This window comes from Saimiri boliviensis, chromosome 14 (genome assembly GCF_048565385.1).
Source record: "Saimiri boliviensis isolate mSaiBol1 chromosome 14, mSaiBol1.pri, whole genome shotgun sequence".
Taxonomy (NCBI): domain Eukaryota; kingdom Metazoa; phylum Chordata; class Mammalia; order Primates; family Cebidae; genus Saimiri; species Saimiri boliviensis.
The window spans coordinates 74,773,989-75,001,436 of NC_133462.1; the positions used below are offsets into that span (position 1 = coordinate 74,773,989).

General features: G+C 42.7%; 3 protein-coding genes, 2 non-coding genes and 2 pseudogenes across 10 annotated transcripts; 5 read left to right on the forward strand and 2 right to left on the reverse strand.

Moving 5' to 3' along the window:
* Positions 1 to 19,094: 19,094 nt before the first annotated feature.
* Positions 19,095 to 62,570, forward strand: FBXO28 (F-box protein 28). Of its 2 annotated transcripts, XM_039464224.2 has the most exons (6): positions 19,095 to 19,397; positions 35,857 to 35,966; positions 39,381 to 39,519; positions 54,002 to 54,197; positions 56,365 to 56,443; positions 57,922 to 58,116. In XM_039464224.2, the coding sequence occupies exons 1-6, from the start codon at positions 19,131 to 19,133 to the stop codon at positions 58,013 to 58,015; spliced, it is 885 nt and encodes a 294-aa protein (XP_039320158.1). In that variant the 5' UTR covers positions 19,095 to 19,130; the 3' UTR covers positions 58,016 to 58,116. The 2 variants fall into 2 exon arrangements, with proteins under 2 accessions (XP_039320158.1, XP_003945184.3); XM_003945135.3 differs by lacking the exon at positions 56,365 to 56,443 and having other exon boundaries at positions 19,098 to 19,397; positions 57,922 to 62,570.
* Positions 62,571 to 70,059: 7,489 nt separating this feature from the next.
* Positions 70,060 to 70,182, forward strand: LOC120362117 (small nucleolar RNA SNORA72). Its single transcript, XR_005578112.1, has one exon. It is a non-coding gene; the product is annotated as a small nucleolar RNA SNORA72 (small nucleolar RNA).
* A 4,421-nt stretch (positions 70,183 to 74,603) lies between these two features.
* Positions 74,604 to 86,963, forward strand: DEGS1 (delta 4-desaturase, sphingolipid 1). The gene is made up of 3 exons (XM_010340910.3): positions 74,604 to 74,814; positions 81,486 to 82,228; positions 85,702 to 86,963. The coding sequence occupies exons 1-3, from the start codon at positions 74,733 to 74,735 to the stop codon at positions 85,846 to 85,848; spliced, it is 972 nt and encodes a 323-aa protein (XP_010339212.1). The 5' UTR covers positions 74,604 to 74,732; the 3' UTR covers positions 85,849 to 86,963.
* A 31,483-nt stretch (positions 86,964 to 118,446) lies between these two features.
* Positions 118,447 to 223,364, reverse strand: NVL (nuclear VCP like). Of its 5 annotated transcripts, none has more exons than XM_003930311.4 (23): positions 223,244 to 223,364; positions 219,322 to 219,395; positions 208,646 to 208,698; positions 208,460 to 208,559; positions 202,701 to 202,758; positions 199,251 to 199,523; positions 196,042 to 196,171; positions 195,851 to 195,927; positions 194,845 to 194,979; positions 192,007 to 192,108; positions 186,922 to 187,039; positions 184,685 to 184,829; positions 180,996 to 181,245; positions 179,248 to 179,466; positions 177,671 to 177,775; positions 171,569 to 171,631; positions 166,667 to 166,786; positions 161,182 to 161,281; positions 144,788 to 144,894; positions 128,867 to 128,943; positions 125,612 to 125,700; positions 121,331 to 121,401; positions 118,447 to 118,764 (listed from the first exon to the last, which is right to left on the reverse strand). In XM_003930311.4, exons 1-23 carry the CDS (start codon positions 223,298 to 223,300, stop codon positions 118,720 to 118,722), a joined length of 2,568 nt encoding a protein of 855 aa, XP_003930360.3. In that variant the 5' UTR covers positions 223,301 to 223,364; the 3' UTR covers positions 118,447 to 118,719. The 5 variants fall into 5 exon arrangements, 4 of the variants coding, with proteins under 4 accessions (XP_003930360.3, XP_010339210.3, XP_010339211.3 ...); XM_010340908.3 differs by lacking the exon at positions 223,244 to 223,364 and adding an exon at positions 209,040 to 209,211 and having other exon boundaries at positions 219,322 to 219,397; XR_745172.3 differs by lacking the exon at positions 128,867 to 128,943 and having other exon boundaries at positions 118,749 to 118,764.
* On the forward strand, positions 175,362 to 175,470 carry LOC120362088 (5S ribosomal RNA; annotated as a pseudogene).
* On the forward strand, positions 196,383 to 196,489 carry LOC120362106 (U6 spliceosomal RNA). The gene has a single exon (XR_005578103.2). It is a non-coding gene; the product is annotated as a U6 spliceosomal RNA (small nuclear RNA).
* On the reverse strand, positions 209,218 to 212,602 carry LOC104651748 (tRNA (adenine(58)-N(1))-methyltransferase non-catalytic subunit TRM6 pseudogene; annotated as a pseudogene).
* Positions 223,365 to 227,448: the final 4,084 nt, after the last annotated feature.

The following is a 227,448-nucleotide window of genomic DNA, read 5'->3' on the forward strand; positions in this document are numbered from 1 at the left end:
GGAATGGGAACCATTCAGCAAAGAGATGTAATCAGCTTTACATTACAGTAGGATCATTCTAGCTGCTGGATTGAGAATAGACTGAAAGGGAGTCAGGGAGGATGCAGGGACATCAGCTAAGAAGCTGTTACAGTAACCCAGGCAAGAGATGATGGTAACTTGGTTAAACAGCAGAGATGGTAAGAAGTGGTAAGATTCCCAGTGAGTTCTGAAAGTGGAGCTGATGGATTGGATGTGGAATGTGAAATAGAGGAGTCAAGAATGACTTCAACTAAAGAGGATGCATTTCTTTGTCGGGTAATGAAAATGTTCTAAAATTGATTGTGGTAATGGTTGCATCACTGTGAATATACTAAAAGTCAGTGAATTGTATACTTTAAGTGGGTAAACTGTATGATACATATTATATCTCAATAAAACGGTTTTTTTTAAAAAAATGATTTTAAGAGTTTTGGTCTGAGTAGCAGGAAGAGTGAAATCACCCCTCCACTGAAATAAGAAACACTTTGAGAAGATCCAGTTTAACGGAGCTCAGGTGGGGATACAGTAACTTGGGAGGTGCTAAATTTGAGATGCCTATTAAACATTTAAATAGAGAAATTCCTTAGGCAGTTGGATATCTGAATTTCAAATTTACAAGAATGGTCTGGGCCGGAGCTGCTTGTTTTAAAAGCCAAGCACAGTGGCTCCCATGTGTAATCCCAGCACTTTGGGAGGCCGAGGCGGGAGGACTGCTTGACCTCAGGAGTTTGAGACCAGCCTGAGCAACATATTGAGACCGCATCTCTACAAAACAAACAAACAAACAAACAAACAAACTTGGTGGCAGGTGCCTGTAGTCTCAGCTACTTGGGAGGCTGAGGCAAAAGGATCACTTCAAACTAGGGGACAGAGGCTGCATTGAGCTATGATCAAGCCACTGCTCCCCAGCTTGGGTGACAGGGCAAGAGCTTGTCTGAAAAATAAATAAGTAAATATATTTTTTAATTATAATAAATAAAAATAAAAAGGACTAGATGAGATCACCTAGAGAGTTAATGAAGACAATAAAGAGAAGAAGCCTAAGGACTGGGCCCGGGGGCACTCCAATGTTAAGAACCAGGGAGATGTTTTGGTTGCTATAGCCTTCGGGTAATGTGATGCCTCCAGATTTGCTCTTTTTGCTTAGGATTGCTTTGGCTTTTTGGGTTCTTTTTTTGATTCCATATGAATTTTAGGACTGCATTTTTTAATTCTGTGAAAAATGACGTAGTACTGGTATAAAAGTAGAAATACAGACCAATGGAACAAAACAGAGAACACAGAAATAAAGCCAAATGCTTACAACCAACTGATCTTCAACAAAGCAGACAAAAACATACACTGGAGAAAGGACACCGTATTCAATACATGGTGCTGGGATAATTCTATAGCCACATGCTAAAGAATGAAACTGGATCCGTATCTCTCCCCACATACAAAAATTAACTCAAAATAGATTAAAGATGTAAATGTAAGACCTGAAACCATTAAAATTCTAGAAGAAAACATAGGAAAACATCTTCTGGACATTGGCCTAAATAAAGAATTTATGACTAAGAAAACAAAAGCAAAAACAAGAAAACAAAAAATAAATACATGAGACTTAAACTAAAAAAGTGTACAGCAAAAGAAATAATCAAAGAAGTAAATAGGCAACCTACAGAATAGGAGAAAACATTCACAAACCATACATCTGGCAAGGGACTAATATCAAGAATCCACAAAAAAAAAAAAAAAAAAAAAAAATCAAGAAAAAAAAATCCCGTTAAAAAGCAGGCAACCAACATGAACAGACATTTTTCAAAAGAAGATACACAGATGGCCAAGAGGTCAGGTGCGATGGCTCATGCCGTAATCCCAGCACTTTGGGAGGCCAAGGCAGGCAGATCTCTTGAAGTCAAGAGTTCGAGACTAGCCTAGCCAACATGGTGAAATCCCATCTCTACCAAAAACACAAAAATTAGTCGGCACAGTGGTGCACGCTTGTCATCCCAGTGACTTGGAAGGCTGAGGCGACAGGATCACTTGAACCCAGGAGGCAGAGACAGGGCAGTGAGCCGAGATAGTGCCGCTGCACTCCAACCTGAGCGACAGAGTAAGACTTTGTCTCAATAAATAAATAAATAAATAAGTAAATAGTCCAAAAACGATAGATGTTGGTGTGGATGCATTGAAAAGAAAACATTTATGCACTATTGGTGGGAATGCAAATTAGTACAACCTCTATGAAAAATAGTGTGGAGATTTCTCAAAGAACTAAAAGTAGATCTACCATTCAACTCAGCAATCCCACTACTGGGTATCTACTCAAAGTACAAGAAGTCATCATATCAAAAAGACACCTAAACCCATACGTTTATGGCAGCACAATTCACAACTGCATAGACATGGAATCAATCTAAGCATCTATCAACCAATGATTGCATAAATATATACTACATTTATATGCCATGGAATACTACTTGGTCATAAAAAATAATGAAATAATGAAATAATTTGCAGCAACTTAGATGGAATTGGAGGCCATTATCCTAAGTGAAGTAACTCAGGAATAGAAAGCCAAACACTGCATGTTCCACTTATAAGTGGAAGCTAAGCTATGGGTACTCAGTGGTGTAATGGACATTGGAGACTCACAAGCAAGGAGGGGAGTGAGAGAGAAAAAAAATCACCTACTGGGTACAATTTACATTATTTAGGTGATGGGTACACTAAAAGCTCAGACTTCACCACTATATAATTCATTCGTGTAACCAAAAACCACTTGTACTCCTAAAGCTATTGAAATTAGATAATAATAATTTTAAAAGATGCAATTGATTGATAAGGTATAAGATTGTCTTGAAAACTTACATTTGTACAATAATTTTAGTCTTGTGTAAAGCTGCTAGAGCTAGTACACTGAATGAAGACTCTCTAGGAAGTGTTACCCTAACGACAAATGCAATCAGATCTAGAAAGAAAAATAATGAGGAAGATGAAGAGAGGTAAAGGAAAGGCCAGTAGAATAGAAGGAAAATCAGGATGGCATAGTGACCTGAAAGCCAAGTGCAGGAAGTGTTTAAGGAGGGGAGAATCATCAACTGTGCCAAATGCTCCTGACAAGTCAAGTAAGGTGAGTACTAAGAATTGACCATTGGATTTAGCAATGTGGAGTTCCCCAGAGACCTTAATAAAAGCCATTTTGATGATCTGGTCAGAGTAAAAGCCTGACTGAAGTGGGATCAAGAGAGAATATGAGAAGAGAAATTGAAGGCAGCAGCAAGAGTGGCCAATTCTTTCAAGACGTTTGGCTGTGAAGAGAAGGAGAGAGATGGGGTAGTAGCAGGAAGGGCATATGAGGTGAAGAGATGTTTTTCTAAGATGGGAGAACTAATGGCATGTGTATATGTGGAAGAGAAATAGAAGCAATCAGAAGAAACGTGCACAGGCTCTTATATTTACCCATCAGTCCGCACCTACCCATGTGCTCTGCCTCCTCCTTGCTACTTTGGATGACCTTTTTCAGTTCCCAGCTAACACAGGCATTTCCACTTGCATAATAGAGCCTGTCCTCTCTCCTCTATCAAGAAATGGGCAATTCCTTCTCTCCCACTAAAATTTCTCTTTACCTCCTATTTTGACATTAAAATAAAGTCAGGTCAATAGTTGGATGTGGGGATTGAAGGTTTGAGAAGAGAGGAGAAGATGTAAAATAATCATTTAGAAAAAGAGTAGAGGAAGTGAACTTGGAAAATATGCAATGACTGCAGGGCAGCAGTAGAGCCCACTGGAGTGTCACGATTATAAAGTTAAAGTGAAAACAGTCAGCAAGGTAGCACATATTTTGGTAGCAACCTTCAGCTCTCTAATGCAGGAAGAAGTAAGTAGAGAGTTGGATTTAACAATAGTCTAATCTGGTGGAGGAGATGGCTCACACCTGTATTCCCAACAACTAGGGAGGCTGAGGTGGGTCAATCACCTGAAGTCAGGAGTTCAACACGGTGAAACCCTGTCTCTACAAAATACAAAACTTAAGCGTGGCAATGGACGCCAGTAATCCTAGCTACTTGGGAGGCAAAGGCAGGAGAATCACTTGTACCCGGGAGGTGAAGGTTGCAGTGAGCTGAGATTGTGCCACTACACTCCAGCCTGGGCAACAGAGTGAGTGAGACCCCATCTCAAATAAAAACAAAAAAAGATTAACTATAGCAGGGAATTTGAAAAATGAGGGATTGGCTGGTAAGAAGTAAAGAAAACTCTAAAGAATAAAAGAATAGCAAATATAAGTAGCAACCATGTTCTTTGAGCTGGGATAGAGTACCCAAGGAAAAGGCTCCCCCAGGCTCAGGACCCAGGTCTTGGAGAGCTCAGGTATGGCTCACTAGGCAGCAGAGAAATTGCTGTGGTACTGTGCTGGCAGAACTTGCTGGAAATCCACCCTTTGGAATTTACCAGAAATCTGTCACTCTAAGATGCCAGGGAAAGGTCATGGAGAGGTGTGACACCAGAGACACTTTACTACGAAGCCATTCAAGGGAGAAGGTGCTACCAAGGCAAGCTGCTGGTCAATGGGTGCTACTCACTGCCCTACCAGTAGCAGGGCATGGTGCCGGAGACTCTGCCTGTGTGCTGCAGGAGCTGCCAAGCAAGCACACCAAAACCAGGAAGCAAAACTCTCTGCTCTTGCAATGTTTTCCCAGAGCCCTCTACTGACATAGCTTCATACTGCACCAGCTGATAAAGAAAAAAACATTCAGTGGGCCCATATGCATTTTCACAAAGCAGGCAAAAAGGGTGAATTTAGGGCTCAGAGGCAATTAATTGATAATTGGCACAAACATTTTTAAAATAATTAAAAGCAAAACAATCACCACTGGTCTACAGAATTAAAATCCAAAATCCTGTACCCACATGCACTTCTCTCATCTTTTGGATGTTTACCTAATTCATGCTATTTGCTTTTACTGTTACCTTCATTTGAAATGTCCTCACAGTCTTCTTCAACTTTTAATTGACAAAACCACTGCAAGTATCCCAACATCATCATCTTTTGGAGTCAAGCTGAAAGAGAACCTTCTCTGTGAAGCTTTCCCTGGTCTTTCAAACCAGATTGAACTACTCCTATTTATGTGTTTCCATAATTTTTGTTTCACTTCTTTCTAATGGCAGGAGAACAGAGGCAGCTGAATCACATTTCCAGAACAGTCCAGGAAATTAAGCTTTTCTTCCTGAATATACAACTTTAGGAAAACCGCACATGAGAAAATAAGGAAACACCAGTCCAGTCTGCCAGGTCAATGGAATCAATTCAGGCCATCAATGTGGTGACTGATACTATAGCCAGACTCACATCCTCTCCAGGGTGAGAAATATTGTTTATATCTTAATATCTTCCTAGCATTACCCATGTAGCAATCAATAAACACTTGCTGAATTGAAATAAACACTTGCTAAATTTTACAAAATGTAATAGTAAAATTTCAGTTATGAGTCATGATAGAAAATGTCTCATCTAGTCAAAAGATGGATCTTTGAGCCGGGCGCGGTGGCTCAAGCCTGTAATCCCAGCACTTTGGGAGGCCGAGGCGGGTGGATCACGAGGTCAAGAGATCGAGACCATCCTGGTCAACATGGTGAAACCCCGTCTCTACTAAAAATACAAAAAATTAGCTGGGCATGGTGGTGCGTGCCTGTAATCCCAGCTACTCAGGAGGCTGAGGCAGGAGAATTGCCTGAACCCAGGAGGCGGAGGTTGCGGTGAGCCGAGATCGCGCCATTGCACTCCAGCCTGGGTAACAAGAGCGAAACTCCGCCTCAAAAAAACAAAAAAACAAAAAAAAAAAAGATGGATCTTTAAGCTGGGTGCAGTGGCTCTCGTCTGTAATCCCAGCACTTTGGGAGGCCAAGGCAGGCAGATCACTTGAGGCCAGGAGTTCAAGACCAGCCTGGCCAACATGGCGAAACCCCATCTCTACTAAAAATATAAAAACTAGCCAGGCATGGTAGCGTGTGCCTGTAGTCCCAGCTACTCAGGAGGCTCAGGTACGAAAATCGTTTGAGCCTGGTAGGTGGACGTTTCAGTGAGCCAAGATCACACCACTGCACTCCAACCTGGGTGACAGAGCAAGATTTTCTTAAATAAATAATATTTTAGGAGAGAGATCCAAGATGGCTATTACTAGCAGCTCAGGATTGTAGCTCCCAGTGAACGAGAGGACGAGAGGACGCCACACTTTCAGATGAATTTTGCTTACGGACCAGGAGATTCCCATGGAGGAGCCCCACGGGTCACCAGCAGGACTCTTGTGGCCAGTGTGGTGGTTTTCCTGGCACCCTGGTGCTGCGGTTCTTGGTGCAGAGTAAACAGGACTGGGTCCCCTTTTGGTCGACGTTTGGAGCTCCAGGAAGGCAGAGTAACCCATTCAGCTGATTGAAAAAGGGACTTAAGAAGGAAGCCAGACCAGAGGTTCCTCGGCAGAAAAGCACCGCGAATCTTAACTCCGCTGTTCTAGCGAGCGCAGTGGGTTGCTCAGATTCTGGCTGGGAAATCAACTAGTTGGACGTCCACTCAGAGACCTAATTTGAAAGTCAGTAATTACAAAGATGACAGGTGGATAAATTTACAATGATGGGAAGAAACCAGTGTAAAAAGGTGAGAATACCCAAAATCAGAATGCCTCTCTCTCTACAGGGGATCACAGTTCCTCATCAACAAGGGAACAAGGCCTGATGGAGAACAAGTGTGTTCCATTAACAGATTTAGGCTTCAGAAGGTGGATAATAAGAAACTTCTGTGAGTTAAAAGAACATGTTCTAGCCCAATGTAAAGAAACTAAGAACCTTGAAAAAAGGTTTGACAAAATCCTAATGAGAATAGACAATCTAGAGAGGAATATAAGTGAATTAATGGAACTGAAGAATACAATATGAGAACTCCATGAAGTATGCACAGGTTTTAACAGTTGAATTGATCAAGCAGAAGAAAGGGTATCAGAGGTTGAAGACCAGCTTAATGAAATGAAACAAGAAGACAAGATTAGAGAAGAAAGAGTAAAGGAATGAGCAAAGTCTCCAAGAAATATGGGACTATGTGAAAAGACCTAATTTACATTTGATAGGTGTACCTGAATGTCATGAAGAGAATGAATCCAAGCTGGAAAATATTCTTCAGGATATTATTCAGGAAAACTTTCCTAATCTAATAAAGCAGGAAAATGTTCAACTTCAGGTAATACAGAGAACACCACAAAGATATTCCTCAAGAAGAGCAACCCCAAGACACACAATCGTTAGATTCACGAGGGTTGAAATAAAGGAGAAAATTCTAAGGGCAGCTAGAGAGAAAGGTCAGGTTACCCGTAAAGGGAAGCCTATCAGACTCACAGCAGATCTCTCAGTTGAAACCCTACAAACTAGAAGCGAGTCGGGGTCAGTATTTAATATCCTCAAAGAAAAGAATGTTCAACCCAGAATCCCATATCCAGCCAAATTAAGCTTCATAAATTAAGGAAAAATAAAAGTTTTCACAAACAAGCAAGCACTCAGAGATTTCATCACCACCAGGCCTGCTTTACAAGAGCTTCTGAAAGAAGCACTATACACAGAAAGGAACAACCAGTATCAGTCATCCCAAAAACTTACCAAAAGGTAAACAGTATCTCCATAATGAAGAATCTATATCAACTAATGGGCAAAATAGCCAGCTAGCATTAAATGACAATATTAAACTCACAAATATCAATATTAATCCTAAATTTAAATGGATTAAATGCTCCAATCAAAGACACAGACAGGCAAATTGAATAAAAAGTCAAAACCCATTGGTTCACTGTATCCAGATCCATCTCATAAGCAAGGACACACAAAGACTCAAAACAAAGGGTTGGTGGAAGACTTACCAATCAAATGGAGAGAAAAAAAAAAAAACAACAACAAAAAAACAAAAAAACGGGAGTTGTAACTTTCGTCTCTGACAAAATAGACTTTAATAGTAACAAAGACTAAAAGAAAGAAGGACATTACATAATGGTAAAAGGATCAATGCAACAACGGGAGTCAATGATCATAAATATATATGCACCCAATATAGGAACACCCAGAAAGAGACTTGGACTCCCGCACAATAATAGCAGGAGACTTCGACACCACATTGTTAATATTCGGATCAACGAGATAGAAAATTAACAGGGACATCTATGATTTGAACTCAGACCTGGAACAAGTAAACTCAGTGAATATTTATAGAATTCTTCACCCCAGGTCCACAGAACATACATTTTTCTCAGTATCATATTACACTTATTTTGAAAGTGACCACATAATCGGAAGTAAAGCACTCTTCAGCATTTGCATAGCATTTCACAGACTTAAATGAAATATTGGTTGGCTGTTTGTTATTTTCTTCCCTTATTCCTTCCTGTCTCTGCTGTTAAGCACAATTATCAGCATAAAAGAGGTTTTTAATACCTATTTTTAGATTGCATTCCAGCCTGGGCAATAGAGCAAGACTCCTGTTCTCTCTCCCCCTTTCTCTTTCTTTCTTTCAAGAAAATAAATAAATAAATAAATAAATATTTCAAAAGATGGATCTTTAAAAATACAGTTCATTGTAATCCATAGAAACTTCAATCTCTTTTTAGTTAGGATATGAGCTCATCCTTCATTCTTTCTAAATATATTACAAATCTACTAACAAATAGAAAAATAATATTTAGTTTAGCTTCCTTTTTTTTTTTTTTTTTTTTGAGACGGTGTTTCGCTCTTGTTACCCAGGCTGGAGTGTAATGGCGCGATCTCGGCTCACCGCAACCTCCGCCTCCTGGGTTCAGGCAATTCTCCTGCCTCAGCCTCCTGAGCAGCTGGGATTACAGGCACGCGCCACCATGCCCAGCTAATTTTTTGTATTTTTAGTAGAGACGGGGTTTCACCATGTTGACCAGGATGGTCTCGATCTCTTGACCTCGTGATCCACCCGCCTCGGCCTCCCAAAATGCTGGGATTACAAGCTTGAGCCACCGCGCCCGGCCAGCTTCTTATTTTTTAATATATAAAGTCCATCTTCCTGTGGAGGTACCATTGAATAGGTTAGATCACCCCTCACCATGCCCCACCACACCCAACAACCACCCATCTCCTCAACACACACCTTCACCAGGGAAGCAGAAGGATAACATGGGCCAGGATTATATACAGTGTCTTCATTGTAGTAAATTGATTTTAACACCTTGAATCAGAGGCATTCAAAACCCCACCCATTTGCAGTCTCAGTTCATCCTCATATCAATTGTATGATATAAGAGAGGTAATATTATTCCCTTTTACAAATGTGAAACTAGAAACACACAGATCTTAAGAAGCATGTGTCCATCTCATACCTGAGACCACTATCTTGCAAAAGTCCTATTTTAGTCTGTTGGCATAAAACTACATTTAGAACCCAGAACTACTCTTGAGTCCAAATATTTGTATGAGTTACAAATATTTGTTTTGATTGGAAAGCATATCCAAAACAAGCATTGATTTAATAATTGAAACAAATCCAAAACAAACACTGATTTTAATAATTGAAACAAAGCAACCATTTGCCTTGAAATTCTCTTTATTGGATGGGCACGGTGGGTCAAGCCTGTAATCCCAGCACTTTGGGAGGCCGAGGCAGGTGTATCATAAGGTCAAGAGATCGAGACCATCCTGGTCAACATGGTGAAACCCTGTCTTTACTAAAAATACAAAACATTAGCTGGGCATGGTGGCACGTGCCTGTAATCCCAGCTACTCAGGAGGTTGAGGCAGGAGAATTGCCTGAACCCAGGAGGCGGAGGTTGCGGTGAGCTGAGATGGCACCATTGCACTCCAGCCTGCGTAACAAGAGTGAAACTCTGTCTCAAAAAAAAAAAAAAAAAAAAACAGCCGGGCGCGGTGGTTCAAGCCTGTAATCCCAGCACTTTGGGAGGCCGAGGCGGGTGGATCACGAGGTCGGGAGATCGAGACCATCCTGGTCAACATGGTGAAACCCCGTCTCTACCAAAAATACAGAAAATTAGCTGGGCGTGGTGGCGCGTGCCTGTAATCCCAGCTACTCGGGAGGCTGAGGCAGGAGAATTGCCTGAGCCCAGGAGGCGGAGGTTGCGGTGAGCCGAGATTGCGCCATTGCACTCCAGCCTGGGTAACAAGAGCGAAACTCCGTCTCAAAAAAAAAAAAAAAAAGAAAAAGAAAAAGAAAAAAGAAATTCTCTTTATTAAAAAAAAAATGTAGGGGCTCACACCTATTTAATTCCAGCACCTCAGGAGGCTGAGGTGGGCAGATTGCTTAAGCTCAAGAGTTCAAGACCATCCTGGGCAACATGGTGAAACCCCGTCTCTACAAAAATGCAAAAATTAGCCAGGTGTGGTGGTATGCACCTGTAGTCCCAGCTACTTGGGAGGCTGAGGTGGAAGGATGGCTTGAGCACAGGGGAGCAGAATTTGCAGTGAGCTGAGATCATGCCACTGTACTCTAGCCTGAGTGACAGAGTCAGACCCTGTCTCAAATAAATAAATAAATAAGAACCTAAATAATTTTAAAATGTAGCAGATATAAGGACACAAATCCAAAATACATAAACAGAACCATTTGAATGAGCTACTGGCAGGAACTGGTTTAAATTGTTCCCTAGGTTGTATTTATTCTATTGTTGGATCAACATTGTATTCTATTGTTAGGTCAACTGATCTGGATATTAACTAGCTCACCACAAATGAAGAGTTAAGGGAGTGGGAAGGCTTTTCACATGCCCACTTCAAGCAAACAAGTAATGACTGGATTTACAAAATAAAGTTAGAGAGTGATGATTCACATTTTAAATGATTCTCTATGAGTTTCCTTTAAATGAGTTTCCATAATGAATTTAAAGCATGATTCTATTTATGAAAGTTATATTCAATCTAATCTATCAAGAAGCATCTAATTTTAATTAAAAAGGTAGAAAAGGAATTTTTTTTTTTTTTTTTTTTTTGAGACGGAGTTTCTCTCTTGTTACCCAGGCTGGAGTGCAATGGCACGATCTCGGCTCACCGCAACCTCCGCTTCCTGGGTTCAGGCAATTCTCCTGCCTCAGCCTCCTGAGTAGCTGGGATTACAGGCACGCGCCACCATGCCCAGCTAATTTTTAGTAGAGACGGGGTTTCACCATGTTGACCAGGATGGTCTCGATCTCTTAACCTCGTGATCCACCCGCCTCGGCCTCCCAAAGTGCTGGGATTACAGGCTTGAGCCACCGCGCCCGGCGTAGAAAAGGAATTTACTTCGGACTAAGTTGTAATGGGTTCTATGAAGAGATATCAATACAGTGAAGAAAAGTAAAATTGCAATCTATTAGTGGAAATAAAACTAACATAAATATGCAAATATGTCAGAAAGAGTTAAGCATAAAGCATATGTTGAATGCTAAACAACTCTGAAGTAGGAGAATCAAAGAACTTTAAAACTTTTGCAACAATCATAGGTAAAATGATCATTGTTCACATGCCAAGTGAATGGGGAAGCATGCCAATTCGGACAAGCTCAACACCACCAATTAACTTAGTTTTTTCTGCAGTTTCCACATCTACTGTGCAAAAATTAGATTCCAAAAGAAAGCTACAAAAGAAAGGACATATTGGAAGCTTTAAGAATAAGACCAAGCACTAGGGAGCAGAAAGCTTCAAATTTTAATGATTTGGCCAGGCATGGTGGCTCATGCCTGTATCCCAGCACTTTGGGAGGCTGAGGTGAGAAGATTGCTTAAGCCTCGGAATACAAGAACAGCCTGGACAATATAGTAAGACCCCATCTCTACAAACAACTAAAAAATTAGCCAGGCATGGTGGTGCACACCTGTAGTCCCTACTTGGTAGGTTGAGGTAGGAACATTGCTTGAGCCCAAAAGGTCAAGGCAGTAGTAAATCATGATGATGCCAGTGCACTACAGCCTGGGCAACACAGTGAGACCCTGTCTCAGAATATACATATATTAGTGATGTGTATACTTATATCTTTGTCATAGGATATTATAAGTATACAAAGATATGGAAAATTTAAGCAACTTTAAAATTTTTTTATTCTGAAATAACTACAAGATAGTACAAGGAAGACTCTTGTATACTCTTCAACCAAATTCACCAATTAATAACATTTATTGTATTTGCTGTATTAATCTCATACTCTATTTACTTGAACCATTTGAAAGTAATCTGAGGCATCATTTCACTCTACCCCTAAATACATAAATACCTCTGAGATATTGAGAGGCCACACAGACCACCACAATAAAGCAAGTAGTACAATAAAGACAGCGACACAAAAGTTTTAATTCCCAGTGCATCTAAAAGTTATGTTTATATAAAACTTTAGTTTAAGTGTGCAATGATATTACATCTAAAAAAAGGACATATCTTACTTTTAAAATACTTTATTGCTAGCCGGGCGCGGTGGCTCAAGCCTGTAATCCCAGCACTTTGGGAGGCCGAGGCGGGTGGATCACGAGGTCGAGAGATCGAGACCATCCTGGTCAACATGGTGAAACCCCATCTCTACTAAAAATACAAAACATTAGCTGGGCATGGTGGCGCGTGCCTGTAATCCCAGCTACTCAGGAGGCTGAGGCAGGAGAATTGCCTGAACCCAGGAGGCGGAGGTTGCGGTGAGCTGAGATCGCGCCATTACACTGCAGCCTGGGTAACAAGAGCGAAACTCCGTCTCAAAAAAAAAAAAAAAAAAATACTTTATTGCTAAAAAAAAAAAAAATGCTAACAATCATCGGCGCCTTTGGCGAGTCATAATGTTTTTGCTGGTAGAGGGCCTTACCTCAATTTAACAGCTGCTGATCAATCAGGATGGTAGTTACTGAAGGTTAGGGTGGCTGTGGCAACTTTCTAAAATAAGACAGCAATGAAGTTTGCCATACTGATTGACTCTCACAAATATTTCTCCATAGCATATGATGCTATTTGATAACATCTTGCCACAGCAGAATTTTTTTCAAAATTGGAGTCAATCTTCTCAAATTCTGCCATTGCTTTATCAACTGAGTTTGGTAATATTCTAAATCCTTTGTTGTCTTTTAATAATGTTCACAGCATCTTCACCAGGAGCAGATTCCACCTCAAGAAATCACATGCTTTGCTCATTCATAAAAAGCAACTCCTCATTCATTCAAGTTTGGCCTTTTTTTTTTTTTTTTTTTTTTTTTTTTTTTTGAGCCAGAATCTTGCTCTGTCACCCAGGCTGATCTTGGCTTACTGCAACCTCTGCCTCCCTGGTTCCAGCAATTCTCCTGCCTCAGCCTCCCGAGTAGCTGGGATTATAGGTGCATGCCACCATACCCATCTAATTTTTGTATTTTTAGTAGAGATGAAATTTCACCATGTTGGCCAGGCTGGTCTCGAATTCCAAGCAGGTGATCCACTAGTATCAGCTTCCCAAAGTGCTGGGATTACAGGCATGAGCCACCATTCCCAGCCTCCATTCAAGTTTTATCATGAGATTGCAGCAGCAATCCAGTCACATCTTCAGGCTCCACTTCTAATTCTAGTTCTCTTGTTATTTCCACCAGCACTGCAGTTACTTCCTCCAGTGAAGTCTTGAACCCCCAAAAGTCATCCATGCGTTGGCTGACTTTGTTAATGAGGATATTTTTGCCTCCTCTCATGAATAACAAATGTTCTTAATTGCATCTAGAATGGTGAATCCTTTCCAGAAAGTTCTCGTTGACTTTATCCAGGTCCAACAAGGAATCACACTTGGTTGAAATTGGGCACATTCAGTGTAGTATGGCCATAGATGTGAGGAATCATTTATCTATAGTAGTTTTAGCCTAGTGAAATGTATTTCTTAAATAACAAGACTTGGAATCATACCTTGTTCAATGGGCTACAGAATGAATGCCGTGTTAGCAAGCCTAAAAACGTTAATTTATCTGTGTATCTCCATCAGATCTCCTGGGCAACTTGGTACATCATCCATGAGCAGTAACATTTTGTAAGGAATCTCTTTTCTGAACAGTAGGTCTCAACAGTGGGCTTAAAATATTCAGTAAACTATACTGTAAACAGGTGGGCTGTCAGCCTGGCTTTATTGTTCCACTGATAGAGTACAGGCAGAGTAAATTTATCCTGATTCTTAAGGGTCCTAGGATTTTCAGAATGGTAAGTGAGCGTTGGCTTCAACTTAAAGCCACCAACTGCATTAGCACCTAACAAGAGTCAGCCTGTTCCTTCAAAGCCTTGAAGCCAGGCATTGACTTCTCTCTTGTTACGTAAGTCCTAGATGGCATCTTCTTTTAACAGAAGGCTGATTTATCTACGTTGAGTATCTGTTGTTTAGCGTAGCCACCTTCATCAATTGTCTTAGCTAGATTTTCTAGATAATTTGCTGCAGCTTCTACATTAGCGCTTGCTGCTTCACCTTGCACAGGGTTGTGAAGTCAGCTTCTGTCTTCAAACCCTATGAACCAACCTCTGCTAGTTTCCAATGTTTCTTCTGCAGATTATTCACCTCTCTCAGCCCTCACGGAATTGAAGAGAGTCAGGGCCTTGTTTTAGATTAGGATTTGGCTTAAGGAAATGGTCAAGCTGGTATGGCTTCTATCCAGATCGCTAAAACTTTCTTCATATCAGCAGTAATGCTGTTTCATGTTCTTACCATTCCTGTGTTCGCTGAAGTAGCACTTTTAATTTTCTTTAAGAACTTTTCTTGGCTGGGGTCAGTGGCTCATGCCTGTAATCCCAGCACTTGGGAGGCCAAGGCAGGCGAATCACAAGGTCAGGAGTTCAAGACCAGCCTGGCCAACATGGGGAAACCCCATCTCTACCAAAAGTACAAAAAATTAGCTGAGCATAGTAGCGGGCATCTGTAATCCCAGCTACTCAGGAGGCTGAGGTAGGAGAACTGCTTGAACCCAGGAGGGAGAGGTAGCAGTGAGCTGAGATTGCACCACTGCACTCCAGCCTGGGTGACAGAGTGAGACTCTGTCTCAAAAAAAAAAAAAAAAAAAAAAGAACTTTTCTTTTGCATTTACAACTTGGGTAACTGGTACTAGAAGCTTACCTTTTGGCCCATCTTGGCTTTCTTTTTCTTTCTTTCTTTCTTTTTTTTTTTTTTTTTGAGACTAAGTCTTGCTCTGTCACCTAGGGTGGAGTGCAATGGTATGATCTAGGCTTACTGCAACCTCCGCCTTCTGGGTTCAAGCAATTCTCTTGCCTCAGCCTCCTGAGTAGCTGGGATTACAGGCACGTGCCACCATGCCATGCCTAGCTAATTTTTGTATTTTTAATGGAGACAGGGTTTCACCATGCTGGCCAGGCTGGTCTCTAACTCCTGACCTCAGGTGATCCACCCACCTCGGCCTCCCAAAGTGTTAGGATTTCAGGAGTGAGCCACTGTGCCCAGCCTCTTTTTTGTTGTTGTTTAAAAGATGGGTTCTCGCCGGGCACAGAGGCTCACGCCTGTAATCCCAGCACTTTGGGAGGCTGAGGTGGGTGGATCACCTGAGGTTAGGAGTTTGAGACCAGCCTGACCAATATGGTGAAACCCCGTCTTGTAAAAAAAAAAAAAAAAAAAAAAAAAAAAAAAAAAAAAAAAAAAAAAAGATGGGTTCTCACTCTGTCACACCGGCTGGAGTGCAGTGGCACCATCATAGCTCACCTCTGCCTCAGACTCCTAGGTTTGAGTGATTCTCCCACACAACTAGGATTGCAGGCATGAGTAATGGCATCTGGCTATCTCCACTTTTAACATGCCTTCCTCACTAAGCTTAATCATTTCTAGCTTTGATTTAAAATGAGAGACAGGTGATTTTCCTTTCACTTGAACACTTAGAGGCCATTGCAGGATTATTAATTGGACTAATTTCCATATTTTCGTGTGTCAAGAAATACGGAAGCCCAAGGAGAGGAAGAGAGATGGGGGAACAGCAGCCAGTCAGAACATCCAGATGTATTGATTAATTTGCCATCATATATGGGCATGATTGGTGGCAGCCCAAAACAATTACAATAGTAACATCAAAGATTACTGATCGGCCAGGCGTGGTGAGCTCACTCTTGCAATCTCAATACTTTGGGAGGCCAAAGTGGGCAGACTGCTTTAGCACAGGAGTTCAAGACTAGTCTGGGCAATGCGGCAAAACCCCATTTCTACTAAAAATACAAAAACTAGCTGGGCGTGGTGGTGCACACCTCCCAACTACTCAGAAGGCCAGGGTTGGGGGATTTCTCAAGCCTGGGCAGTGGAGGCTGCAGTGAGCCATCATCCCCTCATCTCACTCCAGTCTGGGCAACAAAGTGAGATATATAATATATAAAAAATAAAAATAAAAAAATATGATAGTAATAATTACTGATCACAGCTCACCATAACAGATAAAACAAGAATTTGAAAAGTTTGAAATATCATAAGAATTACCAAAATCTGCCAGGCGCGGTGGCTCAAGCCTGTAATCCCAGCACTTTGGGAGGCCAAGGCGGGTGGATCACGAGGTCGAGAGTTCGAGACCATCCTGGTCGACATGGTGAAACCCTGTCTCTACTAAAAATACAAAAAATCAGCTGGGCATGGTGGCATGTGCCTGTAGTCCCAGCTACTCAGGAGGCTGAGGCAGGAGAATTGCCTGAACCCAGGAGGCAGAGGTTGCGGTGAGCCGAGATCGCGCCATTGCACTCCAGCCTGGGTAACAGGAGCGAAACTCCGTTTCAAAAAAAAAAAAAAAGAATTACCAAAATGTGACCCTTATAAACAAGGTGAACACATGCTGTTGGAAAAATGGCAACAAGAGACTTGCTCAAGGGTTGCCACAAATCTTCAATTCATTAAAAAAAAAACACAATATCTGAGAAGCACAAAAAAAAGCAAAGTGTAATAATACAAAGCACACTTATTCTTCAACGTGTATCTCCTAAGGACAAAGACATTCTCTTATATGACCATAATACAATATCCAAATTGAAAAATTTAATATGATTACAATATCACCTAATATGCTGTCTGTTTTTAAATTTTGCCAGTTGTCACAATAACGTTCTTCATAGTTATTTCTCCCTTAATCCAAGATCCCATTCAGGATCACCCATAGATTTAGTTGCCATGTCTCTTTAGTCCCCTTTAATCTGGCACAAACCCTTAGCCTGTATCTTTCAAAACATTAACAATTTTGAATAATTTATTGGCCAATCATCTAGCAATGTCTACCTCAAAAGCAACTCATGTGCTTTTTTTGCATGAATACTACATTATGCTGTGTCCTTTTTAGGGTATCATGTTAATAGGCATATGAAGTTGGTTCCTCCTATAACTGTGACGTTAGTCTTGATCATTTGGTTTTGATGGTGTCCACCAAATTTCTCTATTGTAAACTTTTTTTTTTTTTTGAGACAGGTCTCACCCTGTCACCAGGCTGGAGTGCAGTGGTGGGCTGATGGTTCACTGCAGCCTTGAATTCCTGTGGCTTAAGCAATCCTCTCATCTCAGCTTCCTGAGTAGCTGGGCTGGGACCACAGGTGCCGCCACCACACTTGGCTAATTTTTCGTATTTTTTTATAGAGATGGGGTTTCTCCATGTTGCCCAGGCTGGTCTCCAATTCCTGGGCTCGAGTGATTCTCCCTCTTCAGCCTTACAAAGCGCTGGAATACAGGCATGAGTCACCACGCTCAGCCTTGTAAATTCTTTCTTTTCATCTTTGTAAATAATATATAATTTATGGGGATTTATTTTGAGACTATGTAAATATCATGTTCCTCATCACATGTTTACCTCCTAGTTTTAGTACCTTTTGATGATTCTTGCCTAAATCAGTTGTTATTAGAATATAATTCATACATAATAACATTCATTAAAGTAGTAATTCAGTGGTTTTGTATATTCATATATATATTTGATGGTTACACTGTTGTTAGATGTTAGATATAATGAACTCCAGTTTCTCTTCAAAGAATCAGTATGTCAGTACGTTCAGCTCTCTTATTCTTTAATTTTCCATTTTCAAGTTTAACTTCCTTGTAGTTTCAGTAAACAATCTTTTCCACCAGTTCTAATAAGTAGTTCATATGTGTTTTCCCCAGTTCCCTGCCCCATTCTGACTCATCCAGATCACCTGCTCCAGTCACCTGCCCTGGTCACCTGCTTTGACCTGAGTCACCTCTGGTCACCTGCTCTGCTCTGTCCTGTAAACATCCTTCCTGCCAAACTACCCACTCTGCCACTCTGGCTCTTACCCCTGCTCTCTTTAAAACAGCCAGTTAGAATTAGCTTAGACTGTGCGGTCCAACCCTAACCAATAGGGAATGACACAGCAGTAGGGGCTACCCAAGTCAGTAATAAGAACCCCTTCCCTTCCCTTGTCCAGATGTGTGCTCACCATTGCTCCATCTGTGAGATGCACCCTTCTATAGAAGTAAAATGCCTTGCTGAGAAAATTTATATTCAAGTGCTACTTCTTTTGCGGCACTGAAAATTTACATATAACACAGAGCATTTTTATCAACCCAAAAATGAAACCCTTCACCCTTTGGCAGTCACCCCCACTTTCCCCAGTCCCCCCAGCCTCTGGCGACCATTAATCCACTTTTGTCTCTATGGATTTGCCTATTTCAGACATCCCATATAAATGGAATCATACAATATGTGGTCCTTTGCGTCTAACTTTTTTCACTTAATATGTTCTCACGGTTCATCCATGTTGTAGTTCTTATCGATATTTCATCCCTTTTTATTTGCCTAAGTCAATCATTTCTATGATTCCTGAAAAATGGTACTACTCTACATTATTTCCATCTACATTTATTAGGCAACATGTTTATCATCCTTTGTCAGGAAGCTCTTTAAGAAAACTGCCCCAGTGAAATTCATTTTAATAAATAGGGTTCCCTTGCTCTCAAGCAGTTACTAATCTTAGACAAAAGGGTCTAGGATGACCACCTTTCTTGGGGTTTATATGATCTTCCCTCACCTCCATTTGAAAGGCACCGTGTGAGTCTCTCCCAGCCTGTTATCCCACAGGCTCCTCCCCTTTCTTCCAGGTACCCCTTCCCCGGCGGCTGCAGGAGGAGGAAGTGACGCACCGGAAGTGTCCCTGTTCCCCTTGCAGTAGGGGGGGGAAGGAATCAAACCCCCAAGATGGCGGCGGCGGCGGAGGAGCGGATGGCAGAGGAAGGAGGCGGTGGCCACGGCGACGGCGGCTCCTCTGTGGCCGCCGGCTCTACCCAGCGACAGCCCCCACCGCCTCCGCCACAGCACCCGCAGCCGGGGTCCCAGGCGCTCCCAGCGCCGGCGCTGGCTCCAGACCAGCTGCCTCAAAACAACACGCTTGTGGCGCTGCCCATCGTAGCCATCGAGAACATCCTCAGCTTTATGTCCTACGACGAAATTAGCCAGCTCCGTCTGGTGAGGCCCCTGCGGAACCCAGCCTCCCTCTCCCCGGGGCCGAGGTCTTGAGGAGGGGAGGAGAAGGGAGCACGTTCCCGGGGGAGGGAGCCCACTGCGAGCCCCTGCCGGCTACAGATCCGGGAGGACGCCGCTCCAGTCCCGAACTCTCCCTTGGCGTCGGTCAGCAGGAGTGGGCTGGTTCCCGATTGCGTCTTAGCTGCGGAGCTGGGGTGACTTCCTGAGGGAACTTCGTCTTGGGGGCTCCTTGCCCCCCGCCCGGAAGCGGGCCCTCTGCGGAGGGGTAGCGGAGTTGGTCTTTCCACCTTCCGCCTGGCCTGAGAGTGGACCCTGAGAGGTCTTGTCTCCTGCCTTTTGTATACCGCGTCCAGCACCCCGACTGGGTTAGGGGAGAAAACTCAGAAGTAGGCAGATGATCCCAGCCAGGCTTGGTTTGCTTGCAAGAATAACGTATTGTTCCCCACCCCAACCACCCAAGTTTCCTTGTCGAGAAGATTGAGTAGGGTGGCTCAGTTACCCCAAAGCAGGTAGAGGTTCCGAAGAATTCGAACGTGTTTACCTAGTCTTAGCCCCAGCGCCCTAATTGACCACTAAAGTAGAGCCTTGGGAAATGACCATTCCCGCTTTGCCTCATCCTAATGCTTCCCACCCGTAGTGAAGCAACTTACCCTTTGACAGGGTTTTTTCTCTTTTGCAGTCTAATTTGTAACTAATGACTTTCGCCCACCCACCTGCTGTAGGGGAGGTTTCTTTATACCTTAAAATCACAATAGTTCAGTCCATGATGTTTATAAAGAATGAATTTGCCATTGGGCTTTTACTTCACTCCAGAGGTTTGACTGAAGGTGTGGTGAATGTCAGTCCGTCAGATATTTTGCTGCCTTTCAATGAAATTATCTTTAAGCGGTAAAGAAATTGAAGGAGGTGGACATTTTGAAGTGATTGCAAACCGATTCTGTGGAGAAGCTAAATCTGCTCGGGATTGTTTTTAAGAGGACAAAGACATATTTCTGAATGTGCTGTGTATAACATTTTCTTACTCTATATGCCATATTGTAGTCTTACACCTCCAGTTTAAAGTGGATTATTATTGCATTTTTAAAGGAAATAATAACTTATTTTTAAAAGAGAGCTTATAATATTAATTCAAACTGATGGCCAATTTTTTTCTAGTCAACACAGCAATTCAACCATGCCAGTCTGCAGGATGGAAAATTTCTTCATCTGAAAATAGATATTTCACAATTGATTGCCTCTGAATTTCCAAAATATTTTTATCCTAGAATTTCATGTAGAATCTTAAATATTCCTTCCGATTTTTGCCGGGCGCGGTGGCTCAAGCCTGTAATCCCAGCACTTTGGGAGGCTGAGGCGGTTGGATCACGAGGTCAAGAGATCGAGACCATCCTGGTCAACATAGTGAAACCCCGTCTCTACTAAAAATACAAAAAACTAGCTGGGCATGGTGGCACGTGCCTGTAATCCCAGCTACTCAGGAGGCTGAGGCAGGAGAATTGCCTGAACCCAAGAGGCGGAGGTTGCAGTGAGCCGAGATTGTGCCATTGCACTCCAGCCTGAGTAAAAAAAAAAAAAAAAACACTCTTAAAAAAAAAAAAAAAAAATTCCTTCCGATTTTTAAAAAGAATGGCGTTTGATCAAAATTCACACTGTACATTTATGGTATTTGGAAAATTGGGCATATAACATTTGATTGAATTGAGCCATTCACCCAGACAATGGCTTTGTAAAGCTTGGAATATTCACAGTTCTGTTTTTTAAGTGTTAAGAAAAACTGTGAGTTTTATTTGTTTGTTGGTCATTTTACTTTTAAAAAATTAAAACAATTTTAAAGTTGGAGGGGAGAACCAGCCTGTCCTAACCAGAGTTCACACATATCCCACAATTTATGAATAAATGACATCTCTGTCAGGTGAGAAACTCAGCTGCATTCTTAAACAGTTTTCTGGCCTTTTAAGGTTACAAATTTATAATTTCAAACTCAGATTTTTCATAAGGAGTCCCTTCGGTACCACTTTCCACTCGCAGGAAAAGATTCTGCCCTGTTTTACATCTGCAAATATGATTTTTTAGTGATGGGGAACTATTCTCTTTTTCTTTACTTAAGGCTAATGGATAATTCTTGAATAGATTAAATGGATAATCTTTTGTGGGGATTTGGAAGGGTTTTTGCTTGGAAGGTACAATTCAGGTAACATGATAAAAGAAAGATGTTCTTTCTTGCCACTAGGTGTCAGCATTAATTTAAATACGCTCTTTTCTGAAATTGGCAGTCAAAAGACAGTGCCTAGGTGCTGTACATGCCTTTTTAAGTAGCCATTTATACCTAAAGAATCATTTGCTAAAAAATCAAGGGACTTGAGTATATGTTGCTATCTGACATATAAATTACATAGTTCCCTTCATTGTAAGTGTATTTTTGAGTGGAATTAAGGCTAGATATGCTTTGAAGGGAGTAATATTAAGAACAGAATTAGTTTTCATAAAGCTAAATGTCAGCTGTTGGGTAGCTGGTGAGCTAGTTTAAGTATTGTTCAGGTACTTTTTATTCCTCCTTCTCAGTTTACTTGTCCTATTGAGACCTCAATTATAACTATGCTTAGCACCTAATGTAGACAACAGGTACACAATCCATGTACTTATTATTCTGTATTTTCTTTAAAAGATTTGCTGTAGGTTGAAATTGCTACAATAACATTTTTCAGTTATTTGTACTGTTTAATTGATTATAATCTTTGCTTCCTCTTACCATGAATAATTGATTTCCAAGGGACTGTGTAAATGCCTTATTAAATTGGATTTTTGGCTGGGCGAAGTGGCTCACACCTGTAATCCCAGCGTTTAGGGAGGCCATGGTGGGCAGATCACCTGAGGTCAGTAGTTCAAGACCAGCCTGGCCAACATGGTGAAACCCCACCTCTACAAAAATACAAAAATTTGCTGGGCATGATCGCGGATGCCTGTAATCCCAGCTACTCAGGAGGCTGAGGTGGGAGAATAGCTTGAACTTGGGAGGGGTAGGGGTTGCAGTGAGCTGAGATTGCCATCTCAAAAAATAATAATAAATAAACCTTGGTGTAGTGGCTCACTTTGGGAGGCCAAGGCGGGCGGATCACAAGGTTAGGAGTTTAAGACCAGCCTGGACAACCTGGTGAAACCCCATCTCTACTAAAAATACTAAAATTAGCCAGGCGTGGTGGTGCATGTCTGTAATCCCAGCTACTAAGGAGGCTGAGGCAGAAGAATTGCTTGAAGCCAGGAGGTGGAGGTTGCAGTTAGCTGAGATCATGCTGCTGCACTCTAGCCTGGGTGACAGAGCAAGACTCTGTCTCAAAAAATAAAATATAATAAAAAATAAGCCGGGCGCGGTGGCTCAAGCCTGTAATCCCAGCACTTTGGGAGGCCGAGGCGGGTGGATCACGAGGTCAAGAGATCGAGACCATCCTGGTCAACATGGTGAAACCCCGTCTCTACTAAAAATACAAAAAATTAGCTGGGCATGGTGGCACGTGCCTGTAATCCCAGCTACTCCGGAGGCTGAGGCAGGAGAATTGCCTGAACCCAGGAGGCAGAGGTTGCGGTGAGCCGAGATCGCGCCATTGCACTCCAGCCTGGGTAACAAGGGCGAAACTCCGTCTCAAAAAAAAAAAAAAATAAATAAATAAATTGTTTTTTTTCCATTGGCTATTGATCAAAAAATGTACCATGAGTCTGGAACTCCTGCTTTCACGGAAATTGCTCCTTAAATATTTAACTCCTCCAATGTAAAATTATTTAGCTGAACACAACCATTGAAATGACAAAACATGTACTTTGAGTTGTTTTTCCAGTAAAACAGACAAATTTGTGCTGATGCAGCATTAGTATGTCACCCAGGCCCCCTTGGCAGGTGGATGAGAGACTTTGAAACAAGTGGCAAAGGTTAAGAAGTGAGATCCTGGCTAGGATGTGGTGGCTCATGCCTGTAATCCCAGAACTTTGGGAGGCCAAGGCGGGCAGATCACTTGAGGTCAGGAGTTTGATGCCAGCCTGGCCAACATGATGAAACCCCATCTCTACTAAAAATATAAAAATTTAGCCAGGCGTGGTAGCATGTGCCTGAAAACCTAGCTGCTCGGGAGGCTGAGGCAGGAGAATCGCTTGAACTTGGGAGGCAGAGACTGCAGTGAGCTGAGGTGGTGCGACTGCACACTCCAGCCTGGGCAACAGAATGAGACTCCATCTCAAAAAAAAAAAAAAAAGAAGTGAGATCCTACCTAAGGGAGCAGATCAGGGCTAACTTTGAATCTATGTAACTTTGGCTTAGGAACATTATATTCTTACCTGCTAAAAAATAAGTATAGGAAGCTTTTTAAATTTCTTATTTATTTAATTTTTTGAGGCAGGTCTCCCTCTGTCATCCAGGCTGGAATGCAGCAGCGTGATCTCAGTTCACTAAAGCCTTGACCTCCTGTATTTTTTGTGGAGATGAGGTTTCACTGTGTTGCCCAGGCTGGGCTCCAGTGGTCCGCCCACTTCAGCCTTCCAAAGTGCTGGGATTATAGGCATGAGCTACCACACAGTATAAAAAGGGAAAAAAATTGTTTCTATTTATTTAAAGCACAATATAAAAATAGGAAAAAAAAGGCCGGGCGTGGTGGCTCAAGCCTGTAATCCCAGCACTTTGGGAGGCCGAGGCGGGTGGATCACGAGGTCAAGAGATCAAGACCATCCTGGTCAACATGGTGAAACCCCATCTTTACTAAAAATACAAAAAATTAGCTGGGCATGGTGGTGCGTGCCTGTAATCCCAGCTACTCAGGAAGCTGAGGCAGGAGAATTGCCTGAACCCAGGAGGCGGAGGTTGCAGTGAGCCGAGATCGTGACATTGCACTCCAGCCTGGGTAATGAGTGAAACTCCATCTCAAAAAAAAAAAGGAAAAAAAAATTATCCTGCTTCAAACACTGCATTATATAATTTACCTGCCCTACAGGAGGCTTTTAAAAGATGTTTTAGAGAGATACTATCAAATTTTTTCCTGTGGTTCAACTGGAGCTCTTATTTTAATTGGAATCCTATTAGTGGTTCAGAACATAAATTTGATTTAAAGGTTAAGTTGAGAATTCTTGCTTATTTTCTAGAATGAAATTTTCCAGTCATCAACAAAATACATAAATACATGCTTCTGTCTCAAGATATTTCTCTAAAGCACTTTAGCTAATTAAATCTGTTACCTATTTATAGTTCTTTTCAGATTTTTTCTTCAAATATGTTAGAAAATTTTAGTTATAGAGTGGGTTGGTTGGTAGGAAATATGAAGGAAAATGAAGAACCATTACTTCTTTTTTTGTTTTGTTTTTAAGTAGGCAAGCTGTCTTCCTTGTATCTCTCACTCTACACAAGAGTTCTCAGGGGTTTTTTTGTCTGAAGATACCTTTACACTTTTAAAAGTTAATTGAAGACCCAGAGAACTTACCTTGGAAAATTCTAGAAGACACAAGAATATACAGAACATACTCCATTAGCTGTCAGAACAATAATGTCAGCACATTTCATATTGCTTCTGGAAAATTCCACTAGATACTTGTGAGAGAATGAGTGGAAAGGCAAATAACTTCTCGGTACTCTGAGAATAGTTTGGCCTTGCAAACCTCCTGAAAGGGTCTTAGGGGCCCTAGGAATCTCGCACCATCCAGACCACACTTTGAGAACCACTGCCCTGTGTTGCTGTATTCCAGATAATATACCCTATTGCTGATTTTTTCTTGTTTTTTTCCCCTACTGTCTCTTCAGGCTGTTGATTTTATTAGTGAGTACCTAAGTACAGGTAAGAAATTATAATCTCTTGGGGGTAGTTCATTCTTCCTGCTAATTCTGTTTTCACAGGTTCAGTCAGTAATGCTGTCCACAGTATCATCATCAAGAAAAAGTATACACACCTTCCTTAAGCACACTTACATAGCACCAGTGTAACAAATGCAAAGACAGTGAATATGAGTGTTGAGGTCAATTTGGATTTAATCAGGAAAGACCTCCTCAAGATAAAGAAGAGCATTCCCAACATGAAAAAAAACAATGTGTAAAGTAATGAAGTGATTGGAGAATAATGACTTAGAGGGATTCAGATAAGCTTGAATTTGAATATGTGAAATTGTAAATGTTCTAGTGTAGTGTTCAGCTGTCCTCCTATTCCCCAAACTTTTTTATTTCATGGACCAGTCAGATTTAAGAAACCATTTTTAGGCCGGGCACGGTGGCTCAAGCCTGTAATCCCAGCACTTTGGGAGGCCGAGGCAGGTGGATCACGAGGTCAAGAGATCGAGACCATCCTGGTCAATATGGTGAAACCCCGTCTCTACTAAAAATACAAAAAAGTAGCTGGGCATGGTGGCGCGTGCCTGTAATCCGAGCTACTCAGGAGGCTGAGGCAGGAGAATTGTCTGAACCTAGGAGGCAGAGGTTGCGGTAACAGGAGCGAAACTCCGTCTCAAAAAAAAAAAAAAAAAAAAAAAGAAACCGTTTTTGAGAAACTCCAGGATTGACACTTTTGGTGGGTGGAGCAAATAAGGGTATTTTAAAAAACAAAACAACTTTATTTTTTCATGAAAGAGACCAGCTATATCTGCATACCCTGATAAACCAAGTAGAACAGACTCTTACAATATTGAAGAAAATACTATATTAAAAGGATGCCCTTTGCATATAAATCCAATTTCATAGTTTTTGACACTGGGAGCAAAAAGTAACCTTTAATAGAGGTTTCCCTAAAACACCTACTTCTAACATCTTGTACTTAAGATTGATTGAAACAAGGATCAAGCTGTTCAGTTTCCCAAATATCTTGGGCCTCACCAAACACATCCTTTTACCTGTTTCCCCTCTCCTTGAAAATATTTGTACCTTTGGCGTATATCTCAAGTGTTAGTACTTCAGTAAAAGCCTTCTATAATGCTTCTGTGAACTTTAGGTAATATTTCTAAGTTCCCATTGCATCATTATTGCACTTATTACATTGGAATTATCTTTGAAGGAGCCTGTTTTCCAATTGCCTTAGACAGTCTATGATGTAATATATTCGGTAATTATTCAATAAATGAAGTCGCTCTTAAAAAACATTTCACGGCTCTGAAAAAACAATAGAAAATATAAGTGTTTTCTATATAAACTGTAATAGTGTTGCAAAATCAGTTACTTAATACCATATTTACTTCCAACAGAGGAGATTAGAATTTTTTTTTTTCATTCAGCTTAGAATGTCTTTAACATTTTACAAGACCATTTTAAGAAAATGAATGACTAAAGAAAACTCTTAGGAGTATTAAAATTGATTGATACACTGATCTGTAGCCAGTATGTAATTAACAAGATAACCATTTTCAGTAGTGTATCAGGATTCCTTTGTTTTAGTCAACATTTAATTCATATATTAATGAGGAAAATAATGGTACAGATAATCAAAAACTGAGAACAATCAGAAAGCCTTTTTATGTGGTTGTTAGGATACATTATAGAAATCCTAAGAACAAACTCTTCTTCCTAATTGTTATACTCAGACTGAGATTAAAATTGAATATCTAGGGTAGATACCCAGAGAATCTGAAATTTGCTGTAACTCTACTAACAGATAATTGAGAATTTCATATACATATATGTGTGTATTATATATACAACACACACGGTATAGTGATACAAGTGATGTGATCTAAGGTAATCTGTATGAGAGAATTGTTCTGTCACCTACGCTGGAGTGCTATGGTGAGACCACAGTTCAGTGCAACCTCAAACTCTTGGCCTCAAGAGACCCTCCTGCTTTGGCCTCCCAAGGTGTTGGGATTGCAGGCATGAGCCACCACACTTGACCAAATAGAATTATTTTTATTTATTTATTTTTTTTTTGAGACCAAGTCTCACTCTGTTACCCAGGCTGGAGTACAGTGGTGTGATCTCGGCTCTCTGTACCCTCCACCTCCCAGGTTCAAGTGATTCTCCTGCTTCAGCTCCAAATTGAATTTTTTGTAAAGATTAAAGTATTCTTTTGGAAGAGGTGGCAAGTTGTATCCATGTTTAGGTGAGAGAAATTAAGATGAGTTCACAAAAAATGCCAACAGGATGAGAAGAGCCAGAATGGTTGTGGTTCATTCATTATTCATTTTTTAAATGATTTTTCGTCCATCATTAACTTTTTGCCACATTTGCTTTTTCTCTCTTTCACTTGTGTGCTCATTTTCTCTCTCTCCTGAATGTATATATATTTGCCTTTATCACACAAACATTTGTTTTACTAAGCCATTTGAAAGTAGATGAAAATAGTGATATTTTTCCCCAAGTACTTTTTTTTTTATGTAATCACAATATCATTGTTTGCAGGGAATTTAACATTACCGTTTGTATTCAGATTTCTCAGTTGTCCCCAAAGTGTTCTTTATAGCTCTTTGAGGCGGGGGTGTCTCCAGTCTAATTAAGGATTGGTCTGTATTCTAGAACATTGTTCCACATTTTTTATTCTTTCATGCCATTGACTTTTTTTCACAGCCCCACCACCACAACTACAATGAATGCCATTGACTTTTTGAAGACCGGGCCAGATGGCTTATAAAATGTTCTGTATTTCACGTTTGTCGAATTTTTTCCTTGTGATTGACTTTAAGATTTTGAACTTGGGAAGGATTATAGGAAGATCTTGGTCTAGCTCCATCTGTGTAACCTTTAGCAGTGTGGTGAGAGTGCCTATTAATGTCCTTAAAAATCCCTTATTACCTCAAGAAGTCCTACTTTTTAGAGTGGTGCCAGCAGTTCTGTAACAGCAGAGCATCAGTTGAGACTCTAATCAGTTTGAAATAAATAGGATAATTATTTCAGTTTATATAGCTGTGGGTCACCAAATTTAAAATGGCACAAATTAGAAGACCTGGATTCTTAGTTTCCCCTTTGCTGCTGAATAGCTGAATGACCTTGGACAAATCACATAATTTCTTAAGGCCTCAGCTTTCTCACTTTAAAAAGAAAGGATAGGTTCTGATATCTAAGTTCCTTTCAGTTCTGGAGTCTAACAAGCAGCCTAATCAGCTTGTGATCCTTTAAGAACTGTAGCGTACCAAATGAATACATTTTATTTATTTTGATTCTCTATTTATCTTGCGCAATGATGAATACCTGTTAAAATTGGGTTCCAGCCAGGCACAGTGGTTCACGTCTGTAATCCTAACACTTTGGGAGGCTGAGGTGGGCAGATCACTTGAGCCCAGGAGGCTGAGATGGAAGGATTGCCTGAGCCCAGGAAGGTAAAAGCTGCAGTGAGCATGATCGTGCCACTGCACTCCAGCCTGGGCGAGAGAGGGAGACCCTGTCTCAATAAATAAATAAATAAATAAATAAATAAATAAATAAATAAATCGAGTTTCATTGCAGTATTTCTTGATTCTAAGATATAAGAGTCTCATGTTGTTCTCCTTCGCATGTTAAAAAAAAAAAAAGTCTCATATTTAACATATTTGAAATCAGAATGCATCTTGATCAATTTGTATGTATATTATCATGGTGGTGCCTTTTTACCCCAGAAAATTTTTTATTAAATTGGTAACATATCTCAAAGCCTCCATAGCATCTTGAAATCAGAGTTGAACATACTGTATTTCAAAGCATCTAAGAAAAAAAAATGCTGCCAATTCTTATTTTGAGGCATTATATATCGTAAGTTTATTTCACTGTTATGTTTAAAAATGTGCATCTTAGAATCAGTTAAGATTTTAAAAAAAGAAAACGAAGTAAAAATTTTTTTAAAAGAGTCGGTTAAGACTTGAGGCCAGGCATGGTGGCTCACGCCTGTAATCCCAGCACTTTGGGAAGCCAAGGTAGGCAGATCACCTGAGGTCAAGAGTTTCAAGACCAACCTGACCAACATGATGAAACCCCATCTCTGCTAAAAACACAAAAAAATTAGCCAGGTGTGGTGGCAGGCACCTATAATGCCATCAACTTGGAAGGCTGAGGCAGGAGAATCACAAATCACTTGAACCTGGGAGGCGGTAGTTGCAGTGAGCCAAGATCATATCACCATACTTCAGCCTGGGCAACAGGAGTGAAACTCAATCTAAAAAAAAAGACTTGATATTAAAGATTAAACAGGAAAATCACATGTTTCACAGATGTATAACCTATATGTCTTGCATTATTAAGAAGGACCATGGTGGCACAACAAATCTAAAAACAAACACAAATGAAGAAAATTTTTCATTATTGACCACTTGGGTTTGAAAATGATGAAAAGGAGAAACATGGTTTTCATGGCTTTTTTTTTTTTTTTTTTTTTTTTTTGAGGAAGTCTCAGGCAATTACACAATCTTGGTTTACTGCAGCCCCCACCCCTCCGGTTCAAGTCATCCTCCCACCTCAGCCTTCCAAGTAGCTGGGATTACAAGCATACACCACCATGCCCGGCTAATTTTTGTATTTTTAGTAAAGACATTATTCCACTATGTTGGCCAGGCTGGTTTTGAACCCCTGACCTCAAGTGATCTGCCCACCCGAGCCTCCAAAAGTGCCAGAATTACAGGCGTGAGCCGCTGCGCCTGGCTGAAGTAATTAACGAAACTAAGAAAACTACATTTAGCCGGGTGCGGTGGCTCAAGCCTGTAATCCCAGCACTTTGGGAGGCCGAGGCGGGTGGATCACGAGGTCAAGAGATCGAGACCATCCTGGTCAACATGGTGAAACCCCGTCTCTACTAAAAATACAAAAAATTAGCTGGGCATGGTGGCACGTGCTGGTAATCCCAGCTACTCAGGAGGCTGAGGCAGGAGAATTGCCTGAACCCAGGAGGCAGAGGTTGCGGTGAGCCGAGATCGCGCCATTGCACTCCAGCCTGGGTAAAAAGAGCAAAACTCCATCTCAAAAAAAAAAAAAAAAAAGAAAACTACATTTATTCTCTTACAGTAGAACAGCAAATAGCAGGAGCCCAAGCTGTATATCTTTTGTTATACAGTGATTTATTACATTCATTCCCTCTTGTTTTTATAGTATATACTTTTCCTAATCTTTCCATGCCCTGCTAGTTTTGGACATAGTCATCATTTTTAGGCTCCATATATTAGGCTTCAGGACTATTTTACTATCGTGGGTAAATTGCCAAATTGGATTTTTGTTTGGTTGTAGTCACCAGGGAAATAAAATTTCTTCCCTTTAGCTTTGGGAAATTATTAAAGTACTCCTAAATTTAGAGCTACATTTTAAATGAGATAATTTTGAGTTACAAGTTAGCATACCTTATCAGCAGTTATCATTAAATTGCTTGCCCTGGGGAAATTTAGTATATTTCTTTATTCCAGATGTGACTTCTTTCTGAATCCTAAACAAAAGATATATGATCTTTTTGTTGTTTTGTTTTGTTTTTGAGACAGTCTTGCTCGCTCACCCAGGCTGGACTGCAGTGGCACAATCTTGGCTCACTGCAACCCTCGCCTCTCAGGTTCAAGCGATTCTCCTGCCTCAGCCTCCCAAGTAGTTGGGATTACAGGCACCATGCCCAGCCAGTTTTTCTTTTTTTAATAGAGACAGGGTTTCACCATGTTGACCAGGCTGGTCTTGAACTCCTGACCTCACGTGATGCACCCAGCCAAAAGATGTATGATCTTTTGTGTGTTTGTGCTATTGGTTAGTCAGTGTACCTTGAATATTTGAATATTCAGGAAAAGTGCCACATTAAATACTGTTGTTTTCTTATAATATTGCCTAATGCTTAATTTTTTTTTTTTTTTTTTTTTTTTTTTTGAGACAGAGTTTCACTCTTGTTACCCAGGCTAGAGTGCAATGGTGAGATCTCGGCTCACCACAACCTCCGCCTCCTGGGTTCAGGCAATTCTCCTGCCTCAGCCTCCTGAGTAGCTGGGATTACAGGCACACGCCACCATGCCCAGCTAATTTTTTGTATTTTTAGTAGAGACGGGGTTTCACCATGTTGACCAGGATGATCTCGATCTCTTGACCTCGTGATCCACCCGCCTCGGCCTCCCAAAGTGCTGGGATTACAGGCTTGAGCCACCGCGCCCGGCCTTTTTTTTTTTTTTTTTTTTTTTTTTTTTTGAGATGAGGTCTTGCTATGTTACCCAGGCTGAAGTAGTGCAGGTGTGATCATCATATACTACAGCCTCAAACTCCTGGGCCCAAGTGATCCTGCCACCTCAGCTTCCCAAGTAGCTGGGAAGCTAGAATGACAGTCCCATGCGTCAGCACCTGGCTATGTTTAAAATCTTTTTTATGTTGGCTTGCATGGTGTTAATCTGATTTGTCTTTGTGACCTTCTGTTCTCTAATCTTTTATCAGGTTTTAATTATAAATGTCAGTTGGGACTCCATTTACAGGGCTTTTTTTCTTTCACTTCATTTGGGGTTCATCTACACCTATTTCACTATCTCCAGTGAAATTTCCAGAACCATAGCTTTAGTCCTGATATGATAGTGCTTTTAGAAAATGACCAGCCAGCTGTCCTGATATCAGATCTTTCAAAAGATGGGTAGTCTTTTTCTTTTCTTTTTTTCTTTTCTATTGATTAAGTTCAACTTCTGCCGAAGAATACTCATTCCTTTTTTTTTTTTTCCTGAGACGGAGTCTCATTCTGTCACCCAGACTGGAGTGCATTGGTGCAATCTTGGCTCACTGCAACCTCCATCTTCCAGGTTCGAGTGATTCTCCTGCCTCAGCCTCCAAAGTAGCTGGAATTACAGGCGCCTGCCACACCTGGCTAATTTTTGTATTTTTAATAGAGATAGGGTTTCACCACGTTGGCCAGGCTGGTCTTGAACTCCTGACTTCAAGTGATCTGCCCACCTCGGCCTCCCAAAGCGCTAGGATTACGGGCGTGAGCCACCACTCCTGGCCATTCATTCTCTTTTTAAAGTTACTTATTTCATCTGATTTCTCTACTTAAAACATGGTAAATTTTATTCCTCTCAGCTTGGCCCACACATCTCATCTGTCTTCGGAAGTAGTTAGCTTACTAATGGTTTGCTCATTCCAGACTTTGTGCCCTTGCATATGCCATTACTTCTAATTTAGCAGCCTTTGCCCTCTCTTCCTTCAAAGCCTAATTCAAATCTTTTGTCACGTGAAGTCTTCCTTAGTTGGCCGTTATCTGGTTATTTATTCTTATTCTCATCATCCAGTCAGTACTTAAATACTTACGCCAGCCAGCACTCATATTCATGTGAGTTTATAGATTATTAAAAGATATCTAAATGCTAATAGAAGTTAGCTAGATCCAGTGCAGCAAAACTAGTAAAATAATTTAAACTGAACCTTGAAAATTGGTACAGCAGTAATTGACCTTAATTTTTGTCTTTGTAAATATATTGCTGCTAAAAAATAATTTCTTCTCAGAAATTATCAACAAGGTTGTAGAGTCTACAGAGACAAGAAATGTTTTTCTACAAGGTTGTGTTAGAGGGTGCCTCAGTTTATTTTTAAATCTGCTTTCTACTCATCTGATGATTTAACATATTAAATAGACCAGGTGCTGTGCTCACACCTGTGATCCCAGCAGTTTGGGAGTCCAAGGCAGGCAGATCACTTGAGATCAGAGTGCAAGACCAGCCTAACCAACATGGTGAAGCTCTGTCTTTACTAAAAATATGAAAAATTAACCAGGTATCAAGCAGGCACCTGTAATCCCAGCTACTTGGGAGGCTGAGGCAGGAGAATCACTTGAACCTAGGATAAGTAAAATAAAATATCAAATAGTTTTAACAACAAAAAATAGTTTTATAGTCCCCAGTTTTTATCCTCGGAGGCGTCAATTTCAAGTCTTTGGGCTGATTTTATTCTATTTGATACTTTCAAGTCTTTGGGCTGATTTTATTCTATTTGATACTATCTGTTAACCTATTAAGTTGTGAAGTCAGCTCTCTCTGTTGCCCTCATTTCACACTCATGGACACTTTCTTTTCTTTCCTTCAATAACAAAAGCTTATTTTTTCCGCATATGAGGTTTAGTTCTGATGTTTGTGGTCATGTGGTTATTCAGGATTGGGGCACTGGTTCTCAAAGTGTGGTCCAGAAACCCCAGAGAGGGTCCCAAGATCCTGTCACAGAGTTCGTAAGATCTAAAGTTTTGATTTTTTTTTTTTACGGTACTAAGATTTTATTTGTGTTTTGCACGTTCATTTTTTCCACAAGTATACATGGAGTTTTCTAGTAGCCACATGACGTTTGATGACATCACACTGATAGCTAATGAAATGTGTGTTCTTGTGTTTTCCAGAATATTCTGAGGTAAGAATACCTCAATTAAATGCAGAGATAGGTATAAAAATTGACCTGTGGCCAGGCGCAGTGGCTCACGCTTGTAATCCCAGCACTTTGGGAGGCTGAAGTAGGCAGATCATGAGGTCAGGAGATCAAGACCATCCTAGCCAACATGGTGAAACCCGTCTCTACTAAAAATACAAAAATTAGCTGGGTGTGGTGCCACATGCCTGTAGTCCCAGTTACTTGGGAGGCTGAGACAGGAGAATCACTTGAACCTGGGAGGCGGAGGGTGGAGTAAGCCGAGATTACACCATTGCAAACTCCAGCTTCGGCAACAGGGCGAGACTCTGTCTCAAAAAAGAAAAAGAAGAAAAGAAAAGAAATATAAAAAATATATGAAACAAAGTTTTCAAATTAGTACTAAGATAAACAGTTTATTTAATAATTTTATGTAGCACTTTAGAGTTTACGAAGTGACTTAGTTTGTTTTTATTTTTTTTAATCCTAATGATATCCTGTAGGTTAGATACTATCCACATTTTATAGGTAGCTGACTCAGGTTTTCAAATGGTAGATGACTTGGACAAGAATGCATGTAAGTTGTACTCAAATTTAGCTGTTGTGACTTCTGATCCTGTGCTTTTACTGTATAAAAATACCATATCTGACTGGGCATGATGGCTTACGCCTGTCACCCTAGCACTTTGGGAGGCCAAAGCAGAGGATTGCTCGAGCCCAGGAATTTAAGAACAGCCTGGGCAACATAGTGAGACCCCTATCTCTACAGCAAATTTTTAAAAATTAGCTGCATGTGGTGGTACAGAGCTATTGTCCCAGCTACTCAGGAGGCTGAGATGGGAGGATTGCATGTGCCTGGGGGTAAGAGGCTGCAGTGTGCTGTGATTATGCCACTGCACTTCAGCCTAGACAATGGAGCAAGACCCTGTCTTAAACAAACAAAAAACATGTTTCTTAAGGATTCTAAGTAGTTGATGTTCTGCTGCACATGCTAAGATATTTTGGGCTGAGCGCAGTGGCTCACGCCTATAATCCCAACACTCTGGGACGCCAAGGCAGGTGGATCATTTGAGGTCAGGAGTTTGAGACTAGCCTGACCAACATGGTGAAACTCCATCTCTTCTAAAAATACAAAATTAGCCTGCTTGGTGGTGCATGCCTGTAATCCCAGCTACTCGGGAGGCAGAGGCAGAAAAATCACTTGAAACTGGAAGGCAGGGGTTACAGTGAGCCAGAATCATACCATTGCACTCCAGCCTGGGCAACAAGAGTGAAACTCTGTTTCAAAAAACAAAAAAAGTAGGGCAGGGCGTGGTGGCTCATGCCTGTAATCCAAGCACTTTGGAGGCCAAGGTGGGCGGATCACCTGAGGTCGGGAGTTCAAGACCAGCCTGACCAACGTGGTGAAACCCCATCTTTATTAAAAATAAATAAATATAAGTTCTTAGGAGTTGAGCATGAATCGGAAAAGAAAAAAAAAAGAATAATTAATTGAATTAAATAAAACTTTTTTTAAAAAAGACAAAAAAAGTATTTTGGAGGATATACAGTATCTAATATAAAATCCTTGGCCATCATAAACTCTCCATAGTTAACCCAGATTACTAGAAGAAATGGTCTCTGAATGCAGTAGTGGGAATACATTCAGAACATTCAACAAACACCTCAAGTAAATGATACTTTTTTGCCTGCACATAGTATTAATTTCTTAATGAGATATCACAGAAATTACATGGTGTGAGAGATTCACCCACAGATACTAAATCAGAGATAACATACAGCAGGCCACCTGCAGTGGCTCACACCTGTAATCCAACACATTGGGAGGCCAAGGTGGGCAGATCACTTGAGGTCAGAAGTTTGAGACCAGCCTGGCCAACAGGGTGAAACCTCGTCCCTACTACAAATACAAAAATTAGCCAGGTGTGGTGGTGCACACCTGTAGTCCCATCTGCTCGGGAGACTGAGGCAGGAGAATCACTTGAACCTGGGAGGCAGAGGTTGCAGTGAGCCAAGATCATGCCACTGCTCTCCAGCCTGGGTGACAGAGTGAGACTCTGTCTCAAAAAAAAAAAAAAAAAGAAAAGGTACAGCAAACTGAGGAACAATACTAGGACACATAGAACTTTAAGCCATCAGTTCTGAGTCTCAGTTAGTTATCTGTTATTAATTTGGTTACTGATTTTTGTTCTCTTCTCCCTGTAGGTTTGTAAAAGAATGGACTTGGTCTGCCAGAGAATGTTGAATCAGGGATTTCTGAAAGTGGAGAGGTACCATAATCTATGTCAGAAACAAGTTAAAGCACAACTCCCAAGGTATGTTGTGGGTAGCAATGGCAATAATGTACAGTTGGTTTTGTTTGTTTCTTGACTTCTTTTTTTTTTTTTTTTCAGTTTCATGGTTTACATATTGTTTCCCAAGTTTTTATAACAAAGGGCACAAAGATCACAATGTGATTTCTGCAGTGCTTTGTCCATTCTCACTGTTTCTGATCAACATTTTACTGGAGGTTCTAGCCAGAAAAATTAGGCAAGAAAAAGAAATAAAAGGCATCCATGGGAAAGGAAGAAGCAGAGCTCTCTGTTCACAGATGATATGATCTTGTAGATAAGGAATGTACTAACTGATTATTAAAGCTAGTAAACCACTTCAGCAAGAATATAGGATATAAGACTAATATACAGAAATCAGTTCTGTTTCTATACACTAGCAATGGACAATCCAAAACATTTTATCTGTGATAGTTTCAAAAAGAATAGAATACTTAGTAATGCATGTAACAAAAGCATTAAGACTTGTATACTAAAAACTACAAAACACCATTGAAAGAAATTAAAGAAGACTTAAATAAATGGAAAGACATTCTGTGTTCATGGATTTGAAGACTTCATACTGTTAAGATGACAGTTCTCCCCAGATTGATCTGCACATTCAGTGTGCTAGAGGTTGGCAGTAATGTACAGTATGTTTTGTTTGTTTCTTGACTTTTTTTTGCAACTCCTATCAAAAATCCCACTCTCTTTTTTTTTCCCCAAAAAAACTTGATACACTGATCCTAAAATTCCTGTGGAAATAGAAGAGTCTGACAATAACCAAGGCAATTTTGAAAAGGGAGAGCAATGTTGGAGGACTGACACATCCCACTTTTAAAACTTAGTACAAAGCTGTAGTAACCAAAACAGCGTGGCCCTGGCATTAGGATAAACATGTAGATCAAAGAAATAGAAATGAGAATCTGGATAATAAACCTTATATTTTTAATCAGTTGATTTTAACAAGGATGCCAAGATAATTTAATGCAATAAGAATAGTGTTTTCAGGGCCGGGCGCAGTGGCTCAAGCCTGTAATCCCAGCACTTTGGGAGGCCGAGGCGGGTGGATCACGAGGTCAAGAGATCGAGACCATCCTGGTCAACATGGTGAAACCCCGTCTCTACTAAAAATACAAAAAATTAGCTGGGCATGGTGGTGCGTGCCTGTAATCCCAGCTACGCAGGAGGCTGAGGCACGAGAATCGCCTGAACCCAGGAGGCGGAGGTTGTGGTGAGCCGAGATTGCGCCATTGCACTCTAGCCTGGGTAACAAGAGCGAAACTCCGTCTCAAAAAAAAAAAAAAAAAAAAGAATAATGTTTTCAACAAATGATGCTGGGACAACTGGTTATCTTCACAGACCTCTTCTTCATACTGTATATAAAAATTAACTCAAAAGGAATCATAGACCTGAGTGTAAACGTCAGTGCTATAGTATATAACCCTTAGAAGAAAACATAGTAGTAAGTCTTCATGAACTTGGATTAGGAAGTGACATCAAAAGCACAAGTAGCAAAAGAAAAAATTAGACAAATTGGACTTAAAATTTAAAAGACACCATTAAGAAAATGAAAAGGGGCCGGGCGCGGTGGCTCAAGCCTGTAATCCAAGCACTTTGGGAGGCCGAGGCGGGTGGATCACGAGGTCAAGAGATCGAGACCATCCTGGTCAACATGGTGAAACCCCGTCTCTACTAAAAATACAAAAAATTAGCTGGGCATGGTGGCTTGTGCCTGTAATCCCAGCTACTCAGGAGCCCGAGGCAGGAGAATTGCCTGAACCCAGTGGGCGGAGGTTGCGGTGAGCCGAGATCGCGCCATTGCACTCCAGCCTGGGTAACAAGAGTGAAACTCCGCCTCAAAAAAAAAAAAAAGAAAAAGAAAAAGGAAATGAAAAGACGCCGGGCGCGGTGGCTCAAGCCTGTAATCCCAGCACTTTGGGAGGCTGAGGCGGGTGGATCACAAGGTCAAGAGATCGAGACCATCCTGGTCAACATGGTGAAACCCCATCTCTACTAAAAATACAAAACATTAGCTGGGCATGGTGGCGCGTGCCTGTAATCCCAGGTACTCAGGAGGCTGAGGTAGGAGAATTACCTGAACCCAGGAGGCGGAAGTTGCGGTGAGCCGAGATCTTGCCATTGCACTCCAGCCTAGGTAACAAGAATGAAACTCCGTCTCAAAAAAAAAAAAAAACTTTTTGTCTAACCCACCAGTTTCATTCCCAGATAAGTACCCAAAAGAAATGAAAACATATGTTTGCACAAAAACATACATATGAACGTTTTTAGCGGCATTATTCATAATAGCCAAAAAGTGGAGACCACCCAAGTGACCGTCAGCTGATGAGTAAACAAAATGATGATATATCCGTAAGCTGTAATATTATTTGACAATAAAAAAGGTACATGCTACAACAAGAATGAACCTTGAAAACTATGTTAAATGAAAGAAGCCAGAAATATAAGACCACATACTGATTCCATTTATCTGAAATGTTCAGAATAGGTGGATACATAGAAACAGAAGGTAGATCAGTAGTTGCCAGGGACTGGGAGAATGGGAGTGGCTGATAGTGGTTACAGGAGTTCATTTTGTGGTGATGAAAATATTCTGAAATTAGATACTGATGATAGCTGTACAACTTGGTGAATATACTAAACAGCACTAAATTGTCTTCTTTAAGATAATTTTATTATATATGAGTTATTTCTCAAATTGTTAAAAAATTTAAAGGAGTTAAATTTTATAGCCAAAAGCATTATAGTCTCTTGCCTATGTTTCCATATGTAATCCATTTATCTAATTTCTCTGGTTCTAGTAGCCATTAGACTTGGTAACAAAAAAAACTTTTTTTTTTTTGAGATGGAGTCTTGGTCTGTCACCCAGGCTGGAGTGCAGTGGTGGACTATCAGCTCACTGCAACCTCCGCCTCCGGGTTCAAGTAATTCTCCTGCCTCAGCCTCCTAGTAGCTGGGACTATAGGTGTGCACCATCACACCTGGCTAATTTTATATTTTTAGTAAAGATGGGGTTTCACCATGTTGACCAGCCTGGTCTCAAACTCCTGACCTCAGGTGATCCACCCACCTCAGCCTCCCAAAGTGCTGCGATTACAGGCATGAGCCTCCAAGCCCGGCCCCCAAAAAAACCTAATTTAAAAAAAAAAAAGTTGTTTGTTTTTTGTTTGTTTGTTTGTTTGTTTGTTTTTTCAAATATTTGTCAGTGAATACCAGTCCTTGGTAAGGATTTCTAGGCATCGTGATTCATTAATCATTACAGTTAAATTATGACCCAATTGTAGATCTCTAAATTAACATGTAAAAGACTGTTTCATTAAGTCATCTTCATTGCTTAATATTTTAGTCCACAATACTGCTTTAATGGTTGCCTTGCTTTTATTATTATTATTGTTATAGGAGAGAGTCAGAAAGGAGAAACCATTCATTAGCTCGTCATGCAGACATTCTTGCTGCTGTTGAAACAAGGCTGTCACTATTAAATATGACTTTCATGAAATATGTGGATTCCAATCTCTGTTGCTTCATCCCAGGAAAGGTAAAATAGAATCGCTTGCCTAGAACAGCTGGACTGCCCTGCATAAACTTATTATAAAGTTATGAATTTTTGATTTTAGAAATGTTAGAATTGTTCCTACTTCTCTGAATGAGTTTCTACTAATAAATTTGTTTAGCCTCTGTACAGTTATAAATATGTATCATTTATGTGATCTTTACATTTAAAATTCCGGTTATGAAATAGACACTTGAAACCCTAATATTCTTTAGGGAAGTTTTTTTTTAAGAGTTCATACTCAGGAAAAAATCTTGAGGTTTTACTCTTTGTTATGATGCCAGAGATACAGCAATGAACAACATAGGTATTGTCCCCAGCTTCAAGACTGTTACAATTTTGGGGAGGTAGAATAGGAGGGACAAGCTGGTTTTTGTTTTGTTTGAGAAATGTTTCATAAAGACAACTTTATAAACTTTCAAATTTGCTAAGAATAAACAATTGCTATTTAACAGTATTCTCAGAACTAACAGTCCTCTTTAACACAGAAATAAGTATATTGTGGCATATTTACTAAGTTAATAAAAACTCCAGCATTCAACATACTACTTCTGCCTTCAGTAGTACCCTGCTTCTTGAATTTGAATTAAGTATAAATTCAGATGAGATATGTCTGTATCTTTTTATATGGAAGTGGTGGAGATATCATTAAAGGTCATTTTGCTACTTTGTTGATGCTGGCAAAAGCTTCCCTTAACGTAGTTGGAAATAACTAATATCTAGTAAAATTTGAATGTTCTCTTTTTGTTATTTCCAAAGATAATTTACATTTAATATGTATTTAATATGTACTTTGTCCATTTTTAGTTTTCTTTGACATTTATTTTGAGGGAATCCCATTTCTTATTGTATTTGAAATATTTTTGGTATATCTCACTTTCTTCACATTACATACATTTTCTTTTAAAGATCTTGTTGCATACCAACATATTACTTACTGATGCTTTTTGTAGGGTGCTATGAGAGGAGGATGACCAGTTAGAAACTTCAGAGTGATTCTTACGCCAGATTTCTCTGAATCTGACTTACAGGCCTTAACTTTTAAGTGTTCCTCAGAAGTCTTTGAACCAGTATAGCTTGTTTCCTATAGCATCATAGTTTTTTGTTTGTTTGTTTGTTTTGTTTTGCTTTTTGAGATGGAGTCTTGCTCTGCTGCCCAAGCTGAAGTGCAATTGGTGCAATCTCAGCTCACTGCAACCTTCGCCTCCTGGTTCAAGCGATTCTTCTGCCTCAGCCTCCCCAGTAGCTGGAAAGCTGGGATTACAGGTGTGTGTCACCTTGCCCAGCTAATTTTTGTATTTGTAGTAGAGACAGGGTTTTACCATGTTGGCCAGGCTGGTCTCAAACTCCTGACCTCGTGATCCACCCACCTCAGTCTCCCAAAGTGCTGGGATTACAGGTGTAAGCCACAATGCCTGGCCAGCATCATAGTTTTTATTGCATATCTCATTGTTAAAAACATGAATATTTAAGAAACATCTTACTTAAATTACTTTGAAGTTTTCATAACTTCAAAGAGATTTCAGTCAGTTGTTAAGTAACAGAGTTGAATAGTTTGTGACAGAACTCATGTTGCCTACAAAGATTAAAATATTTAGTATCCAGGCTGGCTGCGGTGGCTTGCACTTCTAAAATCCCAGCTACTTGTGAGGCTGAGGCTTGAGAATCACTTGAACCCGGGAAACAGGTTCTAGTGCGCCAAGATCACACAACTGCATTCCAGCCTGGGCAACAGAGCAAGGCTCTGTCTCAAAAAAAAAGAAAAAAGAAAAGAAATATTTAGTATTTGGCCTGTACAGAAGTTGCCAATTTCTGTTCTAGTTGATCAGGCTCACATGTTTGGAATGGTGATCTTTAGAGTCTAAACAAATAATGAATAATCTTAAAATCCACTTGAATCCTGTTGTTTTTGGAAACCACTTCTTGTTAAATTCTTTTTTTTTTTTTTCTTTTTTGAGACAGAGTCTTGCTATGTCTCCCAAGCTGGAGTGCAGTGGAGCAATCTCCACTCACAACAACCTCTGCCTCCCGGGTTCAAGTGATTCTCATGCCTTAGCCTCCAAATAACTGGGATTACAGGTGCATGTCACCATGCTCGGCTAATTTTTATATTTTTAATAGAGATGGGGTTTCACTGTGTTGGCCAGGCTGTTCTCTAACTTCTGACCTCAAGTGATCTGGCTGCCTCGGCCTCCCAAAGTGCTGGGATTACAGGAGTGAGCCACTGCTCCTGGCCACTTGTTGACTTTTCACTTGATGTAGTACCCACATGAAGGAACAAAAGTCAGGTGGCAGCAATGGAAAACATCTTGTGTTTCCAAGATGCAGTAGGTCCTCTTGAGCATTTGCTCTGGACAGCTCTGTAAGTGAAGCTTTTACCTTGTCTACAATGGGACAGCAGTTGGAAAGAAATTTTCTCCCTAACTTTGCCTTATAAAGTGGATACCTACCAATCCTTTTCTCTTGTCATTGCTATATCTTATATTTATGAAGCACTTCCGATTCTTTTGTATATATTATCTTACTTTCCGTCACAGCCATGTATGGTAGCTAAAACAATATTACTGTCACTATTTGATAAGAAAACTGAGTCACGGCCAGGCGTGGTGGCTCACGCCTGTAATCCCAGCACTTAAGGAGGCTGAGGCGGGTAGATCACGAGGTCAAGAGATCGAGACCATCCTGGCCAACATGATGAAACCCTGTCTCTACTAAAAAATAGAAAAATTAGCTGGGCGTGGTGGTGCACGCCTGTAGTCCCAGCTACACAGGAGGCTGAGGCAGGAGAATTGCTGGAAGGCGGCGGTTGCAATGAGCTGAGACCATGCCACTACATTCCAGCCTGGCAACATAGTAAGACTCTGTCTCAATTAAAAAAAAAAAAGAAAGAAAGAAAGAAAACAGTCCCGGAAAACTTAATTGATTTAAGAAAAGCTGTACTCCAGTCGTCTGTTTTCTCAATTGCCTTTACTGTTTTCTTCTGTTTTTACTTAATAGGACCAATTTTTTCACAAGAATTTATCCCAATTTCTTTTTTCTCCTGCAAACCTGCCTTGGACTGGAAATAACAACAACAAAAAAAAATGTTTGTTTTTATCAGATATGTGTCCTAGCATACTTAATTCAACTTGGATTATTTTATTCTTAAAAGTACCTTCTTGGCCAGGCACAGTGGCTCACACCTGTAATCACAGCACTTTGGGAGGCTGTGATTACAAGGTCAGGAGATTGAGACTATCCTGGGTAACACGGTGAAACCCTGTCTCTACTAAAAATACAAAAAAAAAAAAAATTAGCCAGGCATGGTAGCACACACCTGTAGTGCCAGCTACTTGGGAGGCTGAGGCAGGAGAATCACTTGAACCCAGCAGACAGAGGTTGCAGTGAGCCAAGATCGCACCACTGCACTCCAGTCTGGGCAACAGAGTGAGAATCAGTCTCAAAAAAAAAAAAGAAAGTACCTTCTTTATTGCTTATATCTGCCCTAAAGGCCTAAAGCAACATTGAGTATACTGAGAATATTACTTTTATTTCTGTGTAGCTGGCACTTTTACTTAGGCTAAATTAAACTGCCAACATAACCCAGTTTGCATTATTTGGATTGTTTTATGAGTGTTCCCTTCTTTGTATTTTTCATGCTTAAAATTTTTGCATCCTGTCTTCAAAATAAAAGGATGTGACAATTTTCACATGCTGAAGTAAGAACATTATACCAAATAATTTTCTTTCAGTCTAACATATAATCTTCATTTAATATGTGGTATATATGATAAAGTTGTTTTTGTTTTCCCTGACAAATTGCTTCTGAGTTAAACTTAAAAGTTCAGGAGCTTTTTTTTTTTTTTTTTTTTGAGATGGAGTCTCACTCTGTTGCTCAGGCTGGAGTGTAGTGGCACAGTCTCAGCTCACTGCAACCTTCAGCACCCAGGTTCAAGTGATTCTCCTGCCTTAGCCTCCCAAGTAGCTGGGACTACAGATGCACGCCACCACACCCAGCTAATTTTTGGTTTTTTTGTAGAGGCGGTATTTCACCATGTTTGCCAGGCTGGCCTCAAACTCCTGACCTCACCACCTGCCTCAGCCTTCCAAAGTGCTGGAGAATACAGGTGTGAGCCAATGTGCTTGGCCACAGAAGTTTTTATACTTTGTTAAGAAAACCACTTTGTGGTTTTATGTAGACTACATTCATTTTGTCAAACTTTAGGTGTAGAGTATGTATTTTATTCACTTAAGTGAAGTGAATCTGGGTTGTAGCAACATTATAGTTTAGATAGCAGATATGTACCAGAATTTTGAACCTTTAAAGTAATAGTTGGGGGAAAAATAGTATTTTTAAAACTATTCTCCAAAATGGCAGTCATATTTACCCTTGGTAAGTTAAAGATGGCAGATTGAATACACACTTTCCTCTAGTTTCTCTCAGAGGCCCACTCAGTTAGAAATGAGCTCATGTTAAAAAGGAAAGAAAGACAAACCCGCAAGAATGATGAGATAAGGAGAGAAGACAATGGCAATAAAATTTTGAAAGCTGGAAAGTAGAAGAACAAGTGGTAACTGATTTAGCAGAACTGGGGAAGTTAAAAGCTTTCCCTACTGTCAGTTTAAGATTTAACTTCCTTACTTCTGCTCAACAGAAAGTTCTAGAATTGAAAGCTCTAGCCAGACACCTATGAGAGTGGAACTGAAAACAGGAAGGTTGGTTGAGAATCTGTAGTTAAGAATGATTCAAACCTACAGGTCACCTCTCCAATTGCAGACAAGCTAGATCATTGCCCTTCTACTCAGCGAAAACTAAAGGCTTATTCACTGGGAGGGGTTAAAATGAGGTCTGTTGATGGGTACCATAATGATAGAGAGAGCATTAAAAGCTGTCTAAAGATTTCAGAGAAAAGCAAGTTATTGGGCCGGGCGCAGTGGCTCATGCCTGTAATCCCAGCACTTTGGGAGGCTGAGGCGGGTGGATCACGAGGTCAAGAGATCGAGACCATCCTGGTCAACATGGTGAAACCCCATCTCTACTAAAAATACAAAACATTAGCTGGGCATAGTGGCGCGTGCCTGTAATCCTAGCTACTCAGGAGGTTGAGGCAGGAGAATTGCCTGAACCCAGGAGGCGGAGGTTGTGGTGAGCCGAGATCGTGCCATTGCACTCCAGCCTGGGTAACAAGAGCAAAACTCCATCTCAAAAAAAAAAAGGAAATATAAAAAATTAGCCAGGCATGGTGGCATGTGCCTGTAATTCCAGCTACTTGGGAGGCTGAGGCAGGAGAATCACTTGAACCTAGGAGGCAGAGGTTGCAGTCAGCTGAAATCGTGCCACTGTACTCCAGCCTGGGCAACAGAGTAAGATATTTTCTTTAAAAAAAGGATTATTCTGAGAAATTAGAAAATATACACTAGCCTGGCCAACATGGTGAAACCCTGTCTCTACTAAAAATACAAAATAGCCAGATGTGGTGGTACACACCTGTAGTCTCAGCTTCTTGAGAGGCTGAGACAGGAGAATTGCTTGAACCTGGGAGGCAGAGACTGCAGTGAGCTGAGATCAAGCCACTGCACTACAGCCTGGGTGAGACAGAGCAGGAAAAAAGGAAAACATAATACAGTCATGTATTAAAAATAATATATCCATCCCAGAAATGCATTGTTAGGTCATTTTGTCATGTGAACATCATAGACTGTATTTACACAAACTTAGATGGCTCTTACACACATAGGCTATGTGGTATAGCGTGTTGCTCCTGAACTACAAACCTGTACACCTTGTTACTGTACTGAATATTGTAGGCAGTCGTAACACAGTCATATTTGTGTATCTAAACAGAAAAGGTACAGTAAAAGTAGGGTACAAAAGATAAAAAATGCTATACCTATATAGGGCGTTTATTATGAATGGAGCTCAGTTTCTCTGGGTAAGTCAGTGAGCTGAGATCGCACTACTGCACTCCAGTCTGGGAGACAGAGTGAAACTGTATCTCAAAAAAAAAAAAAAAAAAGAATGAACCAGGTGTGATGGCTCATGCCTGTAATCCCAGCACTTTGGGAGTCCAGGACAGGAAGATCACTTGAGACCAGGAGTTCAAGACCAACCTGAGCAACACAGGGAGACCTTGTTTCTACAGAAAAAAAAAAAAATTAGCCAGGCATGATGGCACATGTCTTTGGTCCCAGCTACACAGGAGGCCAAGGTGAGAGGATCACTTGAGTCCAGGAGGTCAAGGCTGCAGCGAGCCATGGTCATGCTACTGCACTCCAGCCTTCGCAACAGGGCAAGACCCTGTCTCAAAAAAATAAAAATAAAATAAAAAGGCCTGGTGAAGTGTCTCACCCCTGTAATCCCAGCACTTCGGAAGGCGAAGGCGGGTGGCGGATCCTGAGGTCAGGAGATTGAGACCATTGTGGCCAACATAGTGAAAGCCCGTCTCTACTAAAGTAAACTACAAAAATTTGTGGGGGCGGGCATAGTGGTATGCACCTGTGATCCCGGCTACTCAGGAAGCTGAGGCAGGAGAATCGCTTGAACCCAGGAGGTGGGGGTTACAGTGAGCTGAGATCGCACCACTGTACTCCAGCCTGGCGACAGAGCAAGACTCTGTCTCAAAAAAAAAAAACAAAAACAAAAAACCACCGCCGCCAGCCCTCTATATTTGTTGTTTGTTTCTGAACTGCTGTGTATTGGTAGGAGGGGCTCCTTACAATTTTTGCTTTATAAACATGTATTTCCTGATTGCCCACCATTATGACTGCCATAGCTCACTGATTGACCAAATATTGGATTCATTATCTTACTTGTTTTTATTAAGCTTTATTAAGTGTATATGTAGTTTATTTCAGGGTTTAATATTAGTGTTTTAGGGGCCAGGCACGGTGGCTCACAGCTATGATCCCAGCACTTCAGGAGGCTGAGTCAGGTGGATCGCTTGAGGTCAGGCATTCGAGACCAGCCTGGCCAACATGGTGAAACCGCATATCTACTATTTAAAAAAAAAAAAAAAAAATGCAAAAAATTAGCCAAGAGTGATGGCAGGCCCCTGTAGTCCTAGCTACTCGGAGGCTGAGGCAGGAGAATCTCTTGAACCAGGGAGGTAGAGGTTGCAGTGAGCTGAGATAGCATCACTGCACTGCAGCCTGGGCAACAGAGCAAGACTCCTTCTCAAAAAAGAAAGAAGTGTTTTAGGTCTTTATTTAGAAGTTTGATGATGTTTTTGTGAACAGAAATATGCCTTAGGAACTTAACACTTGTTTATATTAATTAGCATATGATAAAACTGGTTTTGTTACACGTCATTTCACTTAGAGTTTTCAAGAACCTATCAACATTAAAATGAGGACTTTTGTATAATATAGTAAATACTAGGCAATAGGAATTTTTCAACTCCATCATAATTATGCAGATGACCCTCGTATATGGGTTTGTCATTGACTATAATATCATGATGCAGCACATGACTATATCCAAACAAACATGCCACATAAAGAATATTCATGCCAGGTGTTGTGGCTCACACCTGTAATCCCAGCACTCTGGGAGGCCAAGGCAGGCAGATCACCTGAGGTCAGGGGTTTGAGACCAGCCTGGCCAACATGGTGAAACCCCATCTCTACTAAAAATACAAAAATTAGTCAGGTGTGATGGTACATACCTGAAGTCTCAGCTACTCAGGGCGGCTGAGACAGGAGAATCACTTGAATCCAGGAGGTGGAGGTTATAGTGAGCCAAGACCACACCATTGCACTCTAGCCTGGGCAGTAGAGTGAGACTCCATCTTCAAAAAAAAAAAAAAAAAATTCAGAAAATTGTTAATGCACTTAAAAATTTTAAATATAGAGAAATTTTTTTAAAAAATAAAAGGGGATGGCCGGGCGCGGTGGCTCAAGCCTGTAATCCCAGCACTTTGGGAGGCTGAGGCGGGTGGATCACGAGGTCGAGAGATCGAGACCATCCTGGTCAACATGGTGAAACGCCGTCTCTACTAAAAATACAAAACATTAGCTGGGCGTGGTGGCACGTGCCTGTAATCCCAGCTACTCAGGAGGCTGAGGCAGGAGAATTGCCTGAACCCAGGAGGCGGAGGTTGCGGTGAGCCGAGATCGCGCCATTGCACTCCAGCCTGGGTAACAAGAGCGAAACTCCGTCTCAAAAAAAAAAAAATAAATAAATAAAAAATAAAAAATAAAAGGGGTAGAAGGGAAAATTAAGGAAATCTCAAGTACAACAAAAAGACATATAGAAAATGAGAATTAGGCCGGGCGCGGTGGCTCACGCCTATAATCCCAGTACTTTGGGAAGCCAAGGCGGGTGGATCACGAGGTCAAGAGATCGAGACCATCCTGATCAACAAGGTGAAACCCCATCTCTACTAAAAATACAGAAATTAACTGGGCATGGTGGCACACGCCTGTAGTCCCAGCTACTCGGGAGGCTGAGGCAGGAGAATTGCTTGAACCCAGGAGGCGGAGGTTGCGGTGAGCAGAGATCGCGCCATTGCCCTCCAGCCTGGGTAACAAGAGCAAAACTCCGTTTCAAAAAAAAAAAAAGAAAGAAAATGAGAGTTTATAAGGTTCAGTATTCTAACAGGAGCTTTTGCTAAACAGTAGATTTAAAAAGATTATTTCTCACCCACAATAGTCTAAAGGCCTAAATGATATACATGGTATATAATTTGTTACTGTGCCATTTTAGATATAAGCATGGTACCTCTACTGTGTGTTAGAAATGTAATAGTGTACTTTGTAAATTTTGTAGAGACTGTTTCTAGCTATGTTGCTCTTGAACTCCTGCCTCCCACGGCCTCTCAAAGTGCTGAGATTACAGGTGTCTCAAAGTGCTGAGATTATAGGCATGAGCCACCAGGTACGGCCTGTACTGTACTTTTATAAAACTAAAAAATATTTTCTGTAACTTACAGTCAGCTCTCTGTATTTGTGTGTTCCACATTCATGGATTCAACCAACCATGGATAGAAAATATTTAGAGAAGAAAAAGTTTTTTAAAAAACAGCTATTTTTGCCGGGCGCGGTGGCTCAAGCCTGTAATCCCAGCACTTTGGGAGGCCGAGGCGGGTGGATCACGAGGTCGAGAGATCGAGACCATCCTGGTCAACATGGTGAAACCCCGTCTCTACTAAAAATACAAAAAATTAGCTGGGCATGGTGGCACGTGCCTGTAATCCCAGCTACTCAGGAGGCTGAGGCAGGAGAATTGCTTGAACCCAGGAGGCGGAGGTTGAGGTGAGCCGAGATCGTGCCATTGCACTCCAGCCTGGGTAACAAGAGCGAAACTCCGTCTCAAAAAAAAAAAAGAAAAAAAAAAAAAAGAAAATTATTCTGAAGGATCATGGAAAAGGACTAATTGTATAATGTATGTTTTTCAAAAACACCCTAGAATAAATGCTTGGTACATAATAGTACTGCATAACTACTGTATAAATGTTGAGTTGCTGTCGTTTCACCCATCCATCCACATCATCCCTCTGCTTAGTTCCACATTCTTTAGCCAGGTATACCTTCCTCCTGCTCTCACTTCCCTTACCTGTTGAAATTTTACTTATTCCTTATTACCACGTCCTTCATTAGACCTACCCAACTGTCTCAAGCAGATCTTATCTCTACTCTGTTTTTATACAGCACTTTGCTTGTACATTGAACTTTAGCTACAGTCTGAGTTTTGGTTGGCTGTTTATGCGTCTTTCATTTAAGTATTATGTATTTTTAGAAGTTCCTCTCTTTTTTTTTTTTTGTTTAGTCTATCTTTATGAAGAAAGAAGTTCCTCTCAATAGAAATGTTGTTCAGATGACCTTTGTGTTCAAAACATAATTTTATCTGACTTCTGAAAAACCATATAATATTTTTTTTTTTTTTGAGACAGTCTGCCCTGTCACCTGAGCTGATCATAGCTCATGGAACTATAGGCATGTGCCACTGTGCACAGCTAATTTTTAAATTATTCGTAGAGACAGAGCTCTCTGTGTTCCCCAGGCTGCTCTGAAACTCCTGTCCCCCAGGAATTCTTCCCACCACGGCCTCCAAAGTGCTGGCACAATAGGTATGAGCTGCCACACCCGGCCAAAAAACAAATTCTTGTGTTGAGTTTAACCCTGTCATTTGCCCTTAGACAGTTTTGTTTAGCTGTATTAATTGATGTTAATATATTTAACCATCTTTACCCCTTATTTATTAACTGCCAATGTGCCAGACACTGCTAGGCTCTGGGGATCTGACAGTGAAACATGGTGTGATCTCTTCTGTCATAGAGTTTACTACATTATAAGGAAGACAGAAATTAACAGAAAGATGTACTTAGAAATTGTAATGTGTATTCTGAATGGAAATAAAGGGTTGGATGAAGATATTAACATGATTTAAACTGGAGGAGGGTTCAGAAAAGACCTCTCAGAAAGTACAGTGTTACTGTGACCTCATGTATGACTAAGGAATTTGAAGTATGATATACAGGGATGGCATTACGGGAAAGGGATCAGAATGTGCAAAAGCCCTGGGGCAAAAAGGTGGGGGACTTGATTTAGTTCAAAGGGCTGATGGCCAGTTTGTATCTATAGATGCAACATATTAGCCTTGGGGACAACATTAAAAAATTATGGAAGGCTGGGCGCAGTGGCTCACAGCTGTAATCCTAGCACTTTGGGAAGCCGAGGCAGGTGGATCACCTGAGGTCAGGAGTTTGAGACCAGCCTGGCCAACATGATGAAAGCCCATCTCTACTAAAGATACAAAAATTCGCCCAGCGTGGTGGCAGTCACCTGTAATCCCAGCTACTTGGGAGGCTGAGGCAAGAGAATTTCCAGCCTGGGCAACAAGAGCAAAATTCCATCTCAAAAAATATATATATATGGAATACTGTGGAACTTTTCCTATGTATAATCCATATATAAAACTTTGATAAACAGGCTGGGCGCGGTGGCTCAAGCCTGTAATCCAAGCACTTTGGGAGGCCGAGGTGGGTAGATCACGAGGTCAAGAGATCGAGACCATCCTGGTCAACATGGTGAAACCCCGTCTCTACTAAAAATACAAAAAATCAGCTGGGCATGGTGGCGCGTACCTGTAATCCCAGCTACTCAGGAGGCTGAGGCAGGAGAATTGCCTGAACCCAGGAGGCGGAGGTTGCGGTGAGCCGAGATCGCGCCATTGCACTCCAGCCTGGGTAACAAGAGCGAAACTCCGTCTCAAAAAAAAAAAAAAAAAAAAAAACTTTGATAAATAAAAAACTACTATGGGTCAATTTTTTTTTTTTTTTTTTTTTGAGACGGGGTTTCGCTCTTGTTACCCAGGCTGGAGTGCAATGGCACGATCTCGGCTCACCGCAACCTCCGCCCCCTGGGTTCAAGCAATTCTCCTGCCTCAGCCTCCCTAGTAGCTGGGACTACAGGCGTGCGCCACCATGCCCAGCTAATTTTTGTATCTTTAGTAGAGACGGGGTTTCACCATGTTGACCAGGATGGTCTCGATCTCTTGACCTCGTGATCCACCCACCTCGGCCTCCCAAAGTGCTGGGATTACAGGCTTGAGCCACCGCGCCCGGCCTACTATGGGTCAATTAATATCCTATCACTATACATGAAATATCAGTCAGTGTGAAGGACCCCTTAAATACTGATTTTCTACTTCGGCTTAGATTTTTAATTTTAATAACTATTTCTTAATTATATATAAATATTATATAATTTTTAAAGCTTTGAGCTGCTAGTTTCCACAAATATTTACTCCTTGGGTATATACATGTATATATAAAATTTGTCTATTTCTAGTCCTTGAACTCCTTGAACAAGCCAAGCTGACACTGACCTTGGGGCCACTGTCATTACTGTTTCTACCTGAATCACTTTTCTCCCCATATCTTCAATTGATCAGATCTTCCTCATCATTCAGTCTTCCTTCCAAATGGCAAAGAAACCTTTCCCAACCACCTGTCTCATGTTATTCCCTCCTTTCCTTGTAGAAACTATCCTTACCCTCTTTTTTCCATGTGGCACTCCTTTAAATTATTTTCTTGTTTAATTTAGCTTCATGAGAATGATTATCTTGTCATCCTTATTTACTACTTTTTACTTTAGTACTTTGAAAAGTGACAGGTATGGCTGGGCATGGTGGATCACCTGAGGTCAGGAGTTTAAGACCAGCGTGACCAATATGGTGAAACTCCAACTTAAAAAAAAAAGGAAGAAAAGTGACAAGTACATAGAACTCAATTAATGCTTGAATAATATTTATCTTACAAGTTATGATAGGCTTAATAATTAAATTGTAAGTCTAAGGGAACGTAATCCATTTTTCATTTATATATATATTTCTATATATATTTATATAAATATATATGTAAATATACATTTATACGTATATATTTCATTTCTTTATACATATATGTATATGTAATCGTTCCTAAAGTAGTAGTTCAGTAAGTTTTTATAGGGGCAAAGGGTTATCTTCTTCTAAAGTAAGTTCATAATGTAATAATATTGCCAGAAATAAATGTGTTCTCCCTTGGCAATTAGCCGTCATCCAAAATTCCTCTCCTGAACTCCCAACCTGTATCTCAAGCTGCCTGCTAGCAAATATCACCTACATGTCCCGCGTAATTTAAAGTCAGCATATCTCATCTCCATTGCATCTGCCTACATGCACCACCTTGGCCCAAGCCAGTTCCTGTTTAGTTCTCCAGGCCCACAAACCTGGCCTCTTCTGTGATGTCTTCTCAAGCTTACGATAAGGACACATCCTAAGGTTCAATTTTGCTGACATTTTTTAGGCACACATCATACTCCACTGACAAAGATCATCACATTATGCTGAGAGTCTAGAAAATGTGAAGGGCTGTGAATTTGTCTTGATACTCTTCTGCAAGATTGTATGATTCTCTGGCTGTATTCTGCAGCCTGAGTAAAGGAGAAGGGAATGTGGGCTGTAAGATTGATCCAGAGTTGGGAACAAGCTAGATAAATGCAGTAGGAGGAATATGTGGGATGCCAGGTTGTTTGGGATTTTGGTGACAGAATGGTTTGGTTGATTAACCCTCAGTTCTTATGAGGTAAGAGCCCATTGGAGTAGATGTCATCCAGATCGGGGTCTTTAGAAATAGGAATTTTAGGCCAGTGACGGTGGCTTACACCTGTAATCCCAGGACTTTGGGAGGCTGAGGAGGGTGCATCACCTGAAGTCAGGAGTTCAAGACCAGCCTGACCAACATTGTGAAACCCAGTCTCTACTAAGAATATGAAATTACTTGGGTGTGGTGACACACACCTATAATCTCAGCTACTCAGGAGACTGAGGCAGGAGAATTGCTTGAACCCTGTAGGCGAAGGTTGCAGTGAGCCAGGATTGTGCCACTGCACTCCAGCCTGGACAACACAATGAGACTCCATCTTAAACAGGAATTTTATCTTCAGGTTTATACTGAAGCCATGGGAAGTATTAAAGATAACCTCACAAGGATGAAAGCTGAGATCATAAGTGCCTAAGGAAGGTTTATTTACCGTTCCAGCAAGACAGTTAGGTGTTCTCCCCATAATAAAAAAGGATCTTCTGCTACCTTTTAGTGATGACAAGGAAGTGAGGAGACTTCATTCCAATCCAGAGAAACAAAACTTAAAAGGATAGAGCATATGGAAGCAGTATTAAAAAGAGCAGAGAAATCATGCTGAGTTCCTGCAGCTTAGGGGAACAGATTCAGGTTTGGAGGATTAATTAAATATGGGTTTGTGCAATCTCCAACCCTACCCCAGCTTTCATACGGATTTCATTTCTTAGTTTAGCTCTCTAGTGTCTGTAGCAATTTGCATATCCCTGTTTGTATCACTTGTGTACACATACATCTTCCCAGTTACACTGTGATTTACTTCAGGATCAGGAGCTTTATTTTATTCATTCTGATTCCTCAGCCCCAATACAGTACCAATACATGAAAGGTGCTTAATAAATACAAGTATAAAGTATTGTAACAGTCTGGGCGAGGTAGCTCACGCCTGTAATCCCTGAACTTTGTAAGGCCAAGGCAAGTGGATCACCTGAAGTCAGGAGTTCAAGACCAACCTGGCCAACATGATGAAACCCCATCTCTACTAAAAATACAAAAACAATTAGCCAGGTGTGATGGTGGGCGCCTGTAATCCCAGCTACTCTAGAGGCCTGAGGCAGGAGAATCACTTGAACCTAGGAGACAGAGGTTGCAATGAGCTAAGATCACACCACTGCACTTCAGCCTGGACAACAAGAGCAAAACTCCATTTAAAAAAAAAGAAAAAAGGTATTATAACAAGCCCAAAAGCCATGTGTTGCAAATGGCAGTATTCATCAGTGGCCAGTACATTACTTAAATCACCCTACAAGTCATTGCCAGAATTGCAGAACAAGCAGTTTTAAAGCAGTTTTACTTATCTGCCTATTTAGCTATTTTCTTTATTAAAAACAAGAAAAATCTAAAGTGCTAATGAGAATTCGTTATTTTAGGTGATTGATGAGATTTATCGCGTGTTGAGATATGTCAATTCTACCAGAGCCCCTCAACGAGCTCATGAAGTACTTCAAGAATTAAGGGATATATCCTCCATGGCAATGGAGTACTTTGATGAAAAGATTGTTCCAATTTTAAAGAGGAAATTACCAGGATCAGATGTGTCTGGAAGACTCATGGGCTCTCCTCCAGGTATCTCAGCTTTATAATCATGTTTGTACATAGTTTTGTAACCCGCCTCTTGTTTATTTACCACTTAACCAAGTGTCTTGAACTCTTCTGTGTTAGTAGTTGTTTATTGGCAGCATCATTTTTAATGCGATTAGATTATCAACCATAACTTGTACAGCTAATCCACTAGTTAGGCACACTTCTGGTTTCTCACTTTTCAGTTATACTCTGAAAAACAATCTGAGCAGTCTTGTGACTAAATTTTTGCATATACCATATTGACTTACAATAAACTTACTAGGTAATAGAATTGCTGGGCCCAGTCAGGTGCAGTGGCCCATACCTGTAATTCCAGTACTTTGGGAGGCTGAGATGGGTGGATCACCTGAGGTCAGGAGTTTGAGACCATCCTGGCCAATATGGTGAAACCCAGTGTCTACTAAAAATACAAACATTTGATGGGCATGGTGGTGCCTGTAATCCCAGCTATTCCGGAGGCTGAGGCAGGAGAATCGCTTGAACCCAGGAGGCGGAGGTTGCAGTAAGGCAATATTGTGCCATTGCACTCCAGCCTGGGTGACAAGAGTGAAACTCCCATCTCAAAAAAAAAAAAGAAGAAAAAAAAAAAGGCTGGGCACAGTGGCTCAAGCCTGTAATCCCAGCACTTTGGGAGGCCGAGGCGGGTGGATCACGAGGTCAAGAGATCGAGACCATCCTGGTCAACATGGTGAAACCCCGTCTCTACTAAAAATACAAAACATTAGCTGGGCATAGTGGCACGTACCTGTAATCCCAGCTACTCAGGAGGTTGAGGCAAGAGAATTGCCTGAACCCAGGAGGCGGAGGTTGCGGTGAGCCAAGATCATGCCATTGCACTCCAGCCTGGGTAACGAGCAAAACTCTGTCTCAAAAATAAATAAATAAATAAATAAATAAATAAACAAACAAGAAAGAAATAGGATTGCTGGACAGAGCACAGTGGCTCACACCTGTGATCCCAGCACTTTGGGAGACTGAGGCGGGAGGATCACTTGAGCCCAGGAGTTCAGTAACAGCCCAGGAAACATAAGGAAACCCCCATCTCTACAAAGAATTTAAAAATTAGCTGGGCGTTAGTGGCGCATGCATGCCAGTGGCCTCTGTTACTTAGGAGGCTGAGGTGTGCAACCCTGTCTCAGAAACAAAAGTAATAGAATTCCAGGTGAAAACTTAGGTACAAATGCACCTTAATTTACGATGGGATTACATCCTACTAAACGCATCAGTAGAAATATTAAGTCAAAAAATGCACTTAATACACTAACCTACCAAACATCATAGCTTACCTAACCTACCTTAAACATGCTCAGAACACTTACATTAGCTTACAGTTGGGCAAAATTGTCTAGCAAAGCCTATTTTATAATAAAGCATTCTTGTGTAATTTATTGAATTTATTTTCTGTTATACTGAAAGTGAAAAACAGAATGGTTCTGTGGGTGCTTGAAGTACAGTTTCTACTGAATGTCTATCACTTCTTTTTTTTTTTTTTTTTTTTTTTTTTTTTAAGATGAGGTTTCACCATGATGGCCAGGCTGGTCTTGAACTCCTGACCTCAGGTGATTCACCCACCTCAGCCTCCCAAAGTGCTAGGATTACAGGCGTGAGCCACCACGCCCGGCTCTGTCTATCACTTCTATATCATCATAAAGTAAAAAAAAATCATTAAGTTGAACCATTGTAATTTGAGGACTGTATTTTTGTTGTTGTTGTTTCTGATGAATTAATATTCATTTTTTAAAAAACAAATATACCAGGTAAAATGCCAAAAACTCTTCAGGGAAATATTTGGTGAATTATTTCAGCCCCCAAAGTGTCTAACTGCTACTTTAAAAGACAGGGTTCATAATGCTATTTTGAACAGTATTACTTCATCTGTGCTAAATAATTGTTTTGTATAAGTATATTGGCTCTTAAAAGATGTGTGCCTTTATCTGCTGAAAAACTAAATTATTTAGTATATCCAACTCTGGCAAGTACTTTAAATTAAGAAAGAAGTAAATAAAAACTTTTTTGTTTTGTTCAGATTAGTTAGCTCCGTCTAGTACTCAGTGAGGCAACTGAGTGGCTCTCTGTAATTGAGTAATAAAGCCTACATATCTCGGCATTAATGTATCTATTATTTATTGAGTACCTATTATGCGCACAGCACTGTACTGTGTCCTGTGGAGACTAAAAAGAAGTGTAATACGTGGTGTCTGCTCTCAAGGATCTTACTATTTCAAAAGGTAAGATACACCCAGACTTGAAGTTAAATTGTCATAGGCAAGACAACTAAAGCAATGTCCAGTTAAATGTCAGATGAGAGGCCGGGCGCGGTGGCTCAAGCCTGTAATCCCAGCACTTTGGGAGGCCGAGGTGGGCGGATCACAAGGTCAAGAGATCGAGACCATCCTGGCCAACATGGTGAAACCCCGTCTCTACTAAAAATACAAAAAATTAGCTGGGCGTGGTGGCGCGTGCCTGTAGTCCCAGCTACTTGGAAGGCTGAGGCAGGAGAATTGCCTGAACCCAGGAGGCGGAGGTTGCAGTGAGCCGAGATTGTGCCACTGCACTCCAACCTAGTGCCTGGTGACAGAGTGAGACTCTGTCTCAAAAAAAAAAAAAAAAAAAATGTCAGATGAGAGGCAGGGAAACAATTTTAAGGTAGATAAGATCAGTGTTGACTGATCTAACTGAAACATCACAGGAGGTAAGGACTGATTTGAGCCTTGGTGAATAAGTAGAAGTTGGATATGGATAAGCAGAGAGGGAAAAAGGAATGCATCAATAAAGGAAATATGGTTATTTAGATGTGCAAGAAGAAGATTAGCATGATGGGTTTAGGGTATGAATGGACCCATCTGGTTCTTTTAGAAAACCTTCAGTAGATAAGGTTTTCTTATCTACTGAAATGTTTAACATAGTTATTTTTATGCCTGTGTTACATTCCTATTATTCCTAAAAGAATGGGTCCAAGGCCCTCCTACACCATGTCAGGAATTCTTTGTGATCATAATGTATGATGTAACCCACTCTTTGATGGAGTCCCTATCATTTGGCTAAAGTTGAAGCCTTTGCATAAAACTAAGTGCAGAGTGAACTTAAGAACACGATACAGGTTGAGTATCCCTTACCCAATTTCTTGGGACCAGAAGTGTTTCAGATTTCGGCTTTTTTCAGATTTTGGAATGTTTGCATTACAGTTACTGGCTCCACAATCTCTTATCCACATACCCACAATCCAAAATGCTCCAATGAGCATTTCCTTGAGCATCATGTTGGTGCTCAAGACGTTTCAGATTCTGGATTTCAGATTTTTGGATTAGAAATATGCAACCTGTAGGTCTGTGCTTCTGACTTGAACATTTATGTTCATTATGTGAATTAGATAGGAAATAATTATTTTCTAATTTTATTACTTGTATTTTCTTACTAGGTTCTAAACGTTTTTACAATATTTTAAACTCAGGTTTATGCCATTAAATGCAGTAGTCTACATACATATTTGGTGGCAGTCTACATACTGCCAGGTGAGCAGGAGAATCAGAATTGAAACTCATTTATAGTTTAAGGTATTAAAATATAATGAATAACCCATTAATTAGACCAAGTGGATTGCAAAGAAAAGGAAATTATCAGAAGTGACATAATAAACATATCCATTTTTAAATAAATGGTAGGGACATATTTTAAGTGATTGACCCTTTTAATTATTCCTCCACAGTTCCAGGACCGTCTGCAGCCCTAACGACAATGCAGCTCTTCTCCAAGCAAAACCCTTCACGACAAGAGGTTACCAAACTCCAGCAGCAGGTTAAAACAAATGGTGCTGGCGTGACTGTTCTCAGGCGTGAAATTTCTGAGCTTCGCACCAAAGTGCAAGAACAGCAAAAACAGCTTCAAGACCAGGACCAGAAACTGCTAGAGCAGACCCAGATCATAGGTGAACAGAATGCACGGTTGGCAGAGCTAGAACGCAAATTACGAGAAGTAATGGAAAGTGCTGTAGGAAATTCCTCAGGGTCTGGGCAGAATGAGGAGTCCCCTCGGAAACGAAAAAAGGCTGGGGAAGCCATAGACTGTCTTAGGAAATCTAAACGTCTTCGGAATAGAAAGTAAATTGGAATGTGATTCTAGTTCCAGAGGAAGACATGGCTTAGTAGCTTAAGCAGTTACGCATATCAGGATACCATGAGCAACATGGTGTCCTTTAAGCTTCTAGGCTTTCACAACATAACTTAAACTTGAACTCTTACAGTTGGGACATTCTTTTCCCGCTTCTCCTGATTGAACTGATGCACAGAATCTTTTTACTTTGCAATAGATTTGTACTAACCAGACCTGTTCTATCATGTTTTGAGGAGTTCACTTTTTTCTGTGCAGTTAATGTTTAAACTAAGTTAATTTGTTTCTGCATATATGCACATACATAAGGATCTTAAACCCAGTCTTGACAGACTAGAAGTTAAGTTTAATACAGAAAATGTCCTGTTCACTTGAAAGAAAAGACCTACTTTTTAAATGGACACTATCTTGGTTTTGTTTTTGTTTTTAAGTCTTTTTGTTATAAGTGACCTTTGTCTGGAATGTCTGAAAAGTAGTTAATGCTTTTTGGTATTGAAGTAATGGGTAACTAAAATGGACTTCCATAGTATTGACTGTAGAAGGAGCCTCTACAGTATTGACTATATATTTTTATAAACTACTGGCAAGGAACTTATCCAGTTGTTATACATGTTTTCAATTCTCTTTGGGGGCCATGTCCTACATTTGCATGGATGGATGCATGCGTTGCCTAATCAACTCACTTAAAAAGCTCTTGCACTGGTATTGATCTTGAACCTCTACTTCTCCACTCTAAGCAGCGTCTTAGTTTATTTAAGCGCTTAACATCTTCCACCGCAACAGCTTGCCTCTAGAGGGGAAATTGTCCATTTGTCCTCCAGTTTTATAGGAACAAGCGACTATTAAAGCCCATTGCTTTATTCTCTGTAGGGTTCAGGTACACTGGCTAAGGCAGAACCCCAAATTCCAAGGCTCTTTCTATCAATATTGGACCTGTTGGAGCTAGTATTTTGCTTTGCTCACCACCGTGTGCTCATTGATCAGATGTGGCGAGTATGGGACTCGACTTGCAGAATGCAGTTTTGTCATTGTAGCAAAGTTCATTGAGGAAAATTGTACCATGAAAAAGCATTTTGATTATTTCATTTCTGAGGGATGACCTTGAGGGAAGCTTTTTCATATTAGTTTCAAGCTTTCCTTATCCCACAACTTTAAACAAAAGCTTTAATTTTGTTTGCACTCCTGTTTTGAGCTTGTAACTGGAAAAGCATGTCTTGCACTGTTCAACCTCCTGAGTGGTCACTTTAACAACCTCCAAATTGTGTACAGTGGTTGTTCTCCCCAGTTGTATATTTTTGAGACATTCAATTATCACTGTCTTCGTTGTATTTTAATTTACTAAATTATGTAGCAATTTGACTGTTAAGTTCTTTTAAACAACTGTTGCCTTGGGCTGCAGTTATTTTAAGTAAATTTAGGTGTAATATAGAAAACTATCCCTTTCCAGGTGGGAGTTTAACACCTGTATAAAACCTAAGGTTTTGGTAAGTACCTTAGTTTAATAAAAGCACAAGGTTATCACCTTTTTTATCCGTCCAACGTGACATGGTTATGCATCCTTTAGATTAACCTCACCAAATGAAGCTTTTTCTATCCATTTTTAATATTGTCCTTACATAATATTGTCCTTAGATTTTGATCAATTCTATGTCTGACTTTGAAATTCCATTTACAATGTAGTGTGTTTTCAATGAAAAACCATAAAATAACATCTGAGTGTTTCATGGTTTGTTGGGAAGGTAATTTTAAAATAAAACAATTTCCAAAAAAAATTTGTCAGCCAAGGTCATCCATAAAAGTCCCTGTCTGGAACTCATTTTCTCAGCACTTCTCATTTTTGTAATCATAGTATTTAGCCATATTATTGTATCATTAGAGGCGGCCCGGTCGAATACCCAGGGCCTCTACTAGTCTGCTTTTCTGATAATAGGAAGACTTTTTATTAAAGTATGTGTTTACAGATTTACAGAGTGTGATCTGTATGCATCAAAGGGATATAGCCCTAGACTTATTTATTTAATTGTCGTTCATGAACTATTAAAAGTTCCCTGAATTTCTTTTTAAACTACATCTAGATAGCCTAAATATCTGTATAGTCTTCCATTAGTTAACTGCTTATTCTCTTGTAATAAGTAGTCACACTATTAGAAGGTAGATTTTCTATTCCAAAATCCAAATTTCTATTGCATACACTTATAATCATGTGTTCATAAAGCTAATTAGTTGTACTTGTTAGTGCATGAATGTTCCATCCAGTAGGAGAATAAAGCACTACAGTTCCGTTGTTCAAATCTTAAATCTTAGGCTATTTAGCTAAAACATGTTAGGCTACTGCCTTCACCAGTTACTAGGACAGTTATTTGATAGCTATTATGCTTATTTATGGATAGCATAATGGTATTTAAGGTTTAACAAACCGCAGATTATTTTGATCAGCTAATACTGACTTATGTTACAGGAAAACTGTAAATTAACGTCCTGAGAGAACCATTCTGCCCTGCATTTTAAGTCAGTTATGTAAATGCTGTGTGTTGTTAATGCTGCGTTGTCTTAGTGCAACATTTCTTAAAGTATTCCCTTCGTCTTCCTTGGCTGTTTTTCGGAGATGTCTCCATGTTAATGGGTCATTCCCACATATAAATGTATTATGGTACAGCGCTACACACGGATAACAATGTGAAAAGGCATCCCTAAGCAGTGAAAAGGGCTGGCCTCACCCCCACCCCAGCCAGATCCTCTGCTTATCTCCCACATGCACTTGGCTTACCTGGTTTTCACAGAATCTGAGGTTATAGAACCTGTTTTTTTCAAACTCCTGTACAGAGCCTGGAAATAATGGGGCAAACAAATGTATTGAGAGTCATTATACTTACTTTTAAAGACTATTGGGGTGACATCAGGTCAAAAGCCACTGATTTCAGAAGCAATTTTTTTATAAAATGTTTTTTGGAATACTGAACTTTACAGGGGCTTGCCTTAATCTCTATTTAGTAGTTTCAAGATGTATGCGCAGTTATTCTACGTGTTAAAAATATTAAAATATTCTATGTAGCCCCAAAGGTGGGTAAAACAGAGTATAAGTAATGCCTAAATAAATAAGCTAAAAGGTGTCACTACAGCTGGATTTTTGAGAGAAAATTGACATCAAACTAGGCTATGTGTAATAAACAAAAATAATGGCACCTTAAGATTGCACTATTTTATGCATTATTTTATATGCCATTTCATAGCCTGCACTTTAATCTCCAAAGAAACAATGTATGATGTCCCAGTTGTTCCTTATTATTAATAAACTTTTTTCCTAAGACAGGGCACTTAATTCTATTTTACTATACTGAATTAGTTTCTTGGAGGTAGATTCCTTTCTTGAGTTCTCTATTTCCTTAGCCATAATATTTTCTAGGATCTGGGAACTCCCTATCTTGTCTATTTCCAACATTATATAATTTTAATTTAATGTAATGTAAATCTCATACTTGGTGATCAACACATTCTTATATCCTGCTCTAGCAATGAGTACCCATTTGTTAACACTTACGAAACTCTAAAAATCTATGCTGTAAGATTTAAAGCCAGGAATAAAAGGCAGTCTGAAAGAAAACATCCTGTATGATGCAGTTGCTTAGAAATGGCTGATTCTGATATGAAACCCAATTTGATACACTGTCCATTTCTTTGAGTTGGGATCTATCTGAATTGCTTTAACTAGTACACAAAAGGTTAAGTTAAAACTACTTTAAACTTGCATAGCCTGCCATCTGAGGTGATTTATTTTCAAAAAATAGTAAATCTATAAAATTAGACTAGCAGTTAGTTGGCTGCTCCCTACCATGATTTTACTTTTAATAGCAATACAGTTATATTGGTGATAAATACGACAGGCTTAAGTACTGTCAGCCTTTTGTATCTTCCTAGGCATCTTGGTTAAATTTCTGGAGTTTAAAAATTAAATCCAGATTTTTTCTGTTGTGTCTGTAGAGAACCATGAGATTTGGAAGCATATTGGTAATCTATTAGGTCCACTGGCAAAGTATATCTGTCCATATTCAGTCCTATTCCGAAAGGTTAGACGTGTTTAAGATTCCTTTATTGTGGTACCATGTCTGTTTACCTATGCTTATGAGCAACAATAAATTACTAGTTTACCTTCTGGAATTTTAATTGTTATAACCAAATCAATTATTGGAAAGTGAAAAACACCTCCCGGTCACACAACAGGGTACGTAAATAAATGTGTTGTTACCAGTGCTACTTGTTTTCTTTGTATTTCATGCACAAAAGAATATGGAGCTCTATTGCTAACATAACATTAATAGCTATTGTCTTTTGGAGCACTGTACTGTGTGTTTTACAGATGTTACTGTGGTCATCATGGCTGCCTTACAAAGTAGGTTTTACTCTACATGGGGAAGTTGAACTCAGGCTAAATGACACTTCCACAGTGTTACACAAGTAAGTGATGTAAGTGGGATTTGACCCATAGCTCTGAAGTTTATGAATTTGCTATTACACTATACTACATCCTAGAAACCTTAGAACAGTGAGACTCTGAATTTAATATAAGCAAGATCATCCCACACATCCAATGTGCAAATCACTAATGTTAAGAGTATTATGTAGAACTAAGATCAAGAAAAAGCTGAGCTTGGAGGAGGCAATTTTTAAAAGTTATTTGCAGGCTGGGCGTGGTGGTTCACGCCTATAATCCAAGCACTTTGGAGGCTAAGGCAGGCAGATCACCTAAGGTCGGGAGTTCAAGACCAGCCTGACCAACATGGTGAAACCCTGTCTTTAAAAAAAAAAATTTAAAAAACTAAAATAAAGTTATTTGCACACAAGGGGTTCACCCAAGGTGTGCAAGTAAAGGAATGTTTTTAAGGCTTCCAGAATCTGTAATCTAAAATCAAAGGAAGTCCTGGCAGATGTACTCTGAGGCTACTAACATGTCTAAATTTAGTCACCTTCTGGCCAGGTGCAGTGGCTCACACCTGTTACCCCAGCACTTTGGGAGGCTGAGGTAGGTGGATCATTTCAGGCCAGGAGTTTGAGGCCAGCCTGGCCAATATGGCGAAACCCCCCATCTCTATTAAAAATACAAAAATTAGCCAGGCTTGGTGATGTGCACCTGTAGTTCCAGCTACTAGGGAGGCTGAGGCACAAGAATCACTTGAGCCCAGAAGGTGGAGATTACAGCGAGCTGAGATCACATCACTGCCCTACAGCCTGGGCAACAGAGCAAGACTATCTCAAAAAAAAAAAAAAAAAAAAAAAGTCACCACCTTGTAACGTATGCTGCTGGTCAGTAGAAAAGTAGTGACTACCAATTTTTTTGACCCGTGAGGGCTGAGTACTAGTTCTCTTCTCGAAACGACTTCCAGTTCCAAAACTAAACACTTCGATTCTCAACAAAATAAAATAATATAAATCAATTTAACCTGTTTCTTAAAGGTGTAACTGATAGGGAATTGCTGAAAACAATTCTTTGAAGAAGAGGAAACTTCTCTAAGTGCTTTGCCCCCAACCTATGGACAGCTTAGATGTTCAGAAAAGAGATCACAGATAATGTTAGGCTGTGGATGAGGGTGACAGCACTGGTGTCAATTGTCCTCGCACCATTACTGCATTCTATCATCCAGATAGCCTAGAAAGATAATGGTGGTTGCTGTGTATCCCAGTCTTCAGAATGTAGATGAGGGTGGAAATTAGTATTTTCATATTCTCCAGGTGGCAAAATTGCTGTATAATAGATTCACATCATTAGAAACCAAAGATCTTCACCAGTATTTTGCTTTTTTGCTTATCTTTTTTTTTTTTTTTTGAGACGGAGTTTCGCTCTTGTTACCCAGGCTGGAGTGCAATGGCGCGATCTCGGCTCACCGCAACCTCCGCCTCCTGGGCTCAGGCAATTCTCCTGCCTCAGCCTCCTAAGTAGTTGGGATTACAGGCACACGCCACCACGCCCAGCTAGTTTTTTGTATTTTTAGTAGAGACGGGGTTTCACCATGTTGACCAGGATGGTCTCGATCTCTGGACCTCGTGATCCACCCGCCTCAGCCTCCCAAAGTGCTGGGATTACAGGCTTGAGCCACCACGCCCGGCTGCTTATCTTTAAAAAACTTTTTTTAAAAGATCTCAGCTTTTTGAACTTCCCCATGTTAACTACTGAGCTAGTTCTTACAGAATGCATTAAAGATGATGTTCTTTCCAAAAAGATGTATCTCAGTTTGCTGGTATACATTCCTCTGGTTTGTTTGTTTCATATGGAGTCTCTTTCTGCGCCGAGGTTGGAGTGCAGTGGCATAATCTTGGCTGACTCCAACCTCCGTCTCCTGGGTTCAAGCGATTTTCCTGCCTCAGCTTCCCAAGTAGCTGGGATTACAGGTGCGTGCCACCACATCCAGCTAATTTTTGTATTTTTAGTAGAGATGGGGTTTTACCATGTTGGCCAGGCTGGTCTTGAACTCCCGACCTCAGGTAATATGCCCACCTCAGCCACCCAAAGTGCTGGGTTTACAGGCATGAGCCACCACGCCCGGGCTACATAACTCTGGTTGTTTTTGTTGTTGTTGTTTTGTTTTGCTTTTTTGAGAGGGAATTTCACTCTAATTGCCCAAGCTGGAGTGCAATGGCATGATCTCAGCTCATCACAACCTCGGCTTCCCGGATGCAAGCAATTCTCCTGCCTTAGCCTCCCGAGTAGCTGGAGTTACAGGCATGGGCCTCCATGCCCAGCTAATTTTGTATTTTTAGTAGAGAGGGGTTTCTCCATGTTGGTCAAGCTGGTCTCGGACTCCTGACCTCAGGTGATCCACCTGCCTCAGCCTCCCAAAGTGCTGGAATTACAGGCATGAACCACTGCGCCCAGCCTTCCTCTGATTTTTGATTAATCATTTCTTCAAAGCAAAATTAGAGTAAACCTTATGCAGAAAAAAATTGAGCAGTTGGATGTTTGAGCAAAATATCCAACTGATAACTGGAAAGGAAATACAAATCAAGGATAAACTTCCGCTACTTCAGTAGATTCTGTTCAAAGAAATGCAACTAAATAGCTTTCAACTTTCTCAGCTTTTGTGTTTTTAAACTCTTTTTTTCCTCCTTTCCTTTGGACTGAACAAAAGTCAAATTTGAATTAACTGATTTGTTAAGAATCTGTGAAGCAGCAATGTAAATAGCAAAATGACTCCAGGAATGCAACACCGTGTACTTTTCTGTGGTAAGACAAGGGGAACACCCCTCCCTTCTCGAGGCCAAGCGAAAGAGGATTACTTGGGGTGGAGTAGACAGGAGAGGGCTAAACTGCTTGTTCCTTCTTTGGAGAGTTGGAGCAAGCTTACAAGAAAGTGCTCTTTAGATAAACAGTTTCTGTAACCCTACTCATTTCCATAGCTTCCAGAGGATCATATAAATCTCCCGTTGTTCATAGGGCTTTTTGCACTGCCGCACTTGAGGACCACAGGTGAGAACACTAGTTTTCTTCAAATGCTCCTCTGCCTTGGGCTGGGAGACAAGAAAGAAGGAAGGGGAACCTAGAGCAGCACCAGGTCTGATGAAAAACGGAGCATCTCCAAAACTTCCTAGACTATCAGATGCAATTTAAGGTAAAAGTCAAGTATATATGTCCTGGTGCAGTGGCTCATGCCTGTAATCCCAGCACTTTGGGAGGCCGAGGCGGGCAGATAACCTGAGGTTAGGAGTTTGAAATCAGCCTGGCCAACACGGCGATACCCCGTCTCTACTAAAAATTACAAAAATTAGCCAGGTGTGGTGGTATGCACCTGATATCCCAGCTACTAGTAAGGCTGAGGCAAGAGAATCGCTTGAACCTGGGAGGTGGAGGTTGCAGTAAGCCGAAATCAAGCCACTGCACTCCAGTCTGGGCAAAGAGCGAGACTCTGTCTCAAAACAAAAACTAGCCAGGCATGGTGGCAGGCGCCTGTAGTCCCAGCTACTCAAGAGGCTAAGGTGGGAGAATCACTTGAGACCAAGGGGGAGAAGGTTACAGTGAGCCGAGATCGCACCACTGTACTCCAGCCTGGAAAACAGAGTGAGACCCTATCTCAAAAAAAAAAAAAAAAAAAAAAAAAAAAAGTCAAGCATACGTGCTCTGGAATTAATAATTAAGCTTCTAATTGCAGCTGTACCAGTTACCGCCTTGGGTACTTAATATCTCTGTGGTTCAGTTTTATTTGTAAAATGGTTCTTACCTAATAGAGTTGTTATAAACGTTTAAGAATCCAGCTAGGGGTGGTGGCTCAATTCTGTAATCCCAGCACTTTGGGAGGCTGAGGCAGGTGGATCACCTGAGGTCAGGAGTTCAAGATCAGTCTGGTCAACATGGCAAAACCCCCATCTCTATTAAAAATACAAAATTGGCCGGGCGCGGTGGCTCAAGCCTGTAATCCCAGCACTTTGGGAGGCCGAGGCGGGTGGATCACAAGGTCAAGAGATCGAGACCATCCTGGTCAACATGGTGAAACCCCGTCTCTACTAAAAATACAAAAAATTAGCTGGACATGGTGGTGCGTGCCTGTAATCCCAGCTACTCAGGAGGCTGAGGCAGGAGAATTGCCTGAACCCAGGAGGCGGAGGTTGCGGTGAGCCGAGATCGCGCCATTGCACTCCAGCCTGGGTAACAAGAGCGAAACTCCGTCTCAAAAAAAACAAAACAAAATTAGCCAGGCATGATGGCTTACACCTGTAATCCCAGCTACTCAGGAGGCTGAGGCAGGAGAATCACTTGAACCCAGGAGGCTGAGGTTGCAGAGAGCTGAAATCATGCCACTGCACTCCAGCCTGGGAGACACAGTGAGACTCTGTCTCAAAAAGAAAAAATATTAAGTATATATGTATTTCCAAGATTGCTAAGGGAAGTAACAAAATGTAGAACAGTATTACAATATACTAACTTTTTGAAAAATAAGGAAATAATATAGAGTTGTGCTGAATAACAGCATTTCAGTCAACAAGCAGCAGACCCATAAGATTACACTACCATATTTGTACTGCTTCTTTTCTGTTTATGTGTTTAGAGGTTAGGAGTTTGAAATCAGCCTGGATTTAAATACACAAATACCACTGTGCAGTATGCAGAACAGGAATCATGCCATACAGTTTTGTAGTCTAGAATCAATAGGCTATACCATTATAGCCTAGGCATGTAGTAGGCTATACCACCTAGGTTTGTGTAAGTAAACACTATGATGTTCATACTACAAAATCACTTAATGATGCATTGCTGAGAGCATATCCCCATCTTTAAGCAGTTCCTGGCTGTACTGCTAAGTAGTGGCATAAATATGCATAAACTCTAGGCCAGGCGCCGTGGCTCACGCCTGTAATCCCAACACTTTGGGAGGCTGAGGCAGGCAGATTACTTGAGGTCAGGAGTTCGAAACCAGCCTGGCCAACATGGCGAAACTCTGTATCTACTAAAAATACAAAAATTAGGCAGGCATGGTGGTCTGTGCCTGTAGTCCCAGCTACTTGGGAGGCTGAGGTAGGAGAATCACTTGAATCTGGGAGGCGGAGGTTGCAGTGAGCTGAGATTGCACCACTGCACTCCAGGCTGGGTGACAGAGAGACTCCATCTCAAAAAAAAAAAAAAAAGAAAAAGAAAAGAAAAAAAAGAAACTCTAGTAAAATGCATAGGGAATCAATAATGGTAGTTATAATTTGAGGTTTGACAACAAAGCAACAGGAACAGGAGCTGGGAGGAGCTTTTCCCTAGACACCCTCTGTATGCTTTTTTATTTATTATTGAGACAAAGTTTTGCTTTGTCTCCCAGGCTGGAGTGCACTGGCATGATCTCAGCTCACTGCAAGCTCTGCCTCCCGGATTCAGGCAATTCTCATGCCTCAGCCTCCCAAGTAGCTGGGACTACAGGTGTGTGCCACCATTCTCTACTAATTTTTGTGTTTTTTGTAGACACAGGGTTTCACCATGTTGGCAAGGTTAGTCTCAAATGCCTGACCTCAAGTGATCTGCCCACCTTAGCCTCCCAAAGTGCTGGGATTACAGGCATGAGCCACCACAGCCAGACTATGCTTTTCTATTTTTAAACCATGGATGTGTATTACCTATTCAACAATTAAACCAGCTGCTATAAACTGAAAGTTTATATCCCGCCCCCCCAAAATGGATATGTTGAAGCCTAATCCTCAAGGGGAGGAGACTAGGAAGAGGTGGGGCTTTGGGGAGGTGATTATGTCATGAAGGCAAAGCCTTCATGAGTGGGGTTAGTGTTGTTTTAAAAGAGACTCCAGGCCGGGCAAAGTGGCTCACGCCTGTAATCCCAGCACTTTGGGAGGCCTAGGTGGGTGGATCACCTGAGGTCAGGAGTTTGAGATCAGCGTGGCCAATATATGAAACCCCTTTTCTATTGAAAATACAAAAATTGGCCAGGCATGGTGGTACGTGTCTGTAATCCCAGCTACTCAGGAGGCTGAAGCAGGAGAATTGCTTGAACCGGGTAGGTGGAGGTTGCAGTGAGCTGAGATGGCACCACTGCATTCCAGCCTGGGCAATGGAGTCTCAAAAAATAAAATAAAAGAGACCCCAGAAAACTCCTTCACCTCTTCTGCTGTGTAAGAGTTATAGCCAGAAGACAGCCATCCACGAACAAGGAAGCAGGCCCTCAGCAGATACTGAATATGCCAGTGCCTTGATCTTGGACTTCCCAGGCCACAGAATTGTTTTGTTGTTGTTGTTGTTGTTGTTGCTTTTTGAGACACGGTCTCACTCTGTCACCCAGGCTGGAGTGCAATGGCACAATCTCAGCTCACTGCAACCTCCGCGTCCCAGGTTCAAGTGAGTTTCCTACCTCAGCCCCTCCCAAGTAGCTGGGATTGTAGGCACGTGCTACCATGCCAAGCTAATTTTTGCATTTTTAGTAGAGACAGGGTTTCATCATGTTGGCCAGGCTGGTCTCAAACTCCTGAACTTAGGTGATCCACCCACCTCTGCCTCCCAGAGTCCTTGGATGGATTACAGGTATGAGCCAGCTCGCCCAGCCATGTTCTTTAGTGGTGATTTGTAAGTGCTTTAATGGTGATTTGTGAGATTTTGATGCACCCATCAACAAAACAGTATACACAGAACCTAATTTGTAGTCTTTTATCTCTCACTCCCTTGTCACACTATCCCCCCCAGTCCCCAAAATCTGTCGTATCATTATTTTATGCCTTTGCATCCTCATAGGTTAGCTCCCATTTACAAATGAGAACGTATGATATTTGGTTTTCCATTCCAGAGTTACTTCACTTAAAATAATAGTTTCCAAGGCTGGGCGCGGTGGCTCAAGCCTGTAATCCCAGCACTTTGGGAGGCCGAGGCGGGTGGATCACGAGGTTAAGAGATCAAGACCAACCTGGTCAACATGGTGAAACCCCGTCTCTACTAAAAATACAAAAAATTAGCTGGGCATGGTGGTGCGTGCCTGTAATCCCAGCTACTCAGGAGGCTGAGGCAGGAGAATTGCCTGAACCCAGGAGGTGGAGGTTGCGGTGAGCCAAGATCGCGCCATTGCACTCCAGCCTGGGTAACAAGAGTGAAACTGCGTCTCAAAAAAAAAAAAAGAATCTTTTTTTTAAAACTCCAAAGCATTTCATTTATACTTCTTAGCTTACTTTTTTGTTACCCATACATATTAAGAACTTTTAAAAGTCCAAATTAAAGAAGCATGCCTAGATGTCATTAAAATAGCTATCGATGCCCACAACAGTCCTGTAGTTCAAATACTTTAGAATATCAAAATTGATTTTGTAATAGGACAGGCTAAACATTTGCTGTGTTAAGACCATGCATGTGTCCCTAGATCTAGTTCTTTCCCTAGGTCTGGTTTTATAAATACTGGTGAAAAACCAGGTCTGATTCATTATATGATCATTTTGTGTGATTATGTAATGGCTGTGATTCTAGGTTATCTTTAGTCAACCTTAAGAAAAATGGCAGTACAACTAATAGTAATAACTTTTGCAAAAGATCACTGATAATTTGCAGACTTTTACTTAAAGAAGGTATAAAAAAATAAGAAAAATTTCATGATTACCAGTTGCTATTAAATGAATTGTAAAGTCTTTTTTAAAAAAAATAATGTCCAGGCTGGGCGTGGAGGCTCATGCCTATAATCCCAGTACTTTGGGAGGCTGAGGTGGGCAGATCACTTGAGGTCAGGAGTTTGAGACCAGCCTGGCCAACCTGGTGAAACCCTGTCTCTACTAAAAATAGAAAAATTAGTTGGGCATGATGGCGCACACCTGTAATCTCAGCTACTCATGAGGCTGAAGCAGGAGAATCACTTGAACCTGGGAGGCAGAGGTTGCAGTGAGCTGAGATCGAGACACTGCACTCCCGCCTGGGTGACAGAGCGTAACTCCATCTCAAAAAAAAAAAAAAAAGGCCGGGCGCGGTGGCTCAAGCCTATAATCCCAGCACTTTGGGAGGCCGAGGCGGGTGGATCACGAGGTCAAGAGATCGAGACCAACCTGGTCAACATGGTGAAACCCTGTCTCTACTAAAAATACAAAAAATCAGCTGGGCATGGTGGCACGTGCCTGTAGTCCCAGCTACTCAGAAGGCTGAGGCAGGAGAATTGCCTGAACCCGGGAGGCGGAGGTTGCGGTGAGCCGAGATCGCACCATTGCACTCCAGCCTGGGTAACAAGAGCAAAACTCTGTCTCAAAAAAAAAAAAAAAAAAAAAAAAAAAAGTATGTCCAAATCCACATTTTTTCAAACTCTGCATTTTTCTTTGTTTTTTTTCTTTTATTTATTTATATTTTAAATTTTTTCAAGACAAAGTCTCACTCTGTCACACAAGCTGGAGTGCAGTGCCACAATCTTGGCCCACTGAAACCTCAACCTCCTAGGCTCAAGCGATTTTCCCATCTCAACCTCACCAGTAGTTGGGACCACAGGCATGGGCCAGCATGCAGAGCTAATTTTTGTGTTTTTTGTAGCAGTGGGGTTTCACTTTGATGCCCAGGCTTGTTCCAAACTCCTGCCCTCAAGCGATCCTCCTACCTTGGCCTCCCCAAGTGCTGAGACTACGGACGTGAGCTCCAGCACCGGACTGCTTTTGGCCTGGTGTGCCAGTTCACACATGCCTGCGTTAGCAACTGCGTTCTGAACTGCAAAGATGCATTTACTTGTCAGCCCCTGAAACCTTCCTCCTCAGTTGAGTACAATTATCAGCTTCACGTGCCAACTGCCAATCCAGATGAAACTTGGCAAATACAGAGCTGTCCTTTTCCAGGTGACGCTCCCCACCTTCTTTTTCCTCCACCGTGTCATTAACAACTAAAAAGCACCTGCATGATCAGACCTGTGTATCCATTCATCATCAAATCCTACTCCTTTTTCAACAACATTGGGACCCTCCCGAGGCTGTCCCAGCTGCACATTTGCTAACAAGCCCTGCAGACAGTACCCTTGGCCCCTTGGCACTGGGCCCTGATCAGCCTTCAGGCCTCCACTCCAGGTGTCACTGCTCAGTCTTCCCTCTGCTCTCGGAGCCTCCTCGCCAAGCACCTCAGCCACGCTGGCCCTCTGTCTCAGAAGTGAATGTGCTGAGCGGGTCTTAGGGATTTATCAGTAAGGCTCCTGGGGCCAGATGCAATAGCTCATGCCTGTGATCCCAATACTTTGAGATCACTTGAGCCCAAGAGTTCGAGACCAGCTTGGGCAACAAAGTGAGGCCCCATCTCTACCAAAAATTCAAAAAGGCTGCCAGTCGTGGTGGTACACACCTGCAATACCAGCTCCTCAGGAGGCTGAGGTGGGATGATGGCTTAAACCCAGGTAAAGGCTGAAGTGAGACATGAGGCCACCACTACACTCCAGCCTAGGCAACAAAGCAAGACTGTCTCAAAAAAAAAAAAAAAAAAAAAACTACTATAACCATAATACTATTATCACACTTAAGAAATTGATAATTCCTGGCAAGACGAGGTGGCTTATGCCTGTAATCCCAGCACTTTGGGAGACCAAGGCTGGCAGATCTGAGGTCTGGAGTTCAAGACCAGCCTGCCCAACATGGAAAAACCTGTCTCTACTAAAAATACAAAATTAGCGGAGTGTGCTGGTGCATGCCTGTAATCCCAGCTACTCGGGAGGCTGAGGCAGGAGAATTGCTTGAACCCAGGAGGCAGAGGTTGCGGTGATGAGCCAAGATCACGCATTGTACTCCAGCATGGGCAACAAGAGCAAAACTTCATCTTAAAAAAAAAGAAATTTGGCCGGGCACGGTGGCTCAAGCCTGTAATCCCAGCACTTTGGGAGGCCGAGGCGGGTGGATCACGAGGTCAAGAGATCGAGACCATCCTGGTCAACATGGTGAAACCCCGTCTCTACTAAAAATACAAAAAATTAGCTGGGCATGGTGGCGCATGCCTGTAATCCCAGCTACTCGGGAGGCTGAGGTAGGAGAATTGCCTGAACCAGGAGGCAGAGATTGTGGTGAGCTGAGATCGCTCCATTGCACTCCAGCCTGGGTAACAAGAGTGAAACTCCATCTCAAAAAAAATAAAAAAAATAAAAAAATTTGTTTTTTAATATCACCACATATCCAATTGATAACTTCAGTTCAATTATTTTATGTCAATGTTTTTAAACTTTGACTATTTCAATCAGAATCTAAATAAGGTCAACACATTGCAATTGATTGGTGTGTCTTTTAAACTTTTAATCTATAGCTTTCTCTTCTTTTTTCCTTGAATTTTATTTATTAGAGAACCCAGACATTGTCCTATATAGTCTCCCAGAGTTGGATCTTGCTAGTTTCATCCCCATGGCCTAGTTTAACACATTTCTCTGTCCTTTCTATTTTTTTTTCTTTGTTTTTTTTTGGTTTTGTTTTGTTTTTTTCTTAAGACAGAGTCTTGGTCTGTAGCCCAGGCTGGAGTGCAGTGGCCTGATCTCACTCACTGCAACCTCCACCTCCCAAATTCAAGCTATTCTTCTGCTTCAGCCTCCTGAGTAGCTGGGATTACAGGCGTTTATCACCTTGCCCAGCTAATTTTTGTATTTTAGTAGAGACGGGGTTTCACCATGCTGGTCAGGCTGGTCTCGAACTCCTGACATCAGGTTATCCACCCTCCTCAGCCTTCCAAAGTGCTGGGATTACAGGTGTGAGCCACCGCACCCAGCCAAATGTCCTTTCTATTTTCTACAAATTGGCAGTCAGCTCTAGGGGCTTGATCAGATTTGTGTGTGTGCATGGCCTGTGTGCTTGCACAGCATGTTCCTTGATTAGGAAGCACACCTGATTTGGTTATCTTCTTTTTATAATCTTTAAGTTGCTCTCCTTGATGTACATGTGGTAACTAATGTTGAAACAAAATTAGTTTCGTTTCAAAACCTTTCTTTCAGGAAGAGGCTGTGGTTGATGACTTACGCGACAGATAGATGCAAGGTTGAGCAATCATCTCTTAACTGGTCACACTAGAATAAGTCAAGCACAACAACAAATCCCATATCACCTCACCTTCTTAAAAATGATGTTTTCTTGGCCGGGTGCGGTGGCTCACGCCTGTAATCCCAGCACTTTGGGAGGCCGAGGTGGGGGCATCACGAGGTCAAGAGATCGAGACCATCCTGGTCAACATGGTGAAACCCTGTCTCTACTAAAAAATCAAAAAAAAAAAACTAGCTGGGCATGGTGGCGTGTGCCTGTAATCCCAGCTACTCAGGAGGCTGAGGCAGGAGAATTGCCTGAACCCAGGAGGCGGAGGTTGCGGTGAGCCGAGACGCGCCATTGCACTCCAGCCTGGGTAACAAGAGCGAAACTCCGTCTCAAAAAAAAAAAAAAAAAAAAAAAAAATCGTGTTTTCTTTTTACTTAATTAGCTCTTGTCACACACTCTGCATTTTTTCCCGGAGGGATTATTTCCAGAAGGCAGCGAAAAATGATTCAATGACTAATTTGCTTTTAAAAATTAAACAAAACTTAGGCCAGCTGCCATTCAAGAATGGCCCTCACGCCTCCAGACGCAGTGCGACCTGGCAGCCGTGCCGGGTGCTCCGCTCGCGGAGGCGCTGAGGCGGCGGCTTATCTCACTTGAGACCTTTCCTTCCTTTTTCATCTTCTCCGGGCTCCGGTGAAGCAGACCTCAGGGGCGGGCACTCGCAAGAACGCGGCATCCGGGCTGGTGGCCGCGTCACCGAACCTCAGAACCCAGCGTCCCAGAAGCGCTGAGAGTCGGCCCGCGCCGGGGCTGGGGAGCGCCACGCGCCCTCCACCCAGCGAGGCGGGCGGGCCGGGAGGGGCGGGGCCTCGGGACTCCGCCCCCGCCTCCGTCTCCTCCGCGCTCCGCCGCCGCCAGCCTACACCACTCGAGTTGGGGAGCCGCAGCCACCTCGAAGGAGCGGGCCGGGAACGAGAGCCGAGAGCGGGTCTGCGAGCCACCGCCGCCGCCATGGGGAGCCGCGTCTCGCGGGAAGACTTCGAGTGGGTCTACACTGACCAGCCGCACGCCGACCGGCGCCGGGAGATCCTGGGTGAGGGCCAGCGGGCGCCCCGTTATGTGTGTGCGCGGCCTCCTGGCGCCCGGGCGCGCTCTCCCCGCGCGGGCCCTGCGCGACCGTGGGCGCCGGAGGCCCGTTATCTCGCTCCCGCAACGTCCCGCCGTCGTTCGGGCCGCCAGCCTGCGGGTCCTCGCCGCAGAGGCCTGGGCGAGGCGCGGGGAAGGGACGGGTCCCCGGGGGCGCTCAGCTCCTACCCTTCCGCGAAGAGGCGCAGGCGCGTCCCCGAGCGCGGGAGTCCCCGCCAGGCCCACGCTGGCCGCTTAGGGCGAAAGGCGCCCCCAGCTGCGCCACCCTTGGGTAGATCCTCTCACTGGAAGATTCCCGTGCCCTCAGGTGGGCGCCCCTTCCTGTCCCTTCTCCCTCTCCTCCCAAGCGGGCCAGGGCGAGCGGGTGCCGGCGCCGGGACTGCCCGAGTGCGAGGTAGGGTGTGGTCCTGGGCATCCCGGGGCCTACTCGCGAGCCCTGCTCTCGGGGTCGGGCGCTGGCTGGCAGTCCTGGCGGGGGCGGCCGCAGTCCCGGCCTCAGGCCCTGGGAGGAGGCCGGCGCCTCCCCCACCGTGTCCCCCCGCCCCCGCCCCGGAGTCTCGGACTGGATGGGCCCTGGTAGGTTCACGCCGCTTGTTCAGTTGATCCTCACGACGATCCTGGGACGTAAAAACGGCAGATTCTTAGATATTTTTCATCCATCTCGGTTTTGTGGATGAAAAGACTGAAAATGAAAGACTTACCAAACAGGGAAAATGTGTGCTGTGGTCCCCTGACAGTTTATTTAGAGCACTTAACTCTCCCGAGGATTCGGGCCTTCTGTGTTACTTCGAGAACGCTCATCTCTCCCAGGCTATTCCTAATGATCTGCTAGGGATTGTGTGGAATGCTTTATAAGCATTACCCAATTTCATTCTCCTGGTAATTCTACTAGGTTGGTATGTATTGCTGTTTTAGAAGATGAAATACGAACGCATGACTAAATGCTAGAGGGATTCTAATACGCATTAGTTTGCCTAGAGGATACCTGCCTTTTTTTTTTTTTTTTTTTAAAGACGGAGTGTTTGCCTCGGTGGATGACGCCTGTAATCTCAGCACTTCGGGAGGCGGAGGCGGGTGGATCACTTGAGGTTAGGAGTTCAAGACCAGCCTGGCCAACATGGTGAAACGCTGTCTTCAAAAAAAATAAAAAATAAATAAATAAATAAAAACGGAGTGTCACTCTGTCGCCTAGGCTGGAGTACAGTGGCACAATCTCAGCTCACTACAATCTCCACCTCCCTGGTTTAAGCAATTTTCCTGCGTCAGCCTCCCGAGTAGCTGGGATTACAGGGGTGCACCATCATGACCACCTAAGTATTTTTTGGTAGGTAATATTAGCCAGGCTGGTCCCGAACTCCTGACCTCAGGTGATCTGCCCGCCTTGGCCTCCCAAAGTGTTGGGATTACAGGCGTGAGCCACCACCCCTAGCCGAACATGTGCTTTTTAACCTCTGCTGTTTCTTCAAAAATTGAGGAAACGGAACTGGGCCCAGTAGCTCAGGCCTGTAATCCCAGCACTTCGGGAGGCCAAGGCAGGATGATCACTTAAGCCCAGGAGTTCAAGACCATCCTGAGTAAGATAGTGAGACCCCCGCACCCCCCACCATTCACACACACACAATTTAAAAAATTTAAACTGAGGAAACAAATGGTTGGTGAGTTGAACATGAGAATTTTTTCTTCATATACAGTATTTTCTTAGTTTTTCTTCTCAACTTTCATTTCCCCAGTGAAAAGAAAAAGGGAGTAGCTGGGACCACAAAGGAGGTGGATTTTTGTGTTTTTTTTTTTTTTTGTAGAGACAGATTTCCCCGTGTTACCCAGGCTGCTCTTTAATTCCTGGGCTCAAGCAGTCTGCCCCCTTCAGCCTCCCAAAGTGCTGGGATTATAAAGGCGTGAGCCACTGCACCGGGTGACTTTGGGTTCTTGAATGCCCTCGTTTCCTTCCTCCTCCCCTCTCCTCCCCTACACTCCCTGTAGAGACAGGGCCTTGCTGTGTTGCCCAGGCTGGAGTGCAGTGGCTGTTCACAGGCATGATGATCGAGACAGCCTGGGCTCAAGCAATCCGCATTCCTCAGCGTGCCGGTAGTGCACTGCCTTCCTTAATTTGTTTGGCAAATCACTTACACATATTTGATATGAGATAGCATATGATAATTTTTATTTTTTTTTGGAGACAGAGTCTTGCTCTGTCGCCCAGGCTGGAGTGCAGTGGCCCAGTGTCGGCTCAACACAACCTCCACCTCCCGGGTTCAAGCAGTTCTCCCTGCCCCAGCCTCCCGAGTAGCTGGGATTACAGGATGCCCCCCACCATGCCTGGCTAATGTTTTTTATTTTTTAGTAGAGACAGGGTTTTGCCATGTTGGCCAGGCTGATCTCGAACTCCTGACCCTCAGATGGATTGATCCACCTTGGCCTCTCAAAGTGCTGGCATTACAGGCATGAGCCACCCCGCCCAGCCACATGTGATACATTTTATCATGCCTTATCTGCATGTTACATAGGAATAATCTGGTGTCCTACCTGTATGGAAACCAACTCTGGAGTACTGAAACTGAGCTATTTAATACTCTGAAAATCAGAACAGGTGTGGTTGCTCATGCCTGTAATCCCAGCACTTTGGGAAGCTGAGGCAGGAAGATTGCTTGAGGCCAGTTCAGACCAGCCCATCTCCACAAAAAAATTTAAAAATTAGCAATGTGTGGTGGTGCACACTTGTGTCCCACTACTCAGAAGGCTGAGGCAAGAGGATCATTTGAACTCAGGAATTTAAGACCAACCTGGGCAACGTGGTAAATCCCCATCTGTACAAAAAAAATTTTTTTTAATTAGCGGGGCATAGTGGCATGTGCCTGTGGTCCCAGCTATTCAAAGGCTGAGGTGGCAGGATCGCTTGAGCTGGGGAGGGAGAGGCTGCAATGAGCTGTGATTGCCCTACTGCATTCCAGCCTGGGTGAGACTGTCTCAAAAAAAAAAAATGATGATGAAGGAAGTAAGAAGGTGCTGATTGATACTTATCTCACACTGAGACTTTATTCCCCACAAACTTACTATCACTGAACCATTTCACTTGGAAAGTGAAAGGACTACATATTTCTCAATGGAAACATAACATTTTCCGTGCAGGTATAAATACTGCCCAATGTTCTGTTTCAGGGTGGGAGGTAGAATAACATGTAGAAAGATAAGAATCTTTAGATTTCTTTAAATTATACTTAAATGATAAGAGATCCTTCTGAAAGTGTTCAGGTTTTTTGGGGGGGGTTGGTGAGGGAAGGGGCCTGATAGAACAACCAATATTTGTACAGTTTAGGTTTACATTAAGAGTTCACATTAAAAGTTCATTTATAAGGCATCTGTTTGAAATTAATGAGGGCAGGCCAGGCTTAGTGGCACACACTTGTAATCCCAGCACTTTGGGAGGCCAAGATGGGCAGGGCACCAATGGTCAGGAGTTCAAGACTAGCCTGACCAACATGGTGAAACCCTGTCTCTACTAAAAATACAAAAATTAGCCGGGAATGGTGGTGCACACCTGTAGTACCATCTACCGGGAAGGCTGAGGCAGGAGAATTGCTTGAACCCAGAAGGCAGAGGTTGTGGTAAGCTGAGATCGCACCACTGCACTCCAGTCTAGGTGACAAGAGCAAGACTTCATCTCAAAAAGAGTTAAAAAAAGGAAAGAAATTAATGAGGGCTAGAGACCAGACCATTATTAGTGGGTCAAATAAGAATAAATCACAAAAAATGCTTCCTTCACTGCTGTACTTTCACAGTGATAGAGTTTATTTTTGATGTTTTATTTTTTAAGACAGGGTCTCACTTTGTTGCCCAGGCTACAGTGCAGCAGTGTGATCAAGGCTCACTGCAGCCTCAAATTCTTGGGCTCAAGTGATGTTCCTGCCTCAGCCCGCCAAGTAGTTAGGACTATAGGTTTACGCCACCTCACCTGGCCTATTTTTTAAATTTTTGGTAGAGATAGAGTCTCTGTTGCCCAGGCTGGTCTTGAACACTGGGCCTCAGGCAGTCTTCATGCCTCAGCCTCCCAAAGTGCTGGGATTAATGGTGTGAGCCATGGCACCTGGCCAGTAGCTTTATTGAGATGATAATTCACATATCATGATTAATTCATTTAAAGTGTACAGTTCAGTGTTTTTTAATATATTCACAGAGTTGTGTAGCTGTCACCACCATATAACTTTAAAACATTTCATCATCACAAAAGAAACCCTATGCCCATTAGCAATCCTTCATATCCTCTGCTTCTACCCAGCAGTCCTAGGTAACCACTAATCTACTTTGTGGTCTGTAGATTTGCTTATTCTGGACATTTCGTATACATGAAATCATATACCTGATCTCTTACAACTGGATTGTTTCACTTAGCATAATATACATTTTTTTAATTTCTAAATTTTTTTTATAGAGACAGGGTCCTGTTAGGTTGCCCAGGCTGATCTTGAACTCTTGGGTTCAAGTGATCCCCCTGCCTTGGCCTCTCAAAGTGCTGGCATTAAAGGTGTGAGCCACTGCACCCACCATTAGCATAATATTTTAGCTGGGCACAGTGGCATGCTTCTGTAGTTCCAGCTACTAGAGCGGCTGAGGCAAGAGGATCACCTGAGTTCAGGAGTTTGAGGCTGTAGTGAGCTATGATGGTACCACTGTACTCCAGCCTGAGTGACAGAGGGAGACCCTGTATCTAAATATAAGTATTTTAAGGTTCATTCATGTAGTATGTGCAGTGTATCATTCCTTTCTGTGGCTGAGTAATGTATCTTTATATGGATATACCAGGTGTTTAACATTTTGAGGAACTGCTCTACTGTTTTCCAGAGCAGCCACACCATTTTACATTCCCACCAGCAAAATATGAGGGTCCTAATTTCTTCAGATCCTTGTTTTTACCTACCTTTTTGTGTTATGGTCATCCTAGTAAGTATGAAGTGGTGTCTGTGGTTTCAGTTTGCACTTTCCTAACGACTAACGATGTTGAGCATCTTTCATTTCCATGTCTTTTGGAGAAATGTCTGTTCAGATCCTTTGCCCATTTTTAATTGGATTATTAGTTGTAAGAGTTCTGGCCAGGCACGGTGGCTCAAGCCAGTAATCCCAGCACTTTGGGAGGCCGAGACGGGTGGATCACGAGGTCAAGAGATCGAGACCATCCTGGTCAACATGGTGAAACCCTGTCTCTACTAAAAATACAAAAAATTAGCTGGGCATGGTGGCACGTGCCTGTAATCCCAGCTACTCCGGAGGCTAAGCAGGAGAATTGAGATCGCGCCATTGCACTCCAGCCTGAGTAACAAGAGCGAAACTCCGTCTCAAAAAAAAAAAAAAAAAAAAGAGTTCTGCATATATTCTGGATATAGGTCCCTTATGAGATATATGATTTGCAAGCATAACCCCCTTCTGTGTATTATCTTTTCATTCACTTTCTTGACAGTATCATTTGCAACAGAAAAGTTTTTGTTTTTGTTTTGTTTTTTTTGTTTGTTTGTTTTTTATTTATTTTTTATTTTTTCTTTCGTTATTTGTTTTTTTTGTTTTTTTGAGACAGAGTTTCGCTCTTGTTACCCAGGCTGGAGTGCAGTGGCGCGATCTCAGCTCACCGCAACCTCTGCCTCCTGGGTTCAGGCAATTCTCCTGCCTCAGCCTCCTGAGTAGCTGGGATTACAGGCACGCGCCACCATGCCCAGCTAATTTTTTTGTATTTTTAGTAGAGACGGGGTTTCACCATGTTGACCAGGATGGTCTCGATCTCTCAACCTCGTGATCCACCCGCCTCAGACTCCCAAAGTGCTGGGATTACAGGCTTGAGCCACCGCGCCCGGCCAGAAAAGTTTTTGATGCAATCCAATTTGTTTTCTTTTGTCACTTTTTCTTGTTATAGTATTTAAGAAACCACAAAGGCCATGAAGATTTATTCCTATGTTTTCTTATAAGAGTTTTATAGTTTAAAAAAAAAAAGAAATAAAAAGTTTTATATTTTTCTTATAAATTTGGATCTGTGATCTGAGTTCATTTTTGTATATGGTGTAAGGAAGGGGTCCAAATCCATTCTTTTGCATTTTGGTAGCAAGTCATTCTAGCACCATTTATTGAAAAGACTATTCTTTCCCTGATTATATTGGCACCCTCTAGTATTGATTTTTATGTACTGTTACAACTTTGGGAAAATTCAGTACAGAATTACTTGAAGCATGTTGATTTGTCTGAGAGAACTGTGAATACCAGTTTCATTATATTAGGGTAACTACAAAATGTCTATTATATTCTACCCTTTGTCAGATGTGTTAATTTAATTGTTTTATATAAGGTAAGTGCTGTACCTCTGTCTAAATACAGAAGTAACATGTTTTAATACAAAACGTGGAACTTTTAAAGTTTGAGGCCAGTTTTTCTTGCATAAATTCTCAGATTCTTGTGACATGATATTTTGTAACTTTACTATTAGAATCCTTTCCTGTTGTTAGTAAATATTCACTATAGTCTCTAGTAGAGGGAATATTATGATTTACAGAAGAAAATTGTTTAATTGGTGTTAATTTAATTATAATTGCAGAACTATTTTATACTTTTAGTTCCTAATTTTTTTTGTTTTTTTCTTTACAGCAAAGTATCCAGAGATAAAGTCCTTGATGAAACCTGATCCCAATTTGATATGGATTATAATTATGATGGTTCTCACCCAGTTGGCTGCATTTTACTTAGTAAAAGACTTGGACTGGAAATGGGTCATATTTTGGGCCTATGCATTCGGCAGTTGCATTAACCACTCAATGACTCTGGCTATTCATGAGATTGCCCACAATTCTGCCTTTGGCAACCGCAAAGCAATGTGGAATCGCTGGTTTGGAATGTTTGCTAATCTTCCTATTGGGATTCCATATTCGATTTCCTTTAAGAGGTATCACATGGATCATCATCGATACCTTGGAGCTGATGGCGTCGATGTAGATATTCCTACTGATTTTGAGGGCTGGTTCTTCTGTACCACTTTCAGAAAGTTTATTTGGGTTATTCTTCAGCCTCTCTTTTATGCATTTCGACCTCTGTTCATCAACCCCAAGCCACTTACTTATCTGGAAGTTATCAATACCGTGGCCCAGGTCACTTTCAACATTCTAATTTATTACTTTTTGGGAATTAAATCCTTAGTCTACATGTTGGCAGCATCTTTACTTGGCCTGGGTTTGCACCCAATTTCTGGACATTTTATAGCTGAGCATTACATGTTCTTAAAGGGTCATGAAACTTACTCATATTATGGGCCTCTGAATTTACTTACCTTCAATGTGGGTTATCATAATGAACATCATGACTTCCCCAACATTCCTGGAAAAAACCTTCCACTGGTAAGTCAAGAGTTTGATACATATTCTTATTTATTTATTTATTTATTTAGAGATGGATTCTTGCTCAGTCACCCAGGCTGGAGTGCAGAGGCACAATCTCGGCTCACTGTAATCTCCACCTCCCTGGTTCAAGCGATTCTCATGCCTCGGCTTCCGAAGTAGCTAGGATTACAGGCGCACGCCACCATGCACCACTAATTGTTGTATTTTTACTAGAGACAGGGCTTCACCATGTTGGCCAGGCTAGCGTTTTGTCAAGCTGCTCATAAAAAAAAAAAAAAAAAAATAGCAAGAATGTAAATACTGCATCTTCCAGCCTAATTCTGCAAAGGGTTCACTCTTAGGTCCTTTTTAAATTATATTTATTTTTATTTTTAAACTTTTTTTAGAGACAGGGTCTTGCCCTGTCACTTAGGATAGAGTGCAGTGGTGCAATAACTCACTGCAGCCTCAGCTTCTGGTTTCAAGCGACCCTCCCACCTCAGCATCCTGAGTAGGCAGGACTATAGGCATGTGCCACCACACCTAGCTAATTTTTAATTTTTTGTAGAGACAAAGTCTTGCTATGTCCTCAGGCTGGTCTCGAACTCCTGGACTCAAGTGATCCTCCTGCCTCAGCCTTCCAAGTAGCTAGGATTACAGACACATGCCATGACAGGCTAATTTTTTAAAAAATATCTTTTTAGCTGGGAATGGTGGTGCATGCCTGTAGTCCCAGCTACTCAGGAGGCTGTGGCAGGGGAATCACTTGAATGTGGCAGGTGGAGGTTACAGTGAGCTGAGACTCTGCCACTGCACTCCAGCCTGGGTGACGGAGCAAGACTCTGTCTCAAAAAAATAAATAAGTTTCTTTTAATCCTCTGGATTGTCTTTTTAAATTTTTTAAAAGTTTTTGTAGACATGGTGTTTCCTGATGTAATCCCAGCACTTTGGGAGGCCCAGGCGAGTGGATCATCTGAGGTCAGGAGTTTGAGACCAGCCTGGCCAACATAGTGAAATCCCATCTCTACTAAAAATAAAAAAAAATTAGCCGGGAATGGTGTCATACACGTGCAGTCCCAGCTACTCGGGAGGCTGAGACGGGAGAATCGCTTGAACCCAGGCAACAGAGGTTGCAGTGAGCTGAGATTGGGCCACTGCACTCCAGCCTGGGTAACAGAATGAAACTCTGTCTCAAAAAAAAAAAAGAAAGATGGGTTTCCCTGTGTTGCCCAGGCTGGTCTCAAATTCCTGGGCTCAGGTGATTCTCTGGCCTTCTAAAATGCTGGGATTATAGGTATGAGCCACTGTGCCCAGCCAGATAGTTTTTCTGTGAAGACAATTTTAATTCAAGATGGCAGAACTGCACACTTCAAAAGTGTTTAATTTTTTTTTTTTGAGACGGAGTTTCGCTCTTGTTACCCAGGCTGGAGTGCAATGGCGCGATCTTGGCTCACCGCAACCTCCGCCTCCTGGGTTCAGGCAATTCTCCTGCCTCAGCCTCCTGAGTAGCTGGGATTACAGGTACGCGCCACCATGCCCAGCTAATTTTTGGTATTTTTAGTAGAGACGAGGTTTCACCATTTTGACCAGGATGGTCTCGATCTCTCGACCTCGTGATCCACCTGCCTCGGCCTCCCAAAGTGCTGGGATTACAGGCTTGAGCCACCGCGCCTGGCCACTTGTTTAATTTTTTTAAAAATTTTAATTTATTTTTTTATTTGGAGATGCAGTCACTCGGTCGTCCAGGCTAGAGTGCTGTGGCTCGATCTTGGCTCACTGCAACCTCCAACTCCCAGGTTCAAGCAGTTCTCCTGTCTCAGCCTCTCAAGTCATTGCTGGGACTATGGATGCGAGCCACCATGCCCAGATAATTTTTTTGTATTTTTAGTAGAGATGAGGTTTTACCATATTGGTAAGGCTGATTTTGAACTTCTGACCTCAGGTGATCCATCTGCGTCAGCTTCCCAAAGTCCTGGGATTAGAGGTGAGCCACCAGGCCCAGCCAAGTGCTTAATTTCTATGTAATTAGCATGTCACAATTTATTAATATTTTTAAGTTCCTGGATGGCAGGAACCAGATGGTACCTTTTTATTCTACAGTGCTATCCATGCAGTACATAATTTAATAATATCAAGTAGGCCGGGCGTGGTGGCTCAAGCTTGTAATCCCAGCACTTTGGGAGGCCGAGGCGGGTGGATCACGAGGTCGAGAGATCGAGACCATCCTGGTCAACATGGTGAAACCCCGTCTCTACTAAAAATACAAAAAATTAGCTGGGCATGGTGGCACGTGCCTGTAATCCCAGCTACTCAGGAGGCTGAGGCAGGAAAATTGCCTGAACCCAGGAGGCGGAGGATGCGGTGAGCCGAGATCACGCCATTGCACTCCAGCCTGGGTAACAAGAGCGAAACTCCGTCTCAAAAAAAAAAAATAATATCAAGTTAATCTAATTGCATGTGTTTACAAATAAGCCAGATATTAGTCCCTTGGAAAGTGATGGGAGAGAGTCCTAGAGGGTTGAGTATTCAACTGCTGAAATGTAGACTGCTTTTTGTTTAGAATTGCCTCAGCTGCTTTGGCTGCTTTTATTTTATTTTATTTTATTTTTGAGATGGAGTTTCACTCTTGTTACCCAGGCTGGAGTGCAATGGCGTGATCTCGGCTCACCGCAACCTCCGCCTCCTGGGTTCAGGCAATTCTCCTGCCTCAGCCTCCTGAGTAGCTGGGATTACAGGCACACGCCACCATGCCCAGCTAATTTTTGTATTTTTAGTAGAGACGGGGTTTCACCATGTTGACCAGGATGGTCTCGATTTCTTGACCTCGTGATCCACCCGCCTCGGCCTCCCAAGGTGCTGGGATTACAGGCATGAGCCACTGCGCCCGGCCCCTGCTTTTATTTATTTTATTTTATTTATTTATTTTTTTTTTTGAGACGGGGTTTCGCTCTTGTTACCCAGGCTGGAGTGCAATGGCGCGATCTCGGCTCACTGCAACCTCCGCCTCCTGGGCTCAGGCAATTCTCCTGCCTCAGCCTCCTAAGTAGCTGGGATTACAGGCATGCACCACCACGCCCAGCTAGTTTTTTGTATTTTTAGTAGAGACGGGGTTTCACCATGTTGACCAGGATGGTCTCGATCTTTCGACCTCGTGATCCACCCGCCTCGGCCTCCCAAAGTGCTGGGATTACAGGCTTGAGCCACCGCGCCCGGCCAATTTTTGTATTTTTAGTAGAGACGGGGTTTCACCATGTTGACCAGGATGGTCTCAATCTCTTGACCTCGTGATCCACCCGCCTCGGCCTCCCAAAGTGCTGGGATTACAGGCGTGAGCCACCGCACCCGGCTCCTGCTTTTATTGTTTTAGGCGAGAAGAGGGAGGCAGGTCTCATCGTTTCCCTTCTCACTACTTGTCTCAACCATTCATCAGTCATCTTCGAAAGACCCAGTAACACTCACTTTTCATCTTGCTGTATTTTTTTCTCTTCTAGGTGAGGAAAATAGCAGCTGAATACTATGACAACCTCCCCCACTACAACTCCTGGATAAAAGTACTGTATGATTTTGTGATGGATGATACAATAAGTCCCTACTCAAGAATGAAGAGGCAACGGAAAGGGGAGATGGTGCTGGAGTAAATATCATTAGTGCCAAAGGGCGTCCTCTCCAAAACTTTAGATGGAATTTTTGCATTATTAAACTTGAGACCAGTGATGCTTAGAAGCTCCCCTGGCACAATTTCAGAGTAAGAGCTCGGTGGTATCAAGAAGTGAATCTGGATTTTAAACAGCCTGGCTCTGTACTGCTCAGCTTCCCTCACAGGAAACTTGTGACTTGTGTATTATCGTCATTGAGGATGTTTTGCTCACGTCTGTCATTTTATAAACATATCACTTTAAAAGCTTTTAAAAAGGTATTTTGCTGGGCATGGTGGCTCACGCCTGTAATCCCAGCACTTTGCGGGGCTGAGGTAGGTGGATCACCTGAGGTCAGGAATTCAAGACCAGCCTGGCCAACATGGTGAAACCCCATCTCTACTAAAAATGCAAAGATTAGCCGGGCTTAGTGGGGCATGCCTGTAATCCAAGCTACACGGGAGGCTGAGGTAGGAGAATTGCTTGAACCCAGGACGTGAAGGCTGCAATGAGCCAAGATTATGCCACTGCACTCCAGCCTGGGTGACAGAACAAGACCCTGTCTCAAAAATAAATAAAAATATTAAAAAAAAAAGCCGTTTCTAGTTTATTACTTTCACTATGAAGTTTTGCTTTATAGTAAAAATTTATTAAAAAGCTAATAAACAGGCCGGGCGTGGTGGCTAACGCCTGTAATCCAAGCACTTTGGAGGCCAAGGCGGGCGGATCACCTGAGGTCGGGAGTTCAAGACCAGCCTGACCAACACGGTGAAACCCCGTCTAAAAAATAAAATATAAAAAATAAATAAATAAAAAAAAAAGCTAATAAACAGCCATTAATCACAATGTATTAGTATTTGTTACATTTTTGTATTTTGCTATCTTTATACTATATAATATGGTAACCTGGGTACTGAGGGAACCTACTTCAAAATTTCGTCTCAAAAATAATTTTTAAAAAGCCCAAATTGTGATATAGCATAAAAAGTTGAGATGAAAGTATATTTCACTGTAAGCTGAATTACTCATTTAAAAACTGTGTTACATATGGGACCTGAATTAGACACTGTTGAATCCTGTACAGCCTTACTCATAAATAAAGTACTTACCAAATTTAATTATGTCCAACATTCAACTTCATTTTTCAGATGTGTTGAATCTCACATTAGGAAGTGCTCAGTTGACAAAGACTTTCATAGTTATTTTACTGTGGTGGGAACTGGCTGTGGTCTGATGGTAGATTGTTGGTCTCAGGTAGCTGGTAGCATGGTCTTGTTATATAAGCAATCTTGCTTACCTCAAATATGTCACTTGAATAAATTTAGTGTAATGTGAATTGTTTTAAAAATAACGTCAGCAGCTGGATGTGGTGGTTCACATTTGTGATTCCATACTTTGGAAAGCTGAGGCAGAAGGATCACTTGAGACCAGGAGTTGAGACCAGCCTGGGCAACATAGTGAGACCCATGTATTCTTTTTTTTTTTTTCTTTTTGAGATGAAGTATTGCTCTGTTGCTTAGGCTGGAGTGCAATGGCACGATCTTGGCTCACCACAACCTCCACCTCCTGGGTTCAAGTAATTCTGCCTTAGCCTCCCGAGTAGCTGGGATCACAAGTGTGCATAACCATGCCCAGCTAATTTTTTAATTTTTTTTCAGTAGAGATAGAGACGGTTTTACCATGTTGGCCAGGCTGGTCTCATCCTGACCTCAAGTGATCTGCCTGTCTCAGGCTCCCAAAGGGCTGGGATTACAGGTGTGAGCCACTCTGCCTGGCCCCCGTCTTTAAAAAAAGAACAGCCAGGCGCGGTGGCTCCAGCCTGTAATCCCAGCACTTTGGGAGGCTGAGGTGGGTGGATCACGAGGTCAAGAGATCGAAACCATCCTGGTCAACATGGTGAAACCCCGTCTCTACTAAAAATATAAAAAATTAGCTGGGCATGGTGGCAGGTGCCTGTAATCCCAGCTACTCAGGAGGCTGAGACAGGAGAATTGCCTGAACCCAGGAGGTGGAGGTTGCGGTGAGCCGAGATCACGCCATTGCACTCCAGCCTGGGTAACAAGCGAAACTCCATATCAAAAAAAAAAAAAGTGGTATGGTGATGTGTACCTGTAGTCCCAGCTACTCGGAAGGCTGAGGTAGAGGCTGCAGTGAGCCACGATCACACTACTGCACTCCAGCTTGGGTGACAAATACAGCTATAAAAATATGTTGGCTGTATTGCAGTTTCATAAAGAATAAAACAACACCCAGACTGTTGAGGGTGGGGTGAAGAGTAGGATCCTCTGTGGGTCTGCCAAGCCTTCCTCACAGACCTACTTTCATCCCCAAAATACTTTGCTTTCACTTCCTGACCCTCTTGCCTAGGAAAATTCCTAGTATCCTCTAATCTGTTGCTCAAAGAACAAAGAGTGACAGCGGAACCATGTTTACAGTTCAGACTTCGTCACTAAAAGTATCTGCAAAACATATCCCTGGATTTGATGCTAGATCGTAAAGAGATCTTGTACTCCCACCACGTGTTCAATTCCTCTTGCCTATAGAACTCTAGCCAATGGCTACAGCTGCCATGCAAATGCTGAAAACCTCCAAATCTGTCAGCTCAGACCTCTTACTACCTGCTGGATGCTCAAGAGTGGGTTGTCATTTCTCTCCAAAACTGCAGTCTCCAATTACATTACCACTTTCCTGAACAGAAGTTTCAGTCTTCATAGCAGGCAACCCAACTATTCTGACTCCCCATCTGCCAACTCAATCCATTCTTTTTTTTTTTTTTTTAAAGATGGAGTTTCACCATAGTGGTCAGGCTGGTCTCGAACTCTTGACCTCAGGTGATCTGCGCACCCCAGCCTCCCGAAGTGCTGGGATTACAGGCATGAGCCACCGCTCCCGGCTCTTAATCCATTCTTTAGGAGATCTACCAGTCTGGGCAATAAGAAGGCTGGACCCCAGAATCTCAGTCTGCCGGGCACGGTGGCTCACGCCTGTAGTCCCAGCACTTTGGGAGACTGAGGCGGGTAGATCACCTGAGGTCAGGAGTTCGAGACCAGCCTGGCCAACATGGTGAAACCCCATCTGTTCTAAAGACAAAAAATATTAGCTGGGTGTGGTGGTGCGTGCCTGTAATCCCAGCTACTGGGGAAGCTGAGGTAGGAAAATCACTTGAACCTGCGAGACAGAGGTTGCAGTGAGCCGATATGGTGCCATTGTACTCCAGCCTGGGCAACAGGGCAATTCCATCTCAAAAAAAATAAGTCCGAAATTAGCCTGGCCTGGTGGTGTGTGCGTCAGTGGTCCTAAGCTACTCAGGAGGCTGAGGTAGGAATTTCTCTTAAGCCCAGGAGGCAGGGGTTGTAGTGTACTGAAGTAGCACACCATTACACCCCAGCCTGGGTGACAGAGTGAGACCCCCATCTCAAACAAATCCTGAGAAATCATTCAGTAGCTTTGCATGAGTTCTCCCTTCTGCGTAAACTCCTTTCTCCATTTCTCTTCTGGTTAGCGTCAAGGCTTCACACCTTCAAGGCTCATACCAGCCTTCTGTTTCCCACCCCCAGCCCCCAGCAGGTCAGATACCAATTTTTTTGACTCCGAGAACCAATGATTATCTCTTCATGGCCCTAGCCATACCGTTTTGTAAATAGACAGTTTTTCTCCCCAGAGGTTGTAACTCCTTAAGGGCAGTATACATCTTTTATTTCTGTTTCCCAAATCTAGCAGGGTGCTTGACTTAAAGTGCGTGCTTGATAAATGGAGAGAGAACGGCAGAAAGAGTCCTTGAACTTTACAAGCTTTTTCTTTTTCTTTTTTTTTTTTTTTTGAGATGGAGTTTCGCTCTTGTTACCCAGGCTGGAGTGCAATGGCGCGATCTCAGCTCACCACAACCTCTGCCTCCTGGGTTCAGGCAATTCTCCTGCCTCAGCCTCCTGAGTAGCTGGGATTACAGGCACGCACCACCACGCCCAGCTAATTTTTTGTATTTTTAGTAGAGACGGGGTTTCACCATGTTGACCAGGATGGTCTCGATCTCTTGACCTCGTGATCCACCCGCCTCGGCCTCCCAAAGTGCTGGGATTACAGGCTTGAGCCACCGCGCCCGGCCTTACAAGCTTTTTCTAAAACAAAAACACAGCCACAGGCAGCAGGCACTTGTATAATCTTTAGGTAAAAGTGTTGTTTTTTTGTTTATTGTTTTTTGTTTGTTTGTTTTGTTTTGTTTTGTTTTTTGAGACGGAGTTTTTTGCTCTTGTTACCCAGGCTGGAGTGCAATGGCGCGATCTCGGCTCACCGCCACCTCCGCCTCCTGGGTTCAGGCAATTCTCCTGCCTCAGCCTCCTGAGTAGCTGGGATTACAGGCATGTGCCACCATGCCCAGCTAATTTTTTTGTATTTTTAGTAGAGATGGGGTTTCACCATGTTGACCAGGATGGTCTCGATCTCTTGACCTCGTGATCCACCCGCCTCCGCCTCCCAAAGTGCTGGGATTACAGGCTTGAGCCACCGCGCCCGGCTTATTGTTTGTTTTTAAGATGGGGTTTCACCATGATGGCCAGGCTGGTCTTGAACTCCTGACCTCAGGTGATTCACCCACCTCGGCCCCCCAAAGTGCTAGGATTACATGTGTGAGCCACCGTGCCCAGCCCAATAAAAGTGTTTTATACTAAAAATAATGGACATTCAATGGGAATCCTTACTTTTCACTGAACCCTGTACCAAGTATTTTTACATGAACTATTGTACTTTTTTGTTGTTGTTTTTAATTTGAGACAGAGTCTTGCTCTGTGGCCCAGGCTGGAGTTCGTGGCGCAATCTCAGCTCACTGCAACCTCTCCCTTGCAGGTCAAGCAATCATCCCACATCAGCCTCCCTAGGAGCTGGGACTGACTACAGGTGTGCACTAGCACACCCAACTAAGTTTTGTATTTTTTGTAGAGATGGCGTTTCACTATGTTGCCCAGGCTAGTCTCAAACTCCTGGCCTCAAGTGATCCAACTGCCTCAGTCTCCCAAAGTGCTGAGATTGCAGGTGTGAATCATAAATTATTGTATTTAAGTCTCAACATTTATATGCTATAAGTAGTACAATAAATATCTTCATTTTGTAGATGACAGAACAGGCTTAGAGATTAATTAACTGGCCCAAGGTCACACTTAATAAATTGCAGAAACTACCTGAAATTCAGCCTATGTGGACTTCAGACCCAAAACCATTAACCATACTCCATTTGGCTTACATTATGAACCTGGTCCTGAAACAATAATGAGAATGAAAAACACATGTTCCTGTTACTACGTACATACTCTACTGCCTCATTAACCACTTCTGTATGCCAACATTGTGGCATACAGCATCTCCGGATTTTTCCAACTATTGAATCTAAAATTCCATATGAAACATTAATGTTTAAATCCATAGCAAAAATGCATATATGTATTAATTTGTTAATTCTACAGATGCTTTTTGCAGGCCTGCACTAGGCAGTGAGGATACAAGGACAAAATATGGCCCCAAATTAAGACGCTGATGCTCTAGTGTTGGAAGGTACATGTTAAGTAAGAAAGGACTTAACATAAAACAGGAGACTCAGGCTGGGCGCGGTGGCTCAAGCCTGTAATCCCAGCACTTTGGGAGGCCGAGGCGGGTGGATCACGAGGTCAAGAGATCTAGACCATCCTGGTCAACATGGTGAAACCCCGTCTCTACTAAAAATACAAAAATTAGCTGGGCATGGTGGTGCGTGCCTGTAATCCCAGCTACTCAGGAGGCTGAGGCAGGAGAATTGCTTGAACCCAGGAGGCGGAGGTTGCGGTGAGCCGAGATCGTGCCATTGCACTCCAGCCTGGGTAACAAGAGCAAAACTCCGTCTCAAAAAACAAAACAAAACAAAAACAAACAAACAAAAAAAAACAGAAGAATCAGGATGTGGCTGGGACAGAGTAGAGGGCACACATTGCTATCGCTGATTAGGGCAAGTGCTCTGCCAGGCAGTACATGCAGATATCATGCTAATCCACAGCAGCCTAGGAAGGTAGGTATTGGCTCCCACACTTTCTGCATGAAGAAACTGAGAGTCAGGCAGGTAGCCTGAGGTCACACAACGGCCAGGACCTGAAGCTATGTGTGTTAAAGCCAATGCTTTCTGCTATTCCACTTGAAAGCTCTTTGGACAAGTTCATGTGTTGTTTCTTGTTAGGACAATCTTTCAGAAGCCTTAGCCATTTGGAAGGAAGCAAGAACAGTTTGATGACCTAGGGCAAAGAAGGCTCTGAAAAACTGTACCCTTAAAAATCCAAGAACATTATTATTATTATTATTATTATTATTATTTTGAGACAGGGTCTGGCTCTGTCACCCAAGCTGGAGTGCAGTGGCAGAATCACGTCTCACTGCAACCTTGACCTAGGCTCAAGCGATTCTCCCATTTCAGCCTTTCGAGTAGCTGGGACCATAGGCATGCACCACCATGCCTGGCTAATTTTACTTTTATTTTTTATAGAGACAGCGTCTCACCATGTTGCCCAGGCTGGTCTCAAACTCCTAGGCTCAAGCAGTGCTCCTGTCTTGGCCTCCCGAAGTGTTGGGATCACAAGCATGAGCCACTGCACCTGGCCCCAGGAGCCTTATTAATAAATCCCTAAGACCTGCTCAGCACATTCACTTCTGAGACAGAGGGCCAGCATGGCTGAGGTGCCTGGCGAGGAGGCTCTGAGAGCAGAGGGGAGACTGAGCAGTGACACCTGGAGTGGAGGCCTGAAGGCTGATCAGGGCCCAGTGCCAAGGGGCCAAAGGTACTGTCTGCAGGGTGTGTTAGCAAATGTACGGCTGGGACAACCTCGGGAGGGTCTCAATGTTGTTGAAAAAGGAGTAGGGCCGGGCGCAGTGGCTCAAGCCTGTAATCCCAGCACTTTGGGAAGCCGAGGCGGGTGGATCACGAGGTCAAGAGATCGAGCCCATCCTGGTCAACATGGTGAAACCCTGTCTCTACTAAATATACTAAAAATTAGCTGGGCATGGTGGAGCGTGCCTGTAATCCCAGCTACTCAGGAGGCTGAGGCAGGAGAATTGCCTGAGCCCAGGAGGCGGAGGTTGCGGTGAGCCGAGATCACGCCATTGCACTCCAACCTGGGCAACAAGAGTGAAACTCCGTCTCAAAAAAAAAAAAAAGAAAAGAAAAAGGAGTAGGATTTGATGATGAATGGATACACAGGTCTGATCATGCAGGTGCTTTTTAGCTGTTAATGACATGGAGGAGGAAAACGAAGGTGGGGAGCGTCACCTGGAAAAGGACAGCTCTGTATTTGCCAAGTTTCATCTGGATTGGCAGATGATGGCACATGAAGCTGATAATTGTACTCAACTGAGGAGGAAGGTTTCAGGTGCCGGCAAGTAAATGCATCTTTGCAGTTCAGAACGCAGTTGCTATCGCAGGCATGTGTGAACTGGCACACCAGGCCAAAAGCAGTCTGGGTGTGGGGCCTCGTGTCTGCATTTGGGAAACAGAGGTAGGAGAACTGCTTGGGCCCAGGGGTTCGGGACAAGTCTGGGCAACATGGTGAAAACCACCTCTATAAAAAATAAAAAAATTGGCTGGGTGTGGTGTAAACCCAGCACTTTGGGAGGCCGAGGTGGGTGGTTCACCTGAGTGAGGTAAGGAGTTCAAGACCAGCTTGGCCAAAATGGCCAAACTCCATCTCTACTAAAAATACAAAAATTAGGTGGGCATGGTGGTGCACACCTGTAGTCTCATCTACTTAGGAGGCTGAGGCAAGAGAATCGCTTGAACCCAGGAGGCAGAGGTTGCAATGAGTGGAGATCGTGCCACTGCACTCCAGCCTGGGCAACAACAGCAAAACTCTGTCTCAAAAAAAAAAAAAAAAAGCCAGGTGTGGTGGCGTGCACCTGTGGTTTCAGCTATTTGAGACGCTGATGTGGAGGATCCATTGAGCCCAGGAGACAGAGGTTGCAGTGAGCCAAGATCATGCCACTGCCCTCCAGGCTGGGTGATAGGGCAAGAGCCTGTCTCAAAAAAAAAAAAAAAAAAAAAAAAAAAAGCAAGGGTGAGGACAGTGTCCTGTGTTTTCTGTAACTCTGACTGCGTGGGCGTGTTTGAACAGACAGCACCCTCTGGGAAGAAAGGTGGAACCCAAAGAAACAGGAGTCTCTTTTTTTTATGGAGTCAAGGGTGGATCTCCCTGTTACTAGGTACACATCCCTATATTAGTAATCCCTGGGAAAGAAATACAATAGATGCTTTGTGGAAAAGGCCTGGAGGAATTCAGCTGCCCTCAATGTTGCCTTTTAAATCCTTGCAGGTTGGCAATTTGCTAACCCAAGGAGGGCCTGTATAATCCCTCTTCCCTATTAATTACCAAAGGCTGCTCTCACAGTCTTCAGGAAGGGGCCAGTAACATCCAGAATAGCCCTTTGTTTCTCCATTTGGCGGCTTAAGCCTTACATTATCCTCCCATTAGGTAGCTTATATATATATGTATAAATTTTTTTATGGAGTCTCACTTTGTCACCCAGGCTGGAGTGCAATGGCATGATCTTGGCTCATGTCCACCTCCCAGGTTCAAGCGATTCTCCTGCCTCAGCCTCCTGAGTAGCTGGGATTACCCAAGCCCACCACTACAACTGGCTAATTTTTATTTATTTATTTATTTATTTATTTTTATTTTTTGAGACGGAGTTTCGCTCTTGTTACCCAGGCTGGAGTGCAATGGCGCGATCTCGGCTCACCGCAACCTCCGCCTCCTGGGTTCAGGCAATTCTCCTGCCTCAGCCTCCTGAGTAGCTGGGATTACAAGCACGCGTAACCATGGCCAGCTAATTTTTCGTATTTTTAGTAGAGACGGGGTTTCACCGTGTTGACCAGGATGGTCTCGATCTCTTGACTTCGTGATCCGCCCGCCTCGGCCTCCCAAAGTGCTGGGATTACAGGCTTGAGCCACCGCGCCCGGCCCTAATTTTTGTATTTTTAGTAAAGACAGGATTTCACCATGATGGTCAGGCTGGTCTCAAATTCCTGACCTCAGGTGATCCGCCTGCCTCGGCCTCCCAAAGTGTTGGGATTACAGGTGTGAGCCACAGCGCCCAGCCAAGATATATATATTTTTTGACGTAAGGGGTTGTCCCATTCCCTCCTCACTCTGAACAGTAGTCTCCCCTCCTTAGCCACCGTAAACACTGGTTAAGAAATCTGCTTTTCCCCTCTATGCTTACTGTTAAATAGGCTAGAAAGCGTAGAAAGTGGATTAAGACCGAGCACAGTGGCTCATGTCTGTAATCCCAGCATTTTGGGAGACCGGGGCGGGTGGATCACTTGAGCCCAGCAGTTCGAGACCAGCCTGGGCAACATGGTGAAACCCCATCTCTACTAAAACAGAAATTAGCCAGGCATGGTGGTGCCAGCCTGTAAGCCCAGCTACTTGGGAGGCTGAGTCAGGAGAATCTCTTGAACTGGGGAGGCTTGCTTGCAGTGAGCCGAGATCGCACCATCAAACTATAGCCTGGGCAACAAGAGCAAAATTCTGTCTCAAAAAAAAAAAAGAGCCAGGCACAGTGGCTCACGCCTATAATCCCAGCACTTTGGGAGGCTGAGGCAGGCAGATCACTAGGTCAGGAGATCAAGATCATCCTGGCTAACATGGTGAAACCCCATCTCTACTAAAACTATAAAAAAATTAGCTGGGCATGGTGGCATGCACCTGTAGTCCCAGTTACTCAGGAGGCTGAGGTAGGAGAATCAATTCAACCCAGGAGGCGGAGGTTGCAGTGAGCCAAGATCACACCACTGCACTCTAGCCTGGGCGACAGATCAAGACACCATCTCAAAAAACAAAACAAGAAAGTGGTTTCTTTTTTTTGTTTGGAGACAGGGTCTTGGTGACATGCACCTGTAATCCTAGCTACTTAGGAGGCTGAAGTGTAAAAATGGCTTGAACCTGGGAGGCAGAGTTTGCAGTGAGCCAAGATTTTGCCACTGCATTCCAGCCTGGGCAACATAGTGAAACTCCATTCCCCCCAACCAAAAAAAAAGGATCAGAGCAAATATTAGGAAAGTGACGCTCCCTATTTTAATAGAAACATGATCTCCTTGTAATGTACACAGTATAAAGTAGATAATCTTATCCTCATTTAAGGGAGAAGGAAACTGAGAATTAAAGATATTAGGTAACTTGCATCAAGCTGGCCAGCTTGATCTCTGAGTAGTGGCAGAACCAGAACCTCATTTGAACCAGCCTCACTCTGAGCCCCAGCCCTTGCCACACCACCACCCATCCATTGCATAAACACAAAGAACCTCTGTCTGATCACGTATGAAATGAGGGATTGATGCAGTCCAGTTGGGAATCCTGGAGTCTGAATGGCCCACCACAGACGGCAGTGATCAGAAAGATGTTCTTCTGTGGGGAGGGCTGGGCCCCATCCACTCCCCAGTCGCCTCCCCACGTTCCAGGGAGACGCAGTGAGCTCTTCCCTGCAACCAGCTCAGCCTCATGACTGCACTGCTAGGGAAGAGAGTGACATTGTTCCAGACTCATTTGAACTTGACTGCTCTAAAGGTTACCTTGACTTTGGAAAAGTTTGCTGAGTAAATTAGTAACATAAGCAAGGGTGTAGGAAAAACTTTAACCTACCTCACAGAATTCTATATTAAGAAGCCAAACTGTTTCTGAGAACCAAGGGACGATGTATTCAACGAGCCTACTTATTCCTAGAGAATCCTAACTGGGAGCTGACAATATCATCATTGATGGGGCTCCTGCCCAGTGCCAGGGCCTGCGCTCATCGCTTTATGGACTGTTTAATCCTCACATTGGTATTATCTTCACTTTGCAGCCAAGAAAATAAACTAACAGGAAGGAATCAGTAATTTGTCTAAAGTCATATGGCTAAAATTCTAACGCAGTGCCTACATTCAAAGTACATGACATTTCATTCTTTTTTTTTTTAATTAAAAGGTGACTGGGCTGGGCACAGTGGCTCAGTGGCTTATGCCTGTAATCCTAGCACTTTGAGAGGTTGAGGTGAGTGGATCACTTGAGGCCAGGAGTTCAAGACCAGCCTGGCCAGTACAGCGAAATCCCATCTTTACTAAAAACAAAAAATTAGTTGGATGTGGTAGCATGTACCTGTAATCCCAGTTACTCACTGCACTCCACCCTGGGCGACAGAGGGAGACTTGGTCTCAAAAAAAAAAAAAGAGAGAGAGACTGGTTCTGCAGCTTGCTATGTTGCCCAAACTACTAATCTTGAACTTTTTTTTTTTTTTTTTTTTTTGAGACAGTCTTACTCTGTCACCCTGGCTGGAGTGCAGTGGTACAATCTCGGCTCACTGCAACCTCCACCTCCTGGGTTCAAGTGATTCTCATGTCTCAACCTCCCGAGTAGCTGGGATTACAGGCATATGATACCATGCCCTGCTAATTTCTTTTATTTGTAGTAGAGACAGGTTTCACCTTGTTAGCCAGAATGGTCTCAATCACCAGACCTTGTGATCCACCCGCCTCAGCCTCCCAAAGTGCTGGGATTACAGGCCTGAGCCACTGCGCCTGGCCTTTTTTTTTTTTTTTTTTTGAGACAAAGTTTCGTTTCACTCTTGTTGCCCAGGAGGGAGTGCAATGGCGCGACCTTGGCTCACTGCAACCTCTGCCTCCCAGGTTCAAGCAATTCTCCTGCTTCAGCTTCCTTAGTAGCTGGGATTACAGGTACGTACCACCATGCCCAGCTCATTTTTGCATTTTTAGTAGAGATGGGATTTCACCATTTTGGCCGGGCTGGTCAGGAACTCCTGACCTCAAGTGATCTACCTGCCTCGGCCTCCCAAAGTGCTGGGATTACAGGTGTGAACCACTAGTCCTCGCCAAGAAGAAAAGGCCTTGAGCTGTTAAATTCCTGTCCTCAAGCAGTCCTCCCATCTCATCCTCTTTAAGTGCTGGGATTACATGCATGAGCCACTGCACCTGGCCAACATTTGTATTTCTTTTTTTCTTTCTTCTTTTTTTTTTTTTTCTTGAATGGCGCCATCTCTGCTTACTGCAACCTCCACCTCCCAGGTTCAAGCAATTCTCCCACCTCAGCCTCCCGAGTAGCTGGGACTACAGGTGCCCACCACCATACCTGGTTAGTTTCTGTATTTTTAGTAGAGCCAGGGTTTCATGATGTTGACCAGGCTGGTCTCGAATGCCTGACCTCAAGTGATCTGCCCACCTCAAGCCTCCCAAAGTGTTGGGATTACAGGTATGAACCACTATGCCCGACCCAACATTTGTATTTCTTTCTTTTTTCTTTTCTTTTTTTTTTTTTTTTTTTTTTTTGAGACGGAGTCTTGCTTTGTTACCCAGGCTGGAGTGCAGTGACTCAGTCTGGGCTCACTGCAACCCCTACCTCCTGAGTTCAAGCGAATCTCCTGCCTCAGCCTCCCGAGTGGCTGGGACTACAGGCGCCTGCCACCACACCTGGCTAATTTTTGTATGTTTAGTAGAGACAGGATTTCACTGTGTTGGTCAGGCTGGCCTCAAACTCCTGACCCTGTGATCTGCCCACCTCAGCCTCCCAAAGTGCTGGGATTACAGGCATGAGCCACTGTGCTTGGTCAATTTGTATTTCTTAAACAGGATTTTACAATGATAATTTTCCTCAAATTCAGAGCCCTCTTTCTACTTAGTATAACCGATGAGGTTTTTTAAAAGATAATATGAACTCTCCCAGTCCCAGGAACACAGGCAGCAGGCCAAACAGTGGTTCTCAGTGAGGGTGAGGGTGTGGGGTTAGGAAATGGACAGCCCGTAAACATGCCAAGCTATTTCCACACTCCAGTGGTCAGGAGAGCGCAGAACTGAAAGCGGGAACAGGGGTCTGTGGCCTGGAGGTCACATTTAACCAACTATTTTTCAGAGCTGGCTCAGAAACACAGTTCTCCAAACCACAGCCCACTGCAAAGCCCAGCTGAGATCATCCAGTGACCATCCTAGGACCAGCAAGCAGAACTCCTTGGCCTGGGGTCCTGTTTGCCAACAGGAAGGGACAGTGGACATTTGAGTGCCTCAAGTCACTGACTCCTTCTCCACATTATCAGGGGGATGAGAAGCAGCTGTTTAATCAGCCCCCACTGTCAAACCTGAAGGCCGAGGCCCAGGAAGAGCCCTTGTGAATGCAGCCCCTTAGGCATCTCAAAGCAGGGACAGGAAAGAAAAACAGGTTGTGTCACCGGTCACTGAAGCAAATTACCTTCCCTGAGCTGGTTTCCTTTATCTATCTTATCTATCTTTTCTTACCTCCCTCCAGGGACCCTGAGATGCCTTGAAAATCAGATGGGAAGGCATTGTCACTCACTGCAGGGGTTGTATTATGCTGGTTACTGATGCCACTGACTGGGAACACCAAGCTACTGGAATTGGTCATTTGGGACAGTGCCAGCAGTCAGAGCAAAGGTCGCAATTGTTCCAAACCATGGTAGTCAGTGCTTGCTCTCCAAACTATTGTCTGAATTTATTTTTTAAAAAATTTAAGCCGGGCGCGGTGGCTCAAGCCTGTAATCCCAGCACTTTGGGAGGCCGAGGCGGGTGGATCACGAGGTCAAGAGATCGAGACCATCCTGGTCAACATGGTGAAACCCCGTCTCTACTAAAAATACAAAAAATTAGCTGGGCATGGTGGCACATGCCTGTAATGCCAGCTACTCAGGAGGCTGAGGCAGGAGAATTGCCTGAACCCAGGAGGCGGAGGTTGCGGTGAGCCAAGATCGTGCCATTGCACTCCAGCCTGGGTAACAAGAGCAAAAACTCCGTCTAAAAAAAAAAAATTTGCCGGGCGCGGTGGCTCAAGCCTGTAATCCCAGCACTTTGGGAGGCTGAGGCGGGTGGATCACGAGGTCGAGAGATCGAGACCATCCTGGTCAACATGGTGAAACCCCGTCTCTACTAAAAATACAAAAAAATTAGCTGGGCATGGTGGCACGTGCCTGTAATCCCAGCTACTCAGGAGGCTGAGGCAGGAGAATTGCCTGAACCCAGGAGGCGGAGGTTGCGGTGAGCCGAGACCGCGCCATTGCACTCCAGCCTGGGTAACAAGAGCGAAAACTCCGCCTCAAAAAAAAAAAAAAAAAAAAATTTAAGGTTGGGCATAGTGGCTCACACCTATAATCCCAGCACTTTGGGAGGCCGAGATGGGCGGATCATGAGGTCAAGTGTTTGAGACCATCCTGGCCAACACCATGAAAACTTTTTATTTTTATTTATTTATTTATTTTTGAGACAGAGTCTTGCACTGTTGCCAGGCACCAAGCTGGAATGCAGTGGCGTGATCTCGGCTCACTCCAACCTCCAATTCCTGGGTTCAAGCAATTCTCCTGCCTCAGCCTCCTGAGTAGCTGGGACTACAGACATGTGCCACCACACCCAGCTAATTTTTGTATCTTTTTTTTTTTTTTTTTTTTTTTTGAGACGGAGTTTCGCTCTTGTTACCCAGGCTGGAGTACAATGGCATGATCTCGGCTCACTGCAACCTCCGCCTCCTGAGTCCAGGCAATTCTCCTGCCTCAACCTCCTGAGTAGCTGGGATTACAGGAACGCACCACCATGCCCAGCTAATTTTCTGTATTTTTAGTAGAGACGGGGTTTCACCATGTTGACCAGGATGGTCTCGATCTCTTGACCTCGTGATCCACCCGCCTTGGCCTCCCAAAGTGCTGGGATTACGGGTGTGAGCCACCATGCCTGGCCGAAACCCTGTCTTTACTAAAAATACAAAAATTAGCTGGGCATGGTGGTATATGCCTGTAGTCCCGGCTACTTGGGATGCTGAGGCAGGAGAATCACTTGAACCCAGGAGGCGGAGGTTGCAGTGAGCTGAGATCATGACACTGCACTCCAGCCTGACGACAGCGTGAGACTCCATCTCAAAAACAATAAAAAGGAAATTTAAAGGCCGGGATACATTTACATTGTTATGCAACCTATCTCCATAACTTTTTTTTTTGAAAAACTGAAACTCAAAATATAAATAACATAATGAAAAGATGAAGAAACTCAAAATCCATGCCCATTAAACAGCTCCCTATTTTCCCCCAGCCCTGGCAACTAGAACTTTACCTGGTTTCTATAAATTTGACTTGATTATTATTTTTTTAATCAACAAAACTCTTAACTTGCACTGTCAATATACACAACGAATATTCCACGGCAGGCCTGGGCCACACTGGAGTAGCAAAGACAAGGATTGCTCTGGATGGAGTCATACCCTCCCCAGCCTTGGGTTTGGGTAATTCTCAACACCCTAATTCATTCTCTCCTGGCAGCTGGAGAGACCGGTGGGACAGCTGCTCACTGCAGAAGAGGTTGGTGAGAGACGCTCATCATCTCTGAGAGCCTGGCTCTGCACCAGCCACACCCTTATCTGCCTGCTCCATCTCCAGAGCTTCTGGGCCCCAGCTTTGGCAATGAAAAGTTGTGCTTCCACTATTAGACAACACAGAGATATGTTAAAGCCGGACCCTGCTAACTCACACATCTGTACATTTAGTGTAGCTCCTGTTGAGATGACTTGGCTTTTTAAATTGCCTTCTCTGAATAGGTATTCATCCTAAGACTGGACTGGCCACATGAAATCGGGTTTTCAAAACTGAACTGCCTGTGAGGGTGTGTGTGAGTGTGGATGTCAGGTGGCAGGGGACTGAGAAGGAAAGCTCAAAGGAGGCTTCTCATCCCACGTAACTCACATGTTGCTCAAGCACCCACACCCACAAAGGGCTGGAAACCCTGTGACTCAGCTCCTGCCTGCCTCTCCCAGGCCATCTCTCCCTGTGGTCCAGCCACCAAGGGCTGCTTTCTGCTCCGCACACACTCAGGATTGCTGTGCCCCAGGGCCTGCTTGGTGTCCTCCGAGTAGACACTAGACCAGAGCTCACAGAGCCGCCTCCCTCTCACCAACCGGCTCTCAGCTCAAACGCCACCTTTTTAAAGAAGACTTCCTTAGAAACAGCCTGACTTCTAGTTTCACCAAAAACTAACCCTGAGATGAGAAATTAGGTACATGGCTTGTTTGGAAGGTGATCCTGAAATGAGTGAGAAAAGGAAGTCTGAAAAAGCAAGTCAATAAAGTGTGTGTCACTTAAGGAGCAGGTAACCATTGCAGACAACTGGGTCTCGTTCCTGGGGACTCCTGAGAGACCTTGCGACGTCCCACCAAGGGTTATATTGGCGTTTGCCTTAGAATAATTCATTAAGCTGCACGTTTGCTCTGTGTATTTTTCTGTATCTGCATTTTACAATACAAGTTTTTTGGTTTTTTTTTTAAGATAGGGGTTTCACCATGATGGCCAGGCTGGTCTTGAACTCCTCACCTCAGGTGATCCACCTACCTCAGCCTCCCGAAGTGCTAGGATTACAGGCTTGAGCCACCACGCCCGCCGGCTGTTTTAAGAGGGAGTCTCGGCCGGGTGCGGTGGCTCACACCTGTAATTCCAGCACTTTGGGAGGCGGAGGTGGGTAGATCACGAGGTCAGGAGTTCAAGAACAACATGGCCAATATGGTGAAACCCCACCTTAAAAAAAAAAAAAAAAGACAGAGTCTTGCTCTGTTGCCTAGGCTGGAGTGCAGTGGCACAATCTTGACTCTCTGCAACCTCTGCCTCCTGGGTTCAGCGATTCGCCTGCCTCAGCCTCCTGAGCAGCTGGGATTACATGTACCTGCCACCATGCCCTGCTAATTTTTGTGTTTTTTTTTTTTTTTTTTTTTTTGAGACGGAGTTTCGCTCTTGTTACCCAGGCTGGAGTGCAATGGCGCGATCTCGGCTCACCGCAACCTCCGCCACCTCCTGGGTTCAGGCAATTCTCCTGCCTCAGCCTCCTGAGTAGCTGGGATTACAGGCACGCACCACCATGCCCAGCTAATTTTTGTATTTTTAGTAGAGACGGGGTTTCACCATGTTGACCAGGATGGTCTAGATCTCTTGACCTCGTGATCCACCCGCCTCGGCCTCCCAAAGTGCTGGGATTACAGGCTTGAGCCACCGCGCCCAGCTTGTGTTTTTTTTAGTAGAGAAAAACCTGGTCTGGAACTCCGGACCACAGGTGATCCCAAAGTGCTAGGATTACAGGCATGAGCCACCGCACCTGGCCATTTTTTGTTTTTTTGAGACTTGGTCTCACTCCATTACCCAAGCTGGTGTGCAACAGTGCAATCATGGCTCAGGGCAGCCTTGACCTCCCAGGCTCAAGCCATCCTCCCACCTCAGCTGGTACTACAGGCATATGACACTGTGAAAGGAAAATCAACCTTGGAACCCTAAAATCACTAAGCTAAAGGGAAAAGTCAAGCTGAGAACTGCTGCTAGGGCAAACCTGCTTCCCACTCTATTCAAAGTCATTCCTCTGCTCACTGAGATAGATTCGTATCTGACAGAAGAATATCCTTTGGAGAGGCTAATCAGAAAGACAAAAGAATGCAACCCTTTGTCTCACCTACCTGTGACTTGGAAGCCCTCTCCCTGCTTGAGTTGTCCCACCTTTCCAGACAGAACCAATGTACATCTTACATATATTGATTGCTGTAGCATGTCTCCCTAAAATGTATCAAACCAAGCTGTCAGCCAGGCGCGGTGGCTCACGCCTATGATCCTGGCACTTTGGGAGGCTGAGGCGGGCAGATCACCTGAGGTCAGGAGTTCAAGACCAGCCTGGCCAACGTGGCAAAAACTTGTCTCTACCAAAAATACAAAATGGTTGGGAGGCTGAGGCACGAGAATCGCTTGAACCCGGGAGGCAGAGGTTGTGGTGAGCTGAGATTGCACCATTGCACTCTAGCCTAGGCAACAAGAGCAAAACTCTCTTTAAAAAAAAAAAAAAAAAAAAGGCGGCCAGGCGTGGTGGCTCAAGCCTGTAATTCCAGCACTTTGGGAGGCCGAGGCGGGTGGATCACGAGGTCAAGAGATCAAGACCATCCTGGTCAACATGGTGAAACCCTGTCTCTACTAAAAATACAAAAAATTGGCTGGGCATGGTGGCGCATGCCTGTAATGCCAGCTACTCAGGAGGCTGAGGCAGGAGAATTGCCTGAACCCAGGAGGCGGAGGTTGCAGTGAGCCGCGATCGCACCATTGCACTCCAGCCTGGGTAACAAGAGCAAAACTCCGTTTCAAAAAAAAAAAAAAAAAAAAAAAGAATGACTGCTTTAGGTACAGGAGAGCAGTCTGTTAATACACTTGTGCATAACTTTGCTCACTTTGTTTTTTTGTTGCTAAACTGTAGGCTGGGTACAGTGGCTCACACCTGTTATCCCAGCACTTTTGGGAGGCCAAGGTGGATGGATCGCTTGCAGTCAGGAGTTCGAGACCAGGCTGACCAACAGGATGAAATGCCGTCTCTACTAAAATTACAAAAATTAGCCGGGTGTGGTAGAGCATGCCTGTCAACCAAGCTACTCAGGAGGCTGAGGCAGGAGGATTGCCTGAACCTGGGAGGCCGAGGTTGCAGTAAACTGAGATCCTGCCCCTGTACTCCGGCCTGGGCAACAGAGCCAGACTCTGTCTCAGTAAAAAAAAGTAATTTGTAGAAATTCACAGAAAATAGTAAAAAGGTATATAAGTCATCCATAATCCCAGCTCTCAATGCTTTTGTAAGTCATTATGAATGCTGAGACCACAGGCTTGAGCCACCCATGCCTGGCCAAAGCAGATCTTACTGTGTTCCTTGTCCTGTCCTTCCCAGTCTACCTACCTTCATTTGTCTACTCACAGTCCCCAAGAGGTAAAAGGTCCGAAGGTAGAAAAGCCAGACCAGACATTAGAGAAATGCAAATCAAAACCGCATTGAGACACCATGTCATGCCAGTTAGAAAGGCGATCATTAAAAAATCAGGAGACATCACATGCTGGAGAGGATGTAGAGAAATAGAAACACTTTTACATTGTTGGTGGAAGTGCAAATTAGTTCAACCATTGTGGAAGATAGTCTGGCGATTCCTCAAGGATCTAGAAACAGAAATACCATTTGACCTAGCAATCCCATTACTGGGTATATACCCAAAGGATTATAAATCATTCTATTATAAAGACACATGCACACATATGTTTATTGTGGTACTGTTCACAATAGCAAAGACCTGGAACCAACCCAAATGCCCATCAATAGACTGGATAAAGAAAATGTGGCACATATACACCATGGAATACTATGCAGCAGAAAAAAGGATGAGTTCATGTCCTTTGCAGGGACATCAATAAAGCTGGAAACTATCATTCTCAGCAAACTGACTCAAGACTAGAAAACCAAACACCAAATGTTCTCACTTATAAGTGGATGTTGAACAATGAGAACACATGGACACAGGGAGGGGAACATCACACACCAGAGCCTGTCGGGGGTGAGGGGCTAGGGGAGGGATAGCAAGGGGTGGAGAATAGGGGAGGGATCCATTAGGAGAAATACCTAATGTAGATGACAGGTTGATGAATGCAGCAAACCACCACGGCACGTGTATACCTATGTAATAAACCTGCATGTTCTGCACATGAACCCCAGAACTTAAAGTATAATTTAAAAAAAATAGGAAACAGGCCGGGCGCGGTGGCTCAAACCTGTAATCCCAGCACTTTGGGAGGCCGAGGCGGGTGGATCATGAGGTCGAGAGATCGAGACCATCCTGGTCAACATGGTGAAACCCCGTCTCTACTAAAAATACAAAAAATTAGCTGGGCATGGTGGCGTGTGCCTGTAATCCCAGCTACTCAGGAGGCTGAGGCAGGAGAATTGCTTGAACCCAGGAGGCGGAGGTTGCGGTGAGCCGAGATCGCGCCATTGCACTCCAGCCTGGGTAACAAGAGCGAAACTCCGTCTCAAAACAAAACAAAACAAAACAAAACAAAACAAAAAAAAAAATAGGAAACAAAAGCCAGACCAGAGACGGAGCACTGGGCTTTTCCCCCACCATATGCCACTGTCTCCTAACATTGGTACCAGCTGCTTCATCAGAATCATACAGAAAATGAAACCTGGCCAGCCTCTTCCTAGGTTAGTGAACAGCTCCCTAACATACTTATAAGCCTCATTCCTGGTCAGCTCTGTGGTCTTGTAATTCCAGCTCTGTCTGTTACTCAACTAGAGGGGTCTGGGTCAGGGCACTGTCTCTGACTGATGGACACTTAAGTTCTGCAGCTCCTAAAGGTGACAGTAAAGAGGTGCTGAGGGGTGGAGGGCGAATGTTACCCTCCATTTGTAACCCTGGAATGCAGAGAGGTAGCCCTTGCTCTTCCCTCTGCCCAGTGCAATCTTCCTCCCACAAGCTGCACCACTCACTAGCACTTCCTTCAGAGATCATCTTATCAGAGGCCTTTCCCGCACTCATGCACACACTTGGCCCTCTCTGGGGCCTTACCCTACTTTTCCTTCACAGCACATACCACTTGTTACATATACATGTGTGCATACATAAATATATATCTACATTTGATTTATTGACTGTACCTTCCACCCTCTTCCCACTGGAAAGAAAGGCCCATGTCAGAGGGACTTTGGTTTGGCTCTTAGCTGTATTATTGTCACCAACTAGCATGGCTGCCAGTCAACAAATATTTGTCAAAGGAATTAATGAAATCTCTCCTCCCACTTATATTACTGTCCTTGCAGTTTCTAACTGCAACTTACAAGTGGACTACGAACTGCAAATCATTAGAGTATGCACTAATGCCAATTTAAAAAATCATTAGGATGACCTGGAATGAACTTGGCTTAGTTTTAATCTGCCACCTGAATGTGGTCTAGGTTTCAAGTGAAAACAAACGCTGGATCCTTCAGGATTTGAGACCTGCGTACAGTAATTCCCGCAGAGGTAAGGGCTCCTGGAATTTGCCCCCTTCACTGTTTAATCACACAGTATTTCCTGCCCAGGCCAATCGGCATTACCTCCTGACTTCAAAATGCCCCTCTCCAGCTCCCGTGCTGGTTAAAAAACAAAACAAAACAAACAAAACAAACATGGCTGGGTGTGGTGGCTCATGCCTGTAATCTCAGCACTTTGGGAGGCTGCGGCAGGCAAATCACGAGGTCAGGAGTTTCAGACCAGCCTGACCAACATAGTGAAACCCCATCTCTACTAAAAAATTTAAAAATTAGCCAGGTGTAGTGGCATGTACCTGTAGTCCCAGCACTCAGGAGGCTAAGGCAGGAGAATTGCTAGAACCTGGGAGGCAGAGGTTGCAGTGAGCCAAGATCCCACCACTGCACTCCAGCCTGGGCGACAGAGCAAGACTCAGTATCAAAAAAACAAAAACCAAAAAACATTGAAGTCCACTGGAGCTTTAGCTTTTAACTTTTAACTTTAGCGTGCCAACTCACCAAAGAGCCAGGTGATTCGACTTGGCTGCCGAGGAAGGAAAGGTGAAAAGTATGTGGACAAAAGAGATCACTTGTTGTTTTCACGTCAAACAATTCTCCAAACATATTTCATATTGAGAACGAGACAGGCACAAATGCGCATCTGGATTATATATATTGTTGAAGGTAACTTCATTTGCTCAGTGAGTCAAGGTTGGCAGGGAGCCAAAATACTCGCTGAGGCTTCAGCCAGTCATAATTATCTTCTAGATCATTTAAGACAAAATCACTTCTATCTCAGCCAATTATTAAAGTAGAAAGTATTTTTTCTTTTCCAAAAACAATCCTTATATCATTAAAAATGCTTACTTTGAAATATATTCTAAATAGAGAGGGGTTTAAAATGTGTATGTACAGGCCTGGCGCAGTGGCTCAAGCCTGTAATCCCAGAACTTTGGGAGGCCAAGGCAGGCAGATCACCTGAGGTCAGGAATTTGAGACCAGCCTGGCCAATATGGTGAAACCCTGTCTCTACTAAACACACAAACATTAGCCAGGTGTTGTTGTGCACGTCTGTAGTTCCAGCTACTCAGGACACTGAGGCAGGAGAATGACTTTTAACCTGGGAGGTGGAGGTTGCAGTGAGCCAAGACTGTGCCACTGCACTCCAGCCGGGCAACAGTGAGACTCTGTCTCAGAAAAAAAAAAGGTGTATGTACAGCTTAAAATGAACCTCATGTGACTACACTGGAGACACAAGCACCTCCAAAGACCCCTGAGCAGTCTGCCATTTCACCCCCTTTCCTCTCCAGAGGTAACCAGTATCAAGACCTTTGTGCTAACCTCCCCCTGGCATTTCTTTTTAATTGTTTTTATCTCCCTGTGAATCTCTCAAAAACATTGTTTAGTTTGGAAAAAACTGAGCAGTAAGCACAGACTTAGCTTTGTAAGGGGAGGGCAAGGATGCTCCCACATCTAGCAAGGTCCCTGAAGACCACTGGGCGGAGCTTCCGGGCAGAGCATGGCTTCAACTTCCCCTCGAGTTCTCAGAGTCCCTGTAGGGGTGTGTCGCAGAAGGTAGTGTGAGCGAGGTGCTGGCTGACCAGAAGAAACATGGTCAAAGGGCATGGGCTGCTCTGGATTTTCTGCTTCCAGACTCACCACGGCTGAAGTGGGTGGAAACAGACAGATCTGGAAGAGTTCATCAGTTCCCCCGAGCGCTCCGGGACACAGGGCTGTTAATCTTCAAACTGGGCACACCTGAGCATTTTATCTGCATTTACAAGCACCATCGTTGCTCTGAGATCATAACCCTCCGCAGTCAGTCTCCTGAGTCACAGTCACAGTCTAGACCGGCTGCCCACTATGCCAGGCGGGAGCACAGCTCTCCTCCCAGGAGCTTCCTCGTCCTCCCTGGGTTCAGGATCCCTCCCAGTATCCCATGTCTCCTTCTTCCTGGGTCTACTTCTTTATCTGGAGGAGCACATCGCCTGATAACTTATTGAGAAAGGGTGAAAGGATGTAAATAGACAGGGCTGCCTGACGCAACTCGGCGGGGTGGGGTGTGTCCAGGTGCCCCAGATGCACCGCTCCTCTCTGAGGGCCTTCTGGGAAACAGCCCACCAGCTGGGATGTTCTAATTTGGACTCAGTAGAAACTATCAAAGTGGATGCAGTCTCAGAAAACTAGGAGGGTTAAGAATTGAGTCTGTTCTTGGCTGATCTCATCTCTGACAAAAAGAGCGAGAGAATGAGAGAGAGAGAACTGAGCCTGTTGTAGTGCACAGCATTCCAGCTGCTGCATGCCAGCCTTGGCAACACAGTGAGACCCATCTGTAGTTTAAAAAAAAAAAATGAGCCTGGAGGAATTTAAATTAGCACTGTCCTGGCCTTGGAATGCCTTTAGAAAAACAACCAAGCCGGGCGCCGTGGCTCAAGCCTGTAATCCCAGCACTTTGGGAGGCCGAGGCGGGTGGATCACGAGGTCGAGAGATCGAGACCATCCTGGTCAACATGGTGAAACCCCGTCTCTACTAAAAATACAAAAAATTAGCTGGGCATGGTGGTGCGTGCCTGTAATCCCAGCTACTCAGGAGGCTGAGGCAGGAGAGTTGCCTGAACCCAGGAGGCGGAGGTTGCGGTGAGCCGAGTTCGCGCCACTGCACTCCAGCCTGGGTAACAAGAGCTAAAAACTCCGTCTCAAAAAAAAAAAAAAAAAAGAAAAACAACCAAAAACCACCAGCGTCCAGCAGTGCAAGAGGAGGGGAGCTGTCAAGCTGGTGCACCAAGAATTCCAAGGCCTGGGCCCCACAGCTCCCTGGCAGCAGCATTTGAGCTTTATAAGGCAGCGAGCGTAAATTGTTTCTAGGTGCTGAGGAGGCTGGGGATACAGGAGGCAGCGCGTCCACATCTCCCCTCCCCCACCTGGCAGTCCCCTCCCATCGAGGTACTGATAAGGTATTGCAGTCCTGACTGTGTCTCCCTGAGATTTAAGAGAGGTATCAGGAGACACACCCTCTGTGTTTGGTTTCCATCCCCAGCCCTGCCCTTTGCTGCTGGGAGTAAACCAAAGCAAAAGCACTCTGAAATGGAACCAAGTCACTATTCTCTCCTATCTGGAATCTGGGCGAGACTTTGCGGTCTTAGGAAAAGCATGCTGACCTGGGGGCAGGGGACGTGGGCCTCAACCCTGGGAGCCACTAGTGCATGCTCCTGGACAGTCGTTCTTTGTGGTCTTAGTAAAAACATGCTGACCTGGGGGCAGGGGACGTGGGCCTCACCCCTGGGAGCCACTAGTGCATGCTCCTGGACAGTCATTTTTGTGGTCTTAGTAAAAGCATGCTGACCTGGGGGCAGGGGACGTGGGCCTCACCCCTGGGAGCCACTAGTGCATGCTCCTGGACAGTCATTATCTGGGCCTTGGGTTAGGTTCCCCCCTTTTTTTTTTTTTTTTGAGACAAAGTTTTGCTCTTGTTGCCCAGGCTGGAGTGCAGTGGCGCGATCTTGGCTCACTGCAACCTCCGCCTCCTGGGTTCAAGTGATTCTCCTGCCTCAGCCTCCCAAGTAGCTGGGATTACCGGCACATACCACCACACCCAGCTAATTTTGTATTTTTAGTAGAGACAGGGTTTATCCATGTTGACCAGGCTGGTCTTAAACTCCTGACCGCAGGTGATCCACCCACCTCAGCCTGCCAAAGTGCTGGGATTACAGGTGTGAGCCCCCACACCTGGCTAGGTTCTCCTTTTTTTTTTGAGACAGAGTTTCACTCTTGTTACCCAGGCTGGAGTGCAATGGCGTGATCTCGGCTCACCACAACCTCCGCCTCCTGCGTTCAGGCAATTCTCCTGCCTCAGCCTCCTAAGTAGCTGGGATTACAGGCACGCGCCACCATGCCCAGCTAATTTTTTTGTATTTTTAGTAGAGACGGGGTTTCACCATGTTGACCAGGATGGTCTCGATCTCTTGACCTCGTGATCCACCCGCCTCGGCCTCCCAAAGTGCTGGGATTACAGGTTTGAGCCATGGCGCCCGGCCGGTTCCCCTTCTTTAAACTGAAGGTTGGGGGTCAGGGGTTCTCCTCTCATGGAACATCAGAATCACTTGGAGAGATTTAACTAGCTGCAGCTGCCCATACCCAGGGAGGCCCAGGGAGCGTATTTTTGAAAACCCTTAGTTGATTCTTGTATCATCCAGCTGAGAAACACTCACAGATGACTCTAAGGACTTTTGTAGTATTATGATTCAGTAATTCTGATAAGAAAATAAACTGGGTCGGGCGCAGTGGCTCACGCCTGTAATCCCAGCACTTTGGGAGGCCGAGGCGGGCGGATCACGAGGTCAGGGGTTCCAGACCAGCCTAACATGGTGAAACCCGGTCTCCACTTAAAAATACAAAAATTAGCCGAGTGTGGTGGTACACACCTGTAATCCCAGCTACTTGGGAGGCTAAGGCAGGAGAATCGCTTGAACCTGGGAGGTGGAGGTTGCGGTGAGCTGAGAGCATGCCATTGTACTCCAGCATGGGCGACAGAGCAAGACTGCATCTCAAAAAAAAAAAAAAAGAATCTTTTCTTGAGATTGTTACTTCAATGTTCAAGTTCTTAGTAAGCTGAGAAAAATAAAGCTTTTTTTTTTTTTTTTTTGAGAATATCTCTTGCTCTGTGGCCAGGTGTGGTGGCTTATGCCTGTAATCTCAACACTTTGGGAGGCCAAAGCAGGCAGATCACTTGAGGTCAGGAGTTTGAGACCAGTCTGGTCAACATGGTGAAACCCCATCTCTACCAAAAATATAAAAATTTAGCTGGATCTGGTGGCACATACCTGTAATCCCAGCTACTCAGGAGGCTATGGGAGAATTGCTTGAACCTGGAAGGCAGAGTTTGCACTAAGCCAAGATCACACCACTGCACTCCAGCCTGGGCGATGGGGAGAGACTCCATCTCAAAAAAAATACAAAACAAACAGAAAAAGAAAGTGTCTTGCTCTGTTGCCCAGGCCTGAGTGCAGTGACAGGATCTTGGGTTACCACAGTGGAACCTGCCAGGCTTAAGCAATCCTTCCAGTAGCTGGAACTAATCAGGAGGCAGAGGTGGAAGGATACTCAGGACAGGTGCATGCCACGATGCCTGGTTAATTTTATTTTTTGTACAGATGGGAGTCTCACTATGTTTTTCAGACTGGTCTCAAACTTCTGGACTCAAGTAATCTTCCTGCTTTGGCCTCCTAAAGTGCTGAGATTAGAGGCATGAGCCATTGCACCTGGCCAAATGAAGGAATTTTAAAAAATCAGACATTAGGTAGGTCCTCAAAAAGTGTTGTTGAATATATTTGCTTTTCATCTCTTTTTATCCATTTTTCTTTATTTTTCTCCACCTCCTATTTTAATTTTTTTCTTAGAAACAAGGCCTCACTCTGTCATGCAGGCTGGAGTGCAGTGGCATGATCAGAGCTCACTGCAACCTTGATCTCCTGGGCTCAAGTAATCCTCTTGCCTCAGCCTCCCAAGTAGCTGGGACACCACTATACTGGCTAATTCTTTTTCTTCTTTTTAGAGACGGTGTCTTGCTATGTTGCCCAGGCTAGTCTTGAATTCCTGGCCTCAAGGGATCTTTCCACTTTGGCCTCCCAAAGTGCTGGGATTATAGGCTGATCTGCGGTGCTGGCCCTGGTCCCCTTTTCTAATATGTGGTTTTTTAATTTGAAAAACTGATTTCCTTATACATCATGAAAGAGCATTTCTATAGCCCCCTGGACTATGCTATTTCCTTCACCCAGTGTCTCCATTTCTAAAGTCCTCAGTTACCGTAAAACTCATTTATCTTTCTACAACATTAATTTGAGAAAGTTCAAGGGAATGTAACTTCCTGGAATCTGAAAAGAAGACCCATTGTCCACGAACTAGGCTCACAATGAGCCAGAGTGGGAAGGCAGGTTTTCCTGTCTGTACAAAAAAAGGTTAATTAGAATTTTGGTTGCAATAAATATCAATAATCTCCTCTTTGAAGCTATTTTAGAGAATGTTCCTGTAAGCCAGGCTCCTAAAAACAGTTTCTTTTGAACACTTTGACCATATTCAGGGCTCCCAGGCCCCTCAGCATGAGAGAAGTATTGCTAAAATGGCTTCTGGCCAGCAGTAACCAAATACCAGAGGCAGCCCTACCTCCAAAGCCTCACAGCTTCTCTTCAGACAGCAATGAAGTCTCAGTTTGGTGGAAATGACATCAGATCTCTTCACTGTTAACTGTGCTTTGTACCATAGAATGAAGTAATTCAGTTCAATTATTATAAAAAGTTACTTGCTGGCCGGGTGCGGTGGCTCACACCTGTAATCCCTCCCAGGTACTCGTGAGGCCAAGATAGGAGAATTGCTTGAACCCTGGAGGCGAAGGCTGCAGTGGGCCGAGATTGCACCACTGCACTCCAGACTGGGCAACAGAGAGAGACTCCGTCTCAAAAATAAAATAAAAAAAAGTTACTTGGTTCTTTTTTTTTTTTTTTTTGAGACGGAGTTTCGCTCTTGTTACCCAGGCTGGAGTGCAATGGCGCGATCTCGGCTCACCGCAACCTCCGCCTCCTGGGTTCAGGCAATTCTCCTGCCTCAGCCTCCCGAGTAGCTGGGATTACAGGCACGTGCCACCATGCCCAGCTAATTTTTTGTATTTTTAGTAGAGACAGGGTTTCACCATGTTGACCAGGATGGTCTCGATCTCTCGACCTCGTGAGCCACCCGCCTCGGCCTCCCAAAGTGCTGGGATTACAGGCTTGAGCCACCGCGCCCGGCCTACTTGGTTCTTATTATGTGTCAAGTGCTTGCCAAAATGAGGAGGCCATGCTATTACCAATTTTAGCCTAGCACTTAAATAGCAGATATAGTATCAGTGCTGGTCAGTCCAGGTCAGCACAGAAGGTAGCCTGAGCTGAAAGCAGATGGAGTAGACAAAGCTGCTCAGGAAATGGTATTTAAATCCCAAAGCAGGCTCTGTGGGTAGTAGGAAGGAGGCATTCTGGGAAGTGGGAACATCAAGAGCACAAACTCAGAGGTGTGACAAAACATAGCATTGGAATGAAATGGCAATCAGTCCAATCAAGGAAAGAGGACAGATTGGACTGTCCTCTTTGGTACCAAAGGTGGGCTGATGTCAGATTACAAAGTCTGTGTGTAATTAGACTAATAAATTAATGCCACTGAAGAATGTTCCACAGGGAAGTGACATGATTTATTTTTTTGAGACAGAGGCTGGAATGAAGTGGCACAATCTCAACTCACTGCAATCTCTGCAGGTCCAAGTGATTCTTGTGCCTCAGCCTCTCAAGTAGCTGGGATTCAGGTGTGCACCAACATGCCCAGCTTAATTTTTTTTTTTTTTTTTTTTGAGATGGAGTTTCGCTCTTGTTACCCACGCTGGAGTGCAACGGCGCGATCTTGGCTCACTGCAACCTCCGCCTCCCGGGTTCAGGCAATTCTCCTGCCTCAGCCTCCTGAGTAGCTAGGATTACAGGCACGTGCCACCATGCCCAGCTAATGTTTTGTATTTTTAGTAGAGATAGGGTTTCACCACGTTGACCAGGACGGTCTCGATCTCTCGACCTTGTGATCCACCCACCTCGGCCTCCCAAAGTGCTGGGATTACAGGCTTGAGCCACCGCGCCCAGCCAGTTTTTTGTATTTTTAGTAGAGACAGGGTTTCACCATGTTAGCCAGGATGGTCTCTATCTCCTGACCTCGTGATCTGCCTGCTTTAACCTCCCAAAGTGCTGGAATTACAAGCATGAGCCACTGCGCCCGGCTGTACTGTCTCTTTATCTGTCTTAATGCTGTATTAATTTGGAAAATAATTTGGCTGCTTTCTCAGAGAGCAAAATATAAATGGCTTAAGCAACATAAAGATTGCATACAGAAGTCAGGCAAATCGACCGTCTCAGGGTTGAGGAAACTCCGCCGAAAGGGTTGCCCATGACCCTGGTTTCTTATGTTTTATTTCTTTGTCATTCCCTAGGATGTTGTCTCCATTTACAAGGCCAAAGCAGGTTCATCATCAGCTCATCACTCTTCAGCCCCAGGAAGCGCAGCATGGAGTTAAAAGGACAAGTAGCACCTTCTTTTAAACAAGTTCTGACTTTTCAAGGACATAACCAGGGTCTTTGCTTCTGGGGGAAGGTGTGTGAGTTAAATGTAGGCTGCTCTGAGTTAATGATGGGTTAAAGCAACCCATGTCACTTCCTTTTAAGGATGTAACCAGAAGCTCTTCCCATCACTTCTGTTTATATTATACTAGCCAGACGTTAGTCACTCTCCTGGCAGCAAAAGCCCTTCTTACTAAAAGATAGAAAGAAAGAATGGACAGTATGGGACGATAAGCTCTCTGCCACACACACCACACTGGGCATTAAGTTCTGAGTTTGTTCACCATTCTGTTAGTAATGCTCAGTACAAAGTGTTTAATGAAACAGCTAAATCTTTGACAGTGCTAGAACAAAGGATATAATTCCGGGAGTTTCTGAATATAGGACTGGATCTTTTTTCTAAGAGAAAGAAAAGTTAGACCGTTGTAGACCAGAATTCAGACTGTTCTGCGAGTTCCCTTGACTAAGGTCTGAATCTTGTTCTTTTTGATGAAATGGGGATAACTCTATTTGATCCCTAGTATGAGTTGGGAGCATTAAAGATCACATTTGGCAGTGTTCAGTACAAAGATCATGCTGAAAAATGCGATCTTCCCTTCCATTTGGAGAAGTGCTGGCAACATCCACTGTTACATTAGCTGGCCCAGTATCTGCCTGCTGTACCAAAACCATCAACTTGTACCACACCTGACTGGCAAAGCCAGTGAACACACAGTCAGTCTGCTCTCTTACGCATTCTACATTTTGTGTTGAGGTTAAGCTAAACTACCAGCAAGTTGGATACTTAGACCTAACATGTAATTGTCAAGAAAATTTTTGCTTTTTCTCATAACCCACATCTATGATACACAGCCCGACTGTGTTACTCTGGATTTGTGCAGGTCAAGCAGAGTTGAATCTGCTCCTCTAATTTAAGACCGTATTGTGCATATTCCACTTTTCCCTTCATCCTTAATCACCGACCTTTAGTGTGTGATACTGCTTTGCAGTTTTTTTGGATGCTCCTTCTTCTGGTGTCCTAAGGTATCCCCTTCTTCATGCCCTTTCACTGGGTATGGTCATACTCTGGTGAGATGTCTGAATCCTTCTGGGAACTCCTCAAAACAAGGACTGTGTTTTATTTATTATTTATTATTTATTTTTTTTTGAGACAGAGTTTCACTCTTGTTACCCAGGCTGGAGTGCAATGGCACGATCTCGGCTCATCGCAACCTCCGCCTCCTGGGTTCAGGCAACTCTCCTGCCTCAGCCTCCTGAGTAGCTGGGATTACAGGCACGCGCCACCATGCCCAGCTAATTTTCTGTATTTAGAGACGGGGTTTCACCATGTTGACCCGGATGGTCTCGATCTCTTGACCTCGTGATCCACCCGCCTCGGCCTCCCAAAGTGCTGGGATTACAGGCTTGAGCCACCGCGCCCGGCGGACAATACATTAAAAAATAGTAATACATGAGTCTGATGAGGAATGGACTTTAGAGAGTTTCAAAGTACCTTCCCACAAAATACACATACATTACAAAGGGGAAAAAAAGAGTAAAGAGTAACTTTATAGTGTGAGAAGCCTGGCAGAACTACCTTAATCAAGTGACCACAGTGAACATCATGAGTGACGGGACAAACTGACATTGCACGCCACGTGACAAGTGCACAGTGTTATTTGTAATCTGCCAAAGATGCATAACTTGAGTCTGATCACAAGGAGAACATCAGACACATCCTCATCGAAGGCATTTTACAAAGTAACTGGCCTGCAACCTTTACAGGTGTCAAAAGTCAAACCTCGCCGGGCGCGGTGGCGCAAGCCTGTAATCTCAGCACTTTGGAAGGCTGAGGCAGGTGGATCACGAGGTCGAGAGATCGAGACCATCCTGGTCAACACGGTGAAACCCCGTCTCTACTAAAAATACAAAAAATTAGCTGGGCATGGTGGCACATGCCTGTAATCCCAGCTACTTAGGAGGCTGAGGCAGGAGAATTGCCTGAGCCCAGGAGGCGGAGGTTGCGGTGAGCCAAGATCACGCCATTGCACTCCAGCCTGGGTAACAAGAGCGAAACTCCGTCTCAAAAAAAAAAAAAAAAGTCAAACCTCAAGAACTGTTCCACACTTAACAGAGATTAGGCCAGGCGCGGTGGCTCAAGCCTGTAATCCCAGCACTTCGGGAGGCCGAGGCAGGTGGATCACAAGGTCGAGATCGTAGACCATCCTGGCCAAAATGGTGAAACCCCGTCTCTACTAAAAATACAAAACATTAGCTGGGCATGGTGGCACGTGCCTGTAATCCCAGCTACTCAAGAGGCTGAGGCAGGAGAATTGCCTGAACCCAGGAGGCGGAGGTTGCGGTGAGCCGAGATCGCGTCATGGCACTCCAGCCTGGGTAACAAGAGCGAAACTCCGTCTCAAAAAAAAAAAGGAAAAAAAAAAAAAAAAAAAAAAAAGAGATTAAAGAGATGTAGAAACGAATTGCAGTGGCTTCCTTTTAAAGCAGTGGTCCCAAATCTTTTTGGCACCAGGCACTGGTTTTGTCAAGATCATTTTTTTCACAGACAGGGTTGGGGAGGTAGTTTCAGGAAGAAACTGTTCCACCTCAGATCATCAGGCATTAGATTCTCATAAAGAGGCCGGGCACAGTGGCTCAAGCCTGTAATCCCAGCACTTTGGGAGGCCGAGGCGGGTGGATCACAAGGTCGAGAGATCGAGACCAACCTGGTCAACATGGTGAAACCCCATCTCTACTAAAAATACAAAAAATAAGCTGGGCATGGTGGCGCGTGACTGTAATCCCAGCTACTCAGGAGGCTGAGGCAGGAGAATTGCCTGAACCCAGGAGGCGGAGGTTGCGGTGAGCCGAGGTCGCGCCATTGCACTCCAGCCTGGGTAACAAGAGCGAAACTCCGTCTCAAAAAAAAAAAAAAAAAAAGATTCTCATAAAGAGTGCACAACCACCGGGTGTGGTGGCTCATGCCTGTAATCTCAGCACTTTGAGAGGCCGAGGCAGGTGGATCACAAGGCCAGGAGTTCAAAACCAGCTTGGCCAAGATAGTAAAACCCCATCTCTACTAAAATTACAAAAATTAGCCAGGCGTGGTGGCAGGCACCTATAATCCCAGCTACTCAGGAGGTTGAGAACTGCTTGAACCCAGGAAGCAGAGGTTGCAGTGAGCCGAGTTTGCGCCACTGCACTCCAGCCTGGGCAACAGAGTGAGACTCCATCTCAAAAAAAAAGAAAGAGTGCACAACCTAGGTCCTTCAAATGTGCAGTTCACAATAGGGTTCATGCTTCTGTGAAAGTCTAACGCTGCTACGGATGTGACAGGAGGTGGAGCTCAGGTAGTAATGCTCACTAACCCACCACTAACCTCCCACTGTGCAGCGTGGTTCCTAATAGGCCACAAACAGGTACTGGTCTGTAGCCTGGGGGTTAGGGACCCATTTTAAAGGACATTATCAGGACAACTAGAGAAACGGAGAATTAGATGGCAGCGAGGTATCAATGTATTAATTTCCTGACTTTGATGGCAGGTGATGTAGAACAGTATCTTAAAGTGTAGGGAACACACATGGAAGTATTTGGGAATGATGAGGCGCCAAGCTGGTCACTTATTCCCAGATGGTTGCAGAGGGGCGGGAGGAGTTTTTTGTAACTTTTGTGTACAGTCAAAATAGGTCAAAGTAAAAGTTTTATTTGAAAAGTTTAACAGTTATTTTATTTCAGCAGTTTAAAAATTTTCCTTTTTCTTAAAGAGGAAGAAGGCATTTTCACACCAGACTGGCCAGATGGGAAGAATCTTCAGCTTCAGCTTGGTCTAATTAATTTGAAAACAAATTGCTTACATGAGGCAGCACCTGTGTCCAGCTGAAAGCGGGTCCTTCAGAGCATGTAGGGTTCTCTGCTGGCTTGATGGGCTGGCTCCTTCAAGCCGGTTGCTGGAGACGTCACCGGTTGAGGGACTCCTGCAAATGTTCATACATGACTTGATCCTGAGAGGAGGGAGAACATAGAATACAGAGCCCATCACTGCTTGTTATGGGCTGAATGGTGTCCCCCCCAAAATTCACATGCTGCAGTCCTCACCTGCAGAACCTCAGAATGTGATTGTAACTGGAGAGAGGGTCTTTACAGAGGAGTCTGGATTAAAACAAGGTCACACAAGTGGGCTCTTATCCAATATGCCTGGTGTCCTTACAAAAAGGAGGGAATAGGGCTCAGATGTGCAGAGGAAAGAGCACCGCTGGGAGAAGACAGCCATCTGTGAGGACACCGGCTTAGAAGAACCAACCCTACCCAACACTCTCCAGAACCGTGAGAACATACATTTTCCATTTTTTAAGCCACCCGGTCTGTGGTACTTTGTCATAGTAGCTCTTGCTGATTAACACACTGTTAAAGAGAGGTGACACTTTACTTTCCTGCATCTAAATACTAATCTAAATACTATACATGTTCCTTTCCACAGGAAACTCCCATGACTTTCACAATTGTCTACTAAGGCTTTTCTAAAAAATAAGGTCAAGGGCCGGGCGCGGTGGCTCAAGCCTGTAATCCCAGCACTTTGGGAGGCCGAGGTGGGTGGATCACGAGGTCAAGAGATCGAGACCATCCTGGTCAACATGGTGAAACCCCGTCTCTACTAAAAATACAAAAAATTAGCTGGGCATGGTGGCGCGTGCCTGTAATCCCAGCTACTCAGGAGGCAGGAGAACTGCCTGAACCCAGGAGGCGGAGGTTGCGGTGAGCCGAGATCGCGCCATTGCACTCCAGCCTGGGCAACAAGAGTGAAACACTCCGTCTCAAAAAAAAAAAAAAAAAAAAAAAAGGTCAAGATTCTTATGTTTCTATCTAATTAGTGAAGAAAGCACAATTCTAACCTATGCTGAATCCAGATGGAAATGGAGGTGAAAGCAGAAGCTTCTTACACTATATTAACGTTCGTAAGAAACTGCCAGAATGTTTTCCAATGTGATTGTATCTACATTTTCAGCAACAATGTATAAGAGTTCCCTGTAGGCTGGGCACAGTGGCTCAAGCCTGTAATCTCAGCACTTTGGGAGGCCGAGGCGGGTGGATCACGAGGTCGAGAGATCGAGACCATCCTGGTCAACATGGTGAAACCCCGTCTCTACTAAAAATACAAAAAATTAGCTGGGCATGGTGGCACGTGCCTGTAATCCCAGCTACTCAGGAGGCTGAGGCAGGAGAATTGCCTGAGCCCAGGAGGCGGAGGTTGCGGTGAGCCGAGATCGTGCCATTGCACTCCAGCCTGGGCAACAAGAGCGAAACTCTGTCTCAAAAAAAAAAAAAAAAAAATAGTTCCCTGTAATCCCAGCATTTTGGGAGGCAGAGGTGGGCAGATAACCTGAGGTCGGGAGTTTGAGACCAGCCTGACCAACATGATGAAACCCTGTCTCTACTAAAAATATAAAAAATTAGCTGGGTGTGGTGGCACATGCCTGTAATCCCAGCTACTCCGGAGGCTGAGGCAGGAGAATCGCTTGAACCTGGGAGGTGAAGGTTGCGGTGAACTGAGATTGCATCATTGCAATCCAGCCTGAGCAACAAGAGCAAAACTCTGTCTCAAAAAAAAAAAAAAAAAAAAAAAAAGAGAGAGAGAGAGAGAGAGATCCAGCTGTTTCACATTCTTGCCACCAATTAGTGTTGTCAATCTTTTAAATTTTGGTCCTTGTGAGGTGGGTAGTAGAATCTCATGCGGTCAAATTAACATTTTAAGTGTTGGGCAGCAATTCTACTCCTGTGTATTTATCCCAAAGAAACATTTGAAGTGTGTTTTTTCTTCTGTGTTTGTTTGTTTTTGAGACAGGGCCTCGCTCTATAACCCAGGCTGGAGTACAATAGTGTGATCATGGCTCAATGTAGTCTCAACCTCCTGTGCTCAAGTAATCCTCCTGCCTCAGCCTCCTGAGTAGCTGACTACAGGTGCATGCCACCATACCTAAGTTTTCATTTTTTTGTAAAGACAGGGTCTCACCATGTTGCCCAGACTGAACTTGAAATCCTGGGCTCAACCCATTCTCCCACCTCAGCCTCCTGAGTAGCTGAGATTACAGGCACGAGCCACTGGGCCTAGCTCCAGAGTGATTTTTTTTTTTTAACCCTTCTCCTACCTATGGTGAAGATATTTGTATTTTCCTGAAATGTATGGTAAGTCCCTATGGCTTAGTTTGGGTACAGTCTAGCTCTAAGAAATACAAAGGCATTTGTCAAAAAGGGAAGAGGAGGTCAAATAATACTTGAATTAAATGATTAAAAATTCTGAGATTGTGGAGACAAAAGAGGTCATTCTCTCTCTGAATAAATAGTTGGTAGAGAATCTAGTTGGGAAAACTGTGCTCCAGTCCCTAAGAAACATATAAAATTAAAATCTCTGAAGAACATTCTCACAAAGGCTATTATTTTGCTTGTTTTCAGATCAAAATGAACCACATAATTTCGTTTTAGGAAGTAGAAGTAGTATACAAAACAATCTGTAAAAGAGTTTAATTCAACTAAAACTCTAGTTTCCTTTATACATTTAACAGCATTTCTTACCTTTTTTGATATAGATGATCTTACTTTCTTGAAAGCTTCTTCAAAGTGCTTATTACTAATCTTGAGTTCACCTATGGAGCAAATGCACAAATATACACATCTCAGTATGGTATGCTGACTGACTTAGAACTGAACTTCCTTTGAAAGACTTCTAAGCTCTCAAGGGGTACGCTAAAGAGATTAGTGATGCGATGGGCTGTGTATTCTTTTTCAGAACAGTATTCTAGCCAGATATATTCTGTTTATCAGATTTTAATCCAAAACCACTCAAAGAGACCTGCCACTCATAAGCTGGTAACCTTTTTTGGGCCTTTTTGCATTGTTTAACTTAATAGTGACGTTTATGGGCCAGGAGACCTCAAAAGCTGGTAACCTTTTGTAGGCCTTTTTGCATTGTTTAACTTAATAGTGACGTTTATGGGCCGGGCGCGGTGGCTCAAACCTGTAATCCCAGCACTTTGGGAGGCCGAGGCGGGTGGATCACAAGGTCAAGAGATCGAGACCATCCTGGTCAACATGGTGAAACCCCGTCTCTACTAAAAATACAAAAACATTAGCTGGGCATGGTGGCACGTGCCTGTAATCCCAGCTACTCAGGAGGCTGAGGCAGAAGAATTGCCTGAATCCAGGAGGCGGAGGTTGCAGTGAGCCAAGATCGCGCCATTGCACTCCAACATGGTAACAAGAGCAAAAAACTCCATCTCAAAAAAAAAAAAAAAAAAAAGTGACGTTTATGAAGAAAAACCAGAATTATTCAGATAATTCAAATGAATTTAACTGGGAATGGAAAGTAGGATCCCACAGTATTAATATTTAAGACTATGCAACACACAATGAGATCTTACGGAGCCATAACATCACAGAATATTTTATATACAGAATATCTCAGCACTGGAATAGAAGGGGGCTTTAGGCCAGGCATAGTGGCTCATGCCTGTAATCTCAGCACTTTGGGAGGCTGAGGGGGGTAGATCATAAGGTCAGGAGTTTGAGACCAGCCTGACCAACATGGTGAAACCGTGTCTCTACTAAAAATACAAAAATTAGCTGGGTGTGGTGGTGTGTGTCTGTAATCCTAGCTACTTAGGAGGCTGAGGCAAGAGAACTGCTTGAACCTGGGAGGCAGAGGCTGCAGTAAACAGAGATCACACCATTGCACTCCAGCTTGGGTGACAGAACGAGACTCCATCTCAAAAAAAAAAAAGGGGGGCTTTAATTCTCTGCAAGGTTATGCCATTACATAAATAAAATAAAATAGCTAAATGTTAAATTCAACTTGGTTTAGAATGTAAATATGATAGCTTATGTGATGACAATTTATATTTAAAATACCAAACTTTCTACACAGATATTAGGATAGTATATTCACCTAAAAATAAAATAAAATGTGTTGTTCAGCATATCAGATGGAAGTTGAATGGCATTACTGACTTCGGTTCAGTAAGATATCAACAAAATTCCCTAAAGGATAGAGAGGTAGAAATGTAAGCTGTAGCAAGGCAGGGATGTCAGGGTTTGTTATTTATGTTTATAAGACAACCTCCAGGCCAGGCGCAGTGGCTCATGCCTGTAATTCCAGCATATTGGGAGACTGAGGCAGGAGGATCATCTGAGGTCAGATGTTTGAGACCAGCCTGGCCAGCATGGTGAAACCCTGTCTCTACTAAAAAAATACAAAAATTAGGCTGGGCGCAGTGGCTCACATCTGTAATCCTACCACTTTTGGAGGCCGAGGCAACCAGATCACTGGAGGTCTGGAGTTTGAGACCAGCCTGGCCAACATGGTAAAACTCTGTCTCTACTAAAACTACAAAAAAATCAGCTGGCTGTGGTGGCAGAGGCCTGTAATCCCAACTACTTGGGAGGCTGAGGCAGGAGAATGACTTGAACCCAGGAGGTAGGGATTACAGTGAGCCAAGATTGTGCCACTGCACTCCAGCCTGGGCAACAAGAGTGAAACTCCATCTCAAATAAAATAAAATAAAATAAAAATTTGTTTTATTAGAGAGGCACTACATAACTTAGATACTGCAAAATCCCAGAAAAAATCTGGACAGGTGCACGCCTATAATCCCAGCTACTCGGAAGGCTGAGGCAGGAGAATCGTTTGACCCAGAAGGCAGAGGTTACAGTGATCCAAGATCATGCCACGGCACTCCAGCCTGGATGACAGAGTGAGATTCCTTCTCAAACAAACAAATAAATACCCTCCAAACAAAACAAAATTGTTACTAGCAGTTCCAATACATGTACAGGGGCTCACTAATTTTTAGTAAACAAACATACCCCAAGATAGTGTTCAGATTCATCTCTCAGATAGAATATATGATTTTTTACAAGATATTTTAATTTTTCTTATTTATAACTCACCTCCTTCCAAAAGGAATTTAATGTAGTATATAGTAACAGAAGTTCAGATAACTGAATCTTAAACAACGAAAAGCCCAAGGGCTTCCTAATGTGTTGACAAATCTAATCTGAGCCTATGCTGCTATAACTACAAACAAATTTAGCTTTAAGAATTTTGGCAGCCAGCCGGGCGCGGTGGCTCAAGCCTGTAATCCCAGCACTTTGGGAGGCCGAGGTGGGTGGATCACGAGGTCGAGAGATCGAGACCATCCTGGTCAACATGGTGAAACCCCGTCTCTACTAAAAGTGCAAAAAATTAGCTGGGCATGGTGGCACGTGCCTGTAATCCCAGCTACTCAGGAGGCTGAGGAAGGAGAATTGCCTGAACCCAGGAGGCGGAGGTTGCGGTGAGCCGAGATGGCGCCATTGCACTCCAGCCTGGGTAACAAGGGCGAAACTCCGTCTCAAAAAAAAAAAAAAAAAAAAGAATTTTGGCAGCCAAAGAAAAAAGGGAATAGAGGAAAAAAGGAAAACCAATACAAGTTTAAAAAGACATCTTTTGGAAGTCTACTTAATGAAAGAAGATCAATATAAAAACTTCAGATGAAAGTACAGGTTTAGAGGACAGGGCAAATCTTTTTAATTAAAAAAAATTTTTTTTTTAATTATTTTTTATAATAATAGAGACAGGGTCTCCTTATGCTGTCTGGGCTGGTCTCGAACTCCTGGGCTCAGGCGATCTCAATCTTGATCTCCCAAAGTGCTGTGAGACAGGATGACTGGCCCAGAGTAAATCTTTTTGAAGAAAGGTATTTTGTTGTTACTACAGAGATACCCATAAACTGCAACTGAGCAAATAATTATCACAGGAACCAAGCAAAGCAAAAGCTATTTCTGTACCTGGCATGGTTGGAATGCAAGTCACTAATAAATCTCTTTCTCTTTTTTTTTTTTCTGAGACTGAGTCTTGCTCTGTCACCCAGGCTGGAATACAGTGGCACAATCTCGGCTCACTGCAACCTCCTCCTCCAGAGCTCAAGAGATTCTCCTGTCTCAGCCTCCCAAGTAGTTGGGATTACAGGCGTATGCCACCACACCTGGCTAATTTTTGTACTTTTAGTAGAGATGGGGTTTTGCCATGTTGATTAGGCTGGTCTCGAACTTCTTACCTCAGGTGATCCACCCACCTTGGCCTCCCAAAGTGCTGGGAAATACAGCGTGAGCCACCACACCTGGCCTCTCTTTCTTTTTTAATAGAGACAGGGTTTGCTCTGTCACTCAGTTTGGAGTGCAGTGGTGCAGTCATAGCTCATTGCAGCCTCAAACTCCTGGGCTCAAGCAATTCTCCTGCTACAGCTTCCCAAAGTGCTGGGATTACAGGTGTGAGCCACCACACCCAGCAGACAATTTTTTCCCCCCATACGCACTCAAACAGTAAAATTAAAGACACTGTCAAATGTGAAGGATGGTGCAAAGCTGTTGAGATGGACCCAAAGCAACACATAATACGATACATGGATTTTGTATTTTGAAAGGAAAGTCTCAATATATGGAAAGTTATTCTAATTTTCACTTCTCTTGTATATTTTCTAAGTTCTCCAATTCAGGCCGCATTTTAACAGGCAAGTAGATATCACCTTAGCAAAAGAATAAGGTTTTCCAGAATTGATAAGCAGCCCAAACTCATAATGAAAACAGTGAATGGATCCATTTACCTACAGGTATAGTACTCTTTATTAGAGAGGCATTAAATAACTTTGCTATTACTATAATTGTCAGCAACAGAGGTTACATATTTCAGAACAGCTTCTAACAGTCTCATTAAAAAACATTAGCTTTAATGTTACAGATAATAGACACTAGAAAATGGTTATTTTCCAGGGCAACAGTGGAGTACCATAATTAAAAGTGAGAGATTCTGGAGAATTGTACCTTTTTCATTTCCACTCTTCTGTCTTGCCATTTCCTGTCTCAGGGCACAGATAGAAGCTTCTCGTACCAAAGCAGAGAGATCTGCACCCCTACAATAAAAGAATAGTTACTTACTTCTTCTTAGATACCACAAAAGCCCAGAAAAAAGCTGGACAACAATTTTCATATAAGTCATATATGAAATAATCAGGAAAGAAAGTGACCAATAAAGATGAGATAAATTGATTATGATCAATAGGAAAGAGCTTTTAGCTTTTACGAATGATACTTCTAGGCCAGGTTCAGTGGCTCATGCCTGCAATTCCAGCACCTTGGGAGGCCGAGGTGGGTGGATCACTTGAATAGGAGTTTGAGACCAGTCTCAGCAATATGGCGATATGCCATATCTACAAAAAATACAAAAAAATTAGCTGAGCATGGCAGCATGTGCCTGTAGTCCTGGGCACTCAGGAAGCTTAGGTAGGAGGATTCCTTGAGCCCAGGAGGTAGAGGTTGCAGTGAGCCAAGATTGCACTATTGCACTCCAGACTGGGTGACAGCATGAGACTCTGTCCCAATTTAAAAAAAAAAAAAAAAAAAAAAAAAGGAAATTCTGGAGGAAACAATACAATGCATAAAGGGCTAAAGTGCTGACAAGCATATTCATATATTATATAATGTCTAAAGTAAGTTTATTAAAAAGTCATTTATGGGCTGGGCGCAGTGGCTCATGCTTGTAATTCCAGCACTTTGGGAGGTTGAGATACTTGAGCGCGGGAGGCATAGACTGCAGTAAGCCTGGGTGACAGAGTTAGACCCTGTCTCAAAAAAAACCCAAGTTTGCCGGGCGCGGTGGCTCAAGCCTGTAATCCCAGCACTTTGGGAGGCCGAGGCGGGTGGATCACGAGGTCGAGAGATCGAGACCATCCTGGTCAACCTGGTGAAACCCCGTCTCTACTAAAAATACAAAAAATTAGCTAGGCATGGTGGCACGTGCCTGTAATCCCAGCTACTCAGGAGGCTGAGGCAGGAGAATTGCCTGAACCCAGGAGGCGGAGGTTGCAGTGAGCCGAGATCGCGCCATTGCACTCCAGCCTGGGTAACAAGAGTGAAACTCCGTCTCAAAAAAAAAACAAAACAAACAAACAAAAAAACCCAAGTTCAAAAGGGAAAAATACAAACCCTGGAAAGTCTTTAATGCACCTGATTCAAGTTAAAACTGAATGAACACCTCACAAGTTACTAAAATATGACAAATACAAACAGGCCTTCATTTATTTAATTATTTCATGTAATAATATGCTCAGTCAGCACAGCTCTAAGTTCAGTGAAAGACTCATGCTGACTGGCATTTCACTACATTACAGCTCTAACAGGACTCTTAGAGATGTTTTGAGAAAAAGTTTGAATCTGGGGATAAAGTAAAAAAAAACTTCATTTCTGACCTTTCCAATTTGCTTCAAATGATTGTAGGAAAAAAACCCAAACATTTCTGGATATTAAACTTATTGATAATCCATATACTATATACATTTTTATTTATTTATTTATTTATTTTTTGAGATGGAGTCTTGCCCTGTCACCCAGGCTGGAGCACAGTGGTGCCATCTTGGCTCACTGCAACCTCCATGTCCCAGGTTTGAGTGATTCTCCTGCCTCAGACACATACTATATACAAGTAAAGACCCACGGAGCTTCAATTTTTAACTGAATCTGGTGTTTTGTTGGCTAAATGTTAGGGTTATAACATTATTTAATAATCACATACATGCTGGGGTGTTCATTCCTTCCCCTACTCTGAAATCTAACACTGGTGCAGACAATATTAACTAATGCAAACAGACAGCTAAAGACTGTAGTAGCGTAGTGTCTCTCAAACTAGTGAGATGAAAATCATAGTGGCATGAAAATCCAAAATGTACACCATTCAACTTTAGCTCTAACCCCTTTATAGACAGACAGCCTACTTGGTATATCCAAAATATTTAGCCCAGGGCAAGTTCTGCCACCAAAACCATCTTTGTTACTCACTGAAAATCTTTTCAGATCCAAGCACTTAAAGCTGTGTTTTTGTTTTGTTTTAGAGACGAGGTCTTACTATGTTGCCCAGGCTGCTCTTGAACTCCTGATCTCAAACAATCTGCCTGCCTCAGCCTCCCAAAGGGCTGGGATTACAGGTATGAGCCACTGCTCCCGCCCTTAAAGCAGTAAACTACTCAAGTACTAGTTCCCTAAGTAGTAAGATAATTTATTTATTTATTTTAAATTTTAATTTTTTTTTTTTTTTATGGAGTCTTGCCCTGTTGCTCAGGCTGGAGTGCAGTGACACAATCTCGGCTCACTGCAACCTCCACCTCCTGGGTTCAAGCAATTCTCCTGTCTCAGCCTCCCTAGTAGCTGGGATTACAGACATGCACTAGCATGCCTGGCTAATTTTTGTATTTTTAGTAGAGACAAGGTTTTACTATATTGGCCAGGCTGGTGTCAAATTCCTGACTGTCAGGCCTCCATGTGCAAGCCCAGACCCAGAAAGTCTAAAGTTCTGTCTGCCTTGACTGATAGCCCCCACCCCCCTACCTCCCCACCCCCCATATGGCAAGACCACATAACTACAAAACATTTAAAAAAAATTGGCTGGGCATGGTGGTTTCCACCTGCAGTCCCAACTATCCGGGAAGCTGAGGTCAGAGGATTGCTTGAGCCCAGGAAGTGGAGGCTATAGTGAGCCATGATCATGCCACTGCACTCCAGCCTAGGCGAAAGAGGGAAACCTTGTCTGGAAAAAAAAAAAAAAGAAAAAGAAAGCTGGAGGGGGCATTGTCTCTGTTAGTTAAACTGAAAAACTAACAACTACAACAACCACAAACAGGAAGGCTGAAGGCAGAAATGTCAGATTTCCTAAAGTTACTACAGGCTTGTGGAGGTGAAAAGGCGTGCTGTGAAAATGCATCCTGAGGGCTGGAAAATGTGGCACTTGCAGATTAGTCTCTTTTACATGCTGAAGCACCAGCACAATTTGTAAAGGACAGCAATGCTGGTTAGGGTAGGTTAACTACCACCAGTCAACATATGAAAGGACTCCCCTGTTCCCAGGAATTCCTTCAGAGCCTCCAAATGTGCAGTCTCTTCTCTAAGAAGGGAGATGCGAGACACTTCATATGCTTCACAGGATAATGCATTTAATCCTCCCAACAATCTGCTGAGGTGAGCATCATTCTCCCTCATTTTATAGTGAGAAAATTGAACCCCCGAGAGTGAACTGACTTTAACACTTACGTATAACAATCACAGCGAAGGTCACTAGCAATTGCTTCCAAATTTACATCTGCATCCAGTGGTGGTTTGGTACCATTCTAAGTAAGAGAGAAAAATGATTTTTCACTAGAACTTTAAAGACCATGCTGGGCGCGGTGGCTCAGGCCTGTAATCCGGGCCCTTTGGGAGGCCAAAGTGGGCGGATCACCTGAGGTCAGGAGTTCAAGACCAACCTGGGCAACATGGTGAAACCCTGTCTCTACTACAAATAGAAAAATTAGTCTGGCATTATGGTGTGCACCTGTAGTCCGAGCTACTCTGGAGGCTGAGGCACTAAAATTGCTTGAACCCTGGAGGTAGAGATTGTAGTGAGCAGAGATCATGCTACTGTACTCCAGCCTGGGTGACAGAGTGAGACTGAGTCTCAAAAATAAAGACGAGACCACATTCAACTACATAATAGGTTTTTGATAATGGCTGTTTGGCTGGGCACAGTGGCTCACGCCTATAATCCCAGCACTTTGGGAGGCTGAGGCAGGTGGATCACGAGGTCAGGAGTTTGACATCAGCCTGATCAACATGGTAAAACCCTGTTTCTACTAAAAATACAAAAATTAGCTGGGCATGGTGGCACATGCCTGCAATCCCAGCTACTCAGGAGGCTGAGGCAGGAGAATTGCTTGAACTCGGGAGGCAGAAGTTGCAGTGGGCCAAGATTATACCACTGCACTCCAGCCTGTGTGACAGAGTGTCTGAAAAAAAAAGTGTAACTGACTTCCAGACCAGAGCTGTTAAGATTTATACAAATTCGGGTGGGGAGGTTGGGGAGAGAGACGCTGGGAGAAATGCCTGATGTAGGTGACAGGGGAATGGAGGCAGCAAACCACCATGGCATGTGTGTACCTATGCAATAATCCTGCAAGATCTGCACAGGTACTTCAGAAGTTAAAGTATATATATATATATAAAGATTTATACAAATTTCAATTTTGAGAAATGAGGCTAAGAAGCAGATTCCAAACTTGGGAAAGCTAAACACAACAATTTATGCTCATGAAATGTTAGGAATTTGTGTGCAGCTGCAGCAAAAACTAAACACCATCAACAACAGTAAAAGCCAGCACCTCAATCTTTCCAGATGTGAAGAAACACATTTCCTTTGCCAGATTAAATGTGGCAAATACTTAAGCAATGCTTAATTTTGGTGTGAGGCTAGCTAGGACGGGAGAAATAATACTGAACCTGGCCAGGAGAGAAGGAGCAGTAACCTGCTCTGTAATAAAACCACAAAGCTGGCCGGGCTCGGTGGCTCAAGCCTGTAATCCCAGCACTTTGGGAGGCTGAGGCGGGTGGATCACGAGGTCGAGAGATCGAGACCATCCTGGTCAACATGGTGAAACCCCGTCTCTACTAAAAGTGCAAAAAATTAGCTGGGCATGGTGGCACGTGCCTGTAATCCCAGCTACTCAGGAGGCTGAGGCAGGAGAATTGCCTGAGCCCAGGAGGCGGAGGTTGCGGTGAGCCGAGATCGCGCCATTGCACTCCAGCCTGGGTAACAAGAGCGAAACTCCGTCTCAAAAAAAAAAAACAAAAAAACCACAAAGCCCTCTGAGCTCAGTACATTCTTTCTTTTTTTTTTTTTTTTTTTTTTTTTTTTTTTGAGACGGAGTTTCGCTCTTGTTACCCAGGCTGGAGTGCAATGGCGCGATCTCGGCTCACCGCAACTTCCGCCTCCTGGGCTCAGGCAATTCTCCTGCCTCAGCCTCCTGAGTAGCTGGGATTACAGGCACGTGCCACCATGCCCAGCTAATTTTTTGCACTTTTAGTAGAGACGGGGTTTCACCATGTTGACCAGGATGGTCTCGATCTCTCGACCTCGTGATCCACCCGCCTCGGCCTCCCAAAGTGCTGGGATTACAGGCTTGAGCCACCGAGCCCGGCCAGTACATTCTTTCTTAATCTAACACTTAATCTTGATTTTGGTGCCAATTCCCCTTCAGCTCATTTCAAGAGACATTAGCAATGACAAGTATGTAATTTAGAACTCTTAGAGTTTCTCATGACTAGATGTAGAGAAAAAAGCCAACCCAGATTTTATTTTATTTTTTGAGATGGAGTTTTGCTCTTGTTGCCTAGACTAGAGTGCAATGGCATGATCTTGGCTCACTGTAACCTCCACCTCCCAGGTTCAAGCGATCCTCCTGTCTCAGCCTCCTGAGTAGCTGGTATTACAGGTGCCCTCCACTACCACTGGCTAATTTTTGGTATTTTTAGTAGAGATGGGGTTTCACCATGTTGGCCAGGCTGGTCTTGAACTCCTGACTTCAGGTGATTTGCCCATCTCAGCCTCCCAAAGTGCTGGGATTACAAGCACTTTGGGAGGGATTACCGCTGGGATTACCGTGCCCAGCTTTGCCAACCCAGAATTTTAACACTTAAACTGGTACCTTGCATACATACATAATGTTTAATAATATTTTTAGCAACAAATTGCCGAGGCAAACAAAAGAGCTTATCCTCCCCCTGCCCAGGGTCTTACTCTGGTTGCCCAGGCAGGAGTGCAGGGGAACAACCACAAGAGATTTGACCTCCTGGGCGCAAGAGATCCTTCCACCTCAGCCTCCCGAGGAGCTGGAACTACATGCCACCATGCCCCACTAAGTTTTTTTCTTGAGACAGTCTCCCTCCAGAGTGGAGTGGTGTGATCTCAGCTCGCTGCAACCTCTGCCTCCCGGGTTCTAGCGATTCTCCTGCCTCAGCCTCCTGAGTAGCTGGGAATACAGGTATGTGCCACCACGCCTAGCTAATTTTTTGTCTTTTTAGTAGAGACGGGGTTTGGCCAGGCTGGTCTCAAACTTCTGGCCTCAGGTGACCTGCCTGCCTCAGCCTCTCAAAGTGCTGGGATTACAGGGGTGAGTTACCTTGACTGACCTAATTTTTTTTTTTTTTGTAGCGATGAGGTCTTACTATGTTGCCCAGGCTTGTCTCAAACTCCTGGCCTCAAGTAATCCTCCTGCCCCAGCCTCCCAAAATGTTGGGATTACAGATATAAACCACCGTACCCAGTCAAAACAGTTTTTTTTCTTCCGCCGCCACCCAGTAGTTTTTTTTTTTTTTTTTTGAGACGGAGTTTTTTCGCTCTTGTTACCCAGGCTGGAGTGCAATGGCGCGATCTCGGCTCACTGCAACCTCCGCCTCCTGGATTTGGGCAATTCTCCCGTCTCAGCCTCCTGAGTAGCTGGGATTACAGGCATGCACCAAGATGCCCAGCTAACTTTTTGTATTTTTAGTAGAGACGGGGTTTCACCATGTTGACCAGGATGGTCTCGATCTCTTTTTTTTTTTTTTTTTTTTTTTTTGAGATGGAGTTTCGCTCTTGTTACCCAGGCTGGAGTGCAATGGCGCGATCTCGGCTCACCGCAACCTCCGCCTCCTGGGTTCAGGCAATTCTCCTGCCTCAGCCTCCTAAGTAGCTGGGATTACAGGCACGTGCCACCACGCCCAGCTAGTTTTTTTGTATTTTTAGTAGAGACGGGGTTTCACCATGTTGACCAGGATGGTCTCGATCTTTCGACCTCGTGATCCACCCGCCTCGGCCTCCCAAAGTGCTGGGATTACAGGCTTGAGCCACCGCGCCCGGCCGGTCTCGCTCTCTTGACCTCGTGATCCACCCACCTTGGCCTCCCAAAGTGCTGGGATTACAGGCTTGAGCCACCGCGCCCGGCCCCAATAGTTTTTAACTATATAAAATGTATGACAGTTAGATGGTAAATTTATGAGTATTTGCTTATTATTCTGATTCATAACTTACATATACATTGCATATATTCTTTCACGTGTAGCAAATATTATATTGTGAAATAACTATTTTTAGAAGAAACATGTGTGGGCGTGGTGGCTCACGCCTGTAATCCCAGCACTTTGGGAGGCCAAGGTGGGTGGATCACCTGAGGTCAGGAGTTCAAGACCAGCCTGGCCAACATGGAGAAATCCCGTCTCTACTAAAACAAAAATTAGTGTGGTGGCGCGTGCCTGTAATCTCAGCTACTCAGGAGGCTGAGGCAGGAGAATCTCGGAAACCTGGGAGGTGGAGGCTACAGTGAACCGAGACTGTGACACTGCAATCCAGCCTGGCTGACAGTTCAAGACCTGGTCTCAAAAAAAGACAAAAAAAAAAAAAAAAAAAAGAAGAAGAAGAAACACACACAAAAGTGAATAAATACAAGCCATTAAGCTTTTCTTTTTTCTTTGAGACAGGGTGTGACTCTGTCATCCAGGCTGAAGTGCCATAGCATAATCTCGGCTCACTGCAATCTCCACCTCCTGGGCTCAAGCCATCCTCCCACATCAGCCTACTGGGTAGCTGGGACTACAGGTACCCACAACCACATTCAGCCAATTTTGTGTTTTTTGTAGAGATGGGGTTTCACAATGTTGCCCAGACTGATCTCAAAGTCCTGACTTCAAGCGATCTGCCTGCCTTGGCCTCCCAAAATGCTGGGATTATAGGTGTGGGCCACTATACTTGGTCCATTAAGCTTTTCTTATTGTAAAATATCAGCCTGGCAGGGCTGGGTGCGGTGGCTCATGCCTGTAATCCCAGCACTTTGGGAGGCTGAGGCGGGTGGATCACCTAAGGTCAGGAGTTCGAGACCAGCCTGGCCAACATGGTGAAACCCTGTCTCTACTAAAAAATACAAAAATTAGCCAGGCATGGTGGTGTGCGCCTGTAGTCCCAGCTACTCAGGAGGCTGAGGCAGGAGAATTGCTTGAACCCAGGAGGTGGAGGTTGTAGTGAATCAGAGACCACGCCACTTTACTCCACCCTGGCAACAGAGCAAGATTCCATTTCAAAAAAATAAAAATAAAAATAAAAAACAAAATATCAGCTTGGCAAAGTGCTTCAGGCACAGGGTTTGGCAACCTGGCCGAGAAGACTGGTGCTGGCGGCCTTGTATCCTAGTTACCTGTTGCTCTGCCTACATTCACACACCAGCCTCTCACTGCCTCCCAGCAGGGCATGTTCAAGAACTGCATAAATTATAGATCCACTAGTTGTTATCACTAAATAGTTACCTACAACAAGTTCAAGAAACAGTTAATTTCCCATTCAATCCATTTTGACCTGGGACACAAACTATGATCTTAGCCAAAAATCTTGTGCTTTTTTTCTCTGAGTAGTAAAACTAAAGGGTCAGAATGCAGGATTGCTAAGCATCTTCCCAAAGTGCTGGGATTACAGGCGTGAGCCACCGAGCCAGGCAGAGGATTTTTTCTCACATTTGCATAGTGGGAGCAATTGTCGGCTTTCTAGTCTTAGTATATTCTTCATTTTAGAAAAATTTTTAGTGAAAGAAAGCTTGTTATATAAAGGAACACAATAAATAAATCAGGTGGTCTATGAGCTTCAGAAGACGAACTAATTGTTATACATTTAGATACTCTCAGAAGTTTCCAAATTCCTAGGAGATTAAAGCTGTAGAAAGATAAATCCTAGGCCAGGCGCGGTGGCTCAAGCCTGTAATCCCAGCACTTTGGGAGGCTGAGGCGGGCGGATCACAAGGTCAAGAGATCGAGACCATCCTGGTCAACATGGTGAAACCTCGTCTCTATTAAAAATACAAAAAATTAGCTGGGCATGGTGGGGCGTGCCTGTAATCCCAGCTACTCAGGAGGCTGAGGCAGGAGAATTGCCTGAACCCAGGAGGCGGAGGTTGCGGTGAGCCGAGATCGCGCCATTGCACTCCAGCCTGGGTAACAAGGGCGAAACTCCGTCTCAAAAAAAAAAAAAAAAAAAAAAAAAAGGAAAAAAAAGAAAGATAAATCCTTTCAAATACTCTCACTTGAAAGAAAGTTACAAACTTTTTTTTGGGGGGGTGGGGGGCATGAGGTGTGCTCTGCCTAGGATACCTCCAAAAGTTTCTATAGCAACATTAGTTTCTAATTATTAGAAATAAGGGCAGGGCGGGCGTGGTGGCTCAAGCCTGTAATCCCAGCATTTTGGGAGGCCGAGGCGGGTGGATCACGAGGTCAAGAGATCGAGACCATCCTGGTCAACATGGTGAAACCCTGTCTCTACTAAAAATACAAAAAATTAGCTGGGCATGGTGGCACGTGACTGTAATCCCAGCTACTCAGGAGGCTGAGGCAGGAGAATTGCCTGAACCCAGGAGGCGGAGGTCGCGGTGAGCTGAGACCGCGCCATTGCACTCCAGCCTGGATAACAAGAGTGAAAACTCCATCTCAAAAAAAAAAAAAAAAAAAGAACATACATACATATATATATAAAGATAAGAAAAAATAGAAATAAGGGCAAAGGAAACTTTGGATTACTGAAATCTAACTATTCTTAATTGAAATGAGGCAATGTTTCTGACTTACAGTAAGAAGTAAAATGGGGCGCGGTGGCTCAAGCCTGTAATCCCAGCACTTTGGGAGGCCGAGGCGGGTGGATCACGAGGTCAAGAGATCGAGACCATCCTGGTCAACATGGTGAAACCCTGTCTCTACTAAAAATACAAAAAATTAGCTGGGCATGGTGGCACGTGACTGTAATCCCAGCTACTCAGGAGGCTGAGGCAGGAGAATTGCCTGAACCCAGGAGGTGGAGGTTGCGGTGAGCCGAGATTGCGCCATTGCACTCCAGCCTGGGTAACGAGCAAAACCCCATCTCAAAAAAAAAAAAAAAAAAGAAGTAAAATGAATTCTATTTATTCTCAAGTGAGAGTGATCAGAATTTTTCTCTTCTTTTTGAGACAGAGTCTCGCTCTTGCCCAGGCTGGAGTACAGTGGTGCAATCTCGGCTTGCTGCAACCTTTGCCTCCCTGGGTTCAAGCAATTCTCCTGCCTTAGCCTCCCAAGTAGCTGGGATTACAGATGCCCATCACCACCATGGCTAATTTTTGTATTTTTAGTAGACACGGGGTTTCACCATATTGGCCAGGATGGTGTTGAACTCCCAACCTCAGGTGATCTACCTGCCTCCGCCTCCCAAACTGCTGGGATTACAAGAGCGAGCCACTGTACCTGGCCAAGAAAAATTTTAAATGGCATATTAGAGAGCTTATAAAACAAATATGAATATTTTGGAAAATCATTTACTGAAATGGTATTATGATATGAAGTATTTAGAAGCTTAAACTAGTTTGGTTTTTCTTTATGACATTATCTCTTAATAATATATTATGTTACAATAATATATTATCTTTTAATAAAGGCCCTCATGGAAATCTCAAATAATTTGGTAACTACAGAAAGCTAAGCTAAAGGAATTACTATAAAAAGAAGAAAAATAGTCTCTTAAGAAATTATAGGCCAAGCAGGGTGGCTCATGCCATAACCCCAGCACTTTGGGAGGTCGAGGCAGGCAGATCACCTGAGGTCAGGAGTTTGAGACCAACCTGGGCAACATGGTAAAACCCTGTGTCTACAAAAAATGTATGTGTGGTGGCCGGCACCTGTAATCTCAGCTACTTAGAAGGCTGAGGCAGAACAATCACTTGAACCCGGGAGGTGGAGGTAGCAGTGAGCCAGGACCATGCTATTGCACTCCAGCCTGGACATTAAGAGCAAAACTCCATCTTAAAAAAAAAAAAAAAAGTTATAGCCCACAAATATTGTATGATTCTACTTGTATGAGGTACCTAGAATAGGCAAATCCTTGAGACAGAAAGTAGAATCGTGGTTGCCAGGGGCTGAGGAAAGGGGAATGGACAGTTCATGTTTAACGGGTACAGTTTCAGTTTGGGAAGATGAAAAAGTTCTGGAGATGAGTAGTGGTGATGGGTACACAACAATGTCAATGTACTTAATGCCACAGAAATACACATTTACAAATGGCTAACATGGTAAACTTCATATATCTATATCTAAAAATATATCTATATTATTTTACTAAAATTTGAAAATAATTATGGCTCATTTACAGATATTTCATATAATTCTGATTAAGCATATATGAAATATTCAGGTTCAAAAAGTAACTCAAGATGTGCTACTACTTTTATTTTAACAATTATTTCCATTTGGGCACACAAATCTCTCTTTCTTTTTTTTTTTTTTTCCTTTTTTTGAGACAGAGTCTCACCTGTTGCCTAGGCTGGAGTGCAGTGGCGTGATCTCACTTCGCTGGGTTCAAGCAATTCTCCTGTTTCAACCTCCTGAGTAGCTGGGACTACAGGTGCATGCCACCACGCCCTGGCCAATTTTTGTATTTTTAGTAGAGATGGGGTGTCACCATATTGGTCAATCTGGTCTCAAACTCCTGACCTTAGGTGATCCAACTGCTTCAGCCTCCCAAAGTGCTGGGATTACAGGCCTAAGCCACTGTGCCCAGCAAAATCTCTTTCTAATTACCCAACAGAGTCTAGCGTCAGTAATGCTGCTGCTGCTGCTTCTTTTTTTTTTTTTTTTTTTTTTGAGACAGTGTTTCACTGTTCTTGCCCAGGGTGGAGTGCAATAACAAGATCTTGGCTCACTGTAATCTCTCGAGGCTCAAGACCGGCCTGACAAACATGGAGAAACTCCCTCCCTACTAAAAATACAAAATTAATCAGGCGTGCTGGCACATGCCTGTAATCCCAGCTACTTAGGAGGCTGAGGCAGGAGAATCGCTTCAGCCCAGGAGGTGGAGGTTGCAGGGAGCCGAGATTGCGCCATTGCACTCTAGCCCAGGCAAAAAGAGCAAAACTCCATCTCAAAGAAAAAATAAATTCTACTCATCATGAAGCTTTTAGTGATAGACCTCTTATCACCACATCATCACGAGAAATACCAAATAAAAAATATTAAAAAGGCTGGGCGTGGTGGCTGAACACCGGTAATTCCAGCACTTTGGGAGGCTGAGGCAGCTGGATCATGGGGTCAGTAGTTTCAGACTAATCTGGTCAACATAGTGAAACCCATCTCTACTCAAAATGCAAAAAAAATTAGCTGGGACTGGTGGCCGGCACCTGTAATCCCAGCTGTTTGGGAGGCTGAGGCAGGAGAATTGCTTGAACCCGGGAGGTAGATGCAGTGAGCTATCATGCCATTGCACTCCAGCCTGGGTGACAGTGAGAGACTCCATCTAAAAAAAAAAAAAAAATTAGCATATTGCTCTCGCATTTTTTTTTTTTTTTAATTGAGACAGAGTCTCACTCTGTTGCCCAGGCTGGAATGTAGTGGCACGATCTTGGCTCACTGCAACCTCCGCCTCTCGGGTTCAAGTGATTCTCCTGCCTCAGCCGTCTGAGTAGCTGGGATTATAGGCACATGCCACCAGGCCTGGTTGATTTTTGTATTTTTAGTAGAGACGGGGTTTCATCATGTTGGTCAGGTTGGTCTTGAATTCCTGACCCCGTGATCTGCCCACCTCGGCCTCCCGAACTGCTGGGATTACATGTGTGAGCCATAGTCCCCGGCTTACTCACTCTTCTTTTAAGAAACTTAGATCCCAAAAGATAAGAAGTTGCTCTGACCCACAATTTTTTTTTCAGACTTTTAAGAACAGGACTAAAGAACGCTATTTACTCTCTCTGTAATATTTCAGATGTTAATAGAAGAAAGAAAACTGTATATAAAACAATCTGGGGAATTAAAGTCAAAAGCTAGTAAACTGAAATAGAAAGGGTAAACATTAAAAACGTCAATTTTATTCCTCAGTTTCTGTTGACTTACAAAGATACACATGGGCAGGAAGTCTGCCTTATGACTTCTTCCCTCTCAAATTAGATATTGTGCTTCCTCTTCCTCTCACTCTGCCCTGCTTTAGCCATCAACAAAGTTCTTTAAACAAAAACACTCAAGACCTCTGGAGGATGAGGTAAGATAAGGATGTGAAATTGCAGTGCTAACAGCTCTCTTGAGAGCACACGAGGCTGACACAGGCAGACAGGGCACAGGGAAGTTGCATGCGGGTCCTGCTCCTCCATGCGGGTCATGCACTCTGCACGATGAGGTTCCAAGTCTGAGAACAGGACACAGCCAGAGTTGAAGCAAAAATGCACTCTCAAGTCAAAGAGAATAAATGGATAAAAGCCCTTCTGCCTTTGGCACAGACAGAGGCTGAGGACTGACTATGCAGCAGTCTAAAGCACAATCTACAAAAGATGCTTCTGGTTGGGCCCCATGGCTCAAGCCTGTAATCCCAGCAGTTTGGGAGGCTGAGGTCGGTGGATCACAAGGTCAGAAGTTCCAGACCAGCCTGGCCAACATGGCAAAACCCATCTCTCTAAAAATACAAAGCTGGGTGTAGTGGCATGTGCCTATAATCCCAGCTACTCGGGAGGGGAGAATCCACCCGCCTCGGCCTCCCAAAGCATTGGGATTACAGGTGTGAGCCACTGCACCTGCCCAAAATTGACTTTTTCTATCAAAATGTCTTTTGTGTTTTTTTGTGTGTGTCTTCTCCTATATTCACAACTTCATGCTTGGAAGCTGCAGGGCTCCTCTCTCTTACCCACCCCATTTATGCCAGATGACTATTCTTTACACAGATAGACAAACCAAATACATACATACATATAGTAATGAGAGAAAATCTGAAAATATAAAGCAAATGAGCACTTTGGGAGGCCAAGGCAGGCAGATCACTTGAGACCAGGAGTCTGAGACCAGCTTGACCAACATGGCAAAACCCTGTCGCTACTAAAACTAGAAAAATGGCTGGGCACGGTGCCTCACGCCTGTAATCCCAGCACTTTGGGAGGCTGAGGCTGGCAGATCATGAGGTCAGGAGTTTGAGACCAGCCTGGCCAACATGGTGAAACCCCATCTCTACTAAAAATACAAAAATCAGTTGTGCGTGGTGGTACCTGTAATCCCAGCTACTCGGGAGGCTGAGGCAGGAGAATCGCTTGAACCCCGCAGGCAGAGGTTACAGTGAGCTGAGAAGCCCTGGGTATCTAGCCTGATATTATCAGGTGGGTCTTGTTGTTGCTCCAAGCTGGCTGGGCCCTTACAGTGAGGCTATGGTGCTCTCCTATGAAACAAACAATTCCACAGAATATGGACATTACCTAACGCCACTTTGTGACCATGAAGGATCAAGACAGAATGAGAACTCTGTAATGAAGTCTGAACATGGACAAAGCACAAACACTGTCCAAGACACAAAAATGACCAAACATCCACCATCCTAGCTAATATAACTGCTGTTTCTTTGCCAATCACAGTTTTAGCCTTGGTGTAGTCTTCCTTCCTTTTAGGTAAGATTTATTAAGTCATGCAATTACAGAATCATGCTTGTGTTTCAACAGCCATTCAGGGCAAAGCCCGTTATCAAATCCTTCCCAAATCCAACACGAGTCCCAAATCAATTAAGTCCTTTCTAATACCCTCTTACTGAGATAATGCCCCTAGTTCCCCATGGGGTACATTCTCCTGAACTGCAAAGAGTAATAAGCCCAACTTGTTCAGCTACACGTGTGTTCTTGGTGGGCTTCAGTTGAAGAGCACTGACAAAGCAGAAAAATCACGGATAACGCCATCTCCCAGAGGCAAGCACTGTGGGTATTCTGGCATATTTCCTTCCTGACGTTTTTCACTGAATGTCTTTATATATATAGTTGAAATCTCCACACTGTTTCAGTCACCTTTATTTACTTCCCCTCCTCAGGAATGAATGAATAATACATTTGTTGTTGTTTCATAAACATTTCTATGATCATCTAGAAGGCAAGCTCCTGAGAGGTAAGACAATGTCTTATGTTTCTTAGTCTCTGCACAGTCAAGGATGTATTTAGTTTATAACAAATACCTATGGACAAAGTGGAATTTTTTTTTTAAGATGGGGTCTCACTTCTGTTGTGCAGGCTGGAGTGCAATGGCACGATCTTGGCTCACTGTAACCTCCGCCTCCCGGGTTCAAGGGATTCTTCTGCCTCAGCCTCCCAGGTAGCTGGGATTACAGGCATGCAGCACAATGCCAAGCTAATTTTTGTATTTTTAATAGAGATGGGTTTTCACTATGTTGGCCAGGCTGGTCTTGAACTCCTGACCTCAAGTGATTCACCTGCTTCGGCCTCCCACAGTGCTGAGATGACAGGCATGAGCCACTGTGCCTGGCCGAAGTGGGGTACTTTGAATATTCGGACCTTGGTCTGAATGAAACACAACAGGAAGAATGAGTCAATTATTCTTCTGGGTCCAAATCTATAATGCTCCGAATACCACATGCCTCATGTCTGGCATGTCTAGAAATATATACCAATCCAACTTTTCTCCTTAGTTCATGAAATCCCAAGGACAAGTATGAAAGGCTTATCATTTTATCACCATGATTACAGGAAATTCATAGAAACAAGCTTGGATTATATGTGTGTGCTTATTTGTATATACATACACACCCACATACATTGACCAAAGCAAACGAAATCTCACTATCATAGTTCCTAATGACAGAGCCATGGTGGCTCATGCCTGTAATCCCAGCACTTTGGGAGGCCAAGGTGGGCAGATCACTTGAAGTCAGGAGTTTGAGATCAGCCTGGCTAACATAGTGAAATCCCGTCTCTACTAAAAACACACAAAAAATTAGCCAGGTATGGTAGCGTGCACCTGTAGCCCCAGCTACTTGGGAAGGCTGAGGCAGATTTGCTTGAACCTGTGAGGCCGAGGTTGCAGTGAGCTAAGATTACACCACTGCATTCCAGCATGGGTGACAAACAAGGCCTCTTTTTTTGACACCCTATTTAAAAACAAAAACAAAAACAGAGCCAACGAAAGGAAGGGAAAATGCCATGATGCATTCATCATCAAACTTGTTTGATGCCAAGAAAGAAGTATATGCGTGGGTCGGGCGCGGTGGCTCATGCCTGTAATCCCAGCACTTTGGGAGGCCGAGGCAGGTGGATCACGAGGTCAAGAGATCAAGACCATCCTGGTCAACATGGTGAAACCCTGTCTCTACTAAAAATACAAAAAATTAGCTGGGCATGGTGGCGTGTGCCTGTAATCCCAGCTACTCAGGAGGCTGAGGCAGGAGAATTGCCTGAACCCAGGAGGCGGAGGTTGCGGTGAGCCGAGATCATGCCATTGCACTCCAGCCTGGGTAACAAGAGCGAAACTCTGTCTCAAAAAAAGAAGTATATGCAACCAAAGCAGTGTTTCTTAACTTTCGCATTACTGATATTTTGAGTTGGATAATTGTTTTTTTCCCTTGAGATAGTGTCTCAGCTCTGTTGCTCAGGCTGGAGTGCAGTGGTGTGATCATGGCTCATTGCAGCCTTGACCTCTTAGGGTAAAGCCATCCTCCCACCTCAGCCTACCAAGTAGCTGGGACTACAGGTACATGCCACTATGCACGGCTAATTAAAAACATTTTCTTGGCTGGGTGCAGTGGCTCACACCTGTAATCTGAGCACTTTGGGAGACTGAAGCAGGTGGATCACAATATCAGGAGTTCGAGACCACCCTGGCCAACATGGTGAAACCCCATCTATACCAAAAATACAAAAATTAGCTGGGCGTGGTCATGTATGCCTGTAATCACCACTACTCAGGAGGCTGAGGCAGTATGATCACTTGAACCTGGGAGGTTGCAGTGGGCTGAGAGGGCGCTACTGTACTCCAGCCTGGGCAATAGAGTGAGACTCCATCTCAAAAAAAAAAAAATTTCCTTGTAGAAGACCGGGTCTCACTCTGCGGCCCAGGCTGATCTCAAACTCTTTGGCTCAAGTGATCCTCCTGCCTCAGCTTCCCAAAGGGCTGGGCTTACAGGCATGAGCCATCATGCCTGGCCTTGCATAATTCTTTGTTGTTGGCTATCCTGTGCAGTGTGGGATATTTGGCAGCATTATCATTCCTCTGCCGTAGTGGTAAACACATGTCCCTAGACATTGCCAAATGTTCCCTGGGAACGTGAGGTGGGGAGGTGGGAAAATTGCCTTAGGTTGAGAACCAACAAACAAAAGCAACATGTTTTCATGGCTTTTACCACCAGCTATGTCCTGGTGACAGGCAAAACTATAACCCAGCCAGAGGACTCTCCTGAACTCCCAACCACACACCCAACATGCTGCTCGACCTCTCCACTTGGATAATGCCGAGGCACCTGAAGCTCATCTCCCAGACCTCTTATCCTAGTAGATGCCACCAGCTACACAAGCTGCAAATTCATCTACCTTTTCCTTTACCTCCCAACTCTACAGTTAATTCAATGTCCTACTAATTAAAACCTTTAAACAGTTATCTTATCTATATCTTCCTTGTTATTCCTGTGATAATACCTTAGTTCGTTATTTTTTCTTTTTCACTGATGTTTCTGAGTCATAACTGCATTAGTTCTAACATGCTTAAATTCATAGCTTTTAGTTTTACTGGCTTTTAAGCTACTTTCCATACTGCCATTAACGGAATCTTTTTACCCTATAAGGATGATCTTCCTTCTGTTCTCATCTGCCCTGTTCTCCCTCCTCTGGGTGATTGTTAGGAACGCTGCTAAAGACAGTTTTAGGTAATGATGGCCCAGTGAAGGAGGATCGCAGAATCTTCCTTTGTCAGCATCGAAAGAATATACTAAAAAAAGTTTTAAAATTTACCAGTAGCAATCAAACAAAGAAAGGAGTAAACCTTCCTGCTGCAAATGTTGAAACGTGGGTGCAAAGAGAAAATTCAAAAATGGCTGATAATTAGGCCTCCAATACTGGGAAGGAGTAAGGAAGAAAGAAGGTAACTTGACAAAATCTTGTGATGTCCATTAATATTCCAAGCTGGAGACAAGCAGCCTGAGGAGAAGACAGCTCTAGAAAAAGTTAGACACACATAATCAAGGGATTTCAGCAGAATCAGGAAGAACTGCCAAGGTATGCAACTTTCCAGGGAGGTGGACAGCTACCACAGGGGAGGTATCTCTAATTGGAAGGACAGATCGGGTCCAGGTACAAGCCAAGCCATTTCATCTTCAGAGGGGTTAACACCATGGGTTAGCTCCCTCTCCCATCCCAAGGCTATAGAAACGTAGATACAAAGCACTTATACAGACCTCGAAATGTAATGTGTGAAGGGCAGAAAAACTAGTTCCAAGTTTTTTTTTTTTGTTTTTTGTTTTTTTTTGAGACGGAGTTTCGCTCTTGTTACCCAGGCTGGAGTGCAATGGCGCAATCTCGGCTCACCGCAACCTTCGCCTCCTGGGCTCAGGCAATTCTCCTGCCTCAGCCTCCTGAGTAACTGGGATTACAGGCACGCGCCACCATGCCCAGCTAATTTTTTTTTTTTTTTTTTTAAGAGAGCGTCTTAGTCTGTCACCCAAGCTTGAGTGCAGTGGTACAATCCTGGCCGACTGCAACCTCCACTTCTTGGGCTCAAGTGATTCTCCAGCTTCAGCCAGGACTGAACCATTGATATCAGCTAATTTTTTATTTTTTGTAGAGATGGGGTTTCTCCATCTTTCCCAGACTGATCCTGAGCTCAAGCAATCCACCAGCTTTGGCTTCCCAAAGTGCTGGGATTGCAGGTGAGCCAATGTGTTTGGCCCACTTATTTATTTTTAGAGATAGGGTCTTGCTCTGTTGCCCAGGCTGCAGTGCAGTGGCATGACCACAGCTCACTGAAACCTTGACCCCCTTGGTTCAAGCAGTCCCTCCACCTCAGCCTTCTGAGTTCATGGCACTACAGGTGCATGCCACCATATCTGGCTAATTTTTTCTTTTTTTTGTAGAGACAGAATCTCACTATATTGCCCAGGCTAGTCCTGACCTCTTGAGCTTAAATCTGTCCACCTCGCCCTCCCAAAGTGCTGGAGTTTCTCCAAAAGTTTCTATTCTATTTCAAAGAAGATCTGAGGTAAATTATTTTAAAGTAATAACTGAAGATCAGTTCACCTTGCCTTTGGGAGATACAGGCTGGGCAAACATTTACAACTACAGAAAGAGTAATTAGTCAAATAAAATTACTACCTGTTATAACTGTCTCTATTTAAAACAAGAGAAACATACACAAAAATATACCATTTCCTTTACTCACTTTTGTGATAGTTTTTAAGATGGCAAGGCGATCTGCAGGGGGTGGTAAACCCACAAACAGTGTTTTGTCCAGGCGGCCTGGGCGCAGGATTGCAGGGTCAATTATATCTAGAGAAGAAGGGAGGAAAAAGTCTTAATAAAACTTTTAATTTTAATTTAATTTTATTTTTTTGAAACAGGGTCTCGTTCTGTCTCCCAGATTCTGTCTCCCATCTCAGCTCCCTGCAGCCTCAACCTCCCAGGCTCAGGTGATTCTCTCACCTCAGCCTCCCGAGTAGCTAAGACTACAGGGGCATGCCACCATGCCTAATTTTTTTTTTTGAAACGAAGTCTCGTTCTGTCACCAGGCTGGAGTGCAGTGGCACAATCTTGGCTCACTGAAACCTCTGCCTCCTGGGTTCAAGTGATTCTCGTGCCTCTGCCTCCCAAGAAGCTGGGATTACAGGCATGCGACACCATGTCCAGCTACTTTTTGTATTTTTAGTAGAGACTGGGTTTCACCATGTTGCCCAGGATGGTCTTGATCTCTGGACCTCGTGAGCCGCCCCCATCGGCCTCCCACAGTGCTGGGATTATAGGTGTAAGCCACGATGTTTGGCCGAAAATGGTGTAGTTTTTAATCCTTTAACAGATATATGCTTTGCAAATATTTTCTCCTAGTCTGTGGTTTATTTTTATGTTCTCTTATTTGCACTTTTTAAAGAGACTGAGTCTCACTGTGCTGCCCAGGCTAGCCTCGAACTCTTGAGTTCAAGGGAGCCTCTTGACTCAGTCTCCTGAGTAGCTGGGTTTACAGGTGTGTACCACCGCACCTGGCTTACTGGCACCTTTCAAAGAGCAGTTTATCTATTTGCTCTTTTATGGTTTGTGCTTTTAATGTCATATAGGAAATCTGCTTAATCCAAGGTAGAAAAAAATTTCTCCAGTGTTTTCTTCCAAGAATTTTATAGTGTTGTTTTCATTGGTTTTTGATTCATTTTGACTTGTGGCATGTGGTAGCGGTATGGAATAAGGTTCAGTTTTTCTTTTTGCCTATAGATATTCAATTGCTCCAGTACCCACTGTTGAAAAGACTTTACATTATCCACTGCATTGCCTTTGTGCTTTATAAAAACATAAACTATCTAGATATGCATAGGAATACTTCTGGATTTTTTTTCTGTTCCTTTGATCTATGTGTCTCAGATCTATGCCAATTTTCATGCTGTTGAAACATCTTTTAATTTAAACATAGAAACACAGGCCAGGCATGGAGGCTCACACCTGTAATCTCAGCACTTTGGGAGGCTGAGGTGAGAAGATCACTTGAGGTCAGGAGTTCCAGAACAGCCTGGGCAACATGGTGAAACTTGGTCTCTACTAAAAATACAAAAATTAGCCAAGTGTGGTGGTGTGCACCTGTAATCCCAGCCACTCAAGAGACTGAGGCAGCAGAATTCTTGAACCTGGGAAGCAGAGGTTGCAGTGAGCCAAGATCATGCCACTGCACTCCAGCCTGGGCAACAGAGTGAGACCGTCTTTTAAAAAAAAAAAAAAAAAAAGTGTCCCAGGTGCAATGGCTCACACCTGTAATCCCAGCACTTTGGGAGGCCGAGGTGGGCAGATTACCTGAGGTCAGGAGTTTGAGACCTCCCTGACCATCATGGAGAAATCCCATCCCTACTAAAAATACAAAATTAGTCAGGCATGGTGGCACATGCCTAGATTTCCAGCTACCCCAGAGGCTGAGGCAGAATAGCCTGAACTCGGGAGGCAGAGGTTGTGGTGAGCTGAGACGATGCCATTGCACAGCAGCCTGGGCAACAAGAGTGAAACTCCACTTCAAAACAAACAAACAACCCCACAAAAACAAATCTTCTTCTTCTTTTTTTTTTTTTAAAGAGACTGGGTCTCACTATGTTGCCCAGGCTGGAGTATAGTGGCTATTCACAGGCGCGATCCCACTACTGATCAGCCAGGGAGTTTTGACCTGCTCCATTTCCGACCCAGGCCGGTTCACCCCTCCTTAGGCAACCTGGTAGTCCCCTGCTCCCGGGAGGTCACCATATTGATGCCGAACTTAGTGCAGACACCCGATCAGCATAGTGCACTACAGCCCAGAACTCCTGGACTCAAGAGATTCTCCAGCCTCAGCCTCCCGAATAGCTGGGACTACAGGTACGCACCACCGTGCCCGGCAGAACTCTCTTTTTCAAATGTTGATAAGCAGCACCTACTGTTCTATATCAAGGACCCCCCCTGCCCACCACTGCAAAAAAGCTATTACAGCTTACCATTGGTAAAAAAAAAAAACACAACACACTAATTAAAAAAGAAAAAAAAAAGTTAAAATTGAGAGGTAAGAGTAGCAACTTTTAACTTTAGGAAAGCATTATTTTGTTACAAATTGACCCTAAATTTTAGGCAAAGGTAGAAAGATAATTCTATGAGGGAGTAATTAATCTTTGCAACAAAGGTGCTAGGACAAGTGGATTTTTTTTTTTTTTTTTTTTTCCTTTCTGGAGACAAGGTCTCACGCTGTAGCCCAGGCTGGAGTGCAGTGATATATATATATATATCATAGCTCACTGAAGCCTTGATCTCCTGAGCTCTGTCAGGCCTCCACGTGCAAGCCTGGACCCAGAAAGTCTAAAGTCCTGCCTACTTTGGCTGAGCACCCCCCAACCCCTGTCTGCGTTTGCCATTATCTCTGATCACCCATTATCTCTGATCACCCAGCGGAGCCTCCCCCTCCACCCACATAAGCTTCCCTTCATCCCACCCAACCATCTTAACTACTAATTAAGTAAAAAGAAAACACGATTTTTTTTTTTTTTTTTTTTTTTTGAGACAGAGTTTCGCTCTTGTTACCCAGGCTGGAGTGCAATGGCACGATCTCGGCTCACCGCAACCTCCGCCTCCTGGGTTCAGGCAATTCTCCTGCCTCAGCCTCCTGAGTAGCTGGGATTACAGGCACGCGCCACCACGCCCAGCTAATTTTTTGTATTTTTAGTAGAGACGGGGTTTCACCATGTTGACCAGGATGGTCTCGATCTCTTGACCTCGTGATCTACCCGCCTCGGCCTCCCAAAGTGCTGGGATTACAGGCTTGAGCCACTGCACCTGGCCCATCTTAACTACTCTTACCCCACCTGCCATTGTAACTGAACTTATGGCAATGTATACTCCTTGCCCCTACCCCCACTACTGTAACCTATCTTACTCTGTACCACCCCTGCCCCCTCCCCAAAAGATTTGCCCCAACCTATAAAACCAACTCCTAACCCACCACCCTTCTCTAACGCCCTTTTCAGCCTTAGCCCACATGCACCCAGGTAAATAAACAGCCATGTTGCTCACACAAAGCCTGTTTGCGGGGGGTTGGGGGGGTGGGGGGGTGTCTCTTCATTCAAAGCGCAAATTTTAACAGGCTCAAGAAATCCTCCCACTTCAGCCTCCCAAGTAGCTAGGACTAGAGGCATGCACAACCATGCCCATCTAATTTTCTTTATTTTTTGTAGCACTGAGGTCTCACTACGTTGCCCAGGCTGGTCTTGAACTCTTGAGCTCAAACAATTCTCCAGTGTTGACCTCCCAAAGTGCTGGGATTACCAGCATGAGTCACTGTACTGGGCCTGACATGGGTGGGATACTGACACTCAAAAGAATGAATTTGGATACTTTCTTCACACATACAAATTAACTCAAAGTGGATCAAAGACTTAAATGTAAGAGCTAAAAGCATAAAACTTTGAGAAGAAAATGCAGGAGTTAATTTTTGTGACCGTTGGTTAGGCAATGACATTTACACCACTGACATAACATCAAAATTGTAGGCAATAAAAGAAAAAACACATCAATTGGAATTTATCAAAATCAAAAACTTGTTACAGGACAAAAATGAATACTGGATAACTAAAAAAATAAAATAAAAACAACAACAAAAAACTTGTTTCAAATGACATCAAGAAAGAGAAGACAATCCACAGATTGGGTGAAAATATACGTAAATCACATATCTGATTTTAGACTTGTATCTAGAAGAAAGAACTCTTTCTACTCCATGACAAGGCAAATAACCTAACTAAAGAATGATTCAAACAGACATATCCCCAAAGAAGATATACAAATGACCAACAAGCACAATAAAAGATGTTCAACACTTCCAGTTATCATAATGCAAATCAAATCAGAGTGAAATACTACCTCATATCCACTAGAATGGCTATAATTTAAAAAGACAGTAATAGGTATTAGTAAGAACATGAATAAATTAGAACTCTCATATATTGTAATATCAGAATGACTAGTGGGAATATAAAAAATGATGCAGCCATTTTGGAAGAGTTTAGCAGTTTCTCAAAACGTTAAACATGGAGTTATCGTATGATCCAGCAATTCTACTCCTAGATATAGACCCAGGAAAAATTAAAACCTATGTCCACACAAAAATGTACACATGAATGCAGCATTATTCATAGTAGCCAAAAAACAGAAATAGCCCAGATGTCTAACTGGTGATTAAACAAAATGTGGTATATCCATACTATGGCATATTATTTCATAATGAAAAGGAATGAAGTACTGGTACATTCTACAATATGAATAAACTTTGACAACATTATGCTAAGGGAAAGAAGCCAGACTTAAAAGCCCACATACTATATTATGCTATTTACATAAGATATCCAGAATAGACACATTTATGCAGACAGAAAGTAGATGATGGCCAGTAGTGGCTCATGCCTAAAACCTCAGTACTTTCAGAGGCCAAGGCAGGAGGCCTGCTGCAGGCCAGAGTTTGAGACCAACTTGGCTAAAATAATGAGACCCTGTCTCTACAAAAAAAAAAAAAGGAAGGAAGGAAAAAAGGAATCAAGGAAGGAAGGGAGGGAATGTGGGAGGGAGTAAGGTGTGGATTAGTGGTTGCCTAAGGCCGGAGATGAGAAAAGAAAAAGTGAATGCTAACAGGCATGAGATTTTTTAAGGGTGATAGAAATTTTTTCTTACTCCGTTGCCCAGGTTGGAGTGTAGTGCTGCAATTTTGGCTCACTGCAACCTCTGCCTCCTGGGTTCAAGCTATTCTCCTGCCTCAACCTCCCAAGTAGTTGGGACTATAGGCGTGTACCACCACGCCCGGCTAATTTTTCTGTTTTCGGTAGAGAAGAGGTTTCCTGTGTTGGCCAGGCTGATCTCAAACTTCTGGCCTCAAGTGATCCACCCGCCTTGGCCTCCCAAAGTGTTAGGATTACAGGCGTGAGCCACCTCTCCCAGGCCAGGTGATGCAAATATTCTAAGATTAGATTGTTGGGATGGCTGTAAAGCTTTATAAATATACTCAAAACCACTGAATGATATACTTAAAATGGGTAAGTTTTAAGATATCCCACTTATATCTCAGTCAAACTTTTTAAAAAAATGAATCCTTAGACTAACAACACTATAAATATAGCCAATGAAAATAATGACAAGATCAGACAACCTTCATGAAATAGGTTTCTACTTACGATTCATTAAACAATAAGAATAAAAATGACTTTTTGTTTGTTTGTTTGTTTTGAGACAGAATCTCATTCTGTTGCCCAGGCTGGAGTGCAGTAGCACAATCTCAGCTCACTGCAACCTCCACTTCCCAGGTTCAAGTGATTCTTGTGGCTCAGCTTCCCAAGTAGCTGGGGTTACAGGTGTGTGCCACCATACCGAGGTTGTTTTTTGCTTTTGTTTTGTTTTGTTTTGTTTTGTTTTTGTATTTTTAGTAGAGACTAAAAATAATCTCTTTAGTAGAGATTTCACCATATTAGCCAAGGCTGGTCTTGAACTCCTGGCCTCAAATAATCTGTCACTTCAGCCTCCCAAAGTGCTGGGATTACAAGTGTGAGCCATCCTGCCCAGCCCTAAACAAATAATTATTGAGCTCTACCACATACCATGGCATCTATAAATCAGCTGAAGTTCTGGCTGGGTATAACTTAATTTTAAAAGGGCAGAACTGTGCCAAAGGGCAAAACATACAGGCTTGACCATGGCACCAAGTCATTGTTCAATTACATTCAATAATGCATTCAACAATGACCCAAAGCATCCAGACTAGATGGGTGAAGAAACACTCCATTTAGCTTGGAACTTCAGTGGTAAATACCTTAGTACAATGAAATAAATACCTTCTCTGTGAGTCATCCACTCTTTTATAATTATTAAGGGCTTAGAATGGACAGAGACTCTAACTAGAAGCTACCTCTCAGATACAAAAGTGCAGAACAAATCCCTGCCCTGCAGAAGCTTGCACAAAATAATCATAATTTACTTACTTATTTATTTATTTATTTATTTATTTATTTATTTATTGAGACAGGGTATTACTCTGTTATCCAGGCTGGAGTACTGGAATGCAGTGGTGTAATCATAGCTCACTGTGGCCTCAAACTTCTGGTTTCAAGTTATTCTCCTGCCTCAGCTTCCCAAGTAGCTGGGATTACAGGTACACACCAGTGTATCCAGCTAATATTTATTTTATTTTGTAGAGATGGGGTCTTGCTTTGTTGCCTGGGATAGTAGGGAACTCCTAGCCTCAAGTGATCCTCTTGCCTCAGCCTCCCAAAGTGCTGGGATTACAGGTGTGAGCCACCACACTCTGCCCTTATTTATTTTTCCAACTGAGCCATACACAGAAGGCAGAACCTCTTTCTGGATAGTATGCTGATACTGGTAGAAAATAGATAATTATTGAGTAGAAGAGAAAGTAATAAGATATTTGGGTTTAATAACTGTGCAGGAATATCTTTTTAACCAGCTGGATGACTGATTAAGGGGGAACAGGCAGTTCCCTGAGAACATCCTTTATGGGAGCTGGTATGTTAAGAAGGGAATGCAAAGATGTATGTAGGAGAGTCTAAAACTAGGGTACAAGGAACTGCATCTCCTCTGGTTAAGCACAAGGAAGTCACTTATTTCCAGAAAAGAATGTGGACTTTGATACAGCACACATTAGAAGAGGGCTAGGGCTGTGCACGGTGCTTCCCGCCTATAATCCCAGCACATTGGGAAGCTGAGGTGGGAGGATCTCTTGAGCCCAGGAATTTGAGACGAGTCTGGGCAACATAGTGAGACATCATCTCTACAAAAAATATTTTTAAAAAATTAACTGGGTGTAGTTGTGTGTGCCTGCAGTCCCAGCTACATGAGAGGCTGAAGGGATGATCTCTTCAGCCTAGGAGGTTGAGGCTGCAGTGAGCTGTGACTGCATTACTGCACTCTAGCCTAGGCTACAGAGTGAGACCCTGTCTCAAAAAAGCAAATAAACAAATGGTGTTATCTCGCCACTGCACTCCAGTGACAGAGTGAAACTGTCTCAAAAAAAAAAAAAAAAAAAAAGAAAGAAAGAAAAAAAGAAAAAGAAAAAAAAAAGGAAAGGGCTGTCCCAGTTATTCAGAATAACTGAAGGTGGAATGGTGAAAGTATTTTCATTTACTTTCTAGGCATTAGTACTTCGATAATGGGAAAAAATTAAAGGCAAGAAGATGAAAAATAAGACAAAAGAGGAAATTCAGAAGATCATTCCAGGAGGGTTTAAGACCAAGTGCTAAGCCCACAAATTAAACAAACAAATAAAAAGTCACATGGAAAGAATGAGAATGACAAGGAACTTTTTTTTTTTTTAAAGTAATGCCTATAAATTATGAAGAAAAATAATTTTGAACTCAAAATTTTATCCCAGCCAGGTTACCAATCCAAATTAAGGTGGAATAAAGATACTTTCAAATATAAAAGAACTATGGGGGATGGTCTCACATTTGGAAAAACAAATCAAATATACAAACAATCGAAAAAAATCTACTTCCTACATAATCTTTCTTAGAAAGCCACTGGAAGATAAGCTCCATCAAAATGAAGCCATAAGCAAGGAAAACACACACAAAACCCATGAGATCAGAAACAAAGGACAAATGAAGGAAAACAGTAAAGGAAGTCCTGAAATAACAGCTGTTTAGACCATGGGCCTAAAGCAACCAGTCCAGATTAGAGCAGGAAGGTGGAAAGCTCCAGAGCAGGCAGCCCCAAACTACAGCCCGCGGGCCGCATGAGGTCCCCTGAGGCCATTTATCCGGCACACACACCCCCACCCCGCTGCATTTCAGGAAGGGGCACCTCTTTCATTGGTGGTCAGTGAGAGGAGCACAGTATGTGGCGGCCCTCCAACGGTCTGAGGGACAGTGAACTGGCCCCCTGTGTAAAAAGTTTGGGGACGCCTGCTCCAGAGGGAGGTCTCTAGAAACAAACAGAGCTGGTATGTCATTTAATAAATAACATTGACAGCTCTATAAAATATGTGTATAGTAACAGAAAACAAAGCAAAAGAAAAAAATGAGGGCAACCGAATCCCAGAACAAGAGTTACAGGAGAAAGAAAATCTAATCAGTGTCACGCTTGGGTCAGCAGAGAGAAATACTGACACAGCCATAGTAATGTAAATACTGACTAGTGACTTAACCAAAAGTTCTGATCAAACTATATTACAATACTGGGAGGATGGAGAAGAAGGCAGATGGTGTGGCAGTGATGGTTGGGGTGGAGGGTGTGGAGAAAGGGTGAATGAAAGATAACTGAACCTTCATCTACCTTAAAATGAAGTTAATGGGCAGTTTAAAATGGGTAAGAAATAGCCATATGAGCACATCTGAAAATACGAAGGAAAAAAATAGCTCAAGTGGTTGCCTCTGCACAGGGGATTAGAAGGGATGGGACAGAGAACAATAATTTTTGTTATAAGCTTTTCCTGCCATTTGATTTGAAACTGAGGTCCTTCCCTTGATATGTGAAAATCACAACTGGAGCTGAGATTTGGGTGGGGACACAGAACCAAACCATATCAGTCACCAATGTTCAACTTTTGCACACATGTAGTTTCTTCTTAGGGCTGTTGTGAGGTTTCACATGGTAAAGCGCTCAACAGAGGGCCTGGTACTTAGTAGATGCTCTAAGAACCTAGTTGTTATTACTGGTAAGTGTTTTAAATAATATGGACTTGTAAATAAAATAAAATAAACTTATTTTCATCTCCTTTAACAGATATTTTAGAACTAAAAACAGACCAACTTTTCTCCAAGTGTTCCCTATCTCAGAAGTGGCAAAACCTTTTACCCAGTATAGGTAAAACAATCTAACAATAAGAATAGCCCTTATTTATTTTCTTTCTCTTACTCGACATCTAATTCCAGAGAATCCTATTGGTTTTACTTCCAAAATATGTCTCTTTTATGCTGTGAGTAAAGACATACCCAAGACTGGGAAGAAAGAAAAAAAAAGTCTCAAATTTTACCACTTCTTACTTCTCCCATTAAGCTCATACAAATTTCTCCCATGGACTGTAGATCTTCTAGCTCAGAGTATCTTTTGTGTCAAGGACTTCTCTGGGAATACAGAAAGTTTATGGACTGCTTCTTAAATGTTTTCCAATGTATAAAGTAAAATATATCAGAAAAATTATAAGAAAGTCAATGGTTAAAAGTTGGTCTTTTAGTCTAAAAGTTATCAAACTGTTAGAAAAACTGCTCATTACCCTCCAATAGCTCCCCATCACATCAGAATAAATTCCACATCCCTTGCTGTAGCTTGAAAGGCCCCTTGCAACTCTCCATCACTGTCTCCCTTATTCATTTCACTTTAGGCACACTGGTCTTGCTGGTTTTCCAACATGCCAAGCTTATTTTCCTCTCAGGGCCTGTATTATACTTACTGTTTGTTCTCTATCTGGAATTCTCTCATCTCTCAGATTTCTGCATGGCTTGGTTCACATAATTTGGCTTCATGTGCACATGCCATTTTCTGAAGAAGCCTTCCCAGGCAACAGTATCTAAATTAGCCTCTCCTCCCTAACCACTAGTCATTCTCTATTATCTCACCCTGTTACTTCTCCTTTATTTCCTGAGATGAGGCTTGCTCTGTCACCCAGGCTGGAGTGCAATGGTGAAATCTTAGCTCACTGCAGGCTCTGCTTCCTGGGTTTTCAAGAGATTCTCCTGCCTCAGCCTCATGAGTAGCTGGAATCACTGGCACCCACGACCACCTCTGGCTAATTTTTGCATTCGTAGTAGACACGATGTTTCGCCAAGTTGGTCAGGCTGATCTTGAACTTATGACCTCAGGTGATCTATCCTCCTCAGCCTCTCAAAGTGCTGGGACTGCAGGCATGAGCCACTGAACCCAGCCTCATTTTATTTATTTATTACTCCCAGTCCCACCCCACCCTGTTCCCCAGCTCCAAAGCAGAATATACGCCGGCAAAGAGTTTTCTGATTTGTTCACCTTTGGATTCCCAAAGCTCAGCAGGACCAGGCATACAGTAAATATCCAATAATTATTGGATGAATGAAAGAGCAAATCTCCTTACAGATTAAAGAAAATTATATTAATATGACTGATCCACAACATCAAACCATAAGGTGGTTAAACAACTTGCTTAATAAAAGGGAGAATGTGTTAAAAAGAAAAATATAGGTACAAAGGATTAAAGCTGACCACAGATATTTTTACATTTCCATTTCCTCTCCTTTTGAAGCTGGTCCTTTCTGTCACAACCAAGAACAATAAGGTTTGCCTATTCTGGGGTTCGCCTTTAAGAATAATGGTAGCTTCCATTTTCGATGCTTAGAATCTGCCTACCACATAAGAAATGCAAGCACTCTGAGAGAAGCATGCTACTGGAAGCCCAAGCCACATGAAAAGAACTTAAAAGATGAGAATTATTTTGGGGGTGGGGTGGGTTGGGAGAGAGACCAAGGATCGTGAAGGCATTGTGAGCAAAGAGGCCACTGTTGAAATGGATTCTCTGGTCCAGCCACTCCAAGCCGATAGCTTGTGGATCCAAGATGAACTATCCAGGCAAGCCCATCCCAAACTCCTGACCTAAAAATTGTGAACCAAGCAAGAATGACTTTTTTTTTTAGATGGAGTCTCACTCTGTCACCCAGGCTGGAGTGCAGTGGTGCTATCTGGGCTCACTGCAACCTCTGCCTCCCAGGTTCAAACAATTATCCTACCTCAGCCTTCTGAGTAGCTGGGACTATAGCCACCTATAATTTCTGAATTTTTAGTAGAGGCAGAGTTTCACGTTGTGGGACAGGTCTTGAACTCATAACCTCAAGTGATCCACCTGCCTTGGCCTCCCAAAGTGCTGGGATTACAGATGTGTCACTGCGCCCAGCCACAAATGGTGATTTTAAAGCACTAAGCTTTATAGTAGTTTGTTATACAGCAACAGCTAACCAGAACATCAGGCAAGAAGGGAATTCTTAAAGCTAAGCAGAAAAGAAGTTATAAGCAATCAAAAGAATATCACATGAGGCCGGTCGTGGTGGCTCATGCCTGTAATCCCAGCACTTTGAGAGGTCAAGGCAGGCAGACCACGAGGTCAGGAGATCGAGACCATCCTGGCCAACATGGTAAAACCCTGTCTCTACTAAAATACAAAAAAATTAACCAGGCATGGTGGAACGTGCCTGTAGCCCCAGCTACTAAGGAGGCTAAGGCAGGGGAATCAGTAGAACCCAGAAGACGGAGGTTGCAGTAAGCCGAGATCACATCACTGCACTCCAGCCTGGTGACAGAGCAAGACTCCTGTCTCAAAAAGGCTTGCACCTGTAATCCCAGCACTTTGGGAGGCCGAGGTGGGAGGATCACCTGAGGTAAGGAGTTCGGGACCAGCCTGACCAACATGGAGAAACTCCATCCCTACTAAATATACAAAAAAATTAGCTGGGCATGGTGGTGCATGCCTATTATCCCAGCTATTTGGGAGGCTGAGGCAGGAGAATCACTTGAATCCAGGAGCTGGAGGTTGCAGTGAGCCAAGATTGTGCCACTGCACTCTAGCCTGAGCAACAAGAGCAAAACTCTGTCTCAAAAAAAAAAAAAAAAAAAAAAAAGAAATAAATAAAAGAAAAGAATGTCACATGATAGTATACAATGGAACAGAATTGCCAAATAAGCATGAAAACAAAGAAGATCTACAACATTTATTTTAAAATGTAGGTTATTAATGCAACAACTTTGTTATAGGAAAAATAAAGATGGAAGAGTTTTAGGGGAAGACAATATATACACATAGGGAAGAAACCAAACACTGATATCACATTACATTTCATCTGCCATTTTAAACTTGGGGTTTAAAATAAACAGCCTGGGCATAGAGGCTTATGCCTGTAATCCCAGCACTTTGGGAGGCCGAAGCCAGCGGATCACCTGAGGTCAGGAGTTTGAGACCAGCCTGGCCCACATGGTGAAACCTTGTCTCTACTAAAAATACAAAAATTAGCCAGCCATGGTGGTATGTGCCTGTAGTCCCAGCTACTCAGGAGTATGATGCAGGAGAATCCTTTGAACCCAGGAGGTGGAGGTTGCAGTGAGCTGAGATCATGCCACTGCACTCCAGCCTAGGCAACAGAGCAAGACTCCATCTCAAAATAAATAAATAAAATTAAATAAATAAACTTAAAATATGGTGAGACTTGTTAAAAGATAGAATAGGTTATTAAAGGAAACCAAAGGTTTCTGCTGTGGTTTGAATGTGTCCCCCAAAATTCACATGTTGGAACTTAATCCCCATATAAAACAGTGTTAAGAAGTGGGATCTTAGGCCGGGTGCAGTGGCTCAAGCCTGTAATCCCAGCACTTTGGGAAGCCGAGGCAGGTGTATCACCAGGTCAAGAGATCGAGACCATCCTGGTCAACATGGTGAAACCCTGTCTCTACTAAAAAATCAAAAAAAAATTAGCTGGGCATGGTGGCGTGTGCCTGTAATCCCAGCTACTCAGGAGGCTGAGGCAGGAGAATTGCCTGAACCCAGGAGGCGGAGGTTGCGGTGAGCCGAGATCGCGCCATTGCACTCCAGCCTGGGTAACAAGAGCGAAACTCTGTCTCAAAAAAGAAAAAAGAAAAAAAAAAAAAAAAAAAAGAAGTGGGATCTTTTAAAAGGTGAATAGGTCATGAGGGCTCTGTCCGCATGAATGTATTAATGCTGGTTTCAAGGGAGTGGGTTAGTTATTGCAGGGTGGGTTCTTGATAAAAGGTTATGTTTAGCCACTCTCACTTGTTTTTAAATAATAGAGACAGGGTCTCATGTGTTGTCCAGGCTGGTCTTAAACTCTCAAGCTCAAGTGATCCTCCTGTCTCGACCTCTCAAAGTGCTAGGATTACAGGCATGAGCCACCATGCTCAGCTTGGCCACTTTCTTTTCTTCCTTTTTTTTTTTTTTTTTTTAACTGTCTTATCATTTATTAACTGTTTTTGTATATAATGTTATTAATATACAGCATATATGACAAGCCATATATCAAAATAGTACCATTGAATAACATAATAATTTTAGCATTTTCTTATCTCACCACCAACAGATGTTAAGCCCATCCTTACTAATTTGTACTCCTCACTTGAAAAAGGATGACCATCTACTGGAAGAAACTAGACCAATGTTTTTCTTCAATGAGGCTTTTGAGAGAAACAGAGCCCTCATCTACTACACCCCAGGATCCACCTCTCTCTGCTTCTCGCTTCTCCAGGCTTCCTTATCTTTCGCTGTACAAAATGCTTTTTGGTAGGTTGAAGAAAATAGTTGTTTAGCTCAGGCAATAGAGATAAATGTCCAAAGATAGGGTAAAATTAACTAAACTTTATTTGTCTACCCTTCTTCATGGGACCATGGTTTCTTCCTGTCCAGGCCACTTTCCTTTTGCTCTCTCTTGCATGCTCTTGTGTCCTTCCACCCTTTTACCTTGGGATGATGTAGCAAAAAAAGGCCCTTGACAGATGCAGGTCACTCAGCCTTGAACTTCCCAGCTTCCTAAACTAGAAGAACTAGATCTCTTTTCTAGTTTGTACACAAATTACCCAGTTTCAGGTATTCTGTTATAGCAACACAAAACAGACTAAGACAAGCATCTTCTTGAAATATGTGAGAAAAGATCTGTATCTACTTATGAAAGGATGTAATTCTGTTCAACTCTAAGGGACTTTCTTCTAGGAAGACTCTGATTTTATGACCTAATGACTGTTCCCACTACTATTACCAAAAGTGCTCATGACCATGATAATTACTAAATAGCTACCTGCTGTTTACCACCATGGTGGTGGATACATTACCAACATCACTTAACTTTTGTGGCAATCCTGCCAATTAAGTATTATCATCCTCATTTTAAAAGTTCCAAAATGATGGTTAGAAAAATGAAGTAATGCCGGGCGCGGTGGCTCAAGCTTGTAATCCCAGCACTTTGGGAGGCCGAGGCGGGTGGATCACGAGGTCGAGAGATCGAGACCATCCTGGTCAACATGGTGAAACCCCGTCTCTACTAAAAATACAAAAAATTAGCTGGGCATGGTGGCACATGCCTGTAATCCCAGCTACTCAGGAGGCTGAGGCAGGAGAATTGCCTGAACCCAGGAGGCGGAGGTTGCGGTGAGCCGAGATCGCGCCATTGCACTCCAGCCTGGGTAACAAGAGCGAAACTCCGTCTCAAAAAAAAAAAAAAAAAAAAAAAAAAAGAAAAATGAAGTAATATAGTCCCAAGGTTACTATGGTATAATACAGAATATAATTGGTCTTTGCCCACCATTCCTGGCATAGAGCTTCAAAAATCCTTACAATTTCCTGAGTGCCAAGAGTGTCTTTGTTGAGCTAATGAGGTGATGCATAGTGGCTCCACAGCTAGCTTCGGGCTGCAGACTATCACCAGCAAGATCGAGCATGTGATTAGAGTTGTAACTCTGAGGCTCCTTCTGCATTTCTGTAGTCTTGAGCCCTTTTCTAATTCCCTCACAGAATGCTTAACCTTGAAAACAACTTTCAGTAATCGTTAAAGGCAGATAAAGGAGCATAGCTCCAGCATAAAACCTTAAAAATCTATCTTTAACTTCTAGTATAGTGAAGAGTCTCTGGGTTTTGTTTCCTTTAAGCTTCAGAGAAACCACAAGACACAAATTCTGAAAATACTTTTGTGGTCAAAAGTGTATGCTGGCCAGACGCAGTGGCTCATGCTTATAATCCCAGCACTTGGGGAGTCTGAGGTGGGCAGATCACCTGAGGTCAGGAGTTCGAGGCTGCAAAGAGCTATGATTGCACCACTATACTCCAGCCTGAGTGACACAGCAAAACCCTGTCTCTGTTAAAAAAGAAAGAGAGGCCAGGCGTGGTGGCTCACACCTGTACTTCTCAGCACTTTGGGAGGCCAAGGTGGGTGGTTCACCTGAGGTCAGACGTTTGAGACCAGCCTGACCAACATGGCAAAACCCCATCTCTACTAAAAATACAAAAAATAGCCAGGCATGGTGGCAGCACCTGTAATCCTAGCTACTTGGGAGACTGAGGTAGGAGAATCACTTGAATCCAGGAGGCAGAGGTAAGCCAAGATCATGCCACTGCATGCCAGCCTAGGCGAGAGAGCAAGACTCCACCTCAAAAAAAAAAAAAAAAAAAAAGTGTATGCTGCAACTATTCTCAGCCCAAAAGAGTTTTCTTTCTTTCTTTTTTTTTTTTTTTTTGAGATGGCGTCTTGCTTTGTCACCCAGGTTGGAGTGTAATGGTGCAATCTTGGCTTACTGCAACCTTAGCCTCCTGGGTTCAGGCAATTCTCCTGCCTCAGCCTCCCAAGTAGCTGGGATTACAGGCATGTGCCACCATGCCCAGCTACTTTTTGTACTTTTAGTAGAGACAGGGTTTCACCATATTGGCCAGGCTAGTCTCAAACTTCTGACCTCTAGTGATCCACCTACCTCAGCTTCCCAAAGTGTTTCGATTACAGGCGTGAGCCACTGCACCCAGTCCAAAAAGAGCTTTCTAAGTACCAACACAGAAAAGCAATCTCATGGGATCCAAGTAGTAAGACTATGCTTTTTACTATAGCTTACGTAAAACCTTTTTTTTTTTTTTTTTAATTTTTTATTTTTTTAGAGGGAGTCTCACTCTTGCCCAGGATGGAGTGCAGTGGCATGATCTCGGCTCACTGCAACTTCTGCCTCCCAGGTATTCTCTGCCTCAGCCTCCTGAGTAGCTAGGATTACAGGTACCTGCCATCATGCCTGCCTACTTTTTTTAGTAGAGACGGGGTTTCATCATCTTGGCCAGGCTGGTCTTGAACTCTTGACCTTGTGATCCACCGGCCTCAGCCTCCCAAAGTGCTGGGATTACAGGTGTAAGCCACCATGCCTGGCCCTATGCAAAAGCTTTCTAAGTGTTTATTTCAACCTATGGAGTTTCCTTTCAGAGAAACAAAAAGGGATTGCCCAAATTTAATCTTCCTTTCCTAGGATGCATGTGAATTATATTGTTTATAAATGCTAAAAGTTTTTGTTTTTAATTATCTGAATCTCTTATATGGAAATGCTGCAAGTTTCTAGATTCATCTGTGTTATATTTTTATTTCTTACCTGGCCTGTTAGTGGCTGCCATAATAAAAACCTGCTGGCGTGTTTCCAGACCATCCATCTCTGTAAGTAGCTGATTCACCACTCGGACACTTGCTCCTATCTAAAAACAAATATATCTGGTTCCATCAGCTCTCAATACAAAGAAAAAAAAAAAAAAAACCCATTTCCTTCCCCATAAAAATAATACATTTGCCAACTCAAAAGAGATAACAATGATTATTTTCTGAGGAATCACTATATGCAGACACTGTGCAAAATGTGTTCTCATGTGGACCTCCCCAGAAATCCTATTATTATCCACAGTCTAAATGAGGAAACTGAGGCTTAGAGGGGTTATTGTCCAAGTTCTCACCACTAGATAAAGGAAGAGATGAAACTCAACATCAGGCCAAGTGGATCCCAAGGTCTGATGTTTTTGAGTTACTCAAAGATCTAACTGTCACAATAAAGTTCCTTTGGGGCAAATCTACAGCTAGCTTTTGTTTTTTTTTTGGTAGAGATAGGGTCTTGTTACGCTGCCCAGGCTGGTCTTGAACTCCTGGCCTCAAGCAATCCTCCTGCCTCAGCAGCCCAAAGTGCTAGGATTATAGGTGTGAGCCACTGCACCCCACCTAGACTAAGCTTTTGAACCCCAAATTTCCTAGTATATCAGGTATTCTAGATCTCATTTTATTTTATTTTTAAAGCCAGTCAAATTTAACAGTGGGGGTTTGCTTATCAACTTTGGCGAGACTTTCTTTTTTTGAGGCAGGGTTTTACTGTGTAGCCCCGGCTAGAGTGCAGTGGTATGATCTCAGCTCACTACAGCATTGACCTCCTGGGCTCAAGCAATTCTCCCACCTCAGCTTCCTGAATAGGCTGGGACTACTGGTGCATGCCACCATGCTTGGCTAATTTTCATATTTTTTCTAGAGATCCTCTTGCTATATTGCCCAGGCTAGTCTCAAACTCCTGAGCTCAAGCGATCCTTCTGCCTCGGCCTCCCAAAGTGCTGGGATTACAGGCTTGTGCCACCACACCTGGACGACACTAATGTTAATAAGTTCTGATAAGCCATCACCATCAGACCAGCCAGGTGTTCCAGATCTTTTTAGTGCACTACATACAAAAATATCTGGGACACTGAGGCATTTTCTCTCTTCCTTGAAGCAAATAATATAAAGTACACCTACCTCAGCAAGATCTAAGGGAAAGGAGAGATTCAGGGAATGGTAACTAGAGGATAAAGCACTCAGATACAGAAACAATAACGTTTTAAATGAAGAAAATGAGAAAAGCGGTGCTGTGTTTTTGGTCATTAATTGCTTTTCTTCAGCATAAGTTTTATGTACAGAGGTTATAATGGGCTTACTTCATTGATTTCCTTTTCCTTCTTTTCTTCCTTCCTTCCTTTCTCTCTCTCTCTCTCTCTTTTTGACACAATGGTCTCATTCTGTTACCCAGGCTGGAAGTGCAGTGGTAAGATCTTGGCTCACTGCAACCTCTACCTCCCAGGCTCAAACAATACTTCCTCAGCCTCTGAAGTGGCTGGGACTATAGGTATGGGCCAGCACATCTGGCTAATTTTTGTATCATCATTATTATTTTTTATTTTTGGTAGAGACAGGGTTTCACCATGTTACCCACTCGTCTTAAACTCCTGGACTCAAGCAATCCGCCCACCTTGGCTGCCCAAACTGCTGGGATTATAGGTATGAGCTACCGTGCCCAGCTGACTCTACTGATTTCTCCAGATAAAAAATATTTGGTGTTAGGCCGGGCGCGGTGGCTCAAGCCTGTAATCCCAGCACTTTGGGAGGCCGAGGCGGGTGGATCACGAGGTCGAGAGATCGAGACCATCCTGGTCAACATGGTGAAACCCCGTCTCTACTAAAAATACAAAAAATTAGCTGGGCATGGCGGCACGTGCCTGTAATCCCAGCTACTCAGGAGGCTGAGGCAGGAGAATTGCCTGAACCCAGGAGGCGGAGGTTGCAGTGAGCCGAGATCGCGCCATTGCACTCCAGCCTGGGTAACAAGAGCGAAACTCCGTCTCAAAAAAAAAAAAAAAAAAAAAAAAAAAAAAAAAAATTTGGTGTCCCTTATTATCACTACTTGGGAACATAATACTAACAGAATCGCAATCCATACTCAAAAATATAATTTCAAATTACTGAAGACAGTCAACCTCATGGTAATCAGGGATATGTATATTAAAATGTAATATGATTTGCCAATAAAACTGACAAAAAATAAAAAGACGGGTATAATCCATTGTTGATAGGAAATGGTTATTTTCACAAATTGTTGGTGGGCACATGTAACACCGTTTTTGTGAAGGATGATATAGCATTATCTTTCAAAATCTAATATGTATCAATCTTCGATCCTGGTTTCCACTTCCAAAATTGTATCTCCATAGTCCCACCACAGGTGCATACAAATACGTGATACAAGTTCAGTAGAGTTCTGTTTGTAAGAGAAACAAGTGAAATAATCTAAACATCCAAAACACGAGAATTACTAAGTAAACTCTGCTGTATCCAGACTGAGGATTATACAATATATTAAGTTATTACATACATGAGAAAGTCATCAAGACAGAATGACTACATTTATATAAAAAACAAAAGCCTAGGTCCAGGCATGGTGCAATTCCAGTACTTTAGGAGGCTGAGGCAGGAGGATCAATTGAGGACAGACATTCAAGACAAGTCTGGGCAACATAGTAAGATCCCATCTCTAATAACAAAAACTTAGCTAGGTGTGGTGATACACACCTGCACTCCTAGCCACTCAGGCAGCTGAGGAGGGATCACTGCTTGAGCCCAGGAGCTCAAGGCCTCAGGCAGTGAGCTACAATCACACCACTGCACTCGAGCCTGGGTGACAGAGTGAGACTATTTCAAAAATAAACAAATAAATAAATAAAAACAAATGTAAATAGAATGTTTTTAGAATTTGCTTTAGGTCCCCTTGAGCTTTGCCTGCCCTGAGCTCCTCTGCTTCTGGTGGCCAGAACGGAGGGGTAGAGCAGTCCTCGGCGGCCCAGGAGATGGGCAGTGGGTGGTTGTGCCTGGCCGGCGAGGCACAGGCCAAAAAAAAAAAAAAGAATCTGCTTTAGGTGAAAATGTTATTAAACCAAACCATAGCCAGGAGGAGTGGCTCACGTCTGTAATCCCAGAACTTTGGGAGGCTGAGGTGGATGGGTAACCTGAGGTCAGGAGTTCGAGATCAGCCTAGCCAACATGGTAAAACCCTGTCTCTACTAAAATACAAAATTAGCCAGGTGTGGTGGCAAACGCCTGTAGTGCCAGCTACTTGGAAGACTGAGACAGGAGAATCATTTGAACCTGAGAGGCAGAGGCTGCAGTGGGCCAAAATCATGCCATTGCACTCCAGCCTAGGTGACAGAGCAAGACTCTGTCTCAAGAAAGGAAAAAAAAAAAAAGAAAAGAAAACCATATATATCAGAGTATAGAAATACATGGCAATAGGGCGGGCATGACAGCTCAAGCATGTAATCCCAGCACTTTGGGAGGCCAAGGCCAGTGGATTACATGAGATCAGGAGTTCAAGACTAGCCTGGCAACATGGTGAAACCCCATTTGTACTGAAAATACAAATATTAGCTAGGCGTGGTGACAGGAGCCTGTAATCCCAGCTACTCAGGAGGCTGAGGCAGGAAAATTGCTTGAACCCAGGGGGCAGAGGTTGCAGTGAGCTGAGATAGCACCACGGCACTCTGGCCTGGATGACAGAGCAAGATTCTGTCTCAAAAAAAATGTATGACAGTAGACATCCAAGAAACAGATAAGGCTGCTCTGCCTATGGAGTAGCCTTTCTTTATTCCTTAAAAAAAAAAGAGAGATAAGCCAGAAGTGAGACATGTACTTCATACGGCTATAGACTTGAGGGCAACAGCTGACAATGAACCTCTCCAAATTTAGATTTATCAGCTGACAGTGGAGAGCTGCAAACCAATGAAGGGGCTGTGGACAAATAAAGGGTTTATTCATGGCAGAAGAGACAGGAATAAAAAGGAAAGGAATAAAATCCAGAGCATGTCGTGCCCTAAACAGATATCAAAGTGCCGTGTTTTGCTCTATAGCCCGCAGTAGACTTTGGAATATGACTGGGGAACCTGGGAAGGGTCTCTGACTCAGTCACTGACATCACTATCAAAGATAAGCCTGTAATAAGAATTTTCTGTGATGGTATCAATAACTACTGGATGAGGAAACAAAACCACTATAATGTGAGTCATATTTATTTATTTATTTATATCAGTCAGCTTTTTTTTGTGACTTTTGGATATTTTTGGAGATTTTTAGCAAAATGAGGCAGGTAATAAATGTTTTAAGACCTAAGAAAACACATGCGCGTGCGCGCGCGCGCACACACACACACACACACACACACACACAACCTATTTGAAAGTAAATCACAAAAGATTTATTTCCCAGGTTTCAGAAATGTAACCACTCTCTCAGTCATCTTACAAGAAGTGTACTTATAAAATGATAGTTGCTATCTCCTTCAAAAAGGTTTATACACACACACACACAGTTTATGTTATGCTTCACTAAGCTTCAAATTCTTATATAATGGAACTCCTAGTAACAACTGTTTCTGGTACTCTGTATTGAAATCTCTAAGGACTGTGACTCAGTGTGGCTGACTCAAGTGGTATTCAAGGCAGATCAATTTTATATCTTAATGGGTGTTGGCTCTTTTTTTTTAATCTCCTTCATTTTTTTTTTTTTTTTTTTTTTTTGAGACGGAGTTTCGCTCTTGTTACCCAGGCTGGAGTGCAATGGCGCGATCTCGGCTCACCGCAACCTCCACCTCCTGGGTTCAGGCAATTCTCCTGCCTCAGCCTCCTGAGTAGCTGGGATTACAGGCACGCACCACCATGCCCAGCTAATTTTTTGTATTTTTAGTAGAGACGGGGTTTCACCACGAGACCAGGATGGTCTCGATCTCTTGACCTCGTGATCCACCCGCCTCGGCCTCCCAAAGTGCTGGGATTACAAGCTTGAGCCACCGCGCCCGGCCGTAATCTCCTTCATTTTAATGTCCTCACTTTAACAGAAAAGGTATTGGGTCTTAACGTTAATAACCTGACCCTATTTTGAGTGCATGATGTCTTAAATTGCATTTTTTCTTGTCTCACGAACCCATTTAACTCAAGAATATTGTAGGATTACAAGATCATAAATAAAGCAAGCTATTTAAAACTAACATCATTTCCATACTCACCTACTCATCTGTGTAAATTAGGATGACCTACAGATTGTGCAACCAAAATAATATACAGGAAAAAAACGGACGCAGAGGCAGATACAGAATACAACTGCTATCTCTAAGTTGTGATTTCAAATTACCAGGTATCTTCATTAAGTGTCTCAGTGTTCCCAAGGGATGCAAGAAATACCTGGCTTGGAACTTAAAAAAGGTTTACTGTGCTAAAAGAATCTGTAAACCACTAATCCATGATACTTACCTCTCGGTCTGATCTTCGAGGACATAAAGCATCCACTTCATCAAAGAATATGACACAGGGTGCTGAGTTCTTGGCTCGTTGAAAAATTTGTCGTACAGCACGTTCACTCTCACCAACGTACTAAACATATATAGGAAGTAAATAAAATGTCAACAGTTCAAAATCTGGGGTTTGGATCAAATGATAGTAAAACTAGTTTTAAGTGACATAAAATTAGTTTTCTGTGTCAAAGTCCAAAAAGTATCAGTATAAACCATATAGAATTGCTGATATTTAACCATTTTTGACCTATAATAGCCAATGGCATATAGTTCAACTTAATAAAACTGGCTACTATTTAAGCCTATTATAAATTTCCTTATTCATAAAATAAAGACTTAAGTGAAATGTAAGGTCTTCTCTAGCTAAAAAAAAAAAAAAAAAAAAAAATCGCCAAATTTCAAGTGTATTTTAGAACTAAGCTTTTGGTTTTGTTTTGTTTTTCTTTCTTTTTTTTTTTTTGGCCAGAGTTCTTTTGGCTATAGAACTAACCTTGTAAGCCTTGTGCATATAAAATATCCAGCAGTAATTTTCATTATTCAACAGTATTTTACGTGCACACAAGTCAAATTACTGTTCTGTTTTGTTATTCCTACACAAGTCATCTTACTAAATAAAGGAAGAGCTATTTTGTCATACAACATCAGAGGAGGCAAAGTGAGCCAACTAAGCATTTAACAGGTTTCATAATGGTTTACTCTATGTTGAAATCTAAACAAAATATAAAACATTAAGATCAGTCAAGAAATATAGCAATTCACAAGCAACTATAACATTAGGACTAAGTAGGTAAGTAAGCCTCCAGAGTAGCTGGGATTACAGGCGTGCCACCACTACCACCTGGCTAATTTTTGCATTTTTAGTAGAGACGGGGTTTCACCTTGTTGGTCAGGCTGGTCTCTAAGTCCTGACCTCAAATAATCCACCCCCCTCAGTCTCCCAAAGTGCTGGGATTACAGGCATGAGCCACCGTGCCTGGCTTACAGTGCCAACTATTTCATATCAGCTATGCTATTTAATGAGTATATGGCCACAACAAATAATCAAGGCAAATACTACACCACAGATGACAGTGATTAAAGTGTTATTTTTTCATGTGACTAGAACTTTCCTTCCCTTACATCCTTTTGGTCCTTTTCTTTGAACTTTTGCTCATTCTGCTTCCCTTACTTGAACTGCTTTCCAACCTACCTCCAAATATTTCTTCTTGCATTCTGAAAGATCCTCATTAATCATTCTAACCATTACTTTCTTCTTTGCTCTTAAAGTACTCTGTACTATAATAACATTTGAGCTCTTCTACTTCACTATATTATGTTACAAAGCCCTTGGAAAGCAGGAGTCCTATTCAGATTTTTCTCTCATAACATCCTGCACAGTGTACAAATATAGCACACAGTGCACAAATATAATAAACAGTGTAAAAATATAGTAGACTTTCCTGGAAAATCTAATTCAACAAAAACTATATTTGTAATGCTGAAGCAAAATAGTACTCTTGTAAAAGAAAAGATATCAGGGGCTGGGAGACATAAAGTTTCAGATAGGAACAGAAGAGAACAATCAATACTGTTGGCAAAGTGACTTTGGAAATGGCAAACCAGGCAGCTAGGTAAAAGGAAATTTATTTTAGGGAAAGGCAAACCTAAAGTTTCAACAAGGACAGATTAAAACCTATTTAATCTTAACAAGGCAACAGTGATTAAACAAAAGTAAATAAAAGAAAAGCCTATCTTGGCCTTTATTTGAAACATACAAAATTTCAAGTAAAGATTCTATGTTTATTATCTCAAAATCTTTACTGGCCATCAAATTTTCAATCATTTTAGTCTGGCTTTTGCAAAGATCGTTATTAAACATATTTTCCCTACAACCACTAATGACCTTCTAATTACCAAATCCCAAGTCCCACTCTCAGTATCTTTTATGCTGGTCATACTGACAAGGTTGAAAAACTCATCTCCCCTTGGTTTTCAGGCTTAGAAAATCTGGGGTGTCCTCCATCTAATGACCAATCACTTTCAGTCTCCTTTGCTAGAACTTGCTTCTTTTTCCTTGTTGGAATCTTCCAGGGTTCTGTTAGAGGCCCTTAATGTAACTGTTCTTTTACTTAATAAACATATCCTACCAGACTGAACCCATTCCCATGGTTTTAGGTACCACTTAGATGATAATGACTTCCAAATCTCTTCAGAGCCTCAGATTCACATTTCCTTTTGCCTGCTGGATGTCTCCAGATGGCTCTTTAATCTAAAATGCCCTAGAGTGAACTCACTTCTCAATCCCAAGATGCCCATATTCCTCATCAGATCATCTAATTTTTTTTTTTTTTTTGAGATGGAGTCTCACTCTGTTGCCCAGGCTGGGGTGCAGTGGTGCGATCTCGCTCACTATAACCTCCACCTCCCGAGTTCCAGTGATCCTCCTGCCTAAGCCTCCTTAGTAGCTGGGATTATAGGCACACACCACCACATCCAGCTAATTTTATACTATGGAGAGTTTATAAGGAGAGTTCCAAACTTATAACTAAAGTAGATGTAAGTTATAAACCTCAAATGTACCCATTGCTGACCTTCAATTATCGTCAATTCATGACCAACCTTGCTTCATCTATATTCCTATCCACTTTTTTGCCCTTATTTTATTTTATTTATTTTTATTTTTATTTATTTATTTATTTTTTGAGACGGAGTTTCGCTCTTGTTACCCAGGCTGGAGTGCAATGGCACGATCTCGGCTCACCGCAACCTCCGCCTCCTGGGTTCAGGCAATTCTGCCTCAGACCCCTGAGTAGCTGGGACTACAGGCACACGCCACCATGCCCAGCTAATTTTTCTTTTGTATTTTTAGTAGAGACGGGGTTTCACCATGTTGACCAGGATGGTCTCTATCTCTTGACCTCGTGATCCACCCGTCTCAGCCTCCCAAAGTGCTGGGATTACAGGTTTGAGCCACCGCGCCCAGCCCTTCCCCTTATTTTATTGAGGAAAATCCTAGGTATTATCTTTTATTTGTAAATATTTTTGTATCTCTAAAATATGATGATTTTAATATGTCATTATCACACTTAAAAATTAGTATTTCTTTAATATCAAACATCTATTAAGCACTTGTATTTCCAATTATCTCATAAACCTCATATTTTAAAAAATTACATTATTATTATTATTATTATTTTTTGAGACGGAGTCATGCTCTGTCACCAGGCTGGAGTGTAGTGGCGCAATCTCACTGCAACCTCCAACCCCTGGGTTCAAGCAATTCTTCCGCCTCAGCCTCCCGAGTAGCTGAGACCACAGTTGCGTGTCACCACACCTGGCTAATTTTTGTATTTTTAGTAGAGACGGGGTTTCACCATGTTGGCCAGGATGGTCACTATCTCTTGACCTCGAGATCCACCCCCCTGCCTCCCAAAGTGCTGGGATTACAGGCATGAGCCACCACGCCCAGCATAAATTTTTTTTTTTTGGTAGAGACAGGGTCTTGTTACATTGGTCTGTCTTAAACTCCTGACTTCAGGTGATCCTCCTGCTTCAGCCTCCCAAATTGCTAGGGATTACAGGTGTCAGTCACTGTGCCTGGCCTCATACTTTTGAAACATATAAAATAATACTATATATTGTTTAGGGATAAACATATAAATATAGAAAGTAAATATAGAAAGAAGTGCATGGAACTAACATGCAACAAATTCAGTCTAGTAGTAAGTTCCATGGGAGAGAGAATAGAGAACATCACGCGGGAGGATTTGCAAGAAGCTTTAAGTGTATTTATTTTTTTAAAGCTGGGTGGTAGATACATAGGGGTATATTATATTACACGTTGTAATTCCTTATATGTGGAAATATTTCATAATAAAATTTTTATTAATTGCAATCTTTAAAAATATGTTACACTTGGCCGGGCGTGGTGGCTCGCATTTGTAATCCAAGCACTTTGGAGGCCAAGGCGGGCAGATCACCTGAGGTTGGGAGTTCAAGACCAGCCTGATCAACATGGTGAAAGCCCATCTTAAAAAAAAAAAAAGAAAGAAAAAAAAGAAACTATGTTATATTCTTGCTTTAAAGCCTCTATTAGTTCTCTGATATTTTCAAGTTAACATCCAAACTCTAGCTTGGTATAAAGGCCCTTCAATGTCTGGCTATAACCTTCTTTTCCAATCCCAGTTCCTACAAATGCCCTCTGCTTCAAGGTTCATATCTAATTCCACATCTGCTAGAAAGTCAAAATGAAGTACAAAAAAGTTAAGAGGTATGTAAAAAGCCTGTAGGACATACTTAAGTATAACTCTCTTATTTTAGGGAGAAAGTAATACACAATAGGAAAGATTTAAACATTGGGATAGAGATAAATTTTAAAAACCTTCTAAAACAAATGTTACCCTCATTTCTTCTTTGTTGGAATATTTCACAGAATGGCATTTTTACATTTCATAGAGAGGAACAAGAAATAAGAAATTCAGCATCTTAAATTTGGATATAAATTGCTTAAATGGAGAAGGAAGATACAGCACTTGATTGACTTCTATCTCCAGAATTATTTTTATTTGTTAATACAGAACTCATCTGAGCCACACAACAACAGGATAAAAAGTAGATCAGGAATCAGACAATCCAGGTGGAAATATTGGCTCTATTGCTTCTAGTTGTGGTAAAAGCTCAGAAGTTAATAGACTTAATTGAGAAAGCATTTATACACACAAAGTAGCAGAGGAGAGCAAAGCTCACCCTCCTCACTCCTACAGCACTGATTTTAAATATCAAAATACCACAACTGCTCAAGATCTGAGAACATTTTACCCCACAATTTGCATGACCATTATTCTTTCTAATCTAAAATAATGTCTCATGCTCAATAACTTACCATGTTTAGTAATTCGGGGCCCTTGACAGATATAAAATTTAGTCCAGACTCATTTGCAACAGCCTAGTAAGAGGAAACAAGACACGAATAAGGCAAATACACGGTAAGATAATAATAACAATAATGATGTGTGACAATGCAAGGACTTTTTGTGGTCTTAAGTCTGTGTCTCCCTTTTTATATTAATAGTTACCTCTTTCTTATTAGTGGCTCACGCCTATAATCCCAACACTTTGGGAGGCCGAGGTGGGTGGATCACCTGAGGTCAGGAGTTCGAGACCAGCCTGACCAACATGGTGAAACCCCATCTCTACTAAAAATACAAAAATTAGCTGAGTGTGGTGGCATGAGCCTACAGTCTCAGCTGCCTGGGAGGCTGAGACAGAAGAACTGCTTGTACCCAGGAGGCAGAGGTTGCAGTGAGCCCAGACTGCACCACTGCACTCCAGCCTGGGTGACAGAGCAAGATTCTGTCTCAAAGAAAAAAAAAAAAAAAGGCCGGGCGCAGTGGCTCACGTCTATAATCCCAGCACTTTGGGAGGCCGAGGCAGGTGGATCACGAGGTCAAGAGATCGAGATCATCCTGGTTAACATGGTGAAACCCCATCTCTACTAAAAATACAAAAAATTAGCTGGGCATGGTGGCGCATGCCTGTAATCCCAGCTACTCAGGAGGCTAAGGCAGGAGAATTGCCTGAACCCAGGAGACGGAGGTTGCGGTGAGCCGAGATCGTGCCATTGCACTCCAGCCTGGGTAACAAGAGTGAAACTCCGTCTCAAAAAAAAAAAAAAAAAAAAGATAAGGGAAAAGACAAATAAATGAGAAAGGGGGAATGGATAAAGGGAAAATCAAAGGAAATGTTAACCTACAACTTTTAAAAAAAAATTTCACATTTAATTTTTTTTTTTAGACAGAGTCTTGCCGTTTCCCAGGCTGGAGTGCAGTAGTGAGGCCACAGCACACTGCAATCTAAACATCCCAGGTTCAGGCAATCTTCTCACCTCAGCCTTCCGAGAAGCCAGGACTATAGGAGTATGCCACCACACTCAGCTAATTTTTGTATTTTTTTGGTAGAGGCAGGGTTTTGTCACATTGCCCAGGTTGAACCCTATGACTTTCTAAGAATTACTAAGGCTACAAATCAAATGGAAATGACACAAATATTTATGTGAACATTTGTTTACATACACATGCTTATGTAAATACATTTACAGTCCTAGTTTGGCATTCCAGTGAAATACTAGTCTCTGTACTCAAGAAATACCTCATGGGATGAAAGTAATCATTCATTCGTTTACAAATGAAAAATTAAAGACATCAGTATCAGGCTGTATAGTTGTATGTGTAGAAGAGTCTAAGAATTACAATCTGAATGCAGAGGTGAAACCTGAATAAAATCAATCAGAACTTCAAAATAATCAGGGAGGAGTTCTTTCCTACTCTTAGAACCTGGTATCTGAGCTCCCGATCTGTTCCACTTATTCCACAGCATCACCACTTGAATTATACAAGCATTTCAAACCTATCACTTTCAAAATTGGACTTCTGATTCTTACTATCCCAACCCTCTCCAACCCCTAACCTCTGCCTCCCAGGATCAAGCAATTCTCCCAGGTCAGCCTCCCAAGTTGCTGGGACTACAGGTGCACACCACCATGCCAGGCTGATTTTTGTACTCTTTGTAGTGATGATATTTTGCCATGTTGCTCAAGCTGGTCTTGAACTCATAAGCTCAGTCATCTGCCCACTTTGGCCTCCCAAAGTTCTGGCATTACAGGCATGAGCCACCATGGCCCGGCCTCTGTTCTCCTTTCACTCTTGCTTTCTTCCAATCCATTTTCCATATAACAGTCAGAAGACTCTTTGAAAAATGCAAATGGCATGAGCACCACTCACTACAACCTCTGCCTCCCGGGTCCCACTTCAAGCTATTCTCCTGCCTCAGCCTCCCTAGTAGCTGAGATCACAGGTATGCGCCACTACGCCCAGCTAATTTTTTTATTTTTAGTAAAGACGGGGTTTCACCATGTTGGCCATGCTGGTCTCAAACTCCTGACCTCAGGTGGTCCACCCGCCTCAGCTTCCCAAAGTGCTGGGATTATAGGTGTGAGTCACTGCATCCCACCCAATTTTATTGTTTTACGTTCACTTATTTACTGTTGGCCTCTTGCAGATAGTAAATTCCATTACAGTATGTATCTTGTTCACTAATTTATCCCTAGCACTTCAATTTCTGGCAAAGAATCTTGTGCTTAGTGTCACGAGCTCTGTTTCCATGCTATATACTAGTTCTAGATGAGTAAATGATTTCTACTATATTCTTTTCAGTTTCATTCTTATCCATCAACAGTTTTCAGCTTGTTGGTTCCAGTAACTTCATGCCCTGACTTTATGCTAGTTACATACTTAGTATGTGCAGGTGCCAAGAAAAATTGTTATTATTTTGTTATCCTGAGTAACAAAACAATCAAGATCAGCCAAATACCTAATTTTATATGCAACTCTAGGTCTCTAGGTTCTGACCTACAACTTGTCCCTTAACTTTATTCTAGGTCACACCTTGCACCTGCCATTCAAGGACATTTCTATTTCTGGATTCTTGGGTAGGTAGCACCCCTTGGAGAACCTGATGAAAGTTGTTGCGAACACTCTTCCCCAGAAACAATGCATATATACACAATACATTGCCTGGGTTCATAGATCCAGTGAAACTGTGAAGTCCATCCATGCAGTCCTAGGTAAGAGTCCCTGCTCCCACAGATCAGATAAAAGAAACCTGACTAAACACAGTGGTCCTTAATTGTTGGCAGTTTAGTAGCAGGGAGAAGAGGAGAAATGTGCATCTATGATGTTTTAGTACTATATGTGCTTTTTAAGTTATCCAAGCTACCTCCTTTCTGCTGTGAACAGGACTACTCAAAGGCAGATGTAACTAATTAATAAACACTCTAAGGCCGGGAGCAGTGGCTCAAGCCTGTAATCCCAGCACTTTGGGAGGTCGAGGCAGGTGGATCACGAGGTCAAGAGATAGAGACCGTCCTGGTCAACATGGTGAAACCCCGTCTCTACTAAAAACACAAAAAATTAGCGGGGCATGGTGGCACGTGCCTGTAATCCCAGCTACTCAGGAGGCTGGGGCAGGAGAATTGCCTGAATCCAGGAGGCGGAGGTTGCGGTGAGCCGAGATCGCGCCATGGCACTCCAGCCTGGGTTACAAGAGCGAAACTCCGTCTCAAAAAAAAATAAATAAACACTCTAAGAACACATGAAAGGGAACTGCATTGACCTGGAGAATTCACACAACAGCATGCAGAACCTTCTTTCCAGATATAGCTTTCCAAAACTATTGTGAAAAAAATGTAGATCAATGACTATGTTGTTCTCTCCTACCTCCATACCCAGCTCCCTGAAAGCAATGCCTTGTAAGAGTACTGAAAGCATTAAACAAGGAAAACCAGTAATATAAATAAAAGTAAGTTTTACACATAGCACTACGGATATTTGACATTTACTGAGTAGTTACAATTTGGTTGCTATGGTACTTGTTGAAAATGTTATTAATTTTAATTTCTTAGAAGTAATCAAAAATATTTTGAAAAGTTGGTAAGGATGAAGCACTTATGAATGTAATATTATACAGACATTAAAAATGATGGATATGCTGTAACAGGATGTTTTAGAACAGATTTTAAAAAAAGAAGAAAAAAAATGATGGATAACATACTTTACATATAGGGAAGAGAGTTCTAATAAGCCTGATTCCAATGGGGGGAAAAAAAAATCACAAAAAGAGTCTACAGCCATACCACCCTAAATGCATCTGATCTTGGAAGCAAAGCAGAGTCGGGCCTGGTTAGTACTTGGATGGGAGACCGCCTGGGAATACTGGGTGATGTAGACTTCAAAAAAAAAAACAACAAAAAAAAACACCACACACAAAAAGACAGAAATTTGCCCACATAAAAATAAAACAAACAAAAAAAAGCTCAAGGTGTCAAACACGGTTAATAAAATTAAATACTCAATATAAACTGATCGACATTTATAAATAACAAATCTTAATATATAAAGTGATTATAAATAAGAAAGAAAACCACATGTATGCCATTAGAAAAACAGGAAAGGATATGAATAGACAATTCACAAGAAAAATAAACTTTTTGTTTTTTAGGCAGAGTCTCTGTTACGAGGCTGGAGTGCAGTGGTGCTATCGCAGCTCCCTGCAACCTCAGCCTTTTGGATTCAAGTGATTCTCCTGTCTCAGCTTACCAGATAGCTGGGATTACAGGCAGCCGTCACCACACCCAGCTAATTTTTGCATTTTTAGTAGAGACAGGGTTTCACCATGTTGGCCAGGATGGCCTTGATCTCCTGACCTTGTGATCTCCCTGCCTTGGCCTCCCTAAGTGCTGGGATTACAGGCGTGAGCCACCGTGCCCAGCCTAAACATTTTTTTTTTTGAGACAGAGTTTCACTCTGTCAACCAGGCTAGTGTGCAGTGGTGTGATCTTGGCTCACTGCAACCTCTGCCTCCTGGGTTCAAGCAATTCTTGTGCCTCAGCCTCCCGAGTAGCTAGGATTACAGGCATGCACCATCACACCTGGCTAATTTTTGTAATTTACTTTGGTAGAGACCAGGGTTTCACCATGTTGCCCAGGCTGGTCTCAAAATCCTGTGCTCAAGTGATCCACTGCCTCGGCCTCCCAAAGCACTGGAATTCCAGACATAAGCCACTACGCCTGGCCAAAAAAAATTAGTAATATTTAAAATGCGACTTAAACTATAAGCTGGCATTTTTATCTATTAAATTGTCCACTATTAAAAGTTACTTTCATGGCCATCACTAGTTTAGGGTGTGGGGAAAATGGATACTCATACCCTATTTATACAAAGGTAAAAACTGGTGAAAACCTTTAGGAAGGCACTTTAATATGGCTCAAAAGTTTTAAAAACATACATTCCTTTGACTGGAATATTATTTAGAAATGTATTCTAATATAATTATTAAAGGTACAAAAATGTAAGTGCAAAACCATTTAGAGTCGTGTTGTTTCAATATGGGATCACTTCCATTAAATAGAACATCTGTCTTTATGGTAGAGTTTTATGCAGGTTTTAAAAATATTGATATGTAGAAAAAGAAAAAATATTGATATGTATCAATATATATTGATGTGAAGATGTTCAGGAAGTATGGCTAAGTGAGAAAAATATGTCTAAAAAGCTTATATTTGTAAAAATGCATGTAAAAGTTAGATATTACTTTGATATGTATGCACAGAAAAATATCTGAGGGATTGACAATGAAATGAAACAATGGTTAGTAGCAGGTAGTAGTGACAGAATTATATACAATGCTTTTCCTTTTTGCTTATTATTATTTTCTATTATGAAAAAACAATTTTAGAAAACAATTATAAGAAATATAGAGGAAAATATTTAAGTTGTAAACAATAACAGTACCAAAGCAGGAAACCAAGTCAGGTAAGAACTAAAACTATGGACTACTACTCACTAGAATGCCAAAATATAATACACAGAAAGTATAATAATTGTTATGTTAAAATTGATGGGATTACGGTTGATCTAAACATTTTTCTTTCTTTCTTTCTTTCTTTTTTTTTTTTTTTGAGACAGTCTTGCTCTGTCGCCCAGACTGGAGTGCAATGGCACCATCTTGGCTCACTGCAACCTCTGCCTCCCAGGTTCAAGCAATTCTGCCTCAGCCTGCCGAGTAGCTGGGACTACAGGCACACCACCATGCCCAGCTAATTTTTTGTGTTTTTGTAGAGACAGGGTTTCACTATGTTAGCCAGGATGGTATTGATCTCCTCACCTCATGATCTGCCCTCCTTGGCCCCCCGAAGTGCTGGGAATACAGGCCTGAGCCACTGCGCTTGGCCAATCTAAACATTTTTCAATCATGTGCCTTTGTAATTTACAAAAGTAGGAAACTTTCATGAAGAAAGTTGTCACTTTTGCTAAAATGAACTTCTAATAAAAATCATGCATAAGATTTATCTCACTATAATATTTAAAGTTAAATTCATATTATCCATCTGATAGTAACAAATTACATGCAATTGAATTCATATCATACCTTCGCCAGCAGAGTCTTCCCACAGCCAGGAGGACCAGCAAGGAGGACCCCAGCCGGAGTCACCAAGCCAAGAGCTTTGAACTGGTCTGGGTTGCGTACTGGTGCCTGGAAAGAATAATATCGGAACAGATATGGGAATCCACTACATGTCCACTTTATACTGCAGGTTCATATTAACTCTAGATATATATTTTCTCTTTTTTTTTAGTCTCCTTCTGTCACCCAGGCTGGAGTACAGGGGTGCTATCTCAGCTCACTGCAACTTCTGCCTCCTGGGTTCAAGCAAACCTCCCATCTCAGTGTCCTGAGCAAGTAGGACTACTGGCACATGCCACCATGCCCAGCTAATTTTTGTATTTTTGGTAGAGACAGGATTTCACTACGTTGGCCAGGCTAGTCTTGAACTCCTGACCTCAGGTGATCCACTTGCCTCAGCCTCCCAAAGTGCTGGGATTACAGGCATAAGCCACTGCGTGCGGCCTCTCAGACATATTTTCAACATGACTGTGAGGCCTGAAGATGTAAACAGTACCTGGTTTACCTGTTCATGCTCTGTGGTGATAAAAAGAAAAGTCCTTGAGCTTGAGGAATTTATACTTAAACATAGCATCTAAGAACAGTTTAGACATAACAATATAGTATTTCAACAAAGATTTTTTGGAAAACCATTTAAATTTATATGCTATAAAATGTTTAGGCAATGGTCTCTGAAATGAGATGCAGCAGTAACTTTCGCATAGCTAAAAGCCAAAGATCTGTTCACTATTAATTCCAGAGTATTTTTTCCTTCAGTAGTACATACCTCTAAGTCCATCATATTTCAATTAATGAACCATGAATGGTTAGTAGAAAAGTAAAGTAAATAAAAATTGGCCAGGCATGGTGGCTCATGCCTGTAATCCTAGCACTTCGGGAGGCTGAGGTGGGCAGATTGCCTGAGCTCAGGACTTCAAGACGAGCCTGGGCAACATGGTGAAACCCCATCTCTACTAATACAAAAAATTAGCTGAGCGTGGCAGTGTGCACCTGTAATCCCAGCTACTCAGGTGGCTGAGGCAGGAGAACTGCCTGAACCCAGGAGGCGGAGGTTGCGGTGAGCCGAGACCGTGCCATTGCACTCCAGCCTGGGTAACAAGAGCGAAACTCTGTCTCAAAAAAAAAAAAAAAAAAGCGTATTTCAAAATAGCTAGAAGGAAAAAGTATATTTCAAAATAGCTAGAAGAAAAAAAGTATAATGTTCCCAACACAAAGAAAACACAAACATTTGAGGCGACAAACATCCCAGTTACTCTGACTTCGTCATTACCCATTTAATACATGTATCAAAATACCATATGTACCCCCAAAATATTTACAACTATGATACATCAATTTTAAAAAGTGAGCAAATAAATTGGATCTCAAACAAAAGAAAAACTGTGGGGGCACTTGAAAAAAGTGTTCTATTCAAGTCAGTTTAGACACAGTAACTATACTCAAGTCAGTTTAGACACAGAACGTAGTACACATGCATGGAGCTTTATCTCTGGTCCTTAATCCATGACATGCCAATAATATTTGGGAGCTGATATACCTACCAATATTGCCATGGTGAGCTCCTCTCTAATGTCTTCCAGGGCACCAATATCTGCCCATGTCACATTAGGGACAGTGACAAAGCCTTCCCTTTTGGCAGAGGGTTGGACTGAGGATAGAGCAACAATGAAATCATTCAGTTCAATGCACAGTCCTTGCATCTGCTCCTCTGAGAGGGGATCTTGGTCTCTTAGCAACCCCAGCAGCCTTTGTAATTCATCCTTGAAGGGAATAATTGAGGGGGAAAAAAATAAAAAGCCACCACAACAGTTATTGACAGTTACATTTTCTACTTGTTAAAATTTCTACCACAGTATTTCTGTAATCTAGCCTGAACTTCTATGTATTTCAATAATTTTCTCTCTAACATGAGACATGTTCATTTTACTCTAAAGGAGTAAAATGCTCTGGTCAAGTAAAGATACACCAATTATAATTATAATTAAATATATAAGAATGATTTCTACATACTATTTTTAGGGCTAAGTATAGCAAATATAAGCAGTTGGCAAATATTCATTTCAGCAACCATGATATTTCCCATGTTTCATTTATAAATATTCAATGAAATTCATCAGCTGAATTCTGATGAAATTAAAACAAAGTTATGCTGGAGGTAGTATAATTCATTAATATGGTTCCTTGATGGTTTACCAATTAAGTAGAGGCAAGGCAATTTTCTTATTACTATCAAATCTTAAACTTTTAAGGCAGATTTCTTGCATTGTGAAGAACATGAAAAGACAATTCTAAAAAACAGGTAACCAATTAATTCAATTTGTAAAATATTAATTTATATGCAATTTTTTAAATGAAATCTGATGGTTTTATATTCCATGCAATATTATAAAATAAATGAGTTTGTTATATTTTACGGAAGTAATTGCAGTTTCAAATGACTAAGAAAAAAACAAATTATCTGAGAACAAAAGATCTGTATTTAAGCTCCTGCTCTATAAAGTAGAGGTTGTATGGCCTTGGGCAAATTACAACCTCTCTCTTAAGCTTAGGGCCTTTGATTATAAAATGGGGAAAATAATGGTATTTATATAAGGTCACGGGGATCAAATTATACAACACAGAAGCCAACTGTGCAAGCTATAAAATGCTATATATAATTGACTTTTCAATTCTCACAAAACTAAAAAATTTCATACTGATCTTAGACTGATAAATGTTCCCTCTCATTCACAAAACTGTCCTCCAGAGCTATCTGCAACTAAGACCTGGATATTGTTGTGTCAACAGACCATCATAATCTACCTAACCAAAAGCTAACCAGCAGATATAATTAAATGCCAATGTCAAAACAGGGGTTGACAATCTTTTTGTGTAAAGGACTAGCTCGTAAACACTGTAGACTTTGTGGACCACGGTCTCTGCTGCAGACTCCTGTGTGAATTCTGCCGTGAAATGAAAGCAGAAACAGACAAGTATACAAATGAACATGGCTGTGTTCCAACATAACTTTACAAAAACAGGTGGTGGGTGGGTAGGCCACAGTCTGCCAACCCCATTCCAGAATTTCATAATCATTACTGTAAAATAAATTTATTCAGAATAAACTAAACATAAAATAACTCGAATTTTTGAAATTATACACATTGTGGGTATAACCAATAATTATTTTAAAGACTGAATGACAATAAAACAGGAAATAATAAACCTCAACTATATTGACCCTTGCTTCAATGTAAGATAACACGAAGAACATTAAAAGGACAATTTAAGGTGCCTTTAGAGAAAACACCTGTGTTTCAGAAGTAGGCTCAGTTCCCAGCCTTTCCTCCTGGACTCCTTTAGATGGCAAATCTTCAATTTCAGGATCTTTTTTCTGCTGTTCCTGTAGCTTCATTAAGACTCTATTGACTGCACACATTGCTGCCTCTCGGCACAGTGCCATCAGATCAGCACCAACAAAGCCTGGAGTCAGGTGTGCTAAGTGACAGAAATCAAAAGCTTGAGGAAGCTTCAGTTTTCTGCACAATGTTTGAAGTATTCTGTAGAAAAGACAGAGAAAAAAATTTCAGATTCCTAATCTAATACTAAAAACAAGTCACCAAATATATTTACTTGAAGTCCTTCACCTCTGCCAATGGTATTAAAATGGATACTATATAAGATCAAATAGTCTATTCACTCAACAAATGCTAAGTCATTATTACATGTCCCATCTTATTCCAGAAAGGATCATGGTAAATATCTGCTTTGTTAGGAACCATACTAAGTACTGTGAGGAATACATAAAATTTTATTTATTTATGTGTTTATTTTTTTCTTTTTTTTCTTTTTTTTTTTAAGAGATGGGGTTTCACCATGTTAGCCAGAATGGTCTTGGATCTCCTGACCTGGTGATCCGCCCACCTCGGCCTCCCAAAGTGCTGGAATTACAGGCCTGAGCCACCATGTCCAGCCATAGAATTTAAAAAATATATATTTTGCCTTTAAGTATTTACAACATTACAGGGGAAATGAGATAAATAACTTATGAGCGTACTTTTAGAGTAGATTAAATGGATATCTACCAGAAATAAAAGCCCCCGCATTGACGCAAACCATTAATTCTCTTCATCATTGAAAATTATCTTGCCATATACTTCCCATTTTATATTAGGACAGTTACTTCTCCAACTTTATCTTTACATTGTTCATCCCCTGTACTACATATGTGAAAACTTTTGTTCAACCTAACTGGCAACATGGTATCTATAAAAATCTGGCCGGGTGCACTGGCTCACGCCTGTAATCCTAGCACTTTGGGAGGCTGAGGTGGGTGGATCACCTGAGGTCAGGAGTTAAAGACCAGCCTGGCCATCATGGTGAAAGCCCATCTTAAAAAAAAATAGCCGGGCGTGGTGGCTCAAGCCTGTAATCCCAGCACTTTGGGAGGCTGAGGCAGGAGGATCACGAGGTCAAGAGATCAAAACCATCCTGGTCAACATGGTGAAACCCTGTCTCTACTAAAAATACAAAACATTAGCTGGGCATGGTGGCGCGTGCCTTTAGTCCCAGCTACTCAGGAGGCTGAGGCAGGAGAATTGCTTGAACCCAGGAGGCGGAGGTTGCAGTGAGCCGAGATCGTGCCATTGCACTCCAGCCTGGGTAACAAGTGCAAAACTCCGTCTCAATAAATAGATAAATAAATAAATAAATAAATAAAATAAAAATAAAAATAAAAATAAATAAATAAAAATCTGGACTTCTAGATAACTGCTATTAAAGGAATACCTTGAACAATTTCTGATAAGACCTACCAAATTAAAACTTAAAAGCAGTAAAAATATTCAGTATGAGGCCAGATGTGGTAGCTCATAGCAACAATCCCAGCACTTTGGGAGGCTGAGGCAGGCAGATCACCTGACGTCAACAGTTTGAGATCAGCCTGGCCAACCAGGCAAAAGCCCATCTCAACTAAACATACAAAAATTATCTGGGCATGGTGGCGGGCACTTGTAATCCCAGATACATGAGAGGCAGAGGTTGCCGTGAGCCAAGATTGTGCCACTGCATTCCAGCCTGGGTGACAGAGCAGGATTCCATCTGGGAAAAATAAAAAAAAAAGATATTCAGGATGAAAGGTCTGAAGCCAAACTGCAAAAGTTTGAATACCAGCTCTATTATCCTTTGTAATCTGGGACAGTTACTTAATCTTTGTGCTTCAGTTTCTTCATTTAGTAAATCTATACTACAGCAGCACTTATTCAGAGGGTTATTGCTACAAATGAATACATGCAAAGTACATAAAACAGTGGCTGATCCATAGTTACTGCCCAATAAATGTTAATTTTTATTTACATATTTTGATATTATAAACTAACTTGGACAAGAAAAACGTATTTTGAAATTAATAAATTTGTAAAGAACACTAATATTTTCAAATGTCAAGCTAATAAAGAATAAATGATAGAAAAATCATTTGGGATCATGTAAGTGAGTGAGCAGAACAGAAGCAGATAAACATTACTGACAATTTTTTTTAAAATTTCACTTTGATACTCTGAATAATGGGAATCAAGAAAACTTCACTAAAGGACTATTTCCAAAAGACACACACAATTTGCTACTATGCAAATTTAGACAGGGTTTTGTCATGTTCGCCAGGCTGGTCTCAAACTTATGACTTCAGGTGATGTGCCTGTCTCGGCCTCCCAAAGTGCTAGGACTACAGGTGGTGAGTCACTGCATTCGGTCTAATATTTCAGAACATTTCTTAACCAGATTTCTACTCTACCACCTCAACAGTGCAGTAGACAGTTTTGCTTATGAGGTTATATTTCGGGTTACTGGAGGATGTTTATTTGCTCTAAGGACATGACTCGTTTGCTCAATTACTAGGAAAGGCTGGTGCTGCAGCAAACAGCTTTCAACTTTCTGGCTGCCATTTCATTACTGGTAACAGAACCTGTGGTCTCAGGCAAGTTAGTGCAATATGCAACAAAGGTACTCAGATTTTTTTTTTTCTTTTTGCAAGTCTAACTGTCCACACCACAGTACTCAGATTTAACCTATATGTGGAACAGATGGCACTGCTGTATTCCATAGCTCCAGACATTGCTGCTAACCTGGTCAGCCAACTAAAGAAAGCAAGCCATTGTTAATTCAGACCAGACAAATGAGTATGGATACCTTAAGTCCATTATTACTTCTGAAAAAACAACCTAAAACAATTATCCTACTGATGACTAAATTGTTTTCTTCTTTTTTACAGAGGTGGGGCCTACCTCTGTCACCCAGGTTGGAGTGCAGCAGTACAATCACAGCTTACCGTAAACTCGTGGGCTCAAGCAATCCTCCTGTGCTTCAGTCTCCTGAGTAGTAGGACTATAGGTGTGTACCCAGCTAATTTTATTTTCTGTAGAGACAGGGTGGCACTATGTTCCCCAGGCTCAAATTCCTGGCCTCAAGTGATCCTCCTGCCCTGGCCTCCCAAAGTGTTGGGACTACAGGCATGAGCCACTGCACCTAGGCATAAATGGCTTTTTTTTTTTTTTGAGACAGAGTCTCACTCTGTCACCCAGGCTGGAGTGCAGTGGCGCAATCTCAGCTCACTGCAACCTTTGCCTCCCAGGTTCAAGCAATTCTCTTCCTTGGCCTCCTGAGTAGCTGAGATTGCAGGTGTGCGCCACCAAGCCCTGCTGATTTCTGTATTTTTTTTTTGGTAGAGACAGGGTTTCACCATCCTGGCCAGGCTTAAATGGTCTTGAACTCCCAGCCTCAAGATCAACCTGCCTCAGCCTCCCAAAGTGCTGGGATTATAGGTGTGAGCCACTGCACCCAGCCATAAGTGGTTTTCTTAACGTGGGCTTCTCCTTTTTCAAATCAGTTTAACTGGCACAAAAAGAAAATGGGAGAGAAAGAAAAGGCTACATGGTATTTCTTACTTTCAAAGCATTCAGTTAAGATGACTTAGTGGTATACAAACTTCATGCTATAATATACCTTTCCCTGGATGCTTCGTCTGGGATACCTAGGCATATTTCTCGGTCGAACCTTCCAGCACGTCTCAAAGCAGGGTCTAATGAGTCTGGTCGATTAGTAGCTCCAATAACTAGGACCCGGGCTGTAGCAGCCACATTATTCAAATCTAGTAAGAGACAGAGGAGTGGTGAACAAAGCACTTGACATTGAGGGCAATAATGCTTTCAGAAATCATTTCATGGTTAAAGAGAAAGTATTACAGATTTTGACAGCAACACACATATAAACCAATATTTATTAAATGTCAAATACGTAAAAGGTTTGAGGAGGATAAATAAAATACAAACTCTGTCCTCAGCAGTTCACAATCTATTGAGAAACACTGAGTATGTAAATAAAAAAAATGGCATAAGACACATTTTGTGAAGTATAATAACAGATGTAAGAAAAGACATGATGAATTCCAACTGAGGAATAAGGGAGGGGCCATGGAGGTGGTAATGTTTCAGAAAGGGCTTGAAGGGTAAACAGAATTTTAACCAGCAGATATATAGGTTAGTGGAATTCTACATAGAAGAAAGAGATGAGTAAAAGCACACAGGGCCAAGCATGCATGGCACATCCAGGCAAGGTGAGCAGGACAACAACAGGAAGGCTGGGAGGATGCAGGAGTCTGTGTCTCAGAACAGATTGATAAAATTAATTCGAGCAGGGGAATACAAAATAGTCTTCAGCTGTTCTGGCTTAACCTAGGGATGCATTTCTAGGAATGGGCAAAACTGAGGGCTTAAATCTTACCTTTCTTTCTTTTTTCTTCTTTTTTTTTTTTTAGATGGAGTTTCGCTCTTGTTACCCAGGCTGGAGTGCAATGGCGCGATCTTGGCTCACTGCAACCTCCGCCTCCTGGGTTCAGGCAATTCTCCTGCCTCAGCTTCCTGAGTAGCTGGGATTACAGGCACGCGCCACCATGCCCAGCTAATGTTTTGTATTTTTAGTAGAGACGGGGTTTCACCATGTTGACCAGGACGGTGTCTATCTCTTGACCTCGTGATTCACCCGCCTCGGCCTCCCAAAGTGCTGGGATTACAGGCTTGAGCCACCGTGCCCGGCCAAATCTTACCTTTCTTAAGTATTATTTCTCTCAACTGAACCAGGATTGAACAGCAAGGAGTCTGAGGTTATTCTCCCTCACAGGTAACAAGAAGGCAGTAAGATGCTAATTAAATCATCAGGAGTTTATACAGTGTGTCCTTTAGCCAGCAGGGAGCTATAAAAGCTTTTCTCATAATACAGGCCTCAGAGACATGGCAAGAAAATTTTAGATAGAAATAAAACAGAATCCCAGCACTTTGGGAGGCTGAGCAGAAAGATTGCTTGAGCCCAGGAGTTCGAGACAAGCCTGGGCAACATAGTGAGATCCTGTCTTTAAAAATAAAAATAAAAATACAAGATCCTGGGCATAGCGGCTCATGCCTGTAATCCCAGCACTTTGCGAGGCTGAGAGCGATGGATCACCTGAGGCCAGGAGTTTGAGACCAGACTGGCCAACATGACAAAACCCTGCCTCTACTAAAAATATAAAAATTAGCCAGGTGTAGTGGCATGCATCTGTAATCCCAGCTACTTGGGAGGTGAAGCAGGAGAATCACTTGAACCCAGCAGGCGGAGGTTGCAGCGATGTGAGATTATGCCATTGCACTCCATCCTGGGTGACAGAGTGAGACTCTGTCTCAAAGAAAAAAAAAGCCAGGCATGGCGGTGCACACTTGGGGTCCCAACTACTTGGGAGGCTTACATGGGAGGATAACTTAAGCCCAGGAGGTCAAGGCTGCAGTGAGATATGATTATGTCACTGCATTCCAGCCTGGGTGACAGAGCAACACTCTATCTCATCAATCAATCAAGCAATCAATCAATCAATTAGAAGAAGCAACCTACAACCTGGTAATGCAAAAACATAAAATATGTACTTCAGATTTTCTTGTGTACACAAAATATGTGCTATTTCTTCTTATTTATTTTTAGAGGTGGGGTGTTGCCATGTTGCCCAGGATGGCCTCAAACTACTAGGCTCACGCAATCCTCCTCCTTTAGCCTCCCAAAGTGTTAGGATTATAGGTGTGAGCCACTGTGCCCAGTACGACTATTTTTTTTTTTACACTATTTGATATTTACTATTTGAATATTTTATATCTTTATGTATTACAGTATTTTAAAACATTTATTATCTTAAAATGAATTCATTATTTTAAACTGACCATCCATGCAGGTTAGGAGTTGGGCTACAATTCTTCGTTCCATATCCTTTGAAGCAACTTCTCTTTTGGGTGTAATAGCATCAATTTCATCAATGAAAATGATACATGGTGCATTTGACTAGAAATAAAAATATCACATAAAGACAACCATAAATATATCACCTATACTAAAGCACAGTTAAGCATATACATTTTTCGGAAAATCTTAAAGTTCAAGGATTATTTGCCAAAGAATAACCCTAAAGAAGGCAGTTCACGTGTATTACTTCTGATTTTTATCTGACTTAGATAAAAGAACCAAGATGCTTATAAGTACACAGTAAGAGACTGCTGAGAGGGCAACACATTTATAGTGTTTTCATCAATGCATGTTTTGTGATAAATCTACTGAAATTCTTTTGTAAATTAGTCACATTTGCTATGCTATGAAATAGAAACAATGATTTTGAATAAGCATATGCACAGAAAAAAAATTAAAAACAACAAGTTTGCCGGGCACAGTGGCTCATGCCTGTAATCCCAGCACTTTGGGAGGCCGAGGCGGGTGGATCACGAGGTCAAGAGATCGAGACCATCCTGGTCAACATGGTGAAACCCCGTCTCTACTAAAAATACAAAAAATTAGCTGAGCATGGTGGCGCGTGCCTGTAATCCCAGCTACTCAGGAGGCTGAGGCAGGAGAATTGCCTGAACCCAGGAGGCGGAGGTTGCGGTGAGCCGAGATCACGCCATTGCACTCTAGCCTGGGTAACGAGCGAAGCTCTGTCTCAAAAAAAAAAAAAAAAAAAAAGTTCATAAACTTTAAATTAGCAAACCCAAGCTTACTAGAAACATTATGAGGGTTTCTACCAACATAAAAGTTTCCAAGTCTTTCTCTATGATTTGCTGTAAGAGGAAATTTGAGAAGCATCAGAAGCTTTTTAAACAATGTGTGGTAAAATATACATAGAATTTACCATTCTAACCACTTTGGGTATACAGTTTAGTGGCATTAAATACTTTCAGACTGTTGTGTAAACGCTACCACTATCCATCTCCAGAACTTTCTCAGCATTCACACTGAAAAGTACCAGAAGCTTATTTTAAAGACTACATTGAATAAGGAAAGGATGGTTAAGTTCGAATACATCAGTGTAATGATTGCCTCCAGTTTTGTTGTTTTGTTTTTAAGAAATAAACTAGATAGCATTCTGAAAGAATAAATTAAGATGTAACAATCAGCTACCAAGAGTGGTCAAATTCATTGAGACAAAAAGCAGAATGGTGGTGGTGGCCAGGGACTGGTGGGAGAGATGAATGGGGAGTTACTGTTTGGGAACATGAAGATGCTCTGGAAACGGATGGGGGTAATGATTACACAACAATGTGAATGTACTTACTGCCACAGAATTGTACACTTAGAAATGTTTAAAATGGCCTTTTCAGCTGGAACTGCCATCTTCCAGCAATTCACCAAAATGATGAACACAAAGGGAAAGAGGAGAGGCACCTGATATTCTCTAGGCCTTTCAGAAAACATGCAGCTGTTCCTTTGGCTGTACATATATGTGAATCTATAAGAAATGAGATATTGTAGGCTGGGCGCCATGGCTCATGCCTGTAATCCCAGCACTTTGGGCAGCCGAGGAGGGTGGATCACCAGAGGTCAGGAGCTCAAGACCAGCCTGGCCAACATGGAGAAACCCTGTCTCTACTAAACATATAAAAATTGGCTGTATGTGGTGGTACATGTCTGTAATTCCAGCTACTAGAGAGGCTGAGGCAGGAGAATCATTTGAACCCAGAAGGCAGAGGTTGAAGTGAGCTGAGATCATGCCACTGCACTCCACAAAGATTTTGCCAATGCACTTCAGCCTGGGCAACAGAATGAGAGTCTGTCAAAAAGAAAGGAAGGAAGGGAGGGAGGGAGGGGGGGAAAGGAAGGAAGGGAGGGAGGAAGGGAGGGAGGGAGGGAGGGAAAGGAAGGAAGGGAGGAAGGGAGGGAGGGAAAGACAGGAAGGGAGGAAGAGAGGGAGGGAAAGAAAGGAAGGGAGGAACAGAGGGAGGGAGGAAGGGAGGCAGGGAAAGGAAGGAAGGGAGGGAAAGGAAGTGAGGGAGGAAGGAAGGAAGGATGGGAGGGAGGGAGGAAAAGGAAGGAAGGGAGGGAAAGGGAGGAAGGGAGGGAGGAAGGGAGGAAGGAAGGAAGAAAGGAAGGAAGGAAGGAAGGAAGGAGATATGGTAGACATCAAGGGAATGGGTACTGTTCAAAAAGGAATGCCCCCCAAGTGTTACCACTGCAAAACAGGAGAGTCTATAATATTACCCAGGATGCTGCTGGCATTGTTGTAAAGAAACAAGGGCAAGATTCTTGTCAAGAGAATCAGTGTGTGTACTGAGCACATTAAGCACTCTAAGAACAGAGATAGCTTTCTGAAACGCGTGACAGAAAATGATCAGAAAAAGGAAACCAAGGGGAAAGTGCCAGCTTGCTCCACCCAGAGAAGTGCACTCTGTGAGAAGCAATAGGAAGGAGCCTGGGCTGCTGGATCCTCTTCCCTATGAATTCATGGTATAATAGGTGTTAAAAAATAAAAGACCTCTGGACTGTAAAAATGTTTTTCTTCACTGAATAGAAGTGTAGTGTCCTCTTCCCCAAAGAAACATTTAAAACAAATTTAAATTGTGTCCTAATTCATTGTGTAGTGCCTTTACTATTCAAATTTAATGTATTCCTTGCTGAAAGATGTTAGGTGCCTTATTGTGCAACAAATTACTCAACTGGTTAGAAAACTGCCAGGTATTATTTATGAAATATCTGTACTGGTCCCTCTAAATCATCACGAAAGAAATGATTTACAAAAACTTAAAAAATGGTAAATTCTGGGCGCCGGGCGCGGTGGCTCAAGCCTGTAATCCCAGCACTTTGGGAGGCTGAGGCGGGTGGATCACAAGGTCAAGAGATGGAGACCATCTTGGTCAACAAGGTGAAACCCCGTCTCTACTAAAAATACAAAAAATTAGCTGGGCATGGTGGCTCATGCCTGTAATCCCAGCTACTCAGGAGGCTGAGACAGGAGAATTGCCTGAACCCAGGAGGCGGAGGTTGCGGTGAGCCGAGGTCGTGCCATTGCACTCCAGCCTGGGTAACAAGAGTGAAACTCCATCTCAAAAAAAAAAAAAAAAAAAAAAAAATGGTAAATTCTGTTATATATATATTTTACTACAAAAAAGAGATAAAGATCAGTTAAAATGAAAAAAATTGAAGAAAAATATCTACATTTATAATCTAAATCATTTTACTCAATCAGTTTAGGAGTGACAGTGATTATGCTAAGTAAGGCTGTCAGCCTCCCTTAAGGCATCTCAAAACCATGGGAACCACCACATTTTTTTTTTTTTTTTTTTGAGACAGAGTTTCACTTTTGTTACCCAAGCTGGAGTGCAATGGTGCGATCTCCGCCTCCACCTCCTGGGTTCAGGCAATTCTCCTGCCTCAGCCTCCTGAGTAGCTGGTATTATAAGCACGCACCACCATGCCCAGCTAATTTTTTGTTTTTTTAGTAGAGACAGTGTTTCACCATGTTGACCAGGATGGTCTCGATCTCTTGACCTCGTGATCCACCCGCCTCGGCCTCCCAAAGTGCTGGGATTACAGGCTTGAGCTACCGCGCCCGGCCTAGAACCACCACATTTTAAAGGGAAAGATATTTAGCCTATCAGTAGCTGGCTCTCTTCCCTAATCATCCTTATGGCAATGTTTGCAAAAGACGCCTATGACTGCTAGATACGTAATCCAGTTAGAAAAGAGTAAAATTACAGAGACCAACAGTATCAGAAAACAAGCACATTAGTACTCATCAGTGACCTGGAAAGTTGAATGGGGGGAAAAAAATAAATGATGGTCATTGGAATGTGGCCTAAAGGAAGCACGGTTTTCAACAAAGTATCACTTGATTGGATTTCACCTTTTTTGTTCTCTGTTCCACATGCTTTCCTGTACTCATTAGGGAAGAGGGAACCAGGAAAAGTGGGGTGCTAAGCCATGTATTTACTGGGCATCTACTGTGAGGTACTTTACTGGCCCAGTACTGGTTTAGTGAGAGCTTTAAACACAGAACCAACAACCTAAAGATGCCATTTGTCTGTTATCTTTATTGATCATTGTGTTTACCATACACACAAAATTTACTCGCCTGTGGCTATGCATGCCAATTTAACAATGGAATAGACCTGTTTTTGGAAAACAGGTAGCACCCAAAAGAGTTCAGCTTTGCTTTCCACCCTGCCTTTCCACCCTTTTTCTCTTTATCCTCCTAGTGTTGCCCACACCTCTTTCTATGTCAGCCCATACAATAACCAAGTAGATGGACTACCTATTCTTGTTATTTAAATTTTTTTTTCTCAATTACTGCTTAAATTTCTCTTCTAATTTCACATAGGCTTCTATTAGTTGTATTGGAAATTCATCACCTACTATATATTGGCAATGCTAACAATGACATAAAATTAAACTTTTCACCATTTTTTAGTTTTAAACACTGGTGATATTTGCTCAAGTGTAAATAATTTACAGCTAATATTTACAGGGCTTGTGCTGTGTGCAAGGCACCATATCAAAGGTTTTATAAGAAGTCTTTCAATTAACAGTCTCAGCCACATGAGATTTTGGTATTATTATTACCCTAGTTTACTAGTAAGGAATGACAATTTATTCTGCCATTTTTATGGTTGTTTTTATAATATCCTAAATGACAATTTTTACATTGCTTACAAGTTTTTAGGCCAAACTTAAGTTGAGGAAAGTAAAAGTGAGTGGAAAATATCATAAGGATAATATACTTTCAACATATGACTACAGGGTATGACAGCACAGAATTTCTAACCAATTAAATTTATGTTTGATTTTAAATGAAAAGGGTTACTTATCCAACAGCTGGTATCACTAAATCTACTTTAAATATTTAGCCATCATGCATAACAAATTACCATGTTTATTTAATAAAAGAATGGCTAGTGAGTGGGTTAACAAATACTAGCATCAGAAAAAGCAGGATCTTTAATAGAAGCTGGTAGCGTCTGACCACCTGGCATTAATCACTGACTCACCACAGCTTGCTCGAATAGTTCTCTCAGCTTCTGCTCAGACTCTCCGGATACTCCAGACACAATCTCTGGAGCAGCCACTTTCAAAATCGGCAGGTCAAGTTCCTAGGCGGACACATAAAAGAATAACTAAATATTCAAATTTTAATTTTCCTACTTTTTCTTTATCCAGTCTCCTCAAATTTTTTAAATAGCTAGCTTCCCGAGGAACTTCATCTTTTTATGTTGGCCCAGTGAAAAACACTATTTAAAAATCAATGGTTTTGGCCAGGCGCAGTGGCTGACATCTGTGATCCCAGCACTTTGGGAGGCCGAGGTGGGTGGATCACCTGAGGTCAGGAGTTCGAGACCAGCCTGACCAACATGGAGAAACCCGATTTCTACTAAAAATACAAAATTGGCCGGGTGTGGTGGTGCATGCCTGTAATCCCAGCCACACAGGAGGCTGAGGCAGGAAGCTGTGGTGAGCTGAGATCATGCCATTGCACTCCAGCCTGAGCAACAAGGGAGAGACTCCGTTAAAAAAAAAAAAAAATCAATGGTTTTATGTAAACACGTTTAAGTGGATACTATTATCTTTTTATTTTATATATGTCACTACAAAATTCTATTATCTTTTCTGAATAAAGGCTCTTGACTCTCAAGAGATATATATGTTATCCCCCACTTAGGGCTGAGCCAAAGCAATTCTTTGTTTTGATATAGAGACTGTCTCACTATGTTGCCCAGGCTAGTCTAAAACTCCTAGCCTCAAGCAATCCTCCTACTTCAGCCTCCCAAAGTGCTGGGGTTACAGGAGTGAGCCACCATGCCTGGCCTATCAAAATAATTCTTACCCAACTGCTGAGGAAAAAATAGCAAGGGTTGTGACACAGATATTTCCCATGCATCCTGCTAGTATTTCTCCAAATCCTAACCCAGAGAGTAGCCAGTTATTAGTCAGAAGAGGGAGACTCTTTAAGAAGAGACCAGGCGTGGAGGCCCATGCCTGTAATCCCAGCATTTTGGGAGGTCCAGGAGGGAGGAGTGCTTGGAGTTTGAGATCAGCCTGGGCAACACAGTGAGACCCCATCTCTATAAAAAACAATAAATTAGCCAGGCATGCTAATGCATGCCTGCAGTCCCAGCTACTTGCAAGGCTGAGGCAGGGGGATCACCTCAGCCTGAGAGGTCGAGGCTGCAGGAGCTGTGATCATGCAACTGCACTCAGCCTAGGCAAGAGAATGAGAATGTGTCTAAAAAAAAAAGAGAGAAGAGACACTACTGTTGTCCCATTCCCGTGGTTGAAATTTCACTTTCCCAATCGTATCTTTGTTGAATCCAGCTCTAATTTGGGAATCCCAACATACCACATAGCATTTTGCACTTCTTGTCTTGTCTTCCACTTATTACAGTTGTTACTATGTACAGCATTTGTTTGTATCAATGACCAATTAATGTCTCTCTCATATTAGAACTAGAATTGTCGTACTTAATACTATATTCCAAAGTCTGGCATGCAGTGATGATGTCATAGAATTATTCAACAAAAATGAAGCAAACCAATCAAGTCTCCCTTTACAAATGATTTTCTTTCATAGAACATTATTGTATTAGTGCTTGGTTCAGCATGCTATTTTTCTTTCTTTTTTTTTTTTCTTGAAATGGAGTCTTGCTCTTGTTGCCCAGGCTGAAGTACAATGGTGCGATCTTGGCTCATGGCAAATTCTGCCTCCCAGGTTCAAGTGATTCTCCCGCCTCAGCCTCCCAAGTAGTTGGGATTACAAGCATGCGCCACCACGTCTGGCTAATTTCGTATTTTTAGTAAAATGGGTTTCTCTGTGTTGGTCAGGCTGGTCTCAAACTCCTGACCTCAGGTGATCTACCTGCCTCGGCCTCCCAAAGTGCTGGGATTACAGGCATGAGTCACCGTGCCCAGCCAGCATGCTATTTTTCTAACTGAAGTTACTCAGATACTTTACATTACTGCCTAATACAGTTTCTGAAAAATCTGAGCGGGCTAAAATAAGATTGCTAACTTAATTTTACAAAATAAGTGTCTATTATTACCATTTTAGAAAGAACTATTTTAAAACTAAAAAGTATAAAAACATAACTCTAAATAGAAATTCTGAATAAATTTAGCTGTATGAAAAGTAATATAACCCTAGTTTTCTTATTTTATTGCTCCTAAGAACCACTGGGAGGGCAGGTGCAGTGGCCCATGCCTGTAATCCCAGCATTCTGGAAGACTGAGGAGGACTGCTTGAGGCCAGGAGTTTAAGACCGCCTAGACAACACAGTGGGATTCTGTCTCTACAAAAAAAAAAAAAAAAAAAAACACCCAAAAACATTAGCTGGGTGTGGTGGTGTGTTTGCGGTTCCACTACTTGGGAGGCTGAGGTGGAAGAACCACTTGAGCCTGGAAGGTTGATGCTGCAGTGAGCCATGATTGCACCACTGCACTCCAGCCTGGGCAACAGTGAAACTCTGTCTTAAAGAAAGAAATAAAATAAAATAACTATTGGCCTAAAGGGAAAGCAAAGTAACTAAAATGTAACCCATGTGTTAATAAAAAGGTTTGTTTGAAACTGTATTATTTTATTTTCTACCTAACTCTTGCCATATACAATTACATACACTAAAAATAAATTCCTCAAGTTGCTCCTGAGAAGCAAAAAATAAACTAAATGAATAAATACCACAAATAATACCAGCATGGTAACAAAGGGATCAGTTCCAATGACTATATTCTCTTCCTGAAGAATGCCAGGTCTGGTTTAAGTTGACAAAAGAGAAAAAAACAAAAACAAATAATAACAACAAAAGGAGCAAAAGCAAACAAGTGTCAGCAATCCTCACCCCAGCAATTGCATGTGCAAGTAATGTCTTTCCACAGCCTGGTGGCCCATGAAGAAGAACTCCACGAGGGGGCACGACGCCCAGGTGGTGGTACACCTCTGGGTGACGCATGTGAATGAGCATCTTGCAGACCTCCTGGCAGAGGACAAGCACAAAGACGTCTTTGAAAACAGAAAAATCAAAGTAGAATGAAATGTCCTATTTTTTGGAGCAGTGAAATGGAGTAGGCAGGCAGAATATACACTTTAGACTCAGAACAGAGTTTGAATCCTGGCTCTGGTACCTACTGCGTGATTTCAGCTCTAACCTCTCCAAGAAGGTTCTATTTCCTAAGCTGTGACATTATCTACCTTGAGGATGCAATGAGGATGTAATGCAGAGTAACTAGCATGGCAGATGGAAAAGAGTAGGCATTAAAAATAAAGTTACCAAAACTATTAGTACTGTTAAGATAATATTACTGGCCGGGCGCGGTGGCTCAAGCCTGTAATCCCAGCACTTTGGGAGGCCGAGGCGGGTGGATCACGAGGTCGAGAGATTGAGACCATCCCGGTCAACATGGTGAAACCCCGTCTCTACTAAAAATACAAAAAATTAGCTGGGCATGGTGGCGCGTGCCTGTAATCCCAGCTACTCAGGAGGCTGAGGCAGGAGAATTGCTTGAACCCAGGAGGCGGAGGTTGCGATGAGCCGAGATCGCACCATTGCACTCCAGCCTGGGTAAAAAGAGCGACACTCTGTCTCAAAAAAAAAAAAAAAAAAAAGATAATATTACTTATAAAGCATGGATCTTATGTGCACTATAATTAAAATAATAGAAAAGTCGAAAATAGTATGCATCTTTTCTCCTGCAATGCCCTAAAGGGTACAGGTCAGGTTTGCCCTTCTCAACCTTCCCAGTTTCTTCTCTTATACCCAGTTCATATTAGAAACAAAGAGATACGCCTTCTCTCATAACTGATTAGTAACATAGCCATTTGAGGTAAAATTCTGAATTTGCACTAACTTTTAAGGTCATATCATTGCCTCCCACATCTTCAAACTTCATGTTGGAGATCTGGAATTCTAACCCCCCGGCTTTAGCTGGTAAACAAAAAAGGAGGAGATTAAAAGATTAATGATTCAGTAGTAACTCATAGAATGATGCTTCTCTCAATGCAAACATGACCACTGTCACCAACAAGACTCACACCTTACCTTTCTTTTGCAGGACAGCTTCAATTTCTCCATCTACTTCCTGAAGATCTTTCTTCCTTTTGCTTCCTTTATTTTTTAGCCTGCCTTTCCGTTTAATATCACTCTCCAAAAGAGAAGACTCTTTTGAATCCTGGAAAGAAAATAAATTTAAATATGCCATGCTTAAAATTCTATGCCAATAACTTTTATTTTTTAAAGAGGGACATTATAAAGAAAATTCATTCCTGCCCTAGCATTTTCACCTCTGTTAACTATTCCCAACCTCTTTGCTCAAAGATGCAGTCTATTGGGAATGTCCGTCTCCTCATTGCCTTAAACCTCAGTTTAAATCTTAACATCTGGTGCTGGCTTTGGCAGCACATATACAAAAATTGGAACAATACACAGAAAATTAGCATGGCCCCTGTGCAAGGATCACATGGAAATTTGTGAAGCATTCCATATGGCGGGGGGGGAGTAAAAAAACTAAATCTTAACATTTAAATGCTTCTTTTCCAGATTTATACAGTTTTTCTTTTTCTTTTTTGAGACGGAGTTTCACTCTTGAAGCCCAGATTGGAGCGCAATGGCACGATCTCAGCTCACTGCAACCTCTGCCTCCCAGGTTCAAGTGATTCTCCTGCCTCAGCCTCCTAAGTAGCTGGGACTGCAAATGCCCACCACCACACCCAGCTAATTTTTATATTATTAGTAGAGATGGGGTTTTGAGATGTTGGCCAGGCTGGTCTCGAACTCCTGACCTCAGGTGATCTGCTTGCCTCAGCCTCTCAAAGTGCTGGGACTACAGGCATGAGCCACCATGCCTGGCCTTCTTTCAGTTAGATTTAATCTCTTCCTCACATTCCCAGGATACCGCATTTGCAACTATTAGTTGCCATAATCTGCCTTGTATGAGTGATTCACTTATCTCTGTTTCTCTCACTGAACTGTGAACTCCTTGATTAAGGACACTGATATTTGCCTTTTATTTCTCACTGGTCTTCTACATGGTTGTCTTCATCTGACAGCTGATGATTCACTAAATTAAATATGACTACAGAGCTGCTTTGACAGCCATAAAAAGGATAATTCAGCCAAGCACACTGGCACACACCTGTAGCTCCAGCTACTGGGGAGGCTAAGACCATTTGAGCCTAAGGTTTCAAGACTATAATGTTCTGTGATCATGCCTGTGAAAAGTGACTGCACTCTAGCCTGAGCAATGTAGCAATATTCCAACCCCCCCCAAAAAAAACGTGTTTTTAAGTATAATTCAGGCTGAGGCAGGTAGATTGCTTGTGCTCAGGAGTTAAAGACCAGCCTGGACAATACGGTGAAACCCCATCTCCACAAAAAATACAAAAACTAGTCAGGTGTGGTGCTGAGCACCTGTGGTCCCAGCTACATGGAAGGCTGAGGTGGGAGGATGGCTTATGCCCAGGAGATGGAGGTTACAGTGAGCAGTGATCAGGCTACTGTACTCTATCTAGCCTGGGTGACAAGGCAGGCTCTGTTTTAAAAAAAAAAAAAAAAAAAAAAAGGCCGGGCGCGGTGGCTCACGCCTGTAATACCAGCACTTTGGGAGGCCGAGGCAGGTGGATCAAGAGGTCAAGAGATCGAGACCATCCTGGTCAACATGGTGAAACCCTGTCTCTACTAAAAATACAAAAAATTAGCTGGGAGTGGTGGCACGTGCCTGTAATCCCAGCTACTCAGGAGGCCGAGGCAGGAGAATTGCCTGAACCCAGGAGATGGAAGCTGCGGTGAGCCGAGATCGCACCATTGCACTCCAGCCTGCGTAACAAGAGCGAAACTCCATCTTAAAAAAAAAAAGCAATTCGGCATTAAGACTCGCGTTATTGCCAACCATAACTATGTTCTCTATACATGGATGATATGGATAATTAAAGCAAAGAGATTTGGAAATGCCTATTAATAAAGGGTTTGCCAAATCAAAGAGCTTGGTTCTTAGAAACCAGTTGAAGCATCATTGTCCATGAGGAGTATGTGAGCCACATACGAAATTCATTTAATTATCTATTTTACTTAACCCAGTATATCTAAAATACTGTCATTTCAACATAGAGTCAATATAAAAAATTATTAATGAGATGTTTTACATTCTGTTTTTTCAGTAAGTCTTCAAAGTCTAATGTACACTTTAAGTTTAGAGCAATCTAAATTTGGACCATGAGAAACACTTGATTTCTATTTAGAGTTTGTAAGATTTACAGCTAAAGAAACAGATTCACAGGCCGGGCACGGTGGCTCAAGCCTGTAAGCCCAGCACTTTGGGAGGCCGAGGCGGGTGGATCACGAGGTCAAGAGATCGAGACCAACCTAGTCAACATGGTGAAACCCCGTCTCTACTAAAAATACAAGAAATTAGCTGGGCATGGTGGCGCGTGCCTATAATCCCAGCTACTCAGGAGGCTGAGGCAGGAGAATTGCCTGAACCCAGGAGGCGGAGGTTGTGGTGAGCCGAGATCCCACCATTGCACTCCAGCCTGGGTAACAAGAGCAAAACTCCGTCTCAAAAAAAAAAAAAACAGATTCACATACTTAACAGGGTAGTAGAAGATGAGACTGAAGAGAAAGCCAGGCAGCCAAATCATAAAGGTCTTTATTGGCTCACAAGACCTTTGGATTTCAGACTGAATGAAGCCACTGGAGGGTTTTAAATAGAAGAATGATCATGTGTGGTGGCTCACGCCTATACTCTCAGAACTTTGGGAGTCTGAGGTGGGTGGATTGCTTGACCCCAGGAGTTCCAGAACAGCCTGGGCAACATGGGAAAACTCCATCTCTAAAGAAGATACAAAAGTTAGCTAGGCATGGTGGCCCATGCCTGTAGTCTCAGGTACATGGGAGGCCGAGGTGGGAGGATGGCTTGAGCCCAGGAAGGAGAGGTTGCAGTAAGCCAAGATCGCGTTACTGCACTCTAGCCCCAGCGACAGAGCCAGACCCAGTCTCAAAAAAAAAAAAAGAAAAAAAAGAAGAAGAAAAAGAAAAAAGCTATCTCTGTGTGAAGAATAAACTTGGGGAACAAGCAAGGACACAGACTCCAGCTGGAAGGCTGTTTCAATAATTAAGGCAAGAAAGAGAAAAGGCTTAGACTAGGATAGAAAGAATGGCAAGTAGTGCAATGTGACCAAATTCTCCATGCATTTCAGTGAAAAGGCTGAAATGTACTTCAACTATATGGGGCTAAAATTTCATTATGAAAATACCTGTATCTCAGTTATTGGCTTCTCTGGATTACTTTTCTCATCTGATAGTTCCAAGAAAAAACTGTCTTTTTTTCCACTTGGGGTTTTGTCAATAAACCATCCTCCTTCTGAATCTTTGGCAGGAGTCTTCAAGGGAATGGAGCCTGTTTTGGAACTTAACCGTGGTGTTGAAGAGGTGGTTTCTCTTTGCTCCATCTCAGGAGTATTTGAAACAGAATCAGGATTTCCTTTCCGATATAAAGACAGCAGGGAACTGTTCATGTGATTTGCTGACTGGCAGAAACATAAAATGAAACTTTAGCATAAATTACTCAACAGGTACTCATGAAAGTTGTATTGCCTATAGTAATAAGTTTTCTACATTTTGTTTTCAGGAACTTCTCTCAGAACGCTTATAATCAGAATATATAGGTGTTAGGCTGGGCACAGTGGCTCATGCCTGTAATCCCAGCACTTTGGGAGGCCAAGGTGGCCAGATCACTTGAAGTGAGGAGTTCGAGACCAGCCTGGCCAACATGGCAAAAATCCCTTCTCTACTAAAAATACAAAAATTAGCTGGACATAGTGCCAGGTGCCTGTAATTCCAGCTACTTCAGAAGCTGAGGCAGGAGAATCACTTGAACCCAGGAGGCAGAAGTTGCAGTGAGCTGAGATCATGCCACTGCAATCCAGCCTGGGTGACAGAGTGAGACTCCATGTCAAAAAAGAAAAAAAAAGAAAAGAAACAAAACGAACATATAGGTGATCACAATAAGATTATTCACAAACAAGCATTTATTATTCAAAAAGACTCCATTTCATTGCAAATTAATGGAAAACCAATTCATAACTAGTTAAATAAAATCAAATAAGTATGATTGCTTCTAACAAATACACTAAAGAAGTATGAAATGAGCTGATTACCAATGCGAGTCACTATTAGTCCATCAATTCAAAACTGGGGCTGTAATCCCAACACTTTGGGAGGCCAAACTGGGAGGACTGCTTGAGGCCTGGAGTTCGAAACCAACCTGGGCAACATAGCAAGACCCTGTCTCGGCCGGGCGCGGTGGCTCAAGCCTGTAATCCCAGCACTTTGGGAGGCCGAGGCGGGTGGATCACGAGGTTGAGAGATCGAGACCAACCTGGTCAACATGGTGAAACCCCGTCTCTACTAAAAATATAAAAAATTAGCTGGGCATGGTGGCGTGTGCCTATAATCCCAGCTACTCAGGAGGCTGAGGCAGGAGAATTGCCTGAACCCAGGAGGCGGAGGTTGCGGTGAGCCAAGATCGCGCCATTGCACTCCAGCCTGGGTAACAAGAGCGAAACTCCGTCTCAAAAAAAAAAAAAAAAAAAAAAAAAAGACCCTGTCTCTACAAAAAATTTAAAAATTAGCCAGGCATGGTGGCACATGTCTGTTACCCTAGCTACTTGAGAGGCTGAGGTAGGGGGACAACTTGAGCCCAAGAGTTTAAAGTTGTAGTGAGTTAGGACCATACCACTGCACTACAGCCTGGGTGAGAGAGCAAGGCCCTATCCCTGCAAAAATTGGATCAAATATTTTGACAATAAATTCAAAACTGATTTACCAAGGGAAAAAACAAAAAGTGAATTATAAATAATTTGACAGACAGTTCGCCCCCTATATCCAAGGGTTCTGCATCCAGGGATTCAAAGAATCTTGATAGAAAATATTTGGGAAAAACAATTCAATTAAAAAAAATACACCAATAAAAAGTAATACAAATTTTAAGAAACACAGTGTAGGCTGGGCATGGTGGCTCATGCCTGTAATCCCAGCACTTCGGGAGGCCGAGACAGGCAGATCACTCAAGGCCAGGAGTTCAAGACCATCCTGGCCAACATAGCAAAACCCTGTCTCTACTAAAAATGCCAAAAATTACCTGGGTATGGTGGCGCGTGCCTGTAATCCCAGCTACTCAGGAGGCTGAGGCATAAGAATCGCTTGAACTTGGGAGGCAGAGGTTGCAGTCAGCTGAGATGGCGCCACTGAACTTCAGGCTGGGCAACACAGTGAGGCCTGCCTGTAATCCCAGCTACTCGGGAGGCTGAGGCAGGAGAATCGCTCGAGCCTGAGAGGTGGAGGTTGCAGTGAGCTGAGATCGTACCACTGCACACCAGCCTGGGTGACAGAGTGAGACTCCCTCTCAAAAATAGGAAAGAAATACAGTGTAAGAACTATTTAAATCTTGTTTATATTGTATTAGGTATTATAAGTAATCCAGAGATAATTTAAAGTATACAGGAGGATGTGTGTAAGGTTATATGCAAACACGATGCTATTTTACATAGGGAACTTAAGCATTTGTGGATATTCATGTGGGGCCCTGGGGCCAATCTCCCATGGATAGTGAGCGACGACTATATTATCTCCATATTCTCCTTTAATCAAGACTTTTCATTACTAATGCCATCTCCTTGGCAAAAAGTATATCCCTTTTTCCATTTTTACTATTAATTACTCTATTCCTGTCTGCCCTTATTGCTAGCTATTCTCTTCCCTTCTTTTTCCTTGTATAACTGACTATAAACACAAATACTGGAAGGATGGTTAATCCATTACCAACACTGAACACAGAAAGTGTTCAATTGTTTATTGATGAAGATGTCAAGTCTCTTATTCTATTCCCCTTCCTTCCTCTCTCCCTCCCTTCAGCCCTAACCCTTTTTTTCCCCTTTCTTCTTTCTTTCCTGCTCTTTTCTCTCTTTTGCAATTAGGTCTGTTACCCAGGCTGAAGTGGAATGGCACAATCATAGCTCACTGCAGCTTCAAACGTCTAGGCTCAAGCGGTCCTCCAGCCTCAGCCTCCTGAGTAGCTAGGACTATGGGTGTATGCCACCAGACCCAGCTAATTTTTGCTTGTTTTTTGTAGAAACAATCTTGCTACATTACCCAGGCTGGTCTTGAACTCCTGGCCTCAAGTGATCTTCCTGCCTCCCAAGGTGCTGGGATTATAGGCATGAGCCACAGCACCTGGTTTTTTATTATATTCCTTATTTATTTATTTATTTATTTATTTTTGAGACAGGATCTAGTTTTGTTGCTCAGGCTGTAGTGTAGTGGTGCAATCCCAGCTCACTGCAACCTCTGCCTCCTAGGATCAAGTGATCCTCCCATCTCAGCCACTCAAGAAGCTAGGACCATAGGTGCATGCCACCATGCTTGGCTAATCTTTGCATTTTTTTTTTTTATAGAGACAAGGTTTCACCATGTTGGCCAGGCTTCTTTCTTTCTTTCTTTCTTTTTTTTATATTTTTAATAGAGAGAGGGTTTTGCCATATTGCCCAGACTGGTCTCAAACTCCTGGGCTCAAGTGATCCACATGCTTCAGCCTAGGATTACAGGTATAAGTCACCATGCCCAGCATTTACTGAGTTTTTCTAAGGAGGTATCATAACAATTAAAAAAGAAAAAATCAAAGTGGACCCACTAAATGTTTGGCTTACCTGTGGATCTCGGTAGTCTTCCACACTTGAATCATCATCAGAATAGCTTTCAGTGTACCTCAGTAAAAAGAGGGAAAAATGTTTTAAAGACTTTTTCTCCCACATCCTAAAAAAATTACTAACCCAAACAGGTAAATATATTCAGGCAAAATATTATAGTGGTTAAGAGTCCAAACTCTGGAATCAGAGAAATTAAGATTCAAAATCCAACTTAACCAGTTATTACTTAACCTCCCTAAGCGTCAGCTTTCTTATCTGTAAAACAGAGATAATAAGTAATGTCTATCTCCCAAGGTTATTAAAGGATTAAATAAATGCTTGCAAATTCCTTATGTGTTTACAATATATAATAAACGCATAATAGTTATTTTTATCCTAGTAATAAATAAAAATAAGATACTAACTCCCTCAGGCCCAAGGGTCTCATTTAGGAATATCAGAATCAGGTAGAGGAAATATTTCAGCAACTCATAATTAAGCACTCTGAGTAACAAATTCACAAAGTCAACATGACCAAACCATGTAACCAAATACAACTTCTCCAAGACTGTTGATTAGGCGTGAAGGAGCAAATAAACCTCCTGTAACAAAAAAGAGCTATAAATCCTAATAAACTACAAGCTGAGAATGTAGTCTTGATTCATTATAATTGAAAGTTGTTGGCCGGGCGCGGTGGCTCAAGCGTGTAATCCTAGCACTTTGGGGGGCCGAGGCAGGTGGATCACGAGGTCAAGAGATCGAGACCATCCTGGTCAACATGGTGAAACCCCGTCTCTACTAAAAAAACAAAAAATTAGCTGGGCATGGTGGTGCGTGCCTGTAATCCCAGCTACTCAGGAGGCTGAGGCAGGAGAATTGCCTGAACCCGGGAGGCGGAGGTTGCGGTGAGCCGAGATCACGCCATTGCACTCCAGCCAGAGCGAAACTGCATCTCAAAAAAAAAGAAAGTTGTTACCTAATAGCTTCAAGTAACTTCAGGACTCTGCTAGTATTTAATACTTCTTTAGAAATTATTTAAACAAAAAAACCCCTTTTAAAGTAAAAATTCATATAAATATGAATGCAAGGAAATGCTATTATAATTAAGATATTAAGATACAAATCCTAGCCTGAGCAACCAAGGGAGACCCTGTCTCTACAGAAAAATTTAAAAATTAGCTGGGCATGCTGGTGCACACCTGTAGTCCCAGCTACTTGGAAGGCTGAGGTGGGAGGATTGCTTGGGCCTGGGATGGCAAGACTGCAGTGAGCCACGACTGTGCCACTGCACTGAAGCCTGGGTGACACAGTGAGACCCTCTCTCAAAAAATAAAAGCTAATTCTTTATTCATTAAAATGTATCAATATTACTTAGGGGCATTTCTAATCAGTATTAGTAAGTTATATTATTCAACTATTTGAGAAAAAAAATAGTTTGCCTTACAATTTACGCCCTACAAAAAAAAATAAAAAAAAAATCCAAGTGGATTAAAGAGTTAAACAACAGAAAGAAATAGGAAAAAAAAGTGTAAGTAATCACTTTACACACTCTTGTGAGAGGTCTTAAGCATATTCGCATAAACTAAAAGGAAAAAGACTGATAGAATTGACTACATAAAAATGTCAAACTTCTCTAATCAAAAGACGGTATAAACAAAAATTAAAAGGGAAGTGACAAAATGGGGAAAGCAGTTGTAATACATATAAAAAGAGGTAATATTTTATGCAAAGCCCTCCAACAACTAATAAGGAAAATTCAAATACCTCTCAAATGAAATAGAAAAAAACCCATAAGCAAGCAATTCACAAAACAAATATGAAATAACAAAAAACTAACCTCAATAATTATAAAAGTACAAATAAAAATATAATCAAGGCTGGGTGCAGTGGTTCACACCTATAATCCCAGCACTTTGGGAGGCCGAGAGGGGCGGATCACGAGGTCAGGAGTTGGAGACCAGCCTGCCGAACATGGTGAAACCCTGTCTCTACTAAAAATACAAAAATTAGCCAGGAGTGGTGGTGGGCACCTGTAATCCCAACTACTCAGGAGGCTGAGGCAGAAGAATTGTTTGAACCCGGGAGGCAGAAGTTGCAGTGAGCCAAGATCGCACTACTGGACTCCAGCCTGGGTGACAGAGTGAGACTTTGTCTCAAAATAAAAAAGGATCAATATTTTGCCTATAAAACCAGCAACGATTAAATAATAGTATAACTAAGATTGCAGGGATGCAAAGAAATGTTTTCTTTATACAAAGTTATTGGAAGTATAAACTCAGGGAAGCCAAGTCCAAATGCACTAGAAATCTCAAAAATATCAATCTTTGACCTCAGAAATTCCACCTCAAAAATTCAACATAGAAAAATGTAATGTGTACAAAGATATATGCAGTCAAGAGTTATTTATTTTTATTTACTTTTTTATTTTTTATTTTTTTGAGATGGAGTCTCACTCTGTCGTCTGGACTGGAGTGCAGAGGTGTGATCTCAGTTCACTGCAACTTCCACCTCCCAAGTTCAAGCAATTCCCTTCCTGCCTCAGCCTCTTGAGTAGCCTGAATTACAGGCACTTGCCACCATGCCCTGCTAATTTTTGTATTTTTAGTAGAAACGGGGTTTCACCATCTTGGCCAGGCTGGTCTTAAACTCCTGACCTCATGATCCATCCGCCTCAGCCTCCCAAAGTGCCAGGATTACAGGCATGAGCTATCATGCCCAGTCAAGAGTTATTTATTATATAATAGTGTGATACAAACAAATATCCATGAAAATGGAACTCGTTAAGAAAATTATGATAAATCTAAATGAAAAAGACTGAGTTACAAATAGTAAAACGGGGCTATCATCCCAAATCCTATAGACATTAAAAGGATAACAAGAGAATATTGCAGAAGCATTATGCCAATGAATTCCACACCTGAGAGAAAATAAACAGATGATTAAAAAATATAATGTACCACAACTGACATAAGAAGAGATATAAGGAAGAGCTGTATATCCAGCAAAACTAAAATTTATCAAAATCCTTCAGAAAAAGACGACTCTGGGGGAAGTTGATTCTAGCCCTGGATGAATTGTGGGCGAACATTAACAAATATTAAAAAAAGAATTTCCATAATTCATTTTCATAAAATAGAGAAAAAAAATAGAGAAAAACTTTTTTATGAAAAAAAGTTTCATAAAAACTTTCCCACTAATACCATGAGGCTGGTGAATCCCTAACACCAAAACCTGACAGACATTACAAAAATAAACAAAAGAAAATTCAGACCAATATGACATACAGATGTAAATATCAGTAGGAAAAGATTAATAAATTAATAAATTAAATCCAGGCCGGGCGCGGTGGCTCAAGCCTGTAATCCCAGCACTTTGGGAGGCCGAGGCGGGTGGATCACGAGGTCAAGAGATCGAGACCATCCTGGTCAACATAGTGAAACCCCGTCTCTACTAAAAATACAAAAAATTAGCTGGGCATGGTGGCACGTGCCTGTAATCCCAGCTACTCAGGAGGCTGAGGCAGGAGAATTGCCTGAACCCAGGAGGCGGAGGTTGCGGTGAGCCGAGATCGCGCCATTGCACTCCAGCCTGGGTAACAGGAGCGAAACTCCGTCTCAAAAAAAAAAAAAAAAAAAAAAAAAAAAAAATTAAATCCAATTAACACCCTTTGTTTCAAAAGTTAGCTGGGCATGGTGGCAGGTGCCTGTAATCCCAGCTACTCAGGAGACTGAGGCAGGAGAATTGCCTAAACCTAGAGGCGGTGGTTGCAGTGAGTTAGGCTCGTGCCATTGTACTCAAGCCTAGGTGACAAGAGTGAGACTCTACCTCAAAAAAACAAAGAAATACTCTTTTTTATTTCTTTTTTCTTTCTCTTTTTTTTTTTTCTTAAAGTTAAATATGCATCTATCACATGACCCTGCTATTCCAATCTTAGATATTTAACAGAGGAAAGGAAAATACTCTCCACACAAAGACCTGGACATAAATGTTCATAGTAGCTTAATTTGTAATACTCAGAAACAAACCAATTGCCCAATGAGAGATAAACAGATAGGCCAGGCAAGGTAGTTCACACCAGTAATCCCAGCACTCTGGGAGTCCCAGGCAAGAGGACTGCTTAAGCCTGGGGGTACAAGACCAGCCTGGCAACATGGTGAGACTCCCGTTTTTAGAAAAAATTAGAAAATTAACTGGGCATGGTAGCATGCACCTATACTCCCAGGTACTGGGCAGGTGAGGTGGGAGAACTGCTTGAGCCCAGGAGGTAGAGGCTGCAGTGAGTTGTGATCATGCCACTCCACTACATTCCAGCCTGGGCAACAAAGTGAGACCCTGTCTCAAAAAAAAAAAAAAAAAAAAAAAAAAAAAGCCTCAAAACAGATAAACAGATAAAATAATTGTGGCATGTCCATACACACCCATCAATAAAAAGCAAGCAATGAACTATTGATACATATAACACTGATAAATCTCAAAATCATTATGCTAAGTGAAAGAACGAAAGAATCCAGATTTTCAAAGTATGATTCCAAGTAAAATTCTACAAGATGCAATGTAACGTACAGTGACAGAAAGCAAATCAATGGTTTCCTCAAGCTGGGCACTGTGGGTCACATCTATAATCCCAACACTTTGGGAGGCTGAGGCAGGCAGACTGCTTGAGCCTGGGAGTTCGAGACCAACCTGAGCAATGTGGCAAAACCCTGTTAATACAAAATATTACGTAGGTGTGGTAGCATGTGCCTGCTGCTACTTGGGAGGCTGAAGTAGAAGAATCAAGTAACCTGGTAAGTCAAGGCTACAGTGAGCTGTGATGGCACTCCAGCTTGCACTCTAGCTGGGTGACGGAGTAAAACCTTGTCTCAAAAAAAAAGTTGCCTAGAAACAAGAGTGGAGGGAAAAATGAATTGCAAAGGGGAATAAGAAGACTTTTGATATTTATGAAAAGGTGCTGTATCTTGCTTATGGTGATGGTTCAATAAGACGTGAGCGCAGTGGCTCACATTTGTAATCCCAGCACTTAGGGAGGCAGAGGCAGGGGGATCGCCTGAGGTCGTGAGTTTGAGACCAGCCTAACCAACATGGAGAAACTCTGTCTCTACCAAAAATACAAAAATTAGCTGGGTGTGGTGGCACCCACCTGTTGTCTCAGCTACTAGGGAGTCTGAGGCAAGAGAATCACTTGAACTTGGGAGGCAGACGCTGCGGTGAGCCGAGATTGTGCCACTGCACTCCAACCTGGGGGACAGAGCAAGACTCTGTCTCAAAAAAAAAAAAAGCCTCAATACTATTTCTGAAACAAAATTAATTGGCACCTTTTTATTTATCTGACGTTACATTAGGGCAGAAAAAGAAGGTAATAAGACAGTACTGTTGGTAATGCAAACAAGTAAGCAATAATTTCAATGGCATACGATATGATAAGGATTATAACAAACATCTGTAACTAGAAGCTAAGGAAACATTTTAAAAGGAGTCTTAGGCCTAATAAAGGCAGCAACATTTCAACTGATTATTGAGGGCTGAGTGGGAGTTTGTGAAAGGGAAATGGTACTCTAACTCAACAAAATCACCCATACAAAGGCACAGTCAAAGAGAATTTGATCTCTTTGGGGAATAGAGAACATTCAATATGGCTGAAGTAAAGGTCTGAAAAGGCTAGGTAAATATTACGCAGGGCTTTGTTGGCCATGAAGAGCTGCTCAAAGTTTTACAAGCAGGAATAAATGTGTGAATGAGAAGTTCACTGTTTTAAAAAAAAGTGCATTTTGTATACTTACTCATTATCCTCTTCACCATGTCTTGCTCTTTTTGCCAAATGTTCATCTTCTAATTCTGTTAAATTCTTAAGTTCCTTCTCACTACTAATTATGCTAAATACTGAAACAGAAAGAAAAAAATGCTATGAGCTAAAACAATTATTTGTATAGCTTTATTGATAATTGAGCTCTTCCAATAAGACTCACCTTTTTCTACCTGAATCCTAAAAGCATTTCTTTTTCTTCGACCATAGTCTATACTGAAAAAAGAAAAGAAGTTTAGCATAGTAGTCTCCACCAATATTTTTCCATTAAGCTCAATCTAAATGGACCAAATCTGCATGAATATTTAATTATGTTACAGTATAGACACTTGCCAAAAACTCATTTTCAAACTTCTAAGTTTATATATTTACTATTGTGACCTTTCTCCATTTTTCCCTTTTAACTAGCCTTTTTTGCTTCAAACATTTTTATTTTAAAATTTCAAACTTATAAAAAAAATTTCAAACTTACTAAAAATATGAAAGAAATAATGTAATCAACACTCATATATTCTTTACCTATAATATTCTCAAACTGCCATACTTACTTTACTTACCTCTGTGTAGAGATTTTTCTGGAGGGGTAAGGCAGAACCATTTGAAAGTAAGTTCTAGGCCAGGCGCAGTGGCTCATGTCTATAATCCCAGCACTTTGGGAGGCCAAGGTGGGAAGATCACTTGAACCTAGGAGTTTGAGACCACCCTTGGCAACACAGGGAAACCCTATCCCTACAAAATATAAAAAAATTAGCTGGGCATGGTAGTATGTGGCTGTAGTCCCAGTTCCTTGGGAGGTTGAGGTGGGAGGACAGCTTGAGTCTGAGAGGTGGTGGCTGCAGTGAGTCGTGATTGTGCCAATGCACTCAGCTTGGCCAACAGAGCAAGACTGTCTCAAAAATAGTAATAATAAATTTAAAAACTAATAAGAAAATAAGTTACAAACACTTCATCTCAAAAATTCTCAGCATGTATCTCTATTTAAAAAAAGGCTACCCGAATAGCTACAATACAATCAACACAAATAAGAAATTTAATATTGGTAAATTATCTAATATATAGTCCATATTAAAATTTCTCAAATTATTCCCAAAAAATGGTCTTTAGAGTTGTTTTGCTTTAACCCAGAGTCTGCTGAAGGTTCATGCATTTATTTGGTTGTTGTGTCTCCTTGACTCTTAACTTGTAATAATCTCTTCACCTTTGTGGATGTAACACAGATATTTTTGAAGGATCCAGGCCAGCAAATTTATAAAATGTCCCACAATCTGATTTATTTTCTGTTTCCTCATTATTAAATTCAAGTTAAACATTTTTAGCAAGACTACCTGCTAAAAATATAAGTGAAAGTTTGATGAGTTGGCCAGGTGTGGTGGCTCACACCTGCAATCCCAGCACTTTGGGAGGCCGAGGAGGGCGGATCACAAGGTCAAGAGATCAAGGCCATTTTGGCCAACATGGTGAAACCCTGTCTCTACCAAAAAATACAAAAATTAGCTGGGCGTGGTGGCACGTGCCTGTAGTCCCAGCTACTTGGGAGGCTGAAGTAGGAGAAGCACTTGAACCTGGAAGGCGGAGGTTGCAGTGAGCCAAATTGTGTCACTGTGCTCCAGCCTGGTGACAGAGCAAGACTCCGTCTCAAAAAAAAAAAAAAGTTTGATGAGTTACAGAATATTTATATAATATTAAAATATCTTCTTATAAATTATTTATTAATTTCAAATTAATTTACAACAGATTGATCAAAACTAGCATTATGGAATAAATAACACCACAGATATTCTGCACCTTTTGAAGTCACATTGATTCCCTGGTATTTCCTTCCAAAAACATACAACCTGATTCCAACCTGTGGAAACAGCCAAAAAACCCAATTTGAGGAATATTTTGTATAGTAACTACCTATAATCTTCAAAAATGTAAAGATTATGAAAAACAAAAAAAGATTGAGGAACCGTTCCAGATTAAAGGAAACTAAAAAGTGAAACAAGCATAATTTAGGGGTTGGATTTCAGTTCAGGAAAAAAAATTCCACAGAACAATAGCTATAAAGAACATTACTGAGACAGGCAAACTCTGAATACGAATGGTGGATTCAGTAACATTATTAAATCAAGATTACATTTTCTGGTTTTAATAAATAAACTGTGGTTATATAACAAAAGCCTTTGTCCTTAGGGAATAGCTAGTATGCATAGTATGCATGGATAAAAGCACTTTCTGGGTAAAGAGTATATGGGTGTTCTTTGTACTATCCTTTTTTTTTTTTTTTTTTTTTTACACAAAAATTCTAGTCACTTTATTTAGAACAAAGAATAAGAGTATTGGCAAATTAACGCAAAGAAGTACCCTACTAAACCTCTCTATGCACAAAAAAGAGCAGTAAAATAAATACTCAGAAATTTCCCAGGTTATCAACTATTAAAATAAAACCTTAGCATTTCAAAAAAGCTTATTCCACTGCAGGGAACAGGGTAGACATTTTTGGTACCATAATAAATCACATATTCACACATCCATATTGCTTCGGTTGAAGAGAACGGAATGAACAGAGGAAATTTCTTCCACAAATCACCCTCCTTTCGATACCCACCATGTTTTTGCTATCTTGTATTATTCTACTTAGCTTAAAATACAAAGTCTTGTAGAAACACATTTTTAGGAGGTTAAAGTTCTCAAGATATTTGCACAGAGTATTTAGAAGTACTTGGAGGAGTTTTGTTAAATGCAGTTGGTCATACTACATATCCCATGGCTGCAGTTTTGACAGACCAAACACATCTGTGTCAGAAATAGACAAAAGGCTTACTCCCCCTTCCCAGAAATGGGTATATTGACATGTTCTTATTCTTGGGATATGAAAAAACGTGTAGTAATGGCATTTAAAGTTTAATTACTGTGTAATGCCTGAGAACAAAATTCAGAACAATTCTCAAAGGGTTAAGAGTCAGACTCCAGGCATTTCCGTTTTTTAGCTGCAGGCTCCTCAGTCTCATGTGATTCTAAAGTGCTTGCACTGGATTTGAGGCTGGTGTCTGCTTTAAGGTTGTCCATGGCAACGGTGAAGCCAGAGAGAAGGTAACCCCCACCTCCACTCATCAGCAGTTTGGGATGACTTCGATCAGGCAAAACCTGGTAATTTCTGAGCCAGGTTTCAGACAGCCTGAGGTTGATGACCCCTCCCCTCTCTCGCAGTTTTGTGTAGCATTCCAACAGAGGCTCTTTGTACTGACAGTAGACCACAAACGGCCTTGAAGGGGCCACGAAGTCCAGCAAAGACAGCAGCAGGGGAGTGGGATGGAAACGACTAGCTAAAATTAAACCATCTGCGTTTCTTTCACTCAGGAGAGCGGCAGCCTCTAAATGTCTTTTCCTCTGCTCTTCTTGTCTCCTCTGTTTTTCCTGAATATAATCTTTTTTGCTTCCTCTCTCTTTAGGCCCCATATGTTCTGGATCTTGAGAAATAGTTTCCACTGTTTCCTGGTCTTCTGGGTGGTTGCTCTCTGGGGCCTCTGCCATGCTGTCTTCATTTTCTTGTTCAGAAGCCTGTTTTTCCTCCAGTGTGCCATTTCTTTCTTCAACCAAAGCACTGTCTTTTGGCTCTGAAGATAACATCTCAGCAGAAAACGTTCCCTGTAGAAGACTGTCCACTTTGTTGAGGGGGAATTCATAAAGACCACTGAGGAAAGATTTGGGAAATCCAAAACATGCTGTTGCTGCCCGAACAGGTCCACCTCCAGGGTATAGCTGAATAATGGAGCCAAAACCTCCCATTCGTTCCATCATTGCACCCAGCACCAAGCCTGCACACGTTTCCAACACAATCATTTTGTTGCCAGCACGGATATTTCCCAATGTCAACATTTGGGCTAGTGTATCGTATCTCATGTGGTTAATTTTTCCAGGTTCTCTTGCATAATACATAATTGAAAGAATACGCGTGGATGGCTTCACAACAGTAATGATAGCTTCATATTTTTTTTTCTTCTTTTTAATATATTTATCTTGGGCAAATTCTGTCTTGTCTCGGAATGTTGTACTATTTTCAATTAACTGCTGAACTATTTCTTTCTCCGCTGGACTTGTACTGCTTTGAACACATCTTCTCGTTTCAGCACTACGAAGTCACCGTCGCAGATACGGTGGTCTCCGGGATGCTGTGGTTGTGGGCCCGGCTGCTCCCCTGAGCCCTCCATGACGCTCAACCTGTCGCCGTGCTCCACGGCGTCTCGCCCCTCCTCCTCCGGTGTCGCCACCGCCAGCCTCGCTTCCCACAACCCGGCGGACTCGAAGCCCTCCGACCAGCACCGCCCCCACGTGTTGCACGCCCTGTACTATTCTTTCAGTTTTCCTCTTTATAAAAATTTTCGCCAGTGTGGTGGCTCACACCTGTAATCCCAGTACTTTCGGAGGCCAAGGAGGGTGGATCATTTGAGGTCAGCAGTTCGAGACCAGCCTGGCCAACATAGTGAAATCCAGTCTCTACTAAAAATACAAAAAATAGCTGGGCATGGTGGTGGGCACCTGTAGTCCCAGCTACTTGGGAGGCTGAGGGAGGAGTACTGCTTGACCACAGGAGGCAGAGGGTGCAGTCAACAGACATCGTGCCACTGCACTCCAGCCTAGGTGACAGAGTGAGACTCCGTCTCAAAAAAATAAATAAATAAATAAATAATAAATTTATTTTTGTTTTTGAGACAGGGTCTTATTCTGTCAGTCAGGCTGGAGTATAGTTGTGTAATCAGAGCTCGCTGCAACCTCAACTTCCCGGACTCGAGTAATCCTCAGCCTCCCAAGTAGCTAGGACGACAGACGTGTGCCAGCACGCCTAGTTAAGTTTTCAATTTTTTTTGTAGAGATGAGGGTCTCACTATGTTGTCCAGGCTGGTATGGAAATTACATAAAAACACAAAGTTTTAGATGTACTAAATCATGATCATTAAAAAAGACAACTTGGGGGCTAGCACGGTGGCTCATGCCTGGAATCCTAGCAGTTTGGGAGGCTGAGGGAGGAGGATTACTTGAGTTCAGGAGTTAAAGACCAGCCTGGGCAACACGGCAAAAGCCCATCTCTACAAAAAATTAGTGAGGCATGGTGGCACGTGCCTTAGTCCCAGCTATTTAGGGGCTGAGGCGAGAGAATCACTTGAACCCAGGGGGATGAAGCTACAGTGAACTGAGATTGTGCCACTGTACTTCAGCCTGGGTGACAGAGTGAGACCATGTCTCAAAAAATAAAAACATAATAATTTGGCCGGGTGTGGTGGCTCATGCCTGTAATCCCAGCATTTTGGGGGCGTGGTGGCTCATGTCTATAATCCCAGCATTTTGGGAGGCCGAGGCAGGTGGATCACCTGAGGTCAGGAGCTAGCGACCAGCCTGGCCAACCCGTCTCTAATTAAAAAAAAAAAAAAAAAAATATATATATATACACACACACACACACACACACACACACACACACACACACACATATACAAATTCAAAATTAAATAAAGATGTAAAAATGATTCTTAGTTCATGAGCCATACAAAACAAGGTGGTAGGCAAGAACTGGTTTGATAGCCATAGTTTGCCAACACCTGGATAAAGGAAGATGACAGATAGATGTAGGGACCATGTCTAAAAGCTGAAATAGGCCAGGCACGGTGACTCATGCGTGGGAGGCTGAGGCGGGAGGATCACTTGAAGTCAGGAGTTCAAGCCCAGCCTGGCCAACATGGCAAAACCCTGTCTCAACTAAAAATACAAAAATTAGCTGGGTGTGGTGGCATGTGCCTATAGTCCTGGCTACTCAGGAGACTGAGGCAGGAGAGTCACTTGAAGCCGGGAGGTAGAGGATACAGTGAGCAGAGATTGCACCACTGCACTCCAGCCTGGGTGACAAAGTGAGACTCCATCTCAAAAAACAAACAAAAACAACACATATATAACATGTTCTACATATGTATCCCATAACTTAAAAAGTATAATAAAAATAAAAAAGGGAAAAATCAGAGCTTGCCATAGCTCTGCTCAAAACCTTTCAGTGGAGTCACAGACATCCAGAGTAAAACTGGTCTAAAAAGCCCTGCATACTGATTTCTGAAATCCTTGCAGGAAAAAAAAAAAAAAAAAAAAAAGCCCTGCATATTCTGGCCTCCGTTGTCCTAGTTTACTTTTCCTCTCCTGTCCTAACCACACAGACCTTCTCAAACATGCCAAGCACAGGAACTTCATTCTCGTTGTTCATTCACTCTGAATTACTCTTCCTCTGGATGTTCCTGCGTCCCACAACTTGCTCCTTCAGTTTATTCAGTTTTCGGAGCAGTGTCTCCTAATTACTGGATCTGGTGGCCCCTTCTCTGTCCTTACACTTGACTGCTTTTTGGCATTTGACATTGTCAGTTTTCCTCTATAGCTTTCATTTTGGTTCATTATAAAAGTACAGATTTGGGGCCGGGTGCGGTGGCTCAAGCCTGTAATCCCAGCACTTTGGGAGGCCGAGGCGGGTGGATCACGAGGTCAAGAGATCGAGATCATCCTGGTCAACATGGTGAAACCCCGTCTCTGCTAAAAATACAAAAAATTAGCTGGGCATGGTGGGGCGTGCCTGTAATCCCAGCTACTCAGGAGGCTGAGGCAGGAGAATTGCCTGAACCCAGGAGGCGGAGGTTGCGGTGAGCCGAGATCGCGCCATTGCACTCCAGCCTGGGTAACAAGAGCGAAACTCCATCTCAAAAAAAAAAAAGTACAGATTTGATATCCCTTATTCTAAATGCTTAAGACCAAAACACAAAAATTAGCCAGGCATGGTGGCAGGCACCAGTAGTCACAGCTACTCAAGAGGCTGAGGCAGGAGAATCACTTGAACCCGGGAGGTGTAGGTTGCAGAGAGCTGAAATTATGCCACTGCACTCAAGCCTTGGTGACAGAGCAAGACTGTCTCAAAAACAAAACAAAACAAAACAGATTTCAGTACTGGTAAGTATAGTGCTACTGTGACAAATACTTTAAAATGTAAAAATGGCTTTGGAACTAGGTAATAGAGGCCAGAGAGTTTTGAGGTGCATGTCAGAAGAAACCTAGATGGCTCTGAAGTTACTGCTGTTAGAAATATGGACCCTGTGGCCAGGCGCGGTGGCTCACGCCTGTAATCCCAGCACTTTGGGAAGCCGAGGCGGGTGGATCACGAGGTCAAGAGATCGAGACCATCCTGGTTAACATGCTGAAACCCCGTCTCTACTAAAAATACAAAAAATTAGCTGGGCATGGTGGCATGTGCCTGTAATCCCAGCTACTCAGGAGGCTGAGGCAGGAGAATCACCTGAACCCAGGAGGCAGAGGTTGCGGTGAGCTGAGACCGTGCCATTGCACTGCAGCCTGGGTAACAAGAGCAAAACTCTGTCTCGAAAAAAAAAAAAGAAATATGGACCCTGAAGGCAATTCTGGTGAGGGCTCAGAAAGACAAGAGAAGAGCTATAGAGGAAGCTTCTATAGTTATATACACAGAGAGAGAGAGAGAATAGTAGTAGAAATATGAATGTTAAAGATGCTTCTGGTGAGGTCTCAGACGGCAATGAGAAGCATGTTATTGGAAACTGGAGGAAAGGTAGTCCGTGTTATGAAGTGGCCAAGGACTTGTGTTTTACTGTTTTAAAAGTAGAACTTGTAAGTGATGAATGTGGATATTTCATTCCGATTTTCAAGCAAAGTGTTGAGGTGTGGCTGATTTCTCTTTGCTGCTCACAGTGAAATTTTATGTTATAGAGAGAGACAAAGAAGGAACTGTTAAACAAAAAGGAAACCAGGACCTGAAGATTGGAAAATTCTTGGTCTATCCATATTGTAAAAAATGAAAAAGCACAATCTAGAGAGAACATCAAGGGTATGGAGGGACTACGATTTGCTAAAGGGATTACCAGCAAATGACTTACGGATCCAGTCAGCCATCTCAGCAGAAGCCAGGAATAGGGATGGGTTAAAGTAACAGAAACACTGCCAGCTTGGACTGAAGGGACAGAGATGGGGACAAAATTAAGGAAGGCTGCTGGACTTCCAGGATTCTATAGGACAGGGGAATAAAACTACTCAGCTGTGAAGACAAGTTATCCTTCAAGAAAAGGGAAGAATGACCCTTAAGGAGGCTCAAAAGAATGCAGGCCTACCACTGTCAACACAGACCCAGAGGGCACAGGTCCAGCAGGTGGGGCTGTCTCCTCCTAGGTACCACACAGGGCAGGATCACCATCCTACTGCACCCACAGGGCAGAGCATCAGGCCAAAGAAGATTATTCTAAAGTCTGAAAATCTAGTGAAATTTGTCCTGCTTGGTTTTGGACTTGCTTGGGACCCATGACCCTTTCTTTTTTTTTCCAATCGTTCTCTTCTAGAATAGGAATGTCTAACCTACGCCTATGCCTGTCCTGCCACCGCACAAGTGTGCATCACTAAACAATGGAGAAACATTCTGAGATGCATATCATGAAGCATTTTCATTGTGTGAAAACAAAAATAAGTAAGAGTGTATTTACACAAACCTAGATGGTATAGCCTATTATACACCTAGACTACACGGTATAGCCTAATGTGCCTACAAACCTGTACAGTATATGATTGTACTAAATACTACAGGCAACTATAACACAATGGTATTATGTATTTAAACACATCTAAAAAGAAAAGGTACAGCACAAATATGATGTAATAACCATATGGGACCACCATCATACCTGAGGTCCATCACTGACTGAAACACTGTTATGCAGCACATGCCTGTATTTTGGAAGCAAATAACTTGTCTGGTTTCACAGGTTAATAGATGAAGAACAATTCTGTCCTAGGATAAATCATACCTTGAATCTCAGCCACTACCGATTAATTTAAATGATATATATTTTTTTGAGACGGAGTTTCGCTCGTTACCCAGGCTGGAGTGCAATGGCGCAATCTTGGCTCATCGCAACCTCCGCCTCCTGGGTTCAGGTAATTCTCCTGTCTCAGCCTCCAGAGTAGCTGGGATTACAGGCACATACCACCATGCCCAGCACTTTTTTTTTTTTTTTTGTATTTTTAGTAGAGACGGGGTTTCACCTTGTTGACCAGGATGGTCTCGATTTCTTGACCTTGTGATCTACCCGCCTTGGCCTCCCAAAGTGCTGGGATTACAGGCTTGAGCCACCGCGCCTGGCACTAGATGATATATTTCTTTAAAATTTATTTTAGAGACAGGGTCTTGCTCTGGTATGCAGCTGGAGTGCATTGATGCAATCATAGCTCACTGCAACCTTCAACTCCTGGGTTCAAGCGATCCTCCCACCTCAGCCTCTTGAGTAGTAAGGTTGATGCCACCATACCCAGCTAATTATTTCTATTTTTATTTTGTAGAGATGGGGTCTCATTATGTTGCCCAGGCTGGTCTTGAACTCTATGACCTTAAGCCACTGGCCTCTCAAAATGCTGAGATTATAGGTGTGAGTCCTTGCATCTGGCCTGACTTAGATGATATTTAGATGAAAGTTTGCACTTAAGAGTTGATGCTAAAATGAGTTAAGACTTTTGGGGCTTGTGGAATAAAATGAATGTATCTGCACATGAGAAGGACACAAATTTCGGGAGTCACAGGACAGAGTCCAATAGGTTGAACTGTTTCCCTTAAATTCTTATGATGATGTCCTAACCCCCAGTACCTCAGAATGTGACTGCCATTTGGAGATAAGGCCTTTAGAAATAATTAAGGTATTCTTGGCTGGGTGAGGTGGCTCATACCTGTAATCCTAGCACTTGGGGAGGCTGAGGTGGATGGATCACCTGAGGTCAGGAGTTCGAGACCGGCCTGGCCAACATGGCAAAATCCCATCTCTATTAAAAATACAAAAATTAGTCAGGCATGGTTAGCGTACACCTGTAATCCCAGCTACTCAGGAGGCTGAGGCAGGAGAATTGCTTGAACCTAGGAGGCAGAGGTTGCAGTGAGTGGAGATTGAGTCACTACACTGAAGCCTGGGTGACAGAGCAAGACTCTGTCTTAAAAAAAAAAAAAGACTCAGGAAGCTGGCTGGGCATGGTGGCTCATACCTATAATCCTAGCACTTAGAGAGGCCAGGGTGGAAGGATCACTTGAGGTCAGGTGTTCAAGACAAACCTGGACAAATACAGAAAGGCCCTGTCTGCACAAAAAAATGAAAATAAAAATTATATTTAAAAAAAAGATTTGGGAAACTCAGGGAGATCATACCTGTTGGTGATGGTTTTAATTTTCTTTCTTTCTTCATTTTTGAGACAGTATCTCGCTCTGTCTCTAAGGTTACAGTGCAGTGGCATGACCACAGCTCACTACAGCCTTGACCTCCTGGGCTCAAGTGATCCTCCCACCTCCGCTTTCCAAGTAGGTGGGACCACAGGTGCACACCTCCAACCCTGGCAAATTTTTGTATATTTTTTGTAGAGATGGGATTTCACCATGTTGCCCATGCTGGTCTCAAACTCCTGGGCTTAGGCCATCCTCCTACCTCAGCCTCCCAAAGTGCTGAGATTATAGGCATGAGCCATTATACCTGGCCCAGTTTTAATTTTCTAATGAAGCAGGAAAGAAAGTGATATAATAACATCTCTATCTCTTGACCAGACTATGAGGTACTGAAAGATAAGCAGTGACTATTCCCCATAGTACAAAAATCATCTTACTGCACTTAATAGGTACTTGATAAATGTTTGTATAACCAAATTGAGTTCCAAGATTATGGATTGGTAAACTAATGCCAGCAGCTATTAATAACAATTGGAAATTTAAGAAGGATACAAACTTTTAAAATTGTAAAGGGGAAAGAAAAATCCAAGGATCTGGAAACTATATTTCTTTACCTGTACATTCTTTGTAAATCGGATGCTAAGACTCCAATGTCCACATATTTGCCACATTTGTTACTGGTAAGGTACTAAAACAGAAAATATAACAAATATAAAACACTCAGTATTTCAAACTCAGTGGTTTTAATCAACAGATTGGGCTATTTGAACACATTATACTTTAATATAAACTCTTCATTAATAAAGCATACCAGAAACATAAATAAAAGCAACCAAATTGTCAAGTCTGGAATCAGAAAATTTAATCAACATTATTAATCACTATAACACAATACTAATAATTACTAGAATAGTTAAAAGGCAGTAAGTGAGGGCTTACTTACTAATATCCCAGGTTTCAAAACAAGCCCAGAACACTGCAATAAACTCACCAGGACACCAGGGGATATTTTAAACTTCAGGAAACACAGTGACATTTGACATCTGTCAGACATTGCAGGAACTACTAGCTTGAGGCAATTTCATTTCGGTATTAAATCACCTTTTGGCTGGGCATGGTGACTCGTACCTGTAATCCCGACACTTTGGGAACCCAGGAGTTCAAGACCACCTTGGGCAACAGTTTGACCTTGTCTCTACAAAAAAAATGTGGTGGCTTATGCTTGTAATCCAGCATTTTGAGAGGCCAAGGTGGGAGATTGCTTGAGCCCAGAGTTAGAGGTTGCAGTGAGCTATGATAGAGCCACTGCACTCCAGCCTGGGCAACAGAAGAAGACCTTGTATCAAAAATAAGTAAGTAAAATAGCCTGGATGTGGTGGTTCACAACTGTAATCCCAGCAACTTTGAGGGGCAAAGGCAGGAGGATTGCTTGAGTCCAGGTGTTCGAAACCAACCTGGGAAAGATGGTCAGGTATCATTTCCACAAAAAATTTAAAAATTAGCCAGACATGGTGGTATACACCTGTGGTACCAGCTACATTGGGGGGCTGAGGTGGGAGAATCTCGACTCCAGGAGTTTGGGGTGGTAGTGGGCAGTGTCACAACACTGCACTCCAGCCTGGGTGACAGAGGAAAACCTGGTCTCAAAAATAAAAAATTAAATTAAATGTATAGCTAAGTGAAAACCTATTTAAAATATCGTATAAGATTACCTTTAGGCTATGTCTATAAGGTGAATATGAAATATAAATAAATTTCATGTTTAACTTGGGTCCCATCCCCAGATATCTCATTATGTATACGTAAACATTCCAAAATCTGAAACATTTTTTGGTCTTAAGCATTTAGAATAAGGGATATTAAATCTGTACTTTTATAATGAACCAAAGTGAAAGCTGTAGAGGAACACTGACAATGTCAAATGCCAAAAAGCAGTCAAGTGTAAGGACAGAGAAGGGGCCACCAGATCCAGTAATTAGGAGACACTGCTCCGAAAACTGAATAAACTGAAGGAGCAAGTTGTGGGACACAGGAACATCCAGAGGAAGAGTAATTCAGAGTGAATGAACAACGAGAATGAAGTTCCTGTGCTTGGCATGTTTGAGAAGGTCTGTGTGGTTAGGACAGGAGAGGAAAAGTAAACTAGGACAACGGAGGCCAGACTATGCAGGGCTTTTTAGACCGGTTTGACTCTAGCTGTCTGTGACTCCACTGAAAGGTTTTGAGCAGGCAAACTCTGATTTTTCCCTTTTTTATTTTTATTATATTTTTAAGTTATGGGATACATGTGTAGAACATGTTACATAGGTATACATGTGCCATGATGGTTTGCGGCACCCATCAAGCCGGCATCTACATTAGGTATTTCTCCTAATGCTACCCCTCCCCTAGCCCGATTTTTCTCTTTAAAGGGATGTCTTGGCTGTGCATGGTGGCTCACACTTGTAATCCCAGCACTTTGGGAGGCCAAGGGGAATGGATCACCTGAGGTCAGGAGTTCGAGACCAGCCTAGCCAACGTGGTGAAACGCTGTCTTTACTAAAAATATAAAAATTAGCCAGGTGTGATAATGTGCACTTGTAATCCCACCTACTTGGGAGGGTGAGGCAAGAGAATCACTGGAACTCAGGAGGCAGAGGTTGCAATGAGAAAAACAAAAAGCTGTTTCTGGCTGCTTTGTGGGAAATAGGCTTTAGGTAAAAGCAGAATCAGAGAGATCAGTTAGGAGGCTATTGCAATAGTCTAAGGTAGAGATGATGGTTTGGACTAAGATGGTTAGAGGGAAAGACAGTAAGAAGTACTTGGAATATATTTTGAAAGTAAAGCCAATCAGGCTGTCGATGGATGGTATACAGGAAATGAAAGAAAGACTCAGAATGATCCTTAAGGTTTTTGGCCTTACCAACTGGATGAATGGTAGTATCATTTAACAAGATACAGAACACTAAGAAAATCACAAGTTCCACTTGGCCATTTTAATTTGGAGCTATGCATGCTGCCCAGGCAGCTGGATATGTCAATCTGTAATTCAAGATAAAATCTGGACTGGAGATATAAATTTAAGGGTCATAAATATATAGAGGCCAGTGCAGTAGCTTGCATCTGTAATCCCAGCACTTTGGGAACCTGAGGCCTGATTGCTTGAACCCAGGAGTTCAAGACCAGCCGGAGTAATGTACTGGAAACCCGTCTCTACAAATAATAATAATATATTAGCCAGGTATGGTGGTGCACACCTGTGGTCCCAGCTACTGGGGAGGCTGAGGAGGGAGGATCACTTCAGTTCGGGAGGTCGAGGGTGCAGTGAGCTATGACTGTGCCCATAAACAGCCACTGCACTCTAGCCTAGGCAACAGAACGAGATCGTGTCTCAGAAAAATAAAAATAAAATGAAATCAATATACAGATAATATGTAGATACAATTCAAAGGTTATTAGACTGAGATCACACAGGAAGTATTGATAGACAAGAGCGGTGTTTGAGGAAAGAGGAGGAAGAGGAGGTAAGAGAATAGTAGCTAAGAGTACTTCCAACATTTACAAGTTGGTAGAAAAAGATGGGTCCGAAAAGCAGTTGTTTGGGGGCTGGTGAATTGAAAAAAAAATAATAAGTAGAATGTATAGCTCACAAATTACAAAGTGAACAAAAATCTCTCCCATCTTTTAACTCAGACTTCTTGGTTACATTCTTTTTTTTTTTTTTTTTTTTTTTTTGAGACAGAGTTTCGCTCTTGTGACCCAGGCTGGAGTGCAATGGCGCGATCTCGGCTCACCGCAACCTCCGCCTCCTGGGTTCAGGCAATTCTCCTGCCTCAACCTCCTGAGTAGCTGGAATTACAGGCATGCGCCACCATGCCCAGCTAATTTCTTGTATTTTTAGTAGAGACGGGGTTTCACCATGTTGACCCGGATGGTCTCGATCTCTTGACCTCGTGATCCACCCGCCTCGGCCTCCCAAAGTGCTGGGATTACAGGCTTGAGCCACCGTGCCCGGCCCTTCTTGGTTACATTCTAAGGTATTTGCCACATACTGCTTTTTACTCATGATCATTAAAAAGAGAAAACCGCAGGCAAGGTGCCTGTTACAGTTGCCAGACGCATGTTACCACGTTTTAGTGTTTAAGTTCCTTGGGAACGGAAATTTTACGTATTATTTATGCCACCCCTTCTCAAGGACCTCTTACAATGAGTGTTGGGAGACCATTCCTGTACTAACTTCACAAGCCAAGGAGGTTAAAATTCAAAGGCTAACTCCACTCTCCTGAACGATCAGAGCTGAAGACGACGAGATAACCTGGGTAGCCCCACCAAGCTGCACCCTCCCACCGTCCCTGGCTGCTCCTTGAGACTCCGCACCAACGTGGGTAGGGAAGGCCCCGGCACCACCAACCAAAGAGGAACAGACGCACGCCCAGGCCCAGACTGGGGCAAGGAGACTAGCTGAGTTCCACGCGGACGCCGCCCGATAAAAGGACAGTGGCACCCTGGGGCAGCAACCGGGGCCCATGGCGAGGCCGAGCGGTGCAGAATACACACCTGGATGACTCGCTGCTTCAGTTTATTATCCACGAACCCTGCAGGTCTGGGCTTCATCGCGTCGCTCTCCTCGGCCACTGCTCCGACCGCCTGCTCCCTGCGAACCGGGGGCCTCGTAGGGGTTGCCCGCCTCGAATGCCGGGCCAGTAGGACCAGAAATGCACCCCTCCTGGGTCCTAGCCCGCGCCGTTTCCAACAGAATAAAAGTAACGCCAATGAGAGGGGAAAATTCCGAGGAGCGGGAAAAGACTTGAACACCTCAGGGAGTTTCTAGGGGGCCTTATTTTTCAGGCATGCCCAATGGGCCTTGGACGATTAGGCCCCCTTTGAACGCGCTCAACCTTATTGGTTCCCAGCCGGGCGAACCAGGCTGGAGGAGGTTCCTACCCCGGCGCGGCAGGCGGGGAAGCTATCTACGACGTCCGCTGGTGAACTTGGTTTGCTTTCGTCAGGCTTTCCAGCCACACTTCATTCTAATACAAAGCTAATCTTGGCAAACCAGCGACAGTAGATAGTGGGAGTGGTAAAATCAGGATAAAAACACAGCACTAGGCCGGGCGCGGTGGCTCAAGCCTGTAATCCCAGCACTTTGGGAGGCCGAGGCGGGTGGATCACGAGGTTGAGAGATCGAGACCAACCTGGTCAACATGGTGAAACCCCGTCTCTACTAAAAATACAAAAAATTAGCCGGGCATGGTGGCGTGTGCCTATAATCCCAGCTACTCAGGAGGCTGAGGCAGGAGAATTGCCTGAACCCAGGAGGCGGAGGTTGCGGTGAGCCGAGATCGCGCCATTGCACTCCAGCCTGGGTAACAAGAGCGAAACTCCGTCTCAAAAAAAAAAAAAAAAAAAAAAAAAAAAAAAAAAAACAAACCAAACCAAAACAAAAAACAAAACAAAACAAAACAAAAAAAAAAAACAAAAAACACAGCACTAGCCTCTGCTTGCTTTCCCACGTAGTTACCTTACATTTTTGAGGCGCCACGAAAGAGCTAGGTGAATAAGAAAAGGAAGGACGGATTTAACCAGATAACTAAGTCATCTGTCACTTTTAGAACTCATTTGACCTACGCTGTTATGAGCAGGTAATTTGTTGAATATATCCAGTGCAAGACTCCTTGGCCCAGAAGTTTATTAAACGTTTCTGTTTGCTCCGGGTAAGTTTATCCTGCAGTTAGGGAGACACAAAGGGATAGTTACCAAGCATTTTTTTTCCTTAAGTTGCAAGCTCTAGGTTCTGTGTTCTTTATTTCAGTCGTGTTTTGAGTATTCTTATTTCAGGTCCTATTTGGCTTGTGACAAAGTTAAGCGCAGTGTATTCAGGAGCAGAGGGAGGAGAGAAAATGGAATTAAGGGTGTGAAGCTGGGTGAGGTGGCTTATATTTGCAATCCCAGCATTTTGGGAGACAGAGGTTGGTGGATCTCTTGAGGTCAGGAGTTCGTGACCAGCCTGGCAAACATGGTGAAACGTTGTCTCTAAAAATACAAAAATAAGTACTGAATTAAGTATTAGATTTTCCACTCAAACTATTGGTCCCTTTGGCTGCAACGTCATTTCCTACTTCTTTGCTATACTCTTTTTATTTTATTTATTTTTTTGAGACAGAGTCTAACACCCAGGCTGGAGTGCAGTGGTGCGATCTTGGCTCATTGCAACCTCTGCCTCCTGGCTTCAAGCTATTCTCCTGCCTCACACTCCCAAGTAAGTGGGACTACAGGTGTCCACCACCACACTCCGCTAATGTTTTATAATTTTAGTAGAAACCGGTTTCATCATATTGGCCAGGCTGGTCTCAAACTCATGACCTCGTGATCTGCCCACCTCAGCCTCCCAAAGTGCTGGGATTACAGATGTGAGCCACCTCTCCGGGCCATTTTAATTTTTTTTTTAGTTGTGGTAAAATATAAGAAAATTTACTATTTTAAACATTTTTAAGTGTGCAGTTTAGTGATATTCAATACATTCATGATATGCAACCATCACTGCCATCTAGCTCCAGAACTGTTTCCATCCTGTAAAACTGAAACTCTATACCGATTAAAAGATAACTCCCCAATCCTCCCTCCCCCCAGCCCCTGGCAACTACCATTCTACTATCTGTCTTTATGATTTTGACAACACTAACTTCCTCATATAAGTGAAATCTTCCAGTGTTTGACTTTTGTGACTGGCTTGTTTCTTGGCATAATACCCTCATGTAGCATGTGTTAGAATTTCCTTCTTTTTTTTTTTTTTTTTTTTTTTTGAGATGTAGTCTCACTCTGTCTCCTAGGCTGGAGTGCAGTAGCGCAATCTGAGCTCACTGCACACTTTGCCTCCTGGGTTCTAGTGATTCTACCACCTCAGTCTCCCAAGTAGCTGGAAATGCAGTTGCATGCCACCACACCCGACTAATATTTTGTAATTTTAGTAGAGATGGCATTTGGCCATGCTGGCCAGGCTGATCTCGAACTCCTGACCTCAGGTGATCTGCCTGCTTCGGACTCTGAAGTGCTGGGATTACATACAGGTGTGAGCCACCGAACCCAGCCTTTCCTTTGTTTTTGTTGTTGTTAGTTTGTTTTTTTGAGACAGAGTTTTGCTCTTGTTGCCCCAGGCTGGAGTGCAATGGCATGATCTTGGCTCCCCTCAATCTCTGCCTCCCAGGTTTAAGTCATTCTCCTGCCTCAGCCTCCCAAGTAGCTGGGATTACAGGCATGTGCCACCACACCTGGCTAATTTTATAGTTTTAGTAGAAATGGGGTTTCTTCATGTTTGTCAGGCTGGTGTTGAACTCCTGACTTCAGGTGATCCACCTGCCTTGGCCTCCCAAAGTGTTGGGATTACAGGCATGCGCCACAGTGCCTGGCCTCTTTCGTTTTTTAAGGCTGAATAAAATTTGGCCCTTTTACCATTCTGCCTTTTGCCATGGGATGACACAGCAAGAAGGCCCTCACCAAATGATGGCTCCTTGATTTTGAACTTTCCAGCCCTCTTGTATTCATTCAACAAGTATTTACTGAGTGCCTACCAGTTTCAGTGTCTGCTCTGCCCTTTAGGCTTCTGGGGAAAAGCAGAATTATAATTGTAAGTTTTAATTTTAATTTTAATTTAATTTTATTTTTTTAAGACGGGGTTTCACCATGTTGGTCAGGCTGGTCTTGAACTCCCGACCTCAGGTGATCTGCTCGCCTTGGCCTCCAAAGTGCTTGGATTACAGGCGTCAGCCACCCACCACTCCCGGCCCAGGCCAAGTCTTTATTTGCATAGAGTGTAACTTACTTCAGCTTCCAATTGGTCGGGGGCCAAGTGGGTGTAACCAATAGGAAACTTCTAAAGGGTACTTAAGCCCCGGAAGATTTTGCAACTGGGGCTCCTGAACTGCTTGCTTGAGCCCATTCCCCTCTTTGGCATGTACTTTTGCTTCAGTAAATCAGTGCTTCATTGCTTCATTCTTTTGTTGCTTTGTTTGTGCATTTCATTCAATTTTTTGTTCAACACACCAAGAACCTGGACAACTTGTAGTCAAGACCCTCCACCAGTAACAATACCATAGCACTTGCTTTTGAGAAAATAAAAACCTTTATTGCAAAGTTGGCTTGTCGTGTTCAAATGTGTCTCCCTAAACTGGGCAGGTTTTATAGGCAGAGACTTACAATGAGAAAGATAGGATAATGCAATGAAGTAGGCCAGGCACAGTAGCTCACGCCTGTAATTTCAGAACTTTGAGAAGCACAGGTGGGTGGATCACCTGAGGTCAAGAGGTTGAGACCAGCCTAACCAATATGGTGAAACCTCATCACTACAAAAATTAGCTGGGCATGGTGGTACGCACCTGTAATCCCAGATGCTTGGGAGGCTGAGGCAGGAGAATCACTTGAACCTGGGAGGTGGAGGTTGCAGTGAGCTAAGATCATGCCACTACACTCCAGCCTGGTTGACAAAGTGAGACTCCATTAAAAAAAAAAAAAAAAAAAAAAAGCCGGGCGCGGTGGCTCAAGCCTGTAATCCCAGCACTTTGGGAGGCTGAGGCGGGTGGATCACGAGGTCGAGAGATCGAGACCATCCTGGTCAACATGGTGAAACCCCATCTCTACTAAAAATATAAAAAATTAGCTGGGCATGGTGGCTCGTGCCTGTAATCCCAGCTACTCAGGAGGCTGAGGCAGGAGAATTGCCTGAACCCAGGAGATGGAGGTTGCGGTGAGCCAAGATCAGGCCATTG

Excerpts from the sequence above, each read along its gene's own strand:
- NVL (XM_003930311.4), bottom strand. The coding sequence starts at position 223,300 with ATGAAGCCCAGACCTGCAGGGTTCGTGGATAATAAACTGAAGCAGCGA. Across the intron at positions 177,776-179,247 it reads AGCTCACCATGGCAATATTG|GCACCAGTACGCAACCCAGA; the intron begins GTAGGTATATCA and ends TATTCTTTCCAG. Across the intron at positions 128,944-144,787 it reads TCTTAAAAACTATCACAAAA|AATGGTACCAAACCACCACT; the intron begins GTGAGTAAAGGA and ends TCTCTTACTTAG.
- FBXO28 (XM_003945135.3), top strand. The coding sequence starts at position 19,131 with ATGGCGGCGGCGGCGGAGGAGCGGATGGCAGAGGAAGGAGGCGGTGGC. Across the intron at positions 19,398-35,856 it reads AAATTAGCCAGCTCCGTCTG|GTTTGTAAAAGAATGGACTT; the intron begins GTGAGGCCCCTG and ends TTCTCCCTGTAG. Across the intron at positions 35,967-39,380 it reads GTTAAAGCACAACTCCCAAG|GAGAGAGTCAGAAAGGAGAA; the intron begins GTATGTTGTGGG and ends TTATTGTTATAG.
- DEGS1 (XM_010340910.3), top strand. The coding sequence starts at position 74,733 with ATGGGGAGCCGCGTCTCGCGGGAAGACTTCGAGTGGGTCTACACTGAC. Across the intron at positions 74,815-81,485 it reads CCGGCGCCGGGAGATCCTGG|CAAAGTATCCAGAGATAAAG; the intron begins GTGAGGGCCAGC and ends TTTTCTTTACAG. Across the intron at positions 82,229-85,701 it reads CTGGAAAAAACCTTCCACTG|GTGAGGAAAATAGCAGCTGA; the intron begins GTAAGTCAAGAG and ends TTTCTCTTCTAG.